Here is a 288,358-nt window from a genome sequence, read left to right as displayed (position 1 = left end):
ATTCTGTGAGGGGTCTCTTTGTCTGATGGTTTCTTTGGCTGTGCAGAAGCTTTTCTTTTTTTTTTTTATTTAAGAAAGTATTAATTAACAAAACCATAGGGTAGGAGGGGTACAATTCCACACAATTCCCACCACCCATTCTCCATATCCCACCCCCTCCCCTGATAGCTTTCCCACTCTCTATCCCTCTGGGAGCATGGACCCAGGGTCATTGTGGGTTGCAGAAGGTAGAAGGTCTGGCTTCTGTAATTGCTTCCCCGCTGAACATGGGCATTGACTGGTCGGTCCATACTCCCAGTCTGCCTCTCTCTTTCCCTAGTATGGTGGGTCTCTGGGGAAGCGGAGCTTCAGGACACATTGGTGGGGTCTTCAGTCCAGAGAAGCCTGGCCAGCATCCTGATGACATCTGGAACCTGGTGACTGAAAAGAGAGTTACGAAGCCAAACAATTTGTTGAGCAATCATGGATCCCAAGCTTGGAATAGTGGAGAGGAAGTGTTAGGGGGATACTCACTGCAAACTCTAGTGTACTTCTGCTTTCAGGTATATATTTTGCAGTAGTTTACGGATATGTGTGAACATATGCTGTCTCTCACGGAAACTGGTGTATATCTAGGTTTTGGGACTTTGTTAGAAAGTGAACCACCTGAGATGGAATTAGAGTATACTATGAAAGGAAAGGTCTCACCCAAGTAATGAAGCTGAAGGGTTGCCATTCCACACATGTAGTCTCTGGACACAGTCTGAAGTGAAGCATGTTGAGGTGGCAATCATTGCATTGGTTAGGTTGTGATCGGCAGATGCAATATTATTTGATATGGATTGGGAGAGGCATACGGGAAAGTGGGCCCTATCCAATGGTTCCAGGACCGGGGGAAGTAGAGGCTCTATAGTGGAGATGTGAGGTTCCTGCTGTCTTAGGGTTCCAAAAAACAATCGATAGTTAATGTTATCATCACATTATTTGGTAATTGGGTTAACTTTGAAAAGTCCTTTTGTTAGGGTTTGCTGTACAGTACCCAGTATCTTGTATATAGCTGTGCTATTGGTTGCTTCTCATCTACTTGGTCTAGGCTTTTGAGAGAGTCTGTGCAGAAGCTTCTCAATTTGATGTAATCCCATTGATTTGTTTCTGTTTCTGTCTTCCTTGCAATTGGGTTTGTATCATCAAAGATTTCCTTGAGGTTTATGTGGGAAAGTGTTCCACCAATGATTTCCTCTAAGTATTTGGTAGTTTCTGGTCTAACATCCATTTGGTCCTTGATTCATTTGGAGTTAATTTTTGTTTCTGGTGAAATAAGGTGGTTCAGTTTCATTCTTATGCATGTTTCAACCCAGTTTTCCCAGCACCATTTATTGAAGAGAGCCTCCTTCTTCTATTTAATATTTTGGGCCCCTTTATCAAAGATTAGATGTCCATAGGTGTGGGGACTCTCAAGATTTTTAACCTAAGAGGGATTTAAGTCTAAAAGTAGTTTAATTGAAAGAATCTTTTTAGGTGTATGGAAGGTAGCATAATGGTTGTGCAAAAGACTTTCATACCTGAGACACCAAAATCCCAGGTTCAGCCCTCTGCACCAGTATAAACCAGAAATGACCAGTGCTGTGATAAAACAAACAAACAAATGAAAACCCTTTATGTATTTATACTTTAGCTTTGTGTAATAAAGACTCTTTGAGGTTAGTTTTAGTAATGAGGACTAGGGAGATATAGCACAGTAGTTACACAAAAAGATTTTCATGCCTGAGGCTCTGAGGTTCCAGGTCCAATTCCTAGCACCATCATAGCCGGAACTGAGCACTTCTCCGTTCGTTCTCTCTCTCTCTCTCTCTCCGTTATCTTTCTCATTAAAATATTTTTAAAAGATATTTTTTTAAATTTAGGAATGGAAGATTATGCAGTTCAAACCACTATCCCACCGTAGGAAAGCAGCACAGTGCTTTTTAAAAAAATTATTAACTTGGGGCCTAGTGGTAGAGCATGGGGTTATGTGCACATGGTGCAAAAGCACAAGGACTGGGGGTTCGAGTCCCTGGCTCCCCACCTGCAGGAACATCGATTCACAAGCAATGAAGCAGGTCTGCAGGTGTCTATCCTTCTCTTCTCCTCTCTGTCTTCCCCTCCTCTCTGATTTCTCTCTCCTTCCAACAACGATAGCAATAACAAGGTAATAACTACAACAAGGATAAACAAAAAGGGCAACAAAAGGGGAAAAGTAACATCTGGAGAAGTGGATTCGTAGTGCAGGCACCGAGCCACAGCAATAACCCTGGAGGCAAAAAAAAAAATCATTAAAGCACTTAGAGATTAACAAATAGGAGCAAAGATAGAGGAGCAAACAACTAAACTGAGTTAAAAAAATACAAAAACAGATCCTAGGAACATGTCCATGTTTATATGGCGAATGATACATGATAAAAGTAGTATGCAAGGAAGGGTCAACTTGGATAGTGTGTTACCATGGAGTCTGGCCTCCACTGCATTGAAGGAAGCTTCGGTGCTATGGACTATTACACTCTCTGCTTTGGTATATCTAACTGTCTAAAAACAAACATACAATAAAATAAAATAAAATATAAGTAGCACTCAGAACAGCAGAAAAGGTATTTTTCAATGAATAATTTTATTCTAGATTAAAGTAATAAAAAAACAAATCAAATAAAACTCCAAGATGGTGGAATGTTGCTTTGCATGTTCCCTCAGTGTGGGTGTGTGTATCTCACTGTCTCATAAAATGAATAAAAGTAAAACTTTGTGAAGAATGTAGTTCAGCAGTAGGTTTATCAGATGGGGCTCAGTGCCTGCACCACAAATCCACTGCTCCTGGAGGCTTTTTTTTTCCCCTTTTGTTGCCCTTTTTTTTTTTTTTAAATCGTTGTTGTGGTTATTATTATTCTTGTCAATGATGTCATTGTTGTTGGATAGGACAGAGAGAAATGGAGAGACAGGGGAAGATAGAGAGAGGGAGAGAAAGTTAGATACCTGCAGACCTGCTTCACCACCTGTGACACCCCTTCAGGTGGGGAGCTGGAGATTTGAACTGGGATCCTTATGCCGGTCCGTGTGCTTTGTGCCATGTGTGCTTAACCTGCTGAGCTACCAGCCAGCCCCCTAATCTTTTTTTTTTTTTTTTTACCTCCTGCACTACATTACAAAAAAAAACAGTATAGAGTATCACTCCATAGCCATCAGAATGGTAACTATTCAAAAGGTGGATAAAACTAAATATTACATAAATAGAGCAAATAGATTTGGTGGTTGTTACATTGTTATAATTATTCTAGGAAGCATTTTGAGAGTATCTTAGTAAGATAGGATGGGCAAATAACATGGTTCAGTTATTCTGCTATAAAACATATGTATCAATACCTAGAACATAAATATTAACATAGGAGACTCACACACACACACACACACACACACACACACACACACGCATGCACACACACACTTTACTATAAATCCTCAAACTTGCAAAATACTCTGATGAGTGTTTATCAATGGTTGGATGATAAATTAAGAATATATATAAGGGGTCGGGCAGTAGCACAGCGGGTTAAGCACACATGATGCAAAGCTCAAGAACCTGCATAATGATCCTGGTTCGAGCCGCCGGCTCCCCACCTGCAGGGGAGTCACTTCACAGGTGGTGAAGCAGGTCTGCAGGTGTCTATAGTTCTCTCCCCCCTCTATCTCCCCCCCCTTCTCTCTCTCCTTCTCTCTGTTCTAGCCAACAACAAATGACATCATCAACAACAATAATAACCACAACAAGGCTACAACAACAAGGGCAACAAAAGGGGGAAAATGGCCTCCAGGAGCAGTGGATTCATGGTGCAGGCACTGAGCCCCAGCAATTCTTCTTCTAGCGTTTGCCCTTCTTCCGTATCCAGTCAACAGCGTCAGGCTGAGCCTGATGTAAAGTTTCGAGACCTCCTTTGAATCTGGAGATGTGGCAGTCGTTGACTATGTGGGTCATAGTCTGTCTGTAGCCGCAGGGGCAGTTCGGGTCATCTCTGGCTCCCCAGCGATGGAACATAGCGGCGCACAGGCCATGGCCTGTTTGATAGCGATTGAGGAGGGCCCAATCATAACGTGCTAGGTCAAAGCCGGGTTGACGCTTGCAGGAGTCTGTGATGAGGTGTTTTTTCTTTACCTCAGCTGACTGCCAACTCTGTTTCCAAGAGTCTGGAACAGAGAAGTTCAGTGTAGGCGTAGGGGACCAGATTGGGTGACGAGACGTCAAGCGTTGGACAGGGTGGGCGAAGATAGTCGCGTATATTGGCAGGTCTGGTCGAGCGTAGACGTGGGAAATGAACTTAGATGATGCCGCATCCCGACGAATATCTGGCGGGGCGATGTTGCTAAGAACTGGCAGCCATGGAACCGGGGTGGAACGGATGGCTCCAGAAATTATCCTCATGGAGGAATATAATTTGGAATCGACCAAGTGGACATGGGGGCTACGGAACCATCCTGGGGCACAGTATTCTGCAGTGGAATAGCATAATGCCAGAGAGGATGATCGCAGTGTGGAAGCGCTCGCGCCCATGAGGAGCTGGCCAGTCTTGCAATGATGTTATTCCTCGCGGCCCACCTTTGCTGTAGTTTTTATGAGATGTTCGTGAAATGACAGAGTGCGATCGAGAGTAACGCCAAGATAGACTGGTTGGGCTTCATGCCGGATTCTCGTATCGCCAAGCTGCACATTAAGCTCATGCCCCAGCAATAACCTGGAGGCAAAAAAAAAAAAGAATATATATATATATTTATATATTACTACACAGTGATGAAAATAAATGCATACTTAAGTAATATGGATAAATGTGGCATATACATTTTTATTTTAAAAGTTTATATATATGTATATACAGATATATATCAAGTGAACTTAACTAAAGTCCATAAAATTGATAACTATGCATTGGGTCGTAAATTAAGAGAAACACATGTGTTTTTTCCAAAAGTAAATGTATTGATTACCTCTGGGGGATATAGAGGTGATACTGTTGAGCTTTCATATATTGGGTCTTCTGTGTTGTTAATAATGTTTCTTGAACTACCTGGTAGATTTAGAAATCATTGATATGAGCAACTTTTTGAGGGGCGCACTTTGTTTTATTGCCTTTCTAAATGTAAGTAGACAAATATCCTATCCAAGGATACTCACCTTATTTTTCTACCCCAATAAATGATAGCTTATTATTTAAAATAAGCCCTGAGAGGACTTCCAAGTTAATGAGTACTGAAAAATTCATTTTTTAATCTCTGAAAAATGGAAGAACTCATTTTACATTAATAAAACCTTCATAATTTTATTAGATTTTAAATTGTATTTTAATATGCAACTGGAAACCCACATGGAAAACATATTTTATTATGAATATAAGCTAAGCTTTCCATTTGTTGATTTTCATTATTTATGATCACATTTTTCTTGGACTTATTTTTTCACAAACATGGTGAAAACTGTTAACAGCACCACGAGGGTTCTTTTAGATTCATCTTGACCTGTGTTCAGAGAAATTATTTTTTCTTCCTTTAGATAATTTTTCCCCCTTAGATAAAAAAAAATCTATTTGACTTTATTATTCCTTGTGTCTGTTTTAGAAGAGTTCAAAGTACACTCTGCTTATAATGCTGAAACTCTCTTGAGGGCTGAGTTGTAAAAGAAATGCTAGTGTAGTAGTGGTAGACAATAAGCAGTATATTCATCTAGGATCTCTGAGTTGATAACTCTTCTATGTATAGAAGCTAGCTTTGTGACTTTTTTTATGCTCCTTCCAAGATTCATAATCTGTAAAGAGTGTAGATTCTCCATTTGAAAATAGGAGAACCTACATTTGAACCATATCCCCATCTTCATGAGAATGTCTCTGGGAAAATTACTTATCCTCTCTGAAGTTCAGTGCCTGTATTTGCATTACTGACAAGCTTGCATCCATCTTGCAGAACTGTCATGTAGTAAAGTAACTCAAAAAATGTAAGTTATTATCTACACTAATGTGTCCAAACCATTTATTACCAAGGGACCAAGATCATGGAGGTGAAGAAATTTGCTCAAGATCATTAACAAAACTGGAATAAGACCTAGGTCTCCTGACATCATTCTACTAGATCTTGCCTGCAACTTCTTTGCTAGTCCAATAATTTTAAATATTGGTCCAACAAATTAGTTATAACAAAAAGGAAGAATAAGGAAAAATAAGAAAAACATTTGCCGGGGTAACACATTTCTCTAAAATTTCCAACCTAACTTTACAGATCTAATTGCATTGGCCTGTACAAGATTTGTTTTAATAAGAGTGCACATTCATGTTAGCTGTAAAGTACAACACCATGCAGGAGACAGTATGTGACAAATTACAGAAATAACAAGGCTCAGAGTGGCCAAGTGAGTACACCTGCAGCCTTCCCACCTGGGGCTGCAGTTTCATGACTCTCATAAAGCAAGGCAAGGTCAGGCTTAGTCAGACTTCGATTAAGAGGCCCCAGGGGAGATCCCAGGTGCAAAAGGAACTAATATAGATGCCATGAGAGATATTAAGGACCTCTTTTTCCTGTCCTGAAGCACATAATATTGGGACAACTAAGCAAGGAGGTTTGGTAAACTAGGTGCAAGGAGCTGTCTCCTGGGGTAGTGGCCCACAGGCCAGGAAGCCTGGGTTAGATTTGTCTTTGGCCTTTGTTAGCAGTGGGAGCCAGGAAGGGCTTTCATAAATTGCATGTGAACCTGACCTCGCAAGTTTGTTCAGGTGCAGCTGTTCCTCTTAGGGGGCAGGAAGAGTAAATCTGTTCCTCGGTTTGCTGGTAAGTGGCCTGAGTTCTATGAGCTGGTGCCAATTGGATGAGAGTGAAGCCAGAGTTCTGGAGCCTTGGGACTGGTGCACCGAGCCAACTGACCTGGCCCCATTTCAGGTCTCCCAGTTAGATCTGCCTTGCTAAGTGGCCCCTGCAGGTTCAGATTTTTCCTTTTTCAGAGCTGACCATGCAAAATGATATTTGCTTGTGGAATACCTATTCCAACACTGCTTGGCGAGATGCCTTAGGTTAGATCTAAAGTGGAGGTGGCATAGACTAGTGACTGCCAGGCTTTCAAAATATGTTCTGAGGGGTTTCTCCAGGGACAGTGTGGTTCATATAGCCATGGCTGACTTGGGACAAAATGGCCTCTCACCATTAGGGTATGCATTTATCCTCGTATAAGCTGGCTTCCACAGTGTCCAGAGATAGCATTGGACATTTAGTGGGAATGAATAGATGTACTTTAAAAATACATATATTTAATGATTCATTAATGCTGTAGAGAGCACCAGATCATCACTATACTGTATACCAAACGGGGGGCCTCACATATGCAATTTCTGTGCCCACTGCTGTCACTTCAACAACTGAGAAGATACCTTTTGGCTGAGAAACAGTATTCAAATACTAGATTTAAATTCCAGGATCTTATTGTGCCCCATAATCGTTCACATAGCTCCTGACCCTGGAAATAGAGGAAGTGATTCGTTCCATGGCATAGAACCCAAAGACCATAACGTGGCTCAACATTGGCTTGGTCAGTAGTACCAGTGAATGGGGAGGAGATCCAGGGATTTCAGGGTTGGGAGGCAGCAAACTCAGATGGAGTAGTTACTGGAAATAGTCACAGATAGAAAGCCCAGAGCATCTGAATATGCTGCCTCTGGAGAGCACCAAGGAACAGAAAATGTTGTCTTGAAGTGGAAGAGTCAGGTTTATTGCAGGGTTACGAAGTAAAGTCCAAGGAGGCCTGAGATGATTTTAACACCTTGATAACATGGGGAGGGAGGGAAGAAGCACTTCCAAGTCCAGAGATGTTTCTTTTCATTGGGGCTGCAGTTCCTGGGTCTTTATTTCCTTTCAGTTTTGTTTGGGCTGCTTTGCCATGGTACATATGTATAACACTAGGAGCTCCTTGTGCAATCTGTTTGGAGTCTGGGTTTTTTTTTTTTCCTTTTCTCTTTATTGGGGAGATTAATGGTTTACTGTGGACAGTAAAACACAGTAGTTTGTACATGTATAACATTTCTCAGTTTTCCACTCCAGGTCCTCCTCTGCCATCATGTTCCAGAAACTGAAAACAAACACACACACACACACACACACACACACACACACACACACACACCCCATCCCCCCATCCCACAGTCTTTTTTTTTTTTTCCTCCAGGATTGTTGCTGGAGCTCTGTGCCTGCAGTATGAATCCACTGCTTCTAGTGGCCATTTTTTCCTTTTCCTTTTTTTTTTTTTTTTGTTGTTATTATTGTTGTCAGATAGGACAGAAAGAAATTGAGAGCGAAGGGGAAGATAGAGAGGGGGAGAAAGATACCTGCAGACCTGCTTTGCCACATGTGAAGCAACCCCCTGCAGGTGAGAAGCCGTGTGCTCAAATCGGGATCCTTGCACTGGTCCCTGTGCTTCACACTCTGTGTGCTTAACCCCACGTGGCACTGCCCATCCCCCACTCCACAGTCTTTTACTTTAGTGCAATACAGATTTTCATATTTTTATACAGTTAACCAGATAAAATTATTCCAAAGTATACCTTGAGGTTCAAATATTGATTGATTTGGCAAGATTCAAACTTAAAGAAATAATGTATTTATTTAAATACAGAGAGAAATTGAGAGTGGTATGGAGATAAATAGGAGGGGGGAAAGAGGGATATATATATATATCTATAGATAGATAGATAGATAGATAGATAGATGGAGGAGAGAGAGAAATGTATAACACTGTTTGACCACTTATGAAGCTTTCTCTCTGCAGGTGGAGACTGAGGCTCTGAACACAGGTCCTTGCACATTATAGCTCATATGCTCTACTGGGCGTACCACCAACTGGATCCCCCTAATTCAAACTTTTTAAAACTTGAATTATTTGATTTATATCTAACTGCACAAATGAAACTTTTTTGCACAAATATTGTGCACAATATTGTGAAATCAAAATAAAATGTGTTTTTAAAAAATGACAGTTTGACAAGTGGCAAGCAGCGGTACACCTAGGTAAGCACAATTTACAGTGTGCAAGGACCTAGGTTCAAGCCCCTGGTCCCCACCTACAGGGAGAAAGCTTCAAATAACTGCCAGGTGCTTTTTGTTTCAATTAACCTGCATAAACCTTAATAATGATTACTTCTGTGCCAGAGTTGACACCAGTTTGTTCACCTCCTCACAGATAAATGTATGTCTTTTACTTATTTGACCATAGGTTTTTTTTTAATTATTTGTTTTCCCTTTTGTTGCCCTTGATGTTTTATTGTTGTTGTAGTTATTATTGTTGTTGTTGTTGTCGTTGTTGGATAGAACAGTGAGAAATGAAGAGAGGAGGGGAAGACAGAGGGGGAGAGTCTTTTTGTTTGTTTTGTTTATTTTTAACAGTATTAATATAGCACATGCAAATTCTGCACTTTACCAATGTAATTTCTCCTAGGTCACTAGAAGTATGTCTTTAAATGTTGGGCAAAATATGTCATATTTTGCTTGCTAAGCATTTGTTTACTCCCCCCCTTTAAAGTCTCATGAAGAAATCCTATGAACTAACTGTGATCTCTTTTCCCTTTCTCTTTTAAGCATCAAATTGCCCAGTAGGAGTTTGGCCATAGGTGAATTAATGATATCAAGAGGAGCTGAAGAATCCATTTCTTGAAAAGCCTTCACTACTCGGCCAATTTGAAGGGTCATAACATGTAGGAAGACAGATGTCTTTCTAGGGAGCTGGGAATCTGCCAAGGATTCACTCTAAGCCTAGTTATATTTGCAAGCCCTCATCAAACACTGGTATATTATAAGAATCTAGAATTCCTGAATAATAACATGAAATGCATGAACAGCCTCTTTAAGAAAATTCTCAATAGGTAGGAGGAAGTGAGGGCATTCATTCCAGGTAGAGTGTCAAGAGTTGGAGTGATTTGTATAGTGAATTTATTGTCCTGGTCCCTTGGATCTGGGCCATTTGAGTTGCTGAGAAGCTGGGTAGATGAGGTTTGTCTTCATTCTCTGAGCACTAAAGTGAGAGGAACCATATTTGAACTATGGAGGATGTTGAGGTAGATAGTACAGACTTGCAGGCAGACAGTGTGAATTGTTTAGAGGGAGGACGGGCACATCAAGCTCTTTGGAAGCCTTTGAAAAAAGGTCTCTGTTACCATATAAGTGACAAATAAGATTTTTAATGAACATGTCTGTTTCTCATTTATTAAAGGAGGAAACTGGCACCTAGTTCATAGGATTATAGGAGTCTAAAGCAAATTAATAAATACAAAACTATGGAGATCAGCCTCTGGCACTATTCAATAATCAGATTTAGTTTTTATATGAAAGGGGCTAATTAAAATTCATGGTTGTTACTATCCCCCATCAAGTGGAGGAAGGAAGCTTTCCCTTTCTTCCTCTGTCTCTTGTCTCTCTCTGATAAAAGTCAACTAATAGTGATGAAGAGCTGGGAACAAACAAAACAAAACAGAACAGGACAAAATAGAACAAAGGGGCTATATCCACTTATTCACATGTTCACATCCTGAAATATACAGCATAGCAGTATATTCTTGTAAATAGATTGAGAAAAATCTTGCTTTTCTTCATCTTTCAAGATTTCATAAGCCTACATATTTTCTTTTATTTTCTTTACCACCACAGTTTACACTAGGAGTTTGGTGCCAATACTATTTAATGACTTGATCATTCCAGTTGGCCCTTTTTTAAGAGAGACGGTATCAGAAAAGAAATAAAAAAACAACACCTGAAGCACTGCTCTACCACTTGTGAAGCTTCTCCCCTGCAGTTTGGCACCAGGGCTTGAACCCAGATCCTAATGCTTTGTAAAGTGTGCTCTCTATCAGGTGCACCATCACCCAGTCCCTATATTTTATTTTTAATTTAATGTTTTAAAAGTAAGATAATATCATGCAAAATAAATTTACTGGCTCACTTTTCTCCTTGTAACATGTGATTGTGTGCTAACATGTTTGCTATTTTACTAAGTGTTAAGGACTATTAATGGAACCAATAGACTGTTTAAAGCTAATATAACTAGTTTGAGGAGACATCCTTTACTTAAAGGAGCAGAAGGTGACTCTGAGGAGGTTATATAGCATCTGAGACCCAAAGCATGGGACAGAATAAGCAATTCAAAAAGCAGAGCATGGAGAAAGTGTTCTAAGTTAGAAGCCTCTGTGCAGACCAGAACTATATGCAGGTGTTGAAGGACAATAGAGCAGTCCTCTGTGTCTGGACCATCAAGATCTGGCATTGGGGAGGCTCAGGAGAATGGAGAGGTTATGGGGACCAGTTCTTGAAGCATCTTGACGGTTAATAGAAGAAACTTACTTAGGTTAAGATCAAGGTTAGAGACTTGTGTGAGCACTGTGAGACTGATAGCATGTTCTGGGCAGTGAAAAGGTATCTGCTGTTGCTGACAGACTGCTACAGACAAGCTGTGTGGATGGTCTAACAGAGGCATAGGAATTTTGGTGACCAGAAATCTTTCTTTGCAGGACAAGAGTCTGCAAGCTCTCCTGGTGGCTAAGTTCATAGTACTCCCCAAATCTCCCCTAAACTACCATGTTCTTTATTCTCATATACAAAACTGGTCTCATAGTTGTTCCACAAAAACAAGATGTGTCCACACACACCAGACCCCAGTTGGCTTCTAAATGTGCAGGGAAGTCAGGGTCCCTTGGGACCTGTGTGCCCCACAGACTTGAGGACAGCCTACTGACTCCACCTCAAGAGACATTTGTGTTTAATACACTGGAGAAAGAGTTGAGCTGGATTACATTTTCTTTTACTTTTAAAACAGTTTTTAATATTTCTGTCTGTCTGTTCAGAGATGGAGACCAGCTCTTGCATCTGTAGTGCTGAGGATCAAACCTGGGGCCTCAGGCACACATGTCCTGTGCTTAAATGATGAGATATCTCCCTTCCCATTAAAAAAGTTCTTTATAAGAGAAATAAAACAGAAAACAGATCTGTCTTATATATGCTGTACTAGGAAGTTGTATCCAGTCTCACAAATACAGATCCTGTGTTCTACTACTGTGCCCTCTCCCTAGCCCTGCATTCTTTTTGTGTAAACTCTGACTCTCACACTGCCTCACTTGAGTTTCTCATCCATGGCAGAAGGGCTGGATACATTCTCAAGGATGGCTTACTTAGCTGATTGTAAACATGCAAGTAAAATGTGCATGAACCTGCTATCATTACTTTAACCCCAATGTTGGTGAATTTTCATTTTTTTTTCCTGCATGTTTCCCTGGGCTGCATACAGATAAACTAATGTAGCATGACATGCCAGCTAAGTGGAATGAAGAACCAGGAGAGTGATCAAGTAGACTCACTTGTTTACTGGCTTAAGGAAAAGTAACTTTTATTATTTTATTTTCCAAATTATTAGTCTTTTTAGTGATTAAAATGAATGAGAAATTCTGAATATCAGCCTCCACAAACAGCACATTTTCTTCTAAACATAAAATGAAACTTATAAAAAAAACTTTTGAATGACTACTAAGTTTTTTTTCAATAACAAAAATCAAAGACAGAGATTGAAGATCATGTTTAGGAAAAGTCATTTTTATTTGTTAACTTTCTGATTATGTCAGTAAGCATTGAGGATGGGGGGTCGGTAAATGCTGGCACAGAAACAGAAACATCTAAGGAAGTCTCTATACTTTTCAAATGCCAGCAAACTCTGCAAGATGTTGATCCAAGAGGAGGTAAACAAATGGGAAATTCAGAATCCAGACAATCAGGAGATTAGGTTTGGGGTTGTGTGATAAAAATCTTTGCATTTTGCTTTAATATGGCAGGAAAAGGACAAGCAAATTTTAGTGCTGAGTACAAAGATTAGTGAGTCTGGAGTTTCCAAGAGATAGCTTTATCCAGGAGTGGTCATGTTAACCATGCATGAAGCCCCAGGTTTTGGTCCCAACACTGCATGAGAGCACTAAGGCACATGCCCAGGGGAAGCTCTAAGGATAGTGAGCTTGGGTTATGGTATTTCTCTCTCTCTCTTTCTGTCTCTATCCCTGAAATAAAAGCAGTGAAAAAATTGATATCAAGATAACAACATTGCAAAGATTCAAGAACTAAAAAAAAAAAAAAACCCTCTCAGGCAAGGTCTCCCTCGAACTATCAGTTTCCTTAGCCCCATAAATCGGATGTGGTTGCAAAGAACTATTCTGCATTGAATTATTAACATTATACAGGTGGAAGGAGACCATGCAATTAGCATGCTCACTGCTGAGCAGAAAACTCAGAAAGGGAAAAAAAAATGTTTGGAAATGATGCCTTTGAGGCTGTGGCTTGGGTTTTCCATAATGGATACAAATATGAAGGCCTGGAAGGGAATTACTGTGAGATTTAGCATGGGATTATTTAATCATGGATTTTAAAAGGCAGAATTCTAAGGGTGCCAAGAAACCGCAGAATTTTCAAGCATAGTTGTGGTTACAGAAGAATGAGCTACCACCTGGATGTCTGCACCTGGTTGTAGGAGAGTAGAATTTGTTCACATAGTCACTGAATCTCATGAAGATACCACAGAGCTCCTACTGTGTGCTAGGCAGAAGCCTGCATTGAATTATGCTATCTAAAAAAGATAGGTTAAAGTACCTGTGACTGTGACTTTATCTAGAAATAAAATCTTTGAAGGTATAATTAAGACGCTGTTATACGGGAGTCAGGCGGTAGTGCAGCAGGTTAAGCACACGTGGCGCAAAGTGCAAGGACTGTCATAAGGATCCCAGTTCGAGCCCCCAGCTCCCCACCTGTAGGGGAGTCGCTTCACAAGTGGTGAAGCAGGTCTACAGGTGTTTATCTTTCTCTCTTCCCTCTCTGTCTTCCCCTCCTCTCTCCATTTCTCTCTGTCCTATCCAACAACAATGACATCAGTGATAACTACAACAATAAAAATCAGAAGGGCAACAAAAGGGAATAAATAAATATTTTTAAAAAATTTTTAAAAAGATGCTGTTATACTGAAATCAGGCCCAACTTAGCCTACTTAGTCCAAAGGAACAGAGTCCTTTGTTTTAATATATTTTTCTTTTTCTTTTTTATTTATTGGCTAGAGACAGAAAGAAGATGATGGGAGAGGGAGAGTGAGAGAGAGAGACGTGCAACACTGCTTCACCACTCACAAATCTTCCCCCTGCAGATGGGGACCAGGGCCTTGAATCTGGATCCTTGCTCATTGTAACATGTGCACTCAACCAGGTATGCCACCACATGGCCCTGGAGTAAAGCCCTTTTTTAAAAAATTTCTTTATTTGGGGATTAATGGTTTCCAGTCAACAGTAAAATACAATACTTTGTACATGTATAACATTTCCACATAACAATACAGCCCCCATGGTGTCCTCTTCTGCCATCTTGTATCAGGACCTGTATTCTCCCCCCTAGCCACCCCAGAGTCTTTTACTTTGGTGCAGTATACCAACTCTAGTCCAAGTTCTGCTTAGAGTTTTCCCTTCTGATCTTGTTTTTTAACTTCTGGCTGTGAGTGAGATCATCCCATATTCATCCTTTTGTTTCGGATTTATCTTGCTTGACATGATATCTTCGAGCTCCATCCAAGATGGGGTAAAGAAGGTGAATTCACCATGAACCTGAGACTCTGGAGCCTCAGGTATAAGTGTCTATTTGTATGACCATTATGCCATGTACCCCTGTTCATATTTCTCAGTTCTACACGTAACAAGTCAATGCCCCTCTAAGTGGAGGATAAGATATTCAGAGATAGACACAAACACATGGTAGAGAGTGACAAATGACACAGACATAAAAGATGAGGGGGAAGTAGAGATAGACACAGAGATGGGATTGATGAGGTTGCAAGCCAAGGAGTGCCACAGAGTTCCCTCACCTTCAGTAGCTTGTTGTATGCTTTACATTGGGTTCTAGTTCTCCCCCACCAAGAGAATTAGATCAGTCCTGTTAATTTCGAGGGCCCGCTTGGCCCCGCCCCTAAGAAACCCGCCAGAGTTGCAGAGTGACAGAGTTCCGGAGTTCCTGAGTTCCAGAGTAAGAGAGAATTCCACAGTGGAAGAGTTTCAGAGTTCGAGAGTTGAAGAGTTGCAGAGTTCGAGAGTTCCTGAGTTCCAGAGTTAGAGAGAGTTCCACAGTGGAAGAGTTTCAGAGTTCAAGAGTTGAAGAGTTGCAGAGTTCGAGAGTTCCTGAGTTCCAGAGTTAGAGAGAGTGCTTGCGAGAGGAGTTCCTGAGTTCCAGAGTAAGAGAGAGTGCTTGCGCCGCCGCAAAGAGACAGCGGAGTTCTGTTTGGTGATTAATTTGTCTTAGTTTATGAATCGTTGTTCCTGAATAAAGAAATACAGCTTCCCTGCCCAGCCATTGTCTCCGCGTCTCTGTTACCCTCCCGTGAAGCTAGAACCGCCCAGCTAGAACCTCCGCTATTTTAACAACAGTAGCTCTAAAGAATCATGGGGCAGGGGTGGGTTCCTTCCTAGACACAATAGAGGTAGAATAACCTTCCTGACACCATTATTTTATGCTTGCAGTTTCTAGAACAGGGAGACAGTAAATATTTGTTGTTCCTAGCCACCTCCTTTGTAGCACGTGGCTAAAGTATCTCTAGAAAATTAATGCAGGAAGTGTGTTCAGTGTTGGAGACACTGAGATGAGCATATTTCCAAACCTTTGTTTGTTTTGCCTTGCTGCCACGGCTTTAATGGGCTTTATGCCTACATGATGCTTCCAGTGGACCAATTTTTGTTTTCTTCAGATTGTTGGTGAAAGGTATAGAGAGACAGAGAGAAGTAGGAAAGACACCACCCTGCCTGTGCATGGAGCTTCCAAGTGGTGGCTGGGTGCTTGAAGCTGGGGTCGAATGTATAGTGAAGAATGCACTCTATTAAGTGAATCATCTTTCAGCCTATATGTTCTTTTTAACATATATATACATATACATATGTATGTACACACACACATCTTCCAGGGTTATTGCTGGGGCTTGGTGCCTGCACTACGAATCCACTGTTCCTGGAGGATGTTTTTCCCTTTTGTTGCCTTTGTTGTTTATTGTTGTTGTTGTTATTGTTATTGTTGTTCTTATTGCTGTCATTGTTGCTGGATAGGACAGAGAGAAATCAAGAAAGGAGGGGAAGACAGAGAGGGGGAGAGAAAGTTGGATACCTGCAGACCTGCTTCACCGCCTGTGAAATAACCTCCCTGTGGGTGGTGATCCTGGGGCTGGAACCAGGATCCTTGCACTTTGCGCCATGTGCACTTAATCTGCTGCGCGACCACCCAGCCCCTTAACATGTTTTTAAATTAATTTAAAATACTGAAAAAAATAGGTGGCATAGTTTGACTGACATATGTATATTTATATATGTATAAGGCTCAACCATCAAAGTTCCAGTATCATCACACTAAAAAGGCCCCACTACTTACCCCCCACTCACCTTCCTCCTTCCTTCCCATAACACTCCTTCATGCTCTCCACATTGTTTTGTTACTGTTTTTTGTTTGTTCCTTTGCTTTAGTTATTTGTACTCCATATGTGAATAAAACCTTCTGATAATTGTCTTTTACTTCCTTACTCATGTCACTTAATATAATTACTTCAAGTTCAATCAGTTTTATCCTAAAAGGCACAATTTGATCTTTTAAAATAGCATTTTATAACTTCTTTACCCAGCTATTTATTGATGGGCATTTGTGTTATTGCCATACTTGTGGCTATTGTGAATAGTGCAACTATGAACATGGGTATCCAATTTTAATATAAGGCTGCTGAAACAAGCACTCAACATAGGCCTAACCCTGTTCGTCAGGAACTCCTAGTCAACTGGCTGAGATATGAATCATGATTTCAATAGCTGAAATCACAGTTAGGTTGATTTGCTTGATGCTAGGAAGGGCCACGTGGGAGGATCACAGAAAATACTTTTTGGGTGATGCATTTGGAGATGCATCTCAAAAGATGGTTAAGATTTTGCAAAATAGGTTACAGAATATAATATGATTGCTTTATAAGTGAGAATGAGTGTAGATGAAAATTGATAGAGGCGAAAGATGATGGAAAGTGTTGAGAGGTGAAATACTCAGGAGAGGAATTTCTCTTTTGCTTCCTTTGATACTTTTGGGTGGTAATTAATGTGAATATGTTTCTGCATCTTTGAAGACAATATCAATGAAGAAGATGATGGTTTTTTTCATTACAATTTGTCACATATTTGTTAGACTAGTTACTCTAATATCAGACATTGTTTTGTTTTCTAAAGTCAATATGCTTAGGAACTATTGTTGTCTGCTTTACACAAATAAGGTAACTAACTCTGGGACAATTTAAGTAACTCCCTTAAAGACTCTACAGCTAGTAAATTTAAGCAATTTATGGTATACTACTCTATGGTTTATGCCTTTTAAAAATCATAAGCTTGAATGAAAAAACAAATAACCAGTGTTTGGAGTTTGGTTTATGTTCTTCCAGAGTTGATAGATTTCACTTTGCACATGGATCAACTCATCCTTTGAAATTAAGCTCTGCTGTATTGGGCCTCTGTCCATAGACACTTTTAGGATTCTGTTCATTCATTTATATTTATCTCTTCATCACATTCACCCACAGACACTGGACTAGATCCTGCATGCCAGATGACACTGTGGATTCTGTTTCCTTTACCACATTAGGCATTTGGCTGATTTCTGTTTTCTCCTCCTGGGCAGAGACTGTCTTTGAATTCTTCCTGTTTAAAGGCACTGGATGTCAACCAGATGGCTCCCCACTCCCCTAGATTTTTCTGACAGCTGCATGAAATAAAAGACACTCATTCTTCTATAAATAAGCTGGCAAATTTCTTCCTTTACTTTATTGTGCTTTGCACTGAAACTAATATTGATAGCTTATTAATATTTTAGACATTCATATACCTTCCTAGAACTATAGCTAGTTATGCAGAAGTTTAAAAAGTCTTAGAACTACAGTTCTTAATTTTTTCAGATTACAAAAGAGTAAAATATGTTTGACAACTGTCATGGGTAAGCCAACCCAAAGGAAAATTATATAGCTCATTAATGTATTGAACCTTGAGTGAGATGTTGGAATAGAAAAGAATTTTAAGTGAAAACTGAGAAAAATCAGAATAAAGTAAAAACTATTGTTTGCAACAATATATCAATATTGATTAATCTATTATGACCAACATACCATAGTCATGTAGATACTAACAGCTGGAAGAACTGGGCATCAGTTATATGGGGGCTTTGTCCCCTGTTCTCAGTTTTCCTATAAATCCACAACTATTTTTAATTGAAGAAGAATTTAAACATGATTGACACAACAGTTGTTCAAATTTCTATCTGGGTGAGTTCCTCTCTGCTTCCTAAAATTCTTCTGAACATTTACAGACATTTCTTCCCCACCACGATTTAGAAGGTATTGCTTTAGATGGCTTGGGGCATCTTGGATTGGGAACATCTGAATTTTTGTCTGTGTGGCATCTCTGTCAAATATAAGGAATTGGTAGATAGAAACAAATGAGGAAGTACCTCATACAGGACCCTGGGGAAAAGGTGAAAAGTATGCAAATTTCCTGCCAAGAAGCCTGGAGGAAAATTACTCCTGAACTGAAATTTATTGACTAAGGTAACTCTATGTCAGAGATAATCTTAAAAGCCATATCATATGACATGTCTATCACAATATTTCCCAGTAAGTACTTTTACCATGAGCTTGTCACAAGACATTTTCTTACTGTTCTTAAAGCTCAAATTCTAATTTGTTTTTTCTTTAAAACATAATACATACTCATATTATTAAATATAACATTGAAGGTTTTTTAATTCATTTTTTACCACTTAGAGATAAAAACTAATAATGTTTTGATATATTCCTTCCCGCTTAAGTATGCCTATCTTTAACAACTTTTTTGTTATGTTATCAGAAAATATTGAAAGGTTTCCCTCCCTCTCTTTTTTGAAAATAAAATATATCATCTTTTTATTTATTTATCCCCTTTTGTTGCCCTTATTGTTTTATTGTTGTTGTTGTTATTTGTGTCATTGTTGTTGGATAGGACAGAGAAATGGAAAGAGGAGGGGAAGACAGAGAAGCGACTCTCCTGCAGGTCGGGAGCTGGGGGCTCGAACCAGGATACTTATGCAGGTCCTTGCACTTTGCACCACCTGTGCTTAACCTGCTGTGCTACTGCCCGACTCCCTATATCATCTTATCTTATCCCCAAATATTTTCTTGTTTGTTTTGTTTTTTCAAGTTCATTTCTTGGAAAATTTGAAAATTTGGGGGCTTTTCTTTGTAAATATTAAAATTAAGTGCTAGAAAATTACCCTATGCTTCTTCCTTTAATTTTCTGTCACACTATGTCTGAAGAAGCATCATGATGAATAAGGGATTCTGGGAAGGCCTTACAGATAGCTCTGGACTGTAATATGTGTGGAGTATAATTTCACACATGGTGTGAAAGTACATTTGCTGGGTGTCTGAAAAAATTAATTTCAGATCATGTGAGAAACAAGTGTGAGAAGCTGGGCTGCGTGCACGTTACAGTGTACAAGGACCCAGGTTCGAGCCTCCAGTCTTGACTTGCAGAGGGAAAACTTTGCGAGTGAAACAGTGTTGCAGGTGTCTCTCTGTTCTCTCTGTCTCCTTCTCTATCGCCCCCTTCCCTCTTGATTTCTGGCTGTCTTGATTCAATGAATAAATAAAGATGATAAACAATTTTTTAAAATTTTAAGAAAAGGAACAAGCTTGTGAGCATATAAGAGAAATGAAGCTTGTACTTGGAGGATCTTCATCACAATAGCCTATGCTCTTCCCCATCCATTTCCTCCTCCAGTTAGTGTGGAAGTCAGATGACAAGAGCTGGGAGATAACTCACCTAGTAGATCATGTGCCTTTTCATGTTCAAAGGATTGAGAGAAATAGAATGAAATTATTTCATTTCACACTCATGATGCCTTTGAGATTTATGATGAGATGAGCAGATGACATAGACCTCCAAAAAGAGTGAGGGCTTTCTCAGGACTCACTTGCTTTTAATCTTGACTCTAGAAAATACTAAACATGATCTTTTTAAATGATATCACTTCATTGTACTCCCATTTTTATTAATAATCCATAGATAATAATCCATAGATTAGCACCATCTCATAGTTAGAGAGAGAGAAAGATGATATGTATGTGCATTTACTGAGCAATGAAATGCTATTTCTTCTTCTACTGCTTCCCCTTATCTTAACTGAGCTTCCCCTTACTCTCAGCTTCCTGGAAGCTTCTTTTAGCTGAATGGTGAAAATACTTTAAACATTATTTAGGGAGGTATCTTTTGGTATTTGGGTTTGGGTTTTGTGATCTGATAATTTTATTGTTATTTTAATCACTTACCACTTGCAGAGATTTCAAAGAATTCATCCCACCATGAGGCCTGAGCCAGATGTCCCAGTTGGAAAAAAATCAAACTGCTTTCCTATTTGATCTTGTGTAGATGCAGTAAGTCAACTGATCTATTGATTTTCCTTTTTGTTTTGTGATTTCCCTCCTCCTCCTCTTCTTCCTCCTTCTCCTCCTCTTTCATCTTTTTTTTTCTATTTCTGTCTCTATGAAACTGTGGCCAGATGCATGGATGATTTCACTACTCCCAGCCCACATTTTTATTCTTTTTAACTTCATATATGTAGAAAGATCAAGAGAGAAGGTGAGACACCACAGTAGTAGAGCTTCCCCTGTTGCCATGACACATATATGTGGAGCCAGAGTTCAAATCTGGGCTACTCACATGGCAAAGTGCACACCATACCAGGTGAAGCATCTTCTAGTGCTGAGTAGCTTATCTTCCTGTATGTCATATTTCTTTTATTTCACTCTGGTCTAAAGCTGTTCCTTGAAACAGACAGACTGACAGGGGAAAGAAGGTAGAAATGACACTTTCTAAACACCAAACGTATCATACTTTATTAACAACAGCTTTCAGATGCTTCAGCTCATGGTCAGTTATTCAGCTCTAAGCACCACAGTTACCTTGCTCATATCAACAACCATGAAACAACTCTTACAGTGAAAGATGTCCCATGATGTGTGTTTTTGTGTCTAGAGTCTTCCTGGAGTACAACACATGATATTAAGAACCACTTTTGGATCCAGGTGGTGGTACACCTGGTTAAGCACACGTTATACTGCACAAGGATCCTGGTTTGAGCCTTCGGTCCCCACCTGTAGGGGGAAAGCTTTGCGAGTGGTGAAGCAGGGCTGCATGTGTCTCTCTTGCTCTATTTTCCCCTATCCTCTCTATATCTAGCTGTCTCTGTCCAATAAATAAATAAAGATAAAAAATAAGAACTACTTTGTAGGGCTGGGTGGTGACACCTGCTGTAGAGGGCATATTCACCATGCAAAAGAATCTGGCTGCAAGCCCCCACTCTTGCCTACAGGGGAAAGCTTTACTAGCTTTCCTTACCTATCTCTCTATCTCTATCTCTTTGTGTCTGTCCTCCTCTGTTGAAAATAAGGAAAAATAGGCACTGAGAGCAGCAAAACTGTGTAGGTTTAGTACACAGTTATAAGCTTGATGGGCAAAAATATATTTTGTGTTGAAGATTGTATTCTGCCACTTGAGGACTACTGGCCAAAGACAAGTAGCCATGACATTTCCTTTCTCTTGAGCTATGGCATTGCCGACTCACAGTGTTTACATTTTTTAATAGGTGATGAGAGAAATTGCAATATTCTATGCGCATCTTGACACAAAAATAAAATGAGTAGAGGGGGCCTTGGCCTTCAGTGAATAGTTTCTCTTTGTGCCCTGCTACCTATTCATCATTAGAAAACTCTGAGCTCATGTTTGCTGCTTAATACACAAAGAGTCTATAAATCTAGCAGTGGGCTAACCATTCTTCTAGATCATTAGATTATATAGTAGGATTTTATCGTAGAAGTCTTGGCCTTTGAAATTCATCATCTTGAAGAAAGAATATGGCTACACGGAACTGTAAAATTACTCCCAAATTAATATGGCACTTAGAAAGAAATGCAATATTTATTCTAACAGAGAGCAGTGACAAGAATAATTTTTTTATTGTTTGACATATGACATTGAGAATATGAGAATATTGGGAATTATGAGAATAGTGGGAAGAATTCATGTTAATTAATGTTTACCAACTATGTTATAGCATCTTGAGGCTGTGTTGCGAGATAGTTGATAAAATAATTCCATGAGGAACTACAAAGAACCTTATTTTTGTACTGAGTTCAAGTCCCCAAACCCCATTTATAGGGGAAACTTCACAAGTGGTGCAGCAGAGTTGCAGGTATCTCTTTCTTTCTCTTTTCAGTCTCCCCCTCCTCTTTCAGTTTTTCTCTGTCCTATCCAATAAAAGAAAAGAAAAGGGAGGGGGTGGTCACCAGGAACTGGATTCATTATACAGGTATCATGTCCCAGCCATAAGCCTAGTGGATGTTAAGAATAAATAAATATGGCCAGGTGATGGTATGCCCAGTTGAGTGCAGACATTACCATGTGCAAAGACCTGGGTTCAAGCCTTCCTGTCCCCAACTGAATTGGGGAAAATGTCATAGGAGATAAAACAGATCTGTAGGTGTCACTCTTTCTCCCTCGCTATCTCCTTTTCCCCCTCTTAATTTCTCTCTGTCCTATTAAAAAAATAGAAAGAAAAAAAAAAGGAAAATATGTCTGTCACGAATGATAGATTTGTAATGCCAACACCAAGCCCCAGTACTAACCCTGATGACAATTTTTTTAAAAAAGCAATATACAAAATAAATAAATAAATATTCAGAGTGTGACACAGCCTCCAGTGCTTCAGCTATATCAGTTTATTCTCTATTCTCTGAGAATAGAGTTTTCTCATATCTGCATCATTGTTTAGTTTTGCAATAGAAGACAAAGATCTCTTTACTTGCCAAAGCACATTAACCAGCATCTATTCCCTTCCCTCTGCTTCCAAAGTGCTTTATTTAGAAGAGGTACTCTTGGAATACAGTGTCCTTATCTTATTCAAATGAAATACTGAACACATCACAAGCACTCAAAAAATTCTAACTCTTGTCAGTTAACATGGAAATCATTGCTAACATACAGTGCCTAACATTTATTTCCAGTGTGGTAAAGAGTGAAAGCAGTTATCACTTTCTGTTTATCCTTTTGTTTCTGAATGTCTGTCATTATTGAATCAAAAATGAATCTAATTTTGAGGGTCTAAAATATGAAATACATTTTGAGAGCATTTAGAAATTTAGTTTTTCATTTGTTCAGTTGGTAAAATTACTGGTTTCTGAAGTTAGGAAATTTCCAGCTACTGAATTTAAATGGAGAAATTAAATAAATGAGAAACATATATATATATATTTCTATACATCAGTCTTCATGAGCAGATGGCTGCATATATCACTTAAGTGCCCATTCTAAGGATGATATTATCATTTAATTTCATGCAGTTTTTTTGTTTGTTTATTTTTTATGTCTATTGAAATTAATTGTTGTACACTAAACAATCTTAGAAGACTCCCAATTAAAAAAAAGCACTATGTAATTTTATAAATATGGTCATTCTAAGTGACCTGTGATATAATATTATTCGCTCTAAAATTAATAATAATAACCAACAAAATTTATTAGGGACGATGAAACTATTTAACTGTAAACAAGCCTATTTAGAGTTTATGTTTAAATAGTCAGATATGTTACTCAGTAGTACTATTATTTTCTTTATATCTGTCTCTATGAGCTATTTTAAAGACTTAGACTCAATTAAAAGTGACTTATTATAATTTTTCAATTTCTTTATTTATCTTTAGTGAATACTGACATACCACAAAACAATGTATGCTTTCATTAGGAAAGCCAAGCTAAAAAAAGTAATTTGTACGTTTCTTAGAAGTAAAAAAACATGCTTGTGTATATATTAGTCGTGTGTTAAATAAAAATAATTTAAAAATAAATATATATATATATTTCTAGAATATTAGATGCAACTTAACCTTTGAGTAATTTTTCTCTATTTTATAGGTAATTTGGGGTTTACTCTAGTTCAAATCTATTTTTCTAGTTAGGTTGCTATATAACAAAGTTATGATAGGTGTTTTAAGTTAAACTACTAAATAGAGCAGTCCTTTTAAATATATTATTGCTAGAAGAAACCTAGAAGAAAAATTCTCCTCTCACATTAATAACCGCTATTTCCCAAGCAGGATGTTCTGTTTGATAGTTAAAAAAAAAACAGAGAAGAAAGTCAAGCATTATTAAAGGATAAACTTGGGGGAGGGGAGTCAGCCCAGCATTGGGAGGTTTTTGAGAAATTGAAATGTTCCTTGGTGTATAGAGCGTCTCCAGTCATGGAGATTCCTTGCATGGCCTAAAGCTCACTGTAGCTTTTACTGAATGTTCCTTTGATATCTCCCCTGGTCTTTTTTGTCTTTCTTCATCTTGTGCTTTCATAGAGAACAAAACCCACTTATATCCTTTTGGATTTGACACTCTTGAGTTTCATATCTGTATTTCCAGATGCCAATATTTGCTTTTATTTTTTTATCAGAACACTGCTCAGCTCTGAATTATGGTGGTGTTGGGGACTGAACCTGGAACCTTTGGACCCTCAGGCCTGGAAATCTTTGCATAACCATTATGCTATACTCCCACCCCTTTCCTAGGATCAGGTGCCTGCATGGGCAAATTAACTTCTCCAGGCAATACTTTTTTTTTCCTGCTTTTTGTTGATAGAGTCATAAAGAAACTGAGAGGGAACAGGAGGGACAGAGATAAAGAGAGATAAAGCTTCTTTTGCTTGTGAACCAGGTGGGAACCTGAGGCTTGAAGCTTTGTCTTTCTAGATCATAATATTTGCATACTATCATGTAAGATGTATTTATTTTTGTGTGAGAGAAGCCACAGCACCACTACTGCACATGCAGCATGCAGACTAGAGCTAGGAGCCTCAAGCCTGTAAGTCCTGTACTCTAATAACTGAGCTATTCCTCCTAGCCACTCTACTTACATTTTATACAAATATATCAAACTCAACACATCTAAAACTGTACTCATCATTATCTCCTTGAAATGCCAGCATTCCATATCAGGACATAGGGCCTCCTTGACTCTTGCTTTCTCAGAATTCCATAACTGGTCAACCACAAGATCCTATCCTATCTACTTTATAAATATCTCTGGTACATGTTCACTCCTTTTAATCTAGGTTCTTGGTTTTTACACAATTTAAATCATCTCTTGCCTGAATACCAACAATAACCCTTTCAGTTTGTGTTCCAATAGAATTCTGTTTACTCTTCATGTGACACTCACATTACTCATTTAAAATGAAATCTTACACACAATTAACTTGAAAACTTTGATTTTCCATTGCTTTTTAAATAATCACCACATGCTTAACCATGGTGATAAGTCCTTCTTTGTTTATTCTCCACCTCATCTCTGCAACTCCACTTACAGAGTAACTCTGTTACTCTGGTCCAGTGGAATGTTGTCAGAGCTAGAATGCAAAATGTTCTGTATAGCCTCTTGGCTTATGTGCAGAGCAGAACACACACTTCCATCACTACCTGTATTTTCCTATATAAGCACTTACATTTATATATTTTTTAATCTCATTTTGAACCCTTTATGACCTCCCTGACTTACAATGTTAGGTTTGGCTTCTGTGCTAAAATGCTTTCAAAGCACCCTGATATTTCTTGTTATATTCTCATCATACACTACTCTTAGTATGATTTAATTTTCTGTCTTTTCTTCCTGACTTTAAAACTCCTAGATGAGATTGCGTTGTATACTGCTTGAATTCATTTCTTATAGCTGCTGCAACTGTTAGCATTAACATGGTGAGTTAATCAAAAGATATTTATCTTCTCACCTCCTAAAGGAAATCTGAAGTCATCAGCAAAGCTGTACTTCCTCCAGAAGCTTGGGGAAAATACTTTTCCTGTCTCTGCCAATTTTTGATAGCTGCCAAGATTCTTTGGCTTATAGCTCCAAGAATCAAAGCAAGTATCTTCAAAATGTTTTATTGATTTAATAATGATTGACAAGTCTGTTGGATAATAGGGTTACAATTCCACAAATGATGAAGCAGGTCTGCAATTATCTATCCTTCTCTCCTCCTCTCTTAATTGTTCTCCATCCTATCCAACATCGATGACAGCAATAATAACAATAATAACAACAATAAACAACAAGGGGAACAAAAGAGGGGATGGCCTCCAGGTGCAGTGGATTCATAGTGCAGTCAATGTGCCCCAGTGATAACCCTGGAGGCAATAAATAAATTAATTAAATTAAAAAGAATTTAAGAAGGCAATAGATAGTTATTGTTATTTGCATGGTACAGTAAATCCTAACCGTGAGATTTTCAAAGTACTTCAATTTATCCTTGTTCCTTTTCACAGGCCTCTGTTCATGTCAGATCTCTTTGCCTTCTTGATATAATAGAGCATGGGATTATATTTGTTTTGTTTTGTTTTCTTTTTTATTTAAGAAAGGATTAATTAACAAAACCATAGGGTAGGATGGGTACAATTCCTCACAATTCCCACCACCCAATCTCCATATCCCACCCCCTCCCCTGATAGCTTTCCCATTCTCTATCTCTCTGGGAGCATGGACCCAGGGTCATTGTGGGTTGTAGAAGGTGGAAGGTCTGGCTTCTATAATTGCTTCCCAGCTGAACATGGGCAGGTATTGACTGGTTAATCCATACTCCCAGTCTGCCTCTCTCTTTCCCTAGTAGGGTGGGTCTCTGGGGAAGCTGAGCTCCAGGACACATTGGTGGGGTCTTCAGTCCCAGGAAGCCTGGCCGGCATCCTGATGACATCTGGAACCTGGTGACTGAAAAGAGAGTTAACATACAAAGCCAAACAAATTGTTGAACAATCATGGACCCAAAGCTTGGAATAGTGGAGAGGAAGTGTTAGGAGGGTACTCACTGCAATCTCTAGTGTACTTCTGCTTTCAGGTATATATTTTGCAGTAGTTTACGGATACATGTGAACATATGCTGTCTCTCACAGAAACTGGTGTGTATCTAGGTTTTAGGACTTTGTTAGAAAGTGAACCACCTGAGATGAAATTAGAGTATACTATGAAAGGAAAGGACTCACCCGAGTAATGAAGCTGAAGGGTTGTCATTCCACACGTGAAGTCTCTGGACACAGTCTGAAGTGAAGCATGTTGAGGTGGCAATCGTTGCATTGGTTAGGTTGTGATAGGCAGATGCAATATTATTTGATATGGATTGGGAGAGGCATACGGGAAAGTGGGACCTATCCAAGGGTTCCAGGACTGGGGGAAGTAGAGGCTCTATAGTGGAGATGTGAGGTTCCTGCTGTCTTAGGGTTCCAAAAAACAATCGATAGTTAATGTTATCATCACATTATTTAGTAATTGGGTTAACTTTGAAAAGTCCTTTTGTTAGGGTTTGCTGTACAGTACCCAGTATCTTGTATATAGCTGTGCTATTGATCTACTTGGTCTAGGCTTTTGAGAGAGTCTGCATATCAATTACACAGCCTATATATTAAAAAGATTCAGTTTGTGTTTTGAAAAACTTCGAGACATACAATTAATTTTCCCCCCTCATATTAATTAACTAGTGATTTATATGACTACATTTTACTAGGAGTGTACATAAACACCATTCCCACCACGAGAAGACTGTGACCCATCCCTCCCACCCACTCCCATCCCCCACTGGCCCAGGAAGCCGCATGTCTACCCCTCACCACAGGGTTTTTACTTTGGTGCCATACTTACAATTTGGTCAGATCCTGCTTTTAGTTTCCCTTTCAGATCTTCTTACTCAACTTCTGTTGATGAGTGGGATCATCCCATACTCATCTTTATCTTTCTGACTTAGCTCACTTAACATAATTCCTTCTAGCTCTGTCCAAGACGGGTCAGAGAAGGTGGGTTCATTGTTCTTGATAGCTGCATAGTATTCCATTGTGTATATATACCACAGCTTTCTCAGCCACTCATCTGTTGTTGGGCACCTGGGTTGCTTCCAGGTTTTAGCTATTATGAATTGTGCTGCTATGAACATAGGAGTACACACCTCTTTTTGGTTGGGTGTTATGGAGTCCTTGGGGTATAACCCCAGGAGAGGAAGTATTGGATCATATGGAAGGTCCATGTCTAGCCTTCTGAGAGTTTTCCAGACTGCTCTCCACAGAGGCTGTACCAATTTACATTCCCACCAGCAATGTGAAAGGGTTCCTCTGTCCCCACAACCTCTCCAGCATTTGTTGCTGCTGTCCTTTTTGATGTATGCCATTCTTACAGGAGTGAGGTGGTATCTTAGTGTTGTCTTACTTTGCATTTCTCTGACAATCAGTGACCTAGAGGAGTTTTTCGTATGTTTGTTAACCTTTTGGATCTCCTCTGTAGTGAATGTTTTATTCATATCCTTTGCCCATTTTTGGATGGGGTCACTTGCTTTTTTGGTGCTAAGTTTGCTGAGCTCTTTATATATTTTGGTGATTAGTTTCTTGTCTGATGTATGGCATGTGAAGATCTTCTCCCATTCTGTGAGGGGTCTCTTTGTTTAATAGTTTCTTTGGATGTGCAGAAGCTTTTCAATTTGATATATTTCCATTGATTTGTTTCTGTTTTAGTCTTCCTTGCAATTGGGTTATATTCATCAAAGATGTCCTTGATGTGTAGGTGGGAAACTGTTTTACCAATGTTTTCCTCTAAGTATTTGATTGTTTCTGGTCTGACATCTAGGTCTTTGATCCATTTGGAGTTGATTTTTGTTTCTGGGGAGATAAAGTGGTTCAATTTCATTCTTCTGCATGTTACAACCCAGTTTTCCCAGCACCATTTATTGAAGAGAGCCTCCTTTTTCCATTTAATTCTTTGGGCCCCTTATCAAAGATTAGATGTCCATAGGTGTTGGGATTTATTTCTGGGCTTTCAGTTCTCTTCTACTGGTCTGTGTGCCTATTTTTGTTCCAGTACCATGCTGTTTTGATGATGATGGCTTTATAATATAGTTTAAGGTCTGGGAGTGTGATGCTTCCATTTCTGTTTCTTTTCCTTAAGATGGTTTTGGCAATTCTAGGTGTTTTCATGTTCCAGATAAATGATTGTAATATTTGTTCTATTCTCTTAAAGAAGCTTGGTGGAACTTTGATGGGTATTGCATTAAATTTGTATATGGCTCTGGGGAGAATATTCATTTTGATGATATTTATTCTTTCAATCTATGAGCATGAGATATCTTTCCATTTCTTGGTATCAGTTTCTATTTCCTTGAGTAGTGACTCATAGTTTTCAGCATATAAGTCTTTCACTTCTTTGGTCAACTTTATTCCTAGGTATTTGATTGATTTTGCTGAAACAGTAAATGGGAGTGATTTCTGGATGTCTTCTTCTTCAGATTTAGTGTTTGCATAAAGAAATGCCACTGATTTTTGTACATTGATTTTGTAGCCTGATACCTTGCTATATTGCCTAATAACTTCCAGTAGTTTTCTGCTGGATTCTTTAGGTTTTTCTATGTATACTATCATATCATCTGCAAATAGTGAGAGCTTGACTTCTTCCCTTCCAATCTGTATTCCTTTGATTTCTTTCTCTTGCCTGATTGCTATGGCAAGAACTTCCAATACTATGTTGAAGAGTAACGGTGACAGTGGACAGCCCTGTCTAGTCTCCGATCTGAGGGGGAATGCTTTCAGCTTCTGTCCATTGTGTATGATGTTGGCTGTAGTTTTACTATATATATACACTCCACTATCTTGAGGAATTTCCCATCTATTCCCATTTTTGTAGAGTTTTGAGCATGAATGGGTGTTGGATTTTGTCAAAGGCTTTCTCTGTATCTATTGAGATAATCATGTGGTTTTTGGCTTTGCTTTTATTGATGTGGTGAATGACATTGATTGACTTACGGATGTTGAACCAGCCTTGCATTCCTGGGATGAATCCCACTTGGTCATGATGAACAATCTTTTTGATATGTTGCTGTATCCGGTTGGCCAAGATCTTGTTTAATATTTTGGCATCTGTGTTCATCAGAGATATTGGTCTGTAGTTTTCCTTTTTTGTTCTGTCCCTATCAGCTTTTGGTATCAGGGTGATGTTGGCTTCATAGAAGGTGGAAGGGAGTATTCCTGTTTCTTCAATCTTATGGAAAAGCTTAAGAAGTATGGGTACTAACTGTTTCCTGAAAGTTTTGTAGAATTCGTTTGTGAAGCCATCTGGTCCAGGACTTTTGTTGTTGGGGAGATTCTTCATAACGGTTTCAATTTCCTTGTCTGTGATTGGTGCATTTAAATTTTGTAGTTCTTCTTGCTTCAGTTTTGGAAGGGCATATGCTTCTAGGAATTGTTCCATTTCTTCTAGATTCTCTAGCTTGGTGGCATATAGTTCTTTATAGAAGTTTTGCAGGATTCTCTAGATTTCTGTGGTGTCAGTTGTGATATCTCCTCCATCGTTTACAATTCTGTTAATTTGAGTCTTCTCTCTTTTTTGTTTGGTGAGTCTGGCTAGGGGTTTGTCAATTTTGTTTAATCTTTCAAAGAACCAACATTTGGCTTCATTGATCTTTTGTATGGTTCTTTTATTTTCGATGTTGTTTATTTCTGCTCTAACTTTAGTGATTTCTGTCCTTCTGGTTGCTTTAGGGTTCCTTTGTACCTCTTCCTCTAAGTTCTTGAGGTGTGCAGTAAGATCGTTCATTTGAGCTTCTTCTTGGTGTTTAATATGTGATTGTATGGCTATAAGTTTCCCTCATTACTGCTTTAGCTGTGTCCCAAATATTTTGATAGGTCGTGTCTTCATTTTCATTTGTTTCCAGGAACATTTGAATTTCCTGCTTGAGTGAGTCTCTGACCCAGTGGTTCTTAAGGAGTATGTTGTTTAGTTTCCAAATTCTGTGACTTTTAATAATTGTCTGTTTGTTGTTAAATGTTAGTTTTACTCCACTGTGGTCTGAGAAGATACTTGGGATGATTTCAATGCTCTTGAATTTATTGATGCTGTCTTTGTGGCCTAACATGTGGTATATCCTTGAGTATGTGTTATGTGGATTTGAAAAGAAGGTGTATTCCAGTTTTTTGGGGTGAAGGACTCTGAAAATGTCTAAGAGGTCTAGTCTGTCAATCTCTTCATTCAGTTCTCTTGTATCTTTGTTGGTTCTCTGCTTTGTTGATCTGTCTGAGTGTGAGAGTGGGGTATTGAAGTCTCCCACTATTATTGTATTACTATTGATGTATTTTTGAAATTCTTTCAGTAGGTGCTTGATGTATTTAGATGGTCCCTCATTGGGTGCATAGATGTTAATAATTATTAAATCTTCTTGGCTGATTGATCCTCTAATCATTATTTAATGGCCTTGCTTATCTTTTATTACTTTATTTAATTTAAAATATATCGTGTCTGAGATGAGAATGGCTGTTCCTGCCCTTTTTTGTGGCCCGTTAGCCTGTATGATAGTTTTCCATCCTTTCACTTTAAGTCTGTGTTTATCTTGTTGTGACAGATGGGATTCTTGCAAGCAGGATATGGTTGGGTTATGTTTTCTGATCAATTCCCCCACTCTGTTCCTTTTGATGGGTGAGTTTAAGCCATTGACATTTATTGGTATTATGGATTTAATGTATTGTAGTGCCATTGTTAAAAAAAATTTTTTTTTGTTTGCTCTGATATATTGCAAGTATTATTGTGATGTTCTTGTTTATAAGAGGTCTTTCAGAACCTCTTTCAGGGCTGGTTTCTTGATGGTTGCCTCCTTTAACTGTTGTTTGTCTAAGAAGGTTTTGATCCTTCCATCTAGTTTGAATGAAAGTCTAGAAGGATATATTATCCTTGGTTGAAACCCTTTTTCATTCAGGGCTCAATAGATATCTTGCCATTCTCTTCTGGCTTTTAGAGTTTGAGTGGTGAAGTATGCAGATAATCTTATGGGTTTTCCCTTGTATGTGACTTTTTGTTTCTCTCTTGCAGCCTTTAGGATCCTTTGTTTATCCTTACTTCTTCTCATTGTGACTATGATGTGTCTTGGTGTCTTCAGGTCTGGGTTGATTCTGTTTGGTACTCTCTGCGCCTCTTGAACCTTGATATCCTTTCTGTTATTCAGGTCTGGGAAGTTTTCTTGTATTATTTCCTGTAGAATGTTTGCTTCCCCTTCCTCTCTTTCTTCCTCTGGCAGGCCAATTATACGAATGTTACTTCTTTTGAGATCATCCCATATGTCTCTGTTGTTGTTTTCAGTGTCTCTCAATCTCTTTTTAAGCTCTTTCACCTCTTTCTTTGTTTTCTCTAACTCATCCTCTGTCTGACTAATTCTGTTTTCTGCTTCTGTTAGTCTGCTTTCCCTTGCCTCAGCTTCTTTCTTCATTACAGCTATTTCAGCTTTCAGTTCTCTAATTGCCTCAAGATAATCAGTATTTTTCCTTGGGGGTCTCAACTGTTGTTTCCCTAATACTGCCATTCCTTTCCTCCAATGTTGTTTTCATTTCTGTGATTAATAAGTTTATTATTGCTTGCATACTTTTCTTATCTATGGCTGATTTGTAGTTTCTTCTGGGCTCCTGTCTTCATTCATTGGAGTAGCAGTTTTATTTGTTTTTGATCTACCCATTTTTTTGATTTATGTGTTTCTTTTTTTATGCTCTGTTGTTCCTCAGTTGTTGTGTCTTGAGTACAAGCAACACTGTACTAAATACCTTTATGACAATTGCACTCACCAACCTCATGAATTACAGTAGCAACTGAAGCAATTATTGAAGCAGTTTAATCACTACCAGTTAGCCAAACAATTTCTCCAATCAGTGAAAAAATAGTAACCCCAGTGAAGAAGAAAGAGAAAAGAAAGAAGGGATAGCAAGAATAGACAGTTAAGTGAATCTACTATCCACTGTATATTCTAGGGGTAACAAGAGGGGAAAGGGAAGTATAGCAGAGATACACACATAGAGTCCACTCTGAGTCAGATTTCTTCCCCAAAATAATTCACAAATTCAGAAAGGCAAAGAAGAAGGAAGGAAGAAGTGTATGACAAATAAAAAAAAAGAAAAAAGAGACAAGAGAGAGAAAAGAGAAAAGATAATAAAAAGAGCTGTAATTAAAGAGCAGTGAAAGGAAAGTTTTTTTGATTACTTTATTTTTAATTTAATTTAATTTTTTTAATTAGCTAGGAGGGGGGGAGAGTCTGTAGAGGAGGTAGGAGTAACGAGACAAGTTCTTCCCACAACAGATAAGATGCCCACTACCCTAGCAATGAAAGATACCCTAAGAGTTAATTCTGATCTACCTAAAGGAGGGGGGGAAGATATATGCCTTTATTTAATATTAATAATAAAATAGAGCAGGGTAAAAAAAAACCCCTGTCCCAGATTACCTCAAACCTCGTGATCAGAGGCAGCTGATTGTTAAGAAAGAGGAAAAAAAACAAAAAACCTCAGGACTAGACAAGGATAGCTGAAATAGGCAGTTATGCAAATCTACTATCCACTGTATATTCTAGGTGTAGCTAAAAGAGGAAGGGAAGTTGAGCAGAGATACTCGCAGTGAGAGTCCACTCTGAGTCAGAATTCTTCCCCAAAATAATTCCCAAATGTGTATCAGTGAATTCAAAAAAGCACACTGTTTGGTGGTGTGGGGGATGGGGCCTGTGGCTTTGGAAGCTGTAGGATTAAGGAAGAAAGGATGACAAGAATGAGAAAAAGAAAAAAAAAGAAAGAAAAAAGAAAATGATAAGAAAAAGAACAGTCATAGAAGAGCGGTGAAAGGAAAGAGTTTTTTATGTATTTATTTTTAATTATTTAATTAGCTATGCGGGGTGAGTTGGGGGGGTTGGCTACTTAGAAAGAAAAAAGGCTAGAGGTTTCAGAAGGGTATAGACTTAGAATGAATGATACTCCCTGGTGGGACAGGAATCTTGGTAAAGAAAGAAGCTCAGCAGGGGAGCCTGCTAGGAGCTGATCCCCAGGGACTGGTTATGGGGGGTGGGGGGGAAAGGGGAGGAGGTGTGCTTAATAATTTAAAAGGAAAAAAAAAATTCCCTTTTTTTCTACTCTATTTTTTAACCCAAATTAAGTTATAGTCACCTCCTTGGTGTCACCGCTAGGACCCCTTATTGACTGGCCTACTGAAGGCAGAAAATCCTATCATTTCCAGAAGATGTGGTCAGAGCTCAAGCTACTAGCAGCTTCTCAGTCCGCCATCTTCTGGGAACCCCCTGGGATTATATTTGTAGCTCCTGCAAGTAATCCAGGATAATCTCTGTATCTCTATATTCTTAACCACATCTGCAAAGACCCTCCCTCCAATAAATTAGCATTAATATATTTTAGACATTATGATAAGTGTATATATTAACAATTTAGGAACTGCTATTCAGTCTACCACATGACTGAATTATAAGCCTCTGTTTTCAGGTCTGCCTCTTACATATCTGTATATATAATTAAAAATCTTGAGTGGTCCAGGAGGTGGTACAGTAGATAAAGTGTTGGACTTTCTAGCATGAGGTCCCGAGTTCAATCCCCGGCAGCACATGTGCCAGAATGATGTCTGGTTCTTTCTTTCCTCCTATCCCTCTCATTAATAAATAAAAAAAATATTTAAAAAAACATTTGAAATACTTATAAAATAGTTTTTGTTTAATTGCATTGATGTAACTTGTTAGAGATAAATTTACACAGGTACACAAGCTGAAAACTTGATTATCTGCCTTTTCTCATATCATGGGAAATTATCATGAATAATTTTTCTTATTCCATCAGTTAGAAGGTAGGTTTCAATTCATTCAAGATTGTTAGAGACTAAGCCCTTGTAGAAATAGGAAAAAACTGAATGAAGCTCCAGTAATGATACCAGATTAGCATATGAGACAGTCTCATTGAACTGGTGGGGTATCAAGAATAAGACTCATTTTTCAGGGTTATAGTAAAGCAAACTGTGGTCAATTGATGAAAAAAGAGTTTAGACACATAGGGCAAGAGTACTGACAGATGCATAGAATAATAACATCCACACAGATAAACCTTAACTTTTGTTCCAGTAATAAAATAGAATGACTCTATGAAACATATGTTTCTACTCAATAGCACTTTCATTGCAGTGAATATAGTTTTATGAGTTTGTACCCCCCTCTCCTTTTTATGCTTTGAATGCTCCCTTCCATCCTTTTTCTCTCTTGTTTTGTTGATGCCAGAAACTCTATCACTTTCATAAAAGGGATCACAGGTTACCTGATGCCAGTCTGGAAACCCTTCCATTAAACTTGGACCTATATATATTGGGGGTGTCTCTGACATTTAATCTTATTTTATCACTAAAACTAAACCTTTATGGAAGATGTTCTTCTTCATTCTTATTTTAAATAGCATCAGTTTCAGTGTCTGATGGACACAGAGGCAGTAGGCTAGCCTAAAACTCTAGCAACAAGGCTAGACATCCAGGGATTTATCTCAGATTCTCTAGGCTTAGTTGATGATTGAATGAACACAAGTTATTTCCTGTGTCCCCCACATGTCCTGTGCCACATGGTGGATACATGAGTCTTCCTGAAAGCCATACAAACAACCTCTGTTAATGCCTTAATTTGGAGCTAGCCAGAAGAAGTTTTCCATGAATTCAGAAGGTGTAAATTCAGAAGTTGATTTTAAATCAACCAATGCAGTGTCTTGAAAAATGTCCACCATATCTTCCTACCTGTGTTTTCTTCAACTGAAAAATTGTGGGCATCTGGGTGGTGGCACACCTGGTTGAACGTACTTGTTACCATGCAAAAGGGCCCAGGTTTGAGCCCCCCAATCCTCACCTGCAGGGGGAAAGCTTTGCAAGTAGTAAAGCAGTGTTGCAGTTATCCTTCTTGTCTTTCTTCCTCTCTATCTCCCCCTTCCCTCAATGTCCTGAAATGAGTACAGCCTCGAATGTTCCCAGCTATGACTATAGAATGTGAGCTCAGATCTATAGAGATGCAGAGCTTACAAAGGCTCCCATGATGAATATGGGCCCCATCACATTGATAGGGTTTACAGTTAGTAGTGTTTATATGCTTTATCCATATTTAGGAGCTATTCTCTGCCCTGATCCAGCTTTCTAGTCCTATTTCCAAATCTGACACCATCTCCCGAGACAATACCTTTAGCCTGCCTGCATGTTAGCTGTTGGGCTTAGGCAAAAATTAGTAGAGTAGGGGCCAGGCAGTGGTACACCTGGTTGAGTGCACATGTTAGAATATGCAAGCACCTGAGTTTGAGCCCTCGTTCCCTCCTGCAGGGAAAAAGCTTTGTGAGTGGTGAAGCAGGGTTGCAACTGTCTCTCTTTCTCCTTCTCTATTTCTCCTACGCTCTCAATTCATAGCTGTCTCTACCCTATAAATAAAAAAGATAATTTAAAAAGTACATAAAGAAATTTAAAAAATTCTATAGTCATAGCTGGGAACATTCGAGGCTGTACTCATTTCAGGACCTGTCTTCCTTGAGCTGCAGAGAATGCTACTCAGCCTCCCTTTGGAGAACAGGGCAGTTTCTACCATTTTTGTTCCACATTGAGAGCAAGGTCCTATAGAGGCCCACAGGATGACTTATGATGTTGTTCCTGGTGGAGATGACCAGTGACGGTGGAGAGAGGGATCTGTTAAAGCAAAGATAGTGAAAATGAGAAAGGAGAAAGAAGAGTATCTCCCTATGTTAATGTTAATGTTAATCGGTTTTGATACTGTGGGTTATAATCAAGTGTGTGCATGCACATAATTATATTGAACTAGTATTCATACTTATTGGCATTGTCCATCTACAGGTATTCTTTGCATGGATGTTTATCTGGCATGGAAGATGGCACCATTACATCTAGAAATAGCAATAGAAATATGTATTTGAGGACATAGCTGGGGGAGCAAAGTGGGTCATGATGGAAGCAGACAGATTTTACTTCCAAAGGAAGTTCTCCTTGGATAGAAGTTAAACTTTTCCAAAGCAGACAATGCTAGACAGGAGACCAGGTGAAACTCTTGATACTCAGGATCTTGTAGGACTTGGATCCCAAACATCACTGCTCTAGATGCAGGAGACAAAATGCAGTACTGAGAACTGAGAAGGAAGTAAGAAATATTATCCCCTATTCTCAGACACATCTTATTTCTAAAGACTAGAAGATTCTAAAGGATAAAAGTTCTATTTGTGTTGGCTACATTGAGACAACCTAGGGTTATATGGACCATTTACAGGTTTTTTTTTTTTTGTTGTTGTTGTTTGTTTACCACCATGGTTATTGCTGGGGCTCCACACCTGCATAATTCCCATGTTTCTGATGTACTATTTTATTTTCTAAAATAGTGGGTGAAAACAGAAACAGAGAAGAGAGGCACTGTAACACTACATCATTTGTGAAGCTTCCCCTTGCAGGTGCCTTGTGGCCAAACTCAAATCTGTGTCTTCACACTAGCACTTTACACTAAGACCAGTGAGCAATCTCCCAGTCCCCAGAATGAAAGATTTCCCTCCCCTCAAGTCAGAGCCTGTGTTCTCAGGAAGTAACCTGAATAAGAGATCTTGGGCCGAAGACCATGTAGACTGAATTGTGAGCACAAAATGATGAGAAATGACTATATGAGCAACCAGAAGTCTTGCAACCTGAAGGCAGGAAAAACAGTCTGAATGTGTGAAGATTCCATGCAGAGTGTCACAGTGGGTGCTGCTGGGAAGCATTGGCTACTCCACTGCCTTCTTCACTAGGATTCCCTGTACCATGAATTAATTACTGTCATCTACACTTATTCCATATTTATAGAAATAGAACCAGATATCTTCATTCTTAACAGATCTCTATACTAAAAAATTAACTATGTCACTGAGACAACACTGTGTTGCTCTCTCGAATGTCATTCTCCTTAACTTTCATCTCCAAGGCAGGTGTTGTAACTGTTATTTATAGAAAAGGGAAAAAAGAAAAGAGGTTAACATTTATGAAAACCAAGTTATTAGCAAGTGACCCTGAGCACATTCTGGGGAACTTTAGTGTTTCTGTTTGTTTGTTCTTATAATAGGAGCAGGGAGGAGCGAGTGAGATAGAGGGGGTAGGGTGAGTGATAGAGCAGCACAGAAGCTCCCTTCAAAGTGGTGAGTGCTGGACTTGAATCTGGGTTGTGCACATGGCAAAAGCAGCACACTATCCTAGAGATCTATTTTGATGGCCCCATATTATGAATTTTTGAAGATTTATTTATTAATAGTAAAGAGAGGGAGAGATAGAGATACATAGACAGACAGACAGACAGACAGGCAGGCAGATAGATGGATGGATGTCCCCAGTATATACAGTGGTATGTACAGTGCCAGAGATCAAACCTGTGACATTATATATGGAAATCTGATACTTTTTCTGCACCACCTTCTTGATTGTTATATTGCAGTTTTCAACAGCTTTCTCATTCAAGTCTCTATACCTTTCTTGGGAAGTAGATATTACTTATGCCCATGACATAGCAAGGAATCTGAGGTTCTGAAACCCTTTTCTGTGATAAGTTGAGGAGTAATGTCTCTGGAACAAAGCCAGATCTCTTTTCCTCTGTGATCTATGGAACATGGATGCAGTGTTTGAAACTAAAAAGGAAAAGGCAGGGGGGCAGGCAGTAGTGCACCGGGTTAAGTGCACATGGAGCTAAGTGCAAGGACTGGTGTAAAGTTCGAGCTAGTTCAAGCCCCCGCCTTCACACCTGCAGGGAGTGTTGCTTCACAAGCAATGAAGCAGGTCTACAGGTGTCTGTCTTTCTCTTCCCCTCTCTGTCTTCCCCTCCTCTCTTGATTTCTCTCTGTCCCATCCAACAACAACAGTAATAACAGCAAGGGCAACAAAATGGAAAAAATGACCTTCAGGAGTATTGGATTCATAGTGCAGGCACTGAGCCCCATTGATAACCCTGAAGGCAATAAAAAAAATTGGAGATCATTGAAAATGTGTGTACTCTAACTAGTGTGCCATACCACTGTCTAACCCCTATGAAAGATTTGAAATTATTATTATTATTTTATTTTTACCTCCAGGTAATTCACTTCTCCTGAAGGACATTTTCTTTTTGCCATTTTTTTCATTGGATAAGGTAGAGAGAAAATGAGAGAAGAGAGGGAGATAGAGAGGTAGAGAGACAGAGAGACACTTGCAGACTTGCTTCACTGCTTATGAACCATCCTCCCTATAGGTGGGGATCCAGGGGCTCAAACCTTGATCCTTGTGTGGGTCCTTGCACTTGCTACTGTGTGCATTGAACCGGGTTTGCCACCACCCAGCCCTCTGTTTGAATAATTATTATATTTTAAATGCATAGACAAAAATCTGAATATTAATCCATTCATAGAGCAAGGCACTGTCTTTGCATTTGATTTTTTTTTCATCTTCTTTTTTCCCTCAAGCAGAGTGGTGCTCAGCTCTGGCTAATGGCACTGCCAGGGACAAAACCTGGGGTCTCTGGGGCTTCAATTTGTAGTTGTATTTAAATAAATAAAATAAATAAATAAATGAATAAATAAATAAATAGCAGTTATCTCCTCCAATGTTTACTAATTGCCTTCTGGAGAGAGCCATTTTACCAATCCTGCTAGAGACTCTGAGGCTGTCTCAAATGTTCTATGGGAATGCCTGTTCCTTGCTTCTTACTCCCTCTTGTGACAGGATTCTTAAGCTCTTGTATGACCTCTGGATCCTGCAGTGCCCAGGCTTTGTTCTGACAACCTCTTCTTTCTTCCTTAGGTGGTTCAGAGGCTCAAGTTCATCATGTTTTTCTTTCTTTCTTCCTTTCTTCCTTCCTTCCTTCCTTCCTTCCTTCCTTCCTTCCTTCCTTCCTTTCTTTCTTTCTTTCTTTCTTTTTTCCAACGTGCAGATCTTGGCTGGTGTTCCATGTGTACTCACTAGTTGTCTACCAAAGCGTGTACTTATTGCTTCTGTACTAGTCACAAAGTGTGTGTGTGGGGGGTACTGTGTGTCACTAGACAGGTGAAGCATTCCTTATCTTAATACAGTTAGTAAGCTCTATAACCTTTTAAAGCTGGGAATCCAATCTGGCATATTCCCAACCTCTCTCCATAGTCCTACTTCATGGTTTAGCATGCTGGATGGGGTGGTAGGAAAATGAGCTCCTTTCACAGTCTCTGCACTGGGGAAGACAACACTCATTAATCATGCTTTCTCTTCCCTCTGCTGGAGAAACCATAGACCAATTGGACCTATCTTGGCCCTAAACGGAGTAACAATGGAAAAAGGATGACATAGATAAAATTAAGCTGTTTTCTTACCAACCTCTTTGTCTACAAACTTGTTACTTTTTACCTCAGTAGTGTGTTCGAATGTCTCTGGAATCCTAAAATTCCACAAAAGGCCTTTTATTGATGGTTGATTATGTAGTCACTGTTCTCCAGAGGATTTTCAGATCATGACTGAGAAGGCAGCTGAAGCCAATTCATGGGTTGCGGGAACCACTGTAAGCTTCACAACTGACACTGAAGTTTCTCTGCCCATTTCTGGAGGAATGTATAAATGAGACTACTCCTGGTGCATGGTGCTGGGTTCCACAGCTCCTGCACTGGGACTTTTTTCCATGTGTCAATGCCAAGGATTAGTTCTTGAGTGTGGAGAGGAACTGAAACAAGAGATCTCTGTGCTATCATGGTGCTGATGCCAGCTAACACTGTTTGAGTTAAACAATTTATTTGTTTATTTTTGAGAGTCATACCAGAACTCTGCTCAGTTCTGGAATGTAGTGGTACTGGGGGTTGAACATGGGACCACTGGTGTCTCTGACATACAATTCAGGTATATTCCTACTGTTCAATTTCCTTGGGCTCTTTTTGACTACTTTTAAACATAAAAACTCACTAGCATTAAATATATCCATTCATTTGCACAACCTCTCCACTACTCATCTCTAGAACATTTTTATCTTCCTGAACTGGACTTTTTATTATTTTATTTTTAATTTGTTAACATTTATTGAATACTTCCTCTAAGTCAAGTTAGTCTGTTAAAGTATGACCCCAAACAACCCCTTCCCCTACCCCCTAATAACCACTATTCTACTTCCTGGGCTGTGGATTTGTTTATTGTAGATATCTCATGCAATATTTGTTCTTTTGCCTCTGAGTTCTTTAAGTTAGCATTCATGTTGTTCTGGATTTACCTTTGTTTTAGCATGAGTCATAATTCCATTGCTGTTTAAGGCTAGTAATATTCTGCTGTGTGGAGTTACCACAGTTTGTTTATTCTATTCCACCATTGATGAATGAATTACTGTTTCTCCAGTTTTGATGTTCTAGTCTTATCAATCCTCAGTCCAAAAATCTTGCAATAAGCTCCAGCATGGAAATCCAATTAATCTTTGCTGTTAGTACTATTACCAAAGAGTCAAGCTGTCTGATGCACACCGAAGCAAACAGGCATTTGGGAAGTGAAAGTACCATTTTAATACCAACCTGATTACGTAAGAAATGTTTTCCCCTCAGCTCTTTTTACCAGCTCCTTTGTCTTGGGGGCTTTATTTAAGAAGAAGTAAAGGGGAAGGAGAAAGAGGTTAGGTATGTTAAGGGGTTTGGCTTAGTTCAACTCATCTTGATAAGCAGAGGGACCCTGCAGTCATCTTTCACCTGAATGTCAGGACGATAGTCCCTGAAAAAACAGCACAATATCTTCTGACCATCTGAAAAACAATCTTAGTAACAATAGTTAAAAAAAAAAAAAGAAAAAAGGAAAGATAAAAACTCATTAATTACTGTTAAAGACTTATTAATTACTATTCAGTAGGGGGCCTGCAACTGATAGGCATATTATATAATTGAAGTTCTTTTAATCAGATATATGTGTATTGGGTAGTTCTAGTGTTATGTGATATTGATGAGGAAATATAGAAATATTATAGATTATAAAGTATAGTTTAGTTCCAATAATTTATACTTTATCTCCATTAGATAATACTCTACCTACAAGAAAATGTAATTTTATTTCTTTTTTCTAATCATTATACTTCTGACTTAATTTTTTTCTTGCCTTACTGAATTACTAGGACCACCAGTATTTAATTAAAACTGGGATAGTGTATCTTCTTGTTTCTGAGTTTAACATCAGTTTTTTGTATTTTACTAGAATTTTCAAAGGCCCAATTTATTTTCCCTTCATCTCTATACAATTTTAGAAAAAATACTGGCTTAAGTTGATTTTCCTCTGTCTTTTATTTACCTTTTTCAGCTCCTTTGTATATATGGTTATTTAGGTTTTGTAACCTTCAATGATATTGAGGATTTGATGACCCAGCCTACAGTCTTATCTACCAACTCTTATGTTTGAGTATTATTTTTAAAAGATTAATCTATTTATTTATTAGTGAGATAGAGAGTCAAAGCATCACTCTGGTATATTCAATACCAACGATCAGACTCACACTGCTGTTACAGCCCCTTAGTCTTAGCGAAACAGGGAGAGTTATAAGTGGTATGTAGAATGAAGTTAAAGTTAACACACATTTATCTCATATTAGAATTTTCTGTTGGAATGACTTTAAATTTTTATTTACTTACTTAGATTATGTATGTGGGCAGAGAAAGGTATTAAAGTTCTGGTCATATGTAGCACCAGGATGAAATTCAGGGCCTCTGGCTTACAAAGCATGTCCTCTGCTAGTGAGTAGAACTACCATCCTGGGTGCTGTAGTAGCTTTAACTAGCTAGTAGAATTTAAGGACACGATTTAAAAAATACGTAGGTGTCTATGAGGAAACTAGTGTTCATGTTATTTGAACAGGCCTTTTATGCCTTTCACCAGTATTTTGTAGTTTGTATGATGGCTCTCAAATTTTTTCATATGATTTTCTGGATGTTAAATTTTTTGCTGCAGATGTTATTGTTAATTAATAGGAAATCCAGCATGTTTAACGGAATCTTTTTTCTTTTAACAGACAATTTTTACCATTGCTTAAAAACACCTCTTGGTTTAGAATGCTTAACATACAACTTAGCTATTTGCAAATAACCCCAAAGGGCTAGGACATGTCATGACCCAAGTGAACTTACACCACTTCTTATCATGTACATCTCAATTTAACTTTCTTATTTGCCATCTACATTCACATGGGTAGTATGTTTGAGGAGGTGTGTTTTCACCCTTGCTGATTCATGGAGATTCCACCTCTTTACTCAACTAGCCTTTGTCTCCTCAGGTCCCAGCATGGACCCTAAGAGGAAAATGGGACAAGATTGGTAACTATGATATTTGATGTTTGTTATGGACTGCATTTTGTACTGCCCAAATTCATATGTTCAGTTTGAGTTTATTTGTGGGTAGGGTTTATAAGAAGGCAATGAAATAATGTGAGGGCATAAATGTGGAGTCTAACCCCATGGGACAAATAATCATAAGGAGAGAAGGCTCTTGTTTTGATAGTGCTTGCATGCAACAGACTGAGGAATATTCTTTCTTCTAGTCCTCTATCACCTTCTAATCTATTTTTAAAATTTTCCCATCTTTATTGGGGTTTTAATGGCTTATAGTACAGTTGTTTGCATATAAGTACAACCTCTCATCTCCCCCATTATAGGTGTGTTCAAGACACTCTTCCCCAACTCTCTCCACCATAATACACCAGGATCTCAGTGCTCCTTCATTCCATCCTTTTTCCTCCTTTCCCAGAGTCCTTTGCTTAGGTGTAACATACCACATATGGTCCAAGTCTACTATCCTTAAAAACTTGATTCGTGTGCGGAAGGTAGATAGCATAATGAATATGCAAACAAACTCTCATGCCTGAGGCTCCAAAGTCCCAGGTTCAATCCCCCACACAACCATAAGCCAGAGCTGAACAGTGCTCTGGTTAAAAAAAAAAAAAAAAAGCTTGCTTCATAAGTTCCTCCTATGAGTGAGGCCATTCAGTATTGGTCATTCACTTTATCCATCCTCCTCCATACTCTTTTATCGTTGTCACAGTCTTTAGAACCATTTCTACCATTCTTGCTTCCTCAACCAGCCACTAATAATCCATACAGTCCACATCTGTCATAAATATTCCACTGAGGTGATGGCCAGCAAAACCACCCAGTCAAAGTGCAGCATGAAACTTACCCATGCTCTTCATAAAAAATGAGAGGACAATAACAAGTCAAGATTCATTTTTTGCTCATCTTCTTTTGTTCATTTATGTCAGTATTGTGTATATCAGGAATTTCTAGGAAATGCAGTTAGACTGGATTAAATGTGTTTGCATTTGGGTTTTTACACTGAGCTTTATGTAGATTTGATGAATTCTTATAAATTACTAGGTTTGCAGGAGAAAGAAAAGTGGTACAGAATCTGGAGTTTAGATTTTTTTTTTTGACCCGTTAATAAGCTTGCCATGGCCCATAGGTGACTCTTTGTATCTTTCTCTGTCTGGGCTTCCTCGTTTGTAGGGTTAATCATGTTTTCTAAATATTCTTCCCTTTCTTAATTCTAAAATGGCAGAACCTGGGGTCATTTCTGCACTACAGTTGAGTTTTCAAATTTATAAGAGTTTATGTATAGTAATGAAGTTTTGGAGTTAGGTTTCCAATTCAGGAAAGGGAGTCTCCCTTAGTTTGGGTGGAGTGAGAGACTTGGGATTTTCTCTAGAGAGAGATGTTTTTTCTGTCAACTTGGAATGCCAAACTGGACATCTTGTCTGCCATAAGAAGAAAATAGGATGGATGATGGTTTTTTTAGTTGGAATGACTTGCCACAAAATGAAATAGAAGTCAGAGGCAGAACAAATGACTAACCTTTGCTTTAACAGAAAAACTGGTGAAAGCTAGAAATACATTCATGTCTTTATTCACCCAGGCTCTCTACCTGAACCAACAATTATTTGTGAAACTTTCCACATTAAACTTTCAGTTCCAGTAAAGTTCATAGCAGCTTCTAAAACTACACTTGGAAGTGACAACATAGCATTCCTTTGGGTCTGAGGCATAGCAGCTGAGAGCGTGAGGGCTGGGAAGCGGTTCAGAGGGAGAAGGAGCAGACCATTGCTTTTTTAAAATATGTCCAACTCTTAACTAATGAATGCTACACTGGGTGTTTTATATGTTATTTGAATCCTGATAAATGTTGCACAAAACGGGTGATTTACAGAAGAGAAAACTGAGACTTAAAGTAGGGGAAGCAAATAACTTAGCCAGTTTCACTCAATGGACCCCCCCCCCCTTCCTCAGTTGTATGTTCATCTGTTAATTCAAATCTTGCTTCAAATCTACTTCTACATAACCTTCTGTTCTTTTCTTAAAGATTTGTTTATTTTTATGGGAGAGAGAGAGAGATAAAAACATAGCTCATCTCTGGCATGTGATGCTGGGTATCAAACCTGGAATCTTCATACAAGTCCAGTGTTCAACTACTAATATGTTCCTGTAGCCTGATAAGCTTTCTTTGATTCCCCAGAGAATACAGAGGATTCAATTTTCTATAATTATTTCATGGGAATCACATCATATTTTACACTTTGGGTTTCCAAAATTTCCTCTTATAGAAATATGTTAATGTCTGGAGAATAGGGACAGTGTTTTATTGACCTCTGAACGCTGAGTACCTGGCACATGGCAGTTGCCTGAAAATATTTGTTCAACCTAAATCCCACAATTAATTAGCCACAGAGCCTCAACTCCATCCAGACCTCTTGACTCCTGGACCAGAACAATTTCACCACCACATTATTGCTTTTAAATTTTTAATCACATCCAATTTCCAGAGTATTCTCCCCATAAACCTCCTATTTCTCCTATCCCAGCCCCTTCACATTATTTCTCTTAGAATGGGAGTGGAGAGATGTTCTACTGTTAACTCCATTTTACCATTTAGGAAGCTAAAAATAGAGTCAGTATCCAGAACACTTTTTCAAAGCTTCAGTGAATGTTCACCAAGAACAGTTCTAGATAAACATGCCCTGAAATTTTTGCTTCTCTGATGAAGGAGGAAGGATAAATGCTCAAATTAAAAACCTAAAGTTTTGTCTCTTTGCAAGAAACCAAACAGGCTTTTTTAAAAAGTGAAGTGGCTGTAGTATCACAATTCTTGAAGTATATGGGTAACACCAGAGTCTGAAGGTGATATAATTACATTACTTGCTCCTTTTTAAATTCAGTCACTGCACCCTATAAGACTTGAAGCTTTTGTGGTATATTTCATGCATTTCCTCCTGCAGAATCTCTGCACACTGTGGTTGCTTGCAAGGTCACATGGAGGATAAGATTCAGAGCATTCTAGGGAGATTATGCTCAAACTGCAAAAACCTGAAAAAAAGCATTGATAAAGGATTAGTTGCATTAGTTTGTAGATGGTAGGGTTGTGGGATCATTATCCACAGCAAACCTCACTACACTGTCTTGCAGGCTGATACCATTTTATATGTCCTTTGATTTCCCAGAGGTTTGGAATGATCCAATGAATTGAAACAGAAAAGCATCAGAAATCATACTTTGAGGCATTACAGAGTCTGTGTGACATTATGTACAGACATGAAAGGGGATTTACATTTAGCAAATAACTCCAGCTGCATCCCTATTTTGATATTTGCATACATTTCAAATACAAGACAGGATTTCTGTAAATCAGAGGGAAGGAGGGAGAAGGTCTATTTTGGAAACACATGCTAGCCTTACGTGAGTGACATTGAGGGAGAAGGGGGCAAGGTAGGTTTGGGAAATCAGCTTCAGACAGTGCAGGACTTTTAAAAAAATGGTTAAAGTTTCAACATAGAAGACTTTCAATAATTTATTTGCTCTACAAAAAACTGAGTATGATTCCTAGCATTGGAGCACACTTAGCTTATGTCCAGTGATCTAAGCCTTCTAGTCTCTGAGTTGACATTATCCTGAAAGTTAGTGATTCAGTCTCATTCATAGTCCTTGTTTGTTTGTTTGTTTCTGTCTGAAATAACAACATTGAGCTGGCAAAATAGCTCACTTGGATAGTGCACTGTCATGGGCATGACCAGGTTCAAGCTCAGCTCCAACCTCACGGAAGAAAACTTCAGTGCTATCATGTCTTTTTGTCTATTTCAGTCTCTGCCTTTCTATAGCAAAAAGTTTGACTGGAATAGAGAAACCCCAGTGACTGCAATAAAAATAAAAATAAAAATAAAACCTGGTTGAGCGCACATGTTGCAATGTGCAAGGACCCAGCTTCGACCACCACCCCCGTCCCCACCTGCAGGGGGAAAGCTTTGCGAGTGGTAAAGCAGGGTTGCCAGTGTCTTTCTGTCTCTTTCCCTTTCTGTCTCCCCCTTCCTCTCAATTTCTGTCTCTAACCAATAAATAAAGATAATAAAATAAATAAATAAATAAAAACTTGTGGAGAAGTATAAAGTGGTAAAAATACACACTCCGAAAGTAAGTTAGAGGATGTATTTGGAGTACAAGAGATAAAAATCACGATGCCTACAACAATGCAGAGAAGTAGCCATATAAGCACAATTAGTTTATCTGCAGATAGATTCTGGGGTCCTGTGGTTAGTTTAATATCCATGCAGTATTTTTTGGGAGAAGAGTGGCAAGAGTTAAGACTATTATGAGGAACATCAAGCTGAAAGAGGCTTCTGATCAGGAAGAAGCTCTACAGGGGAGATGAGCCAGCCTGTGTCCATTCAGGGGGCCTCCTCCCCCCACACACATGACTTTTTTTAGCATTAGGGATGCCAGCTTTAGGGAGAGGGTTGCACCCTCAGTACGCTAACCTACCTCCAAATGATATTTCTCACATGCACATGTTTATTTTCTGTCTCTATCTCTTCCCTATAAATCAAGTTACATAAGGTAAGGAGCTGATGTCTCTTACTCAAGCTTGTATTCTTGGGTATAAAGAGCAGTGTTTGCTAGGAGGAGGACAGTAAAGAAAAGGGAACACTGTGCAGGGACATACCATGCCTTAATAAGCACCTGTGGATACGTGCATGCATTGGTCAGCATCTGTCTATCTCTATATCTATATCTGCCAGGACCCTGGACAGGTCTTCACCCCATGCTTTCAAAATATTTTTAACTGATAAGATTTTACAGCAAGGGACCGGGCTGTGACACACCTGATTGAGCATACATGTTACAATACACAAGGACCTGGGTTTAAGCCCCTTGTCTCCACCTGCAGGGGGAAAGCTTCAGAAGTGGTGAAGCAGAGTTTCAGGTGTCTCTCTGTCTCTTTCCCTCTCTGTAGCTCCCTCTCCCCTCTCAACTTCTCTGTCTCTATCCAATAATAAATGAATAAAATTAAAAAATGTTTTATAGCTAACTCTGATTAGGAGATAATTAGGACTTCTTTGGCTTCAGCTAGCAAGAATAACATATTCTCACAACCTGGAGGCTGGATGCCTAAGATAAAGGTACTGAACTATGTGACTTCTGGATGGAGCCCATTACTGAAGTGAAAATGGTGAACACCTGGCTAGGTTCTCATTTAGCCTTTCTTCAATGGACAGGGAAAGAGAGATTTCATTCTCTCCTACTTCTCATATTTCATCATAAGTGCGTACGTACCCTTATGACTTGCTCTGACCTTCATCACCTCTCCAGAGCCCTATCCTCAGTTAGCATCATACATGGGAGAGTAGTATGTCAACAAATGGATTTGAGGAGAGGACACAAAAAGTAGTTTCAGTTCAGCCCATGTAACAAAATGATGAGTGATTTCTTTGTAAAATGAACAACATGATAATGTGAAATCCACTGAAAATAGAAGGCCTGGGACTTGATTCAAGTGTAACAAAATATCCACCATTTTTTATGCCACCAGAGTAATAGCTGGGGCTCAGTACCTGAACCATGACTCCACTACTCCCAGTTACCTTTCCTTTTTTCTTTCTTTTTCTTATAGAGGCAGAGAAAAATAGGTTAAGGAAGGAGGGAGAGAAAGAAAGAGAGAGAGAGAGAGAGAGAGATGGAGAGAGGAGAGACACTTGCAGCACTGCTCCAAAACTTGTGGGGACTGGGGACTTGAACACCACTGTCTGGCTCTAAAAAAATTGTTTTGTTGCATTACCTATATTTCTGGGACCAATTCCAAGCAGATCCATATAATCAGGATTCTTACTTTGCTGAAATGCAGTTTAACTTAGCTCATAACATTTTAAGTCCATATTCTTTTATGCAGTCTACTTTGAAAAATAAACGCTTCCAGTCAGATTGTTGAAAACTTGCTTGTGAAAAGCTATCCATTGCCTTTTTTGGGCTTGCAGCCCTCCTAGGAAGTTGAGTATTTCCTCAGGCATCCCAATGGGGGCTGAGGGGTAGGGAGGTTGTTACTTCCAGTATCACCATTTCACTGTTGTTCAGCTATCATTAGAGCCCCAGACTGGAACCACACTATGCAGAGCAAAAACACTGCCTAGCTTGTAACCCACAGGGAGTTGGTATTGATTGAGCAGCATATCTGGAAGAGAGAAAAAGCATGAATGACATACTGATTTGTCATGCCTAATTGACTTAAGAGGTGAGAAAATGCTAACCTGAGAGAATAATGACCTTCAGAACAAAATGTGTGTGCCTCATAGAGACTGATGCAGGTATCACCCGAGGGAATCACACATCTGGAGTGGGAATGATATTGGCTTACAGAGGAGCTGAAGTCACTTGGATTGGATATGGTATCTGCTTAACTCGGCTATATGACTTCTTTCTTCAAAGTCCTCCTTAGCTACCCATTTCTTCCATCTTGTCTTGGTAACTAATGAAATGAAAGCACTGGTTCTGAGATTAAGAGGCTATGTTTAGTGCTACTCCTCTTGTCTGATAAGATATCATTTTAAGAAACCAGTGGCTGATTTCACAGTCAAATGCTGATTCTCCTACCTGAAGTAAAAAGTCTTATAGCAGGAAAACAAATCAGTAGCAATATGAAGGGCAAATCAAACATCTTGTTTTCGTTCTCCAAAACAATGTGGTTTGTACTGCACCTATAAATGTGTGTGTTACTTTCCAAAGCTACTTCTGGAGCATTCTCTTGGGATCTAGGGGGGAAAAAAATCACTCAAAAATGGGGAAATTTTTGGTGGGCAGGGTTTGGTTGGAGTGCAGGGTATTCACTCAGAGGGGATGAATTTCAAGTGTGTAGAAATAACATGAGTATGTGGATGAGCTTGCCTCTTCTTGAACCCCTGATTCTGTCACCTCTAGTGTGACCTTTGCATGTTTTATGGCATTGCTAAATTTCACCTTTCTGTTGTGAAAAGGTACTGTCATATTTAACTCAAACAGCTGTTGCAAGGATTGAGTGAAATGATCCATGGAAAATGCCAAGCACCATTGTTGCCCAATAAATCCTGAACTTGCTTCATGCTTTGTGTGGAGAGAGGTTGACCACTGTGAGCTGTGTGCCACCGTATCTTCATTTTCTTCAATTCCAAACTATGAATTATAATGAGAAGCATATGTCTTGATACATGTATTGGGATTTCAAAGCTAAACACGTGCTTCTTCTCAATCTCTTTAAAAAAATTTTTAGTATAAGAGACAGAATGAAGAGAATAGGGGAAAAAAAGACAAGGTTAAAGTACTGCTCAACTCTCATATACTGTGGTATCAGAAATTGAACCTGTGGCCTCTGGGGCACAGACTTGCAAATAGGTGTGCTGACAGGTTATCTCCTCAACCTCTTTTTGTATTTTTTTTTAAATGAAAGCAAGTCTTACACAGGCACAAAGCCTGTGACTTCACTAGGGTAGAACTTAGTCTCTGGCCAAGATATCAATGGTAGTCGATACGTTATTTAAAAAACACATTTGCCTCAATTGTCAGTGATTTCAAAGATGTTTCATAACAACAAAGTTGGATTCCCAGTGGCTATGATGGAGAAGACTGCAATAGCTCAATGTACCTCAATGAATGTTTGGCTCCAATTCTTTTATTCTCTCTCTCTTTTTTATTTATAAAAAGGAAACATTAACAAAACCATAGGATAAGAGGAGTACAACTCCACACAGTTACCACCACTGGAACTCCATATCCCATCCCCTCCCCTGATAGCTTTCCTATTCTTTAACCTCTGGGAGTATGAACCCAAGGTCATTGTGGGATGCAGAAGGTGGAAGGTCTGGCTTCTGCAATTGCTTCCCTGCTGAACATGGGCTGTGCTTTGAGAGGTCGATCCATACTCCCAGACTGCCTCTCTCTTTCCCTAGTGGGGTGGGGCTCTGAGGAACCAGAAATCCAGGACACACTGGTGGGGTTGTCTGTCCAGGGAAGTCTGGTTGGCATCATGCTAGCATCTGGAACCTGGTGACTGAAAAGAGAGTTAACATATAAAGCCAAACAAGTTGTTGACTAATCATGAACCTAAAGGCTGGAATAGTGCAGATGAAGAGTTGGTGGGGGGGGTCTCTATTTTGTAGATAGCTAGTAGGCCTATTTTAGTTCTATTCCATAGGGCCTGTGACTATACTAGGTTTTTTTTTTTTCTCTTGTTTGTTTTTGTTTTTTTTTCCCCCCGAGCCTGAAATTTGATATGCAGGTAGATCCTTATTATCTGGGGAGATGGTGTGTCATGGCTGGGAAAAGGACCAGAAAGCTGGATCAGGGGAGAGAGTAGCTCCCAAATATGGGAAAGGTGTACAAATATTGTTGACTGTAAACCCCATCGATTTGGTCTGATCTGGGGCCCATATTCAGCTTAAGAGCCTATGGGACCTCTGCATCCCTGTAGATCTGAGCTCACATTCTGTGGTCATGAGTAGGAACGTTTCAAGCTGCCCTGATTTCAGGACCCATCTTCCTGAGCATAGAGTATGTTGTCCATCCTCCCTTCAGAGGATGGAACATTTTCTATCATTGTTGATCCAAGTTGAGGCAAGGTCCTATGGGGGTCCACAAAGGGGTCTATTCTGTTGTTCCTGATAGAGATGACTGGTAATATTAGGAGAGGGATTTATTTGAGGTCTAGGCCCATCATGTCTGGGAATCTCAGGACTCCCCAACTGGGGCCTCAGTTGATGGGGTGTTAGCTCCAATTTTTACCCTATGATTCCTCTTTTATGTTTGTTATTGAATGGCTGTATAAAGTGTCTCAGTCTTTGCTCTAACTCACTCCCACTCTCCCTGTCCTTCTTTGATATATCGTGTATTTGTGTATTTAAGGCAATGGGAAATTGGCCAGAGGAAATCTTATTTTATTAAGCTAAATATGATTAATTGACCCAGTGATATAAAATGGATATACTTGGATTAAATAGAAAATTTCACACTTGTTACAGAAAATGTCATACTAGGGAAACACCCCAGGATAGTTTTCTCTGAAATAAGCAGAGATGGCTGGCCTGTCAGGAGGAGCAAGAAGTGACTATATTAGAGGCTCTCTCTGTTTTAGTCTCAGGGCTCTTTGATTTTCTGCTCACATGCTATAAATATTGATGACATTTGTAAAATTCCACACAGTGGGGAATTATATTTAATCTATTTTTTTCCATTAGGTTTGTTGTTACTTTGCTACCACAGAGACTAATTTTTTTAATTCAGTATCATAAAATATCAGGGGCTTTTATAGATGAGCAATTGAGAAAAATAAATGTGATGAAATTCATGGGTGGCGAATGGACATACAGACATACATGTGTTCTGATTTAAAGAACACCTTTTTCTTCTTCAGTGAAAAAAGGGGCCCAGTACATAGCTTTTTTTTTCCCTTTTTGCTTTGTAACTGGTATTTTACCACCTCATTCTATTTCCATCCAAAGTGAGAGTTGCGTATTAGTGCTTCCTGTACAACAGTCACAAGGTAACAACCAAACAGTTGATTATATCTGAATAAACTGAAAGAAACACCACTCAGCCATGATTTTTCTTTATGCTGCTTTTTAGCAGTGAATTGTTGGAATGCTTGTACACTAACATAGCCAGATTCTTTGGCTATATATAAATGCCATCTAATTTGAAGAAAGAAGTACCTTTCATTTGACCCCTATGTGTGCCAGGCATGGTGCAAAGCATTTTGAAACTCTAATCTTTCATAAACCTTATCACAGTTCTGGGAACCAGACACTATTTTTAAATATAGGACAAAGTACTGGGGTCAAGTACTTTGTCCTATAATTTCCCCCAAAGTTTTGTCCTATATATTTACCAAATTTTTCATGTTTAGGACTTGAACTGTATTTTATTTAATTCTAAACATCATGGTGAAATGGTTTCTTTTTCTGTTCCCTTCTCCTCCTTACCCCCATCAACCAGGAGCAAAGCCCCAGAGATGACAAAAATTCTGCTAGGGCTCAGGAATTAACCTAAAATCTCAAGCATACCAATTTCCATTCTTAGGGGCCAGGTGGTGGTGCACATGGTTAAGTGCACATATTAATAATTTTCATTATTTTTAGAAGAGAAGAGGGGGAAAAAAGAGGGAGATGAAAGGAAGAGGGAGACACAAAAGAAGAGAGACAACAAAGCATTGCTCCACCGTCTGTGGAGTTTCCTTTTAGTGTTGTTCATGTGTTCTCTTAAAATGTAATTCTTCTGCAAAAAAAACTTTAAAGTATTTTATTTTTATTTATTAATAGAGAAATTGAGAAGGAAGGGAAGAGAGAGAGAGAGAGACTTGTAGCAATGCTTCACTGCACACAAAGCTTCTCCCATTCAGGTGAGAACCAGAGCCTTGAACCTGGGTCCTTTTGCATTGGAACATGTGGGCTCAACTGGGTGTGCCACAACCCAGCCCCTAAATTGCACTTTCTACTTGTTGATGCATAGTGTCCCACATCGCAGTGGCTTGTTCTGCAACACAATGCCTGAGAGACTGCACACTGGCACTAGCTTTCTCAGCTTCATTAAATATCCACCTGAAGGGATTACAGCTGAGAAGTAGCTAAATGGAGCTTGAAATGCTACCTTCTGGTCCTGCACATGCCCTGCATCAGAATGGTCACGTTGTAATGTCCTTGAAAGAATTGCTTTCACAGAAAGATTTGCTGCCTGCCCACCCAGTAGCATGAATCTCATCATACTTAAAATCTTAAGCAGGGCAGCACTCTGAGATCCTTGTAATGCAACAAAAGGGAATGAGACATTCTACTGACAGCAAATGAATCCTTACCCTGAGAGCAAACTCTTTCCTACCTGAGACAGTTAAAAGCGTGGCTTCTGAGGGAATTGCCACCTTTCACTATGGGTGAATAATTTAACATTAAAATAGATGCATTACCTACAATAAGCTGTGCAATCAGGGCACTATTACTACATGAAAAGTCTATTCATCCAAATTACAAATTGGTCTACACCTTGCCAGGTATACAAGTCTGTAACAATCAAATCTCTAACCCACACCTATTTTTGCTGCTGCATCAATAATAATTTTGACTTGCAGTGTTCTTATTATGCCTCTTCCCTTCGTCTGAGGGTTCTTTGACCCCTTCCGTGGCTGCTAGCCCTTCTTGAATCTGAGTTTATTTTGGCAGAGAAACATTCCTGCTGTCACTGGTTTCTTTCTTTTTTTTTTTTTTTGTAATTCCAGTTTATTTACTCATTATTTATGAGGATCATGGACTTCATTACTATTGCTTAATATTACTGCTCCAGGCAGTAATATTTCTTCAGAGTGACAGAGATGAGATGAGAAAAGTAATGCAGAAGGGACAGGAAATAAAAGAGATAACAGAGCATCTCTGATGTGGTACCAGGCTCAAACCTGGATCCTGAGACAAGGCATTTGTCCTACCTAGTCAATTATTGTTCATGCATCTTTTTTTTTGAAGATTTTTTTTTCCTGATCAATAGAGAAGAGAAAGAGAGAGAGCGCAGAATCACTCAACGCTAGCATACTTAGTTCTTCTTCTAGCGTTTGCCCTTCTTCCGTAGCCAGTCAACAGCGTCAGGTTGAGCCTGATGTAAAGTTTCGAGACCTCCTTTGAATCTGGAGAGGTGGCAGTCGTTGACTATGTGGGTCATAGTCTGTCTGTAGCCGCAGGGGCAGATCGGGTGGTCTCTGGCTCCCCAGCGATGGAACATAGCGGCGCACCGGCCATGGCCTGTTCGATAGCGATTGAGGAGGGCCCAATCATAACGTGCTAGGTCAAAGCCGGGTTGACGCTTGCAGGGGTCTGTGATGAGGTGTTTGTTCTTTACCTCAGCTGACTGCCAACTCTGTTTCCAAGAGTCTGGAACAGAGAAGTTCAGTGTAGGCGTAGGGGACCAGATTGGATGACGAGATGTCAAGCGTTGGACAGGGTGGGATATCCGCGTATATTGGCAGGTCCGGTCGAGCGTAGACATGGGAAATGAACTTAGATGATGCCGCATCCCGACGAATATCTGGTGGGGCGATGTTGCTAAGAACTGGCAGCCATGGAACTGGGGTGGAATGGATGGTTCCAGAAATTATCCTCATGGAGGAATATAATTTGGAATCGACCAAGTGGACATGGGGGCTACGGAACCACACTGGGGCACAGTATTCTGCAGCATACTTAGTGATGGGGATAGAAACTGAGGCTTCATATGTGTAAGTCCTATTCTCTACCAGCTGAGCTCTCTCCTGTCATTTGCTGTCACTGGGTTCTTTGCCACATTGGAAAGAAACATACAGACTGGGCGCACAGAGAAAGGACTGCTCACTGTCCTGAGAGTACCTTGTGTTTCTTGTCCTGAATTTCTCCAGTGTTTGCTTTCTATAGCCTGTTCTTCTTTATTCTTCAGTTCAGTGCACTCCCTCTGAGAATGTTTTTCTGCCTCAACTTACCACCCTCACACCCTACCCCATCCCATCCCACCCCATCCCTCTCACATCCCACCTCTACTTCCTATCCTCATCCTCTGTCGACCACGCATTCTATATGATTTCATCTCGCTGTCACCTCTCACCTCAATCACCCACTAGGACACATGCCCATCACCTGCCACTACCACAGCTCCAGTTTTCTCACCCTATAATTGCTAGGTTATCTGGTTTGGGATTCTGATATCACCTCTTTATTACATAGGTCCCTGAGGTATATTTCTCTTAATTAAAACAATGTAGGTCCTATTTATGAAAATAAAGTGAGGGGGCCAGGTGGTGCACTTGATTGAGAACACATGTCACAATGCTCAAGGACCTAGATTCAAGCCCTCAGTCTCCACCTGCGGGGGAAATTTCACAAGTGGGAAAGCAGGTCTGCAGGTATCTCTCTGACTCTGTTCCTCTCTATCTCCCCCTTTCTCTCTATATCTGGCTGTCTCTATCAAGTATATAGATAATAAAATCTTTTAGTCCTTAAAAAAATAAGTAAAGTGAGTTAATCTTGAGCACGTCTTACCCATTGAATGGTTCACTGTAGGTGTTTTGCTACATATCTGTGACCTTTCCTGCTCCTTTCCCTGTTAGATTCCTAGTAGCTAGAGACTTAGCATACCAGAGGTACTCAATACTTATTGAATTAATCTTCCTTCTTGTCTCAATTAGAAATTATACATTTTAAGTTCAGGGTCCTCTCTAAGCCTGGTTTGTATAGTCATGGGCATAGTGCCTGGTATTAAATGTCAGTTGAATAAGTGAGGAATGTGGTTAGGAAAGAAAAAGTACTCCCTAGTGAGAACTGCTACCCATTTTATACCATATGTCTAGAGAGAAATTGAGCCTGAAGACTCTTAGTCTCTTCTGGAATAGTCTGGACCCTGATTCTCTCCACCCCAAGCAGATCCCTGCTGTCCTCTTTTAATGAAAAGTTTCAGTGGCCTCAGGAACATAGACAGAAGTCATTAATCAGGGCCAAATATGCCACTCCTTTGGCCTGTCAAACATGTGCCTGAAAATTTGTCTGTGTGTTTTCCATGGTGACAATGGCAACAACACATTCTAATCTCCAGCATACTAAATCCCTTCCACAATACAATGTCTTTGACAGGTGATTGATAGATGTTTCCCCTGACAATCACTGACACAGATATATCCCCTCCAATCCATCTCTAAAGGACCCACATTAGTAGAATAAGCAACCAGCTCCCTCCCCAACTGCTGTGGGCTATCACTAAAGACATAACATTCAGTTGACCTTTCACTTATCTGTAAATGCAGGGCAAGCTGCATGGGCCCAGATAGGTAGATGGGCGATTTGGGGAGAACTTATTTCCTTTTCCCATCCATAAAAATAAATTGTTTCCCACAAAGGAGAGATGAAAACCCCTGCTTTCTTGCCCTAATATTTGATGATTAGGAAAGGGCTGTTTTCTGTAAGCCAAGGTGGCACGCTGTCAAGTTTTTATCACACTCAGCTTGCCTGGGCTCTCGAGAGAGTCCTGCAGTGGCTAACCTTTTGTCTTGTTTTATGTTTGCTTATATTGTGATGAGCTAAGTGTTGCTCATGTAGGTGAACTTTTTTTGGGGTGTGTGTGATAAATGGTTTACAGTAAATACAGTTGGTACATGTGGAAAATTTCTCAGTTTTCTGCAAAACACTCTCACCCCCAGCCTAGATCCTCCCCCACCATCTTGCACCAGGTGAAGCAGAGCTACAGGTTTCTCTCTGCCTCTTTCCCTCTATATCTTCCTCTCCCCTCTCAATGTCTGTCTCTATTTCAATAATAAGTAAATAACTTTAAAAAGAACTTTTAATAATTTGACAGATCCACATAAGCCTGTCACCAGAGCACCTCCATGTGCCTGCAGTGAAGGGTGGGGGGAATGTTTTGAGTCTCTCTCTCCTTCAGGGATGTAATGAGCTGGAGAGAGAGATCATGCCTCCACTCCCAGGGGACAAAACTGAGATGGTGTGGTGTCTGTTGCCAAAGGGAGTCTTACAGATGTTAAAACCTTACATAGGTGTGTCTGCCAGGCTGGGCAGCTTAGTGTTTGTTAGGGGGAAAAGGGAATACTCCCATCTTGCAGTCAATGTGTGTGATTTATGAGGCAGTAAATTCAGACTGCTATGTGCTATTCAATCTCTAGGAGGAAAAGCATTCTAAGGAAGACAGGGTGAATTTCATTGTTGTAATCAGCTGCATCTTGAAAAGTTAGCAATATTTTTTTAAATGTCTTTTCAGGTTCCAAAGCTGTGCTTAAATTTTTATTATATTGGAAACCAATTGCAAATTTGATAAGAATTATTTACAAAAAGATGCCCTTATATGACTTAGAACATTTATACAGATAAATGTGTAGTTTTGGCAAGCTTGTTTGCTGTCACTCATCATCACCAGATTGCATTAAGGATAGGGTAGGCCTCAAAGCAATATTCTGATTAAAAAATACAATTCTAAAGTTAATGTTAAGAGAGGGCAAGTATTACCAAATTTCCCTTTGGAGTCTTATGTGTGGCATCTTAAAAAGAAAAGAATACAGAAAAGTTAGGGCATTTTTCCCTATCATTTTTCTTTTGTCTCTAAGACAGCAAATACTTGCTTATCTTTTCCTTCTAATTTCAGTTTGGGAATTATTAAAGGGTCAGATGCCTTGGCACCCTCAGATGTGCCCTGAGGGCCAAGTCTGGGCTCCTCAAGATGGGCTAAGCTTCGGGAGTTAGGTTAAGCATTCAGGAAGTGGCGCAAAGCTCAAGGACCAGCCTAAAGATCCCGGTTTGATCCCCGGCTCCCCACCTGCAGGGGAGTCGCTTCACAGGCGGTGAAGCAGGTCTGCAAGGGTCTATCTTTCTCTCCCCCCTCTATTCCCCTCCTCTCTCCATTTCTCTCCTATCCAACAACAACGACATCAATAACAACTACAATAATAAAAACAACAAGGGCAGCAAAAGGGAATTTTTAAAAATATTTATTTAGTTATTCCCTTTTGTTGCCTTGTTTTTATTATTGTAGTATATATATATACATATACATATATATATATATATATATGTATATATATATGATGAGATGAGCTTCATTACTGCAAAGTGGATGAGGATGTTCCAGAATTTGCCACAATAGGGAAGAAAGTGTCTTGAGAACCACAAGTATGGATGTCAGAGCTGCCCTTTCTACCAGAGGATAAAAATCAAATCAAAAAAGTCTGTGGCCTCTGTCCTGAAGCATCTTGAATTCTGGATTTAGTAATCTACACTGATAATTTACATGTTAGCCTGATGACTTTGAATGACCTTGGGATTAGGCAGTCAATTGTGCAAGGTTTTAGCTTAGTTTGTAGAACACAGAATTGTGAAAAGCATGTCTAGGACTTTCTAAGTCAATGCCAAGTGAATATAAATTGTTAGGTACGGTGATGGAATGTGATATGGTATGATATGGTACATTTTTGTTGTTGTTGTTGTTGGTGGTGGTGGTGGTGGTGGTGATGTGTGTGTGTGTGTGTGTAGCACACGCGCGCGCGTGCGCCATTTCAGAGACTCCCTGATTCCTCTAGAGAGGAAGTAGGAATAGACACTGTCTTTCAATGAAAGAAGCAGAATTTACTGATTCCATTTTTGCAGAGAGCAAAAAAAGTTCTGTCAAACCTATTATAAAATTCAAAGAGACAAAATAAAAGGAAAAATGTGTCTTAAATAATACAAGGGTGGAGGAGACAGCACAATGGTTGTGCAAAGGGACTCTCATACCTGGTTTCAAAGTCTGAGATTCAGTCTCCACAACACCATAAGCCAGAGCTGAGTAGTGCCTTCCCCCCAAAAAATAAAAACGAATACAAGTAATTTTTTTTCAAAAAATACAGTCCTAATTTTGTTCCAAATAGAAATGCCCTCTGCTTCATTAAACTTACAGCAAATTTGTACCTCAATGATTTATTTGTTATTTAATCAATTGAAACATCTGTAAGTCAAATGCAAGTACTTCAGCATCTCAGTCTCAGTGAGTCTCTGGGGATTTCATATTTCAACATGAGACTTAATTTGCAATTTAGAAATCTACTTAGGGATCTTCAGGGAGGGGGGGTGGGCAATGGAAGTGCCAAAGGAAAAGGAAGGACACCAGGCACTCTCCATCCTCCCAGGCTTCTCAGGGACACCCCATTACTGACCCCTACCCTGGGACTGGCCACATTCATTCCTGCAGTGAAATCTGAATGATTTTGCATCACGTGGATGACTTCCTGACCCATGCTGTCAGGACTGCATGTTCTTTATTAAAGTTGTATTTTATAGAATGTGTGGACACAGAAAAAGAAAGGGAGTATGTTCCTGGCATTTCAAGGTGTTTCACAGCATAGTGCAGAGAGGAAATTAATTGCCCCTTCTAAACCATGGACATGTCCCATGATTTGAACCTCCAGAAAGTGAAAGCTTTGCCTGAAAACCCCAGTGTGGAGTGCCACATCTGGTTCATTTTATAGTGGGTTGGGTCATGGTTGTGTGGGGTCAGTGGAAGGGGCCATGCCCAGCTGAAATCCTAGAGTGCTGAGGTAGCCTGCCATTGACCAGTTATCAACAGTTCTTTAGTACCAGAGGGGCAACAAGGAAATTGAGTTAGTATTTCTTACTCAATCCCATAACTCCTGACCTTTTGCACAAATATGGACTCCAACTACAAAGCTACATTCAGAAGTGCCTTGGTATTACTATGACTATGATTTGTATATCCTCACATGGAATATATGACTTAATATGTGTCAGAGTTAAAATTCAAATGGCAATTGGTATACATAGCAGGAAAGAATAACTTACAAATTCACATAAAAGGTTTCGATTGGAACTTCCATTTTAAAAGATAATTGCTTCTTTAAATGATAGGTACATGTTTGGTAAATGTATTGAAATTTTTATAAATAAGTTTGAAAATATTAAATCTTCACTGTTAAACAATCAGGATTTTGGTTTACAGTGGCATAGTGTGGGGGACTGGAGCTTTGGAGACTCAGGCATGAAAGTTGTTTTACATAACTATTATGCTAGATTCCTGGTCCACATTCAGGATTTTGAATGCCAGAACTATCAATAAATATATTAAAATTTATTCAGAATGCATTTTGATAATAGACATATGAATAAAACCAAACACAAATGCTTTAATTTTCCCCAATTTCAAGCAGCTGGAAAATAGTTCAATGTGTAGACTACAGGATATGCATGTCCAAAACTCCTGGTTTAATCTGCAGCACCAAATGTACAAAATCATGGCTCTGGTACTTCTTTCTCTTTCTTTTTTCTCTATCTCATAGAAAACATATAAAATAAATCTTTAGAATTACAATATTAGGCCTGGTAAAAGAGCACACTTGGATAGTGTGCCTAATGGTGTACATTACTCTGCTATGTATATGGCACAGGTTTGAGCCCAGACCACCACGTTGAAGGAAATGTTTGTGCTGTAGCTCCCCCTCCCCCTCCCCCTCCCCCTTCCCCTCCCTCTCCCCCTCCCTCTCCCTCTCCCTCTCTCTCTCCCTCTCTCTCTCTCTCTCCCTCTTTTTCTAAAAAAACCAGCTATGAGAGCAGTGAAACCCTAGAGATGGCAAAAAAACAAAACAGAAAAAACAGTATTTTAGTATTCAGATTTTAGTACAATATTTTATTTACACAGATTCCATAAAAATTACATTTCTAATTCCAATTATGTAAATATAGAGGAACCATGATATTTTACATTTTTTCCCTTTTGTTGCCCTTGTTGTTTATCGTCATCGTTGTTATTATTGTTGTTATTGCTGTTGTTGTTAGATAGGACAGAGAGAAATTGAGTGAAGAAGGGAAGACAGAGAGGGGGAGAGACAGATAGACACCAGCAGACCTGCTTCACCACCTGTGAAGTGACTCCCTTGTAGATGGGAAGTCAGGGGCTCAAACTGGGATCCTGCTGCTGGTCTGTGCGCTTTCTACCATGTGCGCTTAATCCACTGCACCACCACCCAGCTTCCACATATTATTTAAATTGGTGCAACTTGCATATTTATTTAGGACAATTTAACATAGGTTTTAAATACTTTACTCAGTAACTATTATCTCAACAATTCTTTTATAAATTTAACTTAATAATAGGGTGGGAGCAAAATTTTAGATACATGAGGATAATAGCTTACTCTATTACACTAAAAAATTTACTATAATCCAATATGAATATACACCAATATGAACTTTCTAAGTAGTATATAGTCCTTATATGCATTATGTATTTATGTAAATCTATAGAGAAACATATATCACTATGTCTGTTGTATTAAGTGTTAGCAACTTGAGAAAATGGCACACTCATGTCTCAAAGATCATTTTATCCTCAGACTAGGGCCTGGGATATATGCATAAAGAAAGAAAGGAAATGAGTAGTAGATTATTGAAAGAATGGAAATCCAATCTCTTCACTGTCCAACTGACTTCAATGATTTGATGACTCATCAAGAACAGTCACCAGGTGACAACAGTTGTTCCTTTTTAACTTTAAGACACAGTGCTTAGTACCCTCTTTAGGAAGCATCTGAGTATCTCTGGTAGGACTTTTTCTTTCCTTCATTTATTCCTCCCTACTCATTTGTGACTGGATAGGAGCAAAGAAACACACAATGTGGAAGGTTCTTTATCATATGTAACTGATATGATGGTGGCCAGGACTGAGAGTGAGAGATCATGGAGAACAAGATGGAAAAGTCTGATCATTTCTTAATTACTCTTCACTTAAACACCAGATACTCTTATCTTCTTCCAAATACAATTCTTTTCCACCCCTAGAAAGTCAGAAGGGGAATTCCATAAACTTAAGATGCAATAATTACTAATCTTCACATGCTAAGTTTCTATCAAGGGTTAAAAACCACTACTTTTTTAACAGTTTGTTACTGCTTTATTTTTTTAATTTTTATTTATAAAGTGGAAATATTGACAAGACCACAGGGTAAGAGGGGTATAATTCCAGACATTTTTCACCCCTAGAACTCCGTATCCAATCCCCTCCCTTGATAACTTCCCTATTCTTTATCCCTCTGGGAGTATGGACCCAAAATCATCATGGGGTACAGAAGGTGGGAGGTCTGGCTTCTGTAATCGCTTCCCTGCTGAACATGGGCATTGACAGGTCAATCCATATTCCCAGCCTGTCTCTCTCTTTCCCTAGTGAGGTTGGGATCTGGGGAGGCAGGCTCCAGGACACATAGTGAGGTCATCTGTCCAGAATGGCATCATGGTAGCATCTGGAACTTGGTGGCTGAAAAAGAGTTAAGATAAAAAGCAGAACAAATTGTTGACTAGTCATGAACCTAAAGGCAAGGATATTGAGGATGGAGATTTGGGGTCTCAATTTTGGAAAAAGGTAGTAGATCTATTTTAGATATATTCCTAGGAGCCAGTGGCTTTACTAGTTTCTGCCTGAGCCTGACATCTAGTAGGCAAGGGTCCAAGGTATTGTCTGGGGAAGATGGTGTCATAGTTGGAAAAAAGGACTAGAAAGCTGGGTCAGAGAAGAGAGTAGCTCCCCAATATGGGGAAAGTATATAGATATTGTTAACTGCAAACCCCATCCATTTGATCTGGGACCCATATTCAGCACAGGAGCCTATGTAACCTCTGCATTCCTGTAGGTCTGAGCTCACATTCTGTGGTCATGGCTAGGAACATTCCAGGATGCACTCATTTTAGGAACCATCTTCCTTGGGTAGTAGGTAGAATATGTTGTCCAACCTCCCTTCAGAAAATGGAAACATTCCCTACCATCGTTGATCCACATTGAGGGCAAGGTCCTATAGGGGCCCACAGAGGGGTCCATTATGTTGTTCCTGATGGAGATGACCAGTGCCAGTGGAGAGAGGGATCTATTAGAGGTCTAGGCCCAACATATCTGTGTGTAATCCTAGGACTCCCTGAGTAGGGCCCCGGGTGATGGGGTGGCCTGGTAGTGACTAAAGAATCATCATTAAAGTATTGGTCTCTTTCTCTTATTCAACTTTTGTAGTCCCTCCCTTGTCTGACAAGGTTAGCTTTGGTGTGATTGAGGGTCGTGTAATAGGAGGTAGTTGAGGAGGGTATCTAGGTCTAAGTAGAAGCAGTTTTGTTAGGTAATTTAAGGTGTAGTTTTAGGTGTTGCTACTTGGTTGCTGCATTTATTGACTCACTGCAAACTATTGTGCACTTTTCCTTTAAGCTATATATATTTTCCCCTAACTTATGGATACATGTTCATATGCCCTATCTCATGGGGCCTGTTCTATTATCTAGGTTTTGAGATGTGTGTGCATTTTAAGGATTGCTTTTTGATAGAATCATTTGTAAAGCAGTAGGTCCACACAGGAAGCTCAACACACCTGTATGATAGGCTTCTTGCTGGTTTTCTAGTACCTCAACTTTAATATGGCTGTCTTTCTTAGTCTGTTCTTATTCTGCTCTAAGTGTCTGAGATTAATGCAGAGATGAAAGAAAAAAATGGCAGTAGTCACAGCAGTCTTTTTTCATAGGAGAATAGGAATTTGTAGTTGATATAAATAAATTACTGATATTGAGAGAGAGGTGGGGGATGAATCTTCTAGAAGATGAAGCTGAAAGTAGTTGAGGTTGCATGTGATACACAAGACCCTTGTATCTCTAGCAGGCTCTTTATTATTCCTAGCATTCCTGACCATGTGAAACAGAGAGGGGTTGTTTATCCCTCCTCCAATCTACAATACTATCACCTATTAGGCTTGCATTTTTCTTTTTTAGCACTAGTTTTATCCCTGGTGTTCAGTACCTGCACATAACCACGAACCCCCAGAAGCCATTTTTTTTTCAGACAGAAGGTAAGAGAGGGAGAGAGAGGAGAGACACTGCAGCACCACTCCTTCGATGCTCCCTTGACCCCACCCTAGGTTCTGCAGAGTGAAGGGGCTTATTACTGTGCCTCCTACCAGGTGAGTCACCTGATGGCCTCCAAGTTTACATTCTTTCATCCAGCACAAGTTATTGTGCCAATACGTATATCAAATACTATAGGTGGAAAAATGAGTAAGAGGCTATACCTGCCATTAAAGTTTCTTTCTTTCTTTCTTTCTTTCTTTCTTTCTTTTTTTTTTTTTTTTTTTTTTTTTTTTTTTTTACCAGAGCACTGTTCAGCTCTGGCTTATGGTGGTGCAAGGGATTGAACCTAGGACTTTGGAGCCTCAGGCATGAGAGTCTCTTTGCATAACCATTATGCTATCTACCCCTGCCCTCAAAGTTTCTATTTTAGAGGAAGAGGCAGTAGGTGGCCCTGTGGTTTCTGCAGACCTTCTATACACAAAATCTTGTCATGTGCTGGTTGCTAGAAACTCAAAGGGTAAATCAGAAACAAATGGCATTGACTCAGGAGTTCAAAGGTCATTGTTCACTGTTAGGAGAAGGAAATTTAAAAATTAGAAATGGTCATCAAGAAAGTAATGCCAAACTTGTCCCTCTTAATATTGCCAGGAAAAATGAATTGCACTATTATACTAGGTCCATGGCCCTCTGAAACAGTATCTGTGATATCTGTTGAATAGTGGTTAGTTTGACCAGAAAGAGTATTTAACTTTATTGGGATTGATCTTGCTTTGGAAAGGCATGTTTTATTCAAACAAACAAAATAGTATTTAAATGACCAAGATTCCAGAAGAATAACCATCTACCCATCCCAATGAGACAAATCCTTCCTTAGTGAGAATTATCTTTAGAATAAAATGTATTTTAGTGTTTTCTTTATTTGTCAACATGAAAGTAATGTAGAACCCTAAGGTTAATTTACATGAAGTAAAACTCAGAGAGAAGGGTGGTATAGAGTTGGAGTAAGTGCATACATTTTGAATTCAGAGGATTTGAGTAATACCTATGCAATTAAAAGCTGGGGTCCTGGGCCCCTACTCTAAGACATGGAGCAATATAAGGTTCAGATTTCTTTTGACCTCCAGGTTTACCACTGGAGCCCAGTGCCAGAAGTACTTCATTGCTTCCAGTAGTAATTTCTTAAATTAATTAATTAATAATTATATTTTTATACTAGAACACTGCTTAGCTATGACTTATGGTAGTAGAAGGATTCAGCCTAGAACCATGGAGTCTTAGGTTTGAAAGTCTGTTTATATAACTAATATGCTATCTCCCCTAACCAGTAGTAGTTATTTTTGAGAGACATAATCAGGAAGAGAGAATCAGAGAGAAGAGTAGACACTTGCAGCACTGTTCCACCACTTATGAAGCTTCCTCTTTGTAGGTAGGGACTGGAACCTGGGTTATTGTGCACAGTCACTTATGGACTCCACTGGGTACACCAACACCCAGCCCAGAATTTTTTTTGCCTCCAGGGTTATTGCTAGGGTTCAGTGCCTGCACTATGAATCCACTGCTCCTGGAGCCCATTTTTACCCATTTTGTTGCCCTTTTTTTTTAATTGTTGCTGTTATTATTGTTGTTATCCTTGTTGGATAGGACAGAGAGAAATCGAGAGAGGAGGGGAAGGTAGAGAGGAGGAGAGACAGACAGCTGCAGACCTGCTTCTCCACCCGTGAAGCAACTCTCCTGCAAGTTGGGAACCAGGGGCTTGAACTGGGATACTTATACTGGTCCTTGTGCTTGGTGCCATGTGTGCCCAACCTGCTGCGCTACCACCCGGCCCCCAAGATTTGAATTTTTAGAGCATAAAATATGATGTAAACCACAGCTTTCCAGAGTGACTATGTAGGATAAAATAGCAGAAGAGGTAGGTGGCCTAAAGATGACTCAGTGGGTAAGCACATATCTTGTCATGCATGAGGTCCTGGGTTCAGTTCCTGTCATCACATGACAACACCAGGAACAGCACCAAGGGAACTAACTCCAAGAGTAGTGGAGAGGATTTTAGGCATCTTTCCTTCTTTCTGTCACTCCCTTCTCCTTGACAATATGGAATAAAAATTGAACTCAGGAGACAGCTCAGCAGTTTTATACATGCACCTGGCTCTGGGTTCATTCCTTGGCATAGCATTAAATGAATAATAGCAAAAACTTATGAAATGTTTACCATTACTAATCACATTCTTTAAATTTTTGCTTGGTATTGATTATTTATTTTATTTATATATACTTTGTTGTGTATGGGGTGGGGTATAATGGTTTACAATATAGCTGCTGACACATAGGTACAAACCCTCCTCTCCCCATTGTAGGTATCCCCAATCTAGGACCCCTTCCTTCATCATGCACCAGGACTCCAACAGCCTTCATCCTGTCTCTTTTCCTTTATCCCTCAAAGTCATTTGCTTTGATGTAATACATCATAGACAGTCTGAGTTTCACTTTATATTTTCCCTCACATTCCTTTTTTATTAAGTTCCACCTGTGAGTAAGATAGTTTAGTAGTGGTCATGTCCTTCTGGCTTATCTCCCTTAATATGATAGCTCCAAGTTCTGAGCAAGATATTATAAAAGAGATGGCCTCACTATTTTTAAAGCATTTTGCATACATTATTTTGAACTGCATAACAACCCTTGCAAAACCTGATGCTGCAAATGAAAAAAGAAAAACACAGATAGGTTACTTTCTGAGGTCACACAGCAAAGGAACATTGTAGCAACAATAAAAGCAGATGGAACCTGCAGCAGAGTACACTACTTATCCTTGTGTAAGTTCAGCTGGTAGAAAGCTGGAGATGATTTTGAAAAGCCTTTTGTGAACATCTGATGCTTCTCTCCCAGAGAGATAGCATATGTCATGTGTCTGGTCCACAGTAGGTACAGTGATGGGGCTCGGGGGAGCTTGTTCTATACTTTTCTCTCTCACTATAAAAATAAACGGCACTCTTAAAAGCTTCACAAGTTCCATCTTGGAAGATTTCTTCTACCAGCTAGCAAGAAGTCATAAATCCTCCACATGGGACAAGAAGTGTTTACTTTATAAAGGTAAATTCAATTTCCACTTTGAAGTATAAAAAGTGAAGGCTGAAACGTCATTATCAGCCAAAGAACTGAGGATCTCTCAAACAGCACTGTATGGAGGAACCTAGGTTGTGGGGCCAGGTGAAGGAGACAAGGCCTCCAGCCATGGAGGAAAGGGTGCTGGGACCGGATGTGGGAGCTTAGGGATATTGTGTCTCAGAAACAAGGCTGTCACGGAAGTGGGAGTCTGCTGCGAGTGCACATCTGGAAAATGAAGCCCTGGGAGGAATTATGCACGGATTATCTTGCACTTGTGCAGGAATTTCTGTTTATTCACAGTCGAGGAGCATGAAGAAGCAAACTTGTTTCACACCTGGCATTAAATTTAGAAGTGATTGTTTCACCGGCTGCAGAGAAAGCCATCTGAATTTTCTATGTGCCCTGGCTGTGCTTAAGAGCTCCAGCAGCCAAGCAAAGCCTGCTAGGAGAAAATGACACATTATTTTGCAGAGCACTCTGCTAGTATGCAAGCTGGGGTAGGGTATGTGTGAACAGATACCCAACCCCCGCTCCCTAACCTCCATCTCCCATGTGCAAAAACCAGACACAGTCTAAAAGACCCAAAGCACACCCCATCCAATTGCTAAGCTTATTCCTTTCCCCATAAATGTCACCAGGAACTAGCACAACCTTGAGTGACACTTCCCACAGAAGTCCTCAGCATGCCTTTAAGTCTCTGTAATTCATCTTAACACTTTGGATTTGCTAACTCTGAAAAGTCCATGGAATAACCCCCCCCCCTTTTTTTCTTTTAATTCTCAAAGCAAGGCTATATCTGAATGGCTCTGGGAGCATCCCAAAAGTCCCGCCATGGGGAACTTTTGAACTTAGTTCTTCCTACTAAAGAATCCTCTTCTTCTAATCAGATCCCATTTCTTAAGCAAAATGGAAAGATCCCTGGCATCTGTAGCTATTGGGGATGTTCTGGTTACTTAAAGATACTCCTCAGAGGAAGAAAAAACTAGTATAGCTACAGGTCCTTTGAAATGCAACTAAAATATGCCTACTAGCTATCTACAAAATGGAGGACCCCCCCCCCCAACACTTCATCTGCACTATTCCAGCGTTTAGGTCTATGACTGTTCAACAATTTGTTTGGCTTTGTATGTTAACTCTCTTTTCAGCCAGCAGGTTCCAAATGCTAGCATGATGCCAACCAGACTTCTCTGAACAGACAACCCCACCAATGTGTCCTAGAGCTCTGGTTCCCCAGAGCCCCACCCTACTAGGGAAAGAGAGAGACAGGCTGGGAGTATGGATCGATCTGTCAATGCCCATGTTCAGCGGGGAAGCAATTACAGAAGTCAGACCTTCTACCTTATGCATCCCACAATGACCTTGGGTCCATACTCCCAGAGGGATAAAGAATAGGAATGCTATCAGGGGAGGGGATGGGATATGGAGATCTGGTGGTGGGAATTGTGTGGAGTTGTACCCCTCTTATCCTATGGTTTTGTTAATGCCTCCTTTTTAAAATAAATTTAAAAAATTTAAAAAAAGATACTCCTACATCAAACTGTATGATTGGCAGCTACAGGAGTGTTTCCTGGGAGGGTCAGGGCACTTGTAAGTGATTTGCCAAAACAGGGAAGCACAGAAATAATTTATTGATTAGATAACTGGTTCTACTTTGCAAAAGGTATATTAAATTATTGGTTTTAAATCAACACTTTTCTCACACATACCAGAAGTGTCCAGAATAAATGACATAAAATGAAATCTTTTTGTTGTTCTTTTTTAATGGACCAGACACTGACTATGGTCATCACTGCCTTTCTTTATAGTACTGTCTCCAGGAGTATAAAAATCGTACAGTTGACGAATATTTAATAAGGTCTGGAATATTTTTATGGTAACTGTTCACTCTCCTGATTGTGGCTTGCTGTCTTACACTTTTAGCACAGTCAGGTAAGGTAGCAATGTAGCTAAGAATTGACTGCTGACAAAAGCAGTGAGGTTAAAGAGGGCTATAACATAGTTTTTGTCAGTAGGAAATAGTTCCTTTTTTTAAAATATATATTACAAAATTACATGTCAACAGGGGTTCTAATCCACACCATTCCCACCACCAGAGTTCTGAATCTTCAGTCTCCTCACTGCAGTCCACCACAGTTCTCCCATGGGCCAGCCATCATCTCTACAACTATCTGTCTACATTTATACATAGTTCCTCCCCCTTTTTTTTCTGATTCAATCCTCTATCCCCTCCAAGCCACTCATGACAACACAGCTACTTCCATATGCCCCTCTCCTCTCTCTCTGGGTGCTGATGGAGCTGGAGTTCAGAGCCCTCTTTATCTTCTTCCTATCACTTCTTACCTGCTGGGAGTATGGATCTAGGTTGTTCTGGGGGAACAGAAGGTAGGAGTTCTGGCTTCTGTAATTACTTCTCCACTGAACATGGGCAGTGAAAGTTCAGTCTATACCTCCAGCCTGTTTCTGTCTTTCCCTAGTGGACTAGAGCTCCAGAGATATGAAGGTCCAGGACACAATGATGAGGTCATCTGCCTAGAGAAGTTGAGATGGAGTCATGGTAGCATCTGTAACTTGGTGTCTGGAAAGTGGCATAACCTAAATGGAGACAAAATGGTTAATGAACCAAAAAGTAGGATTAGAGCAGATGAGATGAAGGATTTTAGAGTGGAAAAAGTTAGGAAATCCATTTAGGCATGTTCCTGGGGGCATACAACTATGGTAGTTTTGCTTGAGTTTGGTAGCTATCCTGAAGTTGGATAAGAATATTGTCTGAGATAATGGTGTCAGAGTAGAGAAAAGGGGCTAGAAAGTTGAATTAGGGCAGGGAGAAGCTCCTGTTCTTAAAAAAAAAAAAATTCTGTAGCTAAAATTAACTACTTACCTCCATCCACCTGCTCCAGGGCGCATATATATATATATATTGCAGACTGCACTTTTTTTTTTTATTTCCTCCAGGGTTTTTGCTGGGCTCGGTGCCTGCACCATGAATCCACTGCTCCTGGAGGCCATTTTCCCCCCTTTTTTGTTGCCCTAGTTGTTGCAGCCTCGTTGCGGTTATTATTGCCATTGTTGACGTTGCTTTGTTGTTGGATAGGACAGAGAGAAATGAAGAGAGGAGGGGAAGACAGAGAGGGGGAGAGAAAGATAGACACCTGCAGACCTGCTTCACTGCCCGTGAAGCGACTCCCCTGCAGGTGGGGAGCCGGGGGCTCGAACCGGGATTCTTACGCCGGTCCCTGCGCTTTGCGCCACGTGCGCTTAACCCACTGCGCCACCGCCCGACTCCCCAGACTGCACTTTTTTCAGGACCAGTCTTTTTCAACTGACAGGGCAGGATAACCCCCAGCCTCCCTTCAGAGACTGGGGCTATCCTTACCAGCATTGCTTTATGGTGAGGCCAAGGTCCCGGGAGGCCCCACAAAATGCTGTTCCTTGTGAAAGTGACCAGTGGTTGTGGACAGAGGGACCCTTTAGAAGTATAGACCCATCATATGTATATGGGATTCAATGATTTTCTGCATAGAGCCCTAGACGATGAGGTGGTGTGATACTGACCAAATGGGCCATTATCAAGTGGGCCCAGTCTCTTGCCCTTATCCAATTTTTGTAGTACTCTCTTAATTTGATGACTTTAGATTTTTCTCTCAGTTGTTTAGGAATTGAGTATCAACTGTTGAGCCCAGGCAGAGTTAGGTTTTTGGCATCTGTCTTCTTTGGGTCTTTCTACTAGGCTGCTCAGCTAATTTGGTCTAAGTCCGATCAATTAGAGAATTTGTGATGCCTTTTTTAGGCACTTCAACCACTGTTGAACACTTTGACTTTGAATTATACAATTTCCCCTTGCTTATGGATACATGTACACTTGTATCAAGTATTCTAAGCCCTAGCCTAATCTGGTATCTGTGCCATCTAACATGGATGTAGGTAGTCCCATGTATTAGGAAAGATCTCACCAGATTTGGAGAATTGTGTGGTTGACTTCTCAGGCTCAATATCTCTGATTATAGTCTACTATAGGATTTCAGTAGCAGCATAATATGAGGTGGCAGCACCAGTAGCAATTTGGTTGAAGGCAATAGGGGTGGTATGGTAGTAAGGAATCAGAGAAGGAATATCAAAAACTATGGGCATAATCCTTAAAGGTGCCAGAACTAGGAGAAATGAGGGTCTTAAAGAGAATGCAAGGGGTTTCTTATAGTCTTAGAAAGAGTTTAGAATATAAATAATTAATTATTATTATAACCAGCTTAGTTGGGGGGGTTTGTTTTCTATGATAATCCAATGGTTAGTATCTATAGTAATATGCTTGATTTCACTATACTTTGAATCCTTTTAGTGGTATCTGAACCTCTTTGTATTTTAAATACAAGACCAAAAGTTCTTGAACTGTCTGGCCTAAAGTTGTAGTTGATTTAAATGTTTCCATCCATTTTATCTCAAATAATGTAAAATCACATTTATTTATTTTTTTGGTTGGGAAGTACTCCATTGAGTATATATTCCATATCTTTTTTTTTAATTTATTTTATTTTATTTATTTATTCCCTTTTGTTACCCTTGTTGTTTTATTGTTGTAGTTATTATTGATGTCGTGGTTGTTGGATAGGACAGAGAGAAATGGAGAGAGGAGGGGAAGACAGAGAGGGGGAGAGAAAGACAGACACCTGCAGACCTGCTTCACCACCTGTGAAGGGACCTGCCTGCAGGTGGGGAGCCGGAGGCTCGAACAGGATCCTGACGCCGGTCCTTGAGCTTAGCGCCACCTGCGCTTAACCCGTTGTGCTACAGCCCGACTCCCATTCCATATCTTTTTTATCCAGTCATCTGTTGAGGGACATTTTGGCTGCTTCCAAATTTTTTACTGTTGTGGATAATGCAGCTATGAACATGGGGGGTACTATGTCCCTTTGAAATAGTTCTTTTAAAAAAAAGCTCTTTCAGATACAGAGTCTAAAGGGGGCAGGAGGAAGGGAAAATTTGCAAAGTGGTTGTCAAACCCTAGGTAGCTTGAAATTGGTCATGTTAGGAGGATTTGTTCCTTGGATATGAGCAAACACTGCTAATAAGGGTTTGTTTTTTTTTAAATTTCAGAAAGCTAATGTCTGATACACCACTGAGTTTTGCCCTAGTAATAGCAAGCTAATTGCTGCTTCTAGTTATACCAGCTTCTTCCCTGAGGTCTCTTATTTTCTTTGCATGTGATGTTCCTTCTGTCTGGCATATTCTCCTTAACATTATATTCCTGGGGGAAAAAATACCACTTCTAAAACAAGATGCAAGATTTTGCATGGCAAGGAAGCAGTATCTCTCCACTTGTCCTTTGCAAATATCTTGGCTATACACTGAGTATTTCATTAAAATGCCTGTTTTCGTACCTTTGAATTGTCAGCTACTATTTGAAGCTAAACTCCTCTTAATCCAGGCATGTCCAGTATCTAGCAAAATGCCTTGCATATAGTAGACTCAGAAAAAAATGCATGTATAGACTACATGAATGAATGAATGAATGAATGAATGAATGAACAAACAAATGAACAGATGTGCCTCTGCACAGGGAAGGAGAGGAACAGTAACCGACAGATATTTTATTTGTGAGCACATAACTTAGTTGTTTCTAGAGCAGGAAAAATAGTAACCAAACAAACAAACCCAAGATCAATCATTTTGTAACAAAACCTCATCTGCCAGGAATTCTTCCATCTGCTAGTCTAACTTTTCTGAGCACCAAGGAATAAAAATCGACCACTGAGTCTCCTCAAGAAAGCTGTTTTTGCTGTTTGTTTTTTCTAGGTTAAACCCTATGCCACAGTTATCAGATTTGTAGGAGGGGGTGGGCAGTGCCACACCAGGTTAAGCACACATGGTACAAAGTGCAAGTACCCACACGAGGATTCCAGTTCTGGCTCAAGCTCTCAGTTCCCCACCTGCAGGGGGATTGCTTCACAAGTGGTGAAGCAGGTCTGCAGGTGTCTATCTTTCTCTGTTCCTTTCTATCTCCCCCTCCTATCTCAATTTCTCTCTATCCTATCCAGTAACATGGAGGGGAAATGGCCTCCAAGAGCAGTGGATTGGTAGTGCAGACACTGAGCCCCAGCGATAACCCTGGAGGAAAAAATTAATAACTAATAGTGGTTTGCAAGATTATACCATTACCAGCATATGATTCCACAGTGTACCTACCCCTCAAAGTTCTGTGTCACCAAGCCTATCTCTCACCCCAAGCTCTCCAGTGATAGTAACCACAGTTCTCACAAAGTTCCTAGAGACAGTTTGGCTGCTGCTCCTCCTCCTTGACCTCTTTTTCCTCCTCCCCTTTTCAGGTTCATGTGTTTCAGTTCTCTTCAGTTCCACATTTGGCCAAAAACTTCTGGTAGTTAGTGGTCTTTCATCTCCTTACTTCATAAGCACAACCACCTCCAGTTCTACACATTTTGTATGAAATAGCAGAGTATCATATATCTTTTAATTATAGAGTAGTATTCCACATTTTTTAAAATTGTAGAGTAGTATTCCACAAGGTATATTTACCTTACAGCTTTTTTTTTTTTTCCAGTCAATCTACCAGTGTATTTAGACTGCTTCAACTCCTTGGCTATTGTGAATAATGCAGCTATTGTCATGTTTTGTTTTGTTTTTAACAACCTCTGTTTTGTAGTTTTAAACATCACAAATGTTTTAAAAGAAGGTAAGGCCAGAGAGGTGATTATTATAGGTAGGAGCACTGACAGTAAAGATAAAGTGAAAATTGTCAGCTTGACAAGAAGAGGTATCCTGAAATTACAAAATTAAACAAAAAAAAAAAAAGCAGATCTAAGAACTGTTTTTGCATCCAAAGCAATTTCTTAAAATTCTACAATGTTCTTGAACAAATCATCCTAGAATGTTTAGTCCAGGGACACCTGGTAAATAAGAAAGAATTGTGGTCAGTGTATCACATCTGTGCTCATGACACACTTTCTGTGTGTCCTTGTGCTATTCCCTTAACCTCTCTGAGTTTTGTTTCTTTAAGACAAGTAGAGATTGAAAATTCTTTTTCACAGAATTGTTGTGAGCATGAACTATAATGAGATTCACAAAATTATAATAAGATATTTTTATAATAAAATAAATTTAAAATTCATATATACCAAAGCATGAAAGAACATGAAAGCAATTCCTTTGCCTTCATAAACATATCTTGTTAGTCATAAAGTATGGTTCGGACACCCACTTTATAGATGAGGAAATTAAGGCCAAGGGCACAACTCTTCCCAGCAGAATTTGGGAATGATTGTATCAATGTGTTATTTTCATAATTCTTCCTTTCACTGAAAATTTATTTACAAACATCAAAAGAAAGCAGCTCTTCATGTTCACACCAAAAAGAGAAAAGAATTAAAATATAACTTTTAAACTATATATTTTTTATTTGTTTGATAGAGACAGAGAAATCAAAAGGGAAGGGGAATATAATGAGGGAGAGAAGAGAGAAAGACACCTGCAGTACTGCTCCACTACTTGCAGAGCCTCTCCCCTGCAAGTAGGGGACTGGGGGCTTGAACCCAGGTCCTTGTGCATTGTAGCACATGTGTGTTCAAAATAAAACTTTGTATCTGATAGAATACTTGAATACTATCTGGTTGTGATTGGATCTGCCCAGTTTCTATGAGTAGCGATTGGGCTTGACTCATAAATTCTATCAAATATGAATCAGTATCATCATGAAGGAGAAATTATAGTCTTTTTTAAATGAGAAATTGAGACTTTGAGGTTCTTTGATCATTTATAAAACCTGTTCAGATGCACTCAGTGGGTTAGTAATAAGCATGAGCCATAATTGCTAGATCAAGACTAAAATCAGATGGGGGAAATTATAGTATAATGGTTTTTCAGAAAGACTTTTCATATCTCAGGCTCCAAAACCCCATGTTCAATCACCTGACCACCATAAGCTAGAGCTAAACAGTTAGGAATTTAAGAAACAAGGACAGAAAGGGAAAATACAGAGCAATACTTGGACTGAATGGGGTATATGTACCCAAGCAATAGACACTAGGTAAGGTGGGTAAGGGAAGAGGTGGAAAGAACCTTGGGGGGGTACTGGTGCATCATGAATGAAAAAGATATAAATTGGAGTTGAGAGTATTCTGAAGACACCTGTCATGGGGAGATGAGAAATGTACTCATGTATCAACAACTATATTATAAAACATTAACCCCCACAAAATGATGAAAGAAAGAGAAAAAGAACTAAAATAAAGCTTCTCTAAACACTTTCTGTCCTCGTTCCTGCTATGCTTCCTTAGCTCTTATTCTGCTACATATTGTTTTATGGGTTATCCCTAAAAGTAGGGCACTTTGTGAAAAAAAATTACCCTTGACTAGAATGATGGCCATTACTAAGATTCTATTTAGAAAACATCCTAATGATAAGGGTTAATATTCAGAACCAAAAGTGTTCTAATTGCAAGAATTCTGAGTAACTTTATTATTATTATTACTATTTTTTATTTTTATTTAAGAAAGGATAAATTAACAAAACCATAGGGTAGGAGGGGTACAACTCCACACAATTCCCACCACCCAATCTCCATATCCTACCCCCTCCCCTGATAGCTTTCCCACTCTCTATCCCTCTGGGAGCATGGACCCAGGGTCGTTGTGGGTTGCAGAAGGTGGAAGGTCTGGCTTCTGTAATTGCTTCCCCGCTGAACATGGGCATTGACTGGTCAATCCATACTCCCAGTCTGCCTCTGAGTAACTTTTATAAAGACACTCTTTTTATGGGTGATGAGGTATCTGACATAAGGAAATTTGCCAATTCTCTTTGTTCTATGCTGCTCTGCTAATGGGCAAACATTTGGATAGCTAGATGCTCAGAAATGATTAAGCTCTAAGTCCTGACATGCACATTTCAAGGATGAATTTTATATTCTATTTTAGAATATATGATTTTCCTAAAGAACATTCTCATAGCCCTTGTGTAAAATCCTTCATTCTTCTAAAATATCAAGAAATTTACAGCATTTTGGCAAAGTGATATTCTGTAGTTCAATAGAGAGAATGCTTTTGAAAGCACTAGTAAGTTGTTCAGAATTACTATGTAATAGGGCTTGAAGCAGATAGATTAGTGAATGGTAGGACTGCAGAAGGGACAATTCAGGTTTCTCTTGCAGGGTGGGATTTTGAGGGGAGAGGGAAGAATAGATTGGCTGGTTAGCTTTGGAAATTTTTGTTTCTTGGTAGGAGTGTCTAGTATAAGTAGTAAAGCAGTTTCCAGGTTGTCTAAGGAGAGGAGATTATCTAAAAGAGCAGAGGCTATAGTTGAAAAGGAAAGGGCATTCTCACAGCCTAAGCATTTAGCTCCAGCCTATTCCATTAGTCTCTATCCCAAGAATTACTGGTCATGTCTTTTACTTATGTCACAGCAACTGTCTAGATGGGGACTTGGATCAGGCGCACGGCCCCAGCCTTCCTCATAGAATACACATAACACAACCGAACACAGAATGGCCAGTCTTGGGCCAAGACAAAATGGAAAAAAAAAAAACATGTCTCTTTCTCCGGAGACATGAAATATGTTCAGTACTGTGCTTCTGCCAGAAAGCCTGGTTTTAGCAAAGATGACGTAAAGGCAAAGATTTTTTTTAAGTGCCCCAATTTAAGAGTACAGCTTTTGCTGAGTTCCAAGCTCTGCATATGGCCACGATTTCTCCATTGCAAGGGATCCTGGCTTTGGGGATGTGGAGATGGCTAGAGGTCTGGATTTACTTAGCACCCTCCAGACTCTCATGAGCATAGAACTTGCTAAACTTTGTCAGAATTAGGTTCTGACTCTTCAGGCGTGGCTCCAAGGCAAGTTTTAGTTTTCAGGGGTAAGGACAAAGTTATTTAGTTTATCTACAAATTTAGTATCAAGTAATAAACACAAATTCATTCTCTTATTAAAAAAAGTAATTTTCAGAGGTCATTTGGTAACTCAGCAGGTTAAGCGCACATGGCACAAAGTGCAGGGACTGGTGTAAAGATCCCCATTTGAGCCCCCTGCTCCCCACCTGCAGAGGGTCGATTCACACGCAATGAAGCAGGTCTTCAGATGTCTATCTGTCTCTCCCCCCCCACACAGCTCCCCTCCTCTCTTGATTTCTCTTTGTCCTGTCCAACAACAACATCAGTAACAACAAGGGCAACTAAATGGGGGGGGGGGGGAATGGCCTCCAGGAGCAGTGGATTAATGGTGCAGGCACTGAGCCCTAGCAGTAACCCTGGAGGCAAAAAAAAAAAAAAGTAATTTTCAGGATGGGTGAAACTCAACCTTTTTAAAATTTTATTAGTGACTTAATTTATAAAATTGAAAGATAACAGGGGTATAATTCTGCACCATTCCCACCATCAGAGTTCTGAATCCCTCCATTGGACGCTACAGTAATTCTTTCAAGGTTACAGATATAGGTTGACTGTTATTTCTAGAAACTGAAAAAATTGAAGATTGGCAAACCAAGAGTTAATCTGGAAATTCTATAAAACTAATTACTTCATCAAAATAACTTCTGAGGTTGGGGTTAATACAAGAGAGCTGGAAATTGATTTTTATAGCTTTCCTGAGTTTTGCTGAAATCACTAGTAAAATTAATTCCGAGAAGATGCTTATTTTTGAAAAAAAACTTAACTTCAAAATTACTATTCAAGCTTTATCATCACTGTCCAATTTTTATTTGAACTGAGATTTGACTCTATCACTTCATAACATTTTTCTTTATGTCATACTCTGGAAGGGGCTGGACTAAGAAATCTATTATTACTAAATACTTTCTTTATGTAAACTAAAATTGCAAATGGTTACTTTTTCAGTCTCACCTGGGAAGCAGAATGCTGTTCTGATCTAATTATAGGGAGAATTCTAAGCACTTTTATGTTAATAAGGACATAGGTGATATGAGTGTGCAGTTTGAAGACACTGGCTTAATGAGATGGTTCTCTGAAGTTGCGTGTATTTGGAAAACATTTCCTGTGTCTGCTCTATGCCTAGCAGAGCTAGACTCAAGAGACACACAGAGTTTTGCTTTAGAGAATCCAAGAATCTCTTGGTTCAGATTTTACATTTTTGGCTTTTGTTACTATCTTTTTTTACAACAGGCTTATGACCTTTCTGTTAAAGAATCAGGCTGTGGCTTTTCATTCAGTTCATGGCCACTGTGTGAAAGTTAAGTGTATCCACCTGTTTCTTTGAGTGGCCAGGGAAACATTTTCTTTATGTGCTTGGGAGGGAAAGAAGGAAAGACATTTATCTTAGCTTTCTGCTTCCTCCAATGACCTGAGGCTTTCATTGCAACAAGGAATTCCTCTCTTGGCAGGAAGGGGAACAGATGGACTCTCTGTAAGCATATAATGTATGCTTCCTCTGCATTGTTTCTGGAAGAGCAGAAAGGATGATTAAACGAAGGGAGCTTGTGCTGTGAAAAGGAGACCCTGCAGTTATGGTGCCTGGGATAGCTTCCACATGCACCAAGGTCATGGGTTTTCCTCATTGCCTTTGTCATTTTCCTCCTCACAGGATTTGTAATAACATTTGTTGCTCAAAGAGATGAATCTAGTCATTATTGACCAGGTTATATATCTTGCAGAGGTTTTCCAAGAGCATTGTAATCAAAGATCACATGTCGCTAATACAGTTTAAGGTCACTCTGGCAGAAGCATTAGGGAGGTTCTTACGCAATTTAAGCTGATAGGCAGCAGTTCTTACCTTTCTCAGCTCACTCGGAAACAAGGCTCTTGCTGTTAAATGTGGCGGTTTGAAAATGCCTTTTCACAGACCATATTTAGAGAACATTTAGGTGACAGATATAACCAACCTTTCCTAAAAGGTGATGGTGAATATTCCAGAAAATGCCATATGTGATGTCAGTAAATAGATTCTCATCAGGATATCAGGCAGTGTTCTTTGGTTCCTATAAGCACAAGTCCAACTTGGAATTACTTTAAAAATAACTGGCCTTATCAGCTCATATGATTAGCTATCTGTTAGAAAATGGGGCCTATAGTGAACTTTATTTAGTGGTCATGCTCCTGTCTCTTGGTGATTTTCTTAGCTGTGCCCTCATCCTTATCCTCCTTAAAGGAGACTTTGAGAATAGAAATATCTAAAGGGTAAGGAACCTTGGTCAGTCTCATGGTGAACTCAGAGACCTCAGTGTTACCAGCTTATATGTGTGCATCTGAGTGTTCAGAGCACTAAAGAAACAGTGCTTCTGGGAAAACTCTGAAACAAGTGAGAGAACCATTTCCATCATGTCTCCACACCAGTTTGTCCCCTTTTTGACTATGTGAAATTCCATGACTTTGATGTTCTTTGGGAGACTGCAAACCAGAGTTCTTACTCTGAGTCTGGTCTCTAGGTTAAGGGGAGGTTTGTTAGCTTTAGGGTTTCCTTTTAACAGAGGAGATAAGTATTTGCTAAGTACAGGTAGACTATTCAGACAAACACAAGTCTCTGGGAAAGTCTTTTCTCCCTTTCAGTTGGTATTCCCAGATCCTACCTCCAGAAGGCACAACAGAGAGAAACGAGAGCATATGGTTCTACAGATCAAGAAACATCCAGCCCAGAGGCCCAGGGGGTATGACAGTGGGTAAGGGGTTGGGTCTATCAAACAAGAGGTCCCAGGTTTGATCCCTAGCATCATCACCTGGATGCTCTGTCTTGCTCTCACTTTTGGTCCTTCTCCCATTCTCCATCTTTTTAATAAATAAATCTTTCTTAAAAATCCAACTTTATGGTTTTTACCAGTTTCATTATGTGGTTAGATTTTGCCACTAGGTTTTTGTTTGGTTTGGCTCATGAAGTTTTCCCCCTGCAAGTGGGGACCAGGGGCTTGAACCCAGGGCCTTGTGTACTGTAATGTGTGCACTTACAGGTATTCCACCACCTGGCCTCTATAGCCTGTATCCTTAGTGCACAAAACTTAGAATAAAAATTTTCAAGATTCTAACATTTATGATAATGGATATGAAAATAAACTTTATTTCATAAAAAATTCAAAACTTTTGTTTGGCATGGAAATTATATATGTAGTAACCTTGAGAGTGTGTGCTTTCTGTGATTAGATTGAATGCTAGTATTTATTTCCAGTATGTTTTTCAACATTGACACATAATCCTTCCAATAAATGAAAATTCTGATTTCAGTATGCTAAACTAGTCAGAATAACTGAATATGCTACTACATGGTGTATGCAGAATCCTTCAGGTACAAGCAATAAGCCAAATTATTGCTTTGCGATATGCAACACAGAGACCGAAGAAACCCAGGAAGTGGGCTACTCACTCTTCTTTAATATAGAAAGAATAACAAGTGGAAACAAAATTAACAGTTGATGTCAGATGATTAAGATACAGCAACAAATACCCAAATTTCACAAAAGGAAAAAAAATCTGGGGGGATGGATCCTGTGTGGCACCCCGGGTTGGCTCCAGTACTACATAGTAGCAACAAGAACGTGATTGCACAACTCCAAGGATGGTGAAGCAGCACCATAAGATAGAAAAGTAAGCCAAGACCTGAACTGAAATGTGAAGTAGGAGATACTTGCTTTGACGTTTCTACAGATAAGTTTATAGGACAGGAAGTGGCAGTCCCCTACTTAGCCAACCTGGGAGTTATCTTTCCCTCATTCTGGAAGATTCCAGCCTCTTAGATCAGATAGGCTTAGAGGCCTGTTTCTAAAGTTGTTATGCACAAGGTTATGGAACCTCTGAGTCTAGTTTAAATTTACAGACAACCCAAGCTATGTTTCTATGCCTTCTAAGGACTATTTTGTTGGCCCTTCCCTGGTCTCTGGACTCTTATTTGTTTAAGATCTTCTGTGTTTTCCTTCTTTTTGCCATCAAAAGTGAAAAGCACATTCCCATTATGACACGTAATTGTATGTGTATGCATTTTTTTTCAGCCTTATCCAAAAGTTCTTCAGAAAATACACAAATGTTTCTCCAGTTCTACCCAAGATAGTGCTAAGGAGTACTGGGTGTGAGAACTGAAACTACCTGATTCCTTTCTGATTACCTTCCTCCTTTCCCTCTAAGGCAAAGCACTCCAGAAAATTTGAAAAACCCATATACAAAGGAAAAGTAAGATTACCCATAATCTTGACTCAGAGAAAGGTACTTTACATTTCACTCTGTGTTCTTAGAATAGAATTTAAATAGTATAAACCTTACGTGTTTGGAGAAATATGTTGGGTTTATATCAGTTTTCTATATATTTTTCTATGAATAGAGGAAAATATACACAATTTTAGCAAGTGTGCTTGACTCACTTTTACCTTTTCTTCTCCCCATGATGAAACAAGTTAGTACCTATCTGTTGTGTCATCTCTGAATTGTACATGAATGACTTTCTAAACTCAGGGGGATTAAGGTTTACTCCACACAGTGTCTTAAATTCAACTGCAAGAACCCAGATTGTAAGGGGGAAAAAAAAACAGGGCACACAGGCACCTACTTGCCTAGGTGACTAATGTAAGATGTTCTTTACTGAAACCCAGAGACTGAAGAGGTGTGGCAAGTACAGTGGTGGAAATTCTTGTGCTACTCACACCCCTTTTGGCCAAAGCTTCACCTTTCTTTGAAGCATGAGATTCAGGATCTATGAGCTATGAAGGTAATAGCACTGTGGTACCATGCTGAAAAACCACCCTCTGAGTTTAGCTTTTGGCTGGTAGCAATGATTTTATGCTTACAAAATTCTCCTCCCCTTTTACCTTTGCCATAAGTCACCATGGAAGGAATGATTGAAGCCAACATGATTATGTTTGATCTCACAAACATCTCTGACCACACTCCTGTTCTTGAGTTTGTAAAGTCAAAGACCATCAGCCCTCACATCTAAAAACTTCCTGAAACATTATCCTTCTCATTTCTATTTCTATCAGTTGTCAGTACACTGTAATTGAAATCAATTTTTGAATTATTTTACCAAGAAACTACTTTTCTAGTATCAAAAGATCTTCAAATGATCTCTAGTGGTGAATGATCTGATAATGAAATTTAGATCTTTTTTTTTTTTTGCTTTATTTGTTTTAGACCCTGCTCTTTTTAATTTTTTTACTTATAAACTGTAGATATTGACAAAAATTTAGATCTTTATGGGTTAGCAGTGCTTGGATAGATAGATGTAACTTGATTTTCCTACCTAGTTAAAATCTAATGTCCCTGGCATATGAGTCAAAAATAGGATCCAAATGAGTAGGAACCATGGTTAAATAAAATCACATAGCAGTGGGTTGGATCCTTTATTTACTGACTGTGTACAGGGTGGTTATATTCCTTAAATTCTTTTAATATTTATTTTCTTCTATCAAATAGACTATGTGAAGTTTAAATAAAATTGTGATTGTAAAGTACCCAAGCTTTCTAGAACCCATCTTGGGAGACCTATTAGTAAATATTAGCTTCCTCATAGTCTGCCTAGGATACAATTACCCCAGCCCATAGAAAATCCACAAAGAGGATGAAATTCTATGTTAACATATGGTTCAAAAACCCCAAATTTGCTGGGGTTGCCCCTTGCAGACTGGAACTGTTTCTACAGAAAGCACATGCTTCGCTGGTGCTTTGGGCTGATCCTAAAGGAGTCATTCCAGATCCTTTCACACAGCACAGCAACATAGCTGTGGTGATCAAGGAGCCTGTAGGCAGCTCCCAGCAGATAGCAGTTAATCCCCTGACTGTTGGTAGATCAGTTTCACATTTTACTCACAGTTGAATAGCTTCAGATGTATAAGAAAAGTGAATGAGTGCTTGGTTCAGCAGGCAGCACATATACTAAAATTGGAATGATACAGAGAAGATTAGTATGGCCCTTGCGCAAGGATGACAGGCAAATTCGTGAAGTGTTCCATATTAAGGGAAAAAAAAAAAGAAAAGTGAATGATATTTTCTTCTAAGACATCAAGTATTCAGGATGACATTAAGTTATTTATTATCCCTCCCCCAAAAGTGATATTCTAAAATAAGGAAAGTAAATGAACCAAGTGAAAGTGTAGCTTCTAGATTGTGCTTGATGTGGTAAAATAATTAACACCAGCAGAGATTGTAACATATGCTTATTATAGTGCCTACAGTGGCCACCACAGATACACCACCAAGTACTACAAGTAATTCAAGATGGAATTTCTCAAAACTTTAAATAACAAGTATAAAGGAAACAAAAACCAATAGCAGAGAATAGATCATCAAATGGCAAATAGGTATGTTTGAAGTAAATCAAAGACATTTAAATAAGGGCTATGCACTAGATATTAAGAAATTTAAAATAGTTTTCATATCTTAAAAGTGTACATAAATATATGAAATTGTGCTAATATGTGAACATACATACACACACACATTTCCTTCTAGGATTATTGCTGGGGCTCAGTGTTTACCTGACTCCACCACTAAAGATTATCTTTTCCTCTCTAGGTAGAGGGTGAGAGATAGGTGAGGCGACAGAGAAGGGACACCACAGCAATGTGTGTGTGTGTGTATTTGTGTGTGTGTGTATGTATAGTGTCTGAATACAATATAAGCTATTTATATTTAAGCAAAGCCCTTTTATATTCTCAAATTTACTCACATGGTCACAAAATCTCATACGTAAGTGACTTTTTTGATTATTTAAATTAACAGATAAAATTAACCAAGTAGCAGAGAAAAGTCTCCCTTTTCCATCATGTTCATCCACTGTTTTGTGCTTACTGTGAAAAAAAGAGGTAGGTGACCCTATAATCCCAGTGACTATCAGAATCACACTAGCTAAAAGCTGAAAGCCAGGAATGATTTACACTTTGGGTCTACAGGACAGCTCTCACCAGTGGGTAAGGATGGGTGGGCATTAGGCCCCCTCACAAAGAAGTCTTTGTCTTAGTACTTGCCATAAAGTTGATATTTGTGTAGGTCTCCCACCCTTTCCATTGTTGCCTTTTATTCCCTGGCCTCTAGCCATTGAATGTGTCTGAGATCCAATAACTACTGTAGGTGTTGCTCAAAGTGAAAGAATGGTAATTGAAACAGGGACATTTCTATTCAAATGTACTAAATCCTTTTCCCTAGATTGTTGTCAGGTCCTTCAGAAAGACAAGGTTACCAGGTCGTTCCTCAGATGTGCTTTCAAAAAGAGCTCATTGCTTTGTCCCCAGGCTCTAGGGCCACCCAGAGCTTATTGTTTTCTCTTTGTTTGGGGTGTGAATATTCAAACAATTGTGCTGGTCTTAATGCACACACATGACCTTGGCCTTAAACATTTAGCTTGCCTGTTACATGCCCTGAAATTAAAATAACTTGTCTTCTGGAAGACAATTATATATTCCCTACATTCCTGGTTGCACAGAATTTTAAGCATAAGAAATCTGCTTTCTCTATAAACACTGAAAATAATTAAGAACAATTGAACCAGTTAATTATTTGTTATCCTCTGCATCATATTACACCCTAAAACTAAACCCAAAAAAATGATCATTACTGAAGAAATTGAGGTCATGGAGGACCTTGATTGTACCAGAGTGTGACTGTAAACAGATAATGCTTGCCTAGAGCTTTGTCAAGTGTGCTTCATGGAGAGGAAGGGATGAGAGACAGGCCTTCAGCAACTTGTCAGTTTATGTTAAACTGTGATGTTAGGAATTTAGCAATTTAAATTATAAAGGGCTTTTTTAAACATCTGTTTTCTAATTTTATTTTTATCATAATTCTCCATGATGAATGAATTCATCTTCTAGATGAAAAAGACATAGAAAGAGGTGTTGTCTAAGGTAAATAGTTATCCTACTGACTTATTCATTAATTAATCATTATAATCTTACTTTGAGTTGGTCACTTCATTATGTACCCTAGATATGTTTATTAGCAAAACAAGCATGGCTCTCCTCATGGAATTCGTGCATAATGGAGAAGAGTGGCATAAATCAAATACAAAATCACACCGATAACTGAATGATAGACTTAGATAAACAGGATAAAGGAATGTAATGTGTTCTTGGAAAGCACCTCACACAAGAAGACTTAGACTTGCCAGATCACTGAGAAGGTGATGATGGATTTGATATGTGAAGAGTGATAAATGTCAGCTAAAGAAGGAACTGTCTAGATAGTAGATCCAGTAAGTGAAAAGACCCCTTGACTGGGAGGACTTCGGCATTTGTAAAACTGAAACCAGGGTGATGTGGTCCAGGTCAGAGAGTATCGTGAAGAGTGAAGTCAAAGGAGAAGGAAGAATCAGGAGAGTTCAGATCATGCAGGGCCACCTTAACACTTTGTGGTCCTTCTCAGAACAATGGGGCATTGTTATAAACACCTCCTGGCTGCCAGATGTACAATGGCTTAGAGGCAAAGTCTGCTATTATTATCAACTGTTCATGCAAGAGTAGTTGATTATTTCAGCAGGATTATTGGTGCAGATGGAGCTGTCTGGGTGTGTTTCAAGATTTTGCAGGGAACAACATCAGCAGCTCCTAGTGATAAATTGGGTATCAGGCTAGAAAGAATTGAAAAATGAGAAAGGAGGTGATAATTTCTGATCTTTACAGCTGCATGGACCCCAGTATCATTCCGAAAAATAAGTGGAAGAGAAGGCTAGTTGGAATGAGAAGAGATTCAAAACTCGGGTCACGTTTCAGATATAAGATCTATGTAGAAGGCAAGCCTCTGAATGGCTAGTTCAGATATGTGGGTGTAAAATTCAGAAAGAGGCTCTGGAGAAGACAGACAATTCGTGAGTCACCAACACTTAGACTAGGAAAGCTGTCAAGAGAGGGGATTGGATATGGAGCTCTGGGGGTGGGCATTGTGTGGAAATGTACCCCTCTTTTCCTGTAGTCTTATCAGTATTTCCATTTTATAAATAAAAATTTTTAAAAAGAAGGTGCTTGAAGCTGTGAATGTGGATATGTTTGTTTCTGGAAAGTGGTTATTAGGAAAGATGTCACACTCAGTCACAGCTTGGGGAACTCCCAGTAGTTGGACTTAGTACATGGGTAAAAGTTGATTAAGGCTGCTGAAAGAGAAGTGAAGACACACCCTAGAAACCAAGGCAAGTGTTTCTTGGAAAGAACAGAATCAAATACTTTGGTTTGGTTATATAGAGGCTCAAGAGGTCCCTTCCAGTGTGGTGATGGGGTCCTCTAAGTCTCAACTAGTTTTTCCTAATTAATTTTTGTACATTAAGACTCTTCTGTTGTTGTATCACCATGGCTTCACCACTCTGGACATTTTCAGATAGAAAGAGACAGAGAGCAAAAGAGTGATAGAGATACCCCAACATCAAGGCTTCCTTTAATATGGTGGGAGCTGAACTTGAACCTTGGTCATGCACTTGATAAAGTTATCACACTATTCAGCTGAATTATCTTGCTGGCCTTAAGCCTCTCTTCATAAAAGTAAACTCCCACAATCCACATCTCTCTCTAAATACTGCTCTACTTTATTGTCCTGAACACAAACTCCTTAAACAAGAATGTTCTGTACTCACCTTCTCTTTCAGCTTCCCTTTTCCTTCTGACTGTCTTTAGCTCACTTTTCCTATCACCCCATCAGTACACATCTGCAGCTTCTGGATATTTCAGTTTCATTCATATTATGTTGAACATTAAATGAGATTTCTTTATTTGTTTGAGAGACAGAGAGACCCCAGAAAACTGCTCATCTCAGTTAAGTGTCAGTACTAGGTATTGAACCTGAAACTCAGACATGCAAATCCAGTGCTTGAATACACTGAGCTGTCTTCCTATAGTGGGGGATGGCATAATGATAGTTTTATGGTAAAGTCTGACATAATTACAGTTGCAATTATGATTGTAAAGGTTTTAATTTAGCATATTAAAGTTCATAAACATTTTGTATATTTGTCTTGGATGTCCTATGTAAACACCTTTCAGACCACAAACACATACATAATTCACTATAATTTATTTTAATCATTTGATATTTGATTATTTATTTAATAAGCAATCTAATAAAATAAAGACCACGGTCTGTCTTCATTCCTCAGTGGCCTCTTCATGCTGAGAACCATTTGTCTTGTCACCTTTTTTTGTATTTTCCTGATCTTTTTTATAATGTTTTTTCATTTTTTAAATATTTTATTATTTTACCAGAGCACTACTCAACTGTGACTTATGATGGTATGAATGATTAAACCTGGGACCTCAGAGCCTCAGGCATTAGAGTTAATTGTTATCTGTTTACATAACAATTATGCTATTCCCCCTCTTTTGAATATGAGATGTCAACTTTTATCCTTGATTTTTAAAATGTATTTATTTATTTATTGTTGGATAGAGACAGAGAGAAATAGAGAGAGGAGGGAGAGTTAGAGAGGGAGAGAGACAGAGATGCCTGCAACCCTGCTTCACCACTCATGAAACTTTTCTCCCTGCTGGTGGGGATCAGGGGCTTGAACCCAGGTCCTTGTGCACTGTAGTGTGTGTGCTTAAGCAGGTGCATCACCACTTGTCTTTGATGTTTTGAGGACTTTTCTGCTCTTATAGCTGTGACTCTTGCTGCTCTAAGTACACTTGACTCAGCCCTCCTTTCCTGGTTTGACTCCAGACATTTCTGAATGGAGTGTTAGGGGATAAACCAGAGGCCTCTGCACATGTGCAATACCACTAAGTAACCTCTCCCATCATTTTTTTAAAACTCCGTACTGAGACACAGACATATGGGAGGAGAGGGGGAAATAAGAGAGCATATCATTCATAGAGCTCCTCTATGGGTATCTGCTGAGTAGTCCCATATGCTGCTGAGCATCACACCCATGACAATGTGCATGAAGCGCATCTCCCTGACCTATACATGGGTTTATGTGGAAGTCAACTGGCACTCAGAGATAACTGCACATGGTGTGTATTTATTCCACATCAGCCAGAACTATTTTCAATCAAAACTGTTGATCTTTTCACTTACATGAACAATATGAAAGTATCATAATTCATTTAGAAGTAGTAGTAGTAGCAGGTATAGGTGTGACTTACAAAGGAAGAGAAGGCAGGACCATAGAAAATATAAATATAGATAGTTATAGAAATAATAGCCCATATCTGTGACCTTGGGAGAACTACTGCAGTTTCCAGTGGAGAGAATGTGGCCACAGAACTCTGGTGGTGGGAGCAGTACAGAATTATACCCCTGTTATCTCATTAGTCTGTAAATCAATATTAAAAAAGGAGAAGGGAGAGGGAAAAAGGATAGTGTCATAATGAATGAGTTAAAAGATTAGGAACTTTTACTATTAACATTTGAGGCAGAATGCATCTTTGTTTTAAAGGATAGGTGGTCCTTAGCTTCAGATGATATTTGTCAGCATCTAGGTCTTTATCAGACCCCTCCTCCCTACTTTGGCAACCAAAAAGTCATCAAGCACTGCTAAACTACGGTGTGTGTGTGTGTGTGTGTGTGTGTGTGTGTCTAAGTAAAATCACCTTTCATTGAGAACTGCAGCCTTAGATACTTATTATTTTGTGCTAGATCAGTATAACTGTAGCCCTAACCGTAGAATTAACTAAGCTCCCCCTGACATCTGACCTTGAGGCTCATACAAAAAAACACTTATTAGTTCTCACTGTACTTACATTCAGATTCCTGTGTGCATAGCAAAATAAAAATGTATCAGTTCTGTTTTGACTTATTACTATGGTTTAGGGGAAAACAAAGCACTCTGGGTGTGCAAAAGTGAGATAGAAAAATCTATTTTTCTAACACAATTAGAATGGGGTAAAATTGTCTATAACTAGGGTGAAGAATGCTTTTTTTAGCATGCACTTGGCATATCATAACCAGCAGGCTGCAAATTATGAAATATAGATTTTTATTATAAGGCCTTCTTAATGTATTTCTTACACTTAAATTCCAGGTTATGAGAGCTGATGGCAAGCATATAAATTATTTGGTGTTGTAACTAAGGCTAAACATTTTCTACTTCAGTTTTTTATTGCCCTTTTCTTAATTTGAGCACATTTGCTGCATTTGCATTGTTTTCAATTGCTTTTTTCTTTTTCTTTTTTGGTACTATCTGAGTCTCTTATGTGGGCTGTTACCAGAGCAAGGAAAACAATTTCATAGTTTTGGTGAGGCTATAGAGAGCAGAGATGGGAAGAAAGCTGACCATTTCTAACCAAGGCACAATACCACCTAACAATATCTACCTCCTTATTGGCTGGAAGGATAGGGATGTGTCCAGTGCTCATTGTTCCATCTGGCCCTCTTTAGTGTTTACTCAATCATTCATCTTAAAGTTTTCTTCTGATATTTATCTCCATCATTTCTATTGTTTTGTGCAACATGCCCATCTGGTCTTTAATAATCTGTCTGCCTTAGTACATATTCTAGTTTACCACTTGGGAGCCAGAAAAAATTAACTTCTAATTAGAGGTCATCATCAAAATATGTGAAATTAGTGAGGCATAACCAGATGGCTGCAGAAGGCAGAGCAGTTACTAGAAGCTTGAAAGCTGATGTGTAGAATACAGAATATAAATGTGTGGGTGGGGGGGAGAACATTCAAAGTAGAACCTGGCACAGCCAGAATAAAACAGCATCCCACAGTAGACTTACTGCTGGCATGAAAGTAGTTCCTTATCTTAACACGGCAATTTTCTCCCTTCTTGCTACTAGGGCTATTGCCAGGACTTGATTCCTGCACAGCCCACATTCCTAGTGATCATTCTTCCTTTTCCATTCTTTTTAACAGAGGAAGAGAGATAAAGAATGCAAAAGAGGGTGAGGGATACACACCTTCAGCACTGCTCCACAGTCTGTGAAGCCTCTACCCTCACCCCTCCCCAAATCCCCTACCCTCAGCAGGTGGATTTCAGGGCTTGAACCTTAGTCTTCATGAGTGGTAATGTGTGGGGTGGGGGAAGATGGCATAATGACTATGCAAAGAGACTCATGCCTGAGGTTCCAAGGTGCCAAGCTCAAGCCTGGGTGATATACATGAAAAAGCAGTGCAGTCTCTGAGTGAACTACATTGCCAACCTGTAAGGCAACTTTTAACACAATGAATCTCTTCAAGTAAAAATAAATTGATGGGAGTCAGGTGGTAGCACAGTGGGTTAAGCGCATGTGGCGCAAAGTACAAGGACCGGCCTAAGGATCCCGATTGGAGCCCCCCGCTCCCCACCTGCAGGGGAGTCGCTTCACAGGCAGTGAAGTGGGTCTGCAGGTGTCTATCTTTCTCTCCCCCTCTCTGACTCCCCCTCCTCTCTCCATTTCTCTCTGTCCTATCTAACAACGATGATATCAATAACAACAACAATAATAACTACTACAACAATAAAAAGACAACAAGGGCCACAAAAGGGAAAATAGATAAATAAAATTTAAAAATAATAATAAAATAAATTGAATAGTTTATTTCACCAGCATGTAAGCTAGTTTGCTTCCATACTGTGTATTTCTAGAAAACCCTGTATCTGTACAAAGTAGTTATGTACAGGAGTGTGAGTATGTTATATCAGGACCACAGACTGACCGTTGGTGCAATTGCACCAATCTACTTCAAACTGAAGTCAGAGTCCAGCAGAGATAAAGGACTATGAGTGACAACTGAGAAAGCTATGTTTTAAACAACTCTCTGAGACTCAAGGAATGAGACTCTGAGCTCATGAGGTAATATGCAACCCCAAACTGGAGATTGGCTCTTGTTACCCATTTTGAGTAGATCCAAGCATGAATCTTGCAGTGAAAGGATGGCAGAAGTCGTATTTCCCTAGGATAGATGGGAGTTCTCCTATCAATGAAATTACCAGGAGAAAGTGCCTGGGTAAAGCAGAGTTGTTCACCTGGAAGAGCACTGAGCTCAGATGCTGTCTACAAGCAGCTTGTTTGTGAATAAGCATATCCCAAGAGCATAGAAGACCCTGGGAAGATAGTGTCAGACCCCAGAAACTTCTTTAAGGGAAATGGGGATTTGAAGTGAGTGAGGGAGTGTCATAAGGGAGGTGAAAGATGCATCAGAGACCTTGGAAGCTGTTTTCTAGATTATTGCCTGTTTCACATTAAAGTTACCTCATTTGTGTCTGTCAGCAAGTTATCTGAAGTTCTGGGTGCATACATAGAGGAGGAAGTACACTGGTTTCTGCTTCTAGATTCTCCCCTTCATTTTACTCCCAAGTTGAATTCACTCTGTGAGGAGGTCTGTGAATCTATATTTTTGGTAAGCTTTCACTCTTCTCCTAGATACTTATAATTTACAGGGGTTGCATATACTTACCACACATCATCACACACTGCATTTGAACCATGTGAAATGCTTCCAAAGGAGAAATAATCATCCTAAGGGAAACAAAAGGTAAAAATATTAAAGTTAAAAAAGAGTAAGGGTGAGGTGAGAGTTTAAACTTGATTAAACCCCAAATTTGAGCTAGTTGTTGGAAGATTTTTTGTTCTTCTAAAGGTTCCTGCTTGTCTGCAAAGTGTAAGCTGCTCTTGACCTTGACTGGGCTTGAGGTAATAAAGATATTGATGGATGTGTATTGATGAAATGTATACTGATGATATTTTTGGTATAAGTAAAAAGTTAAGAGTTGAGTTATATGATTCAGAATTTTCACTTCTCAGATTTATCCAGTGAAAATAAAAATTCTAATTTAAAAATATATCAGGGACCAGGCAGTGGTACACCCAGTTAAGTGTACATAATATGATGTGTGAGGACTAGGGTTCGAGCCCCTGCTCCCTACCTGCAGAGGGGACTCTTCACAAGCGGCGAAGCAGGTCTACAGTTGTCTTATCTTTCTCTTTCCCTCTCTATACCTCTGCCTCTCTTCTTCTTCCTCAATTTCTCTCTGCCTTATCAAAAAAATGGAGGAGAGGGGACAAAATGGCTACCGGGAGCCATGGATTCATAGTGCTGCCACTGAGCCCCAGTGATAAATAACCCTGAGGCAAAACAAACAAAAAATATATCAGTGTGCCCATGCTTACTGCAGTATTATTCAGAACAACCAACACAGGGGAACAACCTACATGTCCATCAAAGGCTGAATGGATAAAAATAGGGTGTGTATACGTGTATACGTATACATATATATGGATATACATAGTGGGAAATTATACACCCATAACTGAAAGGGTAGTTTGCCTTTATGGACACTGTGTCTGATGACACTGAGGGTATTTTTCTATATGAAGCAAACTAGACTGAAAAAAAAGTTATCATATAATCTCACTTATATTTGAAATCTCAAGGAAAGAAAAAGAACTCTTGGACATAGAGGAACAGGTTGATGGACTCCAGAGGTGAGATAATAAGAACTGAGCAAAATAATTGGCCATGTTAAAGGACATAGACTTTCAATAACAAAATAATTAAGTCCCAGTGATGCTATGCACAATATGGTAACTACAGTCAGTAATAATATAGTACATATTTGAAAGTTACTAGGAAACTAATTAAAGTTTTAAGACTAGTAAAAGAGCTCAGCACAAGTAATTGTGAGAGATGTTAAGTATATTTACTGTGATTATTTTACAATACATATATATGTATGTATAATGTATATCAAATCATTATGTGACTATATAAACCAATTACGCAAAAAGAAGTACCTACCAATTTTAAAAAGTTCAGTGTTTTTCTCCTCTTTCCTACAAAAAGAGAAAAGATTACTCATTCTCATCTGTTTTTTCTTACACAAGACAGTAGATGACTATTAAGAGCTTGAGGCCAGTTTCCAGGTCTGTTTTCCATTGGGTGGTAGAGAAACACTTTGATGGGCCAGGTATGAATGGTAGGTGTGAATCTATGACTTTTTCACTTGCTAAGTGGAACTTCAAACAAACCATGCTTCTGCACTTAGGTTCCTTGATAACAATTTGAGAGAAGTACCTTTGATAACATTTCATGTTGCATAGCAATCTGGCATCTTGTCCTAAGTTACTCCTTCTTGCCTTTAAAGACTGTTGAAAAATAGCTACCAGAGAGAGTTGGGAGGTAATGCAGCTGATTAAGTGCAGGTGGTTCAAAGCTCAAGGACCGGCGTAAGGATCCCGGTTCGAGCCCCTGGCTCCCCACCTGCAGGGGAGTCGCTTCACAAGAGGTGTCTATCTTTCCACCTCTCTGTCTTCCCCTCCTCTCTCCATTTCTCTCTGTCCTATCCAACAACAACGACATCAATAATAACTACAACAATAAAACAAGGGCAAAAAAAGGGAATAAATATTAAAAAAAAAAAGAAAAGAAAAGTAGCTACCAGAATACCTAGTGACAACCTTTGCAATAAGAAAACCAATACTATGCTTACATAATTTTGATCCGTTTCAGGGTTGGATGAATAAAGAAGCAAGAGAAATGTTATTGCACTGGGGAGGGTAAGAAGCTATCCCTCCCATCTGCTTATAAGGAGGAAATAATTACTTAATGGCTGAACAATTTGTAAAGCAGCTGCTGGTGATGTGGCAACACAGCTGTCCCAAAAAAGAAAAGTGAGCATTTACTTTTCTATATCCCAGAGTAGACAAATTAGCATTGTGGTTCTAAAATAAATGACCAATTTATTTTGAATGTTCCTTACAGTCCCTTGATGGGTAAGGGTCTGGAGAAAATGATAAAGTTTCAAAGCTCACATTAATAGGAGTAAATCACAAAAATACAAAAATTGGACAGGAATGAATTCTCACAGGAAATTTGTACCAGTCTATTTACTGTACATTGCCATAATTGATATTCATTATTTTTAACTCTATGAGGTAAAATAAAATCAGTACAGTAACATGTTAGAGTAGATCTCTTCTTTTTTTCTGGGTCACTAGATTTAAAATAAAAGAAAGTTCCATTATTTAATAGAATTTGGCCTAGCAGGCAGAGTGTCTGATTAGCACAAAAGGAAAAAAATAATAATAAAATACAAATAGGGTGCTTTCTCACTAAGGATTTTTTTAACTTTATTTATAATATAGAAATATTGAGAAGACCATAGGATAAAAGGGGTAAAATTCCACACAATTCCCACCACCAGAGTTCCATATCCCATGCCCTCCCTTGAAAGCTTCCTATTCTTTATCCCTTTGGCAGTAAAGGACCCAGGATCATTATGAGGTGCAGTGCAAAGTCTGGCTTCCGTAATTGCTTCCTCACTGAACATGGGTGTTAGTAGGTCGATCCATACTTTCTCTCTTTCCCTTGTGGGGCAGGGGTTTACTCTCTTCCCCAATCCAGCTTTTTAGTCCTTTTTCCGACTATGGCACCATCTCCCCAGATAATACCTTGGGTCCACCTGCACTTTTGTCAGGTCCAGGCAAAAACTAATAAAGTCATGGGCCCCTTGGAATATACCTCAAATAGACCTACTAGCTTTTTCCAAAATGGAGACCCCAAATCTACATTAAGGATTTTTGAGTAGGTAAATGGGACTTGGAGGTCTGCTCATATTTTGTTTTTGAGTTGTATTGGTTTATAAAACTACATGCTTTAAATTGTTGTTTCATACTTTTCTAATATGTGTTGCTGCAACATGCCGACTACCAGAGTGCCACTTCCCATCACCAGAGACTGTTGGGTTCTTTTCATCCCTTCAAAGACATTTCCCTCATTCCTCTTGAAAATTCAGTTCTGTGATCAGACTTGTTTAGATTTGGCTTTCTCTATTCCCCCTGCTTTGTTTCTATATAACCCACATATGAGTGAGATCATTATCTTCTACTGATTTATTTTGCTTAGCATGGCTCCTCTAGTTCCATCCATATTGTAGGAAAAGACAAGATTTTCATCTCTTATCATAACTAAATAGTATTCTGTGGTGTACATAGATCATGTTATTATCCATTTGCCTGTTGGGCACTTGGGTTGTTTCTGTAGTTGTTTCTGTTATTAATAGAGCTACAATGAACATGGGAATGCAGCTATGTTTTCAGACAACGTATTTTTTTTTCTAATTGTCAGGGTTACTCAAGAAGTGTTCAGTGTTCATATGCAAATAACATGACTAAAGGCAAACTGACTTAATTAAACTTGCTTGGCATTCATGTGTAGGGTCATTCTGAAAAGTTAAGACAGTGAATAAGAGGAATAAAATGTCAGCTTATTTGAATCCAGAATTTTTTTCCTTATTTGAATCCAGAATTGCCACTGTGTGATTTGGGATAAGTGATTTAATCCTTAGGGGCACCTAAGTTTCTACTTGGTGGAGTAGGAGATCAAAATTCACTATCAATATCTATTATTAGTTCTGTGTGATCTCTCAGCTCTTGCTCTTTTACTATACGTTTCCATGCTGAAAGTAGCAGGTTTACAGGAAAGCTTAAAAAAGAAATACAGGGAGTCAGGTGGTAGCGCAGCGGATTAGGCACATGTGGCGCAAAGCGCAAGAACTGGCATAAAGAACCTGGTTTGAGCCCCCAGCTTCCCACCTGCAGAGGCGTCACTTCACAGGTGAAGCAGGTCTGCAGGTGTCTGTCTTTCTCTCCATCTCTCTGTCTTCCCTTCTTCTGTCCATTTTTCTCTGTCCTATCTAACAATGATGACATCAGTAACAGTAAAAACTACAATAAAAAATACAGATAGCTGCAGTAAATCCATTTGACACAGAGAAACACTATGTGGGGGTTAGAAATATGGTTCATCAGGTAGGGTATGTGCTTTACCGTGAGTACAACCTAGGCTTGAGTCTGATGCCATATGCTATGGCTCTGATGATGTTGTGACTCCCTCTCACTTGGCCAGCCCCTCCCCCACTCTCATTTTTTTTGGTCTGTCAGAATAGGGAGAGGCTCTGGAACAGTGAAATCAGGAGACCTCAGTTTTACAAAAGAAAGCAAAAGACAAACAATATGTTTATTTACCCATACCATTGTATTTCTGTTGTTAAGAGTGATGCATGAATCAAAAGGAGTGATATTCAAATTCCTTTCAGAACCTGGTCATCAAGCAGCTTTTATTCCTCTCTCCTCTGGAAATTAATTTGTATTTGCCCAATGATTCAAGCTGGACCTGTGCAGGATCTTATATTCTGAAAAGCTGCAGGAGTCCATTTCAATATGGTTCCCTATGGAAGGAAGGAAATAATAACCTAATCTCATCATCTCCAGATTGAACAAGATCTGCTAAATTACAAATCTGCTTAGCTAAGGAGCAGCTTGTCTCCCAGTTAGCCTTCTTCCAGCTGTCTAAATATTTCCTAGCTCCAAACCACGTCTTTTTCTTACTTCCTCTACAAATCCTGCCCCCAGGCTTCTTTCAACCACACTGACCTCTTCTATTTTCCAGACTTCTAAAGCTCTTTGCATCTGTGCCACACATTTGGAAACTGGTGATAATCTTGTATTGTTCTTTGATTCACTTTAAGCCCACATTTGTTCCTTGGGACTGGGATCCATGCTAGAGATGAGTTAGGACTCCTGCAAAGTGCAATGTCATAATGGAATAATAACTGGAGATGGAATAAACACTCAGTTTTCCAGCTCCATAGTTGATTTTCCATAGCTAGAATTGTTTCTCCCTCGAAAGCCTGCTTTATTAAGTTAACTGAGGCCATGTGAAGTGACAGAGTATTCTCAACAGAGAATAGGCTGAGGTTCTCATTAAGATGACCAATTACAATTTCCATTACCTCAACTTTGTAACCTGTGAAATGGTAACTGTAATGCCCACTGCAAAGATTGCAAGGGAGATTGAACTATACAGTTAATGTAATAAACAAAGTCACTGGTAAATAATTATTGTCATTTTCTCACTTTGTTTATGTAGTAATTAACAGTATAAGTCAGACACTTACCTGTACTGCAAGAAGTAGTTCAGAAAGAATTTATATATTTGTCTTATCAACATGTCTGCAATGATGTGTTGGTAATCTACCGTTGTACCTTGGAACACATTCACAAGATCTCAGTTGCCTTGGCATGCCCCCACAGAGCTAAATGTGATAGAAGTTAGTGTCAGGGTGGTGGGTGGTAGCTCAGTGGGTTAAGTGCACATGGCACAATGCTTAAGGACTGGTGTAAGGATCCCAGTTCAAGCCTCCAGCTCCTCATCTGCAGGAGGTTCACTTCACAAGCGGTGAAGCAAGTCTCCAGGTCTCCTCTCTGTCTTCCCCTCCTCTCTGAATTTCTCTTTGTCCTATCCAACAACAACAAGGGCGACAAAAATGGAGGGGAAAACATGGCCTCCAGGAGCAGTGGATGCATAGTGCAGGCACTGAATCCCAGTGATAATCCTGGAGACAAAAAAAAAGTTAGTGTCAGATTTACGGGAGATGACATGAACTCAGTGTTTTTCTTCATTTAAGATAATCAACTGTTTAAGACAGTTTTATTTAAACATCAAGCTTTCCATTTGTGAAATGCCTATTATGCTGACTATGAATAACTTAGTATGCTTAAAAAAATGGTCACATAAGTACTTGCCTAAAATAAGGCAACATCTGAGCATCTCTCCACCATTTAATGTGGTAGTACATACTGAACCTAGTGCTTTGTGTGTGCAAGACATATATTGCATCCCTGAGTCACTGAGTCAGCTCCTCCAACTGATGTAGCACAATAACATCCAATATAAGAGAAATAGCTGCCTCTTATTAATCATTTACTACAGGCTAGATAGAAATCAAAATCACCAGGGAAGCATTTAAAATCCTCATACTAAGCCATTACGCCAGATTTGAATATAAAAATATGTGAAAGTGAGATGCAGTATAGTTTTAGCTTCCTAAATTTTTACAGTTTACATCAAGGTTGAAAACCACTGTCAATAGCAGATAGAGCCACTTCTCTTTGAGTCACAGGATTAAGTGATATATTTTCAAAAATGTTAAGACACTGAAATTAACACCTTGAGAGTAATTTCACCATAGAAATGGAAGATGTTACCATTTTTCTTATCTCTCCAAAGACCTGGTTGCTAAATATTTATAAACACACCACTGATCCTACTAGATAACGTTAGGTGGGAGAGAAAGTGAAAATAATCAAAGAAGGCAGAATTGATACTCACACCAGGGAAACTAACCTAAAGGAAGAGGCATGCCCATTTCAAGTACACAGGTAGATAATTTTTATAATTAAGCAGTGAAAGACAGTTGTCATATTAGCCATTTAAATAGTGGCTCTGCGGAGACTCAGAGGATTTAATTAAATGCTTCAATTTCATTCACGCAGCTTTAATTGAATGGAATGAGAACTGAGGTTCCTCTGACTTCACTAAAACCATCAATCACTGATGACCAGAGGAATCTCATTGTTTCCTGAGAATTAGAAATGAACAGAGAATCTTTGTAAAAGCAATTCCTCTTAGTGTCAGATAATTTATGGAGTAGTAGGAGATTAAAGCAGAGGTTTCTGATAGAATATACATGGACATATTCTTTTTTTTTTTTTGCCTCCAGGGTTATTGCTGGGGCTCAGTGCTCCTGCGTGCTATTTTTCCCCTTTTTTTTTGTCCTTTTTTAATTGTTGTAGTTATTATTGTTGTTGTTATTGATGTCATTGTTGTTGGATAGGACAGAGAGAAATTGAGAGAGATGGGGAAGATGGGGGAGAGAAAGATAGACACCTGCAGACTTGCTTCACTACTTGTGAAGTGAACCCACTGCAGGTGGAGAGCTGAGGGCTCGAACTGGGATCCTTGAGCCTGTCCTTGCACTTTTTGCCATGCATGCTTAACCAATTGCACTATTGCCCAACCCCTTTCCTATTTATTTTTTAGATTAATAGTGGGTTACAAGATTGTAAGATTACAATGCACCACAAAGGTCCTATATTCCCATCCTCCCACCTCCCAAAGATAACAGATAACCACCACACTTCTTACAACATCTTAGAAATATTTTTTCTTTTTTCATTTTTTTGTAAGTTTATGTGTATCAGTTCACTAGATCCCACATATAAGTAAAATTATCCAGTAGTTGTCTTTTATCTCTTTACCTATTTGCTAAATATTTTCACTTCCAATCCCATCCATTTTATTCCAGAGAACATAATGTTATTTTATGGATTGCAGAGTATTATGCCTCTCCTCAGAGTATAAATATGATGACTTCTTTAGCCAGTCATCTGTCGATGGACATTTTAACTGTTCCCACTCTTTGGCTATTGTGAATAATGCAGCTCTGAACACAGGGGTGATATGTCTCTTTGAATTAATGGTTATCTGTCTTTTGGATAAATGCCCAATTGTTGTATTGCTGGATCATAAAGTAATTCCAATTTTATTTGTTTGAAGACTCTCCATCAGTGTAACAGAGTCCCTTTTTCTCCATAACTTCACCAATACCTATCATTTCCTATTTTGTTGATGTAGGTCATTCGTACAGGTGTGAGGTGGAGTTTCAGTATAGTTTTAATCTGTATTTCTCTAATGTTAAGTGAAGTGGAACATTTCTTCATGTACCTTGGGACCATTTGTATCTTTTCTTCTCTTTAATTCTTTGGCCCATTTTTTATGGTGACATATTTCTTCTTTTGTTGAGCTGTACCAGTTCTTTATAGATATTTGATATCAGTCACTTGTCAGCTGTATGACATGCAAATATCTTTTCCTTTTGGGTTGCCTGTTTATCCTCATTTAATTTGTTTTCAATTTTTAAAAGCTTTTTTAGTTTGATGTAGTCCCATTTATTTACTCTTACTTTCATTTCATTGTTGTGGATTCATAGTGTCAACACTGAGGCCCAGCATTAATGCTGGTGACAATAACACAAAAAAAAGAAGAAGAAAGAAGAGAGAGAGAGAGAGAGAGAGAGAGAGAGAAGGAAGTCCTATATATATATATTTGTAATTTCTTTTGCAGCAGTAACAGATAACTCTGAAACAGTAATGTTGCTTGTGTGTATTGGTTACAACTCTGCCACAAGAAGGCTACATATTTCATAACGTTGACCCTGTGTTCACACATTTGAAATATTTAGCAGTATTGATTTATCTCTGTTATGATAGAACTGACTTTTCATAAATATTTGCTGTCAGTTTGAATCGTTTATCTCTGATGGTATGATTTTTTTATATCTTTGTAGTATTTATGGTCAGTAGCTACTTCCAGATATGAATACTGTGTTAAGTATTTTCTTTCTTTTATTTTTTGTATTACTTATTACTTGAAGTGTCCAGAAATTTTTCTTCTCTTGTCTTATTTTTTCCCAGTTTAGTCTTTGGAAGAGTGGGGAATTTACCCACCTTGTTAAAGGCTCAATCACAGTCCATACAGTGGAGTAGATCCTGTGATGAATGATGCATTATTCTCTAGCTTTCCCTTGGTCTCACCATCCCCTGGTGATCCTGCTAATTCTTTGTATTTTCTGAGTCTTTTTTTTTTTTTAACCTTCAGGCTCAGTGCCTACACTATGTATGAATCCACTGCTCCTGGAGACCTTTTTGTATGGTTTTATTGAACAGGACAGAGAAATTGAAAATAGAGAAGGAGAAAGAAAGATAGGATGGGAGCAGTGTTCCCTCTTTTACTTCTCTTTTAAGGTGTAATGTTTAGTTGTTTATTTAAAGTTTTCTGTCTCTTGGGCATTTATAATTTAAATTTTCTCTTTTAGAACTTTTCATCTGACTTATCTCAAAATACTATATTTTAATATTTTTATTTATTAATTAATATTAGAGTCAGAGAGAAATCAAGAGTATAGGAGGAGATAGAGAGGGTAAGAGACAGAGAGACTCCTGCAGCTCTGTTTCACCACTTGTGAAGTTTCCCCTTGCAGGTGGGGAACAGGGACTTGAACCCGGGTCCTTGTGCACTATAACATGTTCACTCAACCAGGTATGCCACCACCTGGCCCCTATCTCAAAATATTTTACGATTACTCTTGTGATTTTTTCTTTGACCTCTTTATTGCTTTAGAATTTGTTATATAACTTCCACATATTTGCGAATAAGCCAGTTTTTTAAAATATTGTTTATTTATTTTGGATAGAGGCAGAGAAAAATTGTGAGAGGAGAAGAGATGGAGAGGCAGAGAGAAAGTAAGACAACTGCAGCACTATTCTACTGCTTGTGAAATTTACCTGCTGCTGATGGGGACCAGAATTTGAGTCTGGGTCATTTGCAATGTATTGTGTGCACTCAGCCAGGTAGGATCCCACCAATTTTCTTTTTGAATCGATTTCTGATCCTATGAAAGACCAATACAAACTACTAGACAAAACTTTTAAAACAATGAGCTTAGGTATGTTCAAAAAACTAAACAGAACCATAGATAGTCCCCACCTGCAGGGGAGTCACTTCACAAGCAGTGAAGCAGGTCTGCAGGTGTCTATCTTTCTCTCCCCCTCTCTGTCTTCCCCTCCTCTCTCCATTTCTCTCTGCCCTATCCAACAATGACTACAATAATAAAAATCAGTAAGGACAACAAAAAGGGAATAAAGAAATATAAAAAAGAAAAAAAAAGTTTTAAAAAGAAATAAAGAAAAACAATTTGTGAATAAAATAAAAATATAACAGAAATGGAAATATTTTAAAAGAATATAAAGAAATAGAAATTATTTTTAAAAGAATGATACAGAAATTCTGGAACTGAAATACAAAGCTGAGTTCAAGAATTTGATGTAGGTATTTAACACTAGGCTCACAGAGGCAGAGTTAGCAAGCTAAAAAAACATATCATTTTAAATTATTGAGTCTGAGGAGCATAAACAATAAAGAAAAATGAACAGATTCTGAGGAACATGATGGATACCATCAGATGAACTAATACATGTATTATGTGAATGTCTGAAAGAAGAGATAGGAAGAGAGAGCTAAGAGGAATAGAGCCCCAATTCCCATAGTTAAGAAAATACACAGATATAAGAACATCAGATGAACTCCAATATAAACAAATTACAAGAAGCACAATTACATTGAAGATATTCAATGGGACATGTTATGATCAAACTGATGAAGGACAAAGGAAATATTTAAAGCAGCAAGCCATTGCAATAGTTTGCAAAGTGTAGAAATCACCAGTGTTTCTCTTGACTTTGCCATCAGTTTACTAAGAACTGCAAATGTGTGGAATTGTACCCCTCTTATCCTATAGTCGTGTCAATATTACAATTTTATAAATAATTTTTTTTTTAAAAAACTGCAAATCACACAAATTTACAAGCTGTGAACCAAGTATGCAAGATACTGTGGAAACATCAGGCAGGTGTGGTTGAATTTGTTACTTTTCTAAGAATTTAGTTCCTTTATTGCTCATATTTCTTGAAAAAGCCCGTTCTTTGTGCCAAACAAGTTGTTTTCTTCTGACAAATATCACATCAACTAGTTTTCATATTGCACTATTTTCTGTGGCAGGAACATAAATATTTTACAAGAAAAAAATTAAAGTCCTTCAATATTTGGAAAAGAGGTGCTTGTAAAAACTTTTACTTTCATTTATTATCTGGAAAAAACAAACAAACAAAAAAAAAACAAGGTCTTACAGTTAGAACAGATGATGATTTGAATCATGAGGCATTTTGGAAAATTACTTCCACTGGATATCACACTGTTCACCTTTGCACAGCTTCGCACTTACTGAGAAACCATTATTAAAAGCATTAGGGGGTGGAGTGCTGAGTGGTATCGCACTGGGTTAAGCCGCACTTAGTGCAAAGCACAAGAACCCACGCAAGGATCCAGGTTTGAGCCCCTGGCTCCCCACCTACAGGGGAGGAGGGCATGGGGGAGGGAGGAGGCGTGGCTTCACAAGTGGAGCAGGTCTGCAGGTGCCTATCTCCCCCTCTCTATCTTCCCCTCCCCTCTCAATTTCTCTCTGTCCTATCCAACAACAAAATGAAAAAAATGACCACCAGGAGCAGTGGATTTGTAGTGCCCACACCAAGTCCCAGTGATAACCCTGGAGGCAAAAATAAATGTACTCAGTAAAGGATACACACTACCATGTGCACATGTGCAAGGACCTAGATTCAAGAAAAACCCCGCCTGCAGGAGGGAAGCTACAGGAGTGGTGTAGCAGTGCTTCTGGTATCTTTATTTCTCTCTCCCTTTCTATCCCCTCCTCCTTTCTCAATTTCTGTGTTCTGTCAAATAAAAGAAAAAAATTAAAAAGAAATTTTTAAAAATGGCCACTGGGAGCAGTAAGTATCATTCAGGCAATAACCCTGGTGGGGGAAAAAAAAGAAAGAAAGAAAAAGAAGAGGAAGAAGAAGAGAAAGATGATAGGCATGAGTTATCAAGGTCGTCGTCCTATTACAGGGGAAAGATTGATCCCAAAAGGAGTTACAGGTTCATGAGTAAATCCCCACTGAATCTTGGATATTTGTTTCTTTTCTAAATTTCACATCCAAAAATATTTATGTGTTGCTTCCAAGTTTCAGAGATAAATAATTTAGGTGGTAATCTCTGAATGGTCATTCAGCTGAAGTGGTAGCCTTGTTGATAAATAGTTCTCCCAGCTTTTTCTTTTCTTTTTCAATGCCTGGCTAAATGCATTGACTGCCCCCCCCCAAGTCTCTTGTTTGTTCACAGGAAGCAGTGGGTTTCTCAGTTACACCCACATGTGGAAGGACTATTGAGTGCCCACAGAGTGAACAAGATGATAGTCCCTGAAGCTAGGCAGACTTGTGCTGAGGACACACATTCAGACACACTTTAAAGAAACTCAATCTGCTTTTTTGGTCTGATAATCCTGAAAGAAACTGTACTAGTTGATTTTTCTTTTTAGTTTACAAATTGGAGTTTTGACCTCAGTATGCAAATGCATGCAGACATGAGTCTTTCTTTATAACTTGACTAATTATGTGAGCTTATTGCCTAACTATGGGAAGTTATTGACCCTGACTAGTCACTCAACTAAGGGCATATAGAAATTCATAAACCACACACCACTGAATTGTTTATTTTAAAACAGTTAAAATAGAAAATAGTATGCTATATATTTTTACAAAATAAAAAGGTTCCAGAAAAATACACAGATTAAGAGACATGTATTGAGGACTGGACAGTGGAGCACACAGGTGGTTGAGTGCACATGTTACTGAGCAAAAGGTTCTGGGTTCAAGTACCCAGATCTCACTTATAAGGGAGAAGTTTCATGAGTGGTAAAGCAGTGATCTAGGTATCTCTTTCTTTCTTCCTCCCTCCCTTTATCACTCTTCAGCTTTTCTTTGTGCCATCAAATAAAATAAATATCAAAATAAAACAAAAATTTAAATGACAAAAAAAAAAAAAAAAAAGAAATTCATGTAGTTCATTAGTGAGTATCCTAAGGCTCAAGATTTTTTTTTTTTATAATAGGTATTGAGGTGAAGTGGAAATGTGAATTTCATTTTCTTCTGTGATAAATACATTTTATATTTTCCTAACTAAGTACTTATTTAAATACTGAAAACATTTGAGCATGTAGAGTAAAAGTTCTTGAATCAATACAGTCTCCTATCCCAAGATGCTTATGTTCAAGTCTTAATAATGCAGATCTCTGGCAAATGCTGACATTTCCTGTCTTTATCTAAGAATCTTCCTCTTTTCTGGGTTTTAGAGATGAGGCTGCTTCTTATATGAGCTACAATTTAGTCATATCCTCAGGAAAAAAACAGAAAATTAACAGATACCTGTTCTATCCTATCAAGAGTAAAGTTCAATTTTAAGAAAGCTAGACATGATTAGCTTTAATCTTTGATGTTATAAGGGCAGTTTCTTTGTATAAGAGTAGTTGAGGAGATGAAACAGGAAACCAGTCTCTCCCAAGAGATTCTTAGAATATGATTCCTGGACCAGCAGCATTTGCATCTTCTGGAAAAGATGTTGGAACTGAAGTTCCCAGGTTCCACCCAGATTTACTAAACCAAATAATTCAGAAGAGAACCTAGTAATCTTTGTTCTAACCTTCCAGGTGATTCTGATAAACATACAAGTTTGAGGTCCATTATCAAGCTAAGCCATCATCTTCTCAGTATATCATGGTCCCTCCAACATGTTGCAGTGGTAAAAGCGATTAGATGATCGTAAACTAGATTAGAAGATAATTGGTCAATTTAGGCTAATCCCTTAGGTAAATTTAAAAAGTTATCCCATTATTGGTACCTGTTTCATAATAACCTTCATATAATCCATTCTTTTCATGAACTTTTAGCTTTCATTCAACACAATAAATGATTACTAAACTTTTTGGGGGACAGGTGTGTACTAGTGATATGAAGTATTTAAGTTCTGTGAAAGGAAAAACCAGAGCTCTGGCTTTGAGTAACTCAGAGGTGACTGCAGAGCATAAATGAGGGTGAATCCTGCAAAGATACAGGCAGCTCAGCAAGTCTCTCCTTGACTGCTCATAAAGTCAATTTTTAATGCCAAGTTTTTCTTTCAACATCACTCTACTGGAACCTGGATTGCTGTAATAGTATCCTGGTTATTTTTTTTCCCTTCAGCGTTCGCCTATTCCAAAGTATTACATAACTAACATTCAGGATAATATTTCTCCAGGGTCGCCATACTTGCATAACTCCTAAGAATTCATCGACTTTGCTGCCTGGTTGCTCCACAGAACTGGATTATCATGGCATTTTGTGTAACTCTCTCTAATCTCAAGAAAATATTTCTTCTTTTCTAAACTGAGAGAGTCTTTAGTGGAGAAAATGAATTTTTGCCTGTGTAGCTCTTTTCTCATATCCCTTGGATTTAACACTTTCTTTCTGAAATGGATAATATAAATGTCTCATATGTGTTTATTTGATGACTAAATAAAATTAGCTTCTGCCCATGGAGTTCATACTCCTCCCATAACTTTATTCCAGTCTTGCAGCTTTGTCTTTCTCTTAGATTTCTCTCATCTGTGGTCACACATAGCCTCCACTAGTTTATTCTTTACTTGGTTGTTTACTTAAGTCATCACCAGGTTAGGTCTTCCATATCTTAGAGTGACAGTATTTGAAGGTTCACAATTAAATTCATCAAAATTAGCAGTGCCAGTTTCTACTAAGAAACTGTGTACTTCCTTTGTCTCAAACTCTGATCTAGAAATATGACTTGAGTATCTGCACATTTCCTTCCTTTCAAACTTGGTCTTCCTTAAGATTCCAAGAAAATTTTACTTATTCGTTCTAATGAGATTGACATCATGATGGGATCTCAATCACAATGGTGAATCATTAATTTCTGTCACTTTCAATTTTCACAGGGACCATCATATAGTTGAAAGTCACAACTTCTCTCACAAAATCACTATAACCTTCGAAGCAGTTCTGCAATACCTTCCCCCACTTTCAGCTCACAAGAACTCTGCCAAAGGGAATTATGGTTTCTGGCCTAACTGCACTATTTGACAGCACCTCAGCTTTTCTCTGGCATTTTGTATATTTAGGAAAGACACCCAGATGTCCTATGCCGATGAAATCACCTATAATAGAACTGTCCAAGGATGTAATCTTTCAAGCAAGGCCATATGACTATAGTTTCTTTTTTTAAAAAAAAAAATTTATTTATTTATTTCCTTTTGTTGCCTTATTGTTGTAGTTATTATTGTTGTTGTTACTGATGTCGTTGCTGAATAGGACAGAGAGAAATGCAGAGAGGAGGGAAAGATAGAGAAGGGAAGAGAAAGATAGACACCTGCAGACCCGCTTCACCACCTGTGAAGTGACTCCCCTGCAGCTGGGGAGCTGGGAGCTGGAACTGGGATCCTTATGCCAGTCCTTGCGCTTTGCGCCATGTGCGCTTAACCCACTGCACTACTGCCTGACTCCCCATGACTACAGTTTCATTGCCTCCAGTTGAAATAAGCACAGTCCCAAACAAAAATGGGAGTGGAGATGTGTTGAGGTAGTTCTCTTCCCATCATAGTGACACAACCTTCTTCCTTTGTTTCAGTTATAATTTTATTGGTGAAGTCACAGCCATAAATTTTATCTTCTGTGCCTGAGTAGAAAATTTAGATTTGGCTTCACTCTGTTCAATGTCTCCCAACTCCCATAAAGGTACCTATGAGCTGTATCCAGAAGCTTCTTACCTTTGAGGCCAGGATGTCTTGAAGCAATGGAAGGAAATTGCTGCAGTATACAAGTTCAAGAAAAATGTTCAACTGACAACATAGGTAGTTCTTGATGTAGCCGTTACTAGATTTCTAGGTTGGTTGCTAAAAAATGAGGGGTGGAGAAGGTTTTGGGGAGACTGAAAGAGAGGAAAGCATGTAATATGAGTGAACTCTCTAAAATCTCAAAGAAGCCAGGAGAGTTCCAAGGAGAAAATCCTGGTTAGTGGTGGCTTTGATGTGGAAGGTGCCCATGAGGAATGTTTTGCTAAGTGCTGAATATGTGGCATGTACTCATCAAGTGTCAACTGTATCTGTCATTCATAAATCATGTTAATCAACTATTAGGAAGTAGGTGGAAGTCTGATTAGCAAACCCTCTAGAACTAATTTTTTAAATATTTTATTCTTTTTTTCTTTGTTTTTGGGTAGAGACAGAGAAACTGAGAAGGAAAGGATAGATGGAAGAGGGTGAGAAGGAGAGATACCTAAACTGCTACTTCACTGCTCGTGAAGCTGCTCCCTCTGCAGGTGGGGAACAGGGGCCTGAACCTGGATCCTTGGGTATGGTGACATGTATGATCAGCCAGATGCACCACCACCTGCCCCAAGAAACCATTTTTCCCCCTAAAAGACATCTTGCAGGGCTGGAGAGATAGCATGCCAGGTAGGACACATATTTTACCATGTGCTTGGCCCAGGTTCAAGCCCTGGCACCTCATGGGGGAAGTTCTGGCACTGTAGTATTTCTTTCTCTCTCCCAATGAAAAATCCCTGTAGAAGTGAAATCTTATGTGTATGAGTTCCCAGCTCTGCAAAATACATACATACGTATGTGCATACATCTTGCAGAGTTTTCCCACTGCCAGTATTACCCCTACATTCAGATTTGTAACTTAAAGTTACATTATCCTCAGCCAAACAACACCTTGCTTATTTTGAGCGTATTGCATTTACGTTTGGCAGTCTCCCCCATGGAGCACTTAAGTACACTTGTCAATACAATTAGTTCAGCCTTTTCTCTTTCCAGGAGGACAGGAGCATGCCAGTCACCTCTAAGGGCAAGTATTGTTGACAGTGTAGCAACTTTAACATACCTTGTTTGCCAGAAGCAGGGTAGTTTTCTGCAAGGATATGAAGCCAAATTACATAAGGTGCAATTAGTGGCTTCCCACAAATTACATATCCATCCAACAACTGTAATCTCCCCTAAGTGCCTTGTGAACTAGCTCAAAGCATTGTTCTTCATTGGTTAAATGGATCTTCCACTCCCATGACTATATCACCCACTTAGATATATGCCATCCTGGGTGGATATGTACCCAAGGAGTGACTCAGAATGTCTACAAGGCTCCCAACTAAGAGTACACCCAACCCAAAAAGATGTCACTTGTTATCTTTGGGAGATATTTTCTTTTCTTGACAGGACAACTTTTTATGTAGGTGACACCTCACCTACATTGGATTCTCACCTTTATTATGTGTAAGTAAAAGAGGATCAGTAGTGAAGAAAACATATTTACAACTGAACATGACACTGTTGCCTTATGGGGTGCAGAAAGTGGAAGGTCTGGCTTCTGTAATTGCTTTCCCGCTGAACATGGGTGCTGGCAGGTTGATCCAGATTCTCAGCCTATCTCTCTCTTTCCCTAGTGGGGTTGGGATCTGGGGAGGTGAGATTCCAGGACACATTGATGGGGTCCTTTGCCCAGAGAAGTCTGTTTGGCATCATGGTAGCATCTGGAACTTGGTGGCTGAAAAAGAGTTAAGATAAAAAGCAGAACAAATTGTTGACTAGTCATGAACCTAAAGGCAAGGATATTGAGGATGGAGATTTGGGGTCTCAATTTTAGAAAAAGGTAGTAGATCTATTTTAGGTATATTCCTAAGGGCCAGTGGCTTTACTAGTTTCTTCCTGGGCCTGACATCTAGTAGGCAAGGGTCCAAGGTATTGTCTGGGGAAGATGGTGTCATAGTTGGAAAAAAGGACTAGAAAGCTGGGTCAGAGAACAGAGTAACTCCCCAATATGGGGAAAATATATAGATATTGTTAACTGCAAACCCCATCCATTTGATCTGGGACCCATATTCAGCACAGGAGCCTATGTAACCTCTGCATTCCTGTAGGTCTGAGCTCACATTCTGTGGTCATGGCTAGGAACATTCCAGGATGCACTCATTTTAGGAACCATCTTCCTTGGGTAGTAGGTAGAATATGTTGTCCAACCTCCCTTCAGAAAATGGAAACATTCCCTACCATCGTTGATCCACATTGAGGGCAAGATCCTATAGGGGCCCATAGAGGGGTCCATTATGTTGTTCCTGATGGAGATGACCAGTGCCAGTGGAGAGAGGGATCTATTAGAGGTCTAGGCCCAACATATCTGTGTGTAATCCTAGGACTCCCTGAGTAGGGCCCCGAGTGATGGGGTGGCCTGGTTGTGACTAAAGAGTCATCATTAAAGTATGCTTGTTTCTTTCTCTTATTCAACTTTTGTAGTCCTTCCCTTGTCTGACAAGGTTAGCTTTGGTGTGATTGAGGGTCGTGTAATAGGAGGTAGTTGAGGAGGGTATCTAGGTCTAAGTAGAAGCAGTTTTGTTAGGTAATTTAAGGTGTATTTTTAGGTCTTCCTACCTGGTTGCTGCATTTATTGACTCACTGCAAACTATTGTGCACTTTCCCTTTAAGGTATATATATATATTTCCCCTAACTTATGGATACATGTACATATGCCCTATCTCATGGGACCTGGTCTAAATATAGGTTTTGAGGTTTTGTTAAGAAGTATGCCACCCAAAATGGAATTAAGGAGTCCTGTGAGCTAGGAAAAGTCTCACCAGAGTAATGAAGCTAAAAGGTTGACATTCCACACCTGACAACTGCACACAGTCTGATGTGAAACATGCCAAGGTGGTACTGGCTGCATTGCTTAGGTTGGAAACAGCAAATACAGTATCAGTTAGTATGAATTGAAAGAAGCATGCAGGAATATGAGTCCCACCCTAGTGGCTCCAGGCCTGGGAGAAATATAGGCTTTATAGAGAAAGGGGGAAATTTCCTGCTGTCTAAGGATTTAAGAAGGTATTAGACAGTTATTGCTATAACCAAATTATTTGGCAATTGTGTTAACTTGAAAATCCATTTGTTAGCAATTGCTGTATCATACAAGACCTCACCATCATTCGTGTCCTTTTATACTGTTTACATATAGCTATATCTTATAAAGTAATGCCACCAGTTGTTTCTGTTCTCCCTGGTCTAAGCTTTTATGAGGTTTAATATTTCAAAGAACATGAGAATTAGACCTATATTCTATAAATTTTATTAGGACCAGAAGATTGAAGATCTGGATTAAGATCTCATTGTATGTCTTGGAACATCGCTATATAACACCTGACCCTCAGTCTTACATATTCTGGAATAACAACCCCAATGCATAATGAATGGTGCTGTTTGAAGAGTAGCTGAGATGATAGATGTGAACAACTCTAGCAAAGTGCCACATGTACAGTAAATCTGTCAGCACATCTGCAGGATCCCTGTTGACAATGATTTGGGAAAACAAATTTTCTTGAAAATGACTTTTGAGACTAGACTCTTTTTAAAATATATTTTCTGTTAGTGATTTAATAGTGATTTACAGAATTATAAGATAATAGGGATATAATCCTGCACTATTCCCATCACCAAAGTTCTGTCCCCTCATACCCCCTCCAAAGGTAATGACCATAGTTCTCCCAAGGTCATAGATATGGGATGGATATATATTTATTTTTTTCTTTTTTCAAGTTCATGTGTTTCAGTGCTTTATATTCCACATATAAATTAAATCATCCCTTAGTTGTCCTTCCCTTCCTTCCTTACTTTATGAAGCATAATCACTACCAGTTCCATCTCTTTAATCCCAAAGGAAACATTATAGTATTTTTTAGCGGCTGAGTAGTACTCCACTGAGTATGTCCCATGACATTTTTTAAAAATATTTATAATCCTCACATCAGTGACGTTTATTTCATTGCTAAGGGCTTTTACCCTCTAACACTTTAGTACTCCTCATAGGAAGTCCCCCTCCCAGTATTTTAAACTTTTAATAGGACAATGAAAAGGCATCTACCAGAGAAGCATGTGAGCCATTTGGCCAAAAGTGGTTGATCCCAGATGGATGTTGATGCCCTTTTTATTCACTTCTTAGGCCTCTTTTTCATTTTCTTTCTAAGACACACCTATGCCTAGTAAAATTCCAGGTGTCTTTCCTTCTATCTCTTCCTTCTCTGTTAAGGGAAATAGCAGCTAATTTCCTCTAGTATTTTCCAGATACTCTTCCCTCTCTGTGATGGGGCAAAAACAAAGGTTCTGATATGTGTGGGGAGTGTGAGTATATTTCTGTTCTATGCAGCTCAGTAATTTCAGGGTTTTTTAGTTCTAGTGGGAAGGTTGTACTGATTAAACAAGAGGGTGGACCTCAAAAACATAGTTTTGAGTGAGAAAAAAAACTTTAAGAAGTGTTAGAAATTATATTACTACATTCCCAAAATGCTATAGAGCAGGCAAACAGATGGGAAAATATCAGAAAGCTTCTTGCTTCTGGAGGGCTGGGTGTGGTTTGACTGGTAAGACACATGAGGAGACTTTCTGGAATAGCCTTAATGTGCTTCATCTTGATAGGGATTGGATTCCACAAGTGTATGAACTTCCAAAAGCCATCAAAAAATATTTCTGAACTCTCTTGTACAGACATTTCACACCCAAACGAAAGCCATAACATTCTACATGACTTGGAATGGTTGCTAATTTGGCTGGAAATTTATCAGAAGCAAGATGAAATCCATATAATTTGTAGGTAAACACTGAAAGTTGTAAATGGCAAGTAGTACATCTTTTAAAGGATTTATTTACTAGAGACAGGAAATAGAGAGAGAAACTAGAAGAACCAGAACATCACTCTGGCACCTGCAGTGTTGGGGATTGAACTCAGGATATCATGCTTGCTAGTCCTTTATTTTAAGCATTGCACCACCCCCAGGCTGCAATCCAGATTTTTACTATAAGAATTAAGTTAGGTTGGATTTGAATCCAGCTTACATTTCACTCTAAGTCTTTTCTCCCTCTACTTTCTTGCCCACACTGGGATTAATGGGTAGAAAATTCTAATATGAATGACTAGGATAAAAAATAATCAGAGAAAACTGGCCATAATATAGAACTCCAAAAATGAGGCAGGTAAAAAATTACTCTAATGCTTAAATAGAATGGGGTTTTCAGTGGGTTGTGACATTTGTAGTTGACTGATTAACCTAAGCAGTGAATCCATTTCCTTTGCAGCCATGACACAGCCTATCAGGAGTGACTTACTGTTTGCTCATTTGGAAAATGATTAGGGTTCCCATTTAGAGTTAATTACAGTGCAAAGGTTGACAGTTATTTTCTTTGTAGAAGCATCGGGTGCCTCAATATTTCAGTGAACATGTGCCTATAATTATGTACATAATTTGTCTGGCAGAAAATGTAACCCAGTCATTACCTGGATCTTTTGCCTGTAATTAGAGATTATAAAAATACCAAATGGGAAAAGTGGGTTGGTGTGATGTTTCAACCATTACAGTCTGTATGGAGCTATTATCCGGAATTCAGTGGGCAACCAGCATCTCTTGGACTGCCACTCTCTATTAAAAATAATTAGGAAGTGTGAGTAAAAGGTGAAAATTATGGTAGGGTTTAAACACAGTGCAATCACTTTTCAAGAATTTTACTGTAATCATTAAAAATGCCATATGCAGTTCAAATTTAACACAACTGAAACCAAACGCACTAATCATACTTTACCCAACCATGCCTGTGTCTTCAGTCATTTTTGCTGTCTTAGGGATTTTAGTGTTATCATTAACAAATGTTATCTATGACTTTCATTTCCATAAATATGTAACCTTTGTGATAACGGTGGTTTGGAGTACTACATATGTTCCAGGAGTAGAAATTGGCATCTCTTCAAATCTTACCATATCTTGCTCACCACCAAAGTAACAGTAGCCCTCCACCACAGTCCATTGATTCTCCACCACCTACTACTACTCTGACCTCCTTTCCCCATCTGGTAATCACAGTCCTGAAAGTAGAATCCAAGGGTTTGTTTTTGGTTTGATATGACCGTTACCTGTCTTTGTTTCTTTATATTCCAAATATAAAGAGTGAGGTCATTTATCATTTGTCTTTCTCTAATCCCCTCTAGTCAGCCCACGTTTTTTCATTCTGTTGAACTGGTATATTTTTATTCACTCCTCTTTCATTGCTTACGTAGGTTTTTTTCATATCTTGGCTATTATAACTGGTGCTATAATTAATATAGGAACAAATATTTCTTTTCAAATTAGTCTTTATATTCATTGGATTACCTAAGAGTGGAGTTGATGGATCACATGAGAAATTTGTTTTTAAAATATTGAGAAACTTCCATAGAGAATTTACTACTTTACACTCTCATCAACAGTTTATAAAGGGTCCTTATTCTCCCAACCATTACCAACACTTTTTGTTACTAATCTTTTAAATACAGGCTTCTTCCAAAATTGTGAAGTGATATCTCATTGTGATTATGACTTTCCCTTATAGTAAGTGAAAATAAGCATTTTTTCCATATGCCTGTTGGCCATATGTCTCTTTTATTTGGAGAAGTGTCCATTTTGTACTTCTGCACATTGGATACATTAGTTTATTTTGTTGTTGCTGAGTTGAATGAATTCTTTAAAATACTTGGATTTTAGGGGGGCCAGGCAGTAACACACTAGGTTAAGCACACATAGTGTGAAGCAAAAGGATCCACAAAGGGATCCCAGTTTGAGCCCCTGGCATCCCACCTACAAGGTGGTCGCCTCACAAGCAGTGACGCAGGTCTACAGGTGTCTGTCTCTCTCCCTCCTCTTTTCTGTCTTCCCCTCCTCTCTCAATTTCTCTCTGTCCTATCTAACTAACAACAATAATGGAAAAAAGATGGCCTCCAGGAGTAGTGGATTCATAGTGCAGGTACCAAGCTCCAGTGATAAGCCTGGAGGCAAAAAAAAAAAAAAAAAAAAAAACCTTGGATTTTAGCTGAAGATACATAATTCTAATAACTTAATGTTCCTGGTAGTGTCTGCTCCTCTTCAAGATATGACCTTTCCCTATGTTTTCCTTCATCACACAGTGTGGTCAAAATCAAGAGAATGCCCATGATTCTCCTTTCTAGATTCTTCTCTCTTCTGATCGTATTCCACAGTGTTCCAGTATGATAACCTATAATTAAAAATCTTAACGATATGACTCTGACATTCAGAAGGCTTGAGCATAGTCTTCTTCCTCTAAACAGCATTTTCACAGTACACTAAGCATTTTATACTGTTGGTTCTGTGCCAGTACTCTTTACTGTGCTTCAATATAACAGTTATTAAACAGTTTACTAAATGAGCAGTGCAATATGTTATTTCTTGCATTGTAGCTGACGACCTCAAAGTCAGCAGGTTTTAAGTTACTGTTGTTTTAATTCACTCTATTTCAGTAGTTTTTTTTTCCCCGTTTTTAAAATTTCAGATAGAGATATAGAGACAAAGGCAGAAAGTGAAGGGATTGAGAGAGGGAGAGATGCAAGGGCACCAGAGCTTTCTCAGTGCCTTGGCATTCCTACGTAGTGCTGAAGATCCAATCTGGCCATATGCATACTTTATTCAATACTTCTTCTTCTTCTAGCGTTTGCCCTTCTTCCGTAGCCAGTCAACAGCGTCAGGTTGAGCCTGATGTAAAGTTTCGAGACCTCCTTTGAATCTGGAGAGGTGGCAGTCGTTGACTATGTGGGTTATAGTCTGTCTGTAGCCGCAGGGGCAGTTCGGGTCGTCTCTGGCTCTGGCTCCCCAGCGATACTAAATATTTGTGACTCTCATGTAAAGTAGCAAGAAAGTAGTTACCTACCTTCCTTGAATTTTGAGTCAAAGTATCATGTTACTTGGAGAGACACCATTCAAAGCTAAACACCCAAGTCTGGGAAAATAGCATAATGGTTATATAAAACCTTTCATGCCTGAGTCTCTCACGCCCTAAGTTCAGTCCCCAGCACCACCATGAGCCAGAGCTGATTAGTGTTCAGGTCTCATTATCTCTAACTGTGTCTTTCTCATTAAAATAAAATAAAAATATTAAGGAAAAAGCAAAACTAAATGCCAGCGCTTTTTCTAAATCACAAAGACCTCTCAAATACAACTAAGAGAAAATAGTGGTCTTACTTCTTTAAGTATGTGTGGTAATTAGCAGTATGTTGGGAATAGCATGTCATGGTGTTAGAGAAATAAACACCAATCTACTTTATATAGTAGTCAGACCCTGAAAATTCTTCTTACTCCTCACCTAATATTTTAATTGATAACTAGATAAAATTTATGAGTATTTTAGTTGAAACTAAGATATTTCACTCTCTTAATTTTAGAATGTGTGTTATCTGTATTATATAATTTATACTATCAAGGAGATTTTTGTTTATGTGTTTCTAAGAAATTCAGGAGTGCATTTCTAAAATGCACTCAGGATTCATGGTTTTCTCTCTTCAGATATTCTCCATGAAGTATTTACATCTGGATTAGTTAGTATTTATATTGAGTCAATTACTATGTTAATTAATTACTAAACCAATTCTTCATTTTATGCTAACTTGGCTAGTTATATTCCTTTACTCATAAAGCATTTATGGATTGCAGCTGTTAACTTATCCACTGATAGAATGTTGTTAAAAATCATGTGGTGCATAAAGTTAAGAGTGTAGACTTTCAGGACAAAAAAAAAATCTTTAATTACAACTTACTCTTACTAAAACTAGGGAATAAATATATAACTTCTAGAAATTATATTTCTATACTAAAATACTAATAATATACAATACAAATAATCTCAAAGCACAACTTCTAAGGATGTGTAAAGCAGCTGATATTGGGTAGAAGTGCAGAGTAAAGAGGCAACGGGGGTGGTTTCCGTGATGAGAATCCTTGGCATTGACTGATCTCAGCAGGTAATAGCACTATTATTCTTCATTTTAAAAAAATGGAGGGAGGGCAAAATGCTCCGGTGTAAAACCTGAATCTCTTGCTTGCAGTATGGCAAGCAGAAATAGTTGAATTAGGAGGATGGAAATCCTTCATGACATTCAGTTTGAGTCAAAGAAGTCAAGGAGGCAGGGGACTCAGAGAAGTAGGTCAGCCTTACCTCCTTGAAGTTCATAATTCAAGGAAGAGACCCTTTGAATTATGAAAACCACTAGAACCCTGACTCCTGTAAGAAACTTAAAGTAGCTCATCCACAAAATGCAACTTATTCAATGATGAGTAACCAAAGGAGATGGCACACCATTGATACAAAGCCTTAAAATAAAACAGGGGTTCGGGCGGTAGTGCAGCAGATTAAGTGCACGTGATGCCAAGTGCTAGGACCAATGTAAGGATCCTGGTTCAAGCCCCTGGATCCCCACCTGAAGGGGCTTAGCTTCACAGGTAGTGAAGCTGGTCTGCAGGTGTCTATCTTTCTCTCCCCCCTCCGTCTTCCTCTCCTCTCTCGATTTCTCTCTGTCTTATACAACAATAACAACTGCAATGGCAACAATAATAATAACAAGGGCAACAAAGTGAGAAAAATGGCCTCCAAGAGCAGTGGATATGTAGTTCAGGCACTGAGCCCCAGTAATAGCCCTGGAGGCAAAAAATAAATAAATAAATAAATAAATAAGTAAAAGGAAACAGAGAGGAAAAGATAAATATTAATGATAGACTAAAAATATAGACACAGACATATGCCAAGGTGTCATGTAATAGATAAAATTGTGACCAGATTAGTTTGACACAATCTTTTTCGTTTTCTTTTTTTTTTTAATTTTTTTTTTATTTAAGAAAGGATTAATTAACAAAACCATAGGGTAGGAGGGGTACAACTCCATACAATTCCCACCACCCAATCTCCATATCCCACCCCCTCCCCAGTAGCTTTCCCATTCTCTATCCCTCTGGGAGCATGGACCCAGGGTCATTGAGGGTTGCAGAAGGTAGAAGGTCTGGCTTCTGTAATTGCTTCCTCGCTGAACATGGGCGTTGACTGGTCGGTCCATACTCCCAGTCTGCCTCTCTCTTTCCCCAGTAGGGTGGGTCTCTGGGGAATCGGAGCTCCAGGGCACATTGGTGGGGTCTTCAATCCAGGGAAGCCTGGCTAGTATCCTGATGGCATCTGGAACCTGGTGACTGAAAAGAGAGTTAACATACAAAGCCAAACAAATTGTTGAGCAATCATGGACCCAAAGCTTGGAATAGTGGAGAGGAAATGTTAGGGAAGCTACTCACTGCAAACTCTAGTGTACTTCTGCTTTCTTACTTTGGTGCCATACTCCAAACTCAGTCAATTTCTGCTTTGCGTTTCTACTTATTTTTGATTAATTGTGGTAACAGGATAGTAAAGTTACAGGGTATAGTTCCGCACTAGACCCAATCACCAAAGTTCTGTGTCCCCAGCTTCCAAAAGATAACCACCATACCACATTAGTTCTAACAAAGTCTTAGAAACAGTTCATTTGCTATTTACCCTCCTTTCCTTCCTTCCTTTCTTCCTTCCTCCTTTCCTTCCTTTTTTTTTTTCCAAGTTCATGCATACTGGTTCTCTAGGTGTAGTTGGTTTGACAGAATTTTTTTAAATACTGAAACATAATAAGAAAAAGCATTTGGATGCATGAGCTCAAAATGAAATAACTTATAAAAGAGATGACACAATTAATAGAAAGATATACTATATGAGATGGTAAATTTTATAATAAAAATAAATGGAAAAATACAACTATTATAAGTTTTAAAACAAAGTTGAAAGACACATGAGATATAATAAACATAAAGGAAAGCATAGTCAAGACATAGGAATTGTAAATCAAATATCAAACATAAAGGTAATATTAAAAGTTTAGTGGGGCACATGGTGGTGTACTTGGTTAAGTGCAGATAGTACTAAGCGCAAGAACCCACTCAAGGATCCAGGTTCAAACCCCTGGCTTCCCACCTACAAGGGGGACACTTCACAAGCGGCTAAGTAGGTATACAGCTCTCTCTCTCTCTCTCTCTTTCTCTTTCTCTCTCCCTCGCTCCCTTGCTCCCTCCCTCGCTCCCTTTCTCCCTCTCTCTCTCTCTCTTATCCCACTCCTCTCTCAATTTCTCTTCTCTCTTATGCAATAAAGTGGAAAAAAAAAAGGGAAACCATGAGCAGTGTATTTGTAGTGCAGGCACCAAGCCCCAGAGATAACCCTGGAGACAACAAGTAATAGTAATAATAGAAAAAGTTTAAAATATTAAAAAGAAAATAATTTACTATGTAATACAGAACAAAGATATATCAAGCATACCAATCATTTATGAACTGGGAGAAATGAGTCAAGTTGCAAGTGAACAAGATATTTCAAAAATATTTTCTGATACATAAAGGCTATTAACTTGGATATTGAAAAGACGCAGTATACCAATCAGTCCTGAAAACTAGCGGAATCATCATTATTGTGCTATACTCCAAGGACAGTAATGGTATTCTTAATAGAAAGAAAGGCTCCTTTGAAACAACCAAGAAAAGAAAGATCAAATCGCCTGCAAGAGGAAACAAAAATCAAACTGACTTGAGCTTATCCCAAGCAAAAGTAATTTACAGGCAACACTAGAGCAACTCCTATAAGATCTGTAATATTTCTCTCTGTCTCTCTAATTGAAAAAGTGAACCAGAGTAGTAGAAATACACATGTAGAAATCACTGACTCTGCAAGATAAAATATCATACTGTATCTACAATTTTAATAAGATCAATATTTATATTACTTTGTACAATCAGAATATACCTTGTTGACATTGGTACATAGTGTCACTAAGTAAGTCACAATAAATTCTAAATAATTATCAAAGTGGATTGTGTTATTCCAATTTTAAGAAAACTGTTAAATGCATTAAGAAATATTCTGCCAACTTAGAAATTTATGAGTTATATTTTAATAAATTCTGGGTACCAATAAAATATGTAGTGCATAATCTCAGCCTATCCAGAAAATTATAAAAATTAAAACAGCATGTGGGATACAACTGGGCTAAAAGATATTCATATGTTTTGCTATTTTTAACACTAACATAAAAAGTAATGTCTGAAGCAAGTAGTTAGAAACAGATAACAAAGTGAACTTGAGGAAAACAGCAGGGACTAATAAGGATAAATAAAGAGTTAAATTGTTAGTATCAGGGGCTGGTTGGTGGTGCATCTGGTTAAGCACTCATATTACAGTGTGCAAGGACCCAGATTCAAGCCCCCAGTCCTCACCTGCAGGAGGAAAGCTTCAGAAGTGGTGAAGCAGGTCTGCAGGTGTCTCTCTGTCTCTCTTCCTATCTTCTCCTCCCCTCTTAATATCTGGCTGTATCTATAAAATAAATAAAGATAATTTTTAAAATGTTAGTATCAGTCTTAAAAAGAAGTTGATTTTAATTAAGTATCTACTAACCAATCAAGACAAAAAGAAAAGAAGCTAACAGAATAGAAATAATGTGGGGTTAAGCAACAACAGAAGAAACTAAGAATCATAAAAATGTACTGCTCACTATTATGCAAATTAACTTGAAAATCTTCATGAAATGGAAAAAAACCTAATGAAAATTCTATAGCCTATTCTTGAAGGACAATAAAACATAAAAATTCAGTTTTTAAAGTAGAAGTGAATATGAGGTATTAAAGAGCCACCCTGAGGGAAAAATCACCCTGAAAATTATACCAACCTTTAAAGAGTGGATCATAATAACATTACTTAAGCTATTTTGTAGCCACAGGTGAAGAGGGAAAATTTCCAACTACTTCAAATGAAATGAGTTATTTCATTTTTGCAAAAGCCTGGTAACAGTTACATGCACATGCAGAAAAAAAACTACAGATCCAGTGTTTCACATGTTATCATGTGATATTCACATATTTTATTTTTAACACAGATTTCAGCAGTATGTTTAAAAGTGATATTTAATGATCAAGCAGAGATTTTTCCAACAATATAAGGCAAATGTAATAGATAAAACAAAGAATCACCATCTGTCTGCTGGTTTTTTTCTTTCTTTCTTTTCTTTTTTTTTCTTCTTCTTCTTTTTTTTTTTTTTACCAAAACTGACATGTGGCTATTTTATTTCATTAATGACAATATAACAAACAGTGTTCTAAGCATTTTATATCTGATTCATGTTACTCTCAAAAAAAGTTTATTCATGTAAACAAGAAAGTGTGGAGACACTAAGTCATTTTTCCAAATTCATATATCTGGTAATTTCTGGATGTATAATTTTATCCCAAATGATCCTGTTCCAGAGAGTTGTACCCATTTTACACTTTCCAGGGCCTAAGCAAGTTAGTGTTCCAATTTGCTAATGTGAGTGTTACATGTAGTAAACCTAGCTGGAAATGAGGTTAGGGTACATCACTGAGTGACGGAGGCTGCCAGTTCTGTTTTTGAGTCATCTCAGAGGCCACATGGAGGGATTTATGACAATTCATAGAACATTGTAGTATACACATGGCCATAGCAACTTCATTGTATGTTTCAACTGTCATCATAAATCCTATAGGAAACTGAAGCTTTGGGTGTCTGCCTTTTTTTTATATCATGCTTGCTATCCAGATATCATGAAAAGTGACCTTGGAATCCCAGACTAGCAGCCAAGTAAATGCCTCTTCCTTAGTCCCCACCTTTATTTCTGAAGCAACTTTCTGGTTCTCAAGAAGACCCACTCAGGGTATCTGAAAAAATTAAGAAAATGATATATTTATACAATGGGATATTACTTATCCTCTGAAAAGAAAACTGTCTTTTGTGACAACATGGATGAGGAGGATATTATGCTGAAAGAAATAATAACAGAATGAAAATGACTACATAATTCCAATTAGATGAAGTATCAGATTCAGAGAAGCAAAGAGTAGAGTGGTAATTTCATGGGACTGGAATGGATGAAGAGCTGTTGGTTGAGGAACACTAAGTTCCAGTTATACATAGAAGTGCATTTTGGAGACCCAATGTACAAGGATGGATTATAATTGGCACTATATTGTACAATAGAAGTTTCTAAGAGTATATATGTTCAGTGTTGCCACCACTAGAAAAAAATAAGCAAATGAAGTGATGGATGGACATGTTAATTACTTTGATGGCAGTAATCAGTTCATAATATATATGTATACATGTATCAAAACACCATCTATATATATAATTTATATTTGTTAATTATATATCATTAAAGATGAATAAAAAAGGTATTCTGACCCCTGACAACTATCTAGTAAATATCTGTCTTAGGAGATACGGATGCATTTTGCTTACAGGTAAGCCTGTAAAATTTGAAAGAGCCAGAAACTTGGGATTATTACAAACAACAACAGCAACACAACCAACAAACAGAGCAAAATCAAAGACACTAAAGTTTAAAGAGTCAAGGCTTTCTGAAGGGAGGACATTTTGTTCTGGTCACTTTCCAGAAATCCAAAAAGCCAGATTGCAAATCTCATTGTTCTACTGGTGGGTCTGAGCACAAGGAGCTCTGGAACAGGATTCCAAATGAGAAGTGGTTAATAGTTTGTTGTTATGTGACAACAGAGGCTGTTAGTGTTGATACTGAGAGGTGTCAACTATACCCTATCATTTCTTCTCATGTTGGCATTAAACTGTGGCTTGGTGTTTGTTCCAAGTTGGCAGGCTTCCCGGAAGGTGGGTTAGGATAGGCAGGTATATCTACAATTATAAGAAGCTAATTCGTGTTTTTGCCAACTGCCTCCAAGTGAGAGTAATCTCTGTCAATTGTCTCTGATTCCATGTTACCATGTACTTCCTTCCTAAACACCAGTTAGGGGATGACACCAGTATCATATTACAATAAATTCAGAAAGTCAGCCCAGGACCTAGGAGGGTCAAAACTCCTTCTCTGTATTAAAGGTCCTCCCTCTCTCCAAGTGTAGTCACATTGTTAGGCTAGGACTTCAACCTAGGTGAGATGGAATCTGTCACTCATCTGTTACAATATCTGTACATCTGTCTGATATTTTTGAATATCAGTACTCTCATCAACCTTACAAGATAAAATTTCATGAACAGACCTATGTTTCTTCTAATGAAAAAATAAATTCAATTACCATTTCCATTGCTGAATGATCTTTTTTTTTTAATATTTATTTATTTCCCCTTTTGTTGCCCTTGTTGTTTTTTAGTGTTGTTGCAGTTACTATTGTTGTAGTTATTGATGTTGTCCTTGTTAGATCGGACAGAGAGAAATGGAGAGAGAAGAGGAAGACAGAGAGGGGGAGAGAAAGATAGACACCTGCAGACCTGCCTCACCACTTGTGAAACGACCCCCTGCAGGTGGGGAACCAGGGACTCCATCCGGGATCCTTACGTCATTCCTTGTGCTTTGCGCCACGTGCACTTAACCCATCATTCCTTGTGCTTTGCGCCACATGCACTTAACCCGCTGCGCTACTGCCCTACTCTTTGTTGAATGATCTTGACTCCCACCTGTTTTATTCATGGCAGTGGTTTCCAGAAAATGTTCTGCAGAAATGGTGAATGTGTTCTAAAGGATTCAACAGTAACGAAAAGGCAAAAGACTACTTTGTCTGCAAATAGCCTATAAAATCATCCCAAGTTTTCCCTTCTTGATTCCCCACTTGGTACAGACTTTCTCTTACACATGGGACTTACAGCCTTCAAAGTGCCATTGTTTCCAATCACATTGACTTATTTCAGGAGCAGTTCCAGGAGTCCTATAATCAGAGAAAGACAGACATTTGACTCAATCACTGTAGAACTTTTAACTATATTTCTTAACTTCCAAGTCATGTGGGACTGACTTAAAAAAATATCATGACAATTTAGACTATAAAGCTCGACTTTCTTCAATCCCCCAGGATTCTTTCTACCAGAGGTATCTCCTAATATTTCTTTTCCTTAGAAAACACAAGATACCCAACATGCCCAGAGAGCTGTCTGGCAGATTTGTCAGAAAATGTGGGTTCATGAATCCTGAGATCTAACTTTCTGCATCCACTGTTGCTGCTTTAAAACATATATTGACAACTTTGGGGAAAGGACAGGTACATTTTTAAGTATCAGCTCTAGATGAAGAGATGCTGAAAAAGAGACCCAAGCTGATCTTGACATTGGGAAATACAGATGTATATGCCCCTCAAAGATAGAAGAGCAGTTACAATTAAAACGTGAAAGGTACCTGCAGCTAGTATTAGTTCACATACATTGCCTCCAATCTTGATACAAAACTTTCAGGGCTCCTGTTACCCTATTCATTAAATTAGGGAAATCAAAATTATTGATAACTTTTATTCATATTAAAAACAGAGAGATCAGGGGGCAGAGAAAGCACAGTGGTAGCACAGGCCTTGCAAGAGGTCTTGGGTTCAGTCCATGAGACCACTAAAATCCAGAGTGAATTGTGCTCTGGTGAAAAAGGGTGAGAGAAGGAAGAAGGAAAGCAGGAGGGGGAGGGGAGAGCAAGAGAATTTAAACCAGGATTGTCTGCGCCTAATGTCTATTGTCTTTGCAACAAGGAATTATGCTACTCCCAGAGGAAGGCCCCAAGTCCATGTTTCACATGCTGATTACTGACTAAGAAATTCAATATGACCAGTTTCCCCATGTGTTTATATGTCTCAGAACTTGTTGATATGAATCAAATCACAATGGTCATGAATAAATCAAAGTGTCACTGTTAACTTACACTGCAGTCTGTACCTATTAAGATAATTGCCCCAGATCATTTTGCTCAAGGAGACTTCTCTCCTAGAGAATAAGTCAACACAGGAGATTAAATAGCAAATCAGAGACTTCTTGTACCAAGGTCCAACTAATAGGAGGACTGGATGCTCAAAAAAAATATCTTCATAGCTTACGACCTCTGGATCATTCTCAGGATACTATCATCTGAATAAATGAGAGTAGGTTCACCAAATCCATGCATCATTTCCATTTACTATGACCCTGAGAATAGTGTTAATGACAGCATTTCATGCTAGAGACTGTTTTTCAGTTCACCACTTTATTATAAAATTACTATTACTTTGTTTTGCTTTCTTACTTGCCATTCCTTCCTTTAGGATCCCTAAAAGGTAATGTTCTACTGTCTACTGAAAATGCAGTGACTTTGTAATTAGTCACTGGGATAGAAGCATGGGACCCTCTCACTCTCTGCATTCAGAGAATGAAAATTGTCAAATAGCAACAGAAGAGAAATACTCGATAAAGTCCCATGTAGCCTGAGTCCTTAGAGGAGGTCCCTTGGACACACTGGTAGATTTGACTGAGAGATGGTTCCTCTCCACCATCCTATACACACACACACACACACACACACACACACACACACACACACACACACATACATACACACAATGTGTGGGTATGAGTTGCTAGTTGATGGATGAAAAAAGAATAATTACCTGCATTTAAGAGTATTTGCTTTTCCCAAATGTTAAAACACCCTTTAATGTAACTCAGAAAATTCAAACCACTCTAGAGAGGCATTGTGAGTTAAGAGGGCAAAAGGGCCTCCATTTGTCATACATTTTAAATTCCAAGCAAAACTGTCATCAACAACTTGAATATCTGAAAAGAATTTCAGGTCATGCATTTGGGGAGCAGAATTATTAATACAAATCTTGTTGTGTCAGAAGACAGACCCAAGGCTCTGTAAATCTAGCAGGAAAGGAGTCTCTTCTGGGACCTACTTGGGGTGATAGGGAAAAGGGCACCCCTTGCTTTGACAAAAACAGAAGGGAACACAACTCTCTAATCTTCTCCTGCTTCCATCAGATGGTTTTAATTTGCAAAGCTGCCTTCAGACTCCTGTGATTTTGCTGCATAATCCATGAAGTAAATCTTCCCTCTTTAACTCCCATTCCCTCTTCTGATTCCCATGTAATGAACAAAACCTTTGTTTCAATAACTCCACCAAATTTAAAAACAGGTTTAATCTTAGTTATATTATTATGAATTGCATCCTTGTAGAATAGAATAAAAAGCACCTTTCTTATTCTCAATTACATCAGGATTAAGATAAGAAAACATCTTCTACGTTTAACTCTCTGCATTTATTGTAAAATTTAGTAAATCATTGTAGGATAAATTTCATTTTCTTTCCATAACAATTTTACATATACAGCTTTTATACTCTCTAGTATATACATTTAACAGCCTGAGAAGCTTTATGCTTTGTAAAAGACAAAATTCCAAAAGTATTACAGGGGGCATGGTAGAGTGATTGCTTCTGTTATTATTAGGTGGCTGCTCTCACAACCTAAATTCTTACTTCCAGGTGCAGACTGAACATCATTACTGTTTGAGGCCAAGATTCTTTTTTTTTTTCATTTCTTTTTTCTTCTTTTTTTCTTTTCTTTTTTTTTTTTAATTTCTTTACTGGCGAATTAATGTTTTACATTCAACAGTAAATACGATAGTTTGTACAAGCATAACATTTCCCAGTTTTCCATATAACAATACAACCCCCACTAGGTCCTCTGTCATCCTTTTTGGACCTGTATTCCCCCCACACACACACATACACACACACACATACCTCAGAGTCTTTTACTTTGGTGCAATACGCCAATTCCAATTCAGGTTCTACTTCTGTTTTCTTTTCTGATCTTGTTTTTCAACTTCTGCCTGAGAGCGAGATCATCCCATATTCATCCTTCTGTTTCTGACTTATTTCACTTAACATGATTTTTTCAAGCTCCATCCAAGATCAGCTGAAAACGGTGAAGTCACTGTTTTTAGTAGATGAGTAGTATTCCATTGTGTATGTATACCACAACTTGCTCAACCACTCATCTGTTATTGGACACCTGGGTTGCTTCCAGGTTTTGGCTATTACAAAATGTGCTGCTAAGAACATATGTGTACACAGATCTTTTTGGATGGGTGTGTTGGGTTCCTTAGGATATATGCCAAGGAGAAGAATTGCAGGGTCATAGGGTAGGTCCATTTCTAGACTTCTGAGAGTTCTCCAGACTGTTCTCCACAGAAGTTGGACCAATTTACATTCCCACCCCAGTGCAGGAGGCTTCGTTTGACCCCACAACCTCTCCAGCATTTACTGCTGCTACCTTATCTGATGCATGACATTCTCACAGGAGTGAAGGTGGTATCTCATTGTTGTCTTTATTTTCATTTCTCTGACAATCAAAGACTTGGAGCATTTTTTCATGCGTTTCTCAGCCTTTTGGATCTTTTCTATGGTGAATATTCTGTCTATGTCCTCTCTGCATTTTTGGAAGGGGTTACTTGTTTTCTTGTTGAGTTTGGCAAGCTCTTTATATATTTTGGTTATTAAACTCTTGTCTTACGTGTGGCGTGTAAAGTTCTTCTCCCAATCTGTGAGGGGTGTCTTTGCTTGGGTAGTGGTTTCCTTTGCTGTGCAGAAGCTTTTTAATTTGATGTAGTCCCATAGGGTTACACTTGCCTTAGTCTTCTTTGTAATTGGATTCATTTCACTGAAGATGTCTTTAAAATTTATGTGGACAAGAGTTATGCCAATATTTGCCTCTAAGTAGCTGATAGTTTCTTGACTAACATCCAAATCCTTGATCCACTTGGAATTTACTGTTGTGTTTCGTGAAATGTAGTGGTTCAGTTTCATTTTTCTGCATGTTTCAACCCAATTTTTCCAACAACATTTGTTGAAGAGACTCTGCTTTCCCATTTAATAGTCTGGGCACCTTTGTCAAAGATTAGATGTCCACAGGTGTGGAGACTTACTTCTGGGCTCTCAATTCTATTCCACTGGTCAGTGTGTCTATTCATGTTCCAGTACCAAGCAGTTTTCTTGACAATAGCCCTATAATACAATTTGAGATCTGTGAGTGTGATGCTTCTAATTCTGTTCTTTCTTCTCAAGATTGTTTTGGCAATTCTAGGTCTTTTCTGGTTCCAGATAAACATTTGTAGCATTTGTTCTATTCCCTTAAAAAATCTCGTTGGGATCTTGATGGGAACAGCATTAAATTTGTATATGGCTCTGGGTAGTATATTCATTTTGAAGATGTTAATTCTTCCAACCCATGAACATGGAATATCTTTCGACTTCTTTGTGTCTTTTTCTATTTTCTTGAGTAATGACTCATAATTTTCAGTATACAAGTCTTTCACTTCTTTGTTTAGGTTTATTCCTAGATATTTTATTGTTTTTATTGCTGTAATAAAAGGAATTGATTTCTGTATTTCATCTTCTTCTAACTTAGTGTTTGCATAGAGGAATGCCACTGACTTTTGTATGTTAATTTTGTAGCCTGACACCTTACTGTATTGCCTGATGATTTCCAAAAGCTTCTTGCTGGATTCCTTAGGTTTTTTCTATATATACTATCATGTCATCTGCAAATAGGGAGAGTTTGACTCCTTCTCTTCCAACCTATATGCATTTAATTCCTTGCTTCTGCCTGATTGCTATGTCAAGAACTTCCAACACTATGTTGAATAGTAATGGTGATAGTGGGCATCCCTGTCTAGTACCTGATCTGAGGGGAAATGCTTCCAGTTTTTCACCATTGAGTATGATGTTTGCTGTAGGTTTGCTATATATAAACTCCATTATCTTCACGAATTTTCCATATATTCCCATTTTGTAGTGTTTTGATCATAAAGGGATGTTGTATTTTGTCAAAGGCTTTCTCTGCATCTATTGATATGACCGTGTGGTTTTTGGTCTTGCTTTTAATGACGTGGTGGATCACATTGATTGATTTATGTGTATTAAACCAACCTTGCATCCCTGGGATAAATCCCACTTGGTCATTATGAACAATCTATTTAATATACTGCTGTACCTGATTGTCTAGAATTTTGTTCAATATTTTAGCATCTATGTTCATCAGAGATATTGGTCTGTAGTTTTCTTTTTTGGTTGTGTCCCTGTCTGCTTTTGGTATCAGAGTGATGCTAGTTCCATAGAAGCTGGAAGGGAGTATTCCAGTGTCTTCAATCTTCTGGAAGACTTTTAAAAGTAGAGGTATTCATTCTTCTTTGAAGGTTTTGTAGAATTCATTTGTAAAACCATATGGTCAAGGACTTTTATTCTTAGGAAGGTTTTTGATAACTGCTTCAATTTCATTAGCTGTGATGATCCTGTTCATATTATCTAGTTCCTCTTTATTTAATTTTTGGAAGTTTGTAGATATCTAGGAAATCATCCATTTCTTCCAGGTTCTCAAGCTTGGTGGCATATAGTAGTTCATATAAGCCTTGCATGATATGTTTAATTTCTGCAGTGTCTGTTGTGAATCTCCTCTTTCTTTTATGATTCGATTTACTTGGGTCTTCTCCCTTTTTTGTTTTGTGATTCTGGCTAAAGGCTTGTCAATTTTTTTCACTCTTTTGAAGAACCAACATTTACTTTTGTTGATCTTTTGTATGGCTTTCTTATTTTCAATGTTATTAACTTCTGCCCTAACTTTAGTTATTTCTGTCCTTCTGGTTGCTTTAGGGTTCCTTTGTTCTTCTTCTAGGTATTTAAAATGTGCAATCAAGTTGTTTATTTGTGCTTTTTCTTGTTTCCTAATGTGTGCTTGTATGGCTATGAACTTCCCTCTCAGTACTGCCTTAGTTGTGTCCCAAATATTTTGATAGCTTATATCTTCATTTTCATTGAACTCTCAAAACATTTGGATTTCTTCCTTTATTTCCTCTTTGACCCAGTAGTTGTTAAGTAGATTACTGTTGAGCTTCCACATTTTGGGACTATTACTAATCTTTTGTTGACTGTTAAGTGTTAATTTAATTCCACTGTGGTCTGAGAAGTTGCTTAGGATGATTTCAATGCTCTTGAATTTGCTGATGCTGTCTTTGTGCCCCAACATATAGTCTATCCTTGAGAATGACCCATGTGGACTTGAGTAGAATGTATATTCCAGTTTCTTGGGGTGAATGACTCTGAAAATGTCCAATAGTTCTAGTTTATCTCTCTCCTCATTTAGCTCCCTCATGTCTTTATTGATTTTCAACCTGGATGATCTGTCAAGTTGAGACAGTGGGGTGTTGAAGTCCCCTACTATGACTGTGTTGCTGTTAATATATTGCTGTAGCTCTTTCAGTAGATGTTTGATGTATTTAGATGGCTTCTCGAGGCCAAGAATCTTTTAACTCATATTGCCCCATGTTTGACATCACACTACAGAGCATTGAGATTATGCCTGTGGGTTGCTGGTTTACAATATTAAATCACATCATGCCTAGGAGCCAGGGAGATAGTACAGCTTGGAAATATGTTAGGGTTAAGTGGATCCAAAGACAAGTAAGTACCTCTGGCACTTCAGTGTTCCATGCTTCAGTACTGGGGATTAGATTCATTGATTCTTTGGGGCTAAGTGAAAATATTAAGTGTAATTTTGATGGTGGTTCAATATGCTCTATGAAACCTGTAAGTTGCATAGTAAGTATGTAAATACATATGTAAATAGGTAAGTAAGACCTGCTAGTCACTGAAGAAATATCTATAGTTTAGATGTAAAACCTATTATTAATTGGGTAATCAACTGATTTACTTGACACAAATTTTTAATTTTTTTTTATTTTCACATAGACTTCAGTGTTGTGAGCTGATATTTTAAAACAGCAAGAGAGAAAGGAAGAGAGGGAAAGATGGCACAGCACCAAAGCTTCTGCCCAGTGGTTGTGGGGTTGGGGGGCTACACTCCAGAGTGGTCAGTTGTATAGCAAACCAGGAACCTTCCCGGGTGAGCTGTCTTGCTGATCCATAACAAATATCTTGGTTTACTTCTGTGTTAAACTGGATTTTACATTTCTTAATCTAATTCAAACTAACAATAAGTATGAATTTAGTGGTAGCAGATGCAATCATTTGGCGGAGTGTCAGTGATAAAGCTACAAAGAATCTCAGTTGCTGTGACTTGAATAAAACGAAACATCAAAGGACACATACTTGTAATGAAGTAGGTGGGTGTGTGTGTGTGTGTGTGTGTGTGTGTGTGTGTGTGTGTGTGTGTGTCTTCATCTGGAAGTGCCCTCTGACTAGTTGATATGCTGGCTGAATATCAGGTGAACATAGGATGAGACTAAGGTGGGACTATATATGTAATCTTTATTTATTTGTTAGATAGAGTTAGCCAGAAATTGAGAGGGAAGGGGTAGATAGAGAGGGACACCTGCAACAATCCTGCTTCACCACTTGCAAAGCTTTCCCCCTTCAGGTGGGGACTAGGGACTCGAACCTATCCTTTCCCATTGTAATGTGTGTTCAATCGGGTGTGCTATTGCCCAGCCCCTGTGCAAATATTTTGTGAGGGGGGGGATGTGTTTTGTTATGGATGAAATTAAAATCACATTAGTGATTCTCCTCATTCTCTTTCTACTACTGTTTCATAGAAGTTGTGTTTGTGGAGATTAAAGTTAGCCTTCAAAGTTTCACAATATTAGAATGAATTGCTGACAGTAAAGGAAGAGGAAATATCAATACAGAGCTCAGGCATTTGATCATATTTAAAAATTGATAATGTGTTGTCTTTTCTTTTGGAATCAGTCTATTTTCAAGGATGATTTATGTACAGCAAAATTCATAAATTCAGTATACACTGAATGAAATGATTTAACCAGTACCCAGTTCAGAAAGAAGCATATTATTACCAGAAATTCAGAGACCCCTTGTAACTTCTAGAAGGATTGGGTTTATGATTATAAAAGACCAGTTAAATTACATCAGATTAGAGACATTTCTAAAATACTATCTAAGCCAGAATAGTTGGATTCTTCTTCAAATTTGAATTTTGACACAAATGACAATGATAGTGAAAGTGGTGGCATTGCAATGGCAACCTGCCTCAGCTTTGGGGAGACCTATTAGCTTCTGCATATCAGCCTTCTTAGGGTCTGTTGTTTCCCCACACTTTTTTCTTTTTTTGAATTACTAATATCCTTTCAATTAGCTTGAATTTGGACTTTGCTTGTTATTGTAATTAGAATTAATTTCTAGTTGAAAAACAAGATTAGAAAAGAAAACACAAGTCGAACCTGAAATGGAATTGGAGTATTACACCAAAGTAAAAGACTCTGGGGTGGGTGGGTGTGTGGGGAGAATACAGGTCCATGAAAAATGATGAATGAAATAGTGGGGGTTGTATTGTTAAATGGGAATCTGGGGAATGTTATGCATGTAAAAAAAAAAAAAGAAGTAGAAACGCAAAAAAAAAAAAAGACTTCAAATAATATCTCATAGCCTGTTCTTACACAATGAGATTACCATTTTATTCTCTCTCTTTGTCTCTTTCTTTGTTCCTTTCTTCCTTTGTTTATTTATAATTTGGTTGAGGTATTTGCAATGCATATGGATTTTGTATATTTCTAATTAATTAGTAGAAATATTTACAACTGTTAAGTGTTGAGTAAATGGTTACTTATATCTTCATTTTGTTTATTTATAACCATTTTGTTGAAGGATTAATGGCTATCAGTGTGGTTGTTTACATATGAGTACAAATTCTCATTTCCCATGACAAATGTCTGCAGAAAACCCTTGCCTCAAACTTAGATCCTTTTCTGCCATCACTCACCATGGCCCCAGTTCCTTCTGCACCACCTCCCTACTTCTCCTTCCCCAGAATCCTTTGCTTCGGTAAAAAAAAAAAAAAGCACCACATCCAGCCCAGGTTTCACTTTATGCTTTCCCTTTCGTCCTTGTTTTGAGATTTTTATATGTAATTGAGATAATCAGGCATTTATCCACTTCCTGGTTTATCTCCCTTAGTATGATTCCTTCAAGTTCCATCCAAGGTGAAGCAAAAAGGTACATATTTCCTTCCAAGGTGACTTTGTGTTGGCTATCTGTATGTTCCTCATTTAAATAACTCTGGTGTAAAAAATACTCCAGAGTGATAAGATATAATTGAAAAAATTGTTTTCATGTTCATTGCTTTAGAAAAACTCAATTAAAACTTTAAAAAAAATTTTTAACCAGAGCACTATTCATCTCTGGCTTATGGTGGTGCAAGGGATTGAATTTGGGACTTTGGAGCCTCAGGCATGAGAGTCTGTTTTGCATAACTATTATGCTATCTTCCCCCCACATTAAAACATTTTATTTAAATCTTATTGAAAGAGAATAAGAGAAAAATTTTAATTTAGAACAACTTTAAAATATTTTTTAAATTTATAAAATGGAGATATTAACAAGACCTTAGGATAAGAGGGGTACAATTTCACACAATTTCCACCAAAAATCCCTATCCCATCCCCCTCTCCTCCTCAAAAGCTTTTCTATTTTTTATTCCTGTGGGAGTATGGACCCAGGATCATTATGAGGTGCAGAAGATGTAGAACAACTTTTTATTGGGTTTGTTGGTTTACTAAGTAAAAAAATAGGTCAAAGCATCACTATGCTTAGTGTTTGTTGTGCTGTGGGTCTCATATATGCAATTACTATGCTCTGACTACTGAGTCACTTAGCTGGCTGCAGATTTAGATCAATTCTACACTTTACTCCTGTCTTGAAATTCTTTTTTTTCCTTTTTTCCCCAGGGTTATTGCTGGGCTCAGTGCCTGCACCACGAATCCACCGCTCCTGGAGGCCATTTTTTCCCAACTTTTTGTTGCCCTTGTTGTTGTAGCCTCGTTGTGGTTATCATTATTGCCATTGTTGATGTTGTTCGTTGTTGGATAGGACAGAAAGAAATGGAGAGAGAAGGGGAAGACAAAGAGGGGGAGAGAAAGACAGACACCTGCAGATCCGCTTCACCACCTGTGAAGCGACTCCCCTGCAGGTGGGGAGCCGGGGGCTCGAACCGGGATCCTTACGCCAGTCCCTGCGCTTTGCGCCACATGCGCTTAAGCCACTGCGCCACCGCCCTACCCCCTTGTCTTGAAATTCTTAATATCCTTTAAAGAAACCAAAACTGAGCATCAGATATAGTGAAGCATGAGTATATTTTATACAAGAATGAGGACAGAGATGTCCACATAACTAATCCCATTTATGTTACACTAGTATTACTTCAGATGGTGTGAAAACCCATTTTTATATAGATTCTTTTAGAATCAGTTTGTATGTATGTATGTATGTATGTATGTATGTATGTATCAGTTTTACCAGTGATTTCTCACTTGAATCTAAATTTTACAATTAGCCAGTCAGACCAATTATTGTCTCACCCTGATTACAAAAAGAACTTCTTTTTTTTTAATTTATTTTTTATTTAAAAAAGGATAAATTAACACAACCATAGGGTAGGAGGGGTACAATTCCTCACAATTCCCACCACCCAATCTCCATATCCCATTCCCTTCCCTGATAGCTTTCCCATTCTCTATCCCTCTGGGAGCATGGACCCAGGGTCATTGTGGGTTGCAGAAGATGGAAGGTCTGGCTTCTGTAATTGCTTCCCCACTGAACATGGGCGTTGACTGGTCGATCCATACTCCCAGTCTGCCTCTCTCTTTCCCTAGTAGGGTGTGTCTCTGGGGAAGTGGAGCTCCAGGGCACATTGGTGGGGTCTTCAGTCCAGGGAAGCCTGGCCGGCATCCTGATGGCATCTGGAACCTGGTGGCTGAAAAGAGAGTTAACATACAAAGCCAAACAAATTGTTGAGCAATCATGGACCCAAAGGTTGGAATAGTGGAGAGGAAGTGTTAGGGGGGTGCTCACTGCAAACTCGAGTGTACTTCTGCTTTCAGGTATATATTTTGCACTAGTTTATGGATAAGTATGAACATATGCTCTCTCTCTCACAGAACCTGGTCTATATCTAGGTTTTGGGACTTTGTTAGAAAGTGAACCACGTGGGATGGAATTAGAGAATACTATGAAAGGAAAGGTCTCACCCGAGTAATGAAGCTGAAGGGTTGTCATTCCACACGTGAAGTCTCTGGACACAGTCTGAGCTGAAGCATGTTGAGGTGGCAATCATTGCATTGATTAGGTTGCGATCGGGATCGGCAGATGCAATATTATTTGAATTCAGTAATTAGCATATTTCTGTGTAAGCCCTACATTCCATATTTATGTGAGATTCTCACAGATAAACACCACAGAAAATTATCTGATGATCTTGTTAAACTTTTTCTAACAAAAATACAAGAGAATCCAAGATGATATTTGGAAAACTATAAAGTATTTTTACTTTATGAAAATTTACACATTTTCTCCCTTTAAATATTCCTCTTTCATCCTGTTGTATTCTTCTTCAGAGATGAAAAATAGTGACTAAAGGCAAAGGGCTTATTACTCTGCTTGATAATTAATAACAGATGAGAATTCATGTTGTTGAAAGGTCATAAAGTCTGTCAAAAAAGAATTCCAGGGAGAAAAAATATCTATTAATAGAGCAGAGAGCATCTGTCTGAGGTAGACAGGATTTTTCACAGAGATAATCTGACTCACGAGAAACTCCTTTCCTCCCATTACACTCTCAAGAAAGACTCCAGTCACTCCTAGCATACTAGTGCAGCTACAAAGCTGTGTTGAACATCTCAACATTTCTCAAGAGGCTGATTGAAAATGTGATAAAATGTTAATATACTCTTCCATAAATAGATGCATACAAGGTAACTGCACTCAGCCTACTGTACTACCACTCGGCCCCCTCCTGTCTCATTTTTTATGTCATGTTTAGTAACAGTAGAAAGGAAAAAAAGGAAAAAATGGCCACTGGGAACCCTAGTGATATGGTGCAATAAATAAATAAATAAATAAATAAATAAGAGCCAGATCATCTGGCAAATAATTAACAGATTCCAAACATTCTCAGTGGCCGAGTGGTAGTACAGTAGGTTGAGTGCACATGGCTTGAAGCACAATGGACTGGCATAAGGATCCTAGTTCAAGCCCCCAGCTCCCCACCTGCAGGTAGGTTGCTTCACAAGTGGTGAAACAGATTGGTAGGTTTCTATCTTTCTCACTTCCTCTCTGTCTTCCCCTCCTCTCTCGATTTCTCTCTGTCTTATCCAAGAACAACAAAAACAGTAACAACAAAGGCAACAATATGAGAAAAATGGCCTCCAGGAGCAGTGGATTCATAATGCAGATACTTCTTCTTGTAGCGTTTGCCCTTCTTCAGTAGCCAGTCAACAGCATCAGGTTAAGCCTGATGTAAAGTTTCGAGACATCCTTTGAATCTGGAGAGGTGGCAGTCGTTGACCACGTGGGTCATTGTCTGTAGCCGCAGGGGCAGTTCGGGTCGTCTCTGGCTTCCCAGCGATGGAACATAGCGGCCATGGCCTGTTCGATAGCAACTGAGGAGGGCCCAATCATAACGTGCTAGGTCAAAGCCGGGTTGACGCTTGCAGGGGTCTGTGATGAGGTGTTTGTTCTTTACCTCAGCTGACTGCCAACTCTGTTTCCAAGAGTCTGGAACAGAGAAGTTCAGTGTAGGCGTAGGGGACCAGATTGGGTGATGAGACGTCAAGCGTTGGACAGGGTGGGTGAAGATACCCGCGTATATTGGCAGGTCCGGTCGAGCGTAGACGTGGGAAATGAACTTAGATGATGCCGCATCCCGACGAATATCTGGCGGGGCGATGTTGCTAAGAACTGGCAACCATGGAACCGGGGTGGAACGGATGGTTCCAGAAATTATCCCCATGGAGGAATATAATTTGGAATCGACCAAGTGGACATGGGGGCTACGGAACCATACTGGGGCACAGTATTCTGCAGTGGAATAGCAGAATGCCAGAGATGATGATCGTAGTGTGGAAGCGCTCACGCCCCATGAGGAGATGGCCAGTCTTGCAATGATGTTATTCCTCGAGCCCACCTTTGCTGTAGTTTTTATGAGATGTTCGTGAAATGACAGAGTGCGATCGAGAGTAACGCCAAGATAGACTGGCTGGGCTTCATGCCGGATTCTCGTATCGCCAAGCTGCACATTAAGCTCACGTGAGGCCGAGGCATGGTGTAGATGGAAAACAGATGATACCATTTTTGCAGTGCTAGGGATTAGTCGCCATTTTGTACAGTAATCAGATATCAGAGACATGTCTTTCGTGAGTGTTTCCTCGAGGATGTCGATACTGAGCCCCACTGATAACCCTAGAGGCATACTTAATTAGTTAATTAATTATAAAGAAAACGAGAGGGGAGGGGCTCACAGTGGTACACTGGGCTAAGTGCACATAGTAAGAAATGCAAGAACCCAAGCAAGGATCCTGGTTTGAGCCCTCAGCTTCACACCTACAGGACGTTGCTTCACAAGTGTCTGCAGATGTCTGTTTCTCCCTCTCTATCTACCCCTCCTCCCCTCTCAATTTCTCTTTGTCCTATCTAAAACAATAAAGAAAGGAAATTGAAAAATGGCCATAGGAACAGTGGATTTGTAATTAAAAGAGTTGAAGCTAAGAGATAACCAAATACTTTTTCTTTGTAATCATTTTTAAAAGCCAGTAAAATCATTTTTAGCTTTATAAATAAAACCATTTAATTGAGAAAATAATATAGGAGACCTGAGGACCATGGCTGGATCTCAAGTAATATAGTGAATGTGGATTTAGAAGTCAGTTCTCAGGAACTCTCAGAGGCAAACCAGATCCAGGCAGAAGAATGGCCTCACTAGTGCTTGACCTCTCATCTAAGCTTGTGTGAGTTCTGCTTACTGAGGTTAAAACATCTCAACACCCAATTCATTGGGTTTGGCTAGTATGACTAAAGATAATTGTAATTTTGCTTTTTTATTTCAAAATGAGGAACAAAGAGCTGTGTATATATAAGAGGTCTGTATACTGGGTGAAGGCACTTTCATTTGATTACTTGGCTAAATGCTTTTCTGCCTTTCTAACTATGATGTTGGTCACATTAGTCACCTCACTGCTCTCTGTGTCTCAGTTTCTCCACATGAAATTAATATTTGCTGTATTGAATAACTATTCAGTACTAAGTATTACTTATATAATTATATTGTGTTATATTATTATAAGTGTATTCATTACTAAATATTACTTACACTAAATATTATTATTACATAGAAAAAATTTATGAAATCAGAATTTCAAAAGATAATGTAATAAACTAATATTAAATAGAAAGTTACATAAGATATATGAGGTCATTTACACACACACACATACACAAAATAGAGAACAAAAAATATGTTTCATCTGGATATAATTGTCGTTTCCAGATGGCAAGACTAGATTTTTCTCCTATAATGCTTTACTGAATATTCTATGTTTCTATTACAATCATGCAAAGTCCCTATCATCAGCACAAATAATGAATAGTAAAAAGCAGTCATTTACTAGTTTGGAAATGTAATTTAATTTAGATTTCACTCCACCCTAACCTGTCTGCTTTGCACTGTCATGCCCCTGGCCCCCAGGAGAATTTGCAGAGCCCAGATGAACTGGTGCCAAACCCACTCCTTAGTTCCCCCAGTCAGAGCTGGTAGACTTGGCCACTCAGGACTTTGGCATTGAGGACCAAGTTGGTGGTGAGCAATCATGTTGCTCTTAGTGCACAGGAACATCAATCTTTGTCAAAGCTCAACTACTTCATTAACTCTCATTTAAATAAGTTTACTTTTGAAAGTTGGGTTTCTCATATTTTTTTCACAGCTGTCTTGGCAGCATCTGGTTCCAACCCAGGCAGGGAGTAGCTGAGTCAGAGATGGGGTGAAATAAACTTTTTGGTGCTGTTCCTAACCCTCCGGCTAGGTCTGTGTCGCCTGGAGCTGAAGCATCCTCCCTGCTTTTACAAATACATTGCAGAGAAATTTTCTAATTGAAAAAATACATATTTAACTTTTTAATTTTATTTTAAAAATATTTGGCTCAGGCTTGGGACCCTATAGAGTAAAAGAAATTTTAACAGAAATGCTGGATTCTCATGATAGTACTGATTTACTAATTAATGAGAACTTAATGCCTTCCCTTATACTTTCTTTTCTCTCCTTCCTTCCTAGCTATTCTGCTCTTTAACTTGTCTTCCCATTACCTGTGGGTGGAGTTGTGGTTGTCTCACCTGGTCACACAATCACTCAGCTTCTGCCACATGTGCAGGTGTATTTCATTTGGTGCTAATTCCCATTTACCTGAGTTCCTATCTTCAAGGTGTGATGAGAGGATTTAGTAAGAAATTTAAGATCTTCAGTCATCTTATACAAGAAAGAAAATGTTCAGTCTCATTATTCAAAGAGTAGGTTGTTTCCTATTTCTAAATGAAACAGTAAAAAATGTGTGAGGGATAGAATATATCTGATCTGGTAGAACATAATCCTTGCTGTGCATAAGATTCTGGGTTTAAGTGGAAACACTATGGAAGACATCAGGGTAGTTGCATGGATGGTAGATTGGGACTGTGGTGTCTCTTAAAGGTTTCGGTTTTCTGTTAGATCTGACAGCTGTGATTGGGAAAAAGATAGGACTTGGTAGGAGAAATATTGGCTATTCAATTTGCTAGATGTTTGAGTCTCATTTTGAGCATAATGATATGGGTGGTTTCTTTTTGTTTCCACCAGGGGCTCAGTAAATCCATCAGTAAGTCCGTCCGTCCTTCCTTCCTTCCTTCCTCTCTTCCTCCCTCCCCTTTCTTTCTCTTTCTTTCCTTCTTTCTTTCTTCCTTCCTTTCTTTCGTTCTTCCTTCCTTTCTTTCTTCCTTTCTTTCTTTCTTTCTTTCTTTCTTCCTTCCTTCCTTCCTTCCTTCCTTTCTTTCTTTCTTTCTTTCTTTCTTTCTTTCTTTCTTTCTTTCTTTCTTTCTTTCTTTCTTACTGTCTTCTTTCCTTCCTTATTTAATAGAGACGGAAGTAGAAAAAGAGAGTGGGGGGAGAGAAAGGCACTTAAAGAACTGCTCCATCACTCCTGAAACTTCCCCCACTGCAGATGGGGACCAGGGACTTGAAACTTGGTTCTTGCACATGGTAACATGTGTACACTATCAAGTGTACCATCACTTGACCCCACTATGGGTGTTTACTTTTTAGGGTTAGTGGTTGACAATGCAGTTATAGAGACATTTGTATAATTACTGATTTCTCAGTGCATGATACAACAAGGCCTCAAGATTCTCTCTATACCCTCATTCCCTCTACTTACCCAGAGTCCTTTGCTTTGATACAGTACACCACACCCAGTCCAAGTTTCACTTTGTGATTTCTCTCTCTGTCTTTATTTCTTCAGGTCCACCTATAAGTGATACCATTTGGTATTTGTGCTTCCCTTTTTAATTTACTTCACTTAATATGTCTTCAAATTCCATCCGAGATGAGGCAAAAGAGATGACTTCATCATTTGTAAAAGCTGGGTGGCATTCCATTGTTTGTATATATACAACAAATTTCTTAGCCACTCATCTGTCATTGGGCATCTTGCTTGCTTCCATGTTTTGGCTATTACAGATTGTCCTGCTATGAACATAGGTATACACAGACCTCTTTTAATAGATGTTTTTGTTTTCATTGGGCTGGTCCTCAGGAGATTGTTGGATCATAGGGTAGGCCCATTTCTAGTGTTCTGAGAAATCTCCAGACTGTTTTTCCAAAAAGATTAGACCAATTTACATTCCCACCAGCAGTAGAAAAGTGTCCCTTTTTCCTGGAATCCTCTATAATATTTGCTGTTTCTGTCTCTTCTGCTGTATGACATTCTACAACTGTCAAGTGTTATCTATCTCGTCTTTATTTGCATTTCTCTTGAATATCACTTCCTCATGTGTCTGTTGGCACTCGAGAGCTCTTGTCAATAAAGTTTCTATCCATGTCCTTACCCCATTTTTTATTGTTTCTTTTTTGTTGTTGTTGTTATTTTGTTACTAAGTTTACTAAGTTCTTTCTATATTTTGGTTATTAATCCTTTATTTGAGGTATGTTGTATAGTACCTTCTCCCTTTCTGTAGAGTGTCTTTTGTTTGGGTATGGTAGCCTTTTCTATGCAGGAACTTTTCATTTTGGTATAGTCTATGGGGATTTCTGAAAATCTCTGGATCTCTCTTTTTAAAAATATCTTATTTATGTATATATTTATTGTATAGAGACTGAGAGAAACAGAGGAGAGAGGGCAAGAAATACATTTGACTTGTAACCTACTATTTCTCTCTCTCTCTCTCTCTCCCTTCCTACTCCCTCCCTCTCGCCACCAGGGTTATTGTTGGGGCTCAGTGCAGGCACTATGAATCCACCTCTCCTGGCAGCCATTTTTTTCCTCCTTTTTTTCTTGCTAATTTTTACTAGATAGAATAGAGATAAATTGAGAGAAGACAAGGAGATAGAGAAATGGAGAGAAATAGGGACACCTGGTTCACCACTCATGAAGCAGACTCCCTGCAGGTAGGAAACAGGGGAATTGAACCCAGGTCCTTGAGCTTGGTAATATGTTATCCAGGTGTGTTACTGTCCCTTACTTACCCCTCTTACTATTAATCTGAAATGATAAAAAAGAAGACACTTGAAGCATTGCTTCACCACTTATGAAATTTCACCCCTATAGGTAGTGACTGGGGGCTTGAGCCCAGGTCCTTGCACACTGTAACATGTGCACTTAACCAGCTGTACCACATGGTCACTTACTCTCTGAATTTCAACTTTTGAGTTTTACAATAACCAAGAGATCAATTTTGAGTATTACATATAAAATATGAAAGCACCTTGTATGCAATTGATGTTGTATTACTTACTTATATCATCACCATGAGTAAACATAATCATTTTTCATAACTGAATTTTCTATAAATAAAAGCAGTGTAAATCAAATCTAAATTACCATAGACACAAGGAGATAATCATAGTTTGGTATCTCATGTTCAGTTTTGTTTACAATAAGATGATTGCAATAATTACATTTAAATGACTTTGGATCCTAAATATTATGCCTAGAAGCTAGGCCTGAGTCACTCAAAGTGTGGCTTGAGGACTATATATATAAGTACCAGTTGAGAATCTTGTGAAAATGTGGACTTCTAGGCCTATCTATACCTTTCTTGAGGTCAGGCGTTTGGAATTCACATTTCCATATGGTTTATGCACATTAAAACTTTAAAAGAGTCAGTTGATGGTACAGATTTTTAGCAGTGCTTTAAATCCATTAGTGCAATATTTTTTCAAGATACACTTGTGAGTGGTAGAATAGTTTAATGTACTTTACTGATCCGATATGTTATATAATAATAATAATAATAATATAGGGATAATTATAAGAACTGGCATTTATTTTTCGTGTAACTCATTGGAAGTTAAGCCATGGAACAGTAAAAAGTTCTACTTTCTGTTTGGCTCCAATACTAACCTTAAATACATTCAGAGATGTATTTAACTTGGCATTGGTTCCCATTTATCTGAATTTCTAGCTTATAAGTCTGTTGAGGATTGAGTAAGCAACACATCTTTTAAGTTCATGACTGTAATTGTTCAGTCTTAATATCCAAAGTATTCATGGATATTTTATATATTTTACAAGACTTTGGTAGAGATTTCATTATTATCTTTCAGGTTTGGGGCTGGAGGGCAGTTTTATTTTTATGATCAAGGAAAGGCAAATCTGGGTGATGGGTCTTCATTTCTTCCCATTTTCAACAAAAAGCTGGCTCAATAGTTCTACGTTGACTGAAAGGATGTCTAATACCAGCTACTTGAATCCAAATGGTCTATTTCCAAGATATTTTTATCTTTTTAACATAGTCACATAGTTATCCTCTGAAACCTGACCTTACAGATATGCAGAGTACTTTGGGTGTGAGGGCGAACCTGCCACTGTAACACTGACCATGTAGCTCTCCCACCACCACCCCCTCTTTCTCTCCCTCTCTCAATAGATGAATTCAGGCCATTGACATTTACTGATATCAAAGATTGAAGATATTTTAACACCATTCATGTAGATTTTTAGAGTGTTCTGATATATGGCATATTTATGGTGGTCTGACCGTCTCCCTCTTCCTCTCCCCTTTTCTATTCTATCAAATAAAAGAATAGTAATACTACCAGAAGCAATGGTTTTGTCATATAGGCACTGATCCACAGTGATAACCCTGGTGTTAATAGATACATACATACCATACCATACCATACCATACCATACCATACCATACCATACCATACCATACCATACCATACCATACCGGTCCTAAGAGTATGGGCTCTAAAGTTCAAAGCTTATGTGGGTTCAGCTCTTCATTTTGGAGGACTTTGTACCCAAGTGATCTTAGGCAAGACATTTAATCTCTTGATGCCTCCGTTTTTTTCACCTTCAGACTAGAATAATCCTAGTGACCATTCTTCAGAATTATTTTGAGGAGTTAATGGGTGGTGGACCTAAGACACTTGAATAAATACCTGACAAAAGACAACTCTTTATGGACTTGACATAATAGAATTTCCAGTGACTTTCATTTTAAGGAGTCTTCCATGGAAGAATAAGCACAATTGTGATAGGATTTTTTATGATTTGGGGGGAGGGGCAAGAGTTGACTGAATTTTTCAGTTAACTGAAATCTTTATTTTGTTGAGAAATCTTTATTTTGCAAAAGTTGACTGAATTTTTCAGTTAACTGAAATCTTTATTTTGTTGAGAAAGAAAGTCACTTGGAATCAACAAACTTCCACTTTGAATGCCTTTTCTCTCCTGCCTTACCACATCAGTTTCAGCAGTGAGGGACTGATGGGCTATTGCTTCTCAATTTATTCCACAATCTTTCTTTACTGCTTTGCTTTGCTCAATAAACCTGAGGGATTTTGTTCACATTCCTGCTATAGGCAGTATAATTCTGTGATGATGGAAAACAAGACTGCAGTTATAGTGTGCTAAGGCAATAGCCTTAGAGACATCCTTCAATCTTCCTGGATCTCAATTTCCTCTTAGATTAAATGAGATCTAGCCTACCTATCTCTCCACAACTATAGAAGCAAAAGACATGGTGCAGTCTTTACTGAGGTAGTAAAGTGCATAGTAAAGCTTAAAAATCTGTTAAAAATATGTAGACTTACTTCATTTCATTGCTGGTATCTAAGGAAAAAGTAATAGATAAAAATAATCAGTACCTGTTCTAGCTTTATAACTCCCACAGTAAATAATTCCTGGAAAAATATGAATTATCTAGAAGTGGCATTCATTATAAAAGCGTAAGAAGATGATTTATATAAAAACCGTATCTACTTGTTTAAAAACTTTACAGAAAAGAGAAAGTGGCAGAGGTTTAGCAATGCTGGGTCTTGGAGGAAATGAATGAATGATACTGGTCAGATTTGTTCATATTTAATCACAGAATTTAAGGAAAGAGAGCCATTACTGAGGTGGGGGTATTTTTATTAGAACAGTCTCTTTTAGGGAACCACCAGAAAAATTATGAAAGTTTGCATAAAATAAACAAACAAAAGAAACAACAGCAAGAACAAAAGGACCAGTGGGGGAAAACAGCATAATGGTGATGCTAACGAATTTCATGCCTGAGACTCTGAAGTCCCAGGTTCAATCCCCTGCATCACCACCAGCCAGAGCTGAGCAGTGCTCAGGTCTCTCTTTCTGCATCTCTCTCATTAAAGTAAATAGATAGAATACTTAAAAAAAAAAAGATGAGTTTTCAAAAGAAAGTCATTAGAGATTTAGTGATAAGATCAAAAACTTAATTGTAATCTCACTTGCTCTTCCAGGTGCTAATCTTTGTCCTTCCACTTAGTCCTAAAACTCCTTTTTCCCTTTTATCATCTTATTGGGGCGTTAGTGGTTTACAGTACAGTTGTTAGCATATGGGAACAATTTCTCATCTCTGTGATAGATGTCTGCAAAACACTTGACTCTCAACCCCAAATTAGATTCTTAGCTACCGTCATGCCCCAGAACCTCAGGATTGTGGAAAGTCTGCCTGCCCCCCCCCAAAAAAAAAAAACCTTAGTTTTTGTTTGTAAGATAAAACTGAAACAAAAAAGACATGCAAAAATTTTTTTGCCATTTTTTGAGATTTTTTTTTTTCTTAAATCTTTTTTTTTTCTCCTTCAGGGTTATTGCTGGAGCTTGGTGCCTATACTATGAATCCACTATTCCTAGAGGCCATTTTTCCCATTTTATTGTTGTTATTGTTACTGTTGCCATTGAAGTTGTTGTTGGATGGGACAAAGAGAAATAGAGAGAGGAGGGGAAACAGAGGGGGAGAAAAAGATAGATACCTCTAGACCTGCTTCACCGCCCATGAAGCGATCATGAAGATCCCCCTGCAGGTGGGGAGCCAGTGGCTGGAACTGGGATCCTTAGCTCATCCTTGTGCTTTGTGCCACATGTGCTTAACCTGCTGCGCTACCACCCAACCCCCTTTATTTGAGATTAATGGTGTGTTACAAGACTATAAGCTCTTACAGGGCATAGTTCCACACTATATCCATCACCAAAGTTATGTGCCTCCACCCTCCCAAAGATAACCAATATAAGTTCTCACAAAGTCTTAGAAAAAGTTCATTTACTTCTGTTTCTTTGGATATTTTTTGTAAGGTCGTGTGTATCAGTTACCTAGTTTCCACATATGAGTGAAACCATCTGGTAGTTGCCTTTCATCTCTTTACTTATCTTTCTAAGCATAATTGCCTCTAGTTCCATCCATTTTGTACCAAAGGACACAATATATTCTCATTCTCTCTCTCTCCTTCTCCCTTTCCCTCTCCCTCTCTCCCTCTCTCCCTCCCTCCCTCTCCCTCTCTCTCTCTCCCTCTCTCTCTCTCCCTCTCCCTCTCTCTCTCTCCCTCTCTCTCTCTCCCTCTCCCTATCTCTCCCTCCCTCTCCCTCTCTCTCTCTCCCTCTCCCTCTCTCCCTCTCTCTCTCTCCCTCTCCCTATCTCTCCCTCCCTCTCCCTCTCTCCCTCCCTCTCCCTCTCTCTCTCTCTCCCTCTCCTTCCCTCTCCCTCCACCTCCCCCTCCCTCTCTCTGCAGAGTAGTATTCCAAATAATATATATCCCATAACTTGTTTTTACCTTTTTAAAATTTAGTTTTATTTATTGTTTACCAAATAGAGAGAAATTGAGATGGAAGGGGTAGATAGGGAGAGAGACATACACCTGTAATACTGCTTCACCCTTTGTGAAGTTTCCCAGTTTAGGTGAGGACCTGGAGCTTGAACCTGGGTCCTTGAGCATTGTAAGATGTTTGCTCAACCACATGTGCTGCAGTATCTCATAACTTCTTTATCCATTCAACTGTTGATGAGCATTTAGGCTGCTTTCAGTCTTTGGCTATTGTGAATAATGAAGCTGTGAACATAGAGGTGCATATGTCCATTCTAATTAATGTTTGTATGTCCTTTGAATAAGTGTCTAAGAGTTTTATTGTTGGATCCTAAGGTAGCTCCATTTTATCATTTTATTTTCTTAAGGACTGTCTATATTATCGTCCAATGGGGATGCACTAGTTTGCATTTTCACCAGCAGTGTATCAGAATCCTTTTTTCTCCACCTCGCCAACACCTTTCATTTCCTGTTTGGTTGATCTAAACCATTCTTACATGTGTGAGGTGGAGTTTCAGTGTATTTTTAATTTTATGCTAAAAACTTCCCTTGTTCATCATCTGCCTGGGTGACATTGCTGCATAATCAGGTAATGATAATTTTGAAATATTGAACTAATGATTTCTTACTTTTGTGCCATTTATAGTCACTATTGCAATGTAATACACATCATTTTTTAAATATCATCAGTAAGTTTATTATTGTGTTTATCTGAAGTTTCCATTAAAATGTATGATTTGGTTCATTTTATCTCTCAGGAGCCCATTCCTGAGCCCTGCGGAAGAGTGCCTTCTTCTGAGCTACTCTTTCTTCTGGGAAAGGGACATCTTGTGATGGTTCTACCTCTTTTTAACTTCTTTCCTGGGCTTCTTCTCACAGACTCGATTCTCTTGTATAGCAATATTAGCTTTCTAATACATCCCCTTCATGTCTGGAGTCACACTATTCTTGAGATATTGAGATATTTGTTTCTTGTAAGTATCCTCATCTTCCTCCATTAGGTAACACATATAGTCTGCAAAGTTCTGGACCATGATGTGTTTCCCATAAACATTTCCACTGAACTCTTTACTTTCTGAATTGTAACCAGGAATTTGGTTAACACTGAAATACTTTTGTTTCACATTTTAGTATGTATTGACTGGAATTACTTCACTAGCAGTTTTTTTCCTCTAGCAGATAGAAATAGCATGCATCATTTTAACCAAACTAAGTCATTCCTATTTTCTCCACAAATTTCTCATGTCTAGTCAAACAACAAAATAATAAGTTACACCACTATTTTCATTCTTTTCTGAATTCTGTGGTGTGGATAGTTCCATTGTGATCAATTTCAAACAACGTGATCTATCCTCATTGAATGTGGATCTGGGTAGTGATTCATCTTCCCACCAATAGGTCATCTTTTTTACTTTAACATTCAATTACAATAGTTATACAAAATCTTCAGAGCATAAGTATTTGCTAGATGTACTAAGGTTGGAGCTGCTAAGTTGAGTGTTGTCTTTAAGGTAGAAATTTATTGAACAGTAAGTTAATTTTCTTTAGTTATGAGAACAATAGCTGGGGGATCACAACTAACTTGCAAAAGTTATGAGAATTAAAAGCCTCTTCTCCTGCACGTGGTAAGATCTGATTCCAAATCATCACTGACCCCTAGCAAATTTTCTATATAAAAAGTATGAAGTCGGGGGTAGGTGGTGGCACACCTGGTTAAATGCACGTACTACAAAACGTACTACAAAAGTATGAAGTCGAGAAAGAATGCAGAGTGCTTGGTAAAACTGATCTTGTTTTTCAATTACATTCTTTCCCTCAGTGCTTTTTGCCCCAAGTTTCATCTAGACCAGGAAACCTTAACAGACCCCTGGTGAATGTCCCTCAATCATGTAGCACCTGTTGCCTCCAAACTGCAAAAGCTGGAACAACCTTTACTGGTAGGATATGACTGCTCAGATATCACATCAGAATTTGATGCTGACAGAAAATGTTAGATTATTACACAAGTCATAAAGCCGCTTCCCTACTTTCTGAAATATTCATTGCTGTAGCTTTTAGAAGTTTGTCTCTTTCAAGATCAATCTCACAAAATAGCTTTTGATCCCTATTTACCTCACTTTACTTTACTTATTAGCAGCTAAAGATTCTCCTAGGTTATGGCTTTTCTACAGACAGGATTTTTATTCTTTTAATTCTACAGCTTTAATATTTGAAATTAGACTCAGAAATTTAAAAGAACACCCACATAGATGATTATTTTTAAAACTCAAACAGGTGGACTTTCTTTCTACCCATTCTATGAGGACAGTGGGGTGGGGTGGATACATGTTTAAGCAGTCCACATACAATTTGACAAGCAGATATTTTATGATATTGTTTTGTGAGAATCCATATAGCAGATGTTCTCTATCATGACAGTTCTGTCCAATTCCTCCCCCCCCCCCCCAAGGGAGAGGATCACAGAACATTTGAGGACCAGCTGCAGTGACCTAGTTCTGTCCCACTGCCAATAGCAAGACTGCAAGGCAGACTTGCAGCCTGAAACAGAGACTAGGGCCTTTGTGAGCTCATCACAGAGAGAAATTAATAAAAGAGGCCATTAGGAAATCTTCTCTCTCTATCCTGTATGCTCAGTTGGAGCACTGGAGAACAAGGCTGTGTGAATTTGCTGCATCAAGTGGTTGAATAACACTGGGCCACTTGCAGGTTCAGTCTCTGTTCTCTAAGCAGTTTCTGACTACAAGGCTTAGAAAGGCAAAACTGTTGCTTGTTCAGTGGGACATTTTCCACAGAGGTCAAAAGACCAGGAAAGAGGGAACTATAGTTGAATTGAGTACATTTCTAAATTGGAGCAAACCAGTTTGCTGGCATGAACAAGTTAAGGCAAGGATTTACAGATCAGTGTAACCAAAGGCCTGGCTTGGGAAGCAGAATACCAATTCCAAGGGCAGCCTGAGAATCAGCATGATGAAACTGCCACTTGTAATGTGGAATGGCATAAAACCAATAGGAGGAAGGAGGTAGCTAAGAACATGACTCTATAGTGGGCTGCTTTGCCCTGTGTGTGACCCAGGTTTGAATTCAACCCCCAGTAGAACTTCAGTAGAGTTCTTTTTCCTTCAGCATCAGAGAAGGTCAGCATCAGAGTGCTTGACACAGAGTCCTAGGTTTTCCAAGGTCAAGAGAGCACAGTAATGAAATCTTGTCTAAGAAATTACCCCCAGTCTTTGGTCTGTTTCTCAAGAAGTTCTGCTCCCCACCTTTCCCATCACACTTATCGGTTGTCTTTTACCTTCCACTGCACCTCATCTCCTGTGTATGCTGCAGAAAGTCCCAGCAAATGTAGACCTCTGTACTGCACCCTGAAAACAACTTCAGCCTGCCCACATTACCATTAGGTTCTTACTAACAAAGCAGTTCTAGCTATATGGAAGCACCTTGCAACCCATCATCCCAAGCTCTTGGCTGCATGTCTCCCAACAGCATTTGCCAACATGGAAATTGATACTTGCAGCAATGCTCAACAGGCTGGAGTCATAGAGAAGTGGAAAGCAGTGGGCCCCCATGGCTATTTTCAGTGGATAAACTGCTTAACTTCATGGAGCTTCAGTTTTCTCTACTCAAAAGCTTATGTGTCCACAGTGCTATTGATCTCCATGTACTTGTCCGCTCAGACATGTTTGTTGTAGTCCATTTCAAAGAATTGCATCCATTTCCAAGAAACTGGTCTAAGAGGTGAAATGTGAGCTGGGATGAATGTAGAAAATGCAGTAGCTCTTGGATGGATGAGGACAGAAAGACTTGCCTTGAGCTGAGTTAGTCAGTCCACAATGTTATAAACTAAAAGCACAGAAGAGGCAGTAAATTAGTGGTGGTGCACCTGATTGAGTGCACATGTTGCAATGCACAAGGACCCAGGTTCGAGTCCACGGTCCCCACCTGCAGGAGGAAAGCTTCACAAGTGGTGAATCAGTGTTGCAGGTGTCTCTCTGTCTCTCTTTCTCTATATCCCACCCTTCCCTCTCGATTTCTGGCTGTCGCTATCCAATAAATAAATATAATTTAAAAAGTTTAAAGATTCCTTTGTCAAATGGAAGCTTATTCAGGATTCAACCGTTTTTTTTTGTTGTTTTTTTTTAAATCCCCAGGGCTTCATTGCTCTAGGCTGACTTTTTTCATATAGAAAGAGACAGAGGCAAAAAGATAGTGGCAGGAGGGATTCCATAGCATTGACCCCCAGGTCTCTTACATATTGTCTACATGGAACCATATTGTTGTCCCTCCTTACAATCAAAAGTAGTTCTCAACCAAATTTCGATTTTTACAATTCACAGACTTATCACTGCAAGTAATCTTACTTGATAGGCCTTTAGCCTCCCTTCTTGATAGCTCCAGGAAAGCCAAACACAGCCCATTGCCTAGTTTTATAAACACAGTTTTATGAAAAGTTATAGTTTTATGAAAAAATATGTTAATCTGTTTGAATATTGTCCATAGCTGCACTTGAACTCTTAACAACCAACATTGGCCAGAGCTACTCAGAAAACATATATCAGAAAATCATATTAAGAAAACATATTTTTGGATGCTGGGTGGCGATGCACCCAGTTAAGCGCACATAGTACTAAGCACAAGGACTCAATCAAGAATCCAGGTTCGAGTCTCTGCCTCCCCACCTTCACAAGTGGTGAAGCAGGTTTGCAGGTGTCTTTCTCTCTCCCTTCTACCTCCCTCCCCTCTCGATTTCTCTTTATCCTATCCATTACAATGGAAGAAATGGCCTCCAGGAGCAGTGGATTCATAGTACAGGCATCAAGCCCCAGCAATAATCCAGGAGGCTAAATAAATAAATATTTAAAAAAAAAACAGATTTTCAGGAGTACGGCAGTAGCGCAGCGGGTTAAGCACACATGGCACAAAGCGCAAGGACCAGCGGAAGGATCCCGGTTCTAGCCCCAGCTCCCCACTTGCAGGGGAGTCGCTTCACAAGCGGTGAAGCAGGTCTGCAGGTGTCTATCTTTCTCTCCCCCCTCTGTCTTCCCCTCCTCTCTCCATTTCTCTCTGTCCTATCCAACAACAACGACATCAATAACAACAACAATAATAACTACAACAACAATAAAAAGACAACAAGGGCAACAAAAAGGAAAATAAGTAAAATTTTTAAAAAAATAAAAAAACAGATTTTCAGGTCCTCAGATAACATTAATTTGTTCATAATCAGAGGGACTGATTTTTTTCTCATCAATATAATATCAAAATATTCTAATCAAACAGTGTTTTGCAAGGGCCCGCCTTGTGTGAAGCAGATATTAATCAAAGATTTCTTAGTTTTCAACAATGACTCTATAGCAAATTATAAAGTACCCACCCTTTGTGAAAAAAAATACATCTCTTGCTTAAGACCATCTCCTCCATCATAAAGATCTTTGTCTACCTTGCTCAGTTTTTTTTTTTTTACTTCTTGTAGCCAACACAGTTCCTATTGTGTATTTCTGCCTTCATAAATGTACATTTATAAATGCATTGGGTTGGGTAGTTACCTTTGTGGTGTGTACGATTGAGTCATCTACTTGTAGTACCAGGCTTGGTCCATTGCACAGCATATGCCAGAGTTGAGTGGTGGTCTAGCTTCTCTTCTCTTCTCTTCTCTTCTCTGATCTGCTCTTCTCTCTCTCTCTCACAAACACACACACACACACACACACACACACACACACAAGTGTTTAAAAAAATAAAATAAAACAGAGAAATTAGCATAATATTTAAGCAAGCAGACTCTCATGCCTGAGGCTTCAAGGCCCCTGGTTCAGTCAGTCCCCTGTACCACCATAAAGAGCTAAGCAGTGCTCTGGTATAAATAAATAAGATAAATAAACTTCTTTTTAAAAGTTAGTAAATTGGGAGCCAGGCAGTAAGTAGTGCAGTGGATTAAGTGCATATGGCGCAAAGCGCAAGGACTGGCGTAAGGATCCCAGTTCCTGCAGGGGAGTCACTTCACGGGCAGTGAAGCAGGTCTGCAGGTGTCTCTTTCTCTCCCCCTGTCTTTCCCTCCTCTCTCCATTTCTCTCTGTCCTATTCAGTAACACCAACAGCAGTGACAACAACAAGGGCAACAAAATGGGAAAGATGGCCTCCAAGAACAGTGGGTTCCTGGTGCAGGCTCCAAGCCCCAGCAATAACCCTGGAGGCAAGAAAAAAAAACTTAGTAAATCATGGGTTGATTGGTGGCTAAACTGGTTAAAGCATACACATTGCCATGTACAATGACCTAGATTTGAGCCCCCATTCCCTACCTGTAGGGGGGGATGCTTCCAGAGCAGTGAAGCAGGGCTGCAGGGGTGTCTGTCTTCCTCTCTATCTACTCCTCCTCCCATCTCAATTTCTCTCTGTCTTATAAAAAAAATCCTTTCACAGTAAAATATATATATTACCAGCAGTGTACAAAGAGACAGTACTGATTCAAAAAGCGTTTTTGTCTGTTAAATCAAGAAACAAGACATGGAATATATTAATGAACGTGATAGTCTGTGACATTAGGAATAGACTATTCAGAATAAAAATCCTCCTCTGATATGGGGTTAAATATAAAATCCTGATTGCCCATCGAAAGCAAATGTTTCCACATACGAGATAATGTCTTTAAATCGCCAGCTAGCAATTTAACCTTTGTAAATGAGGCATGCAACTAGCAGATGGCAGTTTTTAATATGGTTATAAAACATGAGTTGTTCTTGGTTGGTTTAAAGATATTTTATTTATTTGTGGCGCAAATGGCCTGAGTTACATATAAGACAAACATATTACAAGTGCTGTGCTTCCATGGTCAGGAATGAGAATGTGTTTCTTTTTCTTCCAGGGACAAATAGCTGTCTGGTTGGAGAAGCAGTCTCTGGCTTTCCACTATAAATTAATCTATTGAACATACACACATAAATACATATATTTAGTCAGGAGCATGGTGATTTGTTTTTCAATTCTGTTTAAACTTTAATTTCTTTACTGGTCTTATAAAGATAGTTAATGCCTACCTAGATGGGGATTGAGATGGAGTCAGAAGCTTTTAATTGTATTGACAGGTGCCTGCTTAGCAACACCCTTAGCTTTTCACAATGCACCACAAGTGATTTATGACAGCAATAAATAGCAGAGTGTTTTCTGCATTCAAGGTAGCTGCCTAGGCTCAGAAGAAACATAGCCTTGTTTTTTTAATTTGCTTCATGTAATAGATGGACAGACCAGCCCTTAGAAAGGGAGGCCATTGGACCAGGAAGCAGCTGTCTGGCTGTCCTTGTTTCTATGCAGCAGCAGTCCTTAGGACTTGACTGTCACTGCCAAACGGTTTCCTTATGCCTCGTTCTTTTGGCTCTTAAGGAAGAACCAGTGCCCACTTGGTAGATCTCTTAAAAGTCGGTCTGTGTGTGGGTAAATTAAGACATAGACTCATGATTGTGCAAAATCTGCTTCAGTCAGGGAAATAATCCTGGACCACTTGGAGCATCACAGTCTTTCTTTGTGCGGTCTGAGAGGTGGTGCAGTAGATAAAGCATTGGATTCTCAACCATGAGGTCCTGAGTTCAATCCCTGGTAGCACATACACCAGAGTGATGTCTGGTTCTATCTCTCTCTCCTATCTTTCTCATGAATAAATTAATAAATCCTTTTTTTAATTTTTATATTTATTTATTCCCTTTTGTTGCCCTTGTTGTTTTTTATGGTTGTTGTTATTGATGTTGTTATTGATGTCATCGTTGTTGGATAGAACAGAGAGAAATGGAGAGAGGAAGGGAAGACAGGGGGAGAGAAAGACAGATACCTGCAGACCTGCTTCACCACTTGTGAAGCGACTCCCCTGCAGGTGGGAAGTGGGGGGTGGGGTGGGGGGCTCGAATAGGGATCCTTTCGCTGGTCCTTGCACTTTGTGCCACATGCGCTTAACCCGCTGCACTACCGCCCAACTCCCAATAAATTCTTTTTTTTTTTAAAGTTTTTCTTTGTGAAGATGGAAGAAATGATGGCGACAGTAAATAAAATGACTAGCATAACATTGAGCATCCAGTTAGTGCTGGAAACTTGAGTCTCCATTATCGGTTTTTTGGGTTTTTTTCCACTGTAAGCTTTTAACTGAAGTTCTGATAGGACTTTCCTCCCCAACTGAGGACTCTTATCTTGTCCCATTAACATGGGTTTTAAATTCACATCTCTGCTTTTATTCCTGCTCTTCATCTTATGTTTAATATGTTTATTCAAGTTATATGGTTTCCTACCTTTAGATAGCCTAAGAGACTCCATGAAGAGCTGCTTCCCAATTACAAACTTGTCTAATACTCTTGCTCTTTTTATCATTCACATTAAAAATAGAAAATAATATTATCAATTGATGACTATATGGATGGTGTTGGTTAAGTGATTACATATTATTTGTTTGATTTACCTAGTCCTATGATGGTCTTAGAAAGCAGGCATTTAACAACAAGGGCAACAAAAGGGAATAAATATAAAAAAAAAAAAAAGAAGAAAGAAAGAAAAAGCAAGGGCAACAACAACAAAAAAAAAGAAAGCAGGCATTTATTGTCAGCTTTGCTAAATAAATGAAAAAGCTAAGACTGAAAAGTAAGATTTTGTGGGACGTGAGGTAATGCATCTGGCCAAGCACACTTAGACCTATGCAAGAATCCTGGTTTGAGCCCCCCATTCCCTACCTGCAGGGGAGATGCTTCACAAGTGGCAAAGCAGGTCTGCAGATGTCTATCTTTCTCTCTCCCTCTCTATCTTCCTCTTCTCTCTCAATTTCTTTCTGTCCCATCTAATAAAATGGAAAAAATGGCTGCCATGAGCTGTTGATATATAGTGCAGTCACCAAGCCCCAGAGATAACCCTAGAGGGAAAAAAAAGAAAAGAAAAGAAAAGAGAGATTTTTCGTAAGGCTTTTTTCTAAGGACTAACAGAGGCAGAATGAAAACAGTCTATTGTTCATGGATTTCATTACCCATGTAATCTGTTTTTCAAATATTTATTTATAAAGAAATAAATGGGTGAAAAAGAAAGATCTAAGCACTTATCTGACATGTGTAGTGTTGTTTTCACCGGGCTGGCTCCACGGGTGGGTAACAGACGACCAGGGACTCATGGTTGAGCTGTAGGCAGTATCTCTTTATTCATGCAGGACGCAGCACAATCTAAGCCAAGCTAAGCTAAACTAACTACTACAAACAACAATCTTGTCCTTATAAATATACTAGCCCCGGGGGGTGGGAACAGGATGTGACGCAGAGAGGGTGGAGAGAAAAGTGACTGGTGAAAATCAGTGTGAGACAAGGAGAGGGGGCGGAGCAAAAACATATCATGAACCAGTGGGGATTGAACCAATGCCCTGTAGTGGTTATGTAAATAGAATACAGTGTTAAGCAGGGGGTATTAAACCAATGAAACAAAAGGGGTCTCATGCATACCAACAATTCCCCCTTTCTTTTTAACTAATGGCCATAGTATTAGGAGTGTGGGGTGAACAGAAACCTATATCGTACAGGCGTTTTCAAAAGAACTGGCATAAGACATGGAAAACAAAATAGGCGAGCAGCAATAACCAGTGTGATGCCAAGGGGAACATTTCTTGCCTCAAATGGCAAGGCCTAGCAGGCGAAAGGGCATTTCTTGCTTCTGGGGGCATCTCTTGCCTCAAAGGGCGTTTCCTGCCTCTGTGGGCATAACCTAATAAGGAGGGAGAGTTTTCTACCTCTGGGTACAGAGCCTGCAGGCAAGGGGACATGGCCTATAAAGTCTCAAGGTAATTGGCTGAAGTTAGTCTTTGAGAAACACAGCAGCGTGTACCAGTAAGTCCGATGGAGGTGTCAGTCCAAAGTAGCTGACCACAGAAGAAAATGCCAAGGGATGAAACGCTGCATGTCTGTCTCAATGGGGAATGTCGGCCACCAGAATTCTGCTTTTTCTGTAGAGAGTGAGCTTTGGAGTCTGTGAATCTGTTTCTTCAGGTCATGCCAGGTCACCTCATTGTTTTCCGGGGGTGTGTTGTAGTCATTCCATCTTGTGGGCGATGTCAGAGAACAGGATCCAAATGGATTTCCAGGAATTCCATTTGAGTAGATGCTTTTTCATGTGAAGACTTGACAGCTGAAATTCACTTACTTGTCAAACAAAACTTGTAGCAGATTAGAAGTTTACTATAATTGATAACTCCATTATAATTGGAAGTCTTTTCTAGTATGATTTTTAAGGTTGTTTAAACAGTTTAAACTCAATATAATGTGGAAAGGTAAACAGAAGAACCACGGTAGAAGCCTCAGGTATGAGAATAATTAACATAATCATTGCACTCTGCCCCACCCATAACTCATACCTTTTCAGGATTAAACGTTTTAGATTTATGCCAAGACGTAAAAAAAGAAATCAATGGAGGAAAAAACAATTTTTTGAATTGTTTCTGAATGTCTCTAGAAATCATGGCTGTGTCCAGCATTTTTTTTTTTAAGTCAATGTCAAACAAAGATTCAGTCATTCAAATCACTCTCTTACAAAACAGATCTCACCATGTAGCATCAAGAGTCCCCTGAGGGCGTCCTAGTCCAAAAAGCTCCTCGAAATTCCATTTAGGGTGCTTCTGACTGTTCCTGCTTTGTTTCAGGCACCCATTTTTAAAAGTGTCTTCCCATTGAAGATAGAATCCAAACAGGAGAGTAGAACTAACCACGTGTCTCCATTCTTGGGGACTGCCACAGCACGGGAGAATGTTCCTCAAATTAGAGTAGTCCTTCTCCATGGGAAACATGCGAGAAGAAGTCCAGAAAGTCCCAGTGGAAATCTCCGTGCATATCCCAAGGTCTGTGATCATGGTCATAAAGAACCAAATTGTGGCCTAGAGCAAAATGTAGTCCTTTTCCTCGGGAAACATGGGAGAGGGAATCCAGAAAGTCCAAGGAGAAATCTCCGTGCATCTCCCAAGCTCTATGATCCCGGTCATAAGAAACCAAAGTTCCCGGTCAGGGAACTGAAGTGTGGCCCAGAGTAAAATGTTCCAGAGACAGAGAAACTGTCTCATAATGAAACAGTAGAGGCTTTGGCAAACCCCTTCATAAGTAGAAGAGAAGACCATAGTGCATAGGTAGGCAAAGTCTTCACTTATCTGGGAGTTGCGCAGGTCCAGTCCCACGTTGTAGCGCCATATGTTGTTTTCGCTGGGCTATGTTGTTTTCACCGGGCTGGCTTCATGGGCGGGTAACAGACGACCAGGGACTCATGGTTGAGCTGTAGGCAGTATCTCTTTATTCATGCAGGACGCAGCACAATCTAAGCCAAGCTAAGCTAAACTAACTACTACAAACAACAATCTTGTCCTTATAAATATACTAGCCCCGGGGGGTGGGAACAGGATGTGACGCAGAGAGGGTGGAGAGAAAAGTGACTGGTGAAAATCAGTGTGAGATAAGGCGAGGGGGCGGAGCAAAAACATATCATGAACCAGTGGGGATTGAACCAATGCCCTGTAGTGGTTATATAAATAGAATACAGTGGTTATGTAAATAGAATACAGTGGTTATGTAAATAGAATACAGTGTTAAGCAGGGGGTATTAAACCAATGAAACAGAAGGGGTCTCATGCATACCAACAGTGTAGTGCTGAGTACTGAGCCAAGAAAGAACCTTATCTATTCCAAGATTGTTGCTCTACCAAATGAGACACACTTCAAGTTATACCCTTCCCTTTCTTCCACTCTTCATATTCCACCCATCTGAAGAAAGCACCCAATTTAAAATAAATTTACCTTACAGAATAAAAACTGAAAGAGTTATGTTTGCTGAATTATTTAACAAATGTCCTGATTAATGGGAAAAGTTAACATCCTCTTTTAACAAATCAGTCTTCTTCCTCATCACATTCACACCAACTGTCACTGCAAAGGCTTTCTCCCTAATCTAATCCTCCTTCCGATTTTCCATCCAATTTCTTCCAAAGAAGCCTGTGTTATTGTCTCTTAACTTCATGTCAGTGACTTTCTAAATCCTATACTTAACTTTGTTGAATCTAATAGGAGCCCAGCACTGACCTGCCTAGTGCTTCCTAGGAAACATTTACCACAGGAGATATTGTTTGGGCCATAGGATACTCTTCTAACGAAAGGAAAAAGAGGTGAAAGGAATAAGCAGTATCTATCTATAAATCCATTTCTCTGTATCTGTTATCTGTCATCTATCTACATGTCTGTGCACAGAGAGAACAGATACTTTATACATACACACGGAGTACATATTTGCTTAATTTTATATCTTTGCTGCTGGTTCTCTTTACTTTCAAATAACTTTCCCCAAATCATATCTCCAAATTACTGAAAGTAAGAGTAACTTAGTATAATGCAACCCATAAGCCTGTCAGTGGCACACCTGGTTGAGCACACTCATTACCATGCACAAGGACCCTACTTCAAGCCCCTGATTCCTATATGCACGAGGAAAAGGAAGCTTAACAACTAGTGAAGCAGGGTTGTAGGTGTCTAGTTCTCCCTTTCTACCCTCCCCTCTCAATTTTTGTGTCCTCTCAAGTAAAAAAATAGAAAAGAGAATGGGGGGGGTAATGGCCACTGGGAGCAGTAGATTTGTAATGCAGGAACCTAGGCCCAGTAATAATTCTGGTGGCAATAAAAGAAATCAGCTTCATTTAATGATCACTGAGCACTGGAGACCAAGTGAACCAGTTCAAACATTGTACTATCTTCTGTTCTCTACTCTCTGTTGAGCTTCTCAGAGCGAAAGCATTTCAATTTATCCCAGAGGTCAGAATGAGAGGTTCAACTCATATACAGCCACAGGGAGATTCACCTGTGCATTTGTGCTATTATTGAAAGCAGTCTCAAACATGCAAGATTCTTTTCTGTTAGATGCAGTCAGGAGCAAGACATGCTGGACTTCAGTTTGTTGAGTGGCAGGGAAAAGGAAGCTGAGAGGCAGGAGCTACAGAAAGTACCAGCTCCCAGAGATGACTTTCATGGAGAGCAAAGCTACCTGATGAACAATCACATAATTGTAGTTAGATCACATACAATTCATGCAACTGATGGTAGTAAGACTAATTGAGACTCAAAATGGTAAAGATTTGGGCAACAAAAGAGCACTGTTCTGTCAAATCACACACAGGACCTGTGGGCAAAAGATGCTTTTGAGCAGTGTGACAGACTCTAGTCATGCTATTCTGAGTTGAGAAAAAAATCTCTCATAATAGAAATAGTGAAAACTCCCAGTAGTAGAACTATGTAATACAGTCTGATGCTGTGTACATTGGACCTACAAAGCAGAGATCACAATTCTTGTACAAGAGAGGAAGGCCAGTTCCTACAAGACTCCATTTGAATAGATCCCATAACCCCTCCACATCCCCCTACATCATGCTTTCCTTCATTTTCTTACTCAAAGCTTCAGACATATGGGTTGCCTTTTTTTTCCTTTATTTTTTTATTGAGATGTTAATGGTTTACAGTACAGTTGTTGGCACATGGGTATAATTTCTCATCTCATCACCAAAATATGTGTCTGAAAAACACTCTCACCCTCAAATTAGGTCCATCATTATGTACCAGGTCCTTGAATCCCCCCTCACCTCTCTCCCTCTCCCTCTCCTTATCTTCCTTCCCCAGAGTCCTGTGCTTTGGTAAAGTATATCAAACCTGTTCACATTTTACTTCATATTCCCCTTTCTGTTCTTGTTTCCTAAATTCTGTCCATGAGTAAGATCATCCCAAATTCATCCTTCTCATTCTGGCTTTTCTCATTTAACATGATTCCTTCAAGATCCATCCAAGATTATGTGAAGAAGGTAAATTTCATCATTCTTAATAGCTGATTAGTATTCCAATATGTATATAGACCACACATTTCTCACTCAACTGTTAAGACATTTAAGTTGTTTTCAAGTCTGGGAATTACAAATTGTGCTGCTGTGAACATAGGTATACACAGATATCTGGACTTTCAGTATTGATTCATTAATTCAATAAATGAACTTAATATCTATTTTGTGCTAGGCAATGAGTTAAAATTAGTAAAGAGAACCTACTTTTCTTCAGATGATAAATGTATATTATGTTCATTCTACCATGATAATTGTACTCTGTAAAAGAAACATCTTAATATGTAGAAACAAGTGTTATTTTTTACTTTATTGTGAAGTTAATGAATTACAGCCCATTTGTCTATACTTGTGAATTGTTTCCCAGTTTTGTGTAACAGGTGTCTGCTACATACTCTTATCCCCCTCATCAAGGGCCTCACACCCCCAATTACCCAAGAACCCCTCCCTGTCCCATTCCCTTACCAGTCCCTTGCTTTGGTATAAATTTAATCTCATGTTCTCCCTTTCTAACTTTGTCTCCCAAGTTCCACCTACATGTGGACTAATTCTGTATCCTCCCCAATCTTCCTGATCTATCCCTTCCAACACTTTTCCTTCTGCTTCTAGTGAATATGAAGCAAAGATTAAGATTTTAGGATTATTCTTTTGGTTCACCAACATTGGTCAAATCATTCTGTCCTTTCTGTCCTCACGTCTCCTATATATTTGCTCCTTTTGTTGCTGTTGTCTGAGTTCCTATTTATATTGTACCATAGATTACCTCATTTGTAGTTAGTTTCTTTAGTTCTTCTCCTGAAGGACTCCTTTCAGTAATTCTTGCAGGAAAGGTTGTTGGTGGTGAATTCTGATTCTGTATGTTTGAGAAGCTTTTGATTTCTCCTTCATACTTGAGTTTCCTTACCATTTAAAAAAAATGGCTCAATAACAACGTGGAATAAAACTTTAAAAATTGATGACTTGTAGGAGAGATAAAATAGTCAAGAAAGGCATAGTATTTATATAGCTGTTCGGTTCTAAAACTATATTCATTTGAGATGGGAATAAATAATACCTTTTCCTACACATGCCCTAAGACTCAGGAGCTTTGGAGTCAAAATAATTCCTGCTATAAACTCCTTAATCTTGGAGCCTTTTTTAATTTTCCAAAAGAAAAGCTATACTGGGAGTTGGGCAGTGGTGCACCCAGCTAAGAGCACATTATCACCATAAGAGAGGATCTGAGTTCAATCCCCCACTCCCCACCTGCAGGGAGGACACTTCATGAGCAGTGAAGTAGGTCTGCAGGTGTCTTTCTCTCTCCCTATCTCCCTGTCCCTCCGAATTTCTCACTGTCCTGTCAAGAAAAAAGAAAAAAAGGAACGAAGGAAGGAAGGGAGGGAGGGAGGAGAAAGGAAAGGAAAAAGGAAAGGAAAGGAAAGGAAAGGAAAGGAAAGGAAAGGAAAGGAAAGGAAAGGAAAGGAAAGGAAAGGAAAGGAAAGGAAAGGAAAGGAAAGGAAAGGAATGGAGAAAGGAAAGGAAAGGAGAGGAAAAGAAAGGAAAGGAAAGGAAAGGAAAGGAAAGGAAAGGAAAGGAAAGGAAAGGAAAGGAAAGGAAAGGAAAGGAAAGGAAAGGAAAGGAAAGGAGAAAATCGCTGCCAGGAACTGTGGATTCCTAGTGCTGGCACCTCATCCCACCAGCAATAACCCTGGTGACAAGAAGAGAAGAGAAGAGAAGAGAAGAGAAGAGAAGAGAAGAGAAGAGAAGAGAAGAGAAGAGAAGAGAAGAGAAGAGAAGAGAAGAGAGGGGAGGGGAAGGGAGGGGAGGGGGAGGGGGGAGAGGAGGAGGGGAGAAGAACCACACCTCATTAGGTTACTCGGAACTGTAAGGTGTTTATGATTTATACTGGTTGTCATATAATCCTTTTTGTTTTTACTTCATTCATTATTTGCTCTGACACCATATTTTCAGATTATTAAGGAATATTTGGAGTAACAATTCTTTCTCAATTCATAATATACTCCCATACAGTCACATTCATATAGAGAATCTAGAGTATTCTATTATTACTATATGTGAATCACAATGTAAGTAGCAGATGTATCTATTTTTGCTTGGCTCTTTCTTTTTTTTTAATTTTTTTTATTTAAGAAAGGATTAATTAACAAAACCATAAGGTAGGAGGGGTACAACTCCACACAATTCCCACCACCCAATCTCCATATCCCACCCCCTCCCCCGATAGCTTTCCCATTCTCTATCCCTCTGGGAGCATGGACCCAGGATCATTGAGGGTTGCAGAAGGAAGAAGGTCTGGCTTCTGTAATTGCTTCCCCGCTGAACATGGGCGTTAACTGGTCGGTCCATGCTCCCAGTCTGCCTCTCTCTTTCCCTAGTAGGGTGTGACTCTGGGGAAGCTGAGCTCCAGGACACATTGGTGGGGTCTTCAATCCAGGGAAGCATGGCTAGCATCCTGGTGGCATCTGGAACCTGGTGATTGAAAAGAGAGTTAACATAAGAAGCCAAACAAATTGTTGAGCAATCATGGACCCAAAGGTTGGAATAGTGGGGAGGAAGTGTTAGGGAGGTACTCACTGCAAACTCTAGTGTACTTCTGCTTTCAGGTATATATTTTGCAGTAGTTTACGGATACGTGTGAACATAAGCTCTCTCTCACAGAAACTGGTGTATATCTAGGTTTTGGGACTTTGTTAGAAAGTGAACCACCTGAGATGAAATTGGAGTGTACTATAAAAGGAAAGGTCTCACCCGAGTAATGAAGCTGAAGGGTTGTCATTCCACACATGAAGTCTCTGGACACAGTCTGAGATGAAGCATGTTGAGGGGGCAATCGTTGCGTTGGTTAGGTTGTGGTCGGCGGATGCAATATTATTTGATATGGATTGGGAGAAGCATACGGGAAAGTGGGCCCTATCCAAGGGTTCCAGGACTGGGGGAAGTAGGGGCTCTATAGTGGAGATGTGAGGTTCCTGCTGTAATTTGGACAGGTCCTGCTTTTAGTTTCCCTTTCAGATCTTCTTAGTCAACTTCTGTTGATGAGTGGGATCATACCATACTCATCTTTATCTTTCTGACTTAGCTCACTTAACATAATTCCTTCTAGCTCTGTCCAAGATGGGTCAGAGAAGGTGGGTTCATTGTTCTTGATAGCTGCATAGTATTCCATTGTGTATATATACCACAGCTTTCTCAGACACTCATCTGTTGTTGGGCACCTAGGTTGCTTCCAGGTTTTAGCTATTATGAATTGTGCTGCTATGAACATAGGCATACAGGTATCTTTTTGGTTGGGTGTTATGGAGTCCTTGGGGTATAACCCCAGGAGAGGAATTACTGGATCATATGGAAGGTCCATGTCTAGCCTTCTGAGAGTTTTCCAGACTGCTCTCCACAGAGGCTGGACCAATTTACATTCCCACCAGCAATATAAGAGGGTTCCTCTGTCCCCACATCCTCTCCAGCATTTGTTGCTGCTGTCCTTTTTGATGTATGCCATTCTTACAGGAGTGAGGTGGTATCTTAGTGTTGTCATAATTTGCATTTCTCTGACAATCAGTGACCTAGAGCAGTTTTTCATATGTTTGTTAGCCTTTTGGATCTCCTCTGTAGTGAATGTTTTCTTCATATCCTCTGCCCATTTTTGGATGGGGTCATTTGCTTTTTTGGTGCTAAGTTTGCTGAGCTCTTTGTATATTTTGGTGATTAGTTTCTTGTCTGATGTCTGGCATGTGAAGATCTTCTCCCATTCTGTGAGGGGTCTCTCTGTTTGTTTAATAGTTTCTTTGGATGTGCAGAAGCTTTTCAATTTGATGTAGTCCCATTGGTTTGTTTCTGCTTTAGTCTTCCTTGCAATTGGGTTTGATTCATCAAAGATGTCCTTGAGGTGTAGGTGGGAAAGTGTTTTACCAATGTTTTCCTCTAAGTATTTGATTGTTTCTGGTCTGACATCTAGGTCTTTGATCCATTTGGAGTTGATTTTTTTTTTTTCTGGGGAGATAAAGTGGTTCAATTTCATTCTTCTGCATGTTACAACCCAGTTTTCCCAGCACCATTTATTGAAGAGAGCCTCCTTCCATTTAATGCTTTGGTCCCCCTTATCAAAGATTGGATTCCATAGGTCTGGGGATTTATTTCTGGGCTTTCAATTCTGTTCCACACACTGGTCTGTGTGCCTATTTTTGTTCCAGTACAATGCTGTTTTGATGATGGTGGCTTTATAATATATTTTAAGGTCTGGGAGTGTGATGCCTCCATTTCTGTTTCTTTTCCTCAAGATGGTTTTGGCAATTCTAGGTGTTTTCAGGTTCCAGATAAATGATTGTAGTGTTTGTTCTATTCTCTTAAAGAAGCTTGGTGGAACTTTGATGGGTATCGCATTAAATTTGTATATGGCTCTGGGGAGAATATTCATTTTGATGATATTTATCCTTCCAATCCATGAGCATGGGATATCTTTCCATTTCTTGGTATCAGTTTCTATTTCCTTGAGTAGCGACTCATAGCTTTCAGCATATAAGTCTTTCACTTCTTTGGTCAATTTTATTCCTAGGTATTTGATTGATTTTGCTGAAACAGTAAATGGGAGTGATTTCTGGATGTCTTCTTCAGATTTAGTGTTTGCATAAAGAAATGCCACTGATTTTTGTACATTGATTTTGTAGCCTGACACCTTGCTATATTGCCTAATAACTTCCAGTAATTTTCTACTGGATTCTTTAGGTCTTTCTATGTATACTATCATATCATCTGCAAATAGTGAGAGCTTGACTTCTTCCCTTCCAATCTGTATTCCTTTGATTTCTTTCTCTTGCCTGATTGCTATGGCAAGAACTTCCAATACTATGTTGAAGAGTAACGGTGACAGTGGACAGCCCTGTCTAGTCCCCGATCTGAGGGGGAATGCTTTCAGCTTCTGTCCATTGAGTATGATGTTGGCTGTAGGTTTGCTATATATAGACTCCACTATCTTGAGGAATTTCCCATCTATTCCCATTTTTTGTAGAGTTTTGAGCATGAATGGGTGTTGGATTTTGTCAAAGGCTTTCTCTGCATTTATTGAGATAATCATGTGGTTTTTGGCTTTGCGTTTATTGATGTGGTGAATGACATTGATTGACTTACAGATGTTGAACCAACCTTGCATTCCTGGGATGAATCCCACTTGGTCATGATGAACAATCTTTTTGATATGTTGCTGTATCCGGTTGACCAAGATCTTGTTTAATATTTTGGCATCTATGTTCATCAGAGATATTGGTCTGTAGTTTTCCTTTTTTGTTCTGTCCCTATCAGCTTTTGGTATCAGGGTGATGTTGGCTTCATAGAAGGTGGAAGGGAGTATTCCTGTTTCTTCAATCTTATGGAAAAGCTTAAGAAGTATGGGTACTAACTGTTTCCTGAAAGTTTTGTAGAATTCGTTTGTGAAGCCATCTGGTCCAGGACTTTTGTTGTTGGGGAGATTCTTAATAACGGTTTCAATTTCTTTGTCTGTGATTGGTGCATTTAGATTTTGTAGTTCTTCTTGGTTCAGTTTTGGAAGGGAATATGCTTCTAGGAATTGTTCCATTTCTTTCAGATTCTCTAGCTTGGTGGCGTATAGTTCTTCATAGAAGTTTCGCAGGATTCTCTGGATTTCTGTGGTGTCAGTTGTGATATCTCCTCCATCGTTTACAATTCTATTAATTTGAGTCTTCTCTCTTTTTTGTTTGGTGAGTCTGGCTAGGGGTTTGTCAATTTTGTTTAATCTTTCAAAGAACCAACATTTGGCTTCATTGATCTTTTGTATGGTTCTTTTATTTTCGATGTTGTTTATTTCTGCTCTAACTTTAGTGATTTCTGTCCTTCTGGTTGCTTTAGGGTTCCTTTGTACCTCTTCCTCTAAGTTCTTGAGGTGTGCAGTAAAGTCGTTCATTTGAGCTTCTTCTTGGTGTTTAATATGTGATTGTATGGCTATAAGTTTCCCTCTCAGTACTGCTTTAGCTGTGTCCCAAATATTTTGATAGGTTATGTCTTCATTTTCATTTGTTTCCAGGAACATTTGAATTTCCTGCTTGAGTGAGGTCTCTGACCCAGTGGTTCTTAAGGAGTATGTTGTTTAGTTTCCAAATTCTGTGACTTTTAATAATTTTCTGTTTGTTGTTAAATGTTAATTTTACTCCACTGTGGTCTGAGAAGATACTTGGGATGATTTCAATGCTCTTGAATTTATTGATGCAGTCTTTGTGGCCTAACATGTGGTATATCCTTGAGTATGTGTTATGTGGATTTGAAAAGAAGGTGCATTCCAGTTTTTGGGGGTGAAGAAGTCTGAAAATGTCTAAGAGGTCTAGTCTGTCAATCTCTTCATTCATTTCTCTTGTATCTTTATTGGTTCTCTGCTTTATTGATCTGTCTAAGTGTGAGAGTGGGGTATTGAAGTCTCCCACTATTATTGTATTACTATTGATGTATTTTTGAAATTCTTTCAGTAGGTGCTTGATGTATTTAGATGGTCCCTCATTGGGTGCATAGATGTTAATAATTGTTAATTCTTCTTGGCTGATTGAACCTCTAATCATTATATAATGGCCTTGCCTATCTTTTATTACTTTATTTAATTTAAAATATATCGTGTCTGAGATGAGAATGGCTGTTCCTGCCCTTTTTTGTGGTCCGTTAGCCTGTGTGATAGTTTTCCATCCTTTCACTTTAAGTCTGTGTTTATCCTGTTGTGACAGATGGGATTCTTGCAAGCAGCATATGGTTGGGTTATGTTTTCTGATCCATCCCCCCACCCTGTGCCTTTTGATGGGTGAGTTTAAGCCATTGACGTTTATTGATATTATGGATTTAATGTATTGTAGTGCCATTGTTAAAAAAAATTTCTCTGATATATTGCAAGTATTATAGTGATGTTCTTTTTTATAAGAGGTCTTTTAGAAACTCTTTCAGGGCCGGCTTGGTGATGGTTGACTCCTTTAACTGTTGTTTGTCTAAGAAGGTTTTGATCCCTCCATCTAGTTTGAATGAAAGTCTAGCAGGATATATTATCTTTGGTTGAAACCCTTTTTCATTCAGGGCTCAATAGATATCTTGCCATTCTCTTCTGGCTTTTAGAGTTTGAGTGGAGAAGTATGCAGATAATCTTATGGGTTTTCCCTTGTATGTGACTTTTTGTTTCTCTCTTGCAGCCTTTAGGATCCTTTCTTTATCCTTACTTCTTCTCATTGTGACTATGATGTGTCTTGGTGTCTTCAGGTCTGGGTTGATTCTGTTTGGTACTCTCTGAGTCTCTTGAATCTTGATGTCCTTTCTGTTATTCAGGTCTGGGAAGTTATCTTCTATTATTTCCTGTAGAATGTTTGCTTCCCCTTCCTCTCTTTCTTCCTCTGGCAGGCCAATTATACGAATGTTACTTCTTTTGAGATCATCCCATATGTCTCTGTTGTTGTTTTCAGTGTCTCTCAATCTCTTTTTAAGCTCTTTCACCTCTTTCTTCATTTTCTCTAACTCATCCTCTGTCTGACTAATTCTGTTTTCTGCTTCTGTTAGTCTGCTTTCCCTTGCCTCAGCTTCTTTCTTCATTACAGCTATTTCAGCTTTTAGTTCTCTAATTGCCTCAAGATAATCAGTATTTTCCTTGGGGGTCTCAACTGTTGTTTCCCTAATACTGCCATTCCTTTCTTCCAATGTTGTTTTCATTTTTGTGATTAATAAGTTTATTATTGCTTGCATACTTTTCTTATCTATGGTTACTTCTGGCTGATTTGTAGTTTCTTCTGGGCTCCTGTCTTCATTCATTGGAGTAGCAGTTTTATTTGTTTTTGATCTACCCATTTTTTTGATTTATGTGTTTCTTTTTTTTTATGCTCTGTTGTTCCTCAGTTGTTGTGTCTTGAGTACAAGTAACACTGTACTAAATACCTTTATGACAATTGCACTCACCAACCTCAGGAATTACAGTAGCAACTGAAGCAAGTATTGAAGCAGTTTAATCATTACCAGTTAGCCAAACAATTTCTCCAGTCCGTGAATAAATAGTAACCAAATCCCAGTGAAGAAGAAAGAGAAAAGAAAGAAAGGATAGCAATAATAGTTATGCAAATCTACTATCCACTGTATATTCTAGGGGTAACAAGAGGGGAAAGGGAACTAGAGCAGAGATGCACACATAGAGAGTCCACTCTGAGTCAGATTTCTTCCCCAAAATAATTCACAAATTCAGAAAGGCAAAGAAGAAGGAAGAAGTGTATGACAAGATAAAAAAAAAAGAGGCAAGAGAGAGAAAAGGGAAAAGATAATAAAAAGAGCTGTAATTAAAGAGCAGTGAAAGAAAATTCCCAAATGTGTATCAGTGAATTCAAAAAGCACCCTGTTTGTTGGTGTGGGGGCTGGGGGCTGTGACTCTGGAAGCTGTAGGATTAAGGAAGGATGACAATAATGAGAAAAAGAAAAAAAATAAAGAAACAGAGAGAAAAAAGAAAAGATAAGAAAAAGAACAGTTATAAAAGGGCAGTGTAAGGGAAGGGTTTTTTAATGTATTTATTTTTAATTATTTAATTAGCTATGCGGGGTGAGGTGTGGGGGGTTGGCTACTTAGAAAGCAAAAAGTCCAGAGGTTTCAGAAGGGTATAGACTTAGAATTAATGATACTCCCTGGTGGGACAGGAATTTGGTAAAGAAAAGGAGCTCCTAGCAGGGGATCCTGCTAGGATCTGGTCCCCAGGGACTGGTTATGGGGGGGGTGGGCAGGGAAGGAGGTATGCTTAGAAATTATAAGGAAGAAAAAAAATTTTTTCCCCTTTTTCCTACTCTAATTCTTAACCTAAATTAAGTTATAGTCACCTCCTTGGTGTCACCGCTAGGACCCCTTATTGGATGGCCTACTAAAGGCAGAAAATCCTACCATTTCTAGGAGATGTGGTCAGAGCTCAGCCACTAGCAGCTTCTCAGTCCACCATCTTCTGGGAACCTCCGGCTCTTTAATTTCTATCTTCAGAAGTATTTTTAACTAGTAGAGTAAAATATTCAGTGGTGAGATCACAAAACATATAACTTAGGAAATTCATTGAGGGGTTTATATGTGATTCAGTGAATACTCCACTGCTATTTTTTGATATGATGCTACAGAGGGCACAGTATCTCTTCATGGTTATCAGTTTTCATCAATAAAAGATAGGACATTGTTCAGATAAGCCAAGGTTTAACTATATCTTGTTCACATTTCCGATATTTCAATATTTCTGCAGTTATATTGTCCACTCTTTATGAGATGCTGTTAGTGAATATTTAAATGAAGAAGGGATGTACTCACTGTGATTATCTGGACCCAGAGTTTATTTCCTTCTCTAACTGGAGCTTGTTAGTAATTGTCTTGAGAAAACTCATTGTCTAGATTTGACATTTTAGCACATTTCTTTTAGTTTCTCCCTCTCCTGAGTGCCTAAATCAGATCCCAAGAGTGGATGGTTGTTTATCTGCCTGTAGATGGAAGGTAATTGCTGTTGGCACTTCATTTGTACCCTTGTCATATCTAATCATGTTACAGCTGTGAGTCCCTCTTTGGTCTCTACACTGAAAAGCATACATGTCTGTTTCCTGCACTCCCTGCTCACTTTTTAGATGCAGCAGATCCATTCTGAAAGCCCAGTCAAGTGTGTACGGTGATCTGCACTCTGCCCACTTTTTTTTTTTTTTTGCCTCTGGGGCTATTGCTGGGGCTCACTGCCTGCACCATGAATCCACTGCTCCAGAAGGCTATTTTTTTTCCTTTTGTTGCTCTTAATTTTTTGTCATTGTAGGTATTATTATTGCTGTCATTGTTGTTGGATAGGACAGAGAGAAATGGAGAGAGGAGGGGAAGACAGAGAAAGATGCCTGCAGACCTGCTTCACTGCTTGTGAAGCAAACCCCCTGCTGGTGGGGAGCCAGGGGCTGGTACCAGGATCCTTAAGCTGGTTCTTGCACTTTGTGCCATGTGTGCTACCACCCTCTGTCCACTTTCTATCTGGGACCCAAGGACTGTGTGATATCTCCTACATACTTGGATTTGATAATGGTTTTTCATTGTTCTGAAAAATTGCCCACAGCTCAATGGTTGCTTTTTTTTTTGCCTCCAGGGTTATTTCTGGGGCTGGGTGCCTGCACCACAAATCCACTACTTCTGGAGGCTGTTTTTTCTGTTTTGTTGCCCTTATTGTTGTTATTGTTAGATGGGACAGAGAGAAATAGAGAGGGGGGGAAGACAGAGATGGGGAGAAAAAGATAGACACCTGCAAACCTGCTTCACCACTTGTGAAGTAACCCCCCTGCAGTTGGGAAGCTGGGGCTCGAACCGGGATCCTTATGCCTTATGCTGGTCCTTGTGCTTTGTGCCATGTGTGCTTCACCTGCTGTGCTACCGCCCAGCCCCCCAATGATTGATTCTGACATGAAGCTTCTAAACACTCTAGTAAGTAAAAGGTTATTACTTCATAGACCTAATTCCACCTACACAAATTTAAAAACAAAAAAAAATTAAAAATTTTACCCACAGGCCCCCATGAAAACACCTACAACCTAGCATTGCACATACATTACAGCAGACTTTAGATCTTAAACTATGTAGGACTGAATTCTGACTACACCACTTGGGGTATATGAAAGTAATTCATATTTTCAAGGCCTGTCTGACTCAGCTTTCGCATCTTTTAGCTAAAGGTAAGAAAGGTGCTTAACCCATTGGCATATTAATAGGGCTCAAGAGTTTCTGTATGGAGAGAGCTTGGACACATTCCTAATTCACAATAAATGCTCCCTAAAGATGTGTATTAGAGACCTCCCCTTCACACACACCCACATCCAGAACTTAGTGAAAGTGTTTTTTCATTTCTTTTGAATTTATGGATTGACTTGGTGATTCTGATCATGCGAGGGCTCACTCTGACAGCAGAGGCCTTAGACTTATGGTCTACAGAACAGGCTGTAACAGCAAAATTTCATCATCATGTGATTTTTTTCTCCTGCACCTCTCCACAGTGCAGTTGTCTCCTCTTGGCATTCACCAAGGGAGACCAAAAATTGTAAGGCCTCCTACATTTGAAGTTCAGTGTCTATCCAAACCCATTCTAATGAATGGGTCAAAGGCAGTAGTTCCATAGTGAACAGGGGAAGGAGAAACAGCCCACTTTTTTAGGGGAATACTGGCAAGGTCACTTTATAGGAAGGACATGCACATGAGAAGGGTCATACAATTGCAGCCCATTGTAAACAATTGATAAATATCAACCAATCTCAAGTTCCCAATTTTTTTTTTCATTTCCACTATCACTTTTTTGATAAAATGCTGATTTACAGGGTCTTGTTGTCATAAGGATACATTTCCACATTTCCTTAAGAAAAAAACAGCTTGGGTATATTTCACCTTCAACCAAATCATTATCTTATTGCATCATTGGGTCCTCGGTCCCCAACCTCCCAAGTCTCTCTTTACTATCTCTTCTTAGACCTTATAAGTAATGGACAGTGAAACTCAACCAGTTGGGATTATCATCCTAAACATATACCCCTACCTCCCACTTTTCCCCTTGATTCCTGTATCCTTCACTCCTCTCCTGCTATTCTCTCTAAAGCTTCTGTGCATCACCAATAACCTCTGCAACTAAAGTCCCTGCATTGACAGAGTGACAGGCATCATCTTCAGCAGGGTTTGAGTCCAGGTATTCTCATTTCCTTTGTCAACTTGTTATCACTGAAGAACAATATCTTTTTGATATATTTTCATTTTCCTTCTGTAAGATGCATATCTCTCTAGTTCTAATTGGAAGGAATGGGAAGTCAATAAAGAAATTATGGTGGGAGTCGGGCGGTTGTGCAGCGGGTTAAGCACATATGATGCAAAGCACTAGGACCAGCCTAAGGTTCTCGGTTCAAGTCCCCAGTTCCCCACCTGCAGGGGAGTCACTTCATAAGTGGTGAAGAAGGTCTGCAGGTATCAATCTTTCTTTCCCCCTCTTTGTCTTCCCCTCCTCTCTCCATTTCTCTCTGTCCTATCCAACAATGACAACATCAATAATAACTATAACAATAAAACAAGGGCAACAAAAGGGAATAAATAAATAAAGAAAAAGAAATTATGGCTTCAATTTTAAACATCACTAGTCACCAAAAGCACCCTAGGACACCTAGTGAAATGACCAATCCAGAACTTTCTCAGAAAGGGGATATTTTGAGTGTGAAGCATTATGATGTTCTGTATAGCAATAAAATGCTCTAGAAATGATGTAAACATGCACAGGTAAAGGAACTGACCTGAGGACTCTGCTGGCTGAGTGTAGCATTTATTTATTTATTTATTTTATAAAAAGGCAACACTGACAAAAACCATAGGATAAGAGGGGTACAAATCCACACAGTTCCCACCACCAGAACTCCATATCCCATCCCACCCCCCAATAGCTTTCCTATTCTTTATCCCTCTGGGAGTATGGATCAGGGTCATTGTGGGGTGCAGACGGTGGGAGGTCTGGCTTCTGTAATTGCTTCCCCACATGATGGACATTGACAGGTTAATTCATACTCTCAACCTGTCTCACTTTTTCCCTAGTGGGGCAGGGCTCTGGGGAAGTGGGGCTCCAGGACACATTGGTGGGGTCATCTGCCCAGGGAAGTCAGGTTGGCATCATATTAGCATCTGGTACCTGGTGGCTGAGTAATGAGGCTGAAGGGATGACAATACACGCCTGAAGTCTCTGGACGCGGTCTGAAGTGAAGCATGTCGAGGTGGTATGCATTGAGTTAATTAGGTTGAGATCAGCAGATGCAGTGTCAGTTGGTATGAATTAAAAAAGCATGCAGGAAAGTAAGCCCCACCCTAGAGGTTCCAGGACTGGGGGAAATATAGGCTCTATAGAAGAAGTGGGGGGGGGGGTTCTGGCTGTCTTAGGGTTTAAGAAGGCAATAGGTAGTTATTGCTGTAATCAAATTATTTGGCAATTGGGTTAATTTTGAAAATCCATTTGTTAGAATTTGCTGTATTCTACCAGCCCAAAATAGCCTACTAAGTAGCAAAGAATAGCAGTGTCTGTAGTAATGAGTAAGGAATATGGAGCAGAAAGTGATCTTTTCTTCATGGAAGGATGCCAGTTAATAAAGTTGATGAAGAAATAATGAAATTAGAGAATTTGTTAGGGAACTGGGGGGTCTATACATAGTATCAAATTATTTCCCCCTGGATTACTTATTAATTATGCAAGAAAAACTGTGTTATCAGTGGAAAAATATAACAAAACAGACCTCACCAGAGCCAAAGGATTAAAGAAAAACATAGAAAAACAGTCAATCCACATCAATAATTATTTGCAGTTGAGAAGATGAAATGTTATTATGCTGTGTTTATAATATTATTAATTTACATGGCCCCAGGGTCCTATGCATATGCAATGCCACCTAGCAACCTTCTACAATCCACTTTTTAATTCTGTATTTAGATAAATAAGAGGGGAAGTACCTCTCTACTATGCCTGTAGCTCACCTAGTACTGTCCATAGTGCTTCCTTGCCATGCTGACCCTCAAACAAAGTCCACATGCATGATAGTATGCATGTTTTACCAAGTGGGCTGTCTCCCAGTTCCATATATTAGATTTTTCATGACTTGATGGAAGCATATTTGCCACACTGTAAGTTCTAGCTAATTTCAAATTCAGTGAATTTTACTAAATTCAAAGTTAAGTAACCCTCATTACAATGCAGCTGTAGAGCCTTCCTCTTCAAGCCTGTTTTCAGTCAATACATACACTCATCTCTGGTGATAGGTATAGATGATGCACTCTTTCTCTGTGATTTTTGCAGTGTTGACGAAGTGTGTGTGTGTGTGTGTGTGTGTGTGTGTGTGTGTGAGAGAGAGAGAGAGAGAGAGAGAGATTTTCTCTATATTGCTCCTATATCTACAGTTCCTGTATTCTCATCATTTATGTATTATATGTAAACTTTTCATATGCCCTTTATTAAATTGTACGTTCACTTGGACTAGTTTGATGAGAAATTTTATGAAGTGGCGTGGAATATTTTAGTGAATTCTCTATCTCTCATGAAATGACATATGGGTTGCTTTTGCCCTTTATACTATTATTAAGATGTTGGGGCTGATGGCACAGCAGTAAAACACACATTACCATACTCAAGGTCTAGGTTCAAACCCTTAGTCCCCACCTGCGGGGGAGTAGTTTTATTAGTTGCAAAGCAGTGCTATAGGTGTCTATCTTTCTCATTTACTCTTGATCTCCTTCCCCCTCTTAATTTTTCTCTATCTCTATTCAAAGATAATTTTTTAAATGGCTGTTGGGAGTGGTGAATTTGCTGTGCAGGCACTAAATGAGAGTGACAGTCCTAGTGGAAATTTTTTTTTTTTTACAAAACTAAAAAAACAACTAATAAGAGGTATATTAGGTCAGTGAGTTTTCAGACATTAAGCCAATAAGACATTCTTAAAATAAGCTGTATTAGGCCATGGTCCATAAGTGCTACTGAATGTGGTTTGCTAACCAGTTTTTCAGTTTCACAGTTATGTTTACAAGAGATGTTGGTCTGTAATTTTTTGTTATATCTTTATATTTGATATTATTATCAACAGATATTTCAGCCTATGAAGACTCACTCTAGTCTCATTGAATGAGTTGTGAGGTGTTCCTTCCACCTGTATTATCTCTAAGACTAAATGGTTAATTAATTCTTCAAGTGTTTGATATAATTCACCAGAAAAGTCGTGTAAGACTGAGTGGTGAAGCAGGTCTGCTGGTGTCTATCTTTCTCTCCCCCCTCTGTCTTCCACTCCTCTCTCCATTTCTCTCTGTTCTATCCAACAGTGATGACATCAATAATAACTACAACAACAATAAAAAGAAGAGGGTAACAAAAGGAAAATAAATATTTTTTAAAAAATAAAAAAATAATTGGGGAATCAGTTACTTCATTCTTTTTTTGAGAAATATAGTTCTAAATAGAAAATGAAATCCATGGTAATTGAAAGATGGTACTATTGATAGTTCTTAAGTGATGACAAGAAGAAAGACTATGACATTCGGTGGTCTGGAAATGGGGATGAGAAGTAAGGAGTGCATATTCATCCTTTTCTCCCCTTACATCAGTTACCCAGTGAGTGGAAATTCTTTGTGCCCATTCAGAAGGCAGGTCTCCACTAGTTCCTTAAACATGTGAAAATTATATTCAACAACAACAGCCTGCCACAGGTAAAAGTATGATTAGCATTTCATCCAACAATACTTTCAGTCTAAAATGTGTCTTCTTGCTACTTCTGCACCCTAAGAATCTGAACCCTTCTCTGTTTTAGAATTCTTTTGCAGAAAGTACTTTTACTTTTTGAAATATTGACAACCTAATAGGCAAGCAGCATTTACATTTGCCCTCTGTATTCCCAAAATTATATCTCCAGTTACACTTAATTAATCATATCTCTAGGTCATGAAAGTTCATTTTAATTTTACTGTAATCTCTTCATCTGAGGGTCAGTGTTTGGTATTGCAGTAGCAGTGAGGACTAGATGTGAGAACCAGTTTCTCAGATTATGCCTATAGTAAGATTCTTACATTAGTTAATAACACCTTATTTTGATATTCACTGCCTTGGGGACATCTGAGAAAAAGAAATCTAAATGAACTTTAACAATGAAAAAGGTGCTTCTCTTGTGATAGTCAAATAAAATGAGTATGTTAAAAATGAATGTATTATTTGGGCAAGAATAAAGTGAAGCAAGAGACAAATATCTAATACATCATAAGTCAGAAAATGTTTTAGATACTTGTATATGTACATATACTCATGTAGTCACATGCAAGTTACCATCACAGGGGGGAAAAGTTGTTCCTTTTTCATAGCTCTGAAATAGGCTCACAGAGAGCTGAACATTTTGGTATTTATTGAGCATTTATTACATATTCATTACAATGATAACTTGCTGCATATGAATTATCTCTCTAGGTCTTAATGGAAACTTATTATTCCATGGGGTCAGCCATCTTGACTGAATGGCCCACGTGCTTCTCTGGTGTGTCTTTTCATCTTCCTAATTAAAATTTTAAAACATGAAAAAAGAACACTGTGAGGAATAATTTGATAGAGTAAGGAAGGGGTTACGCCTTTAAGAATGGGTTAAAATCACATATTTGAGTCATATAAAAAGAAGTTATGGATTATATACTCAATGGAGTACTACTCACAATTAAGAAGACAACATCGTGTCTTTTGAGACTAAGATAGGGCTGGAGGTGATTATGCTTAATTAAGTAAGTAAGGAAGTGAAGAACTATTCCCAGATTATTTCACTCATATGTGGAATATAGAGAATTAGAACCCATAAAGTTGGTGGGGGGAATGTCAACCCATATCTTAGACCCTGGGAGGATTATGGTAGTTTTCATTGAAGGGGTTAGGGTACAGAAGTTTGATGTTGGGAGTGGTGTAGAACTATACCTCTTTTATACCAGAATCTTATAAATCTCTATTAAAATTAATAACAAATAGCTAACTTAAATTAATTTAAAAAAAAAGAAATCTATGTCTTGTTGTGGAGTCTGTATTATAGATGAGCAAACCTAGACTTAGAAACTTTTAAGCAAGAGGTCCAATGACCGGCAAGGAATAGAGGCTGCAACTTCTTATAACATGTCTTACTCTTAGCCATTTTGCTATGTGATTTTAATAAGACAGAATTATACTAAATACTTAATAAGAGTTCAAAAATTGGTCAAGCTTAATCCAGGAAGCAGTGAGAAAACCCAGGTTCCTGATACAAAATGACCAACACCAATTCACATCATTGTAAAACTGTCAGAACTCAGTGACAAAGAAAACTCTTGGAGGCTGCTAGGAAAAAGAGAGAAGTGACATACAAAGGTAGAGTTATCAGGCTTTCATCCTACTTTACGGTAACCGTAATATATATTTGCCCTAGTTTATGGATACCTGTGAACATATACTCTATCTCCTGGAACCTGGCCTATATCTAGGTTTTGGGACTTTGTTAGGAAGTGAACCACCTGGGATGGAATTAGAGAATACTATGAAACTAAAGGTCTCACCTAAATGATGAAGCCGAAGGGTTGTCATTCCACACCTGAAGTCTGTAGACACAGTCTGAATTGAAGCATGCTGGGGTGGCACTTGTTGCTTTGATTAAGTTGCAATCAGCGGATGCAATATTATTTGGTAAGAATTGGGAGAAGCATATGGGAAAGTGGGCCCTACCCTAGGGTCCCAGGACTGGGGGAAGTTTAGGCTCTATAGTGGAAATGTGAGTTTCCTGCTATCTTAGGGTTCAAGAAGACAATGGATAGTTATTGTTATCATCACATTATTTGGTAATTGGGTTAACTTTGAAAAGTCCCTTTGTTAGACATACAATCAATTTTTCCCCCTCTCATATTAATTAAATAGTGATTTATATGACTACAGTTTAATAGTTGTGCACATAAACACCATTCCCATCACCAAAAGACTGTGTCCCATCCCACCAACCCACCCCCACCCCCACACCCCCACCCCCTGCCGGCCCAGGAAGCTACATGTCCACCCTCCCCCTCACCACAGGGTTTTTACTTTGGTGCCCTACTTTCAATTTAGTCAGATCCTGCCTTTAGTTTCCCTTTCTCATCTTCTTTCTCAGCTTCTGTTGATGAGTGGGATCATCCCATACTCATCTTTATCTTTCTGACTTAGCTCACTTAATATAATTCCTTCTAGCTCTGACCAAGATGGGTCAGAGAAGTTGAGTTGATTGTTCTTAGTAGCTGCATAGTATTCCATTGTGTATATATACCACAGCTTTCTCAGACACTCATCTGTTGTTGGGCACCTAGGTTGCTTCCAGGTTTTAGCTATTATGAATTGTGCTGCTATGAACATAGGAGTTCACACATCTTTTTGGTTGGGTGTTATGGAGTCCTTGGGGTATATCCATCCCCAGGAGAGGAATTACTGGGTCATATGGAAGGTCCATGTCTAGCCTTGTGAGAGCTCTCCAGACAGCTCTCCACAGAGGCTGTGCCAATTTACACTCCCACCAGCAGTGCAAAAGGGTTCCTCTGTCCCCACAGACTCTCCTGCATTTGTTGCTGCTGTCCTTTTTGATGTATGTATGCCATTCTCACAGGGGTGAGATGGTATCTCAATGTTGTCTTTATTTGCATTTCTCTGACAATCAGAGACCTGGAGCGGTTTTTCATATGTTTGTTAGCCTTTTGGATCTCCTCTGGAGTGAATGTTCTGTTCATATCTTCTGCCCATTTATGGATGGGATCATTTGCTTTTTTGGTGCTAAGTTTGCTGAGCTCTTTGTATATTTTGGTGATTAGTCTCTTGTCTGATGTATGGCATGTAAAGATCTTCTCCCATTCTGTGAGGGGTCTCTTTGTTTGTGTGATAGTTTCTTTGGCTGTGCAGAAGCTTTTCAATTTGATATAGTCCCATTGGTTTGTTTCTGCTTTAGTCTTCTTTGCAATTTGGTTTGTTTCATCAAAGATGTCCTTGAGGTTTAGGCGGTAAAGTGTTTTACCAATGTTTTCCTCTAAGTATTTGATTGTTTCTGGTCTAACATCCAGGTCTTTAATGCATTTGGAGTTGATTTTTGTTTCTGGTGAGATAAAGTGGTTCAGTTTCATTCTTCTGCATGTTTCAACCCAGTTTTCCCAGCACCAGTAAAATAAAATTTTAAAACAGTATATTGTTTTCAATAAAGTCCATTCTTCTCTCTTTTTTTTTTTTTTGGCCTCCAGGGTTATCACTGGAGCTCAGTACCTGCACTATGAATCCACTGCTCCTGGAGGCCATTCTTTCCATTTTGTTGCCTTTGTTGTTTATCATTGTTGTTGTTATTATTATTAATATTGTTGTTATTGTTGCCATTGCTGTTGTCAGGATAGAGAGATATCGAGAGAGGGGAGAAGACAGCAGAGAGGGAGACAGAAAGATAGACACCTGCAGACCTGCTTCACCACTTGTGAAGCAACTCCCCCCTGCAGGTGGGGATCCAGGGGCTCGAACCTGGATCCTTATGCTGGCCCTTGCACCATTCCTCTCATTTAACTAAAAGGATAATAATGAAGAGTCTGAAATGTCTGTGTCAACCAAGGACAGTGGTCTTGGCAGAAGACCAGGGGACAACAGAACAGTTTCAAGCAACTGTCTCTCCTCTTGAAGCTTCTTAGTTGTCATAGATCTTGCATATGACCTGTGGAGTCAAGACCATGGAATTTAGTGGTCTAACTATTTCCCATCCTGAAACAGCTGAGTTCTTAATGCAGTGAAATGACCTCTGGTAGTATGTTACAGTGGCATCTGAGTAGCAGATACCTTACAGGGCTAGAGCAAGACTCTACATGATTTTTTAATTCTTTTTTATTAGTGATTTAATAATTATTGACAAGATTGTGGTATAAGAGGGGTACAATTTGATATAATTCCCACCACCAGAGTTCCATATCCCCTCCCCTCCATTGGAAATTTCCCTATTCTTTATCACTCTGGCAGTATGGACCAAAGATCTTTTTAAGTTCTTTTTTAATTTTTTAATTATCTTTATTTGCTTATTGGATAGAGACAGCCAGAAATTGAGGGGGTAGGGGGACAGAGAGAGGGAAAGAGACAAAGAGACTAATGCAGCACTGCTTTACCACTTGTGAAGCTTTCCTTTTGCAGGTGGGGGCGGGGGACTTGAACCCAGGTCCTTGGGCATTGTAACATTTGCACTCAACCAGGTGCACCACCACCTGGCCCTGTGGACCAAAAAAAAAGTTTTTAAATGCTCTTAAATCAGTGCTGGGACTTAAGTATTAATGCTTCTAAGTCTTACGAAGCAAAAATATGCTGTTATTTCTCTGAAGAATAAGGATTAGTTGGTCCAGGAATTGAGGTGTAAAATTAGCTGTGGTGTTACTCATGATTGCCTCTAGAAATCTACTAGTGAAAATTCTGCTATGACTTTGCTCTGCTGCTCTATGGGTCTTAGTTCCAGAGGGAAAATGTTTTTACCAGAAGACACAGAACATTTGTAATAGTTCTCTGAATCAATAGGTAATGAAGGGGAAAATAAACTTGCCTGTGATGATTGATCCTAAATACAAAAAAAGAAATTTTACTATTACTTCATGGTGGAGACAAGGAAGAGATTGTCTGAAAGGTCTAAGATCCCTTAGGGCATCTCCTAGCATTCCCATACCCTGTAGTTAATGTCAGGATGAACTATGAGAACCCTACAGAGACAGGACTAGTGGTCTAGGTCACTTAGGGGCAAAAGTATGCTCTCCATCACTAAGTATAGAACAGCTGAGTGAATGATGAAGGGAGATAATAATGGAAGAATGTATATATAAATACCAAGTATGACCCTGTGACCTATTGCAGAAAGGACTGTAGTTGTTGTGAGAATGCCCACCTTATTTTTTCAATGAATGTGTTTGTCTGTGTGTTTACATCTGTTTTCTTCCTTCTCTTGGAAAGTATTTCTATTTTTTCCAGTCATTATCCATTCCCTTATCATGCAGCAGAAGATACATCAGCTTTACATTATAATATGTAAGCTTTGAATTATCAAAAAGGAAAGTAAACATCACTTAAGGATTTGTCTTTTTCTAGAGAAGGGATTGGTGTGTTTCCAAGTATTTACAGGATAGCTGTAATGTATTGAGGAAAATTGTGTCTTTGTTGTCGTCTTCATGTGGTAATTAAGTATGAATGTATATTTCAAGAAAAAGGAATATAATAAATTGTCATGTATCTACTTGAGTGGCCTATAGAATGTCAGTTCTTTGGTCAAACGTTATTCTGAATAGTTCTGTATACTTCTGGATGAGATTGACATTTAGTCAGTAGTCTAAGTAAAGCAGATTGTCCTTTCTAACTTGGGTGACCCCTTCTAACCAGTTGGAAGCCTGGCCAAAACAAAAGTGGGGTAAACTCTTCCTGTTTGACTGCCTTGAGCTGGAACCTTGGTCTTTTCCCCTGCTTTAAAACTTTAACCTGTATCATTAGATCTCCTTGTTCTTTGACTTACGGTCTTTGATTACAATTAAGGCATTGGCTTCCCTGTTTCACCAGTTTACTAGCTACAACTCTTGGAAATTCTTGCCATCCATGAAATTGTGAGTTAATTATTGATGATAAATCTCTGATAATATATTATCTACTTGTTCCGTTTCTTTAGAGAACCCAAATTCGTAATATTAATAATAAAGCACTGTAGGAAACTCTAAGGTGAAAGGAATATATTTTTGATAGAGATTATGTTGGTAGTTTGACATATGTATATCTGTAAACTCAATAAGTCATATATATTAAATATGTCCTTGAGATACTACACAAGCTTTCACTGGTTCATAATGACCACTTTTCTGGTTTTATTTTTTACAAATTCAAATAATTTTATTTCAGGGGGTTAATTTGTTACACTACAGCTGTTGAATCTTGGGTATAATTTTTCTTCTCCCAGTGATAGGTTTCTGCTGCAGAACATAAATCCCTCAACTTAAGTCCATCATCATGTGCAAGGATCCTAATGCCCTCTCCACTCCCTTCCACCTTCTCCTTCCACAGAGTTCTTTGCTTTGGTGCAATATACCAACTCAAAATCTTACTTTGTGCTTCTCCTTTCTGTCCTTGTTTCTTAAGTTCTAACTATAAGTGAAATTATCCAGTATTTATCCTTCTCTTTTTGGCTAATCTCACTTACCATGATTCCTTCAAATCTCATCCAAGATGAAGCAAAGAAATTGACTTCATCATTTTTAGCAGCTGAATAGTATTCTGTTGGATATATCACCACTACCTTAGCCACTAATCTGCTATTGGGCGTCTGAGTTGCTTCCAAGTTTTGGGATGTGCAAATTGTGCTGCTGTAAACATAAATGTAGTTTTATTTCCTCTGGATAATCCACATGAGATACATTAGTGGGTCACAGGGTGTGTCAATTCCTGGTGTTCTCAAACCTCTAGATTGTTTTCTATAAGGGTTGGACCAACTTACAGTTTACCAGTAGTGTGGAAGGATGAAGAGTTATTTTAAAGGTAATCTCACATCCTAGGTTTAATGAAGTAAGTACAAAAGTTTTAAAGGATAATAATATAGAATTACCATAACATTTACATTGCATTTTTTATTACTACTATCATCTCTATAAACTAATAAAACCACAAATTAAGTGAATATAAACTAATTTTTTCACTTACTATTTCTTCCTCTTACAAGCATTCCTTGCCACTTTTGTTTCTTTTTATGTGCCTTATTATTTTCCATTTATAAATATGTACTTATTTTTAAAATTTCTTTATCCTTTAAGATAAGACTTTTTTAATTCCATGAATTCTATTAATGTGTCAGTAACAATATTGGAGAATTGGGTCATCAATCTTTTGGAAGAAAATGAGATTTCTGGGAATATATTAATATTAAAATTTCCAGAGAGATTTTGATGTTCTCATGATGACCCTGTTTATCTTACTCCAATTGGCTGGAAAGACCAGGAGTGTCTCATAATTTACGATGCTGAATTTCCTTTTGCAGTCCCGTGGGTCTCATTTCTCCCAAACAATTCCTTCAGGCTGCATATCACTGAGCAAAGAGAGACACTATGGATAAGGGAAAGATCCAGGAAAAGACTGGCTGGCTGATTGGCTGCCTTGTTTGAGGAAACCATATTGGACCATCCTGTTCAGTTCAACCAAATGTCCTCCAATAATTCATTTATAAAACTATGGTCCAGTGAAATCCTATAAGAAAATAATCTAGAGTCTGTATTTGAGAAGGAATACATATTTGACTTGCAAAGCTCTCTAATACTTGTGCTTTAAAGACACATGTAACTAAAATAATTTTATTTTTATGATTTCTCCAAAACTTTAATTATATAATCTTTCTCTTCTAAATGCTAGGGGCCTTCATAATAAACTAAAAGATCCATGTGAAATTTTCTTCAAGTTTTATATTTTCTATTCAAGCTGTGATTTATTCTTAGAGCAAAGAGGGGGGGGGAAGCCACAATTTCTCTGTTTTTATTCTTTCTCTATTCTATATTTAAAAATATTATAGAATAATTTTAATAAATGGTATAATCATATCTATTATATACATGTACAAAGAAAATGTGTTGAAGATAGATAAGATGTTAAAACTTTTAAAGGAGATTTAAAAGCACTGAGTCCGAAATTAATTTACATTTTGGTGGGAAAGTGGTCCATTCACAGGGCAATAATTCATTGCATTTCATTAGACACAGTTGATTTTCATGTCTATGAACAAGAATTATTTGCAACATCATCAGTTTCTACAGTTTACAGAGCTGTAAAATATAGCTCAAAGACAATGGAATACTGAGGTAACTTCAGTGGGAGAACTAGATAAATTTTTTGTCTTGACACATTTCATAGTATCACATTTCTTTGTTTACTGAATTATTTATTTCTAATGTCTTTTGAAAGGTATAGACATACATTCATAATGGAGAAGATGCCTATGAAAATTATTTCTGAAGATTTTTCTACAATTATACTATGTTTTCATAAAAAGTACTAAGTAGTAGATATTGTGGCAGAGTTCTAATTATGGTATGGTTAGATTGACAGGCATGTTCCGATTTGGGGACTATATATACCCATCTTAATTCCTATGCAAAAGAGCAAGAAGTTCCTAAACAAGGCAAAATCCTTCTGTCCACAAATGTACATCTTCATTTATCTTAGTTATGACAGCTTAACCATCTCATTTGTACTTTTTTGGAAGAGAGAGAGAAATGCAGGTCTAAGACCCACTGTCCCTAATCATACTGGGAAGATTGGGTTAAAAGAAAAGATACAGAAATATTACTAATGCTTTACTAAACACCAAACTTCAGCTAAATGTTTCACAAATTAAATATCAAAATAATAAAGTGTATTTTCTTCATTTGATAAGTAAGAAACATGAAGCAATTTAACCAAAGTAAAATTGGAACTCAAATCCAGATTGTTCTCATTAAAAAAAAATCCATTTTATATCTGTTCTCTAGTAAAGGGTGGCTCAGAGTTAGATAAATCTCCTCATAGGCAAAGGTAAAATCATTAAATCATAAAATTTTAGGGCAAAATCTACTAATTTTAGTGAATATCCCCCAAGAAGCACAGTAGGTAAAGACAGTAAAGACAGAGGAACTGTATCGAAGTGAAGATGGAAAATAATACTCCATCAGTTCAGGTCCCTCTTTCCCTCACCTATTTCCGTGAAGCTTCTAAGAGTACTCAGAAGTTTTGAATCCCTTAGCTCATCCCTTCTCCCCATAGACACATGTCTGCATTAGAACTGTTTCCTAATTTGAAACCCAGTGTTCTTCCAAGTATTCTGTGTCGCTTTTAGTGGAAAAATTGGAGCTGAGTTTCAATTTCAACTCCATGCTGTAGCCAGACAACCTTCAGATCTAATTTAAAAGAAACCTGTTTCCTGAGGGCTCTCTGAGCCCTTCCATCTGTAGTGAAGTAAGCTTTTATTTGTGAAGAATCTCCGTTTGCTCCATTTGGACAACATATTGAGAAAGCCCTGTGAGCTCTCAGAATGAAATTATAATCCAGTCTGAGTAGCAGCATGGGTAACAGGTAGAGGATAGGGTGAGGCAAGAGCAGTTTAGTTCAGGAATAAGGATATAATGGACATGCTAGATCATCTCTCCTTTGCCTCTTTGATTAAATCTACCTCTGACATCATGGAATTTGCAACTGCTCATGCAATTTTCCAGAAACCTAAAAGAACCTTCTGAAGGCCTGCACACATTTTGAAGAGCATCAGTCAGGATAGTCTATAGTGCAGACCCATACAGTTCCATAAACCCAATGGATTCCTCAAAAAAAAATTGAGCAACTGTACTACATGCCCAATGAATATTAGCAGAGAAAACTCTGCTCACCATAGTCCCTCAAGGACATATGTTGATATGTATGCCACCAAATTATGAACTTCTATCATTTCATAAAGGGAGTGTAGATGAGGCTCTGAAAAGTCTGTTCATATCATAGGCACATGTTCCAGTCTTCATCATCCAAGTGAAATCATGTAGCTATATTGAGCTTCAGCATAGAGAGGGCAGAGAATTACTTTCTCACCACATACTCTGAAGAACTAACACTTGAGCCAACAATGTGTGCAACCACCAAATAAGACTTAAGTTGCACATTTTTAATATTTGGAGTACATACTGCATACTTCTTTTTACTGTGTAAGTCTTTGTGTCTCCATAATTTTGTATGCATCATCATCATCTCTTGTCCCTGAATTTCTGCTTTTCCCAGTTATCTTTCACTGTGCCACTGTTTTCACTATACGTGACTCCAGTCCCCACTGGATTTCTTTGTTACTCTTGAAGAGGCTTGATCACCTCTAGGGGTGACGGTGCAAAGGTACTATGCAGACACTGCCTGACTAAAGGATTACTGCCCATACTAGACACTTCCCACCACTCTGCACCTCCCACAAATCTGGGCTCTACTGACCAGCACAGACACAAAATACATCCAACCTGACTTACACAATACTTGGGATACTGACACTTGGATGATTCTTTAAATTATTCAGATCCTTAAATGCCCTGACTTCCTGTACTTCACCACTGGTCTGGTGTTTAGAATTTGGCTCTCCTTGTGGTCAGATGTTTAGTTTTGATGCCTCACAGCTTTTTCCTTCTAACTGCCATACCTGGTAAATTTAGCTGATAAATTATGGTAAAGTCCTATTCATAGCCAGCAAATACAAATTTGCTTTTCTTTTGGGATGATACCAGACAGTGAGTGTGAGGCAAGATTCATTTAAGTGACATCCTCAGCGTGTTCTCCTTTCTTCCTTCCACGCACTCCTCCATCCTGTCTTCTAGAGCACATGGGCCACCTAGAGGGACAGCTGTGTGCTCCCCACATATTGAAACAATCCATTTAAGTGGATTATTACATTCCTTGGAAGATGGGGGAGTAATTTGGAATCCTCCTTTCCTCACTCTGCTTTTCTGTCCATATGTTACGTTGGGGTAGTCATTGGCCATTGGAATCGGTTATGGGAATAAGTAGTGTTTGAATTTTGCTACTAAATGGTTGAGGTGACTCACCCTAGTTCTGTCATCCCTGAATATGATTCTGACACCACGTCTGGTGAACTGTGTGATACCAACCAAATGGATCCTCAATTTCCTAAGTAGAATATTCAGATCAGACAGCATAGACTGTCCTCAGTAGTTAGTAGATACTAATCTCCTAGTTCGCTGTTTAGCCCAAAGGACTCTTTCTGCCTCTGGTTCTGCAGAAGTCATTCCTGTATTCATCCCCATATACTAGATTGATGGAAAAGGGGTGGGGGGTCGGGGAAATGGGATTGCCTGGCCAATTTGTTGTATTCAGACAGATCAAGATACTGTCATTTTAATGTCAGCAAAATGGCTCACCTGGATAGTGTGCTTGCTTCACCATGTGTATGACCCAGGTCTGAGCTGGCCCTGCTGCATGGGAGGAGTTTTAGTGTTATAGTGCCTTTTCCTTTTTCTTTTTTCTCTCTCTATCTGAAAATATGTTCCTGAAAGAGAGAAGTAAAGCAGGTTCTGGGGCTGGGGTGAAGAGTGCCATTCTAGGATTAAAATAAGACCTACTTGTGCTTTGTCCTTGAAGACACTGTCACTTTTGTTGGATTAAGGCCAATCTGATTTCTGCACTGGAGGGACTGCTTCTTTGCTTGTAAGAGACAGCTGCCTGGGACTCCTCAGACACTGTGTTCATTGCAGATAGCAGTAAACATCTGTAGGGAATGTGTTAATTGGTCCTGATCCTTGTCATTTTCTGCCTCATTACCAAGCCAGTGTTAGGTAGATACTGTCAGCAAACAGACAACAGTGAAAACTGTCCTGATAGAGGGTAATAAAGAGCTTTATCTGGAACTTGCATTCTTATCAATCTCATCCTCAGACTCAAAGTTCCCTTTCCCATCCTCACACATTTTGCAGTCAACAACCCTGTGATGAATTTCTCCATGGGCATTACTTCATTGCCTGTGCTTATTAAGAAATGAAGGTGGGGGGTCCAGTGGTAGCACAGCAGGTTACGTGCAAGTGGCGCAAAGCACAAGGACCGGTATAAGGACCCCAGTTCGAGCCCCTGACTCCCCACCTGCAGGGGAGTTGCTTCAAAAGCAGTGAAGCAGGTCCGCAAGTGCCTATCTTTCTCTCCCCCTCTCTGTCTTCCCCTCCTCTCTCCATTTCTCTCTGTCCTATACAACAATGAACGACATCAACAACAATAGTAACCACAACAAGGCTACAAGGGCAACAAAAGGGGGGGGGTGAAGTGAAGATGATTTTCGGTTTTAAAGAGGTTTTTTTAATTTTATTTTATTTTATTTACAAAAAGGAAACACTGACAGAACCATAGGATGAGAGGGGTACAATTCCACACAATTCCCACCACCAGAACTCCGTATCCCATCCCCTCCCTTGATAGCTTTCCTATTCTTTAACCCTCTGGGAGTATGGACTCAAGGTCATTGTGGGATGCAGAAGATGGAAGGTCTGGCTTCTGTAATTGCTTCCCCGCTGAACATGGGCATTGACAGGTTGATCCATACTCACAGCCTGCCTCTCTCTTCCCATAGTAGAATGGGGTTCTGGGGAAGTGGAGCTCTAGGACACATTGGTGGGGTTGTCTGACCAGGAAAGTCTGGTTAGCATCATGCTAGCATCTGGAACCTGGTGGCTGAAAAGAGAGTTAAAATATAAAGGCAAACAAGTTGTTGACTAATCATGAACCTAAAGACTGGAGTAGTACACATGGAGAATTGGGGGATTTTGTAGATAGCTAGTTTCCAGCCATGACATCATCTCCCCAGACAATAACTTGGATCCACCTGCATATTAGATTTCAGGCTCAGGGGGAAAAATTAGTATAGCCACAGGCCCATTGGAATATAACTAAAATATACCTCCTAGCTATCTACAGAATGAAGACCCCCCCAATTGAAGAGGTTTCTTTAGAAACCCTTTCCCACAGGGAGAGAGAGCATCCCCATGGTGCAACAGCCTAGCCAAATGGGTAATTTTATCAGGCTGCTTCCCTCAACTTGCTGATCTCCCCTCTGATGGCCCCCAAATGCTACAAAGGTGGGTCATGAATTTCTGTAATTGTGAAGAGCAGCTTCTCAACTGCTGAGGACTAGAGAGTTAGGGGACTCATCACTAACTGACTGTGTGACCTGGAACAATTGATCTGAACATCTTGCATTTCAGTGTCTTACCCCCAAAATGTGTGAAAGGGTAGAGTGGCTGGGAGGGTGGGTCAGTAATGGAATACAGGACTTGCATCCATGAGGACCCAGGTTCAGTCCCAGCCCTGTGTGTGCTAGAGTGATACTCTGGTTCTCATTCTCTCTCTACATCTTTCCCTCTTTCTTCCTCCCTCCTTCTCTTGCAAATAAGTGATCTTTTTTTTCTATTTTTGTTCTTTTATTTATTTATTTATTTATTTTTGTTCTATTTTTCTATTTTTGTTCTATTCAGGACTGATGAGAATGAAAGATCATGCATACTTACAGTGACTAGTAACAAGTGCATGTTACATGCTGATGTGGCCCTGAGATTGCTTACCTGGTGAACTGTGCACCTTGCCATGACAACTCAGGTTCTAACCTGAGCAGCATACGGGAGCACCCGGGACAGCATCACGGGAAGCACTGCATTTAGGTTAAGGGAGTCTTGTGTCTCTTTTTTATCTTCTCTATCTTTTTTTACAAGCCTTTTTTTTAAAACTTTGTGACTAACTGTGGGTTACAAGACTTTAGATTACAGGGTAGTTCGCCACATCCTCCCCAAAGTTCAAGGTCTCCACTCTCCCAACAGTAGCCACCATAGTTCTAGCAAAGTCTTAGAAACATTTTATTTCCTTCTGCTCTTTTTTTTTAAGTTCATGTGTTTCAGCTTTCTCAATTCTACATATGTGTGAACCTATCTTTTACCTGTTTAATTATTTTACTAAGCATAACCACCTTCAGTTCTATCCATTTTGTCCCAAAGAAAATAAAACTGAGGGCCAGATGGTGGCACACCTGGTTAGTGAACGTGTTACAGTACGTAAGAACCTGAGTTCGAACCCCCAGTCCCCACCTGCAGGGGAGATGCTTTTCAAGTGGTGAAGCAGGTCTGTGGGTATCTCTCTCTCTGTGTCTCCCCCTCCCATCTCTATTTCTAGCTGTCTCTGTCCAATAAAGATAATATCAAAAAAATTAACAAAAAAAGAAAAGAAAATCATCTTTTTTGATTGCAGAGTAACATATCCCACAACTTCTTTATCTGGTCATCTGTCAATGGGCATATACATTCTCTCTCTCTCTCTCTCTCTCTCTCTCTCCTCCTTGCCTCCCTCCCTCTCTGAATTTTTTAAAGAAAAATTGTCAGAATCAGTGAAGGAGAAAAGTAAACCCTGCTGCCTTGAGAATGAAATGATGTCACTCTGGATACACCAAGGAGCTTGGAGTTCTCTTTCTTTTTCTTTTTTTTTTTTTTTTAAGGATTAATTAACAAAACCATAGGGTAGGAGGGGTACAACTCCACACAATTCCCACCGCCCAATCTCCATATCCCACCCCCTCCCCCGATAGCTTTCCCATTCTCTATCCCTCTGGGAGCATGGACCCAGGGTCATTGAGGGTTGCAGAAGGTAGAAGGTCTGGCTTCTGTAATTGCTTCCTCGCTGAACATGGGCGTTGACTGGTCGGTCCATACTCCCAGTCTGCCTCTCTCTTTCCCTAGTAGGATGGGTCTCTGGGGAAGCTGAGCTCCAGGACACATTGGTGGTGTCTTCAATCCAGGGAAGTCTGGCCGGCATCCTGATGACACCTGGAACCTGGTGACTGAAAAGAGAGTTAACATACAAAGCCAAACAAATTGTTGAGCAATCATGGACCCAAAGCTTGGAAAAGTGGAGAGGAAGTATTAGGGAGGTACTCACTGCAAACTCTAGTATACTTCTGCTTTCTTACTTTGGTGCCATACTCCAAACTCAGTCATTTTCTGCTTTGCGTTTCTACTTCTTTTTTTTTTTTTTACATGCATAACGTTCCCCAGATTCCCATTTAGCAATACAACCCCCACTATTTCATTCATCATTTTTCATGGACCTGTATTCTACCCACCCACCCACCCACCCCAGAGTCTTTTACTTTGGTGTAATACTCCAATTCCATTTCAGGTTCGACTTGTGTTTTCTTTTCTAGTCTTGTTTTTCAACTTCGGCCTGAGAGTGAGATCATCCCATATTCATCCTTCTGTTTCTGACTTATTTCACTCAACATGATTTTTTCAAGGTCCATCCAAGATCGGCTGAAAACGGTGAAGTCACCATTTTTTACAGCTGAGTAGTATTCCATTGTGTATATATACCACAACTTGCTCAGCCACTCATCTGTTGTTGGACACCTGGGTTGCTTCCAGGTTTTGGCTATTACAAATTGTGCTGCCAAGAACATATGTGTACACAGATCTTTTTGGATGGATGTGTTGGGTTCCTTAGGATATATCCCCAGGAGGGGAATTGCAGGGTCATAGGGTAGGTCCATTTCTAGCCTTCTGAGAGTTCTCCAGACTGTTCTCCACAGAGGTTGGACCAACTGACATTCCCACCAGCAGTGCAGGAGGGTTCCTTTGACCCCACATCCTCTCCAGCATTTGCTGCTGTTACCTTTTCTGATGTGTGACATTCTCACAGGAGTGAAGTGATATCTCATTGTTGTCTTGATTTGCATTTCTCTGACAATCAGAGACTTGGAGCATTTTTTCATGTGTTTCTCGGCCTTTTGGATCTCTTCTGTGGTGAATATTCTGTCCAATTCCTCCCCCCATTTTTGGATGGAGTTATTTGTTGTCTTGTTGTTGAGTCTGGTAAGCTCTTTATATATGTTGGTTATTAAACTCTTATCTGATGTATGGCATGTAAAGATCTTCTCCCATTCTGTGAGGGGTCTCTTGATTTGGGTAGTGGTTTCTTTTGCTGTGAAGAAGCTTTTTAATTTGATGTAGTCCCATAGGTTTATACTTGCCTTAGTCTTCCTTGTAATTGGATTCGTTTCATTGAAAATGTCTTTAAAATTTATGCGGAAAAAAGTTCTGCCAATATTTTCCTCTAAGTATCTGATAGTTTCTGGTCTAACATCCAAGTCCTTGATCCACTTGGAATTTACTTTTGTATTTGGTGAAATACAGTGATTCAGCTTCATTCTTCTGCATGTTTCAACCCATTGTTTCCAACACCATTTGTTGAAGAGACTCTGCTTTCCCCATGTAATAGTCTGGGCCCCTTTGTCAAAGATTAGATGTCCATAGGTGTGGGGCCTCATTTCTGGGCTCTCAGTTCTATTCCACTGGTCAGTGTGTCTGTTCATGTTCCAGTACCAAGCAGTTTTGATGACAATGGCCCTATAATATAGTTTGAGATCTGGCAGTGTGATGCCTCCAGTTCTGTTCTTTTTTCTCAAGATTGTTTTGGCAATTCTAGGTCTTTTCTGGTTCCAGATAAACATTTGTAGCATTTGTTCTATTCTCCTAAAAAATGTGCTTGGGATGTTGATGGAGATAGCATTAAATTTGTAGATGGCTCTGGGTAATATATTCATTTTGATGATGTTAATTCTTCCAACCCATGAGCATGGAATATCTTTCCACTTCTGTGTGTCTTTTTGAATTTCTTTGAGTAGTGACTCATAATTTTCAGTATACAAGTCTTTCACTTCTTTGGTTAGGTTTATTCCTAGATATTTTATTGTTTTTGTTGCTATAGAAAAAGGAACTGATTTCTGGATTTCAATTTCTTCTAACTTAGTGTTTGCATAGAGGAATGCCACTGACTTTTGAATGTTAATTTTATAGCCTGACACATTACTGTATTGCCTGATGATTTCCAAAAGCTTCTTGCTAGATTCCTTAGGTTTTTCCATGTATACTATCATGTCATCTGCAAATAAGGAGAGTTTGACTTCTTCTCTTCCAATCTGTATTCCTTTAATTCCTTGCTCCTGCCTGATTGCTATGGCAAGAACTTCCAACACTATGTTGAATAGTAATGGTGATAGTGGGCAGCCCTGTCTAGTACCTGATCTGAGGGGAAATGCTTCCAGTGTTTCACCATTGAGTATGAAATTACTAAAGTTAGGGCAGAAATAAATAACACTGAGAATAGGAAAACCATACAAAAGATCAATGAAAGTAAATGTTGGTTCTTCGAAAGAGTAAACAAATCGACAAACCTTTAGCCAGACTCACAAAACAAAAAAGGGAGAAGACCCAAATAAATCGGATAGTAAATGAAAGAGGAGATATCACAACAGACATTGCAGAAATTCAACATATCATGCGAGGCTTCTATGAACAACTATATGCCACCAAGTTAGAGAACCTGGAAGAAATGAATGATTTCCTAGATACCTACCAACTTCCAAAACTAAGTAAAGAGGAAGTGGATAACATGAACAGGCCCATCACAGCTAATGAAATTGAAACAGTTATCAAAAATCTTCCCAAAAATAAAAGTCCTGGACCAGATGGTTTTACAAATGAATTCTACAAAACTTTCAAAGAAGAACTAATACCTCTACTTTTAAAAGTCTTCCAGAAGATTGAAGACACTGGAATACTCCCTGCCAGCTTCTATGAAGCCAACATCACCCTGATACCAAAAGCAGATAGGGACACAACCAAAAAAGAAAACTACAGACCAATATCTCTGATGAACATAGATGCGAAAATATTGAACAAAATTCTAGCCAACCGGATACAGCAGTATATCAAAAAGATTGTTCATCATGACCAAGTGGGGTTTATCCCAGGCATGCAAGGTTGGTTTAATATACGTAAATCAATCAATGTGATCCACCACATCAACAAAAGCAAGACCAAAAACCACATGGTCATATCAATAGATGCAGAGAAAGCCTTTGACAAAATACAACATCCCTTTATGATCAAAACACTACAAAAAATAGGAATAGATGGAAAATTCCTGAAGATAGTGGAGTCTATATATAGCAAACCTACAGCCAACATCATACTCAATGGTGAAAAACTATTTTTCTTATTTATTTATTTTCCCTTTTGTTGCCCTTGTTTTTTATTGTTGTTGTAGTTATTATTGTTGTTGTTATTTATATCATTGCTGTTAGATAGGACAGAGAGAAATGGAGAGAGGAGGGGAAGACAGAGAGGGGGAGAGAAAGATAGGTACCTGCAGACCTGCTTCACCGCTTGTAAAGTGACGTCCCTGCAGGTGGGGAGCCAGAGGCTCAAACCAGGATCCTTCCCCTGGTCCTTGTGCTTCGCACCATGTGAGCTTAACCCTCTGCACTACCGCCAGACTCCCCTGGAGTTCACTTTCTTATGCAGGTAACTAGTGAGACATTTAGAAGATATCTTGCCCTTCTAGTCCCTGAGGAGTATAACTATTTATGGACTCCTTCTACCTTCTTGCTTACAGTATTCCTGTAGCTATGCACCTGTATCTTTGATAAGTCTCCTAATGGGAGCCTACCAGTCAAAGATGAGCCCTATGAACTGTAGAATCAGAATTGTTGTGTTTTAGGAGCCGGGCAGTAGCACAGCGAGTTAGGTGCACACACATGGTGTGAAGCACAAAGACTGGCATAAGGATCCTGGTTCGAGCCCCTGACTCCCCACCTTCGGGGGGGGGGGTCGCTACACAGGCGGTGAAGTAGGTCTGCAGGTGTCTTTCTCCCCCTCTCTGTCTCCCTTCCTCTCGATTTCTCTCTGTCCTATCCAACAACAGCAACGATAACAGGAAGGGGCAACAAAATGGGAAAAATGGCCTCCAGGAGCAGTGGATTCATAGTGCAGGCACCGAGCCCAGCAATAACCCTGGAGGAAAAAAAATAATTATTGTGGTTTTGAATTTTTAGACACAGCAGGTTCTTCCATCCTGATCTAAAATGTTCTCCATGGCCTTCAGAACTGGGAAAAGCACCAAAAGGCAGCTGACCTGGGAAAGCACAGAAAATTGTGGTTGGAGGAAATGCTATAGCCTTTTTGCATTAAGTCCCCATCCTATCCCCAGTCCTTACCCCAGAAGGGCACTTTGATCATGTCTTTCCAGAAAGCTATCACTAGTAGAACCATCTCCCCTGTGTGACAGCTGGTAAAGGGCTAAGCATACACAGAATGTGCTCCACAGAGAATTCTAGTTGAAATAGTGGCACTGTCCTTTCTCCAGAAGCATTTTACTCACTTCTAGGAGGGAATAATCTTTGGTTTTAAATTTTCAGGTCTCAAACTCTTAACTAACTTGCTTTTAATCATTTTGGGACTTCAGCCAAAACAATCTTTACCAAAATTATTTTCAGAAGGCCGGCAAAGAAGTCTGAAGTACAGCAACTACACTGACAGTTTCTTTCTTCTTACTAGTGGCTAGTGAGTCACCCCCTGAGCTGGTTTCAGTGGCAGGGAATCATTTTCTATCTCTAGGAAGCTCTTCCCAACCTCAGCCTTGCTTTCCGAATCTCATTATTTGCTAATGATTCTCTTAGCCACAAGACATAAAATTCCCTAGAGTTCCTTTTTTTTTTTTTTTTATTTTTCTTACTTTTTTTTTTAAACTATCAGAACATGTGTTCCATTTGTTCAGCATCTGTACTGGACAACATCTGGAGTCTGAGGAAATTCCATAGTTCGGGCTATGACGCGTAAATGAAATTACTTTTTCATGCACTTCAGAGGAGGCTCAAGAGCATCTTTCTGACAAAACAAGCCCTTTTGTTCTCTTGGAGCAAGTGTTTCTCATTAAAAATGTCATCTTCCCTAATAAATTGCCTTAGTGCCCCTGCAGCTGGGACTGTGTATTGTTGGTGTGGTTTTGTGTTCACTCTGGTTCTCACACAGAGCAGAAAGCAAGAGAAAAATAAGACTTTCCACCCATTCTGTCTGCATGAAATGTTTTTTTTTTTTCTTTCACCCTTTTGTATTTGAGTGAGAACCTGACTTTTTATAGGAACCTTCTTCACTCCCAACAGTCACTGCTGTGGGCAAAATTTTTGTTCTTGGTCACACACATATGCTGTCAGATTGCCTTTTCTGTCCTTATACTGGGTAGTGACAGTTTGTTTCTAGAACTTCAACTGAGGCTGAAAGGTAGTATCTTTTGAATTATGCCCTATTGGCATATTTTTCACAAGAAAACATCTAAAGGCTCACCAGGTAGTGTGTACATGTTGCCATATACAAGGGCCAGAGCTTGAGACCTGCTCACTACATGGAAGCACCTGCAGGGGACAGCTTCATGAGCAGTGCTGCAGTGTCTCTCCTGCTCTTTTGCTTTCTATTTGTCTCTGTCTCTCGCTCTCTAACTAAAATAAATGGAAAAAAATGACTACTGGGAACAGTGAGCCCCAGTGATAACATTAGTGGCAAAAGAAACTCTATCTAATATATCCAATATGTAGTCTCTTATAACAAATGTGTATATAAAAAATGTATGGGAGTCGGGCGGTAGCGCAGCGGGTTAAGCGCAGGTGGCGCAAAGCACAAGGACCGGCATAAGGATCCCGGTTCAAGCCGCCAGCTCCCCACCTGCAGGGGAGTCGCTTCACAGGCGGTGAAGCAGGTCTACAGGTGTCTATCTTTCTCTCCTCCTCTCTGTCTTCCCCTCCTCTCTCCATTTCTCTCTGTCCTATCCAACAACGACAACAACAATAATAACTACAACAATAAAACAACAAGGGCAACAAAAGGGAATAAATAAATAAAATAAATATTTAAAAAAAATGTATATACCAATTTCAAATAAAATCAAAAAGATTAACTATTAATGAGGATAGAGTGTGTGTGTGTGTGTGTATGTGAGAGAGAGAGAGTGTGTGTGTGTGTGTGTGTATGTTTGTGAATTACTTTAAGGATCAGGGAGACAGCACAGTCTTACAGCACACAACTTGCATGACTGAAGTCCCAGAAGCCCCAGCTTCAATCTTTGGGTAAATGGTGCTCTGAGCTCTCACTCTCTCTTTAAAAAAATCAAATAAACAAATATGTGTGGTCTAAGAGGTGGCATAGTGGTAGAGTGTAGAAATTATAAGTCTGAAGTTCTGAGTTCAGTCCCCATACCACACATGCCAGTGCAACTCTCTTGCTAATAAATAGACATCTTTTGGCATGCACAGTGCTTTTTAAAAATATATTTATTTGTATTCATTTTTATTATTTTTTGGACTGAGACAAAGATTAACCAAGAGGGACTATAGGAAGGGGACAGAGAGAAAGAGAGATAGAGAGTGCTGTAATACTGGTTCACCACTGTGAAGCTCTCCCCTTCAAGTGGGGATCAGAAGTTTGAATCCAGGTCCTTGCACATTATAATATGTGCACTCAGCCAGGTGTGCCACCACCTGTCCCCTATCCATACTGCTTTGCACTGGCAATTCTTTTGGAATCTCCATGTTTCTTTTGGATTTTTCAAGATCTAAAAGAGTTACCTACAGGAGGAAAATGGAGATCCTACAGGTCATTATGAACTGGGCAACTGAGCTGATTTTGTGATTTTTTTAGTATATTTTTAAGTATACAAAATTTTGTACATTTTTATTTGTTTATTATTGGATAGAGACAAAGAGAAATTAAGAGGGAGGGGGAGATAGAAAGGGAAAGAGACAGAGAGACACCTGCACTACTGCTTCACCATTCGTGAAGTTTCCTCCTGCAGGTGGGGACCAAGGGTTTGGATCTGGTTCCTTGTGCTCTGTAATGTGATCACTTAACCAGGTGTGCCACCTCCTGGCCCCCAATATTTTATTTATTTAATGGGAGAGATACAGAGAGAAAGACCAGAACACTGTTCAACTCTGGCTTCTGGTGGTACTTGGGATTGAACTTAGGACTTTGGTGCCTCAGGCATCATCATTATGCTATCTCCCCAGCCAAATTTCTTATATTATTATTATTTACTTATTATTATTGGATAGAGACAGAGAGAAATTGAGAGGGAAGGGGGAAGAAAGAGGGAGAAGGAAAGAGGCAGAGTGATACCTACAGCCCTACTTCACCATTTGTGAAGCTTTCCCCCTGCAGGTAGGGACCAGGGGCTTGAACCTGGGTCCTTGCACACTCTAATGTGTGTGCTTAACCAGGTGTGCCACCACCTGGCCCTGTGATTTTCATACAAGTTCCAGAATTGTCTTTTCTCAAAGCAAACATAGGTCATCACTAACATCTGGTCTTTGTGATCATATCACAGCAGAGCACAGGGCCCTGAGACATGAAAGTCATAGCTGAGACCTTATAAGGATTCTGGGGACATCCAGCTCAGTCCAACAACCATCTACCTCCAGGTGCCTGTGCAAATCTATGCTGCCTGCCAAGCTCTCATTCTTCCCTGAGGTTCTTGTGGGCCATGTTTTAAATACTTGTATGTGTTATGATAATCATAAGCTCAGCTCACAAGATAGTAAAGACAAAGAATTTCACCCTAATTTGAAATTGTTGAAAGACATTCCAGTGGAGCAGGGTATCAAGGTAGATTTTGATGTATGAATGGCATCTCCCAGGAAAGGACAAGGCAAACACAGACTTTTGGACCAGAAAGATGAGGCTATAAAAGAGCTAGGGGTAACAATCATGCCTTTATTTGTTGCTTCATTTCGTCTTTGCTCTTTTTTTTAATAATTCTTTTTTTTAATATTTATTTTATTTATTTATTCCCTTTTGTTGCCCTTGTTGTTTTATTGTTGTAGTTATTGTTGTTGTCGTTGTTGGATAGGACAGAGAGAAATGGAGAGAGGAGGGGAAGACAGAGAGGAGGAGAGAAAGATAGACACCTGCAGACCTGCTTCACCGCCTGTGAAGCGACTCCCCTGCAAGTGGGGAGCCGGGGTTCGAACCGGGATTCTTATGCCGGTCCTTGTGCTTTGCGCCACCTGCGCTTAACCTGCTGCACTACAGCCCGACTCCCTTCGTCTTTGCTCTTTTAACTTTGTATTTCCTCATTTTTATGAGAGAGAAACCAGAGCACTCCTCCATTCTGGCATATGCAGTGATGGTGATCAAACCAGTGGCCTTAGACTTAAATATTCATTATTTAACACAAGATAAAAACTATCTTTTAATATTTGATTGGTTTGGAAGTTCATTTTACAACTCTCCAAATTTAAAATATGGGAAGTATTTGTAAATACCTTAGACTCTGTAGACCATAAAATCCCAGTTGCAACTATTAGCTCTAATGGAAACCACCACAGGTTTCCCTCACTGTTGGAAAGAAAATACAGTGTTCCTATTTGGTATTGTTTGGGAGATCATTACAGAAGTCTAAGAATGTTATTGCCATTAACTATGCATAGAATAATTTTTAGTGTTTGCAGACACAAACAGCTTCAGTGATACCAAATGGTTTAGAAATACGTACCTTAGTGATTGACAGAGTGTTGGCGTGCAGTTCAGAATTGTGATTTTTCTTTCTCCTGTAACTCAATTTGAATCTTTTATTTCCTATCCTCAGACCATCAGAAGCAATTTCTAAGGATAACACTTGTCAGTGGCCCTATCCAAAGAATACCTTATCCGTAGAGCCCAGGGTAGAACAATGCTTTTACAACTGAAGATACCAAAACTTATCATGCCCTCCTCCTCACATACAGGGTAGAATTTTTACTTCCATTTGCTTGTATGTGAACTTTCTTATTCTGAAACCTCTGGCCTCTGCTGATCATCCTGTACTCTTCCAACTTCCTTCCAGCCTATCTGACTACATAGTAAACCTGTCACTCCCAAACCTGAAATCTAATGAAGGGAGAATGTACCATGAACCATATTTCTTAACTCTGTTCTTGGTGAGCAGCTAGATTTAACAGTATGGAGTGTGGACATGAAAACTAGCCTTTTTCTATTGGAACAGTGGACTGCCCTTCTGTAGAACAGCTTTCTCTTCCGCTTCACCTAATTATATGACTTGTCAAGGACACAGGGCAACTTTTTTCAAACTTCTGTCATAACAGATTTTTCAAGGGCTCAGTTTCATAAAGAAGGTTGCTATCCAACAGCCCTATTTTCTCAAAACACTTTCTCTCCAATTCAGATGTGTACTTACCCTCATCAAAATGTAAAACTCAACTGACTACATTGAATTCCTACAAAATGGTTTAAAGGGGATGAGAGATAAGAGAGGAAGAGAGAATAAATGAAAGGTATGCATACACATATACTTTCTAACTTGTCTTTTTTAGCAGCCAATGCAAGTAATCATCTTCCATGAGAAATGCCAAAGTCAACATATATTTCATCAGTCTGGCATAGGTGTCAAAGTGTAGGTGAATAAGTTGGTATTTTATTGGTCTAGGCAGAATGGAAGCTTCTGATCTGTTTATCTTTTTAAAATACCATTTACTTATGTATTATGAGAGAGAAAGAATGAGAGGAGGCAGAGAGCATAAGGGAAAGAGAAGAGCAAAGCAGTGCTGAGCTCTGGGATAAAATGATGCCATGCATAGTGGTGGCATAATAGGCTGAGATGGCATCTTCCTTTACCTAAAACTAATAGGATCTGTTCTTGTGTTAAACTGACTTGGCTAGGGGGCACTTTAGCAGATGGTACACAGGATGTTCTTCTTTTCTTTTCTTTATGGGAGTGGGTTAGTGGGTTAATGTGTTACAGTAGACTATTTAACACATAGGCACAGCCTCTCATCTCCCCTTGATAGTTGTCTAGGAAACACACCAGGACGCCAATATCCTTCCATCCTGTTCTTTCCCCTCCTTGCCCAGAGTCTTTTATTTTGCTGCAATATAGCACATCCAGCCCAAGTTTCAACTTGTTCTATTTCCCCTTGCTACCTTTTCTTCTTTAGTTACAGGTATAAGTGAAATCATTTGATATTGGCAATTCTCTTTCTGGCTTGTCTCACCCAACATGATACCTTTAGATTCTAGACAGGATATTCTAAAAGAGATAACCTCATTTTTAGCAGCTGCATGGTATTATATTGTGTATATACCACAACTTTGTTTGTTTTTTCCTCCAGGGTTATTGCTGGTGCTCAGTGCCTGCACTACAAATCCACTGCTCCTGGAGGCCATTTTTCCCATTGTGTTGCCCTTGTTGTTATCATTATTGTAGCTGTTTTAGTTGTTGGATAGGATAGAGAGAACTCGAGAGAGGAGAGGAAGACGGGGAGAGTAAGACAGACACCTACAGACTTACTTCAACACTTGTGAAGCGACCTTCCTGAAGGTGGGGAGCCAGGGGCTCGAACGGGGATCCTTAATCCTTCACTTCATGCCATGTGCACGTAACCCACTGCGCTACCACCACAGCTTTCTTAGCTATTCCTCGATTGTTGGGCAACTGGGTTGATTCCAAGTTTGGGCTATTGCATACAGTGCTGCTATGAACATAGGTGTGCATACATCTTTGCAGATATGGGTTTTCATTTGGAAGTCATGGGCAGAATCTTCTCCAAAGGAGAGATCCAAAGGCCCAACAGACATGAAAAATTGCTCAGAGTTACTGCTGATCAGAGAAATGCAAATAAAAAACAACAATGAGAAACAACTTTACACCTGTGAAAATTTTATACATTAGAAAAGACAGAAATACCTGCTGTAGGAGAGGCTGTGTAGTATGTGTGTGTGGCCAGGGCTGGGGATGCGGGGGCGGTGTGCAGGAGGGACTTTCCTACATTGATACTGGGAATGTAAGTTAGTCAAACCCCTATGGAATACAGCCTGGAGATACATCAGAACACGAGAAATGAACCTACCTTATGACCCAATGATACCTTTCCTGGAGAAGAAATACCCAGGAGGTCCTTTCTAAAGTAATCTGAAAGAAACCCAAAAGGGAAGCAAACATGTATTGAGAAAACACAGTCATGTCTTGGAGCTGGGTACTCTTGAGGATCTGATCTGATTTGCAGTACTCTTCCCTCCACTCTTGTGAATTGAATATCATTAACTCACATATAAGGAAAAGGAGGCCCAATAAAGCTAAAAGTAAATTTCTCAGGGTCACACAGCTAATGATTGACAGAGTGGCTACAAATCTAGTTCTGTCTTTCTGGGTTTCAGTGCACTAAATGTCTTTCCTTCTTTAACCCCAACACTACCTCTTGTTCAGCTATTCAAATTCCACTTTTTAAAAAAGAAAATTATTTATTTCCTTATTGCATTTCCAAGCACCTGGGTAGTCACTAAGGGACCTTTTTTTATATAAGACCAGGGAGAAGTTACATGAACTGATGGCCTTTCTGTAATCAGTGAAAAACCTGCTGTGAATAGCAATATGACAGACAGCTTGTTTCCAAGCTCTCCCTTTTACACACATACATGCTCTAAATCTTGCATGCACATGTTGCTTGCTTGCCCTACAATTCAGTTAGGGAATTACATTATTTAATTTGTTGAGAGAGGGAGAGAGAGAATGCTCTGCCTGTTCCTGTCATGATTAGCATAAGGACAAATGCATTTGAGGCAGAAGCGATGGCCTAATTCCCCTGGCCTACAATTCAACTTGGATCATAATTCCTAAGATGGATCTTTTCTCTCAATGTTAATGGAAAGCAGATGGCTCTTGTTAATAATAATGTATACTCGGGAGAGAAAAAAGAAATCAAGACTGTGACTTTTAAGTTTTGTTTTTCCAAAAACATTGGTGCTGTCTAGTTAGGTATAATGCAGAGTTTCAAAATCTGTTTATGTTGAAAATCTACCATTGTTTTTATCAGGCCACCTACATCACTTACCTCTTTGCAAGAAGGAAACAGATTGTGAAATATTTATACAATTTAAAGATTTATTTTCTTTTAACATAGAGCGAAGAGAAATAAAGAGAGAGAAAAATAGAGATAGACACTAGAATATTGCTCATTGCCTATGATTGATCCAGGAAATTAAAGACAAGTTCCATATTCTAATGTGAAACTGTCTCCCAGCCTAAGATTTCTACTTTTCATTTATGTATTTCATTCACTGTTTCCTGTTCTCTAGACTACTGGTTCAATACTAGTATTAATACTGTGTAATCTTTTCCATTTTAAATGAGCCTATTTGCACCTTAATTCAATTCAAATTGTAATGCTAACAGATGAGTTGTTGCTATGAAAACAATTTAGTTGCGAATAGAAATCAAGAATTTCAACATTGTTATTATAAGTATATTAAAACTTTATTCATTGTAGTGGAATTCATGTGATGAACTGGTCATTAACTGAAAACTCTGACTTTTAAAAAGAGACTATTTTAAAATGATGATACACAGTTAATTTTAGAATTAAGCCTATATATATGTAAAGCAATAACAAATGGGGCCTATTCTAAAATAGGCCACTTGAACACTGCTCCCCTGCCGTTTTTCTTTTGCTTATGCAACTATCAATTCTCTTCAAACTAAATACTCATTGCTAAGTACATGGATTTGTCAGAACTGTATCTTCTTTACTAATATTCATATTTAGGAATAAAGCACATCAGCCAAGTAGTCCAGTTCTTCAGGAATTTCCATGCTTCAAATTGCATAATGTAAAATAAGGAGTAATGGAAGCATATTAAGTGTTGATTGGTGGATGAATGAATAAAGAAAATGTGGCATATATAATGGAGTATTATTCAACCATAAAAATGAAGGGTATCCTGCCATTTGCAACAGTATAGCTGAGATTTGAAGGCATTATGCTAAGTGAAATAAGATAGAAAAAGACAAATACTTTATGAACTCACTTACATGTGAAATCTTTTGATTAAAAAAATGCATAGGAACAAAGAATGGGTTTGTGATTGTCAGGGACATGGGTTGATATGAAGGGATATGGAGTTTATTGACTTAAAAACTAATAACCACTGTAAGGAGGAAATGAAGACCTTTATTTTTTGAGTTATAGCTGAGAGACAATCAGGAAAAAATTAACACAGAGAACTCTGATGAGTTGCAAGGGTTCCAGATTATATACAGTTGAAATAGGCAGACTCCTTAATAGCAGAGAGCTACATTCAAGTAACAAAACATTTGTCTGTGACAGACACATAATCATTTTCCAGCATCCACGCAGAGTAGGAAGTGGGTACTTGAACTCAAGGTATAGTTATCTCTATATCAGGCTAGGTGTAAACAAGCCAAACTCAGAGGCAAACCTCATCCTAAGAGGTTTTTTGTTTGTTTGTTTGTTTGTTTTTAACATGTGACTCCCTGTCCAGACTCATCATAAGCTGCTCCACTGCTCTCTTCATTTGGCCACAAGTGTGGACTGGAATATTTACTGATGGTTGGTAAACTCAAGGCACTTCACAATCAGGGAAGGGAAGTTTATTTTATTTTGTCTTATTTTATTTCCATGGTTAATCCATCATTTTTGGCCTCAATTTTGCAATATTCTCTTATATTTGCAGTTATAAGGATCTAAAACAGAACAAGGTGACAGTAGTGAACAAAAAATACTGTTATGTCTAAGAGATGATGACTCAGGATCTTTGCTGTTGTCTGGCAAATGGGGCGAGCAGTGAGTTCTATGTACACATGTATCTAGGTGTGGAAATATGCTCCTAGAATCTTACAATATTGTAAATCAATATTAAGTAAGTAAAAATAAATTTTAAAAAGTAAGTTGCCAGGAGAGTAGTTCTAAAAAATGTTCTATGTGAGGTGATGGCTGTGTTACATAGCCTTGTTGTGGAATCATTTCACAACATATACATACAGCCCATCATCACATTCTTCACCTTAAAATTATACCATATTATATGCACCTCAAACTACATTCCAGAAAATCTGAGAGAAGTAAAACACGATGATGAGGAGCTCTTCCTAGCCAGGCACTTGACACCCACCACTTCCATGTCCTCTTGCTGGAGGGTTAGAGAAACACCACAGTCTCACATAGTTTTTGTGCAGGTCAGATGAGGTCACTTGTACAGGTTCTTTAATAGCTCTAGCACATGAGACTGATATACTTGGACAATCATAGTTATGATAATGACTTTTTGCTGGTAGCTGAATTTGTTCTCTGAGCCACATCAGATCCTTGTAAAATTAGAACAGATGGGATGAAACAAAAACATGCAGCTCTGGGTTATATTTTGAGTATCACTAGAGGGAGCCAAAGGGAATTGAGCACCCATCTGCCCCAAACTTAACTTGATGGTGAGTTTTAAATATTTGTTAAGTGGTGGTAATATCTCTAGGGTAAATACTTTGTTAGGTAAAGTTGTCAGTTGGCTCCCAAGACAAGTACAATATAATTCCAGGTCTCAAATTTATAATCTAATTGAAGAAACAAATAACAAGCATTAAAAACTCATTAAATGCTATAAAGCAACTCAACAGACGGTTTGTGTTGGAGAATGTTTTAAAAGGGAATGCTGTGTCCCTTTTGAGGTGTAATATTCCGGAAATGTTCTGTGTACATAACAAGGGCTTTGAAGGATGCATTAGATGATACTGGAAAAATAAAGGACTTCAAAGCTGGAGGGCATTGATCTGTTTATTTCCCTATAGGGGGAGGCTCATATTTAACTATTTTTTCCCTTGTTAATCTTCTCAAGTCTTGATTGTGACCCAGTTACTGTCCTTACCAATTATTGTAAATACTGGGTTAAATGTTATAGATGACTGTGATACCTGGATTCTTTCATCTAGAAGTAAGGTTGGAAAATATACTGAGGTTTGATCATAGTAGGTGCTAGAAGGTCAGGATTTATTCTATAGATAGGAAGAGAGTCAAGGAGGTTCTCAGTAACTGAGTGGCATGCCTTAATACCAACGCAAAAATTATATGAAAGGCAGAGAGTCTAGTGGCCCAAGATTGAAGAGTTTTACTAAATTCACTATCCTAAAAAAATAATAATAATAAGTCAACCCAATTTTTACTGGTTGATGGAGAAGAAAATTGCCAGTATGAAATATTGGTCTTTAAGTTTCTTCAAGATAAAATAAGAGTAGGGGGAAAAAATCATGCTTTGTTTTTGCCCTTTGTGAGTGAAGTACTATGCCGAGGGTTTTGACCAGTACTGGAACTTACTTTTCCTATTACATTTACCTAGTTTGGGACATGAAGTTATAGAAGTCAAGATGTCACCACAACCTTCCTAGAAGTGAAGTCTGTGGGAAAGGAATAAATTTTAAAAGGGAAAGACTTGTTTTTGCTCTCTCTCTCTCTTACTCTCTCTCTCTCTCTCTCTCTCGTGCACGCGCGAAAAATTTAAGGTTGGGGAGTAGACTGACTTTGTCAGTCATTGTAAGTTGAGCCTTGTTAGAAAACAGCCACATAGAATTATATATTTCTATCCAAAGCTAACCTACTTTTGGGGAAATCCTTTGTCACCTCATAGATTATGGAATTTCTAAAAGTACATAGTATATCATGTAACTTGGAGCATCAAATGGAACTTTTGTTGTGATGGGAGAGCCTTTCAAAATATCTTTTTTAATATTAAGCATGTTTAATAATCCACTGAATCCTCCATCTAGCTTTTTCAGAATTTTTTCATGTTATCCAAGAGCTATTTTAGATCAAATGCTCCACTAACGGCATTGGGTAACTGCAAGAGATTCAAAGATCCAATTATAGCCACTGCCCACAAACAACTGAACAGACTAGCCACAGGGATAAGAAATAGCTATTAATACCCAGAGGACAAAACAAAAGTGTGGTGGAATTTTCCAGCAGAAGGCTGCTTATCTCTGTTGAGCTAAGGCATTAAAGGGATGTTTAGGATAGAGATAGTTGAGAGAGTTTAGAGGAAAGGTGACAAAGCTCACCACATCTTAAACCATGCCAAGAACAAGACTGCCTGGTGATCTGTTCTCTTGAAAGACTGTGCCTCCCCCTTCGCCAGCAATCAAACTATCTACCTTAACACAGCCACATTCTTGAGCGTCTGACAGCTGGAAAAAAAATTCTTCATCTGTGAAAAGAACAATAAAATGTGTAAGTGGATAGTGCACAATTTATGAAGGTGTAGAACTTTGGGGGTAGAGGAGGGAATGTCCCAAACAAAAACAAGAGCATTTAGATGGTTGCAATTCAAAGGAAATTCTTAGAGAATTTTCCTTTTTTAAAAAGTAAGTAATTCTTTATTTACTGAAGGATATGTCTTCAGCATAATGGTGCCTAGAACAGTAAGAATGAGATGATGGCAACTGACCCTAGGTCATCCCAAAAATTCACTCTCTGGCTTTAGTGAGAAAAAAAAAAATTCCCTGATCAGTACTCACATTTTTCTGCTTGCTATCAACTTTCTTTGGGGGAGAGGGGGCTTTAATATCATCATTGCTCTTATTAAAAACACATGTCAAAAAATAAAATGAGAGAGAGTCGGGCGGAAGCACAGTGGGTTAAGCACACATGGTACAAAGCGCAAGAACTGGCATTAAGGATCCCGGTTCAAGCCCCCCGGCTCCCCTCCCCCCTCTGCAAGGGGGTCACTTCACAAGCTGTGAAGCAGGTCTGCAGGTGTCTATCTTTCTCTCTCCTCTCTTTCTTTCCCCACCTATCTCCATTTCTCTCTGTCCTATCCAACAACAACATCAATAACTACAACAATAAGGGCAACAAAAGGGAATAAATAAAAAATAATAAGATAAAATGAATAGACATCATCAGCCCATGTTCTTTAACAGGAAGGAACTGCTCAGAAGTTCTGTTAATTGTTAAAAAGAGAGGAAGGAAAGAAGGAAGAAAGGGAGAGAGAAAGAAAGAAAGAGCGAGCATCTGACTCCTCCTCTCACCTATTGCCTCCTACTTTTTCTCTTCCTGCTCAGAAGGGAAATGGAATGATTATTTGAACAACATAATAGAGGGACTGTGTGCAGTGTCAGAGTGAGAAGTAACAACAGTAGGAGGATGTTTTGTAGAGGAGGATATTATTCACATCTACTCTGGTAAAGTGATTAAGAGATGACCAGAAACCTGATGGTCCTACAAGGAAGAATACACACATGCAAATGTTCAGTCTTCTTATAAGCTGTATTACAGTGCACTTGCCCCAACCCCAGTGCCACATCTTGCTGAGTTGTCAGTTAAGATGATTCAAGGTATGAAAGAAGAGAAATAGTTTAAACTCACTTAAATACTACTGGCAATGTATTGACTCTCCAGCTTGAAAGACTGGAGATGGGGGAAGTTTTGGACATATGAGGGCTGTAGCCCCCTTTTTTTTTCTCTAGCCTCACAACTCTGCTTCCGTTCAGCATACTCACTGTGAAAGGAAAGACTAAGTATCCCAGAATTTCTATCAAGGGTTTCTGAGTCTGTGATTGTCTTTCACTTTCTTTCCTGGAGCAGTCACTGTTAGAGAGGAAAGCATTATTTAAAACAGTTAGTGAAGTTTCAGACTGCCCATTTAACACAGTGGGGAGAACAAGGGACAGGTGTGTCTATGTGTGGGGTCGCCCCAAGTCCACTATAGTGAACAAATGAGCTCATCCATCCTGAGTGATTTAGTAAAAATGAAACAGGAATTTCTAGGGCTCTTTTCTCCAAGTCCACAGTCATTTCTCTAAAGATGCATTTGGCTAATGCCTCAGTCTGTTAGTAGTATTATATTAACCAGTTAGTTGAGCTCAGTGAAATATATGTCAGGATAAATCAGATCAGAGAAATTCTGACTTTGCAGTATAGGATGCACCTAAGCTGCAAGTCCGTTTTCACAGTAGCCTCTAGTAAGTAGGAGAGAAAGAGAGAAGGCCAAAAGAAATTAAATATAGAGACCTAGCATTTCTTGCACAGTGGTCCACTATATGTCCTGGCCATCAGTTCCCTTGAAGTGGGTGAAGGAGCAGGGAAGTCCAAGATCTTCCATTGAAAGATCCCAGAAACATAGGTCACCATAACAAAAATCTATCAATTGAAATTTCAAAAATGAAGATAAACACAGATTACTGTAGAGATTTCTTCTCACTATCATGTCTAATTTCTTCTTTTCTTCTTCCGTTTTTCTATTTGTGCTCTATCTCAGTATCACTAAACTAGGGTGACTCTCCATAGAGCAATTCTTTGAGAAGCAGAATCACTCACTATTATGTATCATTTTAATAATACAAATAAAACAAATACTCATGACCTCAAGAACAGATATAAGAGTAAAATGTAGTTCACTAGAGGGATATCCCACTGCTATGGCACATGGCTTGCCATGTATGTGGCCAGCCTAGGTTTGAGCCCTAATACCACATGAGAGATGCTTTGGTCTCTCCGCTCTTTGAATGAAAAAGTGAGCATGGATTGGAGAAAGTGCACATGAATAAGATGCTAGCTCTGAATAAAGGGGGGTACGTAAGTCATGAATTTTTAAGAATTATCTTAGTTTTAATTTATGTTTTAATGTAATTTTACTTATTTAAAAACCAACTTATATTTAAAAACCAACTCAGAATGTTTCTGGAAAAGTCAACCACTGACCCTCACAGCTCAGAACTCTAATGAAATCCTCCTTTCTAAGTCTGTTATGGTCTTCTGAAGTGTTAGCCGTTAACAAAATATTAGTAATTTAATAGTAAATTAACAGACTGTAAGATAGCAAAAGTATAGTGCCATAGCACACCCACCACCAAAGTTCAGAGTAGTGTTAGCCTTGACATCTTAATATTCTTCTCGGATGGAGGGTAGATAGCGTAATGGCTATGCGAACAGACTCTCATGCCTGAGACTCCAAAGTCTCAGGTTCAATCCCTCACACCACCATAAACTGGATTTAAATAGTGCTCTGGTAAAAAAAAAAAAGATTCTTCTTTCTGTTCTTTCCTCATTGAGGATCACTTCAGTTTATTGTTTTGTTGTTCTTGTTTTGAACTTATTTCTTAATTTTTTCACTCCCTTTGATTAATTCAAATTGCTACTATTTCTGTAAAGACTTGTGCATTGCTTTTTATGAGAGAGAGAGAGAGAGAAAGAAAGAAAGAAAGGAAGAACGCCACTCAACTCTAGTATGTGTGTTGCTGGGGATTGAACCTGGGTTCTCAGGCATATGTCCAGATCTGCTCTTTCCTCCTTTTTCTGTAGAGCATTCTTGATTCCTTAGGTGTAAGAAGGATTTGAGGTTTATTAAGGACTAGTGTCATCAGGGTCAGAGTAACTAAGAAGTCGGTGGCAGGCAGCATGCATGTGTAGCCCTCCAGCTTCCCCTTGTCCTGCATAACCCACAACTGAAACCCACATCTCTTCCTCTGCACTCTGGCATGGCACTGGCCCTCCTGAGCATTTAACTGACATTGCAGGCTAACTTCTGTGCCAGAAGGGCAATTTTCAGCCTTCCCTATCTAAACCCCCTGTTCATTTTGACTGGCTGTGCTAGCGCCCTCCTCACTTCCACAGATGTGTTTGGGGAACTGTCTAAATGGCTTGTCAGACTGCCTTTGCCAAATCCAGTTGCCCAAGCAGGAGAGAACTGTTCCAGGCCTCCTGTTTACTATTCCCAGCTTACTGATTTTGGCCTGCAAGGGTGGAATCCACATACAGTTTGGACGTGCATTGGACAGAGCTTGCCTCTCCACTCCTGTCAACTTTGACCTTGAAAAGGTGTCCTGGCACCACAGATTTAGTTCCATTTTAAAACTCAAATTTAAGATATCCTGCAGTTTCTGCTGCAGAATGAGGAATTCATATGCTGTGCTTGGGTATTCCAGTACTGTACCATATAAATTCAGGAAATAGACATGAAGCAGGAGGGCAGTATGTGTAACTGCAGTGAGAGTTGGCACATTTCCTGGCCTGTGCAGAGGAGCTGTGAACACTTCAGAAATGCCACTGAAATGGCCCTGACAGACTCTTTAGACTGTACCCCTGCCCGCTAATGCCTTGGGCACACAGATCAGAGACTTGAGAATTAGTGGTGCTGCTCAAATGTACCAACTGTCCCTTGAACACTGTTATCCTGAGCCCTTAGTTCTCACCAGTAGTGAGTCTTTTTCTAGTCAACAAAGGAGATGGAGGAAGACGGTTAGAAACCAGGATCATACGTATTTTTAAAGGTTTTGGCTTTTCAGGCACCTCAGATATCAAAATGTGAAGTCCTATTTATGATAAAATATATAACTTTCTAAAATTAGAATATGGGACCAGATGGTAACACTTAGTAGAGTGTCCATTACCATGTACTTAACTAGTCCCTAGTCTCCACCTGTGGGAGGTGGGGAGGGCTTCATGAGCAGTGCTGCAAGTCTCTCTCTCTTTCTCTCTCTCTCCTCTCTCCCCTCCCCCCTTTCCCCTCCCCCTCTCCCTCTACCTCTCCCTCTCCCAGCCTCTTCCCATCTCCTCTTCCTTCCTCTCTGGTGGAGCCATTGTGCTACCTCTGAGCCCTTGTGATAACCCAGGAGGCAAAAAAAAAAAAAAAAGTGGCCAGGAAAATAGCCCAACTGGTAGAACATAGACTTTGATTCCCTGAGACTTTCTTGTACTGCATATACTGGTCTCTCTCTCTCTCTCTAATATCTTTTTCATATTGAATGAAAATAAAAACAAATATCTGCAAAGTTTATATAGAAGCTGCACATCTAACACAAATATAAGCAAATATATACTTAGTTATGTAGAAATTATATGCACAGATCAAACTCTATTTTTGCCCAACAAAAGAATCTAACCCTGATGAAAATTTACTTAACATGCAACAGGTAGGAAGATAGCTTGTTTTGTAGTGGTCACTGCATTAATAATGTGGTAAATATAGAAGTAACTACGCCTCTAGATACAGATGCTTAAACTAGACTATGGACATTATAACCCAGGGGGATTGTGGGTATAAGACAGTGACCTGTACAAAACTATGAGCTTCATTGTAAGAGATTCTGTGTGAAATCACAGATCAAAATGAATTTCTTAAGACCAGGACTACTACAACTAAATTATAAAAAAGTGTAGCCTTCTTTTTTCATATGAGAGGATTATCCAGTATAGAAATATGGAGATTAATAAGGAAATGCCATTGTGTGCCTTTGAAGTTTCAGAGTCTCAGAGATAGTTTTCTGAGCACCCAATTCCCATCTAGTAATTTTAAACCAAGTGCTTGAACTGCAGAGCTCTGAGAATCTCTGGGGCCTGGCACTCCCAGCTGTGCCAGGGACTACAGAGTGCTGTGTTCTTCATGACTGCCTTGGGGACATGGAGGTCCAGCTGTTCCAGGGAAGAGTGGGAGTGGGGCCGATAACTGAAGGGTCATCAGCTTCCTGAGCCAGGAGATGTGGTAATGTTTTATGCTTTGATTTGTTGGCGACAAGATGTTTCCTGTTCTCTGTGTGCAGAGACAGAGGCCTTTGTGTTCCAGCACAGATGTCTGTAAGAGGGGCCCTTTGCCTAGCTGGGAGCTCTGCTAAAAAGCCCAACAAATAGACTGAGGCATTCTGGCCTACTTCTTAAAATCGGGAAAGTTTTCAAGAAATTGATGGCTCTTTTGTAGCTTTTAAATTAGATACTCACTTTGTTTATTCTTGCAAACTCTTCCTGCAAGCAAACTGGTATGTGCTATAGGAACACATAAGCAGTTTTTGGATTAAGACCACTCTAAAAAGAAATACACAAAAATAGATACAGAAATTAAGGCAGAAAAGAGAGCCCATCTACAGTGTATTCAAGTGGAATTTCTCCCCAAAAAATAGATTTGAGAATGAGATGGGTGGGACTAAGAGATGAAGTTTGGTCCACAAACATATGTCAGTGCTTAATAGGCTTTAGATGTTTTCCATATTATGATACTGTAAGAATGCAGACAGACATTAGACTCACTACACAACTTGACAATTCCTGTCTTTGCAAGATAAAAATCCACATTTCAACTCATTTTAATTTTTTACTAGTGTGGTTAATTAGTTGCGCATATAAAAATACTTTATTCCAAGGAAGTGTATATTTTTACCATTATTAACAGTAGTTTATTAGTGCGGTAACGTTATGAGCAATAATCATACCTACATTTTCTTTGATAGTGGTTTTGAATAATTTCTTACATAATAAACCACAACCAACTAGAAATCACCACCAGCAATCAATGAAATACTGAGCAGTTGAAAAAAGTAAGAGACTTATGTAATTATAAATTAAAAATCTGTTTTTTGAGGTAATAGATAAGATCCTGAAAGTTAATTAGCATGTGGAATATTAAAAAGTCATAACTGAAGCATTTTCATAGGTTTATCTTCCAGTGTCCACCTGTAAGTGAAATCAACTGATACTCATTCATCTCCTTCTGGGTTATCTAATTTAGCATTTCTTTCAAGTTCCATCCCTAGATATGGGCAAGGAGATAACTTCTTTTTTTTTAATAGCATTTTTTATAGTATCCCATTGTCAATATATACCACAGCTTTCTTAGTAATTAATCTGTCTTTAGACATCTGGCTTGTGTCCATGTTTGGGCTATTACAAACTGGGATGCTGTGAACACAGATGTACATAGATATCTTCGATTAGGTATTTCTGTCTTCTATGGATATGTCCCTAGGAGAGGAATTGCTGTGACTTCTGGTAGATACATGCCATATATCAGACAAACAACTAATAACCAGTATATATAAATATTTCAAAAAAACATAAATAACTTCATTAAAAATGGGGAGAGGACCTGGGTAAAATTTTCACCACTTCTTCTAGCGTTTGCCCTTCTTCCGTAGCCAGTCAACAGCGTCAGGTTGAGCCTGATGTAAAGTTTCGAGACCTCCTTTGAATCTGGAGAGGTGGCAGTTGTTGACTATGTGGGTCACGTTTGGCAAAGGACAGCCCCTCAACATTAAGTTGGAGGACTCGAAGAGCAGGACCAACAGCTTGAAAGCTGTTAGGAGCTGCTTGTTGCTGGCTTTGAAAGTGACTGGGATCCATGTGGATTCAGTCGGCTAGGAAGGATCGTCAGTTTCCCCAATGAATGGGTACTCACGGGATGCACCACGGGAAGGTCGATCCAATGCATCCCAAAATTTTCACTAAAGAATATATTCAGCAAGCTGGGTGGTGGCACACCCGGTTAAGCTCACAGAGAACTAAGTGCAAAGACTGCACAAGGACCCGGGTTTGAGCCCCCGGCTCCCCACCTGTAGGGGGGTTGCTTCACAAGCAGTGAAGCAGGTTAGCAGGTGTCTCTCTTTTTCTCTCCCACTCTGTCTCCCCCTCTTGGTTTCTCTCTGTCCTAACCAATAAACTAAAATTAAATTTAAAAAAAAAAAAGCCTCCAGGAGCAGTGGATTTGTAGTGCTGGCACCAAGCCCCAACCATAACTCTGGTGGGGGAAAAAAAAATCTCTATAAAAAAGAATATTCAAGGGAGTCGGGCAGTAGTGCAGCAGAGTAAGCACATGTGGTGCAAAGCACAAGGACCGGTTAGGATCCCAGTTCAAGCCCCTGGCTCCCTACCTGCAGAGGAGTTGCTTCACAGGTGGTGAAGCAGGTCTGCAGGTATCTCTCTGTCTCTCTTCCTCTCTATCTCCCCCTTCTCTCTCTGTCTCTATCCAATAACATAAATAAAAAATAAATAAATAAAAAGAATATTCAAATGATCAACAGACATAAAAAAAGTTCAAGTGGGTACCAAGTGATGGCACACCTAGTTGAACACACATATTATCATGCCAAAGACCTGTGTTGGGACCCTGGCTCTCCACCTGCAGGGGGGATACTTCATGAATGGTGAAGCAGGTCTGCAGGTGTTTGTCTTTCGCTCCCTTTATATATCCCCCTCCTTTTTCAATTTCTCTCTGTCCTATCTAATAAAATTGAAAGGAAGGAAGGAAGGAAGGAAGGAAGGAAGGAAGGAAGAAAGAAAGAAAGAAAGAAAGAAAGAAAGAAAGAAAGAAAGAAAGAAAGAAAGAAAGAAGGAAAGAAAGAAAGAAAAAATGGATACCCAGCAGCCAGGTGGTGAGCACCTGTTTAAGCATGCACATTACAGTGCACAGGGACCCGGGTTCAAGCCCCTGGTCCCCACATGCAGAGGGAAAGCTTCACAAGTGATGAAGCAGGGCTGCAGGTATCTATCTCCCTCTCCTCTTAATTTCTGGCTGTTTCTATCCAATAAATAAAGATAATAAAAAAATTAAAGTCACTGTCAATGGCAGTTGTTTCTAAAAAAAAGAAAAAGAAAAAAAGCCACCCAGAGTAGTGGATTCCTAGTGCTGGCTCTAAGCCACCAGGGTTATCACTGGTGGCAGTAAAAAAAAAAAAAAAAAAAAAAAAAAAAAAAAAAAAGCTCAAAGTTGTTTATTATCAGAGAAATGCAAATAAAAAAACAATGATGAGATACCACTTTACACCAGTGAGAATGTCACTGATCAGAAAGGATGAAAAAAAGTGTTGGCTAGAATGGTGGGAATGAAAATTGATTTAACCCCTGTAGAAAACAGTCTGGAGATTCCTCAGAACACATTGTTTATGTTTTTTTTTTCCTTTCTTCAGTAGTTATAATTTTGCAAAAAAAAAATTCCGGTAAAAACTCACAAACTTTGTCAAGATTTATGGTAAATATCTCTAAATTATGTGGGGTTTTTTTTTGCCTCCAGACTTATTGCTGGTGCTCAATGCCTGCACTATAAATCCACTGTTCCTGGTGGCCTCCCCCCCCATTTTTTTTACCCTTGTTGCCCTAGTTGTTGTTGTTATTGCTGGATAGAACAAAGAGAAATCAAGAGAGTAGGAGAAGACAGGGAGAAAGTCACCTACAGACCTGCTTCACCACTTGTGAAGTGACCCCCCCCCCCCCGCAAATGGGGATCCAGCTCAAATGGGGATCCTTCACTGGTCCTTGCACCTCACACCATGTGCACTTAACCTGCTGCACTACTGCCTGGCCCCCCTAAATTAATTTCTAGAAAATCGTACCAACTTACACTTTAGTGGCAGTGCTTGGCATTACATTATTACAAAACAAGGCTTTTCTTGAGCTATACTAATCTGTTAATGAACATATATATTTTTATAATAGTCTTTCTTTGATAATCAAGTATCAGTCACTCAGATGAGGGATCACTACATGGGCTTTACCACTGCAGACAAATGTTCATGTAGAAAGCGAAGAGATAGAGACAAAGGAAAAAAACACTACAGCACTGAAGTTTCTTCCAGTGGTAGAAAACCTATAGGCCATGTGCATGGCAAAGCAAGTTTTGTCTTTATATGTAATATTTGTATTTTTACTTTCATGAATTATTCAAATTTATATTTAATTTTGGTTTTGTTTTCATTATTATTGCCTCTGGGATTATTACTGGGACTCAGTGCCTGTAAGATGAATCCATTGCTCCTGGAAGCCTTTTTTTCTTCTCCTTCTTCTTCTTCTTCTTCTTCTTCTTCTTCTTCTTCTTCTTTTACTTTACTTGATAGGACAGAGAGAAATTGAGAGGGGAGGGACAGATAAAGAGAAAGAGAGATAATGAGACATCTGCAGTACTTGCTTCAAGGCTCATGAAGCTTCCCCTGCAGATGGGGAAAAGGGGCTCAAACCCAGTCCTTGCATATAGTAATGTGTATGCTTAACCAGGTGTATCACTGCCCAGCATCCTATATTTAATTTTGTATCATTGATTGTGATGAGTATTTTTATATTTTTCAAAATTTTACAAACAGGTGCACCTTCATCTATATATACATTCCCTAATTTCTGGAATAGTTTCACTTTTTTGCATTTGACCATTAAGTCTACCTATACACATTTTAGTTTTGGTTTTTAGGAAGAACAATATTTTGATTATTTTTCCAATAGTAAATAATTTACTACAACAGTTTATGAAATAATCTTCCATCTTATGTTATTTTGATAACAAGTTTTCTCTTGGCCTCTGTTAACCTGTGCTTAATGTGTCTTAAAATATCCCCAAAACAAGCTTTCTTTTTTTTTTTTTTTTGGCCTCCAGGGTTATTGCTGGGGCTCAGTGCCTGCACTATGAATCCACTGCTTCTGGAGGCTATTTTTCCCCTTTGTTGCCCTTGTTATTTATCGTCGTCATTGTTGTTATTATTGTTTTTGTTGTTGCTGTCATTGTTGTTCAATAGGACAGAGAGAAATTGAAGAGGAGGGGAAGACAGAGAAGGGGAGAGAAAGATAGACCCCTGCAGACCTGCTTCACCGCTTGTGAAGCAAACCCCCTACAGGTGAGGAGCCAGGAGCTTGAACTGGGACCCCTGTGCTAGTCCTTGTGCTTCACACCATGTGCACTTAACCTGCGGTGCTACTGCCCGACCCTTGAAGCTTTCCTTTTCTTTTGGTTCTTATTACTATCCCAAATATTGTGTTTTAAACATCATGTTGGGGGACTGGGCAGTAATGCACCAGGTTAAGCGCACATAATGCAAAGCACAAGGACTGTTCAAGCCTGGTTCAAGCCCCCAGCTCCCTACCTGGGTTGCTTCACAAGTGGTGGAGCAGGTCTGCAAGTGTCTATCTTCTATCTTTCTATCTCCTCCCTTCTCAATTTCTGTCTGTCCTGCCCAATAAAATGAAAAAAAATTAAAAAGGCCTCCAGGAGCAGGGGATTTGTAGTGCTAGCACCAAGCCTCAGCAATAACCCTGGAGGCAAAAAAAAAAAGAAGAAAGAAAACAGTAGTCAGGAGTTGGGCAGTGCCCAGTGTGCTCAGTAGAGCACACCTATTACACTGTACAAGGACTCAGGTTCAAACTCCCAGTCCTCCCCTTCAGGGGGAAAGCTTCACAAGTAGTGAAGCAATGCTACAGGTCCCTCTCTCTCTCTCTCTCTCTCTCTCTCTCTCTCTGTCTGTCTCTCTCTCTCTCTCTCTCTTTCTCTACCCTCTTGATTACTCTATATATATATATCCAAAATTAATTAGTTAGTTCATTAATAATTCAAATTAATTTTTAAAAGCATTGATGGTGCCAGGGTGATTTCTCATTTTGCTTTAGCACCATTGTGTGCCCAAGGCTCCGGAGGCCACAGATTCAATCCCTAGCATGACCTGATGTCAGAGCTGAGCAGTACTCTGGTCCTTTCTCCCTCTCCCTCTCCTCTCTCAATTAACCAGTCTTTTAAAACAGGAATATATATGAATTTATTCAAATGTTGTTAATTGTATTTGATTATTGGGATTTTTGTAGTTTTTAGTAGTAGTGTTTTACACTTGTTATAAATGAACCAGAAGAGCTTGTGTAAGTCAGAATTAATAAACACCTACATTATTACAAGTGCATGCTCACACACTGAAGAATCTTCTGGTCATGTCTTTTCACATGGCTCTTCTATTAAATGGATGCCCATAATGTTTCTCTGTGGTCTAGTAGAAAGGCCTTTGAATGCTTAATCTGTAAGACATTTTAAGAATTGTTCTAAATATCAACTGACTAGAAGAGATTGATGTGGTATATTTATATTAGTCTCTGGGATATGTATCACCATATAATCATCTTACTGTAACAAGGACATTTCTTTCCTGCTTATACTTTTTTCCTGCCACTTGTTATCCTTCTGCTGAAAAGGTGTTACAAAAAGTGACAACACCTACAAGAGGTTTTATAAGAAGTCTTCTTTCAGCCCTGTTTGTTTGTTTGATTGTTTTGCTTTACATCCAAGAATATATGTAATTGCTAACATCTTTCTTCACTGGATGTTCTATATATCTGGGAAGGTTGGCCTCTAAATGTATTTAATCATGTAAAATTTAGTAGAGAAATAAAAGAGGGCAAGTCCAAAACTGTTTGCTGCTAATTATCACTCTCTAGAACACTCACACTCCTTCCATAGAATCCCGTCTAGCTTGAATCACCTAAAAATGCAACATATTAAAATGACCTGGCCTCATTTACATAAATGTAAAGTCATATGGACTTCTAGGGTCTCAGTGTCATGGGTCCCATAGAAAAAGGTAGAAATGGAAAATGACTGGGGCAAGTCATGCGGTCTCACATTGCCCAGTAGATCTAAATGATCATTTCCAGATATGACATCACCTTGATACTTACCGTTCACCTTGACAACATGGATCTTTAAAGGAAGATGAAAAACCAGGTCTGATTTATCCAGACTGTTGGAATTCAAGAGTGCACGCCAAGGTCGGAGAGCAACGCTTTATCTTTCATTCAGAGATTAACTACAGTGGCTAATGATTTGGAGTGTTTGTACAGAGAAGGGAGCCAGACAGAAATGACTAAAACTGGGCTACATAATATCTCACTAGCAAAACCTTGATTTAAAGCTTTTTACTAATATGAGCAAGGAATGTAAAACTAAAATCTTGATCTATATTTGAAGAGAAATCTGATGCTGACAAGTTTGTGCAAGAGTGGATGAGAAAAACAATTGGGGCAGTAGTAGCTCAAAGAAGCAGTGGAGAAAAGCATGGTCTACTGGAGAGTAGGATTCAGAATAGACAGGGTTATGGACAAGCTGGACTTTGGAGAGGTGCTTCCCTCCATGCCCTTTGAATCAGTGTCTCTCTCCTGAAATCTATAGTTTATTCACATCTCTGCTCAATCTCTTTTTTACCCAACAGATTTTTCCATGGCTTCATTTTCTGGGTACTTAGAAGACTTTCATAATGGACACCTTCTGTCTCCCAAATACTTCTAGAAATCCCTTTGGCTTTATTGTCAACCTCCTTGGATTGAACAAGATGCCCCCTCCTGTGTACCCCAGCTCTACTGGGCGTTCCCTCCTTCCTAACTGCCTTCTGGCATGTCTAAAAGCTCTGTCAACATTGTTAGTATTTGGAATGTAGAGCTTATTGTTTTCTTCTCACCAATCCACACATATAAGTCTCAGAAATATTTGTTCAACAAAGACAGTGAAGTATGCATGTGTATTTATTCTTAGACAATGTATGCCTTTTTATTTATGGGTTCCCACATTCCCAAGTTATTGGATATACCCATGTGGCTCACAAATGTTACCCTGCTGTTCCTAACTGGCATGAAGCAGCCATGAATCTGACACCATGAGTAGGTATTTTTAGAGATCTAATTTTCAGATATCAATAGTGAAGCAAAATGTTGATCTTCATCTCCTTATACTAAAATTTTCCTCATCCCTCTGCCTCTACTTGTCACTTCAAAGTCTTTTAAAGAGTGACCCATACCCACCTTACCTACAATTTTTGTCCTGAGCATTCTTCAGGTTTTTCCAGAAACTTCTTTAATTGGAACTATCCAGAGGGCATATTACTGAGTGAAATGGCTATTTGGCTATTTCTGTTAGCTGCACCCTGCCTTGATTATTTGAGAAGAAAATTCTTGAGACACCCCCCCCCCAAATCTAAGAGTGAATTTATGAGCTGAATCCCTCTCCCCTTCTGCAAACAACTCTTCTAATGATCTGCAAAACCACACCATAACACACTGCTGGCATAGCTGTTTTGAAAGTTGGCAGACATTCTGCAGTGTTTAGGTTGGGGAAGAATTTATGTTTCAGGCCGGCCTTCACTGTAAAATGTGTTTAGTTTAAACTGACAGCCCTGGTCAACAGCACATGTCACAGAGAAGCCTGGTTAATCCCACCTAGGTGAGGCTGAGCCAAAAGGTGCGCTTCCCTTCTCAACTATCTATAACTTTGCTTACTGCTCTGGTGCCTGTCACTTCTAGTAATACATTTCTGTCCTTCTACTTGAGGTTTTTTTTTGTTTTTGTTTTTGTTTTTTTAAATAAATCACCACCTTTTTTGTGGTGACAGTCTGGTAGAAGTCAGATATTTATGGATTGGGAGAAGCTGTGCAGGGAACAGTAAAAGTAAGAACAGGTCACTGGGAAACAAGGATCCCTGGGACAGTGGAGAAGAAAGCCACTAAGAAATCTTGAGATACAAGCTGACATTTCTGTTCTTAAACCTGGACCTTGGCAACATTCAGGAACATAGCAACTGGAAGCTGAATGGATAGTAACAGGATTGCCAGCTAGACTTGAGACAGCTGTGTGTATACCAGTGCCACTGGGACACAGGAGTTTTTGTCTTACTTTCCTCTGAAGAGGAATTTTCTGTGAGCCATCTTGTGACTGCCTGTCTTGTTCAGTTCAGTGAAAATAACTTGTGCTTTTTCCTATCTTGAGCAGCAATTGCACATATGCCAAGCTGGGAAAGTATATACTCCCAGCATGAAGAGTGTGAGCCAACCATTATGAACCCCAAAGAGTCTTTGTGGGGGTCAGTGAGTTCTAAAAAGGAATCCAAATTCAGTCAATGAAGTTTCCTCTAGCATAGAAGAATGGCATTAAAAAGACTGCCATTTTCAAAGATAGTTCACAGAGTTTATAAATATGATATCAATGCAGAGGAAAGTCATGATGCCAAGGCAGTGAGTGAGCTAGCAAAAAATTGGAAGGTGCTCAATATTAATGGAATGTACTCATTCATTTTCATTTTTAAAAGAAAGTAAGGTTAATAATATCATAAAACTTAGGGTCAGGCTGTGGCACACCTGGTTAAGTGCCCACATTACAGTGTGCAAGGACCCAGGTTCAAGCCCCTGGTACCTTCGGGGAGGAAGCTTCATGAGTGGTGAAACAGGGCTGCAGGTTTCTCTTTGTCTCTCTCCCTTTCTGTATTTCTCTCCCCTTTCTATTTCTCTCTGTCTCTAACCAACAATAAATAAATAAAATATTGAAAAATAACATAATAAAATTTCTAGGTCCACAAAAAGTTTTTATATGTATTTTATATTGAGGGTGGATTTAATATGACACATAGTGGACTCTAAATACACATTGTGCAAGTGAATTAATAAATTAATTAATAGTATATTTTAGAGGGCACTTGAAATTAGAAAATGTAGAACCCATCAGATGTCTAAAAAAAAAACTACCTATGAAAAAATCTACCTTACATAATTAATTACATAATTCTGAAACATGAGAACTTTTACTAGCCATGTAATATTTTATTTCTGGAATTATGACGACAATATTTATATTGTGCTCAGTGCAAATTAAGACTGTTCTGGATTTATTTTGACATATTTATTACCAATTGATAAAACATATGATGAAACATATAAGGAGAAATGTATTAATAATATGTCTACCTCCTGTATGCATGGAAGACAACCAGTAAATTTTGTTACTCACCATGTGGCCTTACACAATATATTTAGCTAACCCAAAGGATTCTGAGAGTGAGTAATATAATATCAGCTAGATAAAGACGTTATAATAAAACAGTTTGAGTTCTGTCTTCTCCACTGATTAGATCTTCCCTTGAAGATGGCCTTAAGGGAGAAGTTTACATGTAAACTGTTCTTCCAAAGTGATCTTCCTCTAGCCCTTAGAGACCCTCCCATAAAATGAACCTTTTCCCAGATGCATATTTTGTTTCTGTAGATTTAATATTATTTGTTTTTATGAAAGAGGAAAAGAGAAATTCCAAAGCACCTTGGTTCTGGAATATGACAGTTCTGAGCATCAAACTTGGGACCTCTGACCTCTAGGCCCTGTGCTTTATTGCAGAGCTGTCTCACCAGCTAACACACTAGCTTTAGAAGGATACTTTGTTGGTGGGCAAGCTGTGCAGCAATATATTTTGAATAGGTGTGAAATTATACCTCTGAAACAACAATAGTTCTGTAAAACCTTATTTCCTAAATTAGTAAGCAAATGCATTCATTCAAGTTTAATTTTTATGTGTATATGTCACTATATAATATATGTATATATTTATATTGAATGTGTATGTATTTTCCCCCTTATATATTAAGAAGGGGAAAGAGATAATCTCTTCCTTTTAATTCAGCAATATTTACATTTTATCTTTTAATTTAATATAGTTATATTGGTAGCTTAGCGATGCTATACAAGATTATAGAATTATGGAGGTATAGTTTCACATCACATTCACCATCTAAATTCTTTTTCCCCTTCCCCAATAGCCACCAGAGTTCTCACAAAGTCTTATTGTTCTGGGTACTACTTTCTTTTGTGCAAGTTCGTATGCTTCAGTTATCTATATTCCACATGTGAGGGAAACCATTAAGTTCGCCTTTTACTTCTTTTTTTTTTTTTTTTTTTGGCCTTCAGGGTTATCGGTGGGGCTCAGTGCCTGCACTAGGAATCTACTGCTCCTAGCAGCCATCTTTTTTTTTTTTCCATTGTTGTTGTTGCTGGCTAGGACAGAGAGAAATTGAGAGAGGAGGGGAAGACAGAGAAGGGGGAGAGAAGATAGGCACCTGAAGACCTGCTTCACCGCTTATGAAGCAACCGCCCTGCAGGTGGGGAGCCGGGGGCTCGAACTGGAATCCTTGTGCCAGTACTTGCACTTCGCACTATGTGTACTTAACTCAGTGCACTATGGCCTGGTCTTCTGCTTTTTACCTCTTTTTATTAATTTTTAATTTTATTTATTTATTTAGTGGCTAGAGACAGCCAGAAATTGAGAGGGAAGAGGGTGATAGAGAGGGAGAGAGACAGAGAGACACCTACAATACTGCTTCACCATTTGTGAAGCTTTCCCCCTGTAGGTCAAACCAGGAGCTTGAACCCAGGTCTTTGCTCATTGTAACATGTGCCTCAACATGGTGCACTACCACCCGGCCCCTCCTTTTACCTCTTCACTTAATTCACTAAGGATAATCATTTCCAGTTCCATCCATTTTGTCCTGAAGGATACCATGTGTACTTTTTTAATTGCAGAGCAATATTCCATTGAATATATATCCCACAATTTCATGATAGGCCTTTAGATTGCTTCCACCCCATAACTGTAATGAATCATTCAGTTGTAAAGATACATAGGGGATGCACATATCCCTTTTAAGTTAGGGAAAGAAATACTCACAGGGGACAATAGTAGCATAAAGTTCCCAAAAGGCTCACAGATGGAGTAGGAAGGTGAAACTGAGCCATAGATGGAAATGCTTGGTTCTGACTTAGGAACAAATAAGACACATATGAGAAGGGGATTTTTCTCCCTGTATTCTGCCTGTCCTCACTGGATTTTGACTGTGACATCTGCTAACATGTGTTCAACTAAGGAAATTATAGATCAAGAAACAGACACATCCCCATAGGTATGAAGAGTTTGCACCCCACACTTCAGCCCTCTTTTGGTTTCTGGAGAAAACCAAAGGGATGGAGCTGCCCTTTCATAATAGGTCTATGGCTCAGTCCTGGCTTGGACAGGCCAGTCTGGCAGACATCCTGGTAAATATTCCAGCAGCCATGTGGCTCCATGTGCCTCCTGCAACAGGTCTTTAGTAACTCTCTAAGTTACTGGGCTTCAGACTTTGAATTGGCACATCTGTATTGTACAGATGGAGCCATCACACATTGGTTGGCCTGGAACTAATTAAAAACTGGAACTGTTGAGATCAGGACAAGGTTGTGTAGCCAGATTTTTAAGGAGAGTACAAGTGAGCTGACAGTGACCTACTCCTGTGAGAAAAGTATCTGCTGTGTGACCTCAGGTGGCCCCTATCAGGCAGGTCTGATAAAAAGCCTATCCCACTGACAACTGCTATGCCATCACAGTGGCTTAGGACAGACTCTTACTTAAGAAAAAAGTTAAAAATCTTCCTAAGGGCACACTACTTTGTTAAGAGCACCTTTGCCAAGCTTGTTAGCTTTAGGAGAAAGACATCCAAGTGTAAGAAGGTCTGTGAAAAGCATTTATAAGAAGGGAAATTCAGTTCTTAATTCAGGGAGTGTCCCGGTTTATGCGGCTGAAGGCACACCTAGTGACCTAGCCACAAGTGGGACCCCATCCACAGGACTCCCTTTGATTTCTCCAACCCACCATGATGTCCCTCTCTGCTGCCCCCTGCCAGCTTTCCCCTGACTTCAATCTTGGACAGTAAGAAATCAGTACTCACATTCTGCAAAGTCTTGTCTTCTCCAGATTCTCACCCTATCTTCCTCTAACTTTGTTCTCACTCCAGCTTTAGGGAATTGCTTAGACCTCTTTTCAACTGTAACAATCATAGTAACAATCTAACAGTTGTGAAAGGAGAGAGATTCCAGTGCTGGTTGTTGGTGCCTTTTTGTTCCTTCGTTTTAATACTTGCAGTTTACTTCATTTGTACTTTGGTGTCCATCACTGGCCTACATCACCAAAGACCACCCCTATTTAATCCAATCAACAACAAAACATTAAATGTATTGATTACTGCTATTCACATTCTATTATTATTATTATTATTATTTTGCTATCATCAGGGAGTTATATATGAAACAGAAAAGCCAGGGCACCACTCTTGTACACGCAGTGCCAGAAATGGAACCAAAAACCTCCAGCAAACAAATCCTACACTCTATCAGCTGATATCTCCCCCCGGATGTCTCTTTCTTTTAGTGTTGTTTCTTTTTTAATTGTGATATGACAAAACCTACCATCTTACCCATTTCTAAGTGTCAGGGTCAGTGGCAGTAAATATATTCACACTATTGTGTAACTATTAACAGCAATCATCTCCAGAACCCTTTCCTTCTTGCAGTACTACCACTTTGTGCCAAGTAAACCATTTCCCACTCCATGCCACCTGCTCAGAACCACCATTCTACTTTTTGTTTCTGTGAATATGGCTGCACTAGCTTCTCCTATAAAGTAGAAACATACAATATTGGTCATTTTGTGACTGGTTCATTTCTCTTAGCATAACATTTTCAGGGTTTATCCTTTAGGCATTTGTCAAGATTTTCATCTTTTGTAACTAATACTCCATCAAGTTCATACACTAAATTTTTCTTATCTATTTATTTATCTATTCACTAAATAAACATTTCCCCTTTATCTCTTGTGAATAATACTACTATGAACCATGACCACATAAATATTTAATTAATGTATTTATTTTATTTAAATAAGAGAGACAAATACACTAAGAGATCAGAGCACTGCTCAGCTCTGGCTTCTGGTAGTCTCAGGAATTAAAATCAGGACCTTGGAGCCTCAGCCATGAGAGTCTTTTGCATAACCACTATTTTATCTCACTGGCCCAGGTATACAGCTATTTATTGGAGTTGCGGGTTGTTTTGTTTTGTTTTGCCACCAACATTATCACTAGGGCTTCATGCCTACTTGAAAACTCCACGGTTACCTGGGGCTTTATTATTTTTTTCCTTATTTTTCTTTATTTGATAGAGAGTGAAGGACAGAAAGAAGGGGAAGATAAAGACAGAGAAAAGGACAAATACCTGAAGCAGTATTGATCTACCACTTGTGAAGCTTCTCCCCTGAAGATAAGCACTGGGGGTATGAATCCAGCTCAAGTATAGTAACATGTGCACTGTACCAAGTGAGCTATCACCCAGCCCCCTACTAAACTGTTCTGCAGCTAAGAAATCTAAGCCTTGGTATGGAGAGTTTAAATAGTCTGTCTCAGTTTACAAAATAGTTACTTGATGGATCCAGGATTTAGCTCTAAATATATTCATTCCACAACATATCCTTGTCATCTTTGTCTTCTTCAGCCTCTCCAGAGAGCACAGCTGTCAGTCCCACTGCAATGGGCTCTGTCTTACAGATATTGAATGTGATATAAGAGAGTGCCAGGAAGTTTACATTAAATCTTCAGCTTCCTGAAAATAAAATTTCTATCCTGAATCCTTGATGTTAATATATTACATCACTTCAAAAAGGTCAGAATTAAGTAACAACAGCAATTATAGTAATAATTTAGCAAATTATTTAGTGTTTCCTGTGTGTAAATCACTATACCACCACATAAATGTATTAATCTTGGGCATGGAAGATAGCATAAAGATTATCTAAACAGACTCTTATGGCTGAGGCTCCAAAGTCCCAGGTTCAATCCCCCACACCACTGTAAACCAGAGCCGAGTAGTGTTCTTGCCTATCTCTCTGTATCTTTCTCTCTATACCTCTCTTTCATTAAAAATAAATAAAATATTTTAAACTACTGATTCTATCAAAAACACTAAAAAGCATCAACCATGTACTTCCGCTATAAGTTAACTTCAATCATGATGATAATATTCACCAGTACCACCACTATGAATGGGTAGGATCCTTATAAATTTAACTTACAAAATACATGTCAATGCTTTCATTTTACAGATGAAAACAACATGAAATAGAGTTTCATTTGTCATGTGTTAGGACCCAGTACCCAAATTCTTCCCCTTATCTCTTATGTCCTTAGCATTGTTTGCTTTGAGTTCTGTAGTTGAAGTCTTGTGAGTCAGATGAAAACAAAACACTTGTATATAAGCTGCTGAGAATTTCAGATACATGGTTTCTGGAAAGATTCCTGTGAATGATTGTGAAGATCTTTGGAGGACAAGAGCTTATATAGATGAGTTAATTGGGATGTCAATACTTATCTTAAAAAGATAATACAGATTTAATGTTTAGTACCACTCTATAAATGCCACCATTGGCAAGTCATAGTTGCTGTCTCTTAACAACTCAGCTTTCATGAAGGGATCTGGTCTGTGGAGCTTGTCCAACAGCTTCCTGCTCTGGCCACCTGGCTCCTTTTCAAACTGTTTCCAGTGTTTCAGCCTCTAACTCAACTCTTCATCCTGGAAATGTCTGTGTCTCCTTCCAGCTCAGTGCTGTGATTTATTTTTGGTGGGTCAAAGGAAGAATTAGTCATACCTACGCTCCTATTAGAGTTTAATGGGAGCATTGTGACTGGTGGAAAGATGGTAGTTTATCAGGCTAGTGCCTTGTCGGGTTTACAACATGGGCCTCCTTGCTCTTCTGGATTTCCTTTCCTGTGTGACTCAGTCACTTGTAGTAATAATGAAGAGGTGAGGTCCAGTGTCTGACAGTGGATCTCCTTGTCCTGAGCTTGTAGCATGCCAATAATGTCCATATTGTGAAAGGAAAGATGAGGTCACCTCGTTGGCAACTGAAAACAAAGGGGAGAAATGAAAATGACCAGGACCACCCAAAGCACTGCCAATCAATACTATTGACAATGAAGGGTAGTACATTCTTTCTCTCAGTCATAAAGTTTGACTGAGCTAAGCAGTATTGACCTTGGGGTAAGGCATTTCCTAGCATTTAATGAATGGCTAAAAAGTTGATGGACTTTTAGTCAGTCTGGTAATTAACTACCCAGGAGGGCCTGACCCTGGAATCCATAATTGCTGCTACAAATACAGAACCTATAAGAAAGCTCAAGTGGTTTGGACAATGTGCTGTTGTAAGTCAGACTCAGCCGGGGACCATCAGATTGACCTTACAGAATAGCTAGGGACCCCACACAGAATCATTCTTAGTGGATCTCACATCATAAACCCAATGCTAAGTAAAGCCTCCTGAAATTAAAATAGTGGCATCTGTCTTTTTCAGTCTTTTTGAATTTCTTTTACAGAGACAGATTGAAGGAGCAGGAGAGAGATGAGAGATACACCTGCAGCACTTTTTCAACACTAGTGAAGCTCCACCCACCCCAGCCCCTGAAAGTGCGATGGAGGCTTGAACCAGGGTCCTTGTGCATTGTAATGAGTGTATTTAACCAGGTACACCACTGCCCTACCCCTTACTTATGGAACAAAGTATTATCAAGCATGCTCTAGGTACATCCTGTACTTCAATATGGATGAAGTGAACTGATATCACAAGGACTACAAAGTCTTGCATTTTACGTCAGATATATAATGTATTTTATAATTTTCACTATGTCTGTTAAACTTATAGTATTGGCCACATTAAGAAATAGGTGAGGCATAGGATGAATTTATACTTTATGTGCTTTTTGACCACTAATGTATCTTTTGTAAAATGTTGATATGTTGTTATATCCACTCTATCATTTTATGTTTATTATGTATAAGTTGTGTTTACATGTTCTGTATATGAATTTTTTGCCAGATACAAAAAAAAAGAAAGAAAAAGAAAAAAATAGATGAGGGCTGACAAAATAATTCACTTAGATACTGCACTGCTTTGCCATGCCTGTGACCCAGGTTCGAGCTTAGTTCCCACCACATATAGAAAGGTTCAGTGCTGTGGCCACTTTCACTTTTTCTTTCTTTGCCTCTTTGTTTCTCTCTGAAAAAAAAATTAAAAAGTCATTCTGGAACAGTGAAGCCCCGATGATGACAATGAATAACAATAATAGCAATAATAATAAAAATAAAGAGATATGGTGAAAATTAATATATTTTTCTTAACCTAATACATATAAAATATTTGCATTTTTCTGTGTACCCTATAAAATCTATCAGTGATATATTTTATTTTCATTTTTCATGCAAAGTTATCACAGTTCATTGTGATACTTTTCACATATACCACATTTTGGGTTTTTTAATATTTATTTATTTTATTGCCACCAGGGTTGTTGCTGCAACTCTCTGCTTACATGAAGAATATACTGCCTTTGTAGACTTTTTTTAAAAATAGAGAGAGACATTGAGAAGGAGTGGGGAAATGCAGGGGTGAGGGAGGGAGAGAGAGAGAAGTATTTGTAACATTGCTCCACCTCTTGTGAAGCTCCCCTGCTGCAGATGGGTGCCAGGACTTGAATCCAGGTCCTTATATGTGGTAACACATGCATTCTACACCTCAGTTTGCACTATCCACACTTCAAATGTTTAAATAGCACATGTGGTTAGTAGATACCATTTTGGATACTATAGAAACAGAAAATTGATTTGGTTTTAGTAATACATTATCAGAATTCTGAATTTGTAAAATGACCAAAACAATATGCAAATTTTTCCAAAATGATCACCAAAAGCTTAACTTAGGGAGAGATGCTACATACATTGGAACTTATATGTAAGAGTGGTATTTGAGTGTGAAAAGACTGTTCAGAGGCAGTAATTAAAACTTGCTATTTCCTCAAAAAAATGTTTCTAGATTCTAGCAGGTAAGAAAACTCTGTGGGTGAATTACACGGGGAAGCAAGAGCCTGGGCTTTGGGAACACAGACCTACCGTTCCCATATTCCTACTTAGTGACGTAAAGCAAATGTGTTTTTGAAGCTGAAGTTAAAGATGCTAATATTCACCTCCTTTTTGTTGTACAGATTTAGGGCTGAGTGGTTGAGTGCATATGTTACAATGCTCAAGGGCCAGGGTCTGAGCCTCCAGCCCCCACCTACAAGGGGAAAGCTTTGTGAGTGGTGAAGCAGTGTTTGTTGCAGGTGTCTCTCTGTCTGTCTCTCTCTCTCTCTCTACTATCCCCTTCACCCTCGATTTCTGACTGTCTCTATAGAATAAACAAAGATAATTTAAATTTTTAAAAAGAAAATGAATTATATCCAGGTTGAATGGAATAAGGTTTGACAACCTGGGGTATTGGTACTATCATCACTAACTTCAGGATTGTCAGAAATTAAAAGAACTAAGGAGAAGGCATAGTGGTAATGCACAGAAAATGCATGAGAGAGGTCCCAGACTCAACCCCCAGCATCATATACCACAGCATATTTTTCTCATGAAAATAAATCCATTACTATCTTAAAATTAAAAAGTCATATAAAGGTTTTCCACGAATGTGATTTCCCAACTAGGGCCAGGAGACAGTGGGCCCTCCAGTGGTTTCATGGTTGAGTTGCCTCTATACGGCAACCTAGATGAATCCACTTGGGGCTGCAACTTCTATAAGAAAGTAACAGAAATTAAAGAGTGAGTAGATTCTCATTGGAAACCTAGATTATCAGCAGAGCATGGAGCAGGATACAGCATGCAGAGCCACAGCGGAAAAGGAGGCCCCTCAAATAGTAAGTCATGAAGGAAAACTGGGGAGTCCAGGGGCCCTAAAGTATTAGTCCAGGTTCAGAAATGAAAACTAACAGATAATGCATATTCTTAAAGAGGGACATCTATTTGTTCCTTTTATTTCTTTCACCATAAATAAATATCCAGGGGAGTCGGGCTGTAGCGCAGCAGGTTAAGCGCAGGTGGCGCAAAGCACAAGGATCAGCATAAGGATCCCGGTTCGAACCCCGGCTCCCCACCTGCAGGGGAGTCGCTTCACAGGCGGCGAAGCAGGTCTGCAGGTGTCTGTCTTTCTCTCCTCCTCTCTGTCTTCCCCTCCTCTCTCCATTTCTCTCTGTCCTATCCAACAACAACAACAACAATAATAACTACAACAATAAAACAACAAGGGCAACAAAAGGGAATAAATAAATAAAATAAATATTTTTAAATAAATAAATAAAAATAAATATCCAGTAAATGTTTTGAGAATGAACGACAAGGAGAATGCCTCAGATGGAGAAGGTTGATGCATAGAACATGAGCCAACTACAAGTTCTTCAAGCTCCTCTTGGGTTTTTTTTCTTCTTCTTCTTCTTCTCCCTCTTCTTCTTCTTCTTCTTCTTCTTCTTCTTCTTCTTCTTCTTCTTCTTCTTCTTCTTCTTCTTCTTCTTCTTCTTCTTCTTCTTTCTTCTTCGGTTATCAATGGGACTGGGTACCTGCACTGCACTGGTACTTCCACTGCTCCTAGAAGCCATCTTTTTTCCATTGTTGTTATTGCTGTTACTGTTGTTGTTGTTGTTGGATAGAACAGAGAGAAATTGAAGGGGAGGGGAAGACAGAGAGGGGGAGAAAAAGCTAGACACCTGCAGATCTCACAGTTTGTGAAGCGACCCCCTGCAGGTGAGGAGCCACAGGCTTAAACCAGGACCCTTGCATTTCACTCCATGTGCACTTACCCCATTGCACTACCGCTCCTCTTGCTCTTAGGTTCCTTAGTACTTCTTGGTTTCTAGCATCTCATCATATTCATTCTGTTCTTTCCGGAAGCCTGATCTTACAGTATAGTCCTCTGGAATATATGTATAGAGCAAATAAATTCCTTTTAAGAACATAAAAGCGTGATCAATATGTAGATACATTTTAAGGGATGTTTGGATTTATTTAAAGAAAATTAGACTTCTTTACATTCTGATAATAACTGATAGAATTTTCTGTTGATGACACATTATATTATAACATTATTTCAGGTTCAGGTATGCATCATTGAAAATCCGCATGTGTGGCCCCTGTCCTGACTTCTCCCCAACCACCTCCCCACTTCCCTCTGGCAACCACTAATTAGTCTTTTAGTCCAGAAGTTTATTTTTGTTTTATTTAGTTCATCTGTTTGTTTTCTCTATATACCACATATGAGTGAAATCATATGGTGTTTGTCTTTCTCCATCTGGCTTATTTAACTAAGTTCAAACATGTTGTTGCAAATTGAAGTATTTCATCCTTTAATACCTGAGTAGTACTCCGTCACTCACATATATTCATAAGTCATAGTTATTCACATTTTTATAGATACCTTATTAGAGATGTTGTAATAGTAAAACTGAAATACAGGTGTGCATGATATTTCCTCTATCTGGACCACACATTTCTGACCAAGTCATAGTGGGCTTATCTTATTACTTCCATCAGCCAAGCTGCATCTCCCAACAGCCTCTCCAAAGTCACACCATTTTCCACCCCACCACAGCCAGCTGTGCTTCTTCTACTCCATGAGCTAATCTCTGTCGTTGCCAACTGTGAATCTCTTTGTACCAATTTCACTACCATATCTAACTTTAGTACTTTTTGCTGCTTGTATATTTCATATCTGTCTATATGAAATATGTAAATTCTATAAAAGTAAAAAAAATGTTTAAAGCTTAGTTTCTAGTACTCAGAACAATGTCACATCTTTATCCAATTGTCAGTTGATGGGCACTGAGATTTTCAAAGGTTTTTTTTAAAATAGAGAAAAGTGATTGTGAGGATTCTCAGAACTGATAAAGATTATAAAATAAAGGTCTGAAAAAAGACTGGTTTACAGTTAATACACAAAAATATTTTGGAATGCAATGCTAGTAACTGAATGTTAAATATGATGATTTACTAAACCTAATATGTATATTCAGAAATTTAGTATTTACATTGAGACTTTTTTTTAAGAAAGGAGACATTAACAAAATCATAGGATGGGGGGGTACAACTCCACACAATTCCCACCACCCAATCTCCATATCCCATCCCCTCCCCAATAGCTTTCCCATTCTCTATCCCTCTGGGAGCATGGACCCAGGGTCATTGTGGGTTGCAGAAGGTAGAAGGTCTGGCTTCTGTTTTTGCTTCCCCGCTGAACATGGGCAGGCATTGACTGGTCGAACCATACTCCCAGTCTGTCTCTCTCTTTCCCTAGTAGGGTGAGTCTCTGGGGAAGCAGAGCTCCAGGACACATTGGTGGGGTCTTCAGGCCAACGAAGCCTGGCCAGCATCCTGATGGCATCTGGAACCTGGTGGCTGAAAAGAGAGTTAACATACAAAGCCAAACAAATTGTTGAACAATCATGGACCCAAAGGTTGGAATAGTGGAGATGAAGTGTTGGGGGGTACTCAGTGCAAACTCTAGTGTACTACTGCTTTCAGGTATATATTTGCCCTAGTTTATGGATACATGTGAACATATACTCTATCTCCTGGAACCTGGTCTATATCTAGGTTTTGGGACTTTGTTAGGAAGTGAACCACCTGGGATGGAATTAGAGAATACTATGAAAGGAAAGGTCTCACCCGAGTGATGAAGCTGAAGGGTTGTCATTCCACACCTGAAGTTTCTGGACACAGTCTGAAGTGAAGCATGCTGGGGTGGCACTCGTTGCTTTGATTAAGTTGCAATCAGCAGATGAAATATTATTTGATAAGAATTGGAAGAAGCATACGGGAAAGTGGGCCCTACCCTAGGGTCCCAGGACTGGGGGAAGTTTAGGCTCTATAGTGGAAATGTGAGGTTCTTGCTATCTTAGGGTTCAAGAAGACAATGGATATCATCACATTGTTTGGTAACTGGGTTAACTTTGAAAAGTCCCTTTGTTAGACATACAATCAATTTTCCCCCTCTCATATTAATTAGTGATTTATATGACTACAATTTAATAGGTGTATACATAAACACCATTCCCATCACCAAAAGGCTGTGTCCCATCCCACCAACCCACCCCCACACCCACACCCCCACCCCCCGCTGGCCCAGGAAGCTGCATGTCCACCCTCCCCCTCACCACAGGGTTTTTACTTTGGTGCCCTACTTTCAATTTAGTCAGATCCTGCCTTTAGTTTCCCTTTCTCATCTTCTTTCTCAACTTCTGTTGATGAGTGGGATCATCCCATACTCATCTTTATCTTTCTGACTTAGCTCACTTAACATAATTCCTTCTAGCTCTGACCAAGATGGGTCAGAGAAGGTGGGTTCATTGTTCTTGATAGCTGCATAGTATTCCATTGTGTATATATACCACAGCTTTCTCAGACACTCATCTGTTGTTGGGCACCTAGGTTGCTTCCAGGTTTTAGCTATTATGAATTGTGCTGCTACGAACATAGGAGTACACACATCTTTTTGGTTGGGTGTTATGGAGTCCTTGGGGTATATCCATCCCCAGGAGAGGAATTACTGGGTCATATGGAAGGTCCATGTCTAGCCTTGTGAGAGTTCTCCAGACAGCTCTCCACAGAGGTTGTGCCAATTTACACTCCCACCAGCAGTGCAAAAGGGTTCCTCTGTCCCCACAGCCTCTCCTGCATTTGTTGCTGCTGTCCTTTTTGATGTATGTATGCCATTCTCACAGGGGTGAGGTGGTATCTCAATGTTGTCTTTATTTGCATTCTCTGACAATCAGAGACCTGGAGCGGTTTTTCATATGTTTGTTAGCCTTTTGGATCTCCTCTGGAGTGTTCTGTTCATATCTTCTGCCCATTTATGGATGGGATCATTTGCTTTTTTGGTGCTAAGTTTGCTGAGCTCTTTGTATATTTTGGTGATTAGTCTCTTGTCTGATGTATGGCATGTGAAGATCTTCTCCCATTCTGTGAGGGGTCTCTTTGTTTGTGTGATAGTTTCTTTGGCTGTACAGAAGCTTTTCAATTTGATATAGTCCCATTTGTTTGTTTCTGCTTTAGTCTTCCTTGCAATTTGGTTTGTTTCATCAAAGATGTCCTTGAGGTTTAGGCGAGAAAGTGTTTTACCAATGTTTTCCTATAAGTATTTGATTGTTTCTGGTCTAACATCCAGGTCTTTAATGCATTTGGAGTTGATTTTTGTTTCTGGTGAGATAAAGTGGTTCAGTTTCATTCTTCTGCATGTTTCAACCCAGTTTCCCCAGCACCATTTATTGAAGAGAGCCTCCTTCTTCCATTTAATACTTTGGGCCCCCTTATCAAAGATTAGATGTCCATATGTATGGGAGTACATTGAGACTTTTTTAAGAACAATTTTTTCTGTCAGATTTATTGTTAAATGATGCTTTCTCTGTCTTACTATATTTGTTATTCCATACTCATCTTCTTCCTTGGCATCATGGGCTTGAAAGTACCAGTTTAAAGTAGAAAAACAAGATTGATCTTAAATGATTATAACCATTGATCCTACTTCTGCATCTGTTGTTAAACTCTAGAAAATATTGAAGGACACAGGTAGAAAACAAACACTGTATACAGCACTAAACAATCATAATGATTAACATCGCTAAAATATTTATTATGCAGAAGTCACTATGTTAAACCCTGTTTCATCTATTGCAGCATTTAAATTTCACAGTAATCCTGTAGGAGAAATGTTATTATTAGCCCCATTTCACAGAAGGAAACATTAGGTCTAAATATGTTGAGATATTTTAAAGTCATGCAGTTTTATAATCAGGAACCATTTTTTTAACCCGATTGACACTCCAGGGTCTTTGTTATCACCACAGTGTATAAGAATTAGAATATAAGCTAGAGCTGCAGTCTAAATAGTTTCCAAGAGAACTCAAGGTCAATAAATAGGTCTTTAAAACTAGATCTCCAGGGGGTCGGGCTGTAGCTCAGTGGGTTAAGCACACATGGCACAAAGTGCAAGGACTCACATGAGAATCGGGTTTGAGCTCCCCACCTGCAGGGGGGTTGCTTCAAAGCAGTGAAGCAGGTCTGCAGGTGTTTATCTTTCTCTCCCCCTCTGTCTCCCTTCCTCTCTCAATTTCTCTCTGTCCTATCCAACAACAATATCAATGGCAACAATAACAATAATGACAACAATGACAATGAGGGCAACAAAATGGGAAAAAACAGCCCTCAGGAGCAGTGGATTCCTAGTGCAGACACCGATCCCCAGCAATAACCCTGGAGGCAAAAAAAGGATCTCTAGTAACAGAAGTAGTAAGTAGAGAACCTTTCTTTTCCTTTTCATTTAGAAGAAAAAGATAAAAAAATTAAAAAATAAACAGGGACAGGGATAGAGTACTGTCTACAAGAAGTACAAGAAGAGTTGGGCTGAAAAGAGATGAGGAGGATTTGAGTCCATCCAGAGACAGAAAAATGACTCATTGTGCTTATTCTAAGAAAGTGTGAGGGACAGGTCTTGTACTTTTTCAAATGGCTCCGGCATGCCTTAGCTTACTTTACCATCAGAATGATTTAAAAGCAACCTAGGTTAGAAGTCCTTTTGGTGGCAATTCTGAATTCTGCTCAGTGTCCAACCAGACTCTCTCCATTCCCAAATAAACAATTTCACAACCTAGCTCATGGGGAATTTATTTTAACCTGCTTTGAATGCACAGTGCTTTCCAAGTTTTGTGTGTTGACGATGAAGGGACAAATGTTTCCTATCAGGCTAGGAGGAGAAGAGGTAGGGCATTAACATAATCCAGACTGAATGTGCAAAAGCCATCTCTGCACATAAAAATATTTATGATTCATGAAATTGAAAAAAAACAGTACACTTTGACCTGAAAAGTTATTGCTAATAATTATTAAATATTTATATGAGAAGAAGAGGTATGAGATTCCACTTTGTTCATCTGTCATATTATTGTCATATTTTTTATAGAAGTCATTATGATAGCAAAGTCTCATGCAGGTATGAAGTCTCAGTGCCCTGCTCCAGGGTTATGTGACCTCCTCCAGAGTAAGAAGGGGCTGCAGAGACCTACCCAGTCATTGTGACCAGCACACATGATGGAACATTCTTTTCAGTTACCTTTGATAAAGGAAGAATAAGGTCTGGTGAATAAGTGCTTCCCCACAACTGGAAGGTGATTTTAAAGTGCAACAACTCTATTTTTGGGGGGGTTGCAAATTGAAAATTTTTTATTACAAAGATGTAAATCCATGCAGAAATGATAGTAAAGTGCATAAATGTAGAGGTAGCTCCTGAGGACCATGGAAAGAAAAAGGCAAGTTCACCTATGCGTCTCTCTCTTAAATCCCTGATCTTCATCCCTGATTTACTGAGATCACCTATCTTTCCTTAGCCTCCCAGGTGTATCTGCCTTCTGAAAACTCCCTTAAAATGTGCAAGGTGCTTCCTATCTGGGTTGTTAGATGTGTAAGCCCTCCTATCCCTGCATTGTCCCTAACAACCTCACCTACACAGGCACCTGCTGGTTAGTGGTCTCTGCCCTGTCTGCCATCATGTAGCCTCACCCCCCCTACAGGATTTAATTTAATTTAAATTATTTACTTATATTTTTATTTTTTTATTGCCACCAGGGTTATCACTAGGGCTTGGTGACAGCGCTACAAATGCACCACACGTCGTGGCCACTTTTTCCATTTTTTTCTCTTTCTATTTTATTTGACTGGATAGAGAAATTGAGAGGGGAGGGGAGCATAGGGGAGTGAAAGGGAGACAGAGAAGAGAGAAAAAGACACTGCTTCACTGATTGTGTAGCAACCCCCCACCATAGGTAGGGAGCCAGGGTGGGAGGTCGAACCCCGGTCCTCGCACATGGTGATATGTGTGCTTAACCAGCTGTGTCACCACCTGACACCTATTTTATTTATTCATTTAAAACAATTTTGACATAATATTTATTTATTTATTGGATTATTGGATAGAGACATCCCAAAAATCTAGAGGGAGAGAGACAGAGAGACACCTGCAACACTGCTTTAACAGTTGCAAAGATTTCCCCTACAGGTGGGGACTGGGGCTCATTACTCTATTTGTCTCTTCAAAGTTTCCCTACTTGGCATCAGCTCTGATGTTCTTAGTCATAAACAACTTGATAACATACTTTGGGTTGGATTTTTGTCTTCTAACTTCTTTCTCCTCTTTGAGTTCACTTACCTCAAATAAACTACACTCGTGTTTGCCGCAAGCTTTGCTTAAGGTTAAGAAAAGATTAGTACTATGTTTTTAATTGAATCAAATAGTCTCATTAGCTTCTCTTGAAATGTTAGATAATGCATATTTTTAGCAATGTCTGAAATCTTATTTTTTAATTTATTTTATTTATTTATTCCCTTTTGTTGCCCTTGTTGTTTTATTGTTATAGTTATTATTGTTGTCATTGTTGTTGGATAGGACAGAAAGAAATGGAGAGAGGAGGGGAAGACAGAGAGAGGGAGAGAAAGACAGACACCTGCAGACCTGCTTCACCTCTTGTGAAGCAACTCCCCTGCAGGTGGGGAGCTGGGGCTTGAACCGGGATCCTTATGCCAGTCCTTGCGCTTTGCGCCACCTGCGTTTAACCTGCTACGCTACAGCCTGACTCCCTGAAATCTTATTTTTTGTAAATATATTCAAAGTACTTGATAACCCATTATGCAAGTTAATATTCTTTTGCTGTGATACAATCAGACTTGGCAGTTGGTAGTTCAGCAAAAAATACATGAACGTTTAGTCTACACATACTTTTCTATTTCACAAGTCACGGTTTTATAGATTGTGAAATTAATTAAAATTGTATGGAACATTTTGAGTGCTGCTGAAGGTTTAATTTATTTCTGGAAGAGTTCTAGAATGAGGCATTTGAAAAAATAACCAAATGTGTCTAAATTTCTTGATTTGAGACCTAACCTCTCTTGAAAACGAGTAAATGAAAAACCCTTCAGGGTGTCCTTATATACACATTGTGCCACTTGTCTGCAAAACATCCCTAAGAAATCAAAGATGACAGACCACATGATGTTAAACTTTATTGTTTTTGTTTGTTTGTTTGTTTGTCTGTTTTTGGTCACAGTGTCATAGGTTTCTTCTGCAACCATATTCTCAAAGCTAGATGATCAAAAATAAACCCAGGGGCATGTCTTTTTAGTCAGCTTTTCAGAGAATTCTGAAACAGATGGCTTTCAAATCATACTTTAGGAAATCTTATCTATTGAATCTTCAAATTTCATGAAGATGTATGTTCATCTTGCAGCTAAAACCATTCATTTTTGAACCTGGGAAATGCCCCAGTTGCAGTATCCATGCCTTCTGTGTGTGAAACCCTGGGCTTCATCCCAGTAGTACATGAGAGCACCATGGGCAGTACTAGGAGAACTTCATGGCTGGTGGAGTGCTGTTTTAGTATCTCTTCTCTATTTACACCCTTTTCCATCTCTAACTCTAAAATTATAGGACAAAAATATATAGCAAAACCTTAAGTTTATTCCTAGCATTGTATTTATTATTTACTTATTTATTTATCTATGTATTGTTGGACAGAGACAGAAATCGAGAGGGAAGTGGGAGATACGGAGTCATATAGACACCTGAAGCACTGCTCCGCTGCTTATGAAGCTTCCCCCATACAGATGGGGACCAGGAGCTTGAACCTGGGCCCTTGCTCACTGTAACGTGTGCTCTCAACCAGGTGTGCCTGGCCCCCCAGCACTGCTTTTTGAAAATTTAAAAACTTAATTTTTTTCAGATTAGAAAAATTATCCCCACAATGTTTTTCTTGCTGTTGACTGGATCATTTAAATAATGTTTAGGAAATGAAAATCCACTACTAATAGTTAAACAGGGAATCATACACAAGCCATTGGTTAAGTGGTAATGAAGGAACTCAGAAGCAAGACAGAAAAGACAAGGCTGCAGGAAGATGTGCAGCATCAAGAGGTCAGCATTATATCCAGCCAGGAGGGAAGGCAGCATGTGGGGTTACCATACCCCTACTAACCCTAATACTCTCCTAATAACAGGCAGTTCCACAGTGGTCTTGGGCAGCAATAAATGTGGCAGTGGAGAGACCGGACTGCTACTCAAGACACTGTCTGAGACAGTAGAGGAGGGAGGAAAACATCCTGACATTCCTGCCTCTTCTTGTAGGATCTTCCAATGACAGCAACCATCCGGAAGCCAAAGGGCAGGGGCTTCTGGAAAACAACCTACAGATTCTCCTCCCTCCAGGAGATGCTGTGGGTCAAAATTACAATGTAAACTTCTTCGAGGGTGTGGGTGTCCTTCTCTTTCTTCCCACAGTACACTGCACACCCTTGAAAGCTGTATCTCTCCAGATCACTGCCCCTCCCCCCCCCACACACATACACAGCCTTGTGAGACATGTCACTTGGTTAACTTGGGCCACTAGATCATTGGCTAAGACAGCTTCTGTCATGTAGATAATTTGTAGGATTAAAAAAAAAAAAAAGATGAATGGCTGAGTGGCGCCCATAGCGTGGGGCAGAATTTCCCGACCCCAAGCACCTGGTTGAAAAAAATGCTGGCCCAACTGAGGGGATCAGGACCGTGGCACGTTGGGCGCCAGATTTCGGGGTGTCTCTCTCCTTCTCCGGCAGGGTGTCCTCCAGGGGAAAGGTAACGGGCTGGTTCTTTCTCGCTCACGACAGGGGTGACATGAAGTAAAAGACACCAGGGGACTCTTAGCGTGAATCTAGAATCTGAGTCCTTAGAGTCCCAGAATCCTAGAGTCCGTTTATTGGCAAAGTGGACATGAGTTAAATAGAAAAGCAATGGAGGTAATTATTGTTGCAGTATGACAGAATTTACAGGTTTCTTAACAGTCAGCATGCCCCTAAGGTAGGGGGTTGGTATGACAGGAATTGATGAGATACAAGACAGTTATTTTCCATAACACAAGCAACTTAATTATCCAAAGGTATTTGAGAGAAGCATAGGGGTTAAACCCGTAGGGTGAGACAGAGAGAAGATGGATATCAAAAGGCCATATAGTTTGGAATTTCTCTTGTCTGGGGTCTGAGGTGTGTGATGAAGTGTGTGATAAGGTGTGTTCTTCTGTGATCAGAAGGTGACTTTGAATGAGTGAATCTGTGGCCATGTGGCCTGCAGTTAATGGAGGGAAGTACTGGGGTATCTGTGGGCCTGAGAGTCAAGAAGGAAAGAACCAAGTCTGAGTTTCCCCCCTTATGCTCACCTCGGTTGAGAGAGACTTACCAAGAGGTTATCTTCTCAGACCTCCATCCAAAGATGGGGGTGGTTCTCCCTAAGCTCTGTCAGGCTCACACATGTTCCCAACAGCTGAGAAAGTTGTGGTATATAAATTCAGTGGAATACTACTCTGCTATTATGAATAGTGAACTCACCTCTGACTATCTTGGATGGAGTTAGAAGGAATTATGTTGAGATAAGCCAGAAAGACAATGACAATTATGTGATGGTCCCACTCATAAGCAGAAGTTGAGAAAGAAGAACAAAAAGGGAAACGCAAAGCAGACTTTGACTGAGTTTGGAGTATCTCACCAAAGTAAAAAACTCTGGGTGGAGGGTGAAGGTATATTTTCAGCTTCACTACAGGGGGTGTGGGGGTAGGGACACAGACCTTTGGTGGTGGGAATGGTGTTAATATACACTCCTATTAATTTATAATCTTATAAATCACTATTTAATTTAAATATAATAATAAAAAAATTTTATCATAATACACCAAACCTGAAAGCCCAGCCCCCCTCCTAAGAGTCCTTTACTTTGGTACAATATGCCAAACTCAGTCTACATTCTACTTTGTGTTTCCTCTTTCTGTTCTTATTTCTCAACTTTTCTTCATCAGTGAGATCACCCCATAGTCATACTTTTCTTTCTGGTTTATCTCACTTAATAAGACCTAGGCTGGGGGTGAGAGTGTTTTGCAGCAAATGGAGAAATTTTACACATGTATCAACAACTGCATTTATTGTAAATGATTGATCCCTCCAATAAAAAAAAGATATTGTACATAGAAAAAACTTTTCCAAGATTTATTATTACATATTTCATATGAGGTAGTTTCACATGACAGGGAGGGAAAAAAGAGAGAGGGAGACCGGAGCACCACTGGTACCTGCAGAACTGGAGATTGAACTAGAAGCCTTAGACATGCAAGTCCTACACTCTTTATCAGCTGAACTATTTCCCCAGTCTAGAAAAAAACTCTGTTAAATTATACGATGACTAGAGTAATACATTGCTTATAAATTCCCCCAAAGTATTCAGTCTCATATATGAATTCTAAGGAAATACTAATTTAAAGAACAAAAGCACGAGAGGGTAAAGTGGAATTGGTAAACGTTCACTTAAAAAATTAAACAGCGCTTTTTTTTTATTACTGTGAAAACGGTAAAATGGGTCATAGATTACCTAAAGGGAGATACAGTAGATGGTATTTTCAAAGTTATTCATTCAACAAACATTTATTGATCAACTATTCTGTGTCTAGAATTTTCTAAGGTGCTAAGGATAGACAGTAAGCAAGATAGATAAATTTTACAACAACATGCAGCACAGACTCTAGTGGAAGAAGGCGGTTCAAAAACAACAGCAAATATGTAATCATATAGTATTTACTTTTGCACTGTGCTTTTCATAAAATTAATATTCAGTGATTATGCTTTCAATTCTAGTTCTAGGCTCCTCCCAGGTCTATCAGATTTCAGTCTCTTCTATTTTTTAGTATATCTTTTTTCTTTAATTTTTAATGCAGAAACAGTAATAGAAGTTAAATATAATGGTTGTATGATGAAATCAGACCTTTATATCCTGGCTTTGTCCTTGTTTGGCAGTAGTAATTCTGTGTCTCATTCACTCATTCATTAATTCAACATCCCTTCATGATGCCTAGCCCAGTGTGAAGACCTCCAGATTGATCTTCAAACAGATGAAGAAACTGTCCTCGGGAACAGGTAGTGATGCAACTGGTTAAGCATACACATTACAGTACAAAAGACCAGTTCAAGTCCCTGGTCCCTACCTGCAAGGTAAAACTTCAGGAGTGGTGAAGCAGAGCTACATGTGTCTCTGTCCCTTTCCCTCTCTATCTCCTCCTCCCCTCTCAACTTCTCTCTGTCTCTATCTAATAATAAATAAATTTAAAATAAAATAACTGTCCTTAAGCAACTTAGGGTTCATTGCTTCACTGAAAAGTAAAGATATTAAGGGGGTCGGGTGGTAGTGCAGTGAGTTAATAAGCACACATGGAACAAAGCGCAAGGACTGTCACAAGGATCTGGGTTCAAGGCCCTGGCTCCCCGTCTGCAGTGGGGTCGCTTCACAAGTAGTAGAGCAGGTTTGCAGGTGTCTTTCTCTCCCCCTCTCTGTCTTCCCCTGCTCTCTCGATTTCTCTCTGTCCTATCCAACAACAAAGACAGCAATAACAGTAACAACAACGATAAACAACAAGGGCAGCAAAAGGAAAAAAATAGCCTCCAGGAGCAGTGGATTCCTAGTGCAAGTGCAGAGCCCCAGTGATAACCCTGGAGGCAAAAGAGAAAAAAAATAATGAAGATATTAATAGCCTCTACTCCACTGATTGTCAAACATCTTAAATGACTTAATCCATGTGAAGCTCTCAGCACATTGCCTGGCACATCCTGAATAATGTTAGCTTTTAGTAATCATGTTATCCCTGTGTTTAATAAAAGTCCTTCAGTGAGTCACCGATGCCTTTAGGGTAAATTCCAAAGTGCACAATAGACAGTCTTTTAGGACCTGGCTCCTGATTGTGCATCCTGATCCTGCTTGCCTGCCCACGCCTTTCCCTCTTACCCTTGTGGAATTATTCATGGATTCTATGGAGTATCTCTGCATCTTAGGTCTTGATACTCCTATCTTCTCTATCTTGGGCCATGTCCTTTGTGGTTGATTGTCTTCATTCTTTTCTAGAGTTAGTTTAAGTTGTCTCTGATTATACCGACTCTTCTGTACGTGTCTATGACCTCAGTTGTTCACATTGACCCTTTAGCCCACAAAACAGAATGTTCCATAAGGACGAATGAAAATCAAAGAAAAGCTACGAAGTAAAAACTTAAAGAACACCCCAAGATTACTGAAAGATTTATTTGGAAGATGGGATTCAGATTGGGGATATGAAATCTTAACTGTAAGAATGTAAGTGTTACTCAGTCCTGAGAAATGGACATAACTAACATTGTAGTGAACAATTAATTAATTAATTAATTATGAATTAGGGTGGGAATGAAGTGAATACCCAGGCCAACAATTACGCACTGAAGAGCAGACTCTGGAACCTAGGAAGGACTATCAGAGACTTAACAGAAAAGCAGAGCTGGTACTACAGAAACAAGCTTAACCAATTTCAGAATAGGCCAGTACCCAATTTTTTTTCTTTGACTTGTGATGTATAACTAGTGGCCTGGCTGGAAAGGTGATTTATAATGCTGGAGGAACCCGAGCCCTTGTGAAGAGCCTACGTGAAGCAACAAGGACTCAGACTTTCTTGAGTAGTACTGAGTATGTTTCCAACGCTCTGGCTCCTTTCAAACTGCTCTGGGGTTTCTTTGCTCTGAATTCTGACTTCATTTCAGAAAATGTCTGTTTTATTAATGTACCATAGGAAATAAGGTTGTTAGGCAAATGGTAGGATATTCAGTAGAAGAAAAAGACCTTGGAAGTCTATACAGATAAGCTTGATCTGGAAGTTTTCAAACCGTCATTTTCACTTGTTAGCAAATTTCCTTATTTATTAATATATTTCATTGATTTTCCTTGCCATACATTCCCCCACCTTCCTTCAACTTAAGATAATTAGCTTATGATTTATTTTTCTCTCTTAGAGTGTCTCCCCAGTGAATCACAATGATTGACAGCAGATGTTGTTCTGAAAACCTGGTAGAAATATTTGAAAAGGCATCAGGGACCAAATCTACTTAGCACTGTGCAAGCCACTTCATCTGTTTTTACCAGGCCTCCACAAGACTGTCAGGGAGGAAATTATGCTAAACTTGCAACTGTACAGCTCCTTAAAAAAGCCTGCTTCAACCTGTCCCAATTGGCAGTTTACCTGGTGAATGTTCGCTTTCCTTCCAAGTAGAGAATCTCTTGGAGGTGAGGGAAGGGTTTGTGCAAATAGAATCCAGATTGTGAGACTTTTGGAAAAGCAGCACTGCTTGCTTCAATACCAGGGACTTCTCTTCCAAGCTGTGGGAGCCACTGGTGTGCACATAATTGCCTCTTGCATCATCTGTCTGAGGAGTCTGGTTCTTATTGCAATTGACAAAGGAGTCACGTCTCTCCATGAGGCTTACTGGAGAGGGAATAAAACTGGCTGCTCTTGGGAGGCCTGTTGGGAAGTTGATCTTAAAATTGTGATCAAATCACCCAATCCCCACATTTTAAAATAGGTTAATGGGGAAGGCCATGTGGGAATTGTCCTTGACTCTTTCTCTCCACTTCAGTGGCAGGCAGTATGGATCCTGTCAAGTGTGTTGACATGCATTACCTATACTCAAGGAGGACATAAAAATTTTGTCATTGTTGTTATGGTAGCATTGGTGATATAGACACCAGGTCAGGATTTTAAAAATCCACTTTTCTTAATTCTTTGGTGAACTTGTTTCAATCCATTATAATCTTATAAAGGCAGATTTATCTCTGAAATCCCATTCTCCACATTTCCTCTCTAGCTCTCTCGCCAAATGTTATACTTGCAAACCAATGCTACCTATCCTGGGTCTTCTACCACCTTTCTTCTCATTCATTCATCTAACAAACACTTGCAACCCAGTTGTAAGTGCCAGGACTTGGAAAAGGAGATAGGAGATCCTATTAATATACTTGGGATGACTACCTATTTAAGAAAATGGTAGTGGGTGGAGAGAGAGCACAGAGTTAGTGCACTGGGTTTACATGCCATAGATCTCAGAGGTCCCAAATTCAACTCTGGCAACATCATCAGCCATAGTTGAGGAATGTTTTGGTTTCTCTGTCTAAAATAACAAATGTCTTTAAAAAGAAAGTAATAGGGAGTTGGGCGGTAGCGCAGTGGGTTAAGTGCACGTGGTGCAGAGTGCAAGGACTGGCATAAGGATCCTGGTTCGAGCCCCTGGCTCCCCACCTGCAGGGGAGCCGCTTCACAAGCAGTGAAGCAGGTCCGCAGGTGTCTGTTGTTTTAGCTGAGCTGGCTTCACGGGCAGGTAACAGAGACTCGAGGACACACGGCTGGGCTGAGAAGCTGTATATCTTATTCACGAACGGGAAAATCACCACACCATGTGCTTTTCTCCATCATCCTCTCTCCCCTGCTCCTGCTGGGACTCTGCCCGTCCTTAGCATAGGGGGTGGGGAGAAAGAGGGGCGTGAAAGTAGCAAGGGGCAAACCAGTTCTTCTCAGAGGTCGGGGGGAAGGGAACATACCAACAATTCCCCCTTCTGTTTTTAACTAAATGACCACAGTATCAGGGGTGTGGGGTGAACAGAAAACCTATATTGTACAGGCATTTTCAAAAGAGAAACTGGCACAAACATGGAGAAACATGTAAGCAAGTAACAAGAACCAGTGTGCTGCCAAGGGAAGGCCTGAGGGGGCCATTTTTTGCCTCTGGGCAAAATTTTATCAGCTTAAAAAAACATTTCCTGCCTCTAGGGGGCATACTTGCCTCGACAGGCATTTTTTTAGCATGGGGGCGGGGAAGGGCCTAGAGTCCCAAAGGCAGCTGGCTGCAGTCAGTGTTTGAGACTAGGGAGTCCAGTAGGAGTGCCAGTTGAAAGCAGATGTCCACGGAAGAATGCCAGGGGGTGGAACGTTGTATGAGGAAGGTCCGCTGCCGGAATTCGGCTTTTCTGTAGAGAACTTGACAGCTGCAATTTACTTACTATGAAACAAAACTTGTCATTAGCATAACCATAGCGCAATCTAACATTTCTAATTGAGAAGGAATTTGAAAGTTTTACATATCAACAACGTCTATTTAACCTTTTGTTACACCCATTTAAGATGGAGACACACCCTAGGTGCGTGCAGGTTTTGTTTAGACCAACTTAGTTAAAATATATTGATTGTTAACTAATTTTTACCTCAGACTTTAAATGTAAGTTAATTTTATCTTTATGAGAATTATGTTGAAAACCTTTTTCATTTAACTTTGCCTGGTAAGAATTTAGCCTTAAAGTTACACTTTTAACCTTAAAGTTAATGTTACCAAACTTTAAACACACACGTAAACATGGTCATTAATACACAAGGAGAGAAACTTTTTTGTTACGAAGACATGTCATTTTAAACACGAATTGAGATCTGTACTGTCTTAGTTGTTGGGGGGGGTCACCATCCAGAGGTGGCTTCCCGCACAGCTCCACTTCTAGGAATTGTAGGTTGTGACCTCTGGATGAATCTCTGCATGTTCTAGCTTGTCTGCCTTCAGACCCAAGCTGGAGATCTCGGCCAGGGGGCCCAGTTTTGGCAGGGAGCCCAAGGTCTCCGGGGGGGGGCCGGGATCTGTCCAGACTTCATAGCACAAGGGCGGGCGGGCCAGCCGTGCAGAAGGCATGGGCCGAGGTGCCCCGGGGTTGGCAGCCAGGATAGGCTGCCGCGGCCCTACCCCATGGCCCTGCCATGTCTGCTGCCCTGCTCCCAGTAGCCGAGCAGCGTGGAGGGAGCCCACACCCAATGCCCCGCGCCACGCGGCGGAAATCCGGCTCATGCGGGCTGGCGTTGGGCTCCTGCGGGCTGGCATTGGGCTCCTGCGGGCTGGCATTGGGCTCCTGCGAGCTGGCATTGGACGGAAACCACAGAGTGGTCCAGAGATAAATGTTCCAGAAGCAGTGAAACAGTCTCGTGAAGAAAGGGCAGAGGCCTTTAGAGATCTCTTCACAAGCAGAAGAGAAGGCCATAGTGCATAGGTAGCCAAATTGTCTTCACTTATCTGAGAGATGTGCAGGTCCAGTCCCACGTTGTAGGCGCCATTTGTTGTTTTATCCGGGCTGGCTTCACGGGCGGGTAACAGAGACTCGAGGACACACGGCTGGGCTGAGAAGCTGTGTATCTTTATTCACGAAAGGGCAAATCACCACCCCATGTGCTTTTCTCCATCATCCTCTCTCTGCTGCTGCTGCTGGGACTCTGGACGTCATTAGCATAGGGGGCGGGGAGAAAGCGGGGCACGAAACTAGCAAGGGACCAAACCAATTCTCTCAGAGGTCGAGGGGAAGGGGGCCAAACCAACATGAAGAATACCAACAGGTGTCTGTCTTTCTCTCCCCCTCTCTGTCTTCCCTTCCTCTCTCCATTTCTCTCTGTCCTATCCAACAACAATGGTGTCAATAACAACAATAATAAAACAACAAGGGCAACAAAAGGGAGTAGGTAAATAAATAAATATAAAAAATTTTTTAAAAGAAAGTAATAATCAAAGTATGTAAATGCTGAAAGAAAACCTAGATTTGTTTCATCAATTGAATGATTTACATTTAACAAAAGACAAACATCATGGATTATTTTACCTGGAAAAAAAAAGTCCCTGTTCATACAGTTTTGACTAGAACTTCGGAGTTTATCCTATAGTCTTGTCAATATTCCATTTTATAAATAAAAGTTTTTAAAAAATAACATCAGAGTTTAGGAAGATCCCTTACGATCTATTAATTGACAGGCAGCATACTCATTAAGAACACTAAACTTTCAAAGTGAAAATTACTCAGTGAGTATGAGTTTCTATTTTGAGTAGCCTATGAAGATGGTGTTTGTTAAGTGAACTTCTCTGGGTACCTGTAATAATAGAGACTTTTGTGTTGAGGTTACTCTGGTGTGGTCATTTTGACCCCAAAATTGGAATCCTTCCCTCTCACTTACCAACCTCTAAGATGTCTCAGAGCTCCTTTGAGCTTAATAGTAATCTGAACTGAAAGGTTTCAAAACACACTTCTTTTATCATTGAGCTTTGCCACTTAGAGCTGACTTTTATAGATAGGAAGACAGAGACAGAGATACAGAGAGAGGGGGAAAGACAGCAGAGCACCAGAGCTCCCTCCACTTTGATGGGGACCAGGCTTGAACCTGGGTCACACACATGACAAAGCAGGTGCACTATGTAAGTGAGCTATTTTCAAAACATAATTCTGTTCACCAACTTTTGACCATGTATTCATGTCCAGTTCTGTTCCAGACACAAGGAACAAATAATAAGACAGGTTGTGGCCTTTAAGAGTGCTCAGAATTTAGAGGAGATAAATAAAAGTACAATTAGAGTAAATTACATAAATATATGTACAAGTATGTTGGAAGGTAGGACATATGCCTTGCCATGCATGTAGCCTGAGTTCTAGTATGGGAGTGCCATGACATCAGGGGGAGCTTTGGCACTATGGTATCCCTCCCACTCTCTTTTCCTCTACACCTTTCTCCTTCCCCTACTCCCTGTACCTGATATGACATGAATTTCAGCATGACTCTCTATAAGATGTCTAGGTCATTCCAAAACCCAGCCAAGAACCATAAACATTTTCTAACAAGACCTGCTGTGGTATGGCCTAATGAAGGTAAATCTTCTTTGATTCAAAACTGACAGAAAGTGGTGAAGGACACAGGAGAAAAGGGCAGGCATGCCTGATAGTTATAGATAAATTCTCTAGATCTGTTGTATTTTGTATATTGCCCTCCTTAGGCTGTCACCCACATTCTAACATTTACTATTTAATTTTATGTTCTCTTCTTGCCTGCCAAAGAAAGGCATCCAAAGTCCCCTCTTCACAGAAAGTATCATACTTTTTTTTTTCACTTTGATCTGTCAGTATCTTAAGCAGGGTGTCTGTGCATCAGTTTCACTCTGAGGGGTGCTATCATGTGAGAGCTATCACACACCCATCATGTGCTTGCATTTCACACTGTGATATGTGCATCATCTCCTTTACCCCCTTTCTCTGTTTACATCTTATACACCACTAGTAAAGAGAGAAAGCTATGTGCCAAAGATGAGAGCTGAAAGAAATGGGATCATGCCCTCCAGGATGCTCTGTTTTCTATTTTGAGATATTTAGGTGGTCGGTTGTCCAGCACTGTCTTTTGTGGTTATTTTTATTTTATTTTCCTTTTAAATGTTTTATTGAAGCAATATTGCACTACAGCACTATATAAGTTTCTATTGTGCATCACTATAAACCAACATCTGTAATTACAGCATTGATTCAGTAATACTTTTGTCACTACAGTGATCTCAAGCCTCTTCAAGGATTTCATCCCCCAAGTTATCCATTTTTTAGTAGTACATCAAAGAAAATGATGAGGAAATGATTTGCATATCTTGAGAGAGGAATTATGTCACAGTGGGATTGACATGGCAGGAGTAATTGAGGGGAAAATACTTTTTAAGTGAAGTCTTCAATTTGACTTTCATGTTTCCAGGCTATGGAGCTCCAGGGGGTCACTGAGCAGGATGCAAAGCCAAAGGTTTCCAATGTCAAGGTTGGTCTTTAGTTTTCTGTTTCAGGAAGAAAGAAGTTCTACTTCTTTTACCTTTTGTTTCCAGTGGATGTGGCGTATGTGCCTTAGTGATGAAGTGTAGGGTGGCATAGAGCTAAAGCTATACTCAAAGAAACCGCTTCATGAACTGTGAACATCAGAGTTTATATATTCTGTGAGAAAAAAATCTTTGCAAAAAATGAAGTTATAAAAGATATTATCATTGAAAGTGACAACAATAACTTGCATATATCTATGGTTGCCCATACAAATACCCACTCTTATACTATTCCTTTCTTCTGTGGCTTAGAAACATAAAAACAAATAGTTTTAAACACTGGACCACAACCATGGATTTGAGGGAGGATTCCACCACAGGTCACTTCATTTTCATCCCCCTCTTAAGTTTCCAAATGGACAAAGAGGTAAAGAATATATTTCATGGGGCTGGGTGGTGGCGTACCTGGTTGAGCGTACATGTTACATGTTACAATGCATAAGGACCCAGGCTCAAGCCCCCTGTCCCCACCTGCTGCGAGAAAGTTTTGCAAATGGTGAAGCAGGGCTGCAAATGTCTTTCTCTCTCCCACTCTATCTCCCTCTCCCCCTCTGGATTTCTGTCTCTATCCAATAAATAAATGAAGATAATACCAAAAAATTTAAAAAGAATATATTTCATTGTTAGGGACTGAGTTCTCTTATTTTCCAATAAAATACTACATAGAAAATGAGATGTTGGTTAGGTTTAATGCTTTTTTATAATGCTTTCTTTTCCTAGGGGTCTCTACCTGCACCTTAACATCTATACAGACATTACCACACCCACATTTATTCAACATCCTCTACATGTCCCATTCGTCTCTCTCTGGAAACCATCATTCTGCTGTCAGATTAATAGTTTATTTTTTATTTTGTTTTGTTTGCTTTAGTTCTTTTATATCTTACACAAGTGAGTGGTATCATACAGTGTCATTCTCCAGACATATGTCACTTAGCGTAATTCTTTCAAGGTCCAATTGTGTTGTTATAAATGGCAAGGGTTCATCTTTTTATGTAACCAAACTAGATTCCATTGTATACAAATACCTCATCTTCCTTCATTCATTAAATTCAATTCACTCATTCCTTGATGGACACGTCACAGACATAGAAGCCAGGGAATGTCTGAGTGGGGGCTTGGGGTTTCCTCCATGTGAGCGCTGTACAAGATTAGTCATACTAGGTTCAGAGAGGAGTGTTTCAAGAGCTAGTGCTCTAAAAAGACAAGACCTAATATACAAACACCATCAAATCTCATCTTACCAAGAGCATTACACTGAAGCCATGTTCTGCCAAGCTGAGTCAATACAGGAAGAAATGACACAAGAAAGTGGAGATGTGGTCACTCGGGACCACCCACAGAGCAAATCATCACCAGGAAGAAATTGTTCCTGGTCACACAGAGCCTCTCACCTCTGCTTCCTTTGTCAACTTGAGAATGTTACCTTGCCTTTCATGTTCTTTTCTTTCTTCATCTGTAAAATCAGGCTAATAAAATCTACTTCATGCTTTAGACTTACTACTATAATTGCCATACTCTCATGAGACAACACTGCTCATCTCTTTCGTATCTAGAAACTCTGGGTTAATTTCTAATAAAAGGAATTATTACTCAGCCTCTACAACATGAAGACACAGGAGTTGAATTTGACTGACCAACCTCAAATTTTCTTCTTACAAAAACCTGGAGCAGCTGACATTGCCTTTTGTTATGGTTGAAAGACCCAGAGAGAGATTTCAAAACACTTTAGAGGGTGTTGACATGAAAGAAGACTGACTATGCTATGCGGATTGCAAAGATTAGTGGTCTGGAATAAACAACAATGGCAAATAAATCTCACTCCTGCTGTGGAGTGAATTTGTCTCTGGGCAACTCAAATATTTTGGGCCTCAGTTTCTACAGTTTTCAAAGAGAGCTGTTGGAAACTCTAAATAAAATAATAACCATCAAGTGCCTCTCACAGAGAACCCTCCACTGCTTATATACTCAACAAATATAGTGTGTTTGCTCTTGACACTAATAAATGACTAGCAATAATAGTTTTTTAAAACGTGAATTCTTTTTTGAATATTTTTAAATTTTATTTATTTTCTCTTTTGTTGCCCTTGTTTTTTTATTGTTGTTGTAGTTATTATTGTTGTTATCTATGTCATCATTGTTAGATAGGACAAAGAGAAATGGAGAGAGGAGGGGAAGACAGAGGGGGGAAAGAAAGAGAGACACCTGCAGACCTGCTTCACCGCCTTTGAAGCGACTCCCCTGCAAGTGGGGAGCCGGGGACTCGAACTGGGATCCTTAAGCTGACCCTTGCACTTCACGCCACATGTGTGCCCTTAACCCACTACACTACTGCCCAACTCCCGAATAATGAATTCTTAAAGGCATCCAATTGCCTGTATCTTCATCTTCTTGCTCTCTTGAGTCTAGATTCCAATACTTCTGCTCCAGACTTTGTTTTAGACTCTGCCTCTAGTCCCACCCAGGTTGTGATATATTCTCAGCATGTCTCTAATTCTAGCTTTCCTTTCATAAAATATGCAATATGTCTATATTTATTTTAGATAGAAAGGGGGGAGGAGAATGCCACAAAACTATTTTACTATCCATGAAACTCCTTCTACACCATCCATGGTGCTTCCATGGTGTGGATTCAAATGCAGAGCCTCATGCATTATAAGGTGTGTGTGCTACCACATGAACCCTGTTTCCCAGACCTTCAAATGATAATTTAAAAAAAATATACTTTGTTATTAAATGTCAAGGTTTAATACTCACCATTCAAAAAGCCAATTACTTAAAGAGGCAAGAGTTGTTGGGACTAGAAAACTGAATTTATGTAGATATGAACATCTGGAGAAGATGATAGACTCATGTCTCAATAACCAATCTTACTCTCAGCCCAGGGTTTGGGGTAACATAGGGAAAGAATGGAAGTCTTTATTGGGTCAGGAAGATAAATAAAGGAGATCTGCTGACTTCATTGATTTAACAATTCATCAGAGTATAACTGGATCCTAGCTCAGCAATGCACAATGCATAAAAAACATTCTTTAGCTTAAAATTAGTGAGGTGAACATCAAGAATAGTAAAAGATCACAGGAGAACAAGATGGAACTTCTAATGTCTGCTCATTTTCTAATGGCTGCTTACTTACATAATTACCCAAAGTAGCAAGTGGATTCAACTGTTACATCAAAGACTAGCAAATATGTGATGAGAATCAAGTTTGGCAAAAGGAAAAATGTAATTGAAAGGCTTTTGTTTTGTCATATTGACTTCTAGATGCCTAAAAGATAAACAGTGTTTTAAACTCTTGGAATGCTTATGTCTGGATTCCAGGGAAAGGTTAAGGGCAGAAATTTGGAAGTACTGGAGCCCAGTGATAATCCACAACCATGATTCCCAGGCTACAGTCAAGAGAAGGAGACCCAAGTCAGACCCAGGAGCAGCCAGAATACCAGAATCAGAAGAAAGGAAGGAAGAAGAGGAACAATCCAGAAAGCACCAGCCAAGGAGGAGGGAAGGTGGGAGGGGAGTCAAAAATGGGTGACATCTTCAGCAAAGTTGAATCCCACCTAAATACCAACCAGTTCAAGTCTAAGGTTTCTAATACACACATCACCCCATGGTGCTCTTTGGGAGGTAAAAGTTCAGGGGTAAAATATGAAAGTTCATTTCTACAGAAACCAACAATAAAAGTAACTGTCAGCTCAGTGGGCTGCACACCTGTGTTTTCTGAAGTTCTTCTCTCAAGGGAATGAGTCAGACAGTTTGAATTTATCATCTCACTTTGCAATGGCAAGTACCTAAGGGGCTGTGCAAACAAACATTTCCTGTAACCCTACACCATACATCCAGTACTTACCTACCTCTTGTCCTCCCTTTCCTAGCAGTTTTTCTCCCATTACAAGGCCTAAACAGGACTCTCTCTCTCTCTCTCTCTCTCTCTCTCTCTCTCTCTCTCACACACACACACACACACACACACACACACACACACACACACCACACACATATGCACGCACAGATGAACAAGAGAAAATAGCAAAAAGTCTCAGTCTTAGAATTCCACAGGAAAAGACCCAACCATGGATTTGCCCAAAAGAGACAGTGGGGGACAAGAGGCTATCATTACTATTTTTTCACATTCAGAGGAAAACAGCCTCATGGTTGAAAGAAAGGCTACTTCTAGAAATAAAGACTAGCTGGGAAGATAGCACAGCATGGAAGAGCACAGGACTTACATGCCTGAGGGTCCAGGTTTGGTCCCCAGCACTACCATATGCCAGAGCTGAGCAGTGCTCTAGTCACTCTCTTTCTCTCATGAAAATAAAAGCTAGTTTTGGAGTGACTGAGGGAAGTATAATAGGAAGTAGGTGAGAAGGCTATCTACTTCTAAGTAGACACTATTTCATTAGGAACTTTATGGTGTCTTTTAGGTCTTTCTACTTGCTTGCTGCATATACTGACTCACTGCAATGATTGTGCATTTTTGCTTTCAGGTGTATATTTTGCCCTAAATTATGGATACATTTGAACATATGCCCTATCTCATGGGACCTGGTCTATATCTAGGTTTTGGGACTTTGTTAGGAAGTGAACCACCTGAAATGGAATTAGAGAATCCTATGAGAGGAAAGGTCTCACCTGAGTAATTAGGCTGAAGGGTTGACATTCTATGCCTGACGTCTCTGGACACAGTATGAAGTGAAGCTTGCTGAGGTGGTACTTGTTGCATTGATTAGGTTGAAATCAGCAGAGTCCCACCCCACTAGGGAAAGAGAGAGACAGGCTGGGAGTATGGATTGACCTGTCGATGCCCATGTTCATCGGGGAAGCAAATACAGAAGCCAGACTTTCCACCTTGTGCATCCCACAGTGATCTTGGGTCCATACTCCCAGAGGGATAAAAAATAGGAAAGCTATCAGGGGAGGGGATGGGATACGGAGTTCTGGTGGTGGGAACTGTGTGGAGTTGTACCCTGTTTATCCTATGATTCTTGTCAGTGTTTCCTTTTTATAAATAAAAATTATATATATGTAAAATAAAAGATCAGAGCCTGGAAAAATGGGATTGTGTCCTGGGTCATTCCAATCTGTACAGTCTAAGGATCAGTAACAAAGACTTCAACATTCTGTGGATTAAATAGAACAGAAATTAATTTTCCCTCTTCAGTATTACATAAGAGTCCAGAAGTAAGTGATCAAGAGCTGATTGTTGACTCTTTCATCCTTAATCTGTGGTCTTCATGTTGGGAACCAAGATGGTACTCTCCCTTTCTTCACCAAAATGAAGAGAAAAAGAAAGTAAATGGAGAGCTACAAGTCTCCTTAAGGATATGACACCAAGTGACACTGGTGAGTTAATCACATACCTGGCTGCAAGGGAGGTTATGGAACATAGTACTGTAGTGAGAATTAAGTACCCAGAAGAAAGAGGGGAGAAAATTGTGTGCCACCACAGAAGGATTTATATTTTAGAGAAAGAACAGGAAAATGGTATCTGAGAAGAAATGAGTGGCATGTTGTTCCATAAATGTTCAAAACAAGATTTGAGTATGATAGCTACAAAATAGACCACAGGATGGATGTGCCCTTCTGGATTTCCATTCATTGATTTCAGCCTCTAGGTCTTCTGACTTCTATCCTCATTCAGGCTGCCCATGGTATTCTTTTTTTTAATTTTTTTATTATCTTTATTTATTGATTGGATAGAGACAGCAAGAAATCAAGAGGGAAGGGGGTGATAGAGAGGGAGAGAGACAGAGAGACACCTGCAGCCCTGCTTCACCACTCGCAAAGCTTTCCCTCTGCAGGTGGGGACTGGGGGCTCAAACCCAGGTCCTTGTGCATTGTGACATGTGTACACAACCAGGTACACCACTACCCAGCCCCATGGTATTCTTTTAAATTAATCTTGGTGGTGGTCAGGGAAGTAGCTCAGTTGGTAAAGTGTAGGATTTATATGTCTGAGGCTGCCAGCTTCTATCCTGGTGCCTCATGTACCAAGGTGGTGCTCTGACTTCTCTTATTCATGTGAATCTCTGTCTCTATCCATATGAAATAAAGTAGATATTTGAAAAAACTAATTTCATCTTGGGGCTATAAGGAAATTTAGGGAAATGCATAGTTAATATTAACCTCAAACTTCTCTACATTTGGAGCTTAGAATAGAAATGAAAATAGGGTTTTCTGTGTGTGAGAAACTGTTTAAGGTGTTAAGGACACTTATATGTGTAGTAGTAGTAGTGGTATTTCAAAGCTGAGGTCTAGCATATGTGGAGTTTCATTGCTCTGAGCTACTTTTTCCAGAAATAGATAAGAGGGAAAGACCTCACAACATCAGAATACCTCTCATGTAATACTGGGACTCTGACCTGGGCCATGTGCATAGCAAGGCCTATGCCCTTCCCCTCTCAATTTCTTTCTGTCCTATCAAATAAAATACAAAGTAAAATAAAAGGGGGGTGGCCTCCAAGAGTGGTGGATTTGTAGTACTGTCACTGAGCCCCAAAAATAATTCTGGTGACAATAAAAAAAATTAAAGAAATTAATTTTGTGAAGATGGGCTTGAAAATAGTTAGAGATAAGTAACTGTGTTTATCAGAAAGCGTTCCCTTTGGGAGAAGCCTACCTTGGTGAAGATTAGTGCCACAGACTTGGAATCTAGCCAGATCCACCCAGGAATTTCACTGAGAACAATTAAAAGAAAAAAACACCAATAAGTTTTAATACTCAACTAAGGAATCAAAGTAACCTTTCTGTATGATATCTTGCATTTTGTAAGCTTTTATTTGTTAGCATTCTCTGGGGTTGAGCTTATCCAGTACTTAACATTCTAGTGATGGCAATACATTAGGAAAAATAAATCTTTCTAAGTTTGACAATTTGGCTATTAATGAATGAAAACAGATGATAAACCAATAGACGATATGTAAAACGACAAATATCTTTTCCCAAATTCAAAAATCTTCTTTAATAATGAGTCAGTATATCAGTGTGCTCTTGAAAGAGTTCTACTCTTAGAACAAACATTTTTATCTGTTCATATCTTTCAAAGAAATGACAATAAGCTAACTAGGTTGCTGTTTTGTTTTGTTTTGTTTTGATCAGAGCACTGCTTAATTCTGGTTATTGTTGGTGCTAGAGAGTGAGCCTGTCACTTCACATATTCAGGTCCTAGGAGCTACAGCTACATTATCTCCCCAGACGAACATAGCTTTTTTATGCATTGATGTATTTACTTTTTAATTGACACTAGGTTATTGCTGAGGCTTGGCAATATCCACTACTCCCAGTGATCTCCCCATTTTTTTTTATATAGACAGAGTGAAATAGAGAAGGAAGGGGAAAGTAGAGTTGAAGAGATATGCCTTCAGTATTGCCTCACTACACATGAAGCTTCTTTTTTGCAGTTTGGGACTAGGGACTTGTATTCAGGCACTTGTGCATGGTAACGTGTGCACTCTGCTGGGTTCACCACTGCCCTTTTCCCCAACATGTTTTGTTTGTTTGTTTGTTTTTGTTTTTAGGAATTTTTTAGCTAATGAAAGGATGATTTGGGAAAGGTTTTTTTTTCCTTATACTAGAATATTTTGCATTTGTTCTTTCTTCCACCTCCTATAAGGAGATTAGCAAAAATAATGGGGACAAGATCTAGTATGACTCCCATTTAAGGAAGACCTTTTGCAGGTGAGAATATGTATGGGAATGGAAGATGCAGAAAGCAAGGAGAGATTTCAGAGGTTATTGTAGAAACACTAGTGACAGCAGCCGGGCGGTAGCGCACTGGGTTAAGCACGCATGTGAAGCACAGACATTGTCATTAGCATCCCCTTACAAGTCCCTGGCTCCTTACCTGCAGGGGAGTCACTTCACAAGTGGTGAAGCAGGTCTGCAGGTGTCTATCTTTCTCTCCTCATCTCTGTCTACCCTTCCTCTCTCAATTTCTCTCTGTCCTATCCAACAACAACAGCAATAACAATGACAAAAATAAAATGAAAAATGGCCACCAGGAGCAGTGGATATGTAGTACAGGCACTGAGCAACACCAATAACCCTGCAAGCAAGAAATAAAAAAAAAAAGGAGAAAGGAAAAAAAACAGTAGTAACCCATAAAAAGAATACATAAACAGACATTTTGTTATCTTAGAGCAAACTCTTCAGTGTCTTGTTCTCATCAGATATTATTGCCATTGCCTCCAGGGTTATTGCTGTGACTAAGTGCCTGCACTACAGATCCACTGCTCCTGGAGGCTACTTTTTCCCTTTTGTTGCCCTTATTGTTAATCATTGTTGTTATTGTTGTTGTTGCTGCTGACGTTGTTGTTGGATACGACAGAGAGAAATGGAGAGAGGAGGGGAAGACGGGGAGAGAAAGACACCTGCGGACCTGCTTCACCACCTGTGAAGCAAACCCCCTAGAGGAGATGAGCGGGGGCTCAAACCAGGATCCTTATGCAGATCCTTGGGCTTTGCGCCATGTGCGCTTAACCTGCTGCACTACCACCCGGCCCCCTTTTGTCTTTATTTTATTGAACTTGTAAGGGTTTTAAGAATGATAAACCATACTTGCTATGTTTCAAATTTCCACTCCAAAGCTTTGTTAAGGCAAATAATACTAATAATAATCTTGTTTTTTTCTTTTGAAATAGTGCTTCCAAGATTTGTGTCAACACATATTTATGGGGATGCTCAGGTATATGCTTTCATTGCTAGTCTGGAAATCCAAATTAAAGTGACAGCTGGAAAAAAGAATGAAGGGAGCAGGGAGCCATGGGAATGGTGGGGGGTGGGAGGATATTTTATTTAATTCTCCACTCTTCTAAAGCCCTTTAGTTTTCTCACTTCTCACTTGGACAATTAATAATATTTGACATTTATAGAGCTGCTTTCAAAACAGAGGACCCAGAAGGCTTAATGGTCCATGTTAAGAGGCAAAAGGGAAATAAGTTGTCATGCCAGGTGCAGAATGCCACTGCTGATGTGGAATGTGCAGCAGCTGGCCCACAACTGGTAGTTAACAACTACTGGACAATGGACCAGAGTAGGGAGTGAGAAGGAATCTGGGGTCCAGTGGAAACCCCATGGGCTACAGAAGTCAGCAGTCTGAGATGACATACTGGAATATTGCTGGAATCTGATACTCACCAGTCATTCCAACTCCCATGTCCAGGACAGAGGGAGACTTTTTTCTAGCTAGGCCTGGTGAAGTATCAGGAGTCAGGAACTGGGTCTCTTTTATCAGGCCTGATCAGTAAGAAAGGGTGGCCTGAAGATATGGACTTGAGCTTAGAGGCAACTCAGCAGTGTTTAACAGCTGCAAGGCCCAGGACTCATTACCCAGACATACACATACACACACACACACACACACCACACACACACAGGAGCAAAATGTACACCAAGAACTGTGAATCTGAGCCCTAGTTCTATATGCGAAGCAATAAGACTTCTCTCAGAAATCCATTCTTTTTTTTAATATTTATTTTATTTGTTCTCTTTTGTTGCCCTTGTTTTATTGTTGTAGTTATTATTGTTGTTGTTACTGATGTCATTGTTGTTGGATAGGACAGAGAGAAATGGAGAGAGGAGGGAAAGACAGAGAGTGGGAGAGAAAGATAGATACCTGCAGTCCTGCTTCACCGCTTGTGAAGCGACTTCCCTGCAGGTGGGGAGTAGGGGGCTCGAACCAGGATCTTTACGCCGGTCCTTGTGCTTTGCACCACCTGTGCTTAACCCACTGCACTACCACCCAATTCCCAGAACTTCATTCTTTAGCAGTGCAAATGATGTCCTTCGGCATGGCATGCTGCCTTTAAGATAGCTCCAATTCTAGAATCCTACCCATGACATTCAGAACCAACTGGGTAGTGGTTAAATCCCTGGGAAGCTGACTCTGGTCATATCATGTGCCTGTCCAGCCTTGGCACTCCCAGGAAGTATGATAGGAAGGTGAATCTGTTGTGTCAATTCCTAGGGAGTTGTGTCTGTCTGGCTTCCATCTAGTGACAGGTGTGTGAAAGAGTCAAAGAGAAAGGCATTTTCACTGAGGCTTGTTTTTAGCTCTAGGCTCTCATTCTGTCCATGCAAGTATATATCAAGCAAGCTAACCACCTAGGTTTCATTCTCTTTGTCTCTCACCATGTTTGCAACACTCATACATGTTGATGTAAATGCTCAGACACCATATTCACAGTAATATATATACTTGAGCACACATGCACAATACACAGGCATTTTCCTGGAAGATGGGTCAGAGAAGAATGGAATTTTCCAGAAGATGACTAATTTTTGTTTTTATGAGACAAAAAGAAAGAGGCAAGAACATTGCTCTAGCTATGATGGTGCCAGACATTGGCATGCAAGTCTGAGACTATCTCCCCAAAACAGATGGTTATTGAGAATGTATGTTGTCCTGACTCTGGGTCACTGAAGACTAAACCATGGCTGTGTGCATATGTCCTGGATCTCAGGGGCCTGATACCTGATGCAGTATTATATCTGTGGAAGGATTATCTGAAAATAGTTAGGTGCCCTGGAGTTTCAAAATGTTAGTGTTAGCCAACATGTCTGAGAAGGCCATCCAAATCCAAAGCTCCTTTGCTCCCATCTTCATCTACCCCAACTTCCAAGGGAGTGGGCTGCCAGCAGGAGATGAAAGCTAGCTTGTCTCAAACTAGACAATAACTACCCTACCTTTCTCTTCTATCATGTTTATATAAGTTACTGGAAATTAAATTTCCCCCTCAGAAAATGACAGCTGGATTGCTCCTGACAAGAAAAACAAAGACACGTGGAAATGGAAGTATAACAAGAGGGAAAATAATCTGCGTTTGGAATCAGGAGGTCTACCTTAGAGACCATGTTCTACCCCTTCCATTTTGTTTGCTTGTTTTCTATTTTATCTGTGTATAAAAGTCCAGAGCTAAATTGTGGTTTCCAAGTGGACATATATTTGGAGTGTAAAGGGGCAATTCATAAGAAAAGAGGGGAGTCAGGAGGTAGCGCAGCAGGTTAAGTGCACATGGCGCAAAGTGCAAGGACCAGCATAAGGATCCCCGTTCGAGCCCCTGGCTCCCCACACGTTCAGGGGATTCACTTCACAAGAGGTGAAGTGGGTCTGCAGGTGTCTATCTTTCTCCCCCTCTCTGTCTTCACCTCTTCTCTCCATTTCTCTCTGTCCTATCTAACAACAACAAAAATAATAACTATAACAATAAAACAAGGACAACAAAAGGGAATGAATAAATCAATAAATATTTTTAAAAATCTAAAAAAAAAAAGAAAAGAAAAGAGGAGGCAGACGTACTCAGTATGGTGTAACTGCCAGCTAATTGTTGCTCTGCTCTTCCTGGCAGCCTGAGGGAAAATGAAGATGGGTGGAGCTTTCTGATCACTTAATCAAAACAGGAGCTTTGACTCCCAAGGAAAGATGCTCTACTATAAGTTACTTTCTGGATATGAGTCCTATTCTGACCTGAAATATATTCTAGAGGCTATTAAAACCTTTAACAGTAGTTTTGTTTCTACCTGTGCCAGTCAAAATGCATGATTTTTTTTCTTTGTTCTTTTGTCACATGAGATTTACAAGTACCAGGTCCACATAAGTCATCAGTATCAGTTGAGATGGCACCTGAGACAATAATTTTTTTTATTTATTAAATGATAGTATGAGCCTACGAGAAAGAGAGGCCTTAGCACTCACTGTTCCACCCTCCATGGAGCTTCCCCCAGTGCTGTGGTCCATGGTGATCCCAAGTGGTGCTGGGGTTTAAACCCTGGGAGGCAGTGCTGTTACTCAGTTCTCAAGCAGAGAGACAGGACCAGCCAAGCCAGTTGTACAGGAATCAGTGTTTATTATCTTTATTTATTTATTGGATAGAGACAGTCAGAAATTGACAGGGGAGAGGGAGATGGAGAGGGAGAGAGACAGACACCTACAGCCCTGCTTCACCATTCACAAAGCTTTCCCCCTGCAAGTGGGGACTGGGGGCTCAAACCTGGGTCCTTGCACATTATAACATGTGCACTCAACCAGGTGTGCCACCATCTGGCCCCCCTGAGACAACGTTTTATGAACATGTCAATATATAATTACAAACATGAAGTGCGAGTTTTTGTACTCCTGTTCTGTGAGCAGCTTCCAGATGAGGAAAGCTCTTGAGTCTGTGCATAGGTAGTTGGATAAAGAAAATGTGGTTTATTTATACAATGGCAGCTATAAAAAATGGTGATGTTTTGATATTCACAGGAAAATAGAGGGGGTTTAGGGATTATGTGAAGCAAAATAAGTCAGAAGAAAAAAAACGCATTGGATGATTTCACTCATATGTGCAATAGAAGGGTAGGAAATTGATGAATGGCAAAAACAAAATAAAGACACCAGTCATAGCCAGAAGATAACTCACCTGTATGATGTGTACCTTGCCAATCATTTTATTGGATTGCCAGAAAAGTCATGATGCATTTTAGCATAGAAAAATACATCATGGGGGCTGGGTGGTGGTGCAGTGGGTTAAGGACACGTGGCACAAAGCACAAGGACCAGCGTAAGGATCCCAGCTCAAGCCCCCAGCTCCCCACCTGCAGGGAGGTCACTTCATGGGCAGTGAAGAGGGTCTGAAAGTGTCTGTCTTTCTCTTCCCCTCTCTGTCTTCCCCTCCTCTCTGAATTCTCTCTGTCCTGTCCAACAACAATGACAGCAACAACAATAATAATAACAACAACAATGATAAACAACAAGAGCAACAAGAGGGAAAAAAAAAATAGGCTCCAGAAGCAATGAATTCGTAGTGCAAGCACTGAGCCCCAGCAGTAACCCTGGAGGCAGAAAAAAAAAAAGAGAGAGATAGAAAGAAAAACACATCATGACTTTTCAGACAACCCGATAGCTCTGATGACTCTCCATCTTCCTTTCTTTCTGTCTAAAATGAAAAGAATGAAAATATTGGCCCAGTTATAGTGAAGTAGCATATTTGTGAAGCCCCAGTACCACAAAAATAGTCAAACTAGTAAACGTAGATGATACTTGGTTATTGGAAGTCATGACATTGTTTTTCTTTATTTTTTAAATATTTTATTTATTTTCCCTTTTGTTGCCCTTGTTTTTTATTGTTGTTGTTGTTATTATTTATGTTGTCATTGTTAGATAGGACAGAGAGAAATGGAAAGAGGAGGGGAAGACACAGGGGGGAGAGAAAGATAGACACCTGCAGACCTGCTTCACCACCTGTGAAGTGACTCCCCTGCAGTTGGGGAGCTGGGGACTCTAACCAGGATCCTTATGCTGGTCCTTGTGCTTCAGGCCATGTGCCCTTAACTCAATGCACTACCACCTAACTACTGACATTGTTTTTCTATGCAAAAATGTGTCATGACTTTTTTGACAACCCAAAAGAATGAAAGTTAGTTACATGAGTGAGTAAAGATGGATTTGAGGGGCAGAATGAGTGTGTGTGTGTGTGTGTGTGTGTGTGTGTGTGTGTGTGTGTGTGTGTGTGTGTGTTTGTGTGTGTGTGTCTATAAAATGTGGGTTTTATTTAAAAAATTGGGCTGGGGAGACAGTATAATGGTTATGCAAAACACTTTCATGCCTGAGTCTCTTAGGTCCCAGGGTCAATCCCCAACACCACCATAAGCTAGAGCTGAGCAATGCTCTGGTCTTTTTCTATGTCCTCACCTTCTCTCTAATTAAAGTAAAGTAAATAAAATATTTGTTAAATTTTAAAGATGAGGTCAGGATTCAGGACTCTACTAAGTCTTTAGACTTTTTCTCTTTCTCCCCCAACTGGACAGTGATCTTCTGTACCTCTCTTGTCTAGACCAAGTCACTCAGGTGACAAGCCTACTAGACAGAGAAGTGGCTGATTAGAAGAAAGAACTCACTCTTGATTGGCTTAGCCCCTAGGCCACTTCAATTCCTGAGTCTGGACTCTACCTCAAACCAAAAGCCAGTTTTCAAATTGACCAGTGCACGTCAGATTTTTATAGCAATTGAAAGTCATGTCTTTCTAGAGATTAAAAAAGGAGTAAGAACAACCTCAGCCCAGTGTCTTGCTGCTAAAATTCTTGCTGGAACATTCTCCAATCCCTGTGGTTTCTGCAGACTTGACCCTCAGCCCAAGAACATACAGCAAGGCTTTCACCTCCTGCAATTCACAGAGCTTCCACACCCAGCCCTCCAGGGAGGTCTTGCTTCCAAGCCATGTTCTGTTGGTAACTTCACTACAAACTGCTGCAAGTAAGGCAGTCCCTGGGGACTGATTTAAGTCTTAAGTCCCCCCCCACACGCACACACTTCCTCTGGATCCCTTGTCATTTACTTGATAGACAGATGGAAAGGAGGCCAGGAGGTGCTGGGTTCTGCAGTGACTCTTTAAAAAAAAAAAAAAGCTTATACTTGTTCTTTGGAAATTTGTGGTTCATTCTTATAAATAGGTGTGTGCACTAGGCTTTACTGGAAGAGCTAAGGAATGATGGTGCACAACCTCCACCCCCAGAGATCTCGATCCCAGAGACCTACCTTGACTGCTGTCTTGTGTGGAAGCCATGGCCTTTCACCATTTGCAAAGCCCTCTCAGTACTGTCTAGGACCTGCTGAAGAGCACAGTTTAACACTTGGATTCTCCCTTTGTTTGTATTTATCTGGAGATTTGTTTTATTTAGTAACAGAGAGAGGGGACCAGAGTGCCTCTCTGGAATATGTGGTACTAGGGTTCCAATCTGGGACCTCAGACGTGTGAACCTACCGCAGAGCCACCTCCCTCCAGTGCAGTTGCTTTGCATTTTATTTATTTTAAAAATATTTTGTGTATGTATGTATTAGATAAAGACAGAGAAAGATGAAGAGGGAAGAGAAAGGGTGAGGAAGGAAGGAATGGAGAGGTGGGAAGAGAGACACCTGAAGCCGTGCTTCACTGCGATCTGGAACATTCAGGGAGACCATCCCATGAGGAAATGATTCATAGCCCCAATTTAGGGGCTCATATTCTATTAAAATTGCTATAAAGAGGGGCCAAGCGATAACGCAGTGGGTTAAGTGCACATGGTGCAAAGCGCAAGGCCCAGCATAAGGACCCCGGTTCGAGCCCTAGCTCCCCACCTGTAGGGGAGTCACTTCACAGGTGGTAACAGGTCTGCCGGTGTCTGTCTTTCTCTCCCCCTCTCTGTCTTCCCCTCCTTTCTCAATTTCTCTCTGTCTTATCCAACAACAGTGACAACAATAATATTAACAACAACAAGGATAGACAACAAGGGCAACAAAAGGGAAAAGGTGGCCTCCAGGAGCAGTGGATTCATGGTGCAGGCAGCAAGCCCCAGCAATAACCCTGGAGGAAAAAAAATTGCTATGAAGTCCAGTGACCATGTGGCTTCAGTGTCAGAGGCCCTTTCATGGAGGTCCTGGTTCAGCCAACCTCTGTAACTCACTGTGTGGCTTTTGGCCACACAACTAAAGCTTGGTTTCCTTCTCAGTGAAATTGGAATTACAGAAACTTTTTCACAAGGTGATCACACAAATTGAATGTCATCACTTTCCTTTCTTAGTTACTTTACAGTCTGGCTCATCTTGGTCATAAGTGGTTGCTATTTTGTAAGCATCCCTGGTGATTGTATATTTTCCTAACAGCTTCTCAAATGTTTTCATTTAGTTTCTTTCCAGTCATTGTCTTTGACCTTGCTGCTCTTCTTCCTCATCCTCCTCTTCTTCCTCCTTCTTTTCCTTCTTCCCCTTCCCCTTCTCCTTATTCTTCCTCTCTCCCCCCATATGTGTTTATTTCCACAAGAGAAACAAATCAAAGCATTGCTCAGTTCTGGCATATGGTGGTACAGGGATTGATCCTGGGACTTATGGGGACTCTGGCATGCAGGTTCTGTGCTCTTACGGCTGAGTTATATCCGTTACCCATGTTTTTCTTTTTTCTGAATGCCATGTGGGCCAGCTCAGATTATCTGGCTTTAGCTCTAGCTATGGGTATGACCTCCTATCCTGATTAAAGCTGTGTGTCCTACCATCCTGATCTCTCTAATTGTCCTCTCCTTCTAGAAGGAAGCCATGTGGTCTGTTATTGCTGTGGCCTTCCCCTCCCTCTTCAGAGTCTCTAATATTCTCTAAGAGGGAAAGATGTTTCCCCAAGAACATTCTGGAACAGTAACCTCCTTCCCCAGATGACCACCTTCCATTTCTTTACTCTTTCTCATAGGCTGCCTCGAGGCAGGGCTCTTATTACTTGCAATTAATCACTTCTGTATAGTACATACTGTGCACATGGTCTCCAAACCTGGAGAGTCTGACATTCTGTTTCTTTATGTTAGAATTAAAATGGCTGTCATATTGGATGATTTTGGCCTGGAGGATCATTCTGCTGTGTGCCAGCACCTCAGTTTCCATTGATTTGTGAATCCTTATCCTTGGAAGGGGAGATGAGCATGTGTGTGCTAGGAAGAGAGTGCAGCTTACCCACCCTGTACATGCAGACACAGAGCAGCCTTTCTTTTGTGCCCTTGGCTGAGCCTGGCCATGCTTCTGCCAGCCCCCTGCACCCCAACCTGTCAGATGGAGTGTCCCCTCCTTGTACCCTAGACAGCTGGGCACCTGACATTCTGCCCTGGGTGTCTTCCCTGGATTTGCAAGCATGACAAGAGTCTGTTTCTCTATACTCCCAAAGTGAATTTCTCCCTAAGAAAGGCCAAAATAACACCATCAATCATGGGGCTTGTTGCCCTTTTTGAAAAGCTCACATGGCAGAGCTGGGATTACCTCTGGGTCACAGAGCCACCCACAGAGTACTGCTTCAGCCCCCTGGCTGCTCAGGAAGCAGTGACTCAGCTGGGAATGTCAGCCCTGTGGGGAGGTCTTTTCAGGGGAATGGAGCTGCATGGAGAAGCTGACTGATTCTGTTTCCTTCCCCAGATAAGAGACATGGTGCTCCTGGGTCAGTGGCAGGCAGAGCTTTCACATCCCACCTCCCAAGCTGGCACCCACAGCAACTTTGTCTTTACCTTTTTAACTGCCAGAACCCCACCACCACCCTGCAGCCCTCCTCAGCCTGTGAGGGAAAGCAGGACTAATATAGGCCAGAAAGCAGCAGGTCAAGTTTAGATTGGAGGAGGGGAAACAGCTGGAAAAACCGCCCTGCACAGAGTGGTAGATATGAGGTAATGCATCCTTGAGACTGGGAGTCTGTGAGGGAACTAAGCCAAAGGAGCTCTAGCAGGTCCTCCAAATGGTTGTGCTGGCTTTAGCCTGCACATCTTGTAGTGGGCGCCTTTCTCACTGAATGTGGTATGAATGACACCATCCAAGGTAGACCAAGTGCCACTTCTGTCCTTTCTTCATTAACCACTTTTAATCATGTCCCTGCTGTAAGGAAGGAAGGGAGGGAGAGAGGAAGGAAGGAAAGAAGGAAGGGAGGGAGGGAGGGAGGGAAAAAGAGGAAGGAAAAACAAAAACAAAAATATAAATTTTGAACCAGGAAGAGAGCTCAGTCTTAGAGTATAGGAGCATGTCAGAGGCTTCAGGGGCCTCAAGTTCAATCCCCCAGCTCCACTATATGGCAGAGTTGAGCATGCTCTGTTCTTGCTTACATTCCCTCATAAAACAAGTGCATCTTTTAAAAATAATACTAATAGTGAATAGTCAAGCTTTTACAACCCTTATAAACTTTGTGGAAAAGATGGTGTTTACAAACTGACTATGAAAACTTTGTGGTTATTGGAGTGGGTGGTCAGGGTAGGTAATAGGTAGAGGGGTCTCCAGTGGAATAGCATTAGAACTTACTCTGTGTGTGTGTGTGTGAGAGAGAGAGAGAGAGAGTGAGTGAGAGAGATTGAAACTATGCTCCTGAAATGTTTTGTTATAAACTAATACTAAACAACAAGAGGTTTTTTTTATTATCTTTATTTATTTATTGTATATAAACAGCCAGAAATTGAGAGGGAATGGAGTGATAGAGAGGGAAAGAGACAAAGAAACACCTGAAGCCCTGCCTCACCACCTGTGAAGCTTTTCCCCCTACAGGTGGGGACAGGGGCTCGAACCTGGGTCCTTGCACACTGTAAGATGTACACTTAACCAGGTGCGCCACCACCTGGTCCCAAGAGGTTTTTTTAAAGGAGGAAAAATAGTAATGCTATTTTAAATTTAATATAGAATTGTAAATTTGATGTTGTACTTACTTTTATCTTGAGAAATCAAAGTGTGTAATTACTATAAACCTACAAAAGTATGGTGGTTATAAGAGGTTAGGGAGAAGGAAGAGTGAAAGAAATGTGTAGTAGTGTTTGTTTTAAGAGTGTATTGGAGGTGGCAGTTAGTAGCACAGTGGGTTAAGTGCCCATGGTGTGAAGCGCAAGGACCAGCACAAGGATACCAGTTTGAGCCCCCGGCTCCCCACCTGCAGGGAGGTCGCTTCACAGGCAGTGAAGCAGGTCTGCAAGTGTCTATCTTTCTCTCCCTGTCCCTGTCTTCCCCTCCTTTCTCCATTTCTCTCTGTTCTATCCAACAACAACAGCAATAATAACAATAACAACAACAAGGGCAACAAAAATGGGAAAAATGGATTCCAAGAACAGTGAATTTGTAGTGTAAACACCAAGTCCTTGGTGTTTACACTACAAACCTTGGAGGCAAAAAAAAAAAAAAAGTGTGATGGCACTGGGCTTTTTGGTGGTGAGTGTGGTGAATCTTATATACATACAGAGGACTGAAACTGTACTCCCAAAGTTTTATAGTATTATAAGCCAATGATAAATTAATATCATTTGTTAGCTTTTAAAAAGAAACACTTTTGAAGAAGTGATTGATCACAGGAGTAATCTTAATAAAGCATAAAGCACAGATGGATAAGCTTCAGTGAAAGATCTTACCAGTGATTGTCTGGAGCTGCTTATACCTGAGTACAGGTATTAAGTCTTGCTATCTCTGTCTAAGTGCTCAGTCATTTCACACTAATACCTTGAAATGAGCCTTTAGTTTGAAAGGGACAGAAAAAAATCCTTTTCTATTAAGAGCAAAATTAACTATGAACTTTGGGGAGTATTGAGAACTTCACTCAAGAAATTAGAGAAAACCAGTCCTTTCTTAGTCTGTAAATATCTGCCAACTGCCTTTTCTAGCAGTTGTCTTTAAGAAAGAGCAGGAAAAGTGCAAGGACTGGCTTAAGGATCTTGGTTCCAGTCCCTGGCTCCCCACCTGCAGAGGAGTCACTTCACAAGCGGTGAAGCAGGTCTGCAGGTATCTGTCTTTCTCTGCCCCTCTCTGTCTTCCCCTCCTCTCTCCATTTCTCTCTGTCCTATCCAACAACAACGGCATCAATAACCACAACAATTAAACAACAAGGGCAACAAAAGGGGATAAATAAATATTTTTTAAAAATCACACAAAAAAAATCTTTAAAAAAAGAAAGAAAGAAAGAACAGGAAAAGAACAAGTTGAGCACACAGCATCACTCTTTCCAAGAGTTCCCTTGGGAAAGGCTGCCTGGGCCTGTGAGGCCTTACAGAAGAAAAAAGACCCCCTTCATGAAACAGTCATTGCTGAGGCTCGTAAAGTATCTGAAGATATAACAAACACTGCAATCAATGAAAACGTGTTTGGATTCAACTGTCAAACTTTCCAAAGATGAAAAAAATAATGGTATGTCTTCAGCAATAACAATATCTGAATCATGCAGGGCACATCTGTCAGATGTTCTTTCCCCAGTGACCCAGCTAATCCTCGTGCATCTCTGCTTACAAGTACAAAGCCATATCCAAAACCCCATTAGGAAAAGAGAGTCATTTTGCTGTCAGAAAATTCATACTACGCAAAGCTCTTGGATTCTAGGAACAAAGTCATGAAAGCAAGATTCCACCTCTACTACCTTTGAAGGGATTAAGAAACATACAGGGCTTCTCAGGACTTGATGTTGGAACCTTACTTTCAAAGGTTAGGGAATGTTAGGAACTTCTGAGGGGTCTCCCCAGGAAGATGATTGCCCCTTGGTGGCTGCATTTTAGCATAAGAAAGTTTCAGATCGTTTTTCTAATTCCTGTTTCAGGTAATTTTTTTTTTTAAATCTGTGCTTGTAAATTTACTGTATTAAGGAGTGGCAAGCATGAAAAAAGAATAGAGAATTATGAAAAGTTAAAACAAGAGAAACTTTTTGCAGTCAAATGAAATTTAATTCATCCAGCCAAACATAAGATTCAGAGCAGGGTTCAGGGTTGGGCCCACATCACAAAACTCACTGGTTGTAATAAAAGCAACTTCTTCGTGCTCCTTCTTGCAGAAATCACTTCCTCCTGTACTTCACCTCCAAGAAACAAAGCATCTGACATTGATAAAAATGATAGAAGAGTGTCAGAAAGAAAAATTTTGATCTGAGCAGGTGAACAATCAAGCTGATTAGGTAAGGCTGGCAAAAGTTTACTCAGTTTTCTCTTTTGGTTACTGCTATAATATGTTTTATCCATCTACTTAACACTGAAAATTAAAAATCAGAAATCCAATTAATTTACTGCTATTTTTTTAAATTTTTATTTATAAAATGGAAACACTGACAAGACCATAAGATAAGAGGAATAAATTCCCACCACCAGAACTCCGTATTCCATCCCAATAAAGTAATAAAAACATTTTTTTTAAAAAGTATATTTTTCTTGTCAAGAACTTTTAACATTGCAATTCAGGCTGACCAAAATGGTCATTAATTGGTTCTGTTCTTGCTCTACAAATATGTTTATTTTCCAACAAACTAACAAACTTTTTCATAAAAACCCATTACAGATAAGTGGAATAATTGAGAGAAAAATCTGAAAATTTTATATTTTATCTACTTTGGCATAAACACACGTCATTAAAACAATCAAAATAAATGAAACAAACACAATCTTCCTTAAAGTAAGATCATATGGAACTAGCGGCTCAGAGAAAAATACCTGATTTGTCTCCGAATCCCTGTGTTCTTTTCTCTTGGCCCAAGGACCACTTAGCTCTGTCTACTGGTAGTGTTAGGGATTTCTGAAAGTTCCATCTTAGTTTCTCCGAGCACAGAATCAGTGGGAGCTGGAGACCAATGTGGATGATAGCTGGGCGGTGATGACTTTGCGGGAAGATCTTGAGAACTTGTCTCGTAGCGGGAAAGGCTTGGCCGTTGACTGTGCTAATCCAGCACAGGTCGGGTGACGAGTCTTTATTCCATCTAGCACTGTGAAAAGAGCCTGGCTGTTTGGGATCGTATAATAGGGAGAAGTCATTCGCTGAAGCCTCAGCTAAGATAGAGCCGTCAGCACGAGTGGAGGAATATCCCCAGTCTTGGTGATGACTATTAAAGTCTCCAACGTAAACGGCTGGGTGATTCAGGCTAGGCAGGACCTCATTATCCCATGAGGCACTGGGAGCCTTATATACGTTGATGAGCTGAATAGTTCCCATAGTAATGGAGTCGTAGAAGGTCAAAGAGGCCGTGTGGTAAACGTCCGTCCGCAAGACACGATTTGGCGTAGATGGCTCGGCCATGTTTAGGATGGAGATTATAGCATATTAAATCGAATCCACTGATGGTGAATCGAGCAGCTTCATCGACTGCTATATGTGTTTCTTGCAGGCAGATAACATCTGCCTGATGCTGTATCGCCAATTGACCAATAAGAACGCGTTTGGCAAAGGACAGCCCCTCAACATTAAGTTGGAGGACTCGAAGAGCAGGACCAACAGCTTGAAAGCTGTCAGGAGCTGCTTGTTGCTGGCTTTGAAAGTGACTGGGATCCATGTGGATTCAGTCGGCTAGGAAGGATCGTCAGTTTCCCCAATGAATGGGTACTCACGGGATGCACCACGGGAAGGTCGATCCAATGCATCCCAATGCATTCGGAAAGCAAACTGGCGTCTGTTCAGTGATCTTACCAACAAATCTATTCCTGCAATTCCAATTAACTCTATCCCCTCTGAAGATTCCTACAGGCGCTTCCGCCAAGCCATCTTCAAAGCAGCTTCCCAAGCCATTCCTCGTGGGAGACGTGCTAACTATACGCCTTGTCTTGATGCTGAATGCGAGCAACTACTAAAGCAGTATGATGAGTCGGGCAACCCAGATGTGGCTGACCATCTCATTGCCTCCCTGGATGAAGCACACCAAGCCCGCTGGCAACAACTCACGGAAAGTATGAACTTCACCCACTCAAGTAGGAAGGCCTGGAAGCTTCTTCACAGACTGGGTGCCGGTAGCCAACCCCCTCCCGTCTCCCATCCTCCCATATCTCCAAACTCAGTGGCCAGTCACCTAACTCAAGTTGGACATGCTAAGATCGACCCAGTCTGGAAAAGAGAAATTTCCCATGAGTGGTCATCTCACTTCCGGTTATCTTGTCCATCTCCAAAACTCTCTCCCTTTACACTGTCTGAACTGGAAGACGCTTTGAAGAGGGTTAAACCGGGAACGGCTGCTGGCTATGATAACATCACCCCAGAACTCATTCTTAACCTGGGTCCCGCAGCAAAGAAGTGGCTCGCTTCATTCCTGTCCCACATCTTGGAATCTGAGTCTATGCCCAAAGTTTGGCGTCGTGCGAAGATTATAGCAGTTTTGAAACCAAAGAAAGACCCAACACTGGCCGCCAGCTATAGACCAATTTCTCTCCTCTCCGTGTGTTACAAACTCCTTGAGAGGCTGCTTCTGTCGCATATTTCTCATCTTACAGAGAAATTCCTATCACCCACCCAAGCTGGTTTCCGCCCAGGAAGATCTACCTGCGAACAAGTCCTGGCCCTCTCAACTTACATTGAAAATGGATTCCAGAAGAATTTAAAGACGGGTGCTGTCTTTGTTGATCTCACAGCAGCCTATGACACGGTCTGGCACCGTGGTCTCCTAATCAAGATCTCAAGATGCCTGCCTCCATGGGTGGCCAACACTATATAGTTTCTTCTCCAAAACAGAAGATTCCGGGTGCATCTGGGTGACAAGTCTAGCAGATGGAGACTTGTCTCAAGTGGCCTCCCCCAGGGATCTGTTCTGGCTCCTACACTATTTAATACTTACATCAATGACCTCCCAGAAACTTCTTCAAGGAAGTTCATCTACGCCGATGACATCTGCTGTGCAACTCAGGCATCCAAGTTCGACATCCTCGAGGAAACACTCACGAAAGACATGTCTCTGATATCTGATTACTGTAAAAAATGGCGACTAATCCCTAGCACTGCAAAAACGGTATCATCTGTTTTCCATCTACACCATGCCTAGGCCTCGCGTGAGCTTAATGTGCAGCTTGGCGATACGAGAATCCGGCATGAAGCCCAGCCAGTCTATCTTGGCGTTACTCTTGATCGCACTCTGTCATTTCACGAACATCTCATAAAAACTACAGCAAAGGTGGGCGCAAGGAATAACATCATTGCAAGACTGGCCAGCTCCTCATGGGGCGCGAGTGCTTCCACACTACGATCATCATCTCTGGCATTTTGCTATTCCACTGCAGAATACTGTGCCCCAGTATGGTTCCGTAGCCCCCATGCCCACTTAGTCGATTCCAAATTATATTCCTCCATGAGGATAATTTCTGGAACCATCCGTTCCACCCCGGTTCCATGGCTGCCAGTTCTTAGCAACATCGCCCCACCAGATATTCGTCGGGATGCGGCATCATCTAAGTTCATTTCCCACGTCTACGCTCGACCGGACCTGCCGATATACGCAGATATCTTCGCCCACCCTGTCCAACGCTTGACGTCTCGTCACCCAATCTGGTCCCCTATGCCTACACTGAACTTCTCTGTTCCAGACTCTTGGAAACAGAGTTGGCAGTCAGCTGAGGTAAAGAACAAACACCTCATCACAGACCCCTGCAAGCGTCAACCCGGCTTTGACCTAGCACGTTATGATTGGGCCCTCCTCAATCGCTATCATGGCCGGTGCACCGCTATGTTCCATCGCTAGGGAGCCAGAGACGACCCCAACTGCCCCTGCGGCTACAGACAGACTATGACCCACATAGTCAACGACTGCCACCTCTCCAGATTCAAAGGAGGTCTCGAAACTTTACATCAGGCTCAACCTGACGCTGTTGACTGGCTACGGAAGAAGGGCAAACGCTAGAAGAAGAAAGTTAGGGATTTAATCTGAAACTTCTCCTATATAAGTCCTGTGCTCTACAGCTGCACTGTCTCTCCAGCCCTTAGAGGCTTTGTTCTTACATATCTTTCAAATTATTTCCCTGCTATAGAATCTTAGGCGAAAATCTTATAGAAATTTCGCAGTGGTGGCCTACTCAGACCCAATTTATATGGCTCACTGCTGGCAGAGATGTTGTTGCAGGGCCCTGGGCAATCTTCCTAGATACTGGAGTGCCCCCTACAGGTGTGGAGGTTGGAATTGGGTCCAGAGCATGTCCTACACTACCAGCAAGCAGCTTTTGCTCATAAGATTTGGGGGAACAGAAAGCAAACTTCCACAACTGTTTTTTTTTTTAATCACTCCAACGTTTTCAATAGAAGGAAGACTGTGAATGGTGCCCAAACAGTAAAGCGGAAACTTGGTTTAGAAGCAACTCTGGTCCTTGAGCATGCAAACACTGCAGTGTCATACAGAGAGAAAAATTCCTTTCATTTGTAGTTTTTGGAATTTGCAAGTTTACTATAGCTGAAGGATTTGAGACTGGTCATGAGCACCCCTCCTGGGGTATCAATCTCTGGGGCTTTCTTTCCCTCCCCCTCCTAATCCTGGTGCAGATATCTTGGCTGAATCTTGGTGTCCAGCTATCCTACTTCCCTGTACCTTCTTATCTGCTTGATCTGATTCTCAGCAACCTGTGCTATCTTGATGATGGTTTTGGATTCACTAGAGTCTTGTGTTTTTCATTTTCTTTCTGTGCTGGGGCATGTATATAAATATGCCTTTCCTTTCCTTTATTTAATGATAGAAAGAGATACAAAAAAGAGAAAGACCAGACCACTGCTCAGCTCTGGTTTATGGTGGTGCTGGGGATTAAACCTGGGACCTGGGGCCTCAGTCATTATGGTCTGTTTCAATAACCATTATGCTGTCTCTCCAACTTGTAAGTGTCCTTTCTGACCCAATTTTCATTTTCTTCTTTTTTGAGGAGAAAGAAAGAGAAGGGATGTCACAGCATTGCTGCACCACCCATGCAGCTCCCCTGTTAATATCCGTTGGTGCTTCCAAGTGATACTGGGGCTCAAGCCAAACCCCAGACACAGTTAAACATGTACTCTGTCAGGTAAGCTGTCTCCTGGTCTCTGGATTCTATTGACTTTTTTTATCCATGACTTTTGCAGGTGCAAACACAGAGGTTGAGTTGTAAGTGAAGAATGTGTGTTGGGGAGTGAATCCAGAAGTGGAGTAGGCAGTAAGATCTGTATGGAATACTTGGAATCCTCTGTCTCTGCCAGTTCCACCCTATCCCTGTGATGTCTTCCAATAAAAGGTTGCCCCTGGTGGAGAGGGGGTTCTGCAGGTGGGGGTCGAAGTGGACACCCCTGCAGACAAGAGTTTGTCCACTTATTGGCTGGGCCATTTACCCAAGAAGGTCTGCTTATAATTTAAGTTTATTAAAACTGTTGACAAGGGGCCTGGTTCCCTATGAACATTATATACTGTCGTTAAAGTTCGGGGCTCCAGCAGGCCGGGCTAGCTTCGCGACGGTAGAAAGAGACTCAGGGACACACGGCTGGGCCAGGAAGATGTATTTCTTTATTCACGAACAACGATTCATAAACTAAACCAAACTAATCACCACACAGATCTTTCCTGCATCCTTCTCTTCCCGCTGCCACACCAGAACTCTGGAACTACGTAGCATAGGGGGCGGGGAGAAAAAGAGGCGTGAAACTAGCAAGGGCCAAACCAGTTCTTCTGGTGGGGGGAGAGCGAGACCAAACCATTGTGAAGCATACAACAGTATACAGCAAAGCATTTATCCTCATGATCACAGTGAGACACTATTGGACTTCAGATTATGTCAGTGAGAAAATTGAATCTTAAAGGATGAAGATTTGTCTGGCAGCACCAAATCAGTCATAGTTGAAGGACATGAACCTATAGTCATTACTGTTATCCTATCCTTCCATGCAATGGCCACCTTGTCAACACAATCATGTGTTCCAACTATGAGTGTCCTACTCCTTTGAAAGAATTTCCAAAAAGTGTTACTTTGCTTACTTCCATATGTAACATTTGGAAGGATATTAATTGAAGATGTTTTGTATACTATAAACCTCACAATGAAGGAAAATGACATTTTCCCTTTGTTAGAAAGTTCACATACTAAAACACACCTCAGAATTCAAGTAAAGACTTACTTTTGCAAAAGAAAACAAGAGAAAAATCAGAAAATTTAAAATGTAGACCACTGTTTGTAAAGTAGACCTGCTAGCTTCCTGGAACATGTTATATTGAAGCAATAACAAAGCACTCTTAGTCTAAATAAATTAGATTTTCCTCAAGCTTCACAGCCAAGATTGACTTCTTAAGTTAAAAGCTTGACTTGTCTGAGACTTAATCAATACATATTGATTGATTTTTAACACTTACTTAACAGTGTTATTTTTCATATAAATCAGAAAAGGCATCCAACAACCATTGAGTTCATCGATATACTTTAATAAAAAGTACATAGAGCAGTAAGGTGAAATGATTGAGTATACAAAGGTTCTAAGTTCATATCATCCACTTAAATAGGGTGATCTATATTTCCTTCAGTGTTGAGTTTACAGAAACAGCTAAAAAATGGGCATTTACCAAACATTCCTGTACATGTTAGATCAAACTGTGGGAAAAATAATGAGAATTTCAGGAATTCAGCACATTAGTCTGACCTGAAAACTTAAAGACTATAAAAGAATAAACTGTAAGATAATGTAAGTTGTAGCATTATCAAAATGAATATCACTGTGTTCTAAACAATATATCTATATCCCAATGTATTCCAAACAAAATCCCATCTCTCCTTCTGCCTCTCCCTTTGTCAGAAAGACAAAGGGAAAAATAGGCACCAGATCAATGGAGACATTATGTAGATACTAGCCCCAGTGATAACCCTGGTGGCAAAAAAGAGAGAGAGAGAGAGAAGGAGAGGGAGAGGGAGAGGGAGAGAAAGAAAGAAGGAGGAGGAGGAGGAGGAGGAGGAGGAGGAGGAGGAGAATGACAACTATAAGTAAAACAAGAGGTAATATTCAGGTGATTCAACAGCCCCAATTCCGTAGTTCCTACCTGGTCAAGGATTCCTCAGTCCGTTCCCCTGAGTTTAAGCAGGATTCTAATAAACTGTATTCCTAAGTCATGACACACACCCAGATCTTTCCCTATACACTAAACCGTTGGTCCCTCCACCTTGTACTTGGAAATGGAGAGCTTTGTTTATCTGGTAGTCTGTTATGTGTAGTGGATATGAACCTATTAGACTTGGGTTTGTATGCTTCTCAAGTACATCACTCCTATCCATGCACATAGAGATTAGATTGTGTTCAATGATTGTTTGCTAGGTGAGTGAACTAGAGACTGAGGATTCATTAAGGACTGCTAGAAACAGAGGGAAGAAGAAATCAGGAAACTCATTGAAATCACACAAAGGAACACCAGGGCCAATGTGGGTTTGACAGCTTTAGCTGTGGCCATCTGCATGTTTTGGAATGAAACCTAGTGCTTCCCCAGGGCTCTTTTCTCATATTAAATCAGGATGGTGCTAACTACCTTGCTGGGTTATCTTCAGAAGTAGAAACAGTTAAGTTATAACTTGCTCACAATTTTAACATCTCAAGGTAATTCAGTATCTTGTTATACTTCTAGTTTCTTCCCTGTTTCTCTCTTTTATTTTAAAAATCACGCAAGCATGGTATGATGTACCTCATTTCTCTGGTAGTCTGGTAGTATACATTGTGATACTCTTCACATTCTTGCATGATTTCCTTTTCTTTCTTTTCTTGCCTTCAGGGTTATCCCTGGGGCTCTGTGCCTGCACTACGAATCCACTACTCCTGGTGGCTTTTTTTTTTTTTTCATTTATTGGATAGGAAGGAGAGAAATTGAGAGAGAATGGGATGATAGAAAGATAGACACCTGCAAACCTATTTCACTGAAGTGTCCTCCTGGCAGGTGGGGAACCAGGGACTTGAACTGGGATCCTTGCATGGGTCCTTGTACTTTGTACTATGTGTGCTTAGCCTGGTATACCACCGCTCGACCCCCTATGATTTTTATATCACTGTTTTTATGGTTGTACTTCATTACATTATTGTAATCTAATCTAGCTAGATTACTTCCTGTTTGGGGATAGTATGATTGAATACTTAATTTTCAATCATAAAAAGGTTGAGACAACTCCTCTCACCGATGATTTCAGTCATCATTGCTGAGCCCTCTTAGTGTATGTACATAAATCACTGCTATATTGTAAAACAAACAAACAAAAAGACATATGCATGGTAGCAGTGAAAGCCAACAACAAAAATTTAGTATGTTTGACCTACTCATTCTTTTCTGTTTTGCTAGGTACTAGAGAGACAAAGATGCAGAGTTTGGTGGATACTCACATTGCATTACCTTGTCAACAGAGAGAAAGAAAACAGGTTAGCTTCCTACTTAAAGACATCAGAATGAAGAAAGCCCCATGATCCTGGGAATGAACAAGGGAGAATCATGACACCCATAAACATTCCACATGGTAAGGAGTGGTTTTGGAATAAGAAAAAAGAGCCATATCATTGAACATTGAAGTCCTGAGTGTTCAATCCTGAACCATTTGTATTACGTACTGAAACTTTTTTTTTGTTTTCATGACATATGATCATTAACTTGAGTCAGTCTTTTTGTACCAGACTTCTCACAATCAGGTTCCCCTAACATTCTGCCAGTTAAAATCTGAAATGTATGCCCTGTAAATGTTAACAGCATTAACTTTTATCTTTTAGGAACAATTGTAGATACTGATTTGCATATAAATAATGACTGAAATGAGTCTTCAGATGATTTGCATACATTTGTTAAAGGAAACTTTCATTATAAGGGTCAACAGAACAAAGAATCAATCTGTTTCTTCAGGTATTTCTTTATTCAGGAAAAAAACTCATATGTGGCACAATTAGTGCCTAAATGAAACCAGGATTTATGGGCCCCAGTATAGAAAAAACCATGGCAGAAATCACATGGCTTACTCACATTGAAGCATCCATCTCCTTGCTTTTATTGCTGCGAGTGACAATTGTATTCTTTTCCAGATCCTATCTAAGAGTTTAGGGTGGCCATATCCTTGAAGGGAGACTGTACACATGGAAATTGGCTTTCTGTACACTTACAGGGCATTAATGTTTGCTAGAGAAAATGGATAAACTGTTTTACAAACATTTTGGTTTGAGAATATCTTTCTTCTATTCCCCCCCCCTCAGATTATAATGCTAGAGCTTCTTTTGTGTAGATTTGCTAGAGCTGTAACTGAGAGCTAAAGATACAATGAGTACAAAATCTTATTTAAAATGAACAACACTTTCCATATAGATACATATATATGTACAAGGACCCAGTGCACAAGGACTGTCCCTGGTCTCCATCTGCAGTGGTGAAGCAGGTCTGTCTTTTTATCTCTCTACGTCTGTATTTCCTCCTCCTCTGTTGGTTTCTCTCTCTAGCCAGTAATAAATAAATCTTTTTTAAAAATTAAAAAAAATAAATATTGGTAAGAATAGTGAAAGATTATGGCATTTGGGTCAAAGATTCTTCCTATCTCTGCATCCCACTCTGTGGAATAGAAGTTCTGTCCAGTTAAAGTGGGAGAACCCTATAATTGAAACAGTAGGTATCTAGGAGGTGGTATAGTAGGTAAAACGAAAGGTTTGTAGGCATGAGCTCCCAAGTTCAATCCCCTGTATCATATCATAAAGCAGTAAAATGAAAAATAAAGAAGCAATAAAACCTACTTTATTTTGCCTCCAGGGTTATCGCTGGAGTTCGGAGCCAGCACTACGAATTGAATCTACTGCTCCTGGAAGCTATTTTTCAAATGTTGTTGCCCTTGTTGTGGTTGTTACTGTTACTGTTGTTATAGCTGTTGTTGTTGGATAGGACAAAGAGAAATCGAGAAAGGAGGGGAAGACAGAGAGGGAGAGAGAAAGATAGACACCCAGACCTACTTCACCACTTTTTTTATTGGATAGAATAGAGAGAAATTGAGAGAGGAGGGAGAGATAGGGAGAGAGAAAGACAAACACCTGCAGAACTATCTCACCACTTGTGAAAGATCCTGCCCACCCACAGGTGGAGAGCCAGGGGCTGTAACTGGATCCTTGTGCAGGTACTTGGGCAGGCCCTTGTGCTTAGTATTATGTGCACTTTACCAAGTGTGCCACCACCTGGCCCCCAACCCTTGTACTACATTTAAATTGGTGCTCCCTTTAAGTTCTTCCCCAACTCATATGGGGAAACATGTGATAACACAAAACAAAGTGTCCACAGATTCACAATCCTAGCTAACTGAGGTTCCAGGTCTCTTAGGACTGTTTCTAACAAAAGAAAAACAATAAGGACATCAGTGACAAACAATTCCTGAATAGAAACATGAGACCAAGGGCCATACTGGGTAGAACATTCAGTAAAGCATTGCACCAACTATCATTAAAGTAACAGAAGATTTAGAGAATATTGCTAAGTAAAATCCCACTTACCATGGTGCAAAGCACAAGGACCAGGTAAGTATGCAGGTTCGAGCCCCCAGCTCCCCACCTGTGTGGGGGGGTCACTTCACAAGTGGTGCAGCAGGTCTGCAGGTGTCTGTCTTTCTCTCCCCCTTCTGTTTTCCCCTCCTCTCTCGATTTCTCTCTGTCCTATCCAACAACAACGACATCAATAACAACAATAATAATAACCACAACAATGATAAAACAACCAAAGCAACAAAAGGGAAAAAAAATAGCCTCCAGGAGCAGTGGATTTGTGGTGCAGGCACCAAACATGAACACCAGCAATAACACTGGAGGCAAAAAAAAAAAAAATCCCACTTACATCTGTATAACACATGCTCATAAGACTGAACCTGCCTTAGGAGAAATCAGAGAAAGTTTTGGCGAGCTACTCATCCTCTGTGTAACACCAGACCTTGCAAATGCAGAGAATGTAAGCCAAGTCATATTTGTAAACTCCCTGAAATTCAAAAACATCCTCCAAAGTGACAACATCCTGGTATCAGCCCACATCCTGGTATCCAGTTTCTTAAAACATATTTAGCATGTTCTCTCTTTTGTTGAAGAGGCAAATAGATTTCATTCTCCCCCGAACAGCAAATTTCTCTTCCAAAACATTTGTCAGGGGCACCTTTACTAATTCAGCGTGACTACCCTGTCCTATTCAGAAAAGCTGATGTTTTACTGTGCTTTTAATTAGTTTCCTCCTAGCATCTTCCTCTTGCAAGGTGAACTAATCCATCCCCCACTGAGTGATCCCAACAGTGTTCAGAACTCCACAACACCTGCAACTGAGCATTCAGCAACAGCTAGAGGCTGTCATAAATCTAATGGATCATTACCCACAACAAGAGCTCACTTACTCACTTTGACCACTGTTCTGTGCTTTTCATACACAGAGAGGCAGAGGCAATAATGAAGGAAGTCACTTGCACAAAACACTATCAGCAGTTTGCCCCAAGATTCTTAGATCAGTTTAGTTATATAGATTTAAACTATTTCATCTGTTCCTCTCTGCTTAACACTGTATTTCTAGAATTAAAGTCTAATTGATTCCAACTTAGAAGAGGTTCAGTGTTTGAATCAGAAATACTTGTACAAAATCACTGTTCTCAATATATCTAAGTTCTTAGAATGACTTGCAGATAATATAGAATGTAGTAACATGATTTTCTTGCCACCTTGTAAAAGCTTCAGTGATTAATCTGAGCCTTGGGCTCTCCTCCTTTAGTAATTTGTTATGTTTAAATGTTTTCATCAGAAGTTGTGTGGGACCAAAAGGAAAAGAGAGCATGAAAATAGAGAGTAGGACCAGAAATAGCTCAGCCAGTAGAGCATACATCTCCCAGGCCTGAGACTCTGAGTTGAAACCTTAGGACCACATGGGATGGTGTAATGCTGTTTTGGTTTTTCTCTTTTTTCCATCTGCATCTCCCTCTTTTTTCTCTAGGAAATGAGGACTGAAAAATTAGGGCCAGTGAGATCACTCAGCTATCTTGTATGTTTAAGACCCTGAGTGCATTCCTTGGGTGTCTCATTTAAAAGATAAATGACAAAAGAAATTAGAAGCATGTTTCTCCTTCTTATTATTTAATTTATTTTATTTTATTTTATTTATTTAATTTATTTATTCCCTTTTGTTGCCCTTGTTGTTTTTTTATTGTTGTAGTTATTATTATTGTTGTCGTTGTTGGATAGGACAGAGAGAAATGGAGAGAGGAGGGGAAGACAGAGAGGAGGAGAGAAAGATAGACACCTGCAGACCTGCTTCACCGCCTGTGAAGCGACTCCCCTGCAGGTGGGGAGCCGGGGTTCGAACCGGGATCCTTATGCCGGTCGTTGTGCTTTGCGCCACCTGCATCCCTCTCCTTATTATTAAGCTTAATAGAAAACTTGTAGAATGGGAAGGGTGGGGGGGTGGGCTGTGGGTGGTGGTGCACCAGGTTAAGAGCACATAGTACAAAGTGCAAGGACCCATGCAAGGATCCCAGTTCAAGCCCCTGGCTCTCCACCTGCAAGGGTTCACTTGTTAAGCGACAAAGCAGGTCTGCAGGTGTCTTTCTCTCCCCCTATTTCCCCTCCTTTCTCGGTTTCTCTCTGTCCTATTTAAGAAAAAAAAGAAAGAAAAGGCCGCCAGGAGCAGTGGATTCTTAGTCTCAGCACCATGCCCCAGTGATAACTCTGGAGGAAAAAAAAAAAAAGAATTTTCACGAGGTAAAATGACCAGGGGTCTCTTTCATAAGTGCTCTGACAGTTACCCAGTTTAAAATGTGCCATATCTTTTCTTCTGGAACCTAACTGAAATGACCTAAAAGCCCTGGATATTTCTAAAAACTTGATATATAAGCAACAAAAGTGCAAGGTAAAAAAAAAATTAATTTGGAAGGGAATGCCCAATTTAGTCTAATGTAAGAATTATGAAAGGTGAGATTTAAAGAATTTCCCAGGCACAGTGGATATGAAAGAGGCATTTATTTATTTATTTATTTATTTTGCCTCCAGGGTTATTGCTGGGGCTCAGTGCCTGCTCTAGGAATTCACTGCTCCTGGAGGCCATTTTCCCCATTTTGTTGCCCTTGTCATTGCCCTAGTTGTTGTATTGTTATTGTTGTTGGATAGGACAGAGAGAAATCAGGAGAAGAGGGGAAGACAGAGAGGGTAAGAGAAAGACACCTGCAGACCTGCTTCACCAATTGTGAAACAACCCCCCTGCAGGTGGGGAGCCAGGTGCTCAAACTGGCATCCTTAAGCTGGTCCCTGTGCTTTGACGCCATGTGCACTTAACCCGCTGCACTACCAGCCCCCTGAAAGAAACATTTCTATTTTTCTCTCTCTTTTTTAATTTTTTATTTATAAAAGGAAACATTGACTAAACCATAGGATAAGAGGGGTACAACTCCACACAGTTCCCACCACCAGAACTCCATATCCCATCCCCTCCCCTGACAGCTTCCCTATTCTTTATCCCTCTTAAAAGTATGGACCCGGGGATCGGGCGGTGGCGCAGTGGGTTAAGCGCATGTGGCGCAAAGCGCAAGGACCGGCATAAGGATCCCGGTTCTAGCCCCCGGCTCCCCACTTGCAGGGGAGTCTCTTCACAGGCGGTGAAGCAGGTCTGCCTGCAGGTGTCTATCTTTCTCTCCCCCTCTCTGTCTTCCCCTCCTCTCTCCGTTTCTCTCTGTCCTATCCAACAACAAACGACATCAACAATGACAATAATAATAACCACAACAAGGCTACAACAACAAGGACAACAAAAGGGGGAAAAAATGGCCTCCAGGAGTGGTGGATTCGTGGTGCAGGCACTGAGCCCAGCAATAACCCTGGAGGGGAAAAAAAAAAAAAGCATGGACCCAGGGTCATTATGGGTGCAGAAAGTGGAAGGTCTGGCTTCTGTAATTGCTTCGCCACTGAACATGGGCATGGGCATTGACAGGTTGATCCATACTCCCAGCCTGGAAAGAGATATTTCTAACTCAATATATCTAATCGAGAAGAGTTTCCAAGCTTGGTGCTGTCTAGCCCTCGGGTATTGTTGATCTAAGGGACCCTGAAAAAGCCAAACTAAAGACCATCATTGTTAATCCAGTTCTGTTTCATTAATTCTGAGTGATTGGATAAAATTTTTTTCTATTGTCTTCATCCTGGGAACATGTTCAGGGACCTTTTGATTATCCATGATTTCTTCTTTGAGTTTGTTCTGCTAACACTTCTGAGTTTGTTTCTATTGAGTCTTTTGGGCTTTGTGATAGCATCACATAAAGTGTGTTTCACAAAGCAAAGCTTTTATTTCATCACTTTGCATGGAATTTGAGGATGCTCAGATTGATTGGTGACACTTGAAAAATAGAATACATGCTCCCTTTTTAGATTGTGGCACCTGGCACATAGGATAAAGATGACATTGACTATTCCAGGAGCCATTCCCAGAAGAAGACAGAGTTGTTCTCAGTTATTTTGTTTTAGTGAGGAAAAGGAAGAGGGAAAGGTGGGGGGAGGAGAGGGAGAGAGAGACCAGAGCATTGCTCAGCTCTGGTTTAGGGTGATGCTGGGGATTGAACCAGAAGCCTCAGGGTCATTGGGTTGAAATTTAAGCATAGTAAACACAAAGTTGTGTAATCAACTCCAAAATAATCTAACCAGCCAACTTACAAAATAAACGGTGAAATAAGCAGTAAGTAAAAGATCTAGGGAGACTTTGACCAACAGTTTGACATCAGTTTGACCAACATAAGGAAGCATTTCTATTGTAGTAAAAAGACACCAGCAGGAGCTAGTGATTTCTCTACAAATAGAGACATTAAACAAAAAATAGTGTGATCTAAGACAAAGGCTAGAATTCAAGTGGTGATAATTGAACTAGATCTTAAAGAGTAAAAACCTATAAGGAAAATAGTTCAGCATATCATACATGACCTAGGAACTGGTGGGAGGGTGAGCAGGGAAGGTAGGGGATCAACCTTGGTAGACTTCTTTAATCATCATTATTTACAAACAGACTTTGAGAATGAAGGAAAACTTGCAAATCAAACATGTACTCTGACTGCATTGTGGAAGGGAGGGGCCTTGCTTTGCTTAATTGCATTATTGATTTCTATTTTCAGGACTATGTGAAGGAGGCTGGAGACAGAAGGAGAACAATTCCTTAAGATCCTTTATGTGCAAACTCTCCAAAACTAATTGTGAGTCATTTGCCAATAGAGCCTTTTCTTGGAACTCTTCTGGGACTTCCTGTTGCAACTCTAAGTCCCTTGATTATGAATCAAATCTAAAGGTCCCTACAGAGAGCATTGTTTGGTGGCTAACCCCCCTCTCTGATACCAGAATCCCTGATATCCATCCCTGGTGCATCAGATGCTGAATGCCAGGTGCAAAACACACGCCACTGTTAGCAAGAATTGAACTTGCACAAAAATAGAGAAAAGCACCACTCCCCCAGCTCTTCTAAGAAGAGAGGGCAGATCAATTATTCTCTCTACAAATAGGTTTAGAACAAGAGAAAATGGGCTTCAGGGGCAGCAAGAGAAATTGTATTAAGACAAGGGAGAGGGTGGAAGGTAGATAGCATAATGGTTATGCAAAGAGACTCTCTGTGCCTGAGGCTCCAAATTCCCAGGTTCAATTCACCACATCACTATAAGCCAGATCTGAGTAGTGCTCTGGTAAAAAAAAAAAAAAAAAAAAAAGAAAGAAAGAAAGAAAGAAAAATAGAAAAAAAAAGACAAGGGAGGGTTTCTTCATAATAAAGCTTCTCCAGTGCTGTCCCACTTTCCTGGGTGACTTAGGCCCATAACCTTGAGGTTACCTGGGTGACATAGTAGACTTTACCTCTGAGATTGCATGTTTAGGAGATATCATATTGTTTTGTTTTAACAGTGTCTAGGCTCCTATATTTGTGATCTCACTGCTCAAGGTTGACTTTTTTATTCTTTTTGCTCCAGGTAAAGCAATACAGAGACAGAGAGAGAAGAAGAGACACCACAAGTGCTAAAACTTCCCTATGGGGCTAGAGAACCTCCATGTGGAGCCATGGCTCAAACCTGGGCCTTGTGCATCACAAGGCACTGTATGTACTCTACCAGGTAAGCTGGTTCTCCCCCACCCCTGCCATGGTGTTTTTTTTAACATGTTAGTATTCCGGTGATATAATAGAGCAAATGATGCTACCACTTTCTTTCAAGGAACTTCTCCAGATGGCAATGTCTCTTTAAAACTTAGGCAGTATAGTTTAAGTCCTTCCTCATCTGAATGGAGAGGAATATACCCAATCATTACTGTTTGCATTCTTTTCCAAACAATGATTCCATAAAGTCACACATAGAAGACTTTAACGAAAGTGTGAGGGAGTGAAGCCATAAATTACAAACTCAGTCTATCCACAGGAATCCTGAAAAACCTCAGTTTCATCCTTGGAAATGCCTGGAATTCAGTAGTATGTGTGTGCGTGTGCGTGCATGTGCATGTGCGTGTGCGTGTGTGTGTGTGTGTGTGCTATTATACTTCATTCTTCAAAATCTCAATCTGTTCACTTGGTGAGGGCAAGCAAAAGTGGGAGAAAGTACAGTTCCTTGGTAGCACCTGTCCACATGATGAGAGAGAATTATTTTTCTTTATCTCTTTATTTACATATTATTGGCTAGAGACAGAGAAATTGAAGAGGGGAGGATAGAGAGGGAAAGAGAATGAGAGACACCTGCAGCCCCACTTCACCAATCATGAAGCTTTCCCCCTGCACATGGGGACCAGGGGATTGGACCTGGGTCTTTATGAACTGTAACGTGTGCACTTAACCAGGTGTGCCACCACCTGGCCTCACAAGAGATAATTCTAATGGGGCAGTGCTACTACTGAAAAGAAGAGATAATCTTGTAGAATTGAGGTCCTATGTAGGATTCTCAGCTACCTGGGAGTTAAGGGCACTGGAACAATCAAGACCAAGTAGAGTGGACCTCAGAAATTCTCCTACCAATAGGTTAGTCTGCAGGTGCAGGGGGCCCTGTGTGGCTGTTGTGTACAACTACTCAGGGCTCCCATAACCCTGATTTTTCTAGGAACATTCAGTCTGTAAGATATTCATGAGTGGGAGCCGGGCGGTAGCACAGCAGGTTAAGCGCAGGTGGCGCTAAGTGCAAGGACCAGCATGAGGATCCCGGTTCGAGCCCCCGGCTCCCCACCTGCAGGGGAGTTGCTTCACAGGCGGTGAAGCAGATCTGCAGGTGTCTGTCTTTCTCTCCTCCTCTCTGTCTTCCCCTCCTCTCTCCATTTCTCTCTGTCCTATCCAACGACGACATCAACTACAACAACAATAAAAAGACAACAAGGGCAATAAAAGGGAAGATAAATAAATTTTTTAAAAAAGATATTCATGAGTGTGGGTGGCTCTGAAAAACAAGCAAAATGCCCCCTGAATGGCCTTTGGCAGAGTTGGTCAATTATAATTTACACTGTTCCCAGGATAACAGTATTTACTGAGCCTTCTCCTCACAAAAGGATAGAACTGGGAGGCTTTACAGAATAAACTTTGTGTAGCAATCTTCTGGTCCAAAAATCTTGGACTTCTCTCTGGGAGAAAAAATTCAGTATTAGACAGAAAAGAAAAGAAGAGAGGGAGTTGGGCGGTGGCACAGCGGGTTAAGTGCACTTGGTACAAAGCCAAAGGACTGACATAAGGATCCCATAAGTTTGAGCCCCTGGCTCCCCACCTGCAGGGGAGTCGCTTCACAGGCGGTGAAGCAGGTCTGCAGGTGTCTTTCTCTCCCCCTCTCTGTCTTCCCCTCCTCTTTCCATTTTCTCTCTGTCCTATCCAACAACAGCATCAATAACAACAATAACTACAACAATAAAGCAAGAGCAACAAAAAGGAAATAAATATTTAAAAAAAGAAGAGAGAGAAAGAATGAATGAAAGAAAAAAAAAGAATGAAAGAGAAAGAAGACATCTTCTTTCCATGGAACATCTGGCCTATACCAGAGATGAATTCTGAGGCATCTGCGGCCATGACCTAATGTCAACCTTCCTTCTGTTTATTCGGTGTCCATGGCTCTGAGGAGCCAGGGATGACAGAAAAATAAAAGAACACTTTTAATCAAAAATGGATTTGAAAAGTTGGAAGAGATTCCAAAACAGAGCATCATCTGCATGACTTTTGCTTCAGGATTCAAGAACCTGAATTATTGCCTGTGGCTGAAGTGTTTACGAGTCTGCACTGGGGCTAGTGCCCTGACTAAAATGCTTCTTGAATGCCAAGGAGAGAATTCTCGCAGCTCTTACACAGTCCAATCTCCCCTTATTATGCCTAGAGGATGCTTGCAACCATCTCAAGAACTCTTTTTTTTTTTTTTCATCCTGGTTGCCTCTGCTTCCCTTGCTTTCTGGAGTCCTGGGTCTTCTGAGTTAGAATCTCTTGCCCATTAGTGAAGTAATGAGGTGGTCGCATGCCTGGAGTTCGCTGATAAAAGTGTGTTTCTCTATTTGAGCAGACTGGGCGAAGGCAGGGAAGTAGAAAGGCATCCCCTACTGCTCTGAATACCAAACAGCACATCAGAGTAGAGAACAGGCAAATGAGGTCCACAGGATTGATGGCAGAGCTGTGTGGGGAATAGGGAAGCAGGAGAGACTCCTCCTTTAGGACAGCAGTGGTGCCTACAGTAGTAGCAACACTGGGTTGAGCAAGGGAAACCTGGAAATCAGAACAAACACTTCAGGAGAAAAGAATGTCTCCTTTGATGTCTTAATGAGTACAGAATGGCCTTCAGAAGAACTGTACTGAAGGCACAAAATGAGCATTCAATGGAGTGGTGGGACAAGGGGGAAATAAGGCAATGGAGAAATTATCATGTTAATTTCATTGCCATGAAATGAAACAAAGAGGAGAGAGCCAGTATGGGTATGAAGGAAGAGGGACACAAGCTCCTGATCTTCAGCTCCAAACAGAAGAATCCTAAAATGATTACTCAGTACTGATTATTACTAAAATTATTACTCAGTAATGATTATTTGATCAATTTTTAGCTTAATTAGAAAGTCAAAGCATAAGCATGATCTTGAGAAATATACTAATTTGCTCATAGAATATAACCTGTGGACTATCTGAGGTTTGAGCTGTGTGAATATCTGTGCTTGTGCTTATATACTCATATGGAAATCATCATTAAGAAAAGCTCCATTTTTCAAACTTCTTAGTAGAAAGGTAGCTCCAGGTTAAACACAGATAGTACAAAGTGCAAGGACTCACGCAAGGAGCCCAGTTCGAGCCCCCGACTCCCCACCTACAGGGGAGGGGGTCATAAAGAGCACTCAATTACAAGTGATGAAGCAGGTCTGCCAGTGTCTTTCTCTCCCCTTCTTTATTTTCCCCTCCTCACTCAATTTCTCTCTGTCCGGTCCTTAAAAGGGGGGGGGGGGATGGCTTCCAGGAGTGGTGAAGCAGGTCTGCAGGTGTCTATCTTTCTCTCCCTGCTCTTTGTCTTCCCACTCTCTAGATTTCTCTCTGTCCTATCCAACAACAATGACAGAAATAACAACAGTAATAAACAACAAGGGCAACAAAAGCAGGGGGGAAGCCTCTAGGAGCAGTGGATTCTTACTGCAGGCACCAAGCCCCAGTAATAACCCTGGAGGAAAAATAAACTACAACACCAACAACAAATTTTTCTTATTCTCAGCCTGGGTAGTGTCAGGAATATTGA

The 288,358-nt window shown here is 39.5% G+C and overlaps 1 long non-coding RNA gene and 1 other non-coding gene across 2 annotated transcripts; one reads left to right on the top strand and one right to left on the bottom strand.

Moving 5' to 3' along the window:
- Positions 1 to 51,192: 51,192 nt before the first annotated feature.
- On the bottom strand, positions 51,193 to 218,411 carry LOC132534932 (uncharacterized). Its single transcript, XR_009546692.1, has 4 exons — positions 218,323 to 218,411; positions 216,418 to 216,544; positions 210,734 to 210,817; positions 51,193 to 51,226 (listed from the first exon to the last, which is right to left on the bottom strand). It is a non-coding gene; the product is annotated as an uncharacterized LOC132534932 (long non-coding RNA).
- LOC132535211 (U6 spliceosomal RNA) lies at positions 83,412 to 83,522 on the top strand. The gene has a single exon (XR_009546980.1). It is a non-coding gene; the product is annotated as a U6 spliceosomal RNA (small nuclear RNA).
- Positions 218,412 to 288,358: the final 69,947 nt, after the last annotated feature.

The sequence above is a fragment of the Erinaceus europaeus genome, chromosome 20 (assembly GCF_950295315.1).
Source record: "Erinaceus europaeus chromosome 20, mEriEur2.1, whole genome shotgun sequence".
Taxonomy (NCBI): Eukaryota; Metazoa; Chordata; class Mammalia; order Eulipotyphla; family Erinaceidae; genus Erinaceus; species Erinaceus europaeus.
Note: the sequence above shows the minus strand (reverse complement) of the source record. Positions and strands in the feature narration are given on the sequence as shown.